Source organism: Antedon bifida, chromosome 7, assembly GCF_963402885.1.
Source record: "Antedon bifida chromosome 7, ecAntBifi1.1, whole genome shotgun sequence".
Taxonomy (NCBI): domain Eukaryota; kingdom Metazoa; phylum Echinodermata; class Crinoidea; order Comatulida; family Antedonidae; genus Antedon; species Antedon bifida.
Genome location: NC_136232.1, coordinates 6,736,560 through 6,960,305, shown reverse-complemented (window position 1 = coordinate 6,960,305; position 223,746 = coordinate 6,736,560). Strand labels below are relative to the sequence as shown.

General features: G+C 33.6%; 22 protein-coding genes and 4 non-coding genes across 41 annotated transcripts; 16 read left to right on the top strand and 10 right to left on the bottom strand.

Moving 5' to 3' along the window:
* Positions 1 to 291: 291 nt before the first annotated feature.
* LOC144847633 (sorting nexin-33-like) lies at positions 292 to 14,121 on the bottom strand. 2 transcript variants are annotated; one of them, XM_078704098.1, is made up of 14 exons: positions 14,044 to 14,121; positions 12,770 to 13,556; positions 11,489 to 11,736; positions 10,734 to 10,855; positions 9,887 to 9,986; positions 5,907 to 6,032; positions 3,099 to 3,225; positions 2,646 to 2,779; positions 2,290 to 2,393; positions 2,020 to 2,123; positions 1,441 to 1,518; positions 1,078 to 1,244; positions 841 to 955; positions 292 to 607 (listed from the first exon to the last, which is right to left on the bottom strand). In XM_078704098.1, exons 2-14 carry the CDS (start codon positions 13,515 to 13,517, stop codon positions 456 to 458), a joined length of 2,325 nt encoding a protein of 774 aa, XP_078560224.1. In that variant the 5' UTR covers positions 13,518 to 13,556; positions 14,044 to 14,121; the 3' UTR covers positions 292 to 455. The 2 variants fall into 2 exon arrangements, with proteins under 2 accessions (XP_078560224.1, XP_078560225.1); XM_078704099.1 differs by having other exon boundaries at positions 2,646 to 2,776.
* A 4,144-nt stretch (positions 14,122 to 18,265) lies between these two features.
* Positions 18,266 to 19,459, top strand: LOC144848415 (uncharacterized). Its single transcript, XM_078705143.1, has one exon. The coding sequence runs from the start codon at positions 18,290 to 18,292 to the stop codon at positions 19,457 to 19,459; it is 1,170 nt and encodes a 389-aa protein (XP_078561269.1). The 5' UTR covers positions 18,266 to 18,289.
* A 1,585-nt stretch (positions 19,460 to 21,044) lies between these two features.
* Positions 21,045 to 22,782, bottom strand: LOC144848839 (uncharacterized). The gene is made up of 2 exons (XM_078705767.1): positions 22,174 to 22,782; positions 21,045 to 21,454 (listed from the first exon to the last, which is right to left on the bottom strand). Exons 1-2 carry the CDS (start codon positions 22,586 to 22,588, stop codon positions 21,180 to 21,182), a joined length of 690 nt encoding a protein of 229 aa, XP_078561893.1. The 5' UTR covers positions 22,589 to 22,782; the 3' UTR covers positions 21,045 to 21,179.
* Positions 22,616 to 24,707, bottom strand: LOC144848414 (uncharacterized). The gene is made up of 5 exons (XM_078705141.1): positions 24,546 to 24,707; positions 23,995 to 24,093; positions 23,392 to 23,478; positions 22,981 to 23,217; positions 22,616 to 22,623 (listed from the first exon to the last, which is right to left on the bottom strand). The coding sequence occupies exons 1-5, from the start codon at positions 24,604 to 24,606 to the stop codon at positions 22,616 to 22,618; spliced, it is 492 nt and encodes a 163-aa protein (XP_078561267.1). The 5' UTR covers positions 24,607 to 24,707.
* Positions 24,708 to 26,486: 1,779 nt separating this feature from the next.
* Positions 26,487 to 28,696, top strand: LOC144848234 (uncharacterized). Its single transcript, XM_078704949.1, has 2 exons — positions 26,487 to 27,503; positions 27,755 to 28,696. Exons 1-2 carry the CDS (start codon positions 26,615 to 26,617, stop codon positions 28,360 to 28,362), a joined length of 1,497 nt encoding a protein of 498 aa, XP_078561075.1. The 5' UTR covers positions 26,487 to 26,614; the 3' UTR covers positions 28,363 to 28,696.
* A 585-nt stretch (positions 28,697 to 29,281) lies between these two features.
* Positions 29,282 to 30,185, top strand: LOC144848409 (E3 ubiquitin-protein ligase TRIM50-like). The gene has a single exon (XM_078705133.1). It carries the CDS (start codon positions 29,346 to 29,348, stop codon positions 30,183 to 30,185), a length of 840 nt encoding a protein of 279 aa, XP_078561259.1. The 5' UTR covers positions 29,282 to 29,345.
* Positions 30,186 to 33,300: 3,115 nt separating this feature from the next.
* Positions 33,301 to 38,218, top strand: LOC144848045 (uncharacterized). The gene is made up of 2 exons (XM_078704712.1): positions 33,301 to 34,948; positions 35,050 to 38,218. Exons 1-2 carry the CDS (start codon positions 34,069 to 34,071, stop codon positions 35,634 to 35,636), a joined length of 1,467 nt encoding a protein of 488 aa, XP_078560838.1. The 5' UTR covers positions 33,301 to 34,068; the 3' UTR covers positions 35,637 to 38,218.
* A 5,421-nt stretch (positions 38,219 to 43,639) lies between these two features.
* On the top strand, positions 43,640 to 46,572 carry LOC144847727 (uncharacterized). The gene is made up of 2 exons (XM_078704226.1): positions 43,640 to 44,701; positions 45,882 to 46,572. The coding sequence occupies exons 1-2, from the start codon at positions 43,834 to 43,836 to the stop codon at positions 46,499 to 46,501; spliced, it is 1,488 nt and encodes a 495-aa protein (XP_078560352.1). The 5' UTR covers positions 43,640 to 43,833; the 3' UTR covers positions 46,502 to 46,572.
* Positions 46,573 to 47,616: 1,044 nt separating this feature from the next.
* On the top strand, positions 47,617 to 56,764 carry LOC144847647 (uncharacterized). Of its 3 annotated transcripts, none has more exons than XM_078704130.1 (8): positions 47,617 to 47,740; positions 50,361 to 50,509; positions 51,027 to 51,125; positions 51,556 to 51,897; positions 52,746 to 52,838; positions 53,206 to 53,331; positions 55,525 to 55,650; positions 55,827 to 56,764. In XM_078704130.1, exons 2-8 carry the CDS (start codon positions 50,366 to 50,368, stop codon positions 56,169 to 56,171), a joined length of 1,275 nt encoding a protein of 424 aa, XP_078560256.1. In that variant the 5' UTR covers positions 47,617 to 47,740; positions 50,361 to 50,365; the 3' UTR covers positions 56,172 to 56,764. The 3 variants fall into 3 exon arrangements, with proteins under 3 accessions (XP_078560256.1, XP_078560255.1, XP_078560257.1); XM_078704129.1 differs by having other exon boundaries at positions 47,631 to 47,754; XM_078704131.1 differs by lacking the exon at positions 53,206 to 53,331 and having other exon boundaries at positions 47,631 to 47,754.
* On the bottom strand, positions 56,588 to 62,629 carry LOC144847654 (bifunctional arginine demethylase and lysyl-hydroxylase JMJD6-like). The gene is made up of 8 exons (XM_078704139.1): positions 62,480 to 62,629; positions 61,708 to 61,916; positions 60,994 to 61,146; positions 60,180 to 60,376; positions 59,624 to 59,771; positions 59,254 to 59,442; positions 58,652 to 58,815; positions 56,588 to 58,206 (listed from the first exon to the last, which is right to left on the bottom strand). Exons 1-8 carry the CDS (start codon positions 62,532 to 62,534, stop codon positions 58,110 to 58,112), a joined length of 1,212 nt encoding a protein of 403 aa, XP_078560265.1. The 5' UTR covers positions 62,535 to 62,629; the 3' UTR covers positions 56,588 to 58,109.
* A 93-nt stretch (positions 62,630 to 62,722) lies between these two features.
* On the top strand, positions 62,723 to 71,805 carry LOC144847728 (secreted frizzled-related protein 3-like). Of its 4 annotated transcripts, XM_078704229.1 has the most exons (8): positions 63,810 to 63,885; positions 64,122 to 64,330; positions 66,199 to 66,695; positions 66,841 to 66,909; positions 67,589 to 67,663; positions 70,113 to 70,234; positions 70,358 to 70,516; positions 70,837 to 71,805. In XM_078704229.1, exons 3-8 carry the CDS (start codon positions 66,212 to 66,214, stop codon positions 70,993 to 70,995), a joined length of 1,068 nt encoding a protein of 355 aa, XP_078560355.1. In that variant the 5' UTR covers positions 63,810 to 63,885; positions 64,122 to 64,330; positions 66,199 to 66,211; the 3' UTR covers positions 70,996 to 71,805. The 4 variants fall into 4 exon arrangements, with proteins under 4 accessions (XP_078560356.1, XP_078560354.1, XP_078560355.1 ...); XM_078704230.1 differs by lacking the exons at positions 63,810 to 63,885; positions 64,122 to 64,330 and adding an exon at positions 62,723 to 62,804; XM_078704228.1 differs by having other exon boundaries at positions 63,795 to 64,330.
* Positions 71,806 to 72,389: 584 nt separating this feature from the next.
* On the top strand, positions 72,390 to 113,805 carry LOC144847626 (epidermal growth factor receptor kinase substrate 8-like). 5 transcript variants are annotated; one of them, XM_078704088.1, is made up of 20 exons: positions 72,390 to 72,523; positions 77,587 to 77,634; positions 84,426 to 84,560; positions 84,861 to 85,126; positions 86,347 to 86,393; positions 86,564 to 86,725; positions 88,940 to 89,089; positions 89,429 to 89,499; positions 95,095 to 95,288; positions 97,849 to 97,967; positions 101,506 to 101,721; positions 102,331 to 102,554; positions 102,667 to 102,772; positions 103,225 to 103,464; positions 103,834 to 104,067; positions 105,786 to 105,963; positions 107,521 to 107,604; positions 109,715 to 109,883; positions 110,282 to 110,414; positions 110,945 to 113,805. In XM_078704088.1, exons 3-20 carry the CDS (start codon positions 84,490 to 84,492, stop codon positions 111,086 to 111,088), a joined length of 2,808 nt encoding a protein of 935 aa, XP_078560214.1. In that variant the 5' UTR covers positions 72,390 to 72,523; positions 77,587 to 77,634; positions 84,426 to 84,489; the 3' UTR covers positions 111,089 to 113,805. The 5 variants fall into 5 exon arrangements, with proteins under 5 accessions (XP_078560214.1, XP_078560212.1, XP_078560215.1 ...); XM_078704086.1 differs by lacking the exon at positions 107,521 to 107,604 and adding an exon at positions 106,311 to 106,409; XM_078704089.1 differs by lacking the exon at positions 107,521 to 107,604.
* A 1,437-nt stretch (positions 113,806 to 115,242) lies between these two features.
* LOC144847912 (uncharacterized) lies at positions 115,243 to 117,320 on the top strand. The gene is made up of 2 exons (XM_078704493.1): positions 115,243 to 115,448; positions 116,025 to 117,320. The coding sequence occupies exons 1-2, from the start codon at positions 115,320 to 115,322 to the stop codon at positions 116,895 to 116,897; spliced, it is 1,002 nt and encodes a 333-aa protein (XP_078560619.1). The 5' UTR covers positions 115,243 to 115,319; the 3' UTR covers positions 116,898 to 117,320.
* Positions 117,321 to 120,490: 3,170 nt separating this feature from the next.
* On the top strand, positions 120,491 to 122,884 carry LOC144847669 (uncharacterized). The gene is made up of 2 exons (XM_078704157.1): positions 120,491 to 120,602; positions 121,080 to 122,884. The coding sequence occupies exon 2, from the start codon at positions 121,177 to 121,179 to the stop codon at positions 121,975 to 121,977; it is 801 nt and encodes a 266-aa protein (XP_078560283.1). The 5' UTR covers positions 120,491 to 120,602; positions 121,080 to 121,176; the 3' UTR covers positions 121,978 to 122,884.
* LOC144847661 (uncharacterized) lies at positions 122,738 to 126,403 on the bottom strand. The gene is made up of 6 exons (XM_078704149.1): positions 126,312 to 126,403; positions 125,620 to 126,006; positions 125,125 to 125,432; positions 123,987 to 124,185; positions 123,439 to 123,625; positions 122,738 to 122,983 (listed from the first exon to the last, which is right to left on the bottom strand). The coding sequence occupies exons 2-6, from the start codon at positions 125,941 to 125,943 to the stop codon at positions 122,889 to 122,891; spliced, it is 1,113 nt and encodes a 370-aa protein (XP_078560275.1). The 5' UTR covers positions 125,944 to 126,006; positions 126,312 to 126,403; the 3' UTR covers positions 122,738 to 122,888.
* A 139-nt stretch (positions 126,404 to 126,542) lies between these two features.
* On the top strand, positions 126,543 to 137,585 carry LOC144847672 (transcriptional activator protein Pur-alpha-like). 2 transcript variants are annotated; one of them, XR_013613768.1, is made up of 7 exons: positions 126,543 to 126,713; positions 130,117 to 130,214; positions 130,944 to 131,162; positions 131,281 to 131,401; positions 132,477 to 132,589; positions 133,177 to 134,340; positions 134,386 to 137,585. XR_013613768.1 is itself a non-coding variant. In XM_078704159.1 (6 exons), the coding sequence occupies exons 1-6, from the start codon at positions 126,665 to 126,667 to the stop codon at positions 133,321 to 133,323; spliced, it is 747 nt and encodes a 248-aa protein (XP_078560285.1). In that variant the 5' UTR covers positions 126,543 to 126,664; the 3' UTR covers positions 133,324 to 137,585. The 2 variants fall into 2 exon arrangements, 1 of the variants encoding a protein (XP_078560285.1); XM_078704159.1 differs by having other exon boundaries at positions 133,177 to 137,585.
* A 248-nt stretch (positions 137,586 to 137,833) lies between these two features.
* LOC144847639 (uncharacterized) lies at positions 137,834 to 149,189 on the top strand. The gene is made up of 8 exons (XM_078704110.1): positions 137,834 to 138,245; positions 139,275 to 139,416; positions 140,740 to 140,868; positions 142,108 to 142,298; positions 142,701 to 142,804; positions 143,738 to 144,131; positions 144,394 to 144,983; positions 146,440 to 149,189. The coding sequence occupies exons 1-8, from the start codon at positions 138,203 to 138,205 to the stop codon at positions 146,590 to 146,592; spliced, it is 1,746 nt and encodes a 581-aa protein (XP_078560236.1). The 5' UTR covers positions 137,834 to 138,202; the 3' UTR covers positions 146,593 to 149,189.
* Positions 149,190 to 149,636: 447 nt separating this feature from the next.
* LOC144848735 (uncharacterized) lies at positions 149,637 to 150,482 on the bottom strand. Its single transcript, XM_078705601.1, has 3 exons — positions 150,292 to 150,482; positions 149,937 to 150,122; positions 149,637 to 149,744 (listed from the first exon to the last, which is right to left on the bottom strand). Exons 1-3 carry the CDS (start codon positions 150,416 to 150,418, stop codon positions 149,713 to 149,715), a joined length of 345 nt encoding a protein of 114 aa, XP_078561727.1. The 5' UTR covers positions 150,419 to 150,482; the 3' UTR covers positions 149,637 to 149,712.
* A 578-nt stretch (positions 150,483 to 151,060) lies between these two features.
* Positions 151,061 to 163,277, top strand: LOC144847619 (uncharacterized). 2 transcript variants are annotated; one of them, XM_078704069.1, is made up of 14 exons: positions 151,086 to 151,149; positions 153,333 to 153,408; positions 153,958 to 154,162; positions 154,587 to 154,686; positions 154,977 to 155,117; positions 155,457 to 155,573; positions 155,996 to 156,156; positions 156,459 to 156,708; positions 156,914 to 157,039; positions 157,359 to 157,550; positions 157,822 to 158,069; positions 158,181 to 160,187; positions 160,578 to 160,701; positions 161,046 to 163,277. In XM_078704069.1, the coding sequence occupies exons 2-14, from the start codon at positions 153,357 to 153,359 to the stop codon at positions 161,427 to 161,429; spliced, it is 4,107 nt and encodes a 1,368-aa protein (XP_078560195.1). In that variant the 5' UTR covers positions 151,086 to 151,149; positions 153,333 to 153,356; the 3' UTR covers positions 161,430 to 163,277. The 2 variants fall into 2 exon arrangements, with proteins under 2 accessions (XP_078560196.1, XP_078560195.1); XM_078704070.1 differs by lacking the exon at positions 153,333 to 153,408 and having other exon boundaries at positions 151,061 to 151,149.
* A 285-nt stretch (positions 163,278 to 163,562) lies between these two features.
* On the top strand, positions 163,563 to 170,556 carry LOC144847874 (KICSTOR complex protein ITFG2-like). Its single transcript, XM_078704431.1, has 13 exons — positions 163,563 to 163,698; positions 164,070 to 164,165; positions 164,533 to 164,574; positions 164,678 to 164,743; positions 165,100 to 165,175; positions 165,686 to 165,768; positions 166,427 to 166,489; positions 166,611 to 166,827; positions 167,467 to 167,523; positions 168,091 to 168,179; positions 168,342 to 168,459; positions 169,124 to 169,297; positions 169,826 to 170,556. Exons 1-13 carry the CDS (start codon positions 163,603 to 163,605, stop codon positions 169,897 to 169,899), a joined length of 1,251 nt encoding a protein of 416 aa, XP_078560557.1. The 5' UTR covers positions 163,563 to 163,602; the 3' UTR covers positions 169,900 to 170,556.
* A 13,089-nt stretch (positions 170,557 to 183,645) lies between these two features.
* On the top strand, positions 183,646 to 192,165 carry LOC144847742 (uncharacterized). The gene is made up of 11 exons (XM_078704251.1): positions 183,646 to 183,781; positions 184,770 to 184,999; positions 185,616 to 185,888; positions 186,162 to 186,791; positions 187,323 to 187,562; positions 188,112 to 188,351; positions 188,900 to 189,139; positions 189,467 to 189,661; positions 190,832 to 191,014; positions 191,211 to 191,585; positions 191,703 to 192,165. The coding sequence occupies exons 2-11, from the start codon at positions 184,771 to 184,773 to the stop codon at positions 191,726 to 191,728; spliced, it is 2,631 nt and encodes an 876-aa protein (XP_078560377.1). The 5' UTR covers positions 183,646 to 183,781; position 184,770; the 3' UTR covers positions 191,729 to 192,165.
* Positions 192,166 to 198,712: 6,547 nt separating this feature from the next.
* Positions 198,713 to 204,239, top strand: LOC144847645 (agrin-like). Of its 4 annotated transcripts, none has more exons than XM_078704127.1 (9): positions 198,713 to 198,830; positions 199,570 to 199,728; positions 200,684 to 200,992; positions 201,140 to 201,262; positions 201,445 to 201,627; positions 202,178 to 202,378; positions 202,505 to 202,647; positions 202,822 to 203,095; positions 203,701 to 204,239. In XM_078704127.1, the coding sequence occupies exons 2-9, from the start codon at positions 199,575 to 199,577 to the stop codon at positions 203,715 to 203,717; spliced, it is 1,404 nt and encodes a 467-aa protein (XP_078560253.1). In that variant the 5' UTR covers positions 198,713 to 198,830; positions 199,570 to 199,574; the 3' UTR covers positions 203,718 to 204,239. The 4 variants fall into 4 exon arrangements, with proteins under 4 accessions (XP_078560253.1, XP_078560252.1, XP_078560251.1 ...); XM_078704126.1 differs by having other exon boundaries at positions 199,570 to 199,737; XM_078704125.1 differs by having other exon boundaries at positions 199,570 to 199,857; positions 202,505 to 202,562; positions 202,767 to 203,095.
* Positions 204,240 to 204,621: 382 nt separating this feature from the next.
* On the bottom strand, positions 204,622 to 204,711 carry Trnar-ucu (transfer RNA arginine (anticodon UCU)). Its single transcript is given in 2 exon segments — positions 204,622 to 204,657; positions 204,675 to 204,711. It is a non-coding gene; the product is annotated as a tRNA-Arg (tRNA).
* Positions 204,712 to 204,897: 186 nt separating this feature from the next.
* Positions 204,898 to 204,987, bottom strand: Trnar-ucu (transfer RNA arginine (anticodon UCU)). Its single transcript is given in 2 exon segments — positions 204,898 to 204,933; positions 204,951 to 204,987. It is a non-coding gene; the product is annotated as a tRNA-Arg (tRNA).
* Positions 204,988 to 205,175: 188 nt separating this feature from the next.
* Trnar-ucu (transfer RNA arginine (anticodon UCU)) lies at positions 205,176 to 205,265 on the bottom strand. The gene is given in 2 exon segments: positions 205,176 to 205,211; positions 205,229 to 205,265. It is a non-coding gene; the product is annotated as a tRNA-Arg (tRNA).
* A 187-nt stretch (positions 205,266 to 205,452) lies between these two features.
* On the bottom strand, positions 205,453 to 205,542 carry Trnar-ucu (transfer RNA arginine (anticodon UCU)). Its single transcript is given in 2 exon segments — positions 205,453 to 205,488; positions 205,506 to 205,542. It is a non-coding gene; the product is annotated as a tRNA-Arg (tRNA).
* Between the last annotated feature and the right edge of the window lie 18,204 nt (positions 205,543 to 223,746).

Here is a 223,746-nt window from a genome sequence, read left to right as displayed (position 1 = left end):
GTAAAAAATATTTTAATTTTAGAATGCCATTCTGGTTTTGAATATAATTATCTACAAACACTTTGTGTTTATCGGGTAATTATTACTATAAATATACTGAAATACATTTCTTTGAATATTTCTCCTTGAATTTAAATAGCAATACAATTATGGTAACATAAACAGTAAATTGAGTTACATTTTATCCAAGAGATAAAAGAACAACCAACAGAAGACTGGTATCAAAAGTAAATATTTTGGTTTTAAGTCCCGTAAAGACAGTCCAATTTGAATACACCCATATTAAACAATGTACCCTGTAGGTAAAAATATTAGCACATTACTGACAAATGGAGTTAAACATAAAATGTGTGGTTAGAAAATTGAGATAAAACTATGTGACCCACCTCCCACTACAATCGCCTAATCACTACAGATACTGTCTGTCTGTCTGGTCTGGATCACCCATTCTGAGGTTACATATATGTTCCAATTGACTGGTAGACAGTCAATGCCTCTTCTAACTTCGGTGGAATCTGTTTGAAGAATGCAATCTGATTTTGTAAGAAGATCTCCAGTGATCGCTTGAAATCTTCCGTCTTCACTTTGTGGAAGTGATTCATCTCAGCTTTAAAAAAAAATTATAAAAATAATGATATGGTGTTCTTGCAACTACTGTAGTGAAGTGTGTTGGACGTTGCCTCGTGCCGCATTGCTTGTATCCCTATGCAAGATACTTTACTTATGTTTGCCTCTTTCGATTCAAGAATATAAATGGGTATACAGTTAGATCAAGACACAATTTTGCTCTGATTACTAGCTGCATTATGGAAGTATGTTTACCATTTACTGTATACATACCCATTAGAGCATAAGTGACAACCTGAGCTCTTCTATGAACCTGGTCTGCATTCTGACTTGTAATTCTGCCATCCTTCACTTCTAACTGACAGTCTTCATCTTTGGAAGTTGTGTCCTGTACATCATAGATTGATATATAGTGATATGACATCATTATGTCCATATATGGGCACATCACATTTTTTTGTCACATAAAGTTTGATAGTGTAGACAGAGCGTTAGATTTCGAAAACATACCTTGTGGAAACTAATCATATCAGGCAGTGACATAAGTAGGCCCTCATAATGCTTTAAGAACTCGCCATAAGGCTTGATGTCCAGCTTAGGTTGAGCTGCAAACAGATGTCCCACTGTGGTGTACATTCGGCTGGTGTGTCGCATGGCTGCCGTCAGCTCCTGTGAGCCTGAATATTACAAAAAACAACTTGGTTGAAGTAAATCTTAAAGTTTATGTGATGTGCCCATATATGGACATGATGATGTCATATTACTACCATATTTGAGAATATCACTACCATATTTGGGCACATCACACCTTTTTTTGTCAAACTAGTTTGATAGTGTAGACAGAGCTTAAGAATAAGGCTAATTTATACGTACGCTCTCCTCTGTAAAATGCAAACGTCTTTGCTAATGCGTCTAAGCTTTTGCCCATGTGGCTGAACTGTCTCCTGAAAGCTGCAAGAAATCAAATAAGAATTAGCTTAAAGCTCTGTCTACACTTCAAACTTTATGTGACAAAAAAATGTGATATGCCCATATATGGACACGATGATGTCATATTACTACCATATTTGGGCACATCACACTTTTTTGTCAAACTAGTTTGATAGTGTAGACAGAGCTTTATGAATGGAAACTCAAATTTTTTTTAAGATTCTAAAGGATCCAAAGTTATTAATACAATTGCATGCTTAAACCCAGACTTTATGTGAAAAAAAACTCTGACATTTTGAACTAGCCTAATGCAGAGATGATTTACTATCATTAGAAGCTAGTTGCCAGGAAAGTACAAAAGCAACATAAGCCACCATCACTAGATAGGTGTGTACTTTCATGGAGGAAATTTCCTCTATGGTTCTTTCAAGTTCAAGATTTGCAGAGCCTTTTGCAGGCAAAGTTTTTGAGAAGCAATAGGTGAAAGATAAGATAAATGAACACAATATTGCCATTACTAACCGGTTTTGTATTTTTTATTCATTTCCTGCATTGTTTGTTCCGACATCTTTATACTCTCTTCCATGTTTCGTGCAAAGTTGTTGATATTGTCATGAAATTCCTCCCTGGAAAAAAATGAATAGGAAACCATCTACAAAGTGTTTACAACTAAAGTAATAATACTTATGTAGTCGAGTACAGTAAATGCTACATATTATGGGAGAGCATTTTGATAATTTTACACCTGTTTTTCAGTATTATCTGCTATATAATTATTTTATCTATACTTACACTGCAAATGTCTGTAGGTCATCGTGAGGGCACTTTACCATACTAAAGAAAGCAGCTCCTACAAAGTAGTCTTTCTCTGCTCTCCTCTTTCCACTTTTCCACAACTAAAGAAATAAGGGCAAATTGAGTTAGTTTGAATTATGCTATGTGTACACTTATTACTAGTAACATTATGGTGTGTGTGTGTGTGGATGGTGACCAAAACAAGATAAAAATAAACTTTATAATAATAGAACACCAGAGGAAAACTGAATAAATACAGTTAAACATAATATCTTATTTTACTGATAATAACATATTTAATAACATTGGAAATTAGTTCTTCCATAATTAGCATTTATTTCTATATTTCTTACGTTTAAATCTCGACAGAAGAGAAAATGTTTGAGAACGTCGGACACACATATTATGGGATGTTTGCAGATTCTGTCTAACCATTGTTGTAACTGGCCCATTCGTTGTTGAATGAATGCGTTCTCGTACCGACCTACTTGAAAAAACATAAATAAATAGATATAAAAAAAAAACAGTACATGGTAAATTATTGTAAAGCTCTGTTTACACTACAGTATTTATTTTGACAAAAAAAGTGTGATGTGCCCAAATATGGTATTGATATGCCTAAATATGGTAGTGATATGACATCATCATGTCCATATATGGGCACATCACATTTGTTTTTCACATAAAGTTTGATAATGTAGACAGAGCTTATAAGATTCAATCATTTTAGAACTGATTGCGCCATCAATCTAGTACAGCGAGTTTATACTTACTTTTTATATATAATATAAAAATAGAAAACGTACCTACTATCTGCCGAACTGGTAACGGTGGAACACATAAAAATTTATATTTAACTGCTAGTCTTTCATACAGCCACCAAAACTGCTTATAGCGACGTCGAACATCACCCAAAACGTCACCATCTGGATTCTGAAGACCAAATAAATAGTATATTAAAACAAAATTTGGTTCACCATGTATAACTTACTCACTGGTAGATCTAGAAATTTGTTATAGTCATTGGTATGAAAATATTTATAAACACTACAATATTAATAATAACAATAAACACATAAAATTTAAGATGTATTGTCCCCCAAAAACATGAAAAATAAAGATTAATTTTGCAGTTTTAATAAAGTTATTCACTTCTCTAGACAAAAATAATTATTTCACTTATAAAAAGACACAGACAAAGAAACTTTTTAACCAAAAACAATTGTCTGACAGACAATTTAGGTATTTTTGCTTTAAATAACATTTTTTCAGGAAAATAATTTTTTTTCCCGATCCAGTTTTTGGTCAAAGTGAATAACTATTATGTACAATGACATATTCAACAAAAAAAACAATATATTTTATTTGTAAATTTCTTTTGGTTATAATAGTTCAACAATTCAAATTATAGTCGAGAATCCTTTGCACTACACCCCTTCCTGGATATCCGCCATTGTTCCTTGTTAAAGAAACATGTAAAACATATAATTTACAAAATGAACAATAATCAACAGTAATCAAACTTGTTTTTAGTTTATGTTTTTGTTGTTTGGTTTCATTATGTTGACACTAATAGTAAATGTGCACTAACAAAAAAACCATGTGCCTTCTATCAAACACTTATAACAATACAATTGCTCTTGTGGTGTAAAAAGCCTCCAGTTATTTACCTTTCAACAACCACAGAGAAATAATTTGTTAAGTACTAGGGTTTTGAAATCCTCAGATTTCTATATAACAATTGAGGGTAATCTCTGAACCATAGCATGGCCTTAAAGTTCACGCATGGAATACACAGGTGTTGAGGTTGAAAGTTTATCCTGAAAGACGTTTTCATTTTATTTAGTTACCTTTTGTTAGTTGATCCCTTTCGATGTACAAAATACAAATTTAATTGATGTATAATAAATCTAAGGAATATTTCAATCATTATGGAACCATGTCAAATTACTCTATTGTAGTTACTGCAGAAGCTAAATTTCATTTACTTTTTAACTGGTTTGCAGTTATTTTGCAATCATTACTTGTACAAATTTAATTGATGTATAATAATTAATCTAAGAAAGATTTCATTCATTATGGAACCATGTCAAATTCAATACTCTACTGCAGTTACTGCAGTAACCAAATTTCATTTACTTTGTCTGCAGTTATTTAGCAAGCATTGCTTGGTAATCATACACACTGCTTATTATATTATTATTATAATTTTGTTTAATTCTTTATACTGGGCGCCTCTTTAGTCAAAGACTGTTCTCCCAGAGGGCCCAGTGTATAGTACTATGATGAGTTTGTGACAGTGGCTGTGTGTGAACTAGTACACGGGTGTAACCCCATACTCGTCTCGAAAGATTTAATAGGTTCTTTTAAGTGCACATGAACCAGATGTGTACACTGGACGGTTTACAGTTACTGTCTCAAACCTCTAGATGGATACATATAACTATAGTATTTAAAAATTGTATTTACTGCAATAACTGAAGTAGAATAATCTTAACATGATCCATAATATAATTCAGTAAAAAATGTAATAACATTTGTTTTTGTACTTTATCGGGATTAAAAGTGCATGTTCTTGAAATTGGGTCTCTTTTGATAATGGGTAAATAAAACGAAACTATTTGCAAACTATAGTAGGCCTCTGCAACATGAATCTGCACATACGGATGTACAGCTATGATAAGATTTGGAACTTCCTCTACCATTTTGAATACCTGTTAATTTTACTTGAAAAAATTGGCAGACTGCCAATGAGGTTTCCTATTTTCTTTGAAGTAAAATAAAATGTTGAGATCATTTATAGAAATAGAATACACAGCACATACTCAGGCCGAATACTGTGTACCATGTCTATGATGTGTTAAGAATTATCTAATGCTGATTGGACCACTTTGGAACTTAAGTGGTAACATTTGGTTTCCATGTTTTATATCCAGGCAATTATGGGGATGGCATATATCCCATGGGTTTTGATTGATTTATTTTGATCCCATACAAAATTTACATAGAACAAATAAAGACACTATTCATTGCCTTGGTACTACCAGAGATAGCTCTCTAAATCCATATACATACAGGAGTATATCTAGTATCCTGTACATAAAAACATTAGTGATACAGTACAGTGTTCAGTGCTCAGTGTAAACTTGTTTTTTTACTGTTCACCACAAAACCCTTTTTCCTAGTAATGTTTAACTTACTGTCATTCACAAAGCTTGTATACCTCATTTTATACCTCATTTATACCTCATTTTATACCTCATTTACAAATGAAACCAATTACCACACCATTAGATGACTTCCTTTAAGATAGTGACCTTTTCAGATTGTGAACTTTTAAGATTGCGACCTTTTCAGATTAAACTTTTTTTTCCAATTTATTTACACTATTTCATTTTTTGCAATTTTTCTATAAGCAATGTGGAACTCTTTCAACTCCACTCCCTAAGCCTCAAATGAGACTTAGTTTATAAGCACGATAAATTATAAAATAGTTTATCCATCCTGTAATTGGCAAGTTATTCGCTGTTGGATGCAAAGAAAAGAAAAAAAGAAAAAGACTTAAGACTCTAAATAATTAGAATATTTTGAAAAAAACAATAAACTGTTCTAACCAAGGTTGTAATTTGGTACGTCATAAATGTCTTGATGCCCCGAAACTTGCTGTCCTTGCGCGGACATTTCACAACACAGCTGTACGGACGAACGGTCTGTTTCCACTGTGGACCTTCTGAGGTTTCCTAAAGAATGGAAAAGTTCAGAAAAAAACTAATAAGACGAGAGAAATGAGATTTATTCAGTCCAATCATGGAGGTATAAAAATTAGATAACTCCATGGTCTAATTCTTGTCGCATAGCTTGTGTCCTTAGGCAAGGGACTTAGGTTTGCCTCTGTCCACCCAGGTTTACAGATGGGTACCTGGTAAGGTCAAAACACAACTGCACTAAAGGCTGCATTATGGGAGTGTGTTTCCATTCGTCTTTGATAAAAAAAATAAGCAGGGTAATATGTGAAGCGCTTAGAGGCTATAATGTATGAAGCGCTATGTAAGAATGACATACTATTATTATCATACAGTATACAGTACATCAATCGCCAGTCTTACAGTGTCACAGTAGTAGGCTAAGTATTTTGGTTGAGCAAGAACAGTTAAATCTGTTCAGGCCTATATTGCTTGCTCCTGGAAAGACTGTGCTTAAATCATTATGTACTGTATACAACAATTGCAAGTACTACTACCAGTGGCGTAACGCATGGGGCAAAGGCCCTTGGTTTAGCACTCCTAAGGGGCCCTCCAATGCTGGGTTGCATTAGGGCTGCTCATGCACTGGTGTCCCTTAACCTCTGGGCCTCTTGGTTTAGCCAGTGAGTGCTCATAGTCATTACGCCACTGACTACTGCATACAACATAATACCCTTAGGGCTTGATTCAGAAATTGTTGAATACATTTTTTTTAAGGTTAATACCTAATCCATTAAACATTGTGACCTTTACAAAATACAGTGCTGTAAATATACTGTAGCATATGTTATCATTACCAAGCTTTTGAATCAATTTGGGACACTCCTATTGAGAAAAAGACTCCTATATAGGGGACACTTTATTGTGAAACAAACAAGGGGTAATAATATACTTTAACACTATGGCCAACTACTATATAGGGGACACTTTATTGTGAAACCAACAAGGGGTAATAATATACTTTAACACTATGGCCAACTACTATATAGGGGACACTTTATTGTGAAACAAACAAGGGGTAATAATATACTTTAACACTACGGCCAACCACTATATAGGGGACACTTTATTGTGAAACCAACAAGGGGTAATAATATACTTTAACACTACGGCCAACCACTATATAGGGGACACTTTATTGTGAAACCAACAAGGGGTAATAATATACTTTAACACTACGGCCAACCACTATTATAGGGGACACTTTATTGTGAAACCAACAAGGGGTAATAATATACTTTAACACTACGGCCAACCACTATTATAGGGGACACTTTATTGTGAAACAAACAAGGGGTAATAATATACTTTAACACTACGGCCAACCACTATATAGGGGACACTTTATTGTGAAACAAACAAGGGGTAATAATATACTTTAACACTACGGCCAACCACTATATAGGGGACACTTTATTGTGAAACCAACAAGGGGTAATAATATACTTTAACACTACGGCCAACCACTATTATAGGGGACACTTTATTGTGAAACCAACAAGGGGTAATAATATACTTTAACACTACGGCCAACCACTATTATAGGGGACACTTTATTGTGAAACAAACAAGGGGTAATAATATACTTTAACACTACGGCCAACCACTATATAGGGGACACTTTATTGTGAAACAAACAAGGGGTAATAATATACTTTAACACTATGGCCAACTACTATATAGGGGACACTTTCTGGGTTCTTAATAGCTGGGGTTACTGTAATAATTAACTTCCATTCATTTAGTTAGGCCTACTGTAATAGCTTCCATTCATTGGTTACATGTCACGTCCTGTACCTTATGTGAATTCGGTTTATTAAATTATTAAGTGATGCGGGTAGGATGGATGACTGTGGGAAGGGAAACGTCCCTATTTATAATACATAATTGCTAGTGGGTCAGTCACTTTCACTACTCCGGGGCCCTAGACTACTATAATATACTCCACTGGGACTTGTTTGTATAATTCTATCATTAACATCCATGATTTTATTTTACGAGACACCAATGTGACCAAGTAGCTACTAAATTATGTGCTATCATGCTTTGACTGGTTCTCAGGTCACCTAATCCATAAATTGCTTTTTAAGTGCAGCCCAAGTGAATCACCAGGACCACTTAATAATACTCCTGACATTTCAAACTAAATAACCCTTACAAATTAGTTTCCAAGTATCAAGCAACCACAAAATGCTTCAAAATATAAACTACAATTATAGTCATCCATGTTAAGCCCCTTCCTTTAAAAAAACCACAACATATTTTGTGTATTATATTATTTTGATATAAATACATATTCTTTTAGAGAAAACTACAGCTTCAACTAAATAATATTTAATAAATTGAAGAAGTTGAAATCAACAACAAAATAAACTACAATCATAGTCATCCATATCAAGCCTTTTCCGCCATAAAAACCACAACATATTTTGTGTACATTATTTTATTTTGTTATAAAAAATATTCTTTTAGAGAAAACTACAGCTTCAACTAAATAATAACAATAAATTGAAGAAGTTGAAATTAACACACAAAAAATATGCAAAAATGAGATTAAGAACAAGATATATTAAATAAAAAAAGCATTAAAAAAATCATTTGTTATTAATTACAGTTATTATAGTAAATTTAATAATGTACAGTAGTACTACAGAAGAAGTGCTATTATACAGATATTGACTGCTTAGAGGTTAAATATAAGATTTGACATCCCCGAGGGAATGATATTATGTTCGAGGGAATATATATTTCCCGAAGCGCCAGCTGAGGGAAATATATATTCCCCGAGAACATAATATCATTCCCAAGGGGATGTCAAATCTTATATTTAACCGATATAAAAGGCAATATCTGTTATATTATATAGCCAAGAACAAGTCTGCTGGTGAAGCTAGGCTAGGCCTCCTATTCTATAGTATTTGTATTGTATGTAAACAAGCCTCCTGCCTAGACACCTTACCTTGCGAAGAATAATATACAGATAATTACTAATTAATGATTCCTTGGCAATAAAATATTCACTTAGGCCTAGGTCGTTTAAATTAACAGAAGAATTTCCATCAATAAGCCTATTAATAATAATATTATAATCAGGTAGGCCGAATAAACAATTCATCGTCTTCTCTTCGAGGAGCTAGCCGAATCACCGGATGTTCAGCGCGTAGTTACTAGGTTACTACCGTGAGTATTGACCAATCACAAACGGTGTTTCATCACATTTAGGGAGGACTAATAACAAATGAGGGCGCTATGTATGCATAGTTTAAATAGTTTAGATGAATAATTTCTTCAAGCAAGCTGCGTGGCGCAACGGTGGAAGCGTTGTCTTGCGATGGTGGAGTGACAATTCCACCCGAGTTCAAATCCAGTAGATGACTTTTGTTTATTTATCGGCAAACGCGAGTGTTGCCACACGAAAATTACACAGTCAATATCATCGAACTCGAGAATGTATATGTTTAATGACAGGGGACACGATAATTACGCGAAAATTACTCAGTCAATATCATCGTACTCGAGGATATATACGATTTACGATCCTCGCAGCGGTAGTCATGTGATGCAGTTTCAACCAATCACGTTCACGTATTTACATAGGCTATGTAATATATATATTTAGTTACAATTTACATAAAACACTATATTTAAAATCCATATAAAATATTTTTAAAAAAAATTAATTTTAAATACAGTTAACATGCATTTGAGTATATACCTTTTTATAATTTCCATTATTAAAAATTCCAAACATGAAAGGAAGGGGATTAGAATTTAAGCCAATGAATGACCTGTTTTCCTGTCACATGCCTTGTCTAAAGCTATCAATGAGATAGTAGATTAATTAGACTCACCACAACAACAGCTGAGAATGCATCACTGACTTTGTCAGATTTGTTTTCATTGTCCATTAAGTAAGCATCCCCTCCAGTTCTTGAAAACACTGAAAATTTACTTCAAGAACAGATAAGAAAACTAGTTAAAATCAGTTATTCAGATATTTATTTGAATAAAACCTTGGGGCGTTATTGTTCACGAGGATTTTTAGGGGGCGTTTATTCGAGGGAGGCGTTTATCCGGGGGTGTTTATTTTTTTGGGTGTAATATGGTAACATCTATAATCAAATGAATACCTCCTAGATATGAACACAACACAATTAATATCGAGAAGTGATAAAATAGAGTAAAAATTGCTTGGTAAATTGTAGATCATCTCAATCAATGAATTCAACTATTAATAGAAATGTGTTGTAATACAATATTGTGTATATATGCATGTTACGGGGCGTTTATTCGAGGAAATAAATAAAGGCCCTGGGGGTGGGGGAGGGGGAGTGGAGTTTATTTAAAATGATGTTCTATGGAAGGACAATATATCTTTAATGACATGATCATTATAGAAAGTGACATCATTTAATTAACACTTGCATTGTGTGTTACCTAATAATAATTCCATTGACATTTGTTGGCTAGTAATTCTATACTGTACATATAAATAATTACAATTTAGCTTTTGTAAAGAGTTCATAGGATTTCATTTGAACAAAAATTCATTTATTTTTATTTATCGTAATTTAGAATATGGCTGTGGATGATAGTAAATAGGGAATCAATCGGTTATTATAGTACCAACCATTAAAAATGTATTTTGTGTAAAAGTGTTCGATAGTTTAAACCTTTTAATACTACAATTTCACATACTTGGTTAAACTTTTAATTTTTCTGACTGATCCAGATCTCATAACACTGCTTGTTCTGCGTAGTGTTCCTCGTTTCGGATTGGACAATCCAAAGTTTCCTTGGCCTCGCATTTTTACAGGAGTCTGTGTAAATAAAGTCACGATTTTAGATTCTAATCAAAACAATGTACAATCTGATACTGGTGTTTATTAGTGATCACATTTCAAAGTCTTGCTGAATTTTCAGATCATTTGCCTATTAATTAAGACTGTGTTTTGGGAAGCCAGTTCGGTATTCAATGAAAATATATATTTGACCTAAACTAACTAAATAGAACATGACATAAAAATAAACATCAAAGTTACAAACTTTCAACAAAAAGTGAACAAGAATATTTATAAATAAAAACAATTTTTTTAGAAAGCATTACATAAAACAAAACAAAAACAATTTTCATTATTAAAAGTAACAAATTCAAGATGATGGTTGAAGAATAACTGTACTATCATTATTATTATTATTATTTAAAAATGTTTATAAAAATATATATATATTTATAAAAACATACATAAGAATTTTACATTAAGTCAAAAGAAATTGATGAAGAAATTGAATCTCATGTTATGTATTATTTTTTTGGAAGGTATATTATGAATATTGAATAAACGACCTTTTATTGTAATTTATGCATGGAGCATTTTAAATTTGTTTATTATTATATTTTGTAAACAAATTTTTATAATTACTCAATTATAAAAATTAACAAAAAAACTCACTGGTTTCGGTTTAGATGAATTTGAATTCACATTAACATTCTGATATATCTGACTGTCTTGATCGTCCCAATCGTCCGACCAATTATCTTCCTCGTCATCATCAACATCCTCCTCCTCTTCTTCGGAGGAATTGTTGTTGACATCCGCGTTACCGTTAGAGGATAATGCATGCTGGTAAACGTGTTGCAGGTTATCTGGAATCTCGCAGTAGTCGCGTCTGGCTAGCGTTATTGCTCCGTCTGGTCGCTCTAAAAATAAAAGAAAACACTAAATATTTTCAAATGAAAAAAAACAGAAGAGCATTCCAACTTCTATGATAAAAGCTGAAAATAAATAAATTATGATTAAAATAGATCTGAATAACTTTTTAAAAAATTGAAAGTGAAATTGTTTGGACTATGGTAAATTTATGTGTTAATTAAATAGCTATACATATAATATTTTGATAACGTTTTTTTCCCCATTAAATACAGATAAATAGGACAGTCGTTAATGAATGAGATTTTTTCTTTTCATAGTAAACTGTATTTTATATAGTGTCTAGTACAGAACAATCCACTTTCCTCAACATATCATGTCTTTGTTATTAGGGTGGGTAGCTTTATAATCAGTGAGTCACTGACTGTTATCTATTGTACACAGACAAAGGCAAGTTAACACCAATAAACATATACAAACCAATAATCATTAACTAAATACCTTCCATAATAAAGTGAAACCATACTATTGTATTGTGTATAACAATAACATGCAGTGAGACTTTATATTTTAATAATGGATATAAAATGGCTACCTCCCTCCCATGTCTCTCGATAATCGCGCAGGAGTATCATGAATGATCTCCCATCTCCTGAACATAATAAAACATCTTAGTATACCATTTACTATTAAAGTTAGTACTGTAGGTCAAAAATATGTTGGAAAAAAGCTTGTATGTAGACATAATATAAGAGAAAATATTAAAGAAAAAAATGATAATGTTCATTATCTTGTGTTTAAAGCACAGGAGATGGCAGATTGAGAGGCCATGTGAAAAAATTCTGCAGTTACTGCAGTACTGTATACATTTTGTTTACTGTTTAATCTGTTTGAAATTATTCAGCAAGATTTTTAGGGTAATCATACCGTTTATTGCAGAGACTGCCTGTGAACTAGTAAATTGAAACAAACAAAACCATACATTACTGCAGTAAAAAATGTTGTTACTGCAGTAACTGCAGTAGAATTTTCATTTATACATGATCACTTTAATTAATGTGAATTGTGAATTAACAGTATTACCTTGTATACAGCCAAAGCCATATAAACACTCTATGACATCTTCTTTGTTAACATCACTATAAGCCAAATATGAAACAGATCTTGGCTCTAACTCACTCAGTCGTTTGAAAAAATCATCGCTTTTCTTTAAAAGTTCTCTAAACATTGCTTCGTTTCCAATATTTCTTGAAACAAGAGCCGTTTCCATTGCGGCGATTTGTTCAGATATGCAAGTAATTTCCCGCTGATGTCGTTTGCGTTCTTTTTCAAATTCCGAAAATTTCCTACTTTCTACGGTTTCAAGTTCTTTGAAAACGAGGCTTTTACGCTGCATAACCTCATTGATCATTGCATCAAAAGATTTCTCAATTTGTTTTTTAATTTCCGAGTTTTTCTTTCGTAATTGTTCACGATAGTACGTACTGTCTCTCACATGGCTCATTTTATCTCGTAACAGATGCATATTTTCAGCTAAGCTATTTCTGAGTTCGCTTGTCTTTGTGTCCACGGCGCTATCCATCTTATGAGCGTCAAGTAACCGCATAATTGTGATATTATGCGGAAAAGCGGTAACGCCGGAGTGAGTTAACTGATGCCAGACTCGGCATTCTGGACATTCCACCACATCGTCCATCTTTTTTGCAATGTTTTTCAGACATAGTATACAGTATGTGTGTTGGCAGGGCAAGAGCTTTGGAAGTCTGTCACAACCGTTGAAAAGTTGCAGACATATTGGACATTCTAATAACTTAGTGACACTTTCTGCCATCTTTAGAGAACGCAACAAGTCACATAACCTATAGTAGGCCTAGAAGGAAAATTAATTAAGAGATAAAATCATTTAATATTGACTCAATGAAAAATGTTGTAAGATATTTATAAATAATATAATGGTACATTACACTCACCTTACTAACCATTTAAATGAAACCTCTCTTCTGGGGATTTAAATTATTAATGACAGCTCTGGGAAAATGTGTTATTAAATCAATTCCATAGGCCTATTGGACTTCTGGTGATGCTGCGCCAGAAGCCAGACAAGATAACCATGAGTACCTAAAAACCAGGTCACTTGAATCACATACGACGACTACAGAGACTTTTGAACCAGAGAGGGGTGTCACTGTCAGTGTAGTGTATCTATCACCTGCCTTCCGCCAACCATCTTTACCTGTTTAGTTTAATTTCAGGCACTTATCGCATCAATGCAGAAACTATCTAGCTATTTTCTGACCGTTACTTTACAACAACACAACATTTAATTACTTGTCTAAGAACCATTGTTCCGTACTTACATAAAATTAAGTGAAAACACCAATTAACTACTCGACATTGTCAAACTTTCGTCTTGCTTACACAGCTCTTCTAACTATTTTTGTTTGTTTGTTTTCCACATTTGCAAACTGGTAGTAAGCTAAGCGCCCTCTATAGTTAGCAAGTAAGTAAATAATATAACCTCAATGGTAATTTGTTTGGAAACTTTGTAGGGCTACCGTGTAACAAAGCACCCACGATACCAGAGAAGTATGAGCAATCTGCAATTTGTCGTATACTTTAGTTTACTGCATTCAAATGGTTATTATTATATGTATTCCAAAAAAAATTAGTGTTTTTAAATGTTATGAATTGAATGTTATATCACGGGCATTACAAATCGAAAGCGTCAGGTCGTCGTTGGGTTATTTCGGAATGCAACAGAACAGGAGTTTTATTTACATAAATAATTCAATATTGGGCCGGAATTAATACTTGATTAAGCAGAAACAGTGCCACCGTCCCAAGGGTTAAGTGTAAGTAAATCAATATTAACAAATTAACACAATTTACAACCAAAATAAAGACTATTCCATTTTTAATGAATACATTTATCATTTTTACACTGAGAATTCAGATGACAACTGTTATTATAACTGTATTACCGTATCGTAACCTATTTTACCATTGTCTAATGTATCATATACAGTGTTCAGTAAATATATAGCACACTTATTATTTTTATTTTATTTTAGAGAATATATATTATATAATTGTTTATAGGTCCTGACATGTTTCAGGGGTGAAATAGTTATGGATAATTCTCTAAGTAACGTGTTTAGTTGGTATGCCGTGCGTTGTTATGCAAATAAGATCGTGCAGGTGGTGTATGGGACTGGTGGTTCGTCAGTCATTCGCGGTCAACACGCCACACTGTTAATTTCTCTATACCAAACTCGCATTAACATAAATTCCCGTTGTCATTTTGTGCCTCTTTGGTTCAGAACATGGCTTCATTGGGGGGCCTGGGCCTAGCTGTTTATCATGCACGTCTACAGCCGAGTTGGGCATAAACATAGTCCATGGACAAAATAGCTATTTGGTTCATGTCCAGGTAGGCTTACCACCTATTTCAAGGGTTAAGTGAAGGTAAATAAATATAAACAATTTAACACAATTTACAACAAAAATTAAGACTATTCCACGTAATGAATACATTTATCAATTTTACATTGAAAATTCAGATGATATTTAATAAATAACAACTATTATTATTATAACCGTATCGTAACATAATTATTATTATTACCATTGTTTAATTTATCATATAGGGCCTACAGTGTTCAGTATATATAATAGCACACTTATGATTACGTTTGAATGGAATTGACCAATAAAAAAATGTCTTATCTTTTATGTATCGTTTCACAGTTAAGAACCTTTTTATTTTAGCTTATACTTTATACAGTATACTTCCATAGATCTTTCTCCATGATAATATTACGATTATATGTACAGCAAAATTGCATGATTATAATGTTTAGTATAGTTAAGCTTTTTCACGATCTCTCCTCATTGCTTGTTCCGCAGGACCATTTGTCACCGGTACACAGAAAAACATAGCCTACACCGGTCCTGTTTTGTTGTTCACACGTCGATTGGATAATAGAGCATAAAATGGCAAACCTACCAGATAACGACCCTGTAAAAACCTTTGTGAAAAATCTTACGGAATGTTCAATATGCCTTGATGAAATGGAACAGCCTAAACTACTTCAGTGTGGACATTCGTTTTGCCTGTTATGTCTACAGCAACATGAAGCATCGAATGAACAGAACCCATGGAACCAAGTTATTAGTAATTTATTAATTAATAATAGCCCTACTATTATGTGTGCTATTTGTAGAAAACCAACAGCAATTCCTTTTTCTGGCCTAGAGGCACTCCCTGACTCTTTTATGATTGAAGACGCAAAGGAACATTTGAAATATGCCGAAAATGTTGCAAATAGTCTGAGATCATATCAAATACAGCTTGGACATGTACAATCGGAACATGTACAAGATGAAATGAAAATAGCGGATTTAAAGGCCGAGAATGAAAGATTAAAAATAGAAACAAAAATATCTTGGCAAAACGTACGTACAGCACTTTATTGCTTAGGCCTATTATTTTTAATCTACAAATTTCCCTTTTATTTTGTATGGGCGCTTATTTTTGTTGGTATTATTACACAAATATTATTGCAAAACTTGGAAATAATAATATGTGCACTTTTTTGTTTAGACCTATTATTTTTAATCTACCAATAGGCCTATCTCTTTTATTTTGTATGCACGCTTATTTTTGTTTTCTTTTTATTATTAATATTATATTAATAGAATAAGGCTAAAATATTATTGCAAAACTTGAAAATAATAATATATATTTTATTTTATTATGTTATGTCTTTAGCCAATGTGACCAAGGATTACCAATTACCAATAGTAAATAATGTAATCACTGTCCTATCAGATCAGATATCCCCTGATACAGTTTACCAGGGTAATCCCCTACTCTCCTCGAATAATGAACTGGGTTCTTTAAAAGTTCACAGATTATGACCAAACTCGGAAAGATTAAGAAACATTTTCTCTTTTTTTTGTCTTATGTCATCATTTGTCATATACATTGCACGTAATAAATAAAATCATTAAATATAATAAATACTTTACAGTGCTATACAATAGAATGTTATGTTAATTCATTTTCCGAGACCACTATACACACTAATGAGATTAGTAACTGTTTTCCTGCAAATCTTGCTGAACCTGGATGGACGACAGGCCCGTAATCAAGTTCAGGTAGTTCGAAACAGCCACGCCGTTTTAAAAGCAGGCTCCTTGGCACAAAAATGTATTTACCTGATCAGCGTAACTGGTTATAAAGCCCCTTCCAAATTCGAATCTCTCTAACCGGGAGGCAAATAATGCAACCGGTGAGGGGTGATTGTTTACATTATTTAGGCTATTTAAAATTACTTTGGTGTAGTTAAATTCATTGTTAATAGTCATTAGTAATATATTGTATTCTCTAAAGTCAATTGTGTATTTAAATAACGAAGTATAAAATAACATTTTGTAGTTTTGATAGATTCTACAAAATGTATTTGTTAAAATAAACGTGGATTTGAATTAAATATACAAATAAAATGTATATTGTATTCGTACTGTGTACGTATTCATTATTTGTGCTTTCGAGATAACATCTGAAGAAGTAACAATTCATTATGTGGTATACTGTCGATTTCCAGTTTAAATTGCATTTTGTTTTTGGTATACTCACTATTGTAATACTAAAGTTATATCTATAAAAAAAAAACTCCTCCACGTTAAGCTGTTTATCCACAAGGATATTTTTCTAATGGCTTCATTGAAGATAACCAGAGGAATTATTTCTGTACCATAATTTGGGCCAGATTCAAAGTAGTAAAAGATAGACACAACCACAGCATTTCCATGAATAACAATTTCAAAGCTTTTGAGGTCAACTATAAAGTAAATTTTTCCTATATAATATTTTGATATCTTTATTTCAATATTACCAAATCCATATTTGAGCTAACGATAACTTAGAACACGATTAGTAAGCGTATTACAAATAATGACGCAGTTGCATGAATAGATAATTAAATGATTATATATTAATTAAACATTACGAAATATTGAACTTTGGACATCATTGACAGAAATCATTCAATTATTTAGATGAAATCATATAAACGTTACAATAATAATGTCCGAATCTTTTGTATCATGTAGTTATAAAAATATACGGTGGGTCATACAAATTTTATTTATAAAGGTTTTGTTATAAGGTACGGTAATGTACATAAATTTGATTAACAAAGTGTTTTAACTAAAAGTGATACATGCTCTGCTTTAACCAAGTTAAGGAAAATTCGTCTTCACGAATGTTACAAAGCTCGAACTTGAAAAAGATCTACAATTAAAAATTGTACAATAGAAGGAAAAAGAGAAGGTAGAAAATAATAAAGTGTATTTATTTTGTTTTGTTTTAAAACGAATGAAATACTGTAATACTAAATAGTTTCATAATTTGGTGCTGAGGGCGTATAGTTCACTCATTTTTATTGACTTATTTGTATGCAAATAAACCACTATCGCAAACATATGGATTGCAATTGATTGTATGGTTGTTATTTGTTTATTACTCTGATCTGTGGTGTACATCAGGTAAGTTGTTTATAATAAGTTATTATAACGTCGATTACAGAAACAGAACTTATGGCAAGGCAAAAAGACAACGACCCTGTAAGGACATTTGTGGAAAACCTTACTGAATGTTCTATGTGCTTTGAAGAAATGGAACAACCTAAATTTCTCCAGTGTGGACATTCTTTTTGTCTAAAATGCATACGTAGGCAATGTGAGGCAACAAACCAACGGAACCATGTTTCTACTAATATTGTATGTGCTTTGTGTAGAAAGTCCACCACAATTCCTAGAACAGGCCTAGGAACACTTCCCTCGTCGTTTGTGATCGAAGATGCAAAGGGATGCTTGAAAGTTGCTGATGATTTGGGTTTAACTAAAGTTAGGCTCCCTATCTGTGAGAAATCTAATCACCAGAAAGATTTAAACCTATGGTGTGAAACATGCATAGAACTTATTTGTATTGTTTGTTGTGATCAGAAATTACATCACAAGCATACCCTACATCACGTGACTTTCACTGAAGCGTTCCAGAAATACCGTGACCAAAAATATAGATATGGAAAGAAAATAGCAGAAATGGAAAAAGCTTATACCAATTTGGAGTTGGCACAATCTCAGTGTCAAAAGAAATCGGAATCGTTGGTCAGTGAGATTGACGGTTTAAAAAAGGAAATAAAGAAAATAGTAAAACGTGAAAAGACGGAACAAAAAAAGCATAAGAACGTTATTAAAAAACATCTAACAGAAACGAATTCATTGATTGATGCGATTAAGAGTATAGAATTAGAAAAAGATGAAATTGCGGAACGCGCAGAGAGAGATAGAGAATCAATTAAAGAAGTACAATTTGAAAACCTGGAGTTACAACATACAATCGTAAATGTAAGTCATATATTTGTATATTTGTCAAAAGAGATTAAAAAAGTACAAGCTGAAAAGCAAGAGTTGCAACATAAGTTCCAAGATAGAATCGACTCATTAGTTTATGAGACTGAAAGCTTACAAACAGAGAAAAATAAAATTATAGAACGTGCAAATAGACAACGTCAAATGATGACGAGGGAATTCCATGAGGAACTACGTAACCGGGTGGTATTGTACCAGGAGGAGCGAAAAGGTTTAGAACTGGAAAATCGGGAAAGCATGGAACGTGAAAGAATATTGAAAAGAGATCAACGTGTCTTGTTATTCATCTTATCTATTATTATTGCTAGTATTGTTTATTATTGCATTGTTTAAAGGTTTGCATGGCGAATAAACACTATTAAGTTAGTGAGATATTTTCAACGATACTTTATTTTCTTTTTTCTTAATAATTCTAACTAGGTCTGAGCCGTAAAATATGGCAGGTTATTGGTTAGTATCCTTTCACACCTGTTTATTCAGGTCTAACAAGAAATCCGCAATACAACACCAAGCATGATTACGTCATATAAAGAACGAGGCCCTTATTTCAGTTAAATATACATACAATTAAAAGTGATTTGATAATGTATAGGCTACGATTTATTCCCTAATCTGTTTAATGACATAATGGATTTTCAGCAGAACATGTCATTGTCTTCTTTCCGCTCTCCACCACCCCACCATTTCATTTTTCAGAGAAAACATGTGACAAAACAACGAAAGAAGCACAATTTGTTCATGAATGATTATGAAGTAGAATAAACTTTCGACCAACCACATAAACATAATTTATAAAGTATGGACATACAACACCATATTACATATCCAAGTTTATTCAATTATTACGCCATTAACAACAAAACACCGTTCAGCATTTGACATGGGAAATATCGAAAATAACCTTTTCATTAAATTAAAGCGTGTTTAATGCCTTATATTAATATGCCTGTTACGATTTAAACATTTTAAAAAGCAGCTGTGCAAATTATCAAAATCAGTTTTTATATTACAGTATATGATATCGTGGTTCAATACGTTTACTAATTATTAATTAATTACCAAACATATTTACAGGGATCAAACAATCGCCGCTGTTGCCCATGTAATAGAGTAATAATAATTTATTGAACGTACGCTTTTATATCAGCGATCACTTAAACTGCTTACAAAGAAAAGAAAAAATATAAAAGTTTGTTTACTATTACAAAACACCTACATATACATTACAATACTACAAGTTAACATTACAATTAATAAGATTACTCAGTACTACTAAATATTATATACTTACAAGTTATTAGTTCACACACGCACTAGAGTTAAACGTGTATAGGAGGGATTTAAGGTAATCCTATTTCAGAGTTACAACTGATAGGTAAGTACTCTCGTGTGATTGATTAACTCTATTATACCTCCGTTAACTTTAATAAACATTAATGTACCTCGACAGGTCTCAGACACCCGATGTGGCGTCCTACCACACACGTATGAATAGATAGAGAAAAAAGCGTGTAAACATAGATATGTTTGAAACATCAAATTCATGTTAATACGTAACTTGCTTGCTTGTCTCCTGGATATCAAGCCGAAGAACACCAAGATACCGAATTCGAACACCGCACTGACGAAGTCTATATAACTACAACATTGTTTGTAGTATAGGCTATTTTTAGAAAGGCCCCACGACTATTGAACAACATGTAGGCCTACTGCTTTAAATATTCTTAAATAATTAATACATTTAACGTTGAACATGTTTTGCGATATGTATAAATCTAAGCCAACCCAGCAATAAGCATAAACAAAGTAATATACTTGACGATACATACAGTATAAAGTAGAACCCCGCTTAAGGGAACACATACGGGTCTAAACCACCTTAAAGGGTCTTTCACACCTTGCACACACGGTCCGGCGAAACAACGTCAAGGTTTCGTTTTCACAATCCATATGCGCGTAGCCGCCGCGTGAAAACGAAACATTGACGTTCGATTCGCCGGACCGGAACCGTGCCAGAACAGTAATGAAAGACCATTTATAGAGGTTCACTGTACTAACAATAATTTACAATGTCATAAAACTGATGAGATTTCTTCAGATAATAATCAACATCTGATGATACACTCATATTTGTCACATTATACTTCGAGAAGAGAACACACCGATTGTTTTTACGATGAAGAGTAAGTGCGTTGCAACACGTTTGTTCCAAACACTTCCAAGCGCAGCACACCTTTGACGATTTGGCGCTGTTGTATATTTCAGTTCCTGTAAACCCGGTCGGCGGTTTCAGCTTCGTAAATGCTGCGTTTGAATCGTCCTTCCATTCTAATACAAAACATACATTGAAGACATTTAAATATATTTGTAGCCTATAGTAATCGTTTAGTAGTGTTCTCATAGAATTTAATTGTGTAGGGCGGGGGGGGGGGGGGGGGTTGGGGAGGCGTGAATCAAAAGCGACACGACGGTGAATTTTGCAACAAAAAAAATAAATAAATAAAAAGAAAAAAAAAGAAACCTGATAGGAAATTCGGTACTGTATTATACATCAAATAAAATATAATTATTAAATACCTACGATGTAGAACACACCCTATATACATCACTAATATATCCCATAGGCCTATCCGAATACTACTCTGTTTATTTATTTATTATTTTTTACCTCATGTTTTTTCTACATCTTTATTACCTTTTGTAAGGTATGTATAATTTTTGAATGGGGGTCAGCCTTTAAGTTCTTTAACTTATTTGACCTGCAACCACACTTATGTTTCTTTTAATCTAATTTACAATTAATCTGTGTTTTATTAGAATGCACAACTGTATTATTTGATTTGTGTGGAAAATTTAATACAATAAACAAACAATATATTGATTTCTTATGAGATAAATTGTCTAAATGTCCGAAAAAGAACCGAGCAATCTTTTACTTCATAATATACCGCCATTACAAAATGTATGACAATCAATGGTTATGACATTGTTGTTTAATGCAGGTTAATGTAAGATATACGCGACCTAATAACATTAACAATCCTTACTTTGAAACGGCATATCTCTTGCTGCCTTCATTTCTGATTCGTCCAGTACTCTTTCATACACTTGCAACATTGCTGCTTTGCCAATAAATTTCCCACCTTCATTTCCAATTCGCAACCTCTTTAAGTATAGGCGTAGGCTGTTAAATGTCGTGGATTTTACACTGACGATTTCACCATCACTCCATAGCGTGATTTTCCTTCTACTACCATCAAATGTAACGGCAACAAATGTCCATTTGAATGGAGAAAGGATATGACCTTTTACTAACACGTTGGTTCCATGAATAAACTCAACTCTTGAATTAAAAGAATGGCCTATTGTTCCCGCCAAGTTAAACGAAATACGAGGTACCGGGTCGTGTAAAACTGTGCTTAACAACCAATCATCAGCAGATGTGTGTGGATATATGTACATATAGCCATCGTCAACGCGCTTAATGTTTTAACTCCCTGAGATTTAAAGGGAATGTCTTGAAAAACAGGGGCCATATCTTTAAATTCAAAGTCACAATGGTTCATGGTTGGTGAAAAATACGTGCTTATTGCATTATAGGAAAACCAATGTTTCAAACAGTCCAAATCCAGATCGAAAATCGTACCACCCAAATCTTCAACTGCAACCGGATCTGCAAGGCAACAATAGTCAAAATGACGCTTCTTCTATATAGACCAATCTATGACCGAGTATAGTCCCATGGGGCCTTTGCACGAAATTCGGTGAAAATTAGCAGTGTGATTATACTAAAATACAATACCAATGTCTTGTGTATGAATTTAGCCTTTGAAAAAACAAAATAACAAGTTTACCTCTCTTTGGTTCATATTCACTGTAGACACGGATCTGACAAAGGCGAAGTCTCTTTTTACCCTTTCTTAATAAAACGTACCGACCAAATGCTTTCTTATTACATTTTAGATCTATCACCACGCTCGCTGATATTTGAGTACTTGAAATAGGATGTTCTGTACAGTTCTGTTCAACCTCTTTTGAATCTTGAGAAGCAATTGTTACTCTGGAGCCTTCCAAAGCCTTTCCGTAATAGTCTAAATAAACACAAAAATGCATATATTTATTATACAAATAATGAATGTTTATGAGTGCAATGGTACAAATAATTTCATTAAGATTAAATTCTATTTTCATGAGGCGAATTGTTTTACACTTATATCCATGTAAATAGTTATAATATTACTTATAATATAAGAAAAATGTCATACTTTCTTCGACTGTATTAATAATAGTCACTCTCGTTACAAGGTAGTCTTTTCCCAAATCTATTTCAACCCATTCGTCTTCAGTATCATCTTAAAGGAAAGAGTATAACATAAGAGACGCAACCGAGTTGACCAATGACAAGCGACGGGTCAAATAATCCATCGCTTGTGATTGGTCAAATCTTACGTCCTTGAGTTGCGTATCTAATTTAGATTAGTTCTTATCAACATTGAAATACTTTTTTTAAAAATTAATTCAAATAACTGTTTGCTTCATAATAAAAAAAAAACATTTGTACATTATTTAAGAAAAGTTTTAAAATATTTATGTTAATAGTTTCTTCTTTTTGGTAAACCATGAAAATTACTATTTTGCTACGTTTCGGCAGCCAAGCATCAGTAGCCTTGAACACGCAAATGACGTGTTGCAATTGTTTGTCATCACTTTTTTATATCGTTTAACAAAAAGAAAATAAATATGCCTACTAACGTAAATTATTTGTTTTTCGAGAACACTTTTAATTGTAGGGATCAGAACAAGAATTGGCATTATGTGAATCCTTTCATATTCTATTTATACTAAATCATACAAATCAAACGTCGAACCTGTTGCAAAACAATCCTCTATGTTGTCGTTCCCGTTTGTAAGTCTACCAGGATTAACACCAGACCTAGCAGTAACCAACTTCTGGTATGACAATAAAGCTGAAACCAATTGAATTATTGCTAAAATAATTCATTTTCGTACAAATAAGCGATTCAAACAAGAAGGGTTTTTTTGCGTGACGTAACAAGGTCATATACATGGCTGCAGTCGCGTGTTCAAGTTAGTGTTTACCGACCAACCGACCGACATAGTGAGCTGTAGAGTCGCGTTGCACGCACGCGACTAAAAAAACAGAACAGGCCTATAATATATTTCATGTAAATAATTTTTCTTTAAATGTTTCTATTAAAGATCGATAACCCCTCCGTAATCTTGTTCACATTTGAAGAATTATGTTATCAACGCGTAATTCCGTTATTGCAAAATTTGACACGAATAAGGCTAGTAGATGGGTATGTTTTGCTCCGATGCGTGTAAATGAAATTATGATCTTCAGAGTTATTATTCTGATACAAATACTGAAATAAAAATTGTGATAAAATAAACTTACCAGAGTGGGCATAAAATAAGTTGGATAGAACACCACAGCAAAGAAACAAGAAATACATCATGATGATGCTGAGAGAGTTTAACCATAATGAAGGAGAGAATGCGGTAGAGAGTCTTTAACGTTATACAGGCCTACATCAATATTCATACCATTCTTGGCCGTGTGCGTGAATGTCTTTCATCTAAAACAGAGATAAAATTTAAATTTTAAATTGATGGATTATTTTTCCAAGAAAATAGTGCATTCACGGGTTGGTACGGTAGCAAAGTGCCTTTCTTGAATGCCCGGGGAAAGTCTAAATATTCATATATGTGTTTTTCAATATTATTTTATTTTGATCGTGCGCTTGTATAATAATTAACTTTTCATCATTTTCAATAATATTTACATATAAAAAGGCTATAAACCATGTTATTATTATAATAACAGAATGTGAAAACAATTTTATTATGGATAATAAACAATGGCATTATGTATAAACGTGGGTGCGATTTACATTAATCATTATAGAAGAAATTCTAAATATATTAAATATAAACTGAATATGAGTATAATATAACTTGTTGTTTTGCAATATTGACCAACTTTAAATCTATCATTATAGAAGACATTTTAAATCGCCCGGTGATATACTGAATAATATAATATAACTTGTTTTTTTGCCATATTTACCAAATTTAAATCTATCATTATAGAAGACATTTTAAATCGCCAGGTGATATACTGAATAATATAATATAACTTGTTGTTTTGCAATATTTACCAAATTTAAATCTATCATTATAGAAGACATTTTAAATCGCCCGGTGATATACTGAATAATATAATATAACTTGTTGTTTTGCAATATTTACCAAATTTAAATCTATCATTATAGAAGACATTTTAAATCGCCCGGTGATATACTGAATAATTATAATATAACTTGACCAAATTCTATCTATCATTATATAAGAAATTCTAAATACTGAATATTAATATAATATAATTTGTTGCAATATTGTTTTGTTAATTGCTTGTTTACACACCGTAACATATTCATAGAGCGAGACTTGAATAGCATCAAAACTCTAAAATATTCGCTACATGCCTACGGGTAAAAGGTTTACGTGATGGGTCTTTCCATAAACAGATCAAACGTAACTTGTAGGCTGCATAATAAAAATATTAATACATTATTATAAAAATTGTTGTAGAACTGACGCACCTATATGCAAAAGAGAATGTCGATCAAAACTACTTAATAGATAGACTATGGTTTGATTGGTCAATAGATTGACTATGGTTTGATTGGTCAATAGATTGACTATGGTTTGATTGGTCAATAGATTGACTATGGTTTGATTGGTCAATAGATTGAATATGGTTTGATTGGTCAATAGATTGACTATGGTTTGATTGGTCAATAGATTGACTATGGTTTGATTGTCATAAGCAGAGGAGAGTGAATTTCACTCTTCCCTGGTCATAATAAACAATTCGAGGGTGGAAGCATTAACCTCTTTATGTGCACATACGTAGTTAATGGACCCTAACCTATAAAGCCAAAACGATGCATCATCATCATAAGCAGAAACATGGTGGATGCGAAGAAACTATTTTATTTAAATGTTATATTTTGGGCACAATATATATTATTTTTAATAGAGTATTTTACATTATCTACTCTGTTCACCGTATCACAAGGTAGGCCTATGGTAAAAATACAACAGAAATACAACTAAAAAAAAGAAATACATATATCCTATCGGAGATCTATGATGGGGTATAATAAATTCTACCGAGAGTATTTGCACATGCGTACACATCAAAGTGATGTGAGGCTTTATCGAGTGAACACCATTATTAGGTAAATTCCTATTGAGATAACATTGTGTAGTACATATCTATTCTCAATAGCCATATTGATTTAAGAATTCCTTCATGGATTTGAGTATACATTGTTACAATGGACGGACCCAATGTGTTCTAAAAATACAAGTGCTATCAGTCGTAGCGTCGTACTTGCTAGTGTAGGCCACTGTATGTAACCCGAAAATTACGATTGATTTTAGGTTTAATTGGTAACAATGGCAGAGGACCCAATAGATAAGTTTTTGGAAGAACTCCGTCATTGTCCAATATGTTGTGACTCGATGGAACAACCGAAAAAACTCTTGTGTGGGCATGCATTTTGTCTAAATTGTCTGAAAGGTTATATAGGTAGCCAGGCGAGGCAACAGGGTAGACGAATCACTGACATTGTCTGTGCTATGTGTAGAGAGCCAACCAAAGTTCCAGTCAACGGTCTTGAACGATTGCCGACATATTGCGAGGCAGAAAATGCAAGAGACGCCTTAGATAAGGCTGGCAAGGCAGGTATTGTGCGTTCGGGTCAACCTAGATGTAATAACCACTATAAAGCATTAAATGTATGGTGTACGACGTGTAAGAAACTCATTTGCGATGTTTGTCGCAGCGGCAACAACGAACATACATGTCATAGCACACTAACTGTGAACGAAGGCACAGAAAAAGTCAATCAACTCTTTGAAGATAGTATAAAAAACAATGCTGAATACAAATCTCAAATCGATAAAATAAACCAGTACAAAAATACTCTAATGAAGCAGAAAGATGATGCGGTTAAAATGGCGAAAAGAAAAGCAGAGGAGGAATATGAGAAACGAGTGCGCGACATTGAGAGAAATGCTGAAGTGATTGAGAAACGAAGACTTGGCCAACTGGACGATACATTAAAAAAGTTCCAGGTTGCCTACGACAGTGGTAAAAACACAACAGAAACGTTTCAACGCAGTAGGCCTACTGGCAATGTAGAACAACAGTTATTGTACCTAGGCCTTTTTAAGCCGAATGAGAAACACAACTTACAGATTCAAGCAGCCAAGATTACACATTTTCTGAACCAACAGGCAAATCCATTTGCTAATTTATCTCAGCTCGCTTCAATTGCACAAGGTATGTGGACAGGAATTGTTTTACAAAGCTGGGAACGATGACGTAAATGATGATGACAATAATGCCGGTGATTTGAATCAGACGAGAAGATGATAATGCTGCTGGTGACCATGATGATGATGATGACGACCGTGATGATGCTGATGACGATGATGATGATGCTGGTGACCGTGATTGTAGAATTGGCAATGATATATAATGTGTTTCTTGTGTCATCAATACCTTAAACCGAATCTTGTTACCATCCATAGAAATGTCAACCGAAACCATTAGCGGTCCGAAGCCATCCATGATAGAAGAAATGCGTTCTTTCTGCGTCACCGCCATTCAAAACGCGTTCAAACACAGCTTACCAAAGAGACGAGCAATGTCCATAGTTAGGCAAATGAATGATAGGTACGGTAACAGTTGGAATTGCTTTATTGGAAGTAAGGAAGCATCTGAATTATCACACGGGTTTGACCCGGATTACATGTTCCAAAGTAATGTAGAGGGTAGCTTAGTAATTATCTGTAAAACAAACTCAGTTGACGGAAAATGTTTTCCAAATGGCACCATTAGTCAACCGGGAATTGTCAGCAAGTGCGACAATGTTGATAATGTAACTAGATTGAAGGTTTTAAATGCCATTAGTGAATGTATTAGAAACGGCGTACGGACAAGAGACGATATTGCCAAATGGATGATGAAAGCATTCGATGTGAAAAGCGGTAAACAAGTAAACAAGTCGAATAAAATAGAAGCGTGGCAGTGCGTAGTTACCGGAGGACACATTGCAATGCAAACACACAGTAGTTTCACGAAACATAGTCCGCGTAGGTCAGGAACGAATTTTGTTATATACGGTTTGAAAAGATAAAGTAATTAGGTAAATCAGTTAAACCATGTAAATAAAATAAACAGATGTCGAAATTAAGCACTCATGCAATGAAAGCTAACAAAATAGATTATACGCTCGGAAACTTATGAATACTTGGCAAAATATAGAGAGCAACAGAGGGCGTGCTATTTATTATTTTGGCCCATAGTGAAGATAAAGGTAACTCGAGATTTTGATAAGCATTTCTTACGTCACCAATATATCAATTTTTCTGAAAATCATTAGACATGTATATACTTATTTTAACGCCTAACTAAAAATTCACGACAACTTATAAATTGCAACGCTATCTTGCAAAAAAATAAAATAAATAAAAAACCAAACAAAACAATTAAGTACTAAATTTTATTTTGCCAAGTAACAATATCAATTAACTGTATTCTATAATTTAATATTGATCATGTTATCTTCGACATTATGTACATTTTTTCTGTAGCCTAAGCCGACTATTGTTATTCAATTTAAGTATATACCAATATCTACTATTCATTCATTCTAAAGTACTTGTACACTGCATAATAAAATAACATTAATAAATAAATAAAATATCTTGTAATTTTTGTACACAAAATATCTTGACAACACACAAGATTCTAGTCAAAGACGTATGTGTGCCTGTTGTGTTTTGAACTAAATTAGTTTATTATCAAGTAGGCCTACATTTTCACACATACAATCTGTGAATCGATATAATCGATTTAGTATATTAAAAATTGTATGGTACACCATTACAGAAGCGGACGATAAACAAGCGACATAACGAAAAGCGAATTGTCTATTATATCTCACCCAATAGAATACATCACGATGAAATTGACCTGTAAACTTTGACCTTTTTTTCATATTTTTGACAACAATGTTGTTTACTGACACTTCCTCCTTTCGTGGGACGAGTTCATTCGCGTCACATGCCTACAATATCAGATAGTTAATTGAGTTTAGTTCATCTCATTGAACACAACATGGCTGAGGTAGAAGACAACGACCCGGTTAGGACGTTTGTTGAAAACCTCATTGAATGTTCAATGTGTATGGAAGAGATGGAGACGCCTAAATTTCTTCAGTGTGGACATTCATTTTGCCTAAAATGTCTACGTAAGCAATGTGAACCGGAATATCACGTCACGTGTTATGTTGTGTGCGCTTTGTGTCGACATTCAACTAAAATTCCAAAAACTGGTCTTGAACGACTTCCGTCGTCTTTTTTGATCGAAGATGCAAAAGGATGTTTTAAAAAGGCTAACAAATTGGGGTTAACGACTGTTAGACTTCCGTTCTGCAACGAACCTGGTCATAATCAGGTTTTAAACATATGGTGTGAAACATGCATGGAACTGATATGTGGTGTCTGTCGTGAACAATTACATCACGGCCACATCATAAGTTATTCAATGATCACTTTCATTGAAGCATTTCATGAATATTGTAAAGATAAGTGTAGATATGAGCATAAAATAGCAGAAATGAAAAAAACCTATACAGATTTGGAATTGGTACAATCGCAAAGTCAATTGAAAAATGAATCATTGTTAAGAGAGATTGAAAGTTTGAATATAGAAAAAAGAAAACACCAAGCACCAATCAGAAAAAAGAAGCATAGAAGAAATCAATATGAACATGAAATTTGTGAGATACGGGAACGTGCATTCAGAGAGAAGAAAGAATATGAACGGATTGTAAGAACATATCAAAAGGAACTTGAACAAGTACGATCTGAAAATCGTGAGATAAAAGAACGTAGAGTTATGAGACACAATCAAAGGCCTATACAGGTACAATATAGGCTTACCATTATAGGCTAGTCAATCTAGCAAAAAAAACAGCCCAAAGTGAAACAAATTGCAAACAGAGATTTTTCTTTTTTAAATGGTCATATATGATGAGGAGATCAAAATTTGAGCATCACACCTCTGTCACTCATCCCGATGATATGCAAATTAGCTTAAATATGCAAATTAGGGTGAAATTACAGGGTTACCATATCTCAAAAACTCCTAGTCCGAGAGAATTGATTTTTTCACTGATCTATTCAAAATATATATATTTATATTTACTCTAATGAAACATTTTACGAAAAAATGACCGGAAGTACAACATTTGACCTTCGACCCCATTTCTCAATGTTTGCATATACAATGCGACTAAAATGTCTGTAGAGACTTTATTTTGCCCTCAAATGACCCAGACATAGGTTCCTAATAGCCAGCATAGGATCACTTTGTAATTCCCAAAATCACACCTTTGTCACACACCTCGAAAGTATGCAAATTAGTAGTACAATTTAAATAAAATATGCAAATAAGGGGAAAAAATTACAGTTTTCCTATATCTCGAAAACCACTAATGCTAGAGAGCTGATTTTTTCACAGCCGTATTCAGAATGTACATATTTCTATTTGCTCCAATGAAACATTTTACAAAAAATTGACCGGAAGTATGACATTTGACCCTCGACCCCATTTCTCAATATTGCATATATAATGAAACTAAAATGTCTGTAGAGACTTTGTTTTGCCCTCAAATGACTCCGATACAGGTTTCTAATAGCCAACATAGGACTGTTTAGTAGATCTCAAAATCACACCTGTATCACTCACCTCCAAAGTATGCAAATTATTAGTACAAGTTACATGAAATATGCAAATTAGAGGGTGAAATTACAGGTTCCTATATATCAAAAACCACTAAGGCTAGAGAGTTGATTTTTTCAATAACTTGTTCAGAATGTACATATTTATATTTACTCTAATGAAACATTTTACGAAAAAATTACCGGAAATACAACAATTGACCCTCGACCCCATTTATCAATGTTTGCATACATAATGCCACTAAAATGTCTGTAGAGACTTTGTTTTGGACTCAAATAACTCGGATACATGTTTCCTATAGTCAGCATAGGACCGCTTTGTAATTCCCAAAATCACGCCTTCGTTTTGGCATGGTTGGAATTCCCTTTTTTGTATTAGTTTATGTACAGCGCTTAGAGGTTTCACAACATAAGGCGCTATATAAATCCAGGATATTATTATTATTATTTCTCAATAATTGCATATAATGCAACTAAAATGTATGTACAGACTTTGTTTTGGCCTCAAATGACTCGGATACAGGTTTTATATAGCCAGTATAAGTCAAGCACCTTGAAAGTATGCAAATTAGTAGTACAAGCTATATGAAATATGCAAATTACAATGAATTGCCTTATGTATCTCGAAAACGCTAATGACCGAGAGAAAGAGATATGGCAACTTTCTTGTACTACTGATTTGCATACTTTCAAGCGAAGTAACAAAGGTGTGATTTTGAGAATTACTAAACAGTTCTATGCTGGCTATAGAAAATCTGTATCTGGGTCATTATCGAAAAAAAAATTTATTAAAACTATGACATTTGACCCTCGAACCTATTTCTCAATATTTGCATATAATGCAACTAAAATGTATGTACAGACTTTGTTTTGGCCTCAAATGACTTGGATACAGGTTTTATATAGCCAGTATAGGATCGTTTAGTAATTCCAAAAGTCAAGCAACTCGAAAGTATGCAAATTATTAGTACAAGTTATTTGAAATTATGCAAATTACAGCCTTATGTATCTCGAAAAACGCTAATGACCGATAGAGATATGGCAACTTTCACCTCTTGTACTACTAATTTGCATATTTTCTAGGGAAGTAACAAAGGTGTGATTTTGAGAATTACTAACAGTTCTATGCTGGCTATAGAAAACCTGTATCTGAGGCATTTGCGGCCAAAACAGTCTGTACAGATATTTTAGTTGAATTATATGAAAATATTGAGAAATAGGGTTTCATTACAGCGAATATAAATATGTACATTCTGAATCAACTCTGAATTCAAATCAACTCTCTAGCATTAATGGTTTTCGAGATATGGGAAGACTGTAATTTCACCCCTAATTTGCATATTTCATGTAACTTGTACTAATAATTTGCATACTTTCAAGGTGTGTGACAAAGATGTGATTTTGGGAATTACAAAGAGGTCCTATGCTGACGATAGGAAAACTGTATCCGAGTCATTTGAGTCCAAAAAAATTATCTACAGACATTTTAGTCGCATTATGTATGCAAACATTGATAAATAGGGTCAAGGGTCAATTGTTGTATTTCCGGTCATTTTTTCGTAAAATGTTTCATTAGAGCAAATATAAATATGTACATTCTGAACAAGTTTTTGAAAAAATCAACTCTCTACCTTAGCGGTTTTCGATACATATAGGAACCTGTAATTTCACCCCCTAATTTGCATATTTCATGTAACTTGTACTAATAATTTGCATACTTTGAAGGTGAGTGATACAGGTGTGATTTTGAGATTTACTAAACATTCCTATGTTGGCTATTATAAACCTGTATCAGAGTCATTTAAGGGCAAAACAAAGTCTCTACAGACATTTTAGTTTTCATTATAATGCAATATTGAGAAATGGGGTCGAGGGTCAAATGTCATACTTCCGGGCATTTTTTTGTAAAATGTCTCATTACAGCAAATATAAATATATACATTTTAAATATTTTAGTGAAAAAATCAACACTCTAGCATTAGCGGTTTTCGAGATATGGCAACGCTGTAATTTCAATCCCTAATTTGCATATTTAATATTACTTGTACTACTAATTTGCATACTTTCGAGGTGCGTCACGAAGTTGTGATTTTGGGAATTATAATACAGTTCTATGGTGGGTATTGAAAAACAATATCCAAGTCATTGAGTCCAAAATAAAGTCTCTACAGACATTTTAATCACATATTTATGTAAATATTGAGAAATGGGGTCAAGGGTCAAAATTTGGTACTTCCGGACATTTTTATGTAAAATGTCTCATTAGAGCAAATATAAATATATATATTCTGAACCAGACTGTGCAAAAATGAACTCTCTATGATTAGTAGTTTTTAAGATATGGTAACCCTGTAATTTCACCCTAATTTGCATATTTAAGCTAATTTGCATACCTTCGGGATGAGTGTCAGAGGTGTGATGCTCAAAAAATAATCACCTTATCATATGTAACCATTTAAAAAAAAAAAATCTCTGTTTGCAATTTGTTTCACTCAAAATGCTAGATTGACTAGCCTATTATAGCGATTCCTATCGAAAGCCTTATTTATTTTATTTTGATAATTTTTTTGATAATTTTTTTGATTTATTATATCTATAGTCTGATATACCTACGGTAATATAGTCTGATGATAAGAACCTAACACTTAACAATGTACACATGTGACCCTTGTGCACTTTATAGAAGCCAGTGCATCTTTCGGAAGAGTCGGCGGAGTTACCCCGGTGTAGATGGGCCTACGACTGGTCTATTTCAGCCCCCACCCCCTGTCATTTGTGGGCGCTGCACTGTTTCGATGTTTATTTATTTTATTATTATTTGTTTTATTTTCTCTACACATCACAAACTATTATCTAACAAAGTGATATTTTCTCAGTTTGTAAAGGTTTATCTTATTATCTACGGTACAAATAATAATATAACTAATAATGAGGGCGCAATTCGGAAAAAACAACCTGCACTGAAAAAAAGATACCTGGAAATTCCCTTTCGACAGTAAACGGAACACTCTATTGTTATTTACACTTGACAGTTAAACATTTATGTCTATAAGCCTTATCATTTATAGCCATTAATTGTGAATTTATTGGTAAAAATGGCACGCCGGTCGGAAGAGGATCCGTTATTGACGTTAAGGGAATGTCTTGAAAACATTGCTACTTGTTCAATATGTTTCGAAGTGATGGACCAACCTAAACAGCTTTCATGTGGACATGCATTTTGTTTAAAATGCCTAAAAAAGTATGTAGCGACACAAGCTAGACAGCAGGGTAAATTGGTTTCTGAAGTCGATTGTGCTACATGTCGACAGTCAACCACGATTCCAAAAAGAAGTGGTATTAAAGGACTTGCGTCCTTTTTTGTGGCTGAACGAGCAAAAGATTCTTTGGATAAGGCTGACAAAGCTAGAACTAACAATAAATCTAGATGCAATAGGCCTAAGCATAACAGACAATTAAATTCATGGTGTACAGATTGTAGTGAACTCATCTGTGACGTATGCTACAAAAGCGAGCACTTACGTCACAATATACTGACGGTCAACGAAGCGTTAGAGATCGTAAACCAACTTTTTGAAGCCTGCCTCAAAGAAAACTCGGAATACAAATCACAAATCGATAAAATAAATAATTACAAAAATATCTTAAAGCAGCAAAAAGACAACTACGTAAAAGATGCCATAAAAAAAGAAGAGGAAGAATTTAAGAAACGAGTACGCGATATTGAAATTAAGGCTGAAGAGATTGAGAAAAATAAACTTGGAGAACTAGAAGATACTTTAAACGATCTTGAGATTGTCTACACAAGTAGTAAAAATGTAACAGATAATTTTCAGCAAAGCAAAGGGGATGTTCCTCAGCAATTATTATACATGTCATGTTTTAAACCAGGTGAGAAACAAGGATGCTTACAAACTGCAACAACTGCACTAAGACCATTGCTGAGTCAGCCAGATCCATTTATTCCATCTCAAGGTATGTGGAATTTTATTTGAACTTCTTATTGTAAATAGTAACATTCTGATAGTTGTAGTACTTATGGTAATTTAAACCCCAAATTATGTTTTCCTCCATAGATAATTCGTGTGGAGTAAGTAGCATAGTGTCATCTATGGAAGAAGACATGCATTCATTCTGCATCACTACTATCCAAGACGCCCTTAAATACTACTTACCAAAAGGAAGGTCAAAGTTCATAGTTCAACATATGAATACCAAATACGGTAAAAGTTGGAATTGTTATATTGGAAAGGAAGCTGAAATATCGCATGGATTTGAGTCTGAGTACTTTTTCCAGGCTGAAATAGGTGGAAACTTATTTATTCTTAGTAAAATGGCATCAGTGGAAGGAGAATGCTTTCCAAATGGCACCGTTAGCCGACCAGTCATCGTGAGTGACAACGTTGATATTGAGACTCGTGAGAAGGTGCTAAATGTGATGAAAACCTTTCCTGCGAATGGTGTAAACACCAGGAATGATATCGCCAAGTGGATTACGAATTCACTAGATAATATTCCAGGTGGCCGTTTGAGAAAACAAAACCAAGAGTGGCACTGTGTTGTCACTGGTTGTGTAATCGCAATGCAAAAGGGGAACATTTCATCTAAACATATATTAATCCGCATAGGCCAAGAAAGAATTTTATTATTAAGAAGTGTGTAAAATAGAAAAAAATTTTGTTTAATGTTTATTTTGTTCTTGTTTTTAAGATCGTAGTAAGTAGTTAAGTATCGATACCTTTTATTTCGTTTGTTATCCAAAATATAGAAAAAAATATATAGCTATACGGACAAAAATAATGTTAATTTGTGGAATTTAATACTATTTAGGTTGTTATATTTGTTATATGATACTACGACTCGAATTTTACAGTTAATTTGCATTATGTTGATTTCTATTTCACAGTACTGTAAATATAGTACATAGACATACAGTATTTTAACATTTTTAGTTTCTCAATTTTATAATGAATAAGCAGCTCATTGAGTATAGAGCGAATCAAATATGGGAAATTCCATAATAAATATGGGAAATTCCATAATAAATATGACGGACTTGTGGAACAACACTGTTTATTGGGAACTCAGCATATTAAATAAAGGAAACATGGTGTTGTCGTCAATTATTGTTTCTAATACTTCTACTTGCAAATGCAAATTTCACTGCGTTACTACTCATTGGGTTTGGTAAATTTATTTACTTTTAGCTAAAACATTAATATAGGCATAATTGAAAGATTTCCGAGTAAATTTATTTGGAATGTTCTGTTCATTATCGTGTCTATTTGTGAGTATTTTCACAAATAACTAAGTGTATGACTATATTCCTACAAGAAAGGCAGTGTATTATTTTATGATTTGATTCAATATAAGCTGATACAACTTTGTGACAATGTTTGTAGCCCACCACCCACCTAATATAGTAATGAGCTAGAAATAGGAGACCCCGTAAAAGCGCACATTTACACTATAATACATTTGTATACCAGACGCATTAGCTTCCGTGACATTTCATGGCAAAATTCATTCAATTGTTGCGTGAACCCCGCTACTTTATTAAACATTTGGTGGTTTCCTGAAAGTCGACAATATTGTAGAATACAACAAACGCTCACTTTAATTCTTTCGGATGCTGAGTTGAAGTTATACACTTTGACCTTGGCTGAAGTTTTTTTGGAATTTACAGTGTTGTTCACTTCCTTTCGTCATTCGCATGCATACACTACAATACTGTACTAAATTGAGTTTAGTTCATATATTAAACACACCATGGCTGGGCTAGAAGAAAACGACCCGGTTAGGAAGTTTGTTGAAAATCTCATTGAATGTTCAATGTGTATGGAAGAGATGGAGACGCCTAAATTTCTTCAGTGTGGACATTCGTTTTGCCTAAAATGTCTACGTAAGCAACATCTCGTCACTTCTTATGCTGAGTGCGCTTTGTGTCGAGATTCAACTAAAATTCCAAAAACTGATCTTGAACGACTTCCGTCGTCTTTTTGGATCGAAGGCGCAAAAGAATGTTTAAAAAATGCTAATAAATTGGGGTTAACAAGCGTTAGATTTCCGTTCTGCGACGAACCTGGTCATAACCAAATTTTAAAGATATGGTGTGAAACATGCATGGAACTGATATGTGGTGTCTGTCGTGAACAATTACATCACGGACACATCACAAGTTATTCAATGATCACTTTTATCGAAGCGTTTCATGACTATAAGTGCAGATATGAGCAGAAAATAGCAGAAATGGAAAAGGCTTATACTGATTTGGAAAGGCAATGTCAATTAAAAAATGAATCATTGGTAAGAGAGGGAGAACGTTTGAATATATCAACAACAACAACCAATCAGAAAAAAGAAAGGTAACAAAAAACAAGCTGATCTTGATAAAGCAGGATATGAACATTGTGAGATACGAGAACGTGCAGACAGAGAGAAGAAAGAACATGAACGGATTGTAAGAACATATCAAAAGGAGCTTGAACAAGTACAATTTGAAAATCGTGAGCCACGATCTGGAAATAATGAATTACACGTGCGTGTAATCAGAAAAAAACAACGTAAATGGATGTTAAGAAGTGAGCTTGTAGAACAACGACGTCAAGACACATGTTTTCTTCTTGGACCAATTATTTTTTTACTTTTTTTTTTGTATTATTTCTTTTTGTGTATTATTATTTTTGGTTATCTTTTGTGGTTAATTACCTAATTTATTCCTTCAATATTTCTTAATTAATGATTACATATTTTCTTTACATTTTCTGCATTTTTACGTTATTTTCTGGTTTTTTTTATCCTCTTTAATATGATTAGTCAACACATTTAGGAAATCAGCAACAAAACAACACTCCCTATTTTTTGGCAAACTAAAACAAAGAAAATGATGAGGGGTTTTTTCAACTCATTTGGATAAAGCTTTCAACGTTTTCTTTGTCGCTTTTTAGACATCCGTAATTTATTCAATAAACAATAGAACTTAATTACACAAAGAATGATACCGTTTCTCATAATCGGAAGTACAATTGAGTTGAGTGGGGGTCTCGAAAAGCCCCTACACAATTTAGAAACTACACTTGGAAATTACAGAGGAAATTTCGCTGGAAATTGCACAATGTGATAAGTTATAAACTGTACTTGAATATGAATGAGAGTAAACTGCGCATGTGCGTTATAGATATGACCGGATCTCTAAACAGGAAAGTATACCCTTCAGGCACAATATTTCTTACATCAAATATATAATATTATAGACCTATATATAAAAATACTGTATTAAGAAATTGTGAAATGTTTTTTAATTGTATACTGTATAATGAATCATTTTGTATAACTTTTGAAATATTGTCTGTACTTTTGTATAGTTTTAAAAATTGTTCATATATTTTAAACTACAGTGTATTGACAAAGATTTTATGATTTATAGTTTTTTATGAATTAGACCAATAAAAGATTAATTGAAGATAAAAATATGGAAACACTACTCTTTTTGTTAATGCTTTGTATTCTAAAATAAACATCAGTGATAAATGTCAAGTACAGTGTAAATGACACGATTTCTATAGCTTGGATATTGAATAATGTATTATCAACTGAAATCCAACGATGCTTGGACACCGTAAACACATCATCATTATCATTATTGACAGTACACACCGGTATCATTATTGACATAATATGTTACGTTGTCGAAAGACAACAGGTAGGTCTAACCAGGGATATTTTCTTTCAACAATGGCAGGACAGGGAAATGTCGAGGATCCTCTGCGAGAATGTTTAGAAAGTTTCGTTCAATGTTCAATATGTTTTGAAGTTATGGTACGACCTAAACAGCTCTCATGTGGACATGCATTTTGTTTAAAATGCCTGAACAACTATTTCGATACTCAGGCACGGTCTCGGAGACACATGGCTAGTTTAAGGGTTTCTGAAGTCGAGTGCCCGATGTGCAGAAAGCCAACCACAATTCCAAAATGTGGCATTCAAGGACTGCCGTCTTGTTTTGTGGCTGAACGAGCAAAAGATTCTTTGGATAAGGCTGACAAAGCTGGCGCAACTATTAAATATAGATGCAATAGGCCTAAGCATAACAGACAATTAAATTCATGGTGTACAGATTGTAGTGAACTAATCTGTGACGTATGTTGTAATAGCGAGCACGTACGTCACAGCATACTGACGGTCAACGAAGCGTTAGAGATCGTAAACCAACTTTTTGAAGACTGCCTCAAAGAAAACTCGGAATATAAAACACAAATCGATAAAATAAATAATTACAAAAATATCTTAAAGCGGCAAAAAGACAACTACGTAAAAGACGCCATAAAAAAAGAAGAGGACGAATTTAAGAAACGAGTTCGCGATATTGAAATTAAGGCTGAGGAAATTGAGAAAATTAAACTTGGAGAACTAGAAGATACTTTAAACGATCTTGAGATTGTCTACACAAGTAGCAAAAATGTAACAGATAATTTTCAGCAAAGCAAAGGGGACGTTCCTCAGCAATTGTTATACCTGTCATGTTTTAAACCAGGCGAGAAACAAGGATGCTTACAAACTGCAACAACTGCACTAAGACCATTGCTGAGTCAGCCAGATCCATTTATTTCATCTCAAGGTACGTTAACGTAGAATTGTATTTGTGGCCTACATCTTATTGTAAAGTAACCAGTTGCAGTGAGATGCTGTTTAGTGTTTATGGTATTAAGCATTTATCTAATTATTTTTCTCTCCATAGAAAGTTCAAGTGGAGAAATAAGTAGCATAGTGTCATCTATGGAAGAAGACATGCATTCATTCTGCACCACTACTATCCAAGACGCCTTTAAATACTACTTACCAAAAGGAACGTCAAATATCATAGTTCAACATATGAATAATAAGTATGGTAAAAGTTGGAATTGTTATATTGGAAAGGAAGCTGAAATATCGCATGGATTTGAGTCGGAGTACTTTTTTCAGGCTGAAATAGATGGACACTTGTTGATTCTTAGTAAAATAGCATCAGTAGAAGGAGAATGCTTTCCTAATGGCACCGTTAGCCGACCAGTCATCGTGAGTGACAACGTTGATATTGAGACTCGTAAGAAGGTGCTAAATGTGATGAAAACCTTTCCTGCGATTGGTGTAAACACCAGGAATGATATCGCCAAGTGGATAACGAATTCACTAGATTATATTCCAGGTGGCCGTTGGAAAGTGATAAAACAAAATCAAGAGTGGCAATGTGTTGTCACTGGTGGTGTAATTGCAATGCAGAAGGGGAACATTTCATCTAAACATGTATTAATCCGCATAGGCCAAGAAAGAATTTTGTTATTTAAGATGTAAAACAATAATTTAAAAAGTACAGTAATAATTAAAGTTTTTTAAAAGAACGTGAAGTAATTAGAAAGTTTTCTATAGAGTAATTCTAAATATTTGTTTATAATAATCAAGCAAAACTATAGACTACTTTCAGCTGTTCAGTGATATCTATCTATTTTCTGAGAAAATATTCAGCAATAAATAAAACATATAAATTCGATTATTATTGTTATATATTTAATAATATTTTCTGTCAATTAAAACTGAACTTTATTGGGAGAATCATAATGGGAAATTCCATAGTATGGCGGACCTGAAAAAAACCCCGCGAAATACACCTTCTACATGCCGTGTAAATTTATTGGGAATGACCTGTTGTATAATACTGATACTGTTGATGAATATGCAAACATACTGATAGCCGTGTATGATTCAACATACCCAGCTGATATACAAAGTGCAAACTTACCTAATATATTTCTGTACACAATTCATATCATTCAATCGTTGCGTAAACCGCGTACCATACTTTATAGTTAAGCACGTGACCAAGTTTGACAAAATAAATGTTCACTTTAATTCTTTCGGATGCTGAGCAATTAAGTTTAGTTTACATGAAACTCACAATGACACGGCTTGAAGAAAACGACCCGGTTAAGACGTTTGTTGAAAACATTATAGAATGTTCAATGTGTATGGAAGAAATGGAAACGCCTAAATTTCTTCAGTGTGGACATTCGTTTTGCCTAAAATGTCTACGTAAGCAATGTGAACCCGAACATCTCGTCACTTCTTCTTATGTTGTGTGCGCTTTGTGTCGACATTCAACTAAAATTCCAAAAACTGGTCTTGAACAACTTCCGTCGTCTTTTTTTATCGAAGATGCAAAAGAATGTTTTAAAAAGGCTAATCTAAAACAATTACATCCAAGTCAATCAATGAATACTTTTAATGAAGGTAAAGGATCTGAACATTGTGAGATACAAGAACATGAGCAGATTATTGTAAGGGAACTTGAACAAGTACGATTTGACCTAGCAATGATTAGATTCGATTATGAAGTTGAGCTTGATCGCATAAAGTTAATTGCTGCGTTATTGTTGATGTATTGTGTATGTCAGTATGCGTATGTATATTTGATTAACTCAAGTTTATCGAAACATTTATGAATTAACATCCAACTTTTACCTCCTTCGTAAAACCTACATGACTGAAATTATGTTCGCACATTCTGTTAAAATCCTGCACTTCCTAGTGTGTAAAGCTAAACAAGAAATATTCCGCTTGACTTTCTGACGTAAGAGTTTTAATTATTGTTCTTTCTTCAGTGAATGATGCTTTTTTATTGATATTCTATTTAATAATCTAAGAAATAATGATTAAATTGTTTATGCTCAACAGTAACGAAATCAGCTACAGGAACAAACACTCTTCCCGTTTTTGACAATAAAACAAAGTAAAGAGAAACCGGATCTAACTCATTCGAAAGGTCGTATGCTTAGTAGCCCAGCGGAGTATTAACCAGTTTTAACTGGTTTTAAAATATAGTCTGAATAGAATAGAATGAATGAAAATATTTCAATTATTAATGAAAAAAATACAGTAGATAATATCTACTGTACAATATTATTTCAATGAAAGAACAAACATGGAAGATACAAATTCAGCTGATTGGCAAAACTTAACGCTTCAATGAGTTTCGATTATCGGATGGCATTGTTATACAGTGGTAACATTTGAATGCTGTTAACATTTTGCCATGTTGATATCTTCCAGGGAAACATTTTTTTTTGTCAGCTTGTGTAGCATGTTGTGAAACAAATAGATCATCGTGGGACAGCAGACTTTAGAAGGTCTCACAATTGGAAATTACAATGGGAATTCCCCAAATGACTCGTGTTGGCCCACAGGGTAAACTTACGTAGGTCTGCTAAGCCCCAGTAGGCCTAAACCTGTACTATAACTTTACCCGATACTCGTACTGTACGTTTAGAGACAATAAACTGCGGGAATTTGCAGTTTTTTGTCAGTGACTATAACATAAACATATACCAATCTGCCTCCAAGAAAGAATGTTGGTAGTTGGTAGATGTAAAATAATAAATAAAGTAAATTAAAGATGTATTGTCCCCCTGAAAAAATAATTCTTAAAAACATTTTTGTTGAACATTCCATTTTAATGTAACGTAATAGTTATCCACTTTGACCAAAAATTGGATCTAAAAAAAATGTATTTACCTGAAAAAATGTAATTTAAAGCAAAAAATGGTCAAATTGGCTGCCAGCCAATGGATTTTTGGTTGAATTTAACCATCTATTTTGTCATTTTACAAGTGAAAACATTATTTTTTTTCGTTTTTTTCTACGGAAGTGATTCACTTTATATCAACTACAAAATAAGGTATTCACAGTCTGATTTAATTAATCTTCAATTATCATGTTATTGGGGGACAATACATCTTTAAGTATAATAAGTTTTAGAGAGTAGTGAAGATCAACACTCTATCTTTTATTGCCGAGCAAAAATAATTGTAATTACGTATTTGTATAATAAGCAAAATAATAAAAATATATTTTAAAAAATAAATAAACTAACACATAGACAATATTCAGCTGTTACTATTTGTTTTTTATTTTTACTTATATTAGAGAAAATGTTCATCGTTATTTATCGTTGGCAATAAATAAAATACAAATACAATTATTAGATGGCATGCTCTTAACGTATCTTTTTTTAAATCATTAAATTTCATAAAAAATAAAATTTAATGAAAACCCATCATATGTGAAATTCCTATAATAGTAAATAGCAGTAAATGCAGTAAATAGACATTACAAAGACATAATGTAACATGTTGAACGACACTACTTACTAACCAGTTTGGTTGTTTTTATCAAAGACCAATCGTTAATGATGCATACCCTACAGTATATACTTAAAGTGACCTTTTGAGAGTTCAGACTTTAGACTTATGAAAATTGATGTTTGATTAGAACGCCTGACTCAGACAACAGTTTTAATAGAATGATCTATAGATATGATTAGGCCTTTGTAAAAGGGTGGGAGTTGCTAATTAGCAACTCCAGTGTAGAAGACACTTAATTCTGACAACATTGAATTAGTGTACAAATGTAGTGTAAAATCATGGAGTAAAGAATATTCTTTACTCTATGGTAAAATACGGTCTATTGCGTGAAAAAACACGATCACGTGATAAACGATTCAGTGAGTATGTTATGTAGGTTACAGCTGATCAAGTTTAGTATTAACCAATGAGGGCGCAATTATTATCGATACGTAGAATCTGTAGCAATCAAAATAAATATCTGGAAATCCCCTTTCTTCATTTGGAATATTCTATTTTCAACACAATGCAAGCGATTAGATCCGCTACGGGATAAATAGTATTCATACATGTTATCGGACATTACGACACCCCTTTCGAGAAGTAAATGTACCCAATTGGCATTCACGATCAGCTACGATTCAATTCAACATTATACTGTAGCAGCCTACAATCGGATTTTAGATTCGTGTTCAGATATTTGTGAAAATGGCAAGCCGATCGGAAGAAGATCCGTTGAGAGAATGTCTGGAACATATTGCTACTTGTTCAATATGTTTCGAAGTGATGGCCCAACCTAAACAACTGAGGTGTGGTCATGCATTTTGTTTAAAATGCCTGAAAAGGTATGCAGCCACACAGGCTCAATCCAGTAGACACCGGAATTCAGTAAATTGCGCCACATGCCGACAGCCAACACCAATTCCAGAAAATGGCATTAAAGACCTGCCGGCGTTTTTTCTGGCTGAATCCGCAAAAGAATCTTTGGAGAAGGCTGACAAATCTAGCATTACTAATAAGTCTAGATGCAGTAGGCCTAAGCATAACAGGCCATTGAATACATGGTGTACAACTTGCAGTGAACTCATCTGTGACGTTTGTTGCAATAACGAGCACTTACGTCACGATATACTAACTGTCAATGAAGCTTTAGGAATAGTCAACCAACTTTTTGAAGACTGCCTCAAAGAAAACTCTGAATACCAAACACAAATCGATAACATCGATGTTTACAAGAAGACTTTACATGAGCAGAAAGACAACTACATTCAGGGCGCTAAAAAACGAGAAGAGGAAGAGTATAAGAAACGACTGCGAGCTATTGAAATTAAGGCTGAAGAAATTGAGAGAAAACAACTTGCTAAACTACAAGTGGATGATAAACGACAGCAACTTCATATTGCCTACACAAGGTGTAAAAACACAACAGATGATTTCCAGCTTATTCGAGGCAATGTAGAAGAACAGTTAATGTACCTAGGACGTTTGAAGCCGAATGAGAACATTCCAGCAGCAACAAAGCTCAATCCACTGCAGCCGAATCCATTTGCAACAGAGCTCCTTTCATTAAACCAAAGTATGTTTCTTATTAAAAATTAATACATTCTTGATGATGATATAAAACGTTTCAATAGATGATGAGTTTGAATAAAGATTTATTTTTTATTTATTTATTTATTTAACAACATATTTATACAGGATAATACACAATCAAGTAGAAATAAACTTGTTTTGCATTGTGATCCTGTCGTTGATTGTCAAGATGACTTGATGATGAGTTTGAATAAAGATAACTTGATGATGAGTTTGAATAAAGATGACTTGATGATCGAGGTGCAATAAAGATGACTTGATGATCGAGGTTGAATAAAGATGACTTGATGATCGAGTTTGAATAAAGATGACTTGATGATCGAGTTTGAATAAAGATGACTTGATGATCGAGTTTGGATAAAGATGACTTGATGATCGAGGTTGAAATAAAGATGACAAGATGATGAGTTTGAATAAAGATGACTTGATGATCGAGGTTGAATAAAGATGACTTGATGATCGAGTTTGAATAAAGATGACTTGATGATCGAGTTTGAATAAAGATGACTTGATGATCGAGGTTGAATAAAGATGACTTGATGATCGAGTTTGGATAAAGATGACTTGATGATGAGTTTGAATAAAGATGACTTGATGATCGAGTTTGAATAAAGATAACTTGATGATGAGTTTGAATAAAGATGACTTGATGATCGAGTTTGAATAAAGATGACTTGATGATGAGTTTGAATAAAGATGACTTGATGATCGAGTTTGAATAAAGATAACTTGATGATGAGTTTGAATAAAGATGACTTGATGATCGAGTTTGAATAAAGATGACTTGATGATGAGTTTGAATAAAGATGACTTGATGATCGAGGTTGAATAAAGATGACTTGATGATGAGTTTGAATAAAGATGACTTGATGATCGAGTTTGAATAAAGATGACTTGATGATGAGTTTGAATAAAGATGACTTGATGATCGAGGTTGAATAAAGATGACTTGATGATCGAGGTTGAATAAAGATGACTTGATGATGAGTTTGAATAAAGATGACTTGATGATCGAGATGGAATAAAGATGACTTGATGATGAGGAAGTTGATGATAATGAGGTTGAATACAAAGCTGACTTAATGAAAATGTGAGATTGAATATAACTTAGAATGATGTTCATGGTATAAGCATTTAAAACAAACCTATTTTTTTCTCAATAGAGTCAATTGTTTCAAGTAGCATAGTGTCATCTATGGAAGAAGATATGCAGTCATTCTGCATCACTACTATCCAAGACGCCTTCAAAAACAACTTACCACCAATAGGAAGGTCAAACATCATAGTTCAACATATGAATAGCAATTACGGTAAAAGTTGGAATTGTTTTATTGGAAAGGAAGCTGAAATATCGCATGGTTTTGAGGCAGAGTACTATTTCCAGGCTGAAATAGCTGGAAACTTGTTGATTCTAAGTAAAACACCATCGACCGACGAAAAATGCTTTCCAGATGGCACTGTTAGCCGACCAGTCATAGTCAACATTAGTAATGACATTGACATGACAACGAGTGAGAAGGTACTGTCTCTGATTAAAGCATGCCTTTCGAAAGGTACAAGCACCAGGAACGAAATTGCCAAGTGGATGATAAAAGCATTAGGTACGTCTGATCTCAGAAGTCTGCAAAAAGAACCATGGCAGTGTGTAGTCTCTGGTGGAATGATAGCAATGCAAAAGGCACATGGCTCATCGAAACATATATTAATCCGTGTAGGACAAGAAAGAATTTTGTTATTTAACATCCAGCCACCTAGGCTTCCCTCGTCCTCCCGCCCTAGATAATATACAATGCAAAATATATATTAGGTTAATCAGTTTATTCTGCTCAAGAGTTGAAAGTAGCAATATTCTTTGAACAAACAGACAAGTATGTAAGCTATTAATTTCTAGTCAAATAAACTAAAGACTACTACTTAGTATGTCACTGAAACAACAGTAGTTAAAATATGTGTATCAATTTCTAATCAACTTTTAAAAAACTAAATAGGCCTATTTTATGATAAATAATACAATATAGTATAGGTAATTGAAATATGAAATAACATAACAGTACTGAAACTAATTATTATAGAATATTCGGAGCAGACAGGGAGTCTGTAGAGATCGGGGATTAGGCATATTATATTAGTCGGAAGAGTCAGACCACCTCCACAATGGTCAGACTAGCTAACTAGACCTGGCTATATACATTTTGATACATAAGCAACCTGAAAAGAGATCCACAGAACCATCTCCTTATAAAACATGATTCTAATGATACTAATTAAATAATAATAATAGTACTATAATAATTTATTGAATGAATAAAAATTAGATTCAGCAGATCGTATGTAGAAAGTTTTTAAAATCTTTTGCTAATCAAGTCTCAGTAAAATTGTTAATGGTAATTTATAAATTATTTATACCGGAAGTTGTATCGGTAATTATATATAAATATTGACCTTCGACAAATTATACTTTCAGTAACCTTCAACAATACTTCCGGCGTCTATATAAATTAAAAAATGAAACTATTTTCATTATTTATAAATAATGTTAATATTTCCGAAATAAGTAATTATTTAAAATAATTACCAACATTTATACTTCCTTTACATCCTTTCAACAATACTTCCGGGGTTTATATATAAATAATGAAACATAGTATTTCATTACTTATAAATAATATTTTATACTTCTGGTTGGACCCCTTCTGGTGCCTGGTTATAGGTAATTATTTATAAATAATGTGCATCAAAAATTATACTTCCGGTAAACCTTCAATACTTCCGGCGTTTATATCCGGTCGTCCCTTGCCATTTTCGCTCCGATCCTCTCTCGTCGCCGTGGGTTATTTTAAATTGCCGCAACACAGGCTAAATTGTTAAAAATCCGGAGTTTTGTTTTTGATGTGAAAGAGGTATTATTGGTGGCGCTTTACTGATGGATGAAAGAGATTATTTGGCACACAGCTAGCAGCCAACAAAAAGTCAAAAACCAAGTGTCTGTTATTGTTTTAACTTCATGTTACATTATTATAAGGTTAGTAGTAACAGGTAATATTGCCATATTGATATTTAATTATTGTAGAAGGATTAGTTAGCTACTAGGCCTAGGCCTTGCTAGACCTAGGAGGAGGCGGCCTAGCTAGGCCTAGTAGGCTAGGTTAGGCCTAGCCTACCACCACAAGAGGCAGACAGGTCAGGATGGATATAGGCCTAGTCCTATAGACTATAGTAATACTATTTATTACTACTATTTACATAGCCCTGGGCCAGGCCTAAAAATAAGACATAACTGTCAACATAAGCAATTCTTATTCTTAAATATGTTTAAAAAGTTTAGTTGAAACATGTTCTAGGCCTACATAAAAAAGAACTCTAACACACACAACACACTGGAAATTTAGAATTATCTTTTTTTATTTATGATTATATATGAGCAACTGACCAGTTGCCGCCATTTCTATGTCGTCATAAATGTGCGCGCACACACTGGTTCCTCCTTCTGGTTCCTGAGCCATGTTACGCTGGTTTACGATGAAATCGGTCGCGTCTGAAATCGGTCGCGTTTGAAATCGGTCGCGATAAAATCAACTTCCGGTATTTTGTATGGCGCGCCGCTAGAGCTATACTTTTGATGAAATCGGTCGCGTTTGAAATCGGTCGCGCTATTTTGTATGGATCGAGCGGGATGCATGCTAGAGCGGGATATACATTTTTCGTTTATATAGATTTAATTGATATTTTTTAGGAACTAGATTATTTATGTGGATATTTTTTACTTGGTTAATAAATATTTATTTAATATCAATCATTAAATTAATTTTTTTTTTTGTATTTCACAGGTCTCGGAGAAGGACTGTGTCTGTTCAAAATGGCCATTTCTAAACACGTTTAAATATTATATTAGGCATAATGTTATATTAGGCATATAATAATTTACCTCTATTTATTATGTACTGTAATTAATATATTATATAGAGAATATACGTCTGTCGTGTCTTTTATTATGCAAACAATTACGTAAAAGAGAACAATTTATTTAAAAACAATAATTTTTACAATATAGCCCGTAAAGCCAGCGTATCCATTTTTATACTTATGCATACTGTGACAGATTATATCATATCCATGTCGTTAACAACATACTATTCGATCACCTTATTTTTATTTCTCCGTTATGTAGGATAATATTAAGTGTATAATGATTATTGTTGAGGCAAATCACGTGTATATTTTATTTCTAATGTTTAAAATAGATTTTAGTAAAATGTGATCGTGCAGTACAGCTGTTTCCTCTAACAATACGTTATTTTGCTGACGGGGTTTCCCCTTTTTAAAAAACACGCACTTGTTAGTGTCAAATCATGGACAAAACACGTACGATCGTTGTCCATGGCGAGGTAAAGATGACGTCTACTACTAATAACCATCCATTTGCTTGAAACGTCTATAGGCCTGCTGCACGTGTTTTTGTGAAACGATCCAATGAGCTATGCTCGACGCGATTATGAGATCATGTTCATTCATTCATTCATTCTTTATGTAGCCTTTAAAATCTAAATACATTTAAAACATAGGTAACCAAATCAAGACACGTGGAAATCTAAGGAGGCAAGGATAAGCAAAAGCAATTAAAATCGCTGTAGCTCACAGGCTTGCTTATCCATAATAATTCTGAATAAAGCACTTTTTCTATAATTTGACAGTATGATTTATATATAATTTACGTATATACGTCGGCGATACTATAGATTTTAATTTGAATATCTTTTATTTCTTCATTTATAATAATCATTTAATGTAAATAATTAAGTAAGTGAAACTCAGTGTCTCACATTCATACCCCGTTCGTAAATATAAATGTTAAATATCAATGCAGATTACCTCTTTGAGAATCGTGTCCACCTTTATTATCCATCCATTATTATTCTCACATCTATCATTGTACATCATAGTCCTATGTAGGCCGGTAGATTGATTTATAACGGCATATTATCTATATATTTTATTAATATCCTAAAACCATACGTAATTTTTTGTATAATAAAAGACACGACAGACGTATATTCTCTATATAATATATTATTTACAGTACATATAAATAGAGGTAAATTATTATATGCCTAATATAATATTTAAACGTGTTTAGAAATGGCCATTTTGAACAGACACAGTCCTTCTCCGAGACCTGTGAAATACAAAAAAAATTAATTTAATGATTGACAATAAATATTTATTAACCAAATAAAAAATATCCACAACAATAATCTAGTTCCTCAAAAATAGCAATTAAATCTATATAAACGAAAAATGTATATCCCGCTCTAGCATGCATCCCGCTCGATCCATACAAAATAGCGCGACCGATTTCAAACGCGACCGATATGATCAAAAGTATAGCTCTAGCGGCGCGCCATACAAAATACCGGAAGTTGATTTTATCGCGACCGATTTCAAACGCGACCGATTTCAAGCGCGACCGATTTCATCTGACACCGTTACGCTTCGCCCCCGATATCAGTAAAACAACCAGTTCCATGCCCACATAGTGCTCTTGCGCAACTAATTTATTTTTCAGTTGAGTTGCTTTCAGTTCCTGGTTTACAAAGTTTTCTTTCACGTTCACATATTTACAGAATTTTTTTTGTTTACTATAGTAACCATGGCAACATTTGAGTTAGACCCACTTTTTTTAAAAGCATTGGGTTACCTTCGCTCAAGTAACAAAGACTCAGTTTATCACTTGAAAGCACTTCTTGATGATGTCATTGCTGGTAATTCACCACGGAAATCCGAAGTTCCAAAGGTAAACTATTAACGTTTAGGTTTTTCAGACTTACACTGCATTAAGCTTATTTCCCACTAGAGACACAATACACTAACAAGTTGACCAATGATAGGTGAAAGATTGAATATTGCATCGCTTGTGATTGGTCAAATCCGTCCTTGTGATGCGTCTCCAGTGGGAACCACTCTTTATTGATACTATAAATACAAAAGACTATTTGTACTTGATACTTATTTTAAAGATACAATAAAGCAAAAAATAAAAACAAAACATTATTGCACTATTTTTTAGACAGTGCACTATAGTATAAGGCTTGCCCACCTCAAGATGTTTGTCTTCATCTTTCCAGGCATCAGTCTTCATTCTTTGACCTATTATCAAATTATGTTATATGCATTGTATTTTTCCTTAAATAAATGTTACGAAATGAAATAAAAAGATATGCCTTTACTCGAGCAATAACATGAAAAATTGTTTTGAATAATTGAATAATCTTTTGAAATTTCATTAATAATTTTTTTTTGTATTTCACTAGGTGTCAGATCCAGTAGTAAAGACTGAAATCGAAGAGAAAAAAGTGTTTAAGAAGTCAGATTCTTCAAAGCGAGAGGCAGAGAAAAGGTCAAATGAGAAGGTAATAATATAATAGGCAAAACTGCTGTTATGTGTTTAAGTCACTCTCAGTGTTTAGGTCACTCTCAGTGTTTAGGTCACTCTCAGTAAAGTCTATTTTTGGAGCGTGGTTAGTGGTTTAATTTGAGATGAAATTTAGCTAAAGGTTCATGTGATTAATAATAATAATATCCTGGATTATAAAGCGCCTAATGTTGTGAAACCTCTAAGTGCTGTACATATTATTACCCTGGTCATTTTTCAATCAAACACGTATGGAAACGTACTCCCATAATGCAGCTATTAATCAGCGCAAAGTTGTATCTTGACTACTCATTTGTACACCTGGGTGAGAGGCAAACTTGCCTAAGGATACAAGCAATTCGAAAACGATTCGAACCCACGATCTCACAATCATTAGTAAAATGTTAACACACCACACCATTTTTTAGATAAAAAAGGACATATCGGACATCTTCGAGGCACCTGAAAAGAAGAAAGCCAAACTACAAATTGACCGGCCCAGAAAACCAGTCATAGAAGATGATGACGATGATGAGGAGGATGCTGAGGATGAGACCGTGGAAGAAGAGAATGATCGCAATGAAGACGTGGAAGAAGATCAGGAAATGGAGGATGCCAACATGGAAGAATCCAAGGAACTATCTGGTAGCACTGACGTTGGTGATTTTGCTTTAGAGTTGGGATTGTCATGCGGTGTTTGTAAACAGATGAACGTGTCAAAGGGTAACCAGTTAGTGGAATGCCAAGAATGTCATTCTCTTTATCATCAGGTATGCAATAGATATTCAGTGGAAAAGTACAGAAATGTTTTGCTTAATCGCCCAATAATAATATCATTGATTCTTAAGGGCGATAATGATCGACGATAAAAAGATAAATATGCAAAACAAAATAATTTAAAAAAGTTTTCATCCTAGAACTATAGGATTATCATGATCAATGCTGCCTTCTGAAAAGAACTGTTGAGTTTCTAAACAGTTCTTTTCAGAACTAACATACGTGGTGTACCGCAAACTTATATGAACAGCAATAATATCGTTAACAATACAATTTTATTGATCATGACGTCATTTGATTGGATTTTTAAAAATATTATTTTTATCAAATACAGCATAAATGATTATTCTATAGTTTTCGAATGAAAACTGTTCTAATTTCTTTTGTTTAATCCAAGAAAAATGTATGTTTATTTATTTATCGTTGATCGGTATCGCTCTAGTGTAAATGGGCCTTTATACCCTTTTCACATTTGCAAAAAGTAACAACTTGTAACCAGGTTTTTTTGTGGAGTACTATGTGAAATCTCGGAAGAAAAACACACTCAACAAAAATCCTATTTTTTTATGAGTTGCTACAGCGCATACATACTTACCCTGGTATTTTACTTACCAATCACAGTACTGTATATGCAATAATTAATTATGGCCCAACCAATGATGATATTCTCTCCAGAGATTTTGCAAATTCACTAATGTGTGTATGAAACCCAAGTCTGGACATCAAAATATGCAGTATGCATAATAAGGGTATTATTAACGTTACTGCCACATTTTTTTTACAATATTGTACTTTTAGTACTAATGAACTATTACTGATAACATTTAATATCTTATTTCAGAAATGCCACAAACCTTTTGTAAGTGATTCAGAGATAAATGATCCACGAGTCGTCTGGTATTGTAGTAAATGTTCAAAGAGTTTAAAGAAAATGGTAAGAATTGTATATTTTTTCACTATGAATTAGATTGCTTTTGTTTTTAGTAATCATGCTGTGAGAATGAGAAAAAGTCGCCCCAACCGAGATTCGAACCCGGAACCTTCTGATTGATATGGAGATGTCCTAATCATTAGACCACTGGGGCTTTTATGGTATTGTTCAAACCCGATTGGATAGATCCCCTTTAACACTCTCGGTGTGGTATGGCGGAACAACACTAGTCCCTCAATTGTACGCATACGCACCAGAGATCAAATTGATACACCCTCATCTTTCAGTATTTATTCACAAAACGGGATCTCAGAAGAGATACTTTTATATATGCTGTATAAACATATTTTCCATTTTTGCTTCAACAAAGGTTGCAAAAAAATCAAGTATTAAAACCGCTGCAAGTTCAAGTTCAACTAAAGAATCTAACATCACAATCAAAAGGGAGATAAAATCCGAAGAACCTGCCAACATTTTCAAAAGAAGCGATTCAAAGGTACAGGTATTAGTCAGGTGGCTTAACAACAAAAAATGAGGAAATCGTTACACGGTGGACAAAAGCGCCAAATTTGGCATGGAGCTTCGTTGGGACCTACCAATTGATTTTTGCCTAGGAGCCACTCTGGTCGTAATTTATTTTTCAAGATGGCGGCCAAAATCCAAAATGGCCGCCAATAAATTGGAAAATCACATTTCATTTGTTGCAGAAGTCACATATAGGCAAATGAACTATCAAAACATAAGTATTCGTGGTCATTGAAACATATTTTAGACATGTTGCATGACATGGGTCATTCGTTGTTAAGATGGTGGCCAAAATCCAACATGGCTGCCAGTAGCCTAAACTGGAATATCATTCTGGTTGCAGAAATCGCATATAGGTATCAAACAAAGTTGGAAAACATGGAGTAGGCCTAATCATGGTCATTGAAACATATTTTAGACATGGTACATAATATAGGTCACTCGTTGCAAAGATGGTGGGAAAAATCCAAAATGGCTGTCGGTAAACTAGGAAATCACATACAGTATCTGTGGATGGCAGAAGTAATATGTAAATGAAGTAGCTGTAGTAAATGGTAGAGGTGGTATGTAAATTACAAGTAACTGTAAAAAAAATCTATAAAAAAAAGTTATAACCAGTTTACTTTCTAAAACCACATAAGATGTGGTATTTTTAGGAAAATAAAGATTGAGGGCGCTGTTCACATAAGTAAAAGTACACTTTTTTACCTGTAACTAACTAAGTTTTTGTCAGAATATTTTTTAAATGGTCTTATTTGATAGATAATTACATTTTCTTTATATTAAAGAAAACAAATTTTACATTAAATATCCATAGTTCAGATAAATTTACATTAAGTGCCTAAAATCAGAAAATATAACACATTATAATACATAACAAATACTATTGGATGTTAACAAATTACAAATTTAGTTATCATAAATAGGATTCTTTTACATTTTCATAGAAACTGTTTTATTATAAAACATATAAATATATATTTTTTTAACAATTTCTCATAAAAAAAACTTTTACGATCACTAGTTTTCGAGATATAGAAATGTGTACTACCAGTACAGGTCAAAGGTCAATAACAAGAATCTGGGTCATTTTCTTGGAAAAGTTTGTATTAGACTAAATAGAAACATCCATCTTCTGATTAATTTGAGACCTATTTAAAGTTTGTCCAACTGTTAGTTACCAAGTTATATGACATGTAGGTCAAAGGTCAAAAATACCAAAAATCATACTTCCGGCCATTTTTTGACAAATGTTTCTATTAGGACGAATATTAATATGCATCTTCCAAATAATTTGAAACTAAAATTATTTAATTTCATGTAAGCGTTGCGGAGATATGTTATTTTGTTTTTAATTGGATTAAAATATTCAAATTGAGGTCAAAGGTCAAGGAAAAACTTTAGAAATTTGATAACATGGGTTTTTATAACTAGCATGGTTCAAAAATTCATAAAATGCAATGCTGGCACTTTCCTTCTGATTTGCAGACTAAAATACATTAGGAATGGACTATTTGTGACTTTGTATACGATTATATGTATTTCAATTTCTATGGCTATTTTTGGGCGCCATCTTGGAACTCACTTTATATAATATTTCTTGAATCGGTTTTACTGACCTCAGAAATTCTTGATTCAGTACATTATTTGTCTATTTGTAACTTTTACAGCCAGAGATATATGATATACCAATTTACTGGCAGCCATTTTGGATTTTGGCCGCCATCTTGGAAAATCGGAAGCTGATCGGGTGGCTCCTAGGCAAAAATCAATTAGTACGTCTAAAAGAAGCCTCATGCCAAATTTGGTGCTTTTGTCCACCGTGTAACGTTTTAGTCGCTAAGCCACCTGACTATATTGTTTGTCTTAAATACAATGGTTAACTGAACTAAACCTCATTATAAAGCTCTGTCTACACTATCAAACTAGTTTGCCAAAAGAGTGTGATGTGCCCAAATATTGTAGTGATATGCCCACATATGGTAGTGATATGACATCATCGTGTCCATATATGGGCACATCACATTTTTTTGTCACAAAGTTTGATAGTGTAGACAGACTTTTAGACAATGCAGAGGGGTTACTATTTTTCCCATCCTAATGTCTTGGAATTGCAATGCGATTGAAGCTTTTTGAGCTGACTTTTTATTTTTTTTTTACAAAGGTTGCAAAGAAATCAAGTATTAAAACCGTTGCAAGTTCAAGTTCAACTAAAGAAGCTACCATTACAATCAAAAGGGAAATAAAATCCGAAGAACCTGCCAACATTTTCAAAAGAAGCGATTCAAAGGTACGGACATTATTTGTCTTAAATATAATGGCTACATCCCACAATGCATCTGTCCATGCTACTGTCTCATAATTACAATGCGAATGAGGCCAGAGAGTTTAATTGCATACACAGACATGTTTCAGAAAATAAATATTGACATTATTGAAGGGAAAAAAAAATCTGTTTTTCTGCAGGTCTCGTCGCCGAGTGGTACAGCACCAAACCAGCCGTTTACAGGACTTGCAAGTTACGCAGCGAATCTAACAGGACGCAGCGGAAACAGTAACCGAACTAGTCAACCTGGCGTCTCCGGAGGTCGTCCATCGAATAGGGAAAGGTCAAACAGTATGACGGCAGCAATATCGTCAACTAAAACGTCAACGTCGGGCCAGATAATTAAAGGCGTGAATGATGGAGCTTCGAAATCATCAAACTCTAGTAAAACAACTTCAGGTCAAAAGCAGGCTTTGAAAACTTCAAGTGTTGATCCGTATTATAAACGAATGCAGATGATGAAGAAGAAGGCATCAAAGAAATAATACTAAATGTAAACAACACAGTGTGAAAAGGGGCTTAATAATGTAACAATACAGTACCCATGCGAGGCCTGGGTTTGGCACCAGTATTGTACCCATGCAAGGACTAGCACCAGTATTGTACCTATGTGAGAGGAGGTTGGATATAGTACTAGTACCCATGTGAGGCCTGGGTTTGGCACCTAGTGAGGGATGGATGTTTCACTAGTATTGTACCCATGTTAGGCCTGGATGTTTCACTAGTATTGTACCCATGTTAGGCCTGGATTTGGCACCAGTATTGTATCTATGTAAGGGGGCTGGATGTAGCACTAGTACCTATGCGAGGCCTGGATTTGGCACCAGTATTGTATCTATGTAAGGGGGCTGGATGTAGCACTAGTACCTATGCGAGGCCTGTATGTGGCACCAGTATTGTAAGGGGGGCTGGATGTAGCACTAGTACCTATGCGAGGACTGTATGTGGCACCAGTATTGTACCTATGTAAGGGGGGCTGGATTATACTCTAAAAAAGCTTGAAGTTATACAGTTGTTTAAGCATCTTTGTAATTTATACACAACAACCAACAATAAAATATAACAAATATGAGAAAAACATATTTTTTCTTTGTTTCTATAACTATAATATTAATGTATCGACAATGTATGTATGCACCTTAAAATATTGATGTGGTCATCAGCACACATTTTATACATTTCAGACTAAAGGACTAAGTATTTTATTTATACAATTTCTTTATCATTAAATTTTTATACAGAAAAGACAAAACTAGACAAAACACAATAAATATGAGTTCTATTGACAATTCTTCATTAGCTGTAAAATTTGACTCAATAAAATTAAAACTTGAATCAATGATATTAGTATTTAACTTAATTATGTGCATGGTTTAGTTATACTCACACAGATTTTTCAAAATTTGGAGGAAGGACTTTTATCCAAATCAGTACAGCATTCTAAATCTCTGTCTACACTCTCAAACTAGTTTGACAAAAAAAAGTGTGATGTGCCCAAATATGGTAGTGATATGACATCATCATATCCATATATAGGCACATCACATTTGTTTTTGTCACAAAGTTTGATAGTGTAGACAGAGCTTTAGAGCAATAGTAAAGGCAGGGAGTTACAACTCTCTCATAAAGGTAAGTGGTCTTAAAATATTTGCAATCTCAGAACAATAGTTAAAAAAGCAAAACAATGAAGCGAACTTAAATACTGGCTGTAAATCAATAAATAGTCACACTACTGTACTATAAAAATACAAACATTTTGAGAGAGTTTTCAATAATTACTCTTTGAACAGACAAGATAAAAAAAGTTTCGCTGAAGGCATGTTGACAGCTAGACACAGGGTCTTTACCATAATCCACCTGATTCATGATTCATATATTAGATGCATGCATTTCATTGGTCAAAGCATCAACAATCGACTTACTCAACCATAAACCTAGTAGATTTGAACAAAACCATGAACAGTTTTAACGCAAGTTTTCCAAAAAGTCTTGTATCAACATCAATAATGTGTAATTCTTGGTACATTGCTATTTGATTGCTGCAAGTTTTCTGTTTGTAAAGCTCCGTCTACACTATCAAACTTGTGACAAAAGATGTAATGTGCCCATATATGGACATGATGATGTCATATCATTACTATATTTGGGCACATCACTACCATATTTGTGTAGACTAGGGGCTAAATAGCAATCTACTGAAGCTAACACTACTAGTATGCACAGCATTATAAAGTTTTACATTTGTTTAAGAATGCTCAAGCTGCTAATAAAACTACTAATACTCTTCAGACAAATATTAATATTGTTCTGTGCACCTTAAGAACTGATGTTGTAAGCATTGTATGCTAATTCAGTTTTAGTTGGGATGGATTTGAAATTGACACGAGTTGTTCACTCGGGAAAGAGGAATCTTCTAACCGCTGTCATCTTTGATGGCAAACTTCATCTCTTTCGTTTTCAAAGGCATTCCGATGATCCTCCTCTTCGGAGTCATTGTTGTGCATCATAGATGTCTTTCTCCTTCAAGAAAAAAAATATAATCATACAATTTGCTTCACCCACAAGAAAACACTGAACACACCAATGAATGGAGAAGTTTGACAGCCATATTTTTTTTTTGATTTGTTATTTATTTATACTGGGTAACCTCTTCAGTCAAAGACTGGACTCCCAGAGGGCCCAGTGTTACGATCAGTGGCTGTGTGTGTACTAGTACACCAGGGTAACCCCATACTCGTCTCGAATGATGTACTAGGTTCTTTAAAGTGCACAGGAGCTAGATGTGTACACTGGACCTACGGTTTATAGTCCTTATCTGAGAAGACTCGTTCTACCACCAGAACCATGGAGCGAGTGAGCCTCGAACCCTTGGGGATGTTATGGCTACGTAATTACGGTTCCACTGTCTTAACCGCTCGGCCATGCTTAATCCACAGATAGTTCTAGTTTATCTTTCCATTCTTACCTTTTTGTTCTTCTATCATGTTCCTTTTCTCCTTTTTCATCATCTGCACTTTCTGAGCACGAGCTGCTTGAAGATGACGATCCACTCGAGCTATCTGATTGGATGTTTATTGGTTTACTGACATCGACAAGGTCGGCCATCTCTGCTAAGTGTGGACATTCTCTCTAAAAAACGTAAAACATGTTGGATGTAACTGTGACAAAATTTTCTCCAACTAAAAAAATTCCAAATCCACCTTTATTATAATTCTTTACCTATAAAATTCCTTATTTTTACTATCCAAGTATAGATATTCATTCAGTCATTTCCTTTATTTCAGATAGTACATCCATAAACAAATCATACAAAAACAGAAATAATTTCACCACGAATTTAACAAAAGCAATTTCCACAAAAACAGCCTACAATATCCTAAAATATCAATTTGCACCAATGCTGATGCAGGTTGGATTGTGGAAGCATGTTAACTGTGGTTTTAATTAGACTATTACAACTGTCATGAATTCTGTTCTTAAAACTATGAATTGAGTTCCTCCAATATTCATAGAAATGCTATTCGATACAAACATCATGCATATAAGTATATCTACTGTGCGCCTCACCTTTAGCACTGTTATCCACTTTTTCGATAACTTTGGTCTCCCTCGAACCGTCTTGTGCCACACGATGGGAAAATTTGTTGTGCTGGCAAAGTTCTGTGTTATAGCTATGGTGTCGTCTAAGTTTATAACTACATGCCACCAGCCGCCAGGTACAAAGACAGTCTCTCCTGGAGACTGGAGGATCTCAAGCTATCAATGTAGAAAGAAATTATTAAGTTAGGCTCTATTGCTGCTGCATAGTGCCGAATAAATTAATTTATTCACACGGTTAATAACTAGTTTTTTTTTCACAGCAGAGACAGGATCTAGTTCTAAATTTCATTTCCTCAACAAAGTTTCATGTAAAATAAAGAATATGCATGGAGCTTACTGGTTGGCAGTCCTGTGGCCATGATGATAGTTTTGTTCTTGGGTATATTACATTGAACCATGTAATAGCTTCGTCAATTTGTTTGCCACCCTCTTCTGGTTTAACTTTGAGCTTATCCTTTGGTGTGTGCGTTGGAAACATGCACCACCTGAAAAAAAAAACATTAGAATAACCGGTGGGCATTGCATAAAAATGAAAGAAATTATTTTTAAAAAATGTCATCCAACAGAGAGCAACTCGTCAATTACAGGATGGATAAACCATGGACATATAAATCTAATTTATAGGTCCATGGATAAACTACTTAATAATTAATCGTGCTTATAAACTAAGTCTCGTTTGAGGCTTAGGGAGTGGAGTTGAAAGAGTCATGAGTTACAACCCTGACACTAGGTTAGGATTGAACCCTGTCACTAGGTTAGGATTGAACCCTGTCACTAGGTTAGGATTGAACCCTGGACCTAGGATAGGATTAAACCCCGTACCTTGAGATTGAAAAGCAAGCATGTTAATCACCAATCTACAGCTCAACCACAATTAATTACAAGTGTCCTACCGTTTATGGCCTTTAACAAGTGCATTCCAGGCACTTGTACCAAGTGGGTCAATATGAATGCCAGTACCGGAGCGGGCTGGGCCCATTACAAACCACCGATACGGAGGCCTCTTTTCTTCTCCGACAAACTTGAATAAATCATCTCGGAAATATTTTGGTACCTCATAGTCTTCCATTAGTTTTTTCTTCTTTGGATGCTGAAAGTAAATAAATAGAAATTAATCATTTAAATTGTAGATATAGAAAATGACATCTTTATTTCACTGATACTTGCTTGTTTAATGAAAGCCAAAATGGACTCTAGCGGTATAGAATTATGGTAAGGGATTTTTGGACTAGCATTTAAGAGGCATAAAGATGTTGAAGATGTGAGGCCTGGACTTCAATTCTGGACATGCATGGTACTTTCATGCATAGGGAGCTTTCAATTTTGCATCATTAGTCGTAGTTTGAACCAAGTCAATCTAACAACAGGATGCTGAGTTCCGCAGATCAAAGGGTTTATCTGTGGCTGTGACACGATCAGTTCCACGCCCATTAAGAGACATCATGCGCCACAGAGAATATGTACATAGTACAGTACTTTTGGTATTTGTCACAGCCAGACTTAAGGACTGTTACAAGTTCCTATCTTGGCAAGGTGAGCTCAGCGTCCTGTTGTTAGACTGCCTCGCTTGAACCTAGACTTCACCAAAACCGTGTCAACGAATTGAGTGTGGGAAGCATGTCTTAATGTCCCAGCATACACACAATGTTCCTAGGTCATAGGTCATGTTACAAAAAGGCCCCTATTATATTCAACCATTTTACTCACATCACCAAAGCCGCTGTCGAATATATACAGTGGACTATCATCTCTTGTAATATGCATGTAGTCAACGTAATACTTCATTTTCATCTTCACAGAGTAGCCATCATTGTCTTCACCACATTTAAAACGTTGGTTTCGATACTTCTTCACTAAACGCTGAAAATTAACAATTATCATATTAAGTGATTTTCTATTTTATTTATTTTATGTATTTAGGCACATTGATTACCAATAGTAAATTAATCACTGTCCTATCAGATAGGTGGTAATCCCCTGAACAGGGGCTGTTCTGTGAACCAGTTCACTGGGGTAACCCCTACTCTTCTTGAATAATGAACTGGGTTCTTTAAAGTGCACACAGGTTATAATCTGTGTACACTGGACCTACGGTTTATAGTCCTTATCCGAGAAGACTTGTTCCACCACCAGAACTAGGAGCAAGTTAGCCTCGAACCCATGCCGATATTGCTGGCTCTTTAGGTACGGTAAATGGCGCCCTTAAACACTCGACGATTTGACTCGCTTAGAACTTGGAATAATTTCATTTGGATCTTAATATTGAGTGAATTTTCATTTTTGTTGATCGAAAAGTATGAAAGTATGAAGTCTGTTTCGCAAACCAAGAACAGTCTACTTGATAAAGCAAACTGACAAACATTTGCGAAACGTCGTAGTTAGATTGTGTTCGTCTATTCCTTCATCTATTGGTCACTGTACCTCAAGCGTCCATTTTTTCTCGGCCTGCCAGTCGTCCTGAGCATGCACTATCACGCATGGTTTCATCGTCTTCTCAAACTTCTCAATGAACTCGTCCTCGGAGGTGCACCTGGCGTCAACACGTGTTGCATTGTCTTCAAATGATTCCAATCCACAATCAAAATATTCGTAGTAGTTATGTCGCTCCCAATCGTAACTATCTCTCAGTTCTAGTAGGGTAAAAAAGATAGGTTTTGACGTTGGTTAACAGTAGGAGGATGTGCTTCAAAATGTAAATATTTTAAAGACATTTTGAGACCAAAAAAGTAGCTGCCACTCAACGGCTTGATCTACGCAAATATGCCGAGTATTGTGGTACTCATATATTGTACTAGGTCTATAGTCATATCATGTTTTAATAACATAGCTATAGTACTTCCAGAAGTTCTTCCATAAAGAAAAAAATTAAAATTTATAAATTTGTTTATTTTTATTTATACATACATTTTTAATTTTATAAATTTTAATATTCTAAAATCAAATGTCACGATTTAGAAATGTAGTAACCAATAGCACTATTTTCAACAACTTAGAACTTCTAGTCTGCCTTCCTTTGAATCGTTTTGTTCACCAATTTACTGGTTATATTAAGTATTTTTTCGAAGGCTTGCCTTGTTCACCCAAGAAAGCAACGTGACTGTAGTTAGTACAGTGTGGCACAGAATGGGCTTCGTGAGAGGCTAGGCCTAGAATCTTTTATACAACATTTAGTTACAAATTAGGAAATAAGTACCAGGTCTGGCTGCTCGTTTAGATTCCCATATTCTTCTTTTAACTCTACGATCCATTCTGAAGCAGTATGACAGCCAACATCGGGATAAATAAACACAATAATCTGCGATGATTCTAAATTTTTAATCTCAATGTACCATGTTTTTTTTCTGTTCTTCAGAAATTTATGTATAGCCCCATCTATCGATGACGAAATTTCGATCCCTTTTAGTTCACTCTGGTTCCCGAACAAAGAACACGTTACCTTCGACAATTACAGTAAAAGTGATGTTATCTGTCGCGTCGTAGTTTAATTGTATTCGGCATGTAGACGTAAACGTAATCAGGTATTAAAATCCCGGATTGAGACGACGCTAAGTATTTTTACTTAAGCAGGTGGCCTAAACATAAAGGCACTAATATTGTTTAATAATTGCTATACTACTAGCTAAATAATGTGGGCATTCAGGGATTTGTAAAATAAGTAACTTATTTCACAACTCCATGTTCGTATGTTAGTTCGTATCGTGAATACGCCTACAAAGAACAGCTAATAAACAATTATTGCACTTTTCTTCTTGATGTCGTGTTTCCTACGGCGATGTGACAAGGTAAAACGTCAACATGTCACTTGTTGAACATTGAATTAAAGTGAAGACGTTGCTACTTGCTATTATGACGTTGATTGGCAGTTTAAACTGATGTGGTTATACCGGTTAAGGGGCACATTTTCTCCTATACGCTATAACACAGGGTGGGGGTGTGTGTGGGGGTGTCAAAGCTCGGTTATGTACCAGTAGGCTACGTAACGACAATTCAATGATTACCGTACCGGCCCCAAAATGACATTAATATTGTTGGGTTATTAATGATATTTATAACAACCGGTAAAAACATCCACTGTCGGCATATTCTCTTTATGATTATAATCTTAATTATAATTGTTTAGCATGTATTGTTTGTTGTATTCTATTGTTTGTTGTATTCTATTGTTTTTAGTCTGTATCAAATATCGCACAAAGGTCAATAGCACCGGTACCCGTCTTTAAATGTGCATGTAACAGCAAGTCCGCATGTATTTGATCACTGTAGGTAATTTCCAATACAATAGTCAGTTATCAAAATTTGTCATTGGTTGGTTGACCTAATTTAGCAGGCGATCTCAACTTGTCGATAAGTTTTGGGTTCAGTTACACCTTATTACATGTGCCCTGCAATCAGCATAACTTATAATATTCTAATCTGTCACTTGGAAGGCGTGAAAAAACACTCAAGAAAAACGTCAACACATCGCACCGCTATCGACTGCCTAATCCATCTTGACGGAGCTTTAAGTATCAATAGACAAGTCATTGAATCCACTTTTATCACATCACGTCGAATGTCCTCAAGGGGAGGTGAATGTCTTTCAACGCCGGATATGTAAACGTAAAAAAAAACATCTTTTTTCATCTGTACTCGGTAAACGTTGTGGTATCGTCTGCTTTCAACAAGCAGACTATAAAGTGATTCTTGGAAGTATCGACCAAAAAATCTCTGTCTAGATATACTTTTTTCCATTATCAAGTGCGAAAATGAATATCTGGTTGTAATTCATTGATGTAAACAGGAGAAAAAAGGGAATTATAGGATTTCAAGAACTTAAATGGATTTGTGACTATTAGCCTATCAAGAAAAATCGACGTGACCAAAACTGAGTGGAGGGTATTAAGAAGAGAACGACCCTTTATAGTCAAGCACATTATTTTGGAGAAAAACACATAAGGCCTAGGCGAGGCTAAACCAGCAAATAAAATTAATCATCTCTAAATAGATCTAAATAAAAAGTAGACGGCGCAACTCTCATTCGAGAATAGGCCAGTTTTGACTTTCGGTAAGTTTCTATTTTTTACTATGTTTTTAATTGGGCAAAACAGAAAAAGAAGTAAGGTCTTTTAACTGAGGCAGATGTATAATAGCCTACATGTTTGTATGTAGGCCTGGTAGACACTAATGTTTATTTGGACGAGGAGTTTTGTTTGTTTACGTCTAGCCGGGAGTGTTTTCTCCCATCTCATTAAAAGATGGTGTTTCGACGGTCCATTGTCGTATGAAGAGTCAAATCAAGTCGTACGTTATGTAGGTCTTACTCCTAACTATCCATTGTTTATAATCGTGTTTAAGAACGGAGAACTACAGATACAGACTATTATCGAGAAATCAAACAAAAGGATGTATATGTGTTCTGAAATGATTAGACCTACAGGCACAGACCTACATGTACAGGCCTATCTGCAAAAGCAAAGAATCAATTCTCAAGTCTGAATGCTCTCATATCACTATACTCCTATACTTTTGTTTATGACTTAGATATTTCTAACCGACTGTTTTATTTATAAAGTTATTTATCAAAAGTGGGATGAACCCACGTAAGAGTAAGGCAAAACAAGTTATTTATCTCTGATAATTGGGACGATTTTCATCTCTTTCTTTCTTAGTTGCGACTTAACCGATAACGTAATTCATGTGAATGCTAACTTCAATTCAATCTGCTACGGTCTCTCTCCGCTATAAACTTTTTATCCTTTTTTTTACTTGGCCTATACTAGCTATCATTCTAACCGACTGTGTTTATTTATAAAGTTATTTCTCTGAATCGGTACGATTCTCGTTGTTCTCTTCCGAGTTAGGACTTCATGATGTCAATGTTAGCTTATTATCACCGTACAATTCGAGTCATTGAGGACAAGGCCGAAACCCGGAGCTAACAAAACTCTCGTCTCATTAATGAGTCGAGCGTTTGCTGCATGAAAATACCCATTGTTATGGTATTATATCGAAAACATGTTCCCAATCGTGAATGAGGCCACGGCCGACACAACATGACGAACATGTGTCTTGATGCTGATTAGAGAACAACATTATTCATGTGATGATTTAATTTGAGAATCGGAGGCAGTCACGATGACGTCACGCTTTATGATTAATGTTACTAGTACACTGTATAAAGTGCATTCTAGTCTCTACTAAAATAAATATTAAGTAACTATAATTGAACACTTGTGAACCACTGTGCTTAATATTTAAAGGTGGAGCTGGACGCATTTTACCCCTCAAACCACTAACTATTATGGCTATTATGCAAAAACATTATTTAGGCCTAAGGCCACGTAATAGCATTGTTATGTCGAAGTAGCGTTGTGGCCCGATCACATTTTAGTATGAAGTTACATAAATAAAGTTAGCTTTAAATCGTCCAAATCGACCCATAACCATAGATGACAGAAATCGTATGGTTTGAATACCAGGTGTTTGTTTATTGAGTTAGGCATTTATCGCTTTATGTGACCTGGCTGTGTATAGCGCGCGCAGTTAATACGCCGACAAAGTAGGCTTATTGATAATATGTTCAAACTTCTAGCCCCCAAAGTATGTAGTAAATTTGTATCAACATTAAATAGTGTGTGTGGTATGTTCTGGGCAGGCACCTTCCAGCTGTTTGGTACTGTGAAGTAGTAACTTGGTAAGTCAGTAGGGAGTGCGAAGTTTACAAAAGAACCACAGTTATCAATAATTGTACGCAGTGCTTGCATAACTAGTTCTTTATTTTTCAGAATCATGTTTAATTGATGACGTTTACGCTATTTTGAGACGTTTGGTTTTTTTTCGACAATTACAATACTGTATTTTTCTTCTTTGCACGCAACACAAATAATAACCTAGGCCTATTTATTTTAATCAGCTGTTTATGTTGTGTTTTAGCATCCGTCCAAGAATGTCACTGACAACTGTTACGATATCGTCTGCGGCGATCGCCTTCTTCCTTCTCTCTACTTCCGTCGTCTGCAGTAATGCCGCAACATGTGAACTGATAAAACTACCAATGTGTAAGGATATGCCATGGAACAAAACTCGAATGCCAAACCATCTTCATCACAGCACACAGGAAAATGCCAAACTGGCTATTTCACAGTTCCAAGGTCTTGCCGCAACCAATTGTAGCTCACATCTTATCTTTTTCCTGTGTTCTATGTACGCCCCGATCTGCGCGTATGGTTTCCAAAATGACGCAGCTATCCCACCATGCAAGAGTTTGTGTTTGCGTGTTAAGAGGGGATGTGAACCAATCATGCTGCGTCATAAGGTAAAATGGCCGGACTATCTAGCATGCAACGACTTTCCTGAATACGATAGAGGCGTCTGCATATCTCCGGAGGCAATTGTGGAAGAAATGCCACGTGACCCATCATTGGATAAAGGTACGTTTAATTTGCAATGCCTACGTAGCAGGTGACTCTTTGATGACGTCATAGTTGCTATAATTCTATTTTTCATGTGATGGATCATGGTACTAGTTTCCTTTTACTGATTATTGCAATACAATTTCATGTTAATGTTTTTCAGAAGTTAATGTACAACCGCAGACTACCAACGTGAACCCACCACACGTTGCTAACCCCAGACCACTAAACCGTAAGTTGAAATATTTGAATTATCGTATAACATGAAGATCACGTTTTGGAAATATGTGTAGATTTTTTTTTATAAGAATAATACACAAGGTTGAAAACTTTTGTTATGAGCTACTATTAATATTTATCGCAGGAGGCCCATTTCATATTTGAATGCGTCTTATATAATTCCCTAGCGTGGTATTCGTTAGGCCCCTGCTACTATATTATTAAATTATCGTTTTCAGGCATGGTGGTCTGAAGTGTTGTAGAAATCAAAAGATCTAGAGATTAGTTCCTTCCTTGTCGTCTGTACATGTTTCGCAGCAGACGATTAAAGTTACGCACAGTCATCACTTTAGACGTATCAACCCGCGTATCAGCGGGAGGGTGTGAAAGCCCAATCACTGGGTGATTAGTAAAACAGTAACGTACAAAATCAGACTGCTGTCAATCATCTTGAATGTTTTGATTGAATTAAACTGTGACAGGTTGATTCTGTCAATCTAACCGTCCTGTGCTTGACACCGGGGCTTGACACTACTGATTATCGACGATAAATTAGGCCCTGTGTTGTCATTTTAAAACAGGGGCGGGAAGGGAGCTCTTCGCGGGAATAGTATAGTACTGCCCGGAGACAACATTTCTACATTAATTAATGGTGTTTTTATGATTAATTGATGAATGAATTTAATTTCCAGCGCAAGTCTGTGACAACTGCATTGGCCCGCCAAAAGCAAATATTAGAGTATTCCTAGAAAAACAATACGAATATGGTAAGTTTACAATCTAAGCCTACAGCTTAGTTTTCACTTTACGCACAATGAAACGGCGGTAAGTACAAAGCAAGTAGTTGACCAATCACACAAGTGACAGTTAGTTATCAAAATTATTGCGGCGCGCTAAACATCTCTTGCGTGCAATTGCAATTGCGTTGCGTCCAAATCTTGCGGGTATTCAATTCAATTTTATTTTCATAAGTGCATCATTATGTAATAACAATTATGCCTGCATGGGAGTAGAATGCACTTATGCTGGAGAAACTTAAATAAGCCCAGAGAGCTTTAAGGCTAGAAAAGAATCTTTCTCCGATAATAATAACAAAGATCATTTATAGGACAAGACGATCACATTCAAGTTATAAACAAACCGAGTCGATGCGGTAACAATTTGGATACCGTAGGCCTACTTATCTAAATACGATCAAACACAGGTATGTCTATAACAATCGATGCCGCGTACGTGTAAAAATGTTGTTGTGGACGCGTGTAGGCCTAATAAAGAAAGAGGGATTGATAAACCTTAAAAATTTGCTTGATCACTTCTAAATTGTCTGGCACATGAATAATAAACACCATTGGTATCGGCTAGATTAGTGGTCCATAATAGTCACGGCTCGTTTAAATTTTATATCAAAAAAAATAACAATGATTGATAACTTCCCTTTGAGTTCTACGTCTGATACTATAATTTATTTTTATACCACATCGTCGACGACATTATATACTTTTGAATTTTGTCAAAACAAGATTTTTTAAAAGCATTCCTCCGTCTTACGACATTTTACGCACATGTTTACAAATAACCCCTAACCCTTTCACCAATAAGTTTTAAACAACCGTGGTGGTGTATTTGACAAAGGATACCGACTGTAATACTGGTGATAAATGTCCAAATGACAAGTGGCTTGTATGTGCGTACGAGCGAGTTTATGGTTTTACTAACAACACGTGCAATTTCATCCGCTATATCGGCCGAATTACCAAATTAACTTCCCCCTCTCCCTCCGCTGTTTTAAGTCTAAACGGAACCCTATCTTTAGGAATTATATCGAGTAGGGGACCGTAGCTTAATACAAGCCTGGTGATGCCACATGTCAGTGTATATGATACTGTATTACCGTATTTATTCGGATAAACGTCCCTCTTTGAAGTAACACACCTTTTTCGACTAAACGCCAACCCCCAACCCCCCCCCCCCCCCCACCACATAGAACACTAATAATTGGAATACCCCCTCTAGGAGATATTTATTTGAGTATACATGTTACCATTACACCCAAAAAAAAACAACCCCCGAATAAACGCCTCCCTAAAAACCCCACTGAGCAATAAACGCCCGGGACGCTTATTCAAATAAATAGGGTACATTATTTGTCATGATACTGACAGATAATGCCATATGATACAGTAAATGGAATCGGTTGTTTTTAACATGGACGTTCATGGTTTAGTACAGGTGTAGCCTAGCCTTTGAGATGAGTAAAAAATAATAATGGATACATGTAGGCCTCTTGTTTTTTCGTTTCATACAATTGAAAAAATAAATCATACAATAGAGTGTGATAAAATGAACAAAATGCGAACCATACTCCGAAACAAAATGAATGTAGACCTATTGTAATTTATTAACATAGCATACAGCAAGCACCAGTCAAGGTGGTCGTAAATATGCATTTTATTACAACAAATTGACTGGCGCGTTTATTTCCTTCCTACGTGATTATATCCGAAACTTGTGTATGATTTATGATATTTTTTATTAAATTATTCAGTTAAATAATTCGAACAGGAAACATCAAACAGTGATTGTTTTGTTCGGATGTATATAAAGTATGTTTCATAACACTATGGTAAGTAATTTGACCAATCGACGCTATCGTAAGAAATGTCGCTTGTGATTGGTCAGCTCAGTATGTGTGATAACGCTATCGTAAGTAATTTGACCAATCGACGCTATCGTAAGAAATGTCGCTTGTGATTGGTCAACTCAGTATGTTTTATAACGCTACGGTAAATAATTTGACCAATTGACGCTCATCATAAAAATGTCGCTTGTGATTGGTCAACTCAGTATGTGCGATAACGCATACGGCATCTGCAGTGCGTCCACAAGTGGACGCTTACATCAACAAACACACAAAATCATAATTACGGTAATAACAATATAGGGGGAGTTTACAACCACTCAATTCCCTTGTACGTTTGATTTTTTTAAAATTTTTTATTTCATATTTATTTATACTGTGTGACCTTTTCAGTCAAAATGTTTGACGTATACTAGTACATCGGGGTAGCCCTCTACTCGTCTCGAAATATATACTAGGTTCTTTAAAGTGCCTTGAGCTAGATGTGTACAATGGACCTACAGTTTATAGAACCCTTGCCGATGTTATGGTACGTAATTACGGTGTCCCACTGAAATTGTTTTATCAATTATTTTCAGCTATAAGGGCTAATGTAACTGGTTTGGAGTATCCTCCCGCACTCCAAAGTGGAAGAACCTGGACCATCGTAAACGTAATTGATGTTCTACATTTTCAAGACATATCAATTCCAAAGGATGAGGTATGAAATTATGACATACATATTTCAATACGATCAAACAAGTGTTGATAGATGTCCACAGTCATGGTAATAAAACATTCGGAAAAGTTTTTCCAATTTAATACTAATTTTTAACTATACTAGGTTATATTATGGTCTCATGACGATTGTGTTTGCCCAGAGGTGATTCCAGGAAAGGAATATCTGATAATGTGTGACCAACATCTGGCCGATGGACATTTGATGCTGAGGGACGACTGTATTGTTGAAGAATGGAACAGTGAATGGCCAAGTCTTGTAAAGGTAAGTACTAAATAAAATACAGTATAGTAGAACAGCATACCAAAGTTATAGCGCAGCTTCCCCCAGCAGCCAGACGACTGCGCGTTCAAAGATATTGTGCGTATAAGTGACTGCGTGTAAACGCACAATGTACCGGATGCGCGTGGTGGGAGATACCGGATGTGCGTATTTCCGGTGTACCCGCCCATGCGCGTTTCCACGGATGGATGAAGGTTTATATTTTTGCTATAATTTATATTGGAGGGAATCTTTAACTGAGACCTCTATTGTTTTAAATTAGATGGAAATAATATTTTTATTACGTTTATTTACTGTATTAGAAATGGTATAAGAGGTTAAAGAAAGCACAGCGACAGGAATCGGGTAAGAAAACAAGAAGCAAAAAAAGAAGGCAAAGAAAAAAAAGAGGTACTGCACAACCCCCAACTCAACGATCACGTTCCGGCAACAGAAGTAGGCCTAATAAAGCCAGAATATAATGCGTGTGTGTAAATGGTGTGGTGTGACCCACCTATGCGACGTCATTGATAGAGATGACATCATTATTCACCATTGAATATGATTACGTCAATACTATAACTTTTAATGAAACGTTATGACTGACAATGTAATTATCCAATACTACTATTATCGTTACTTATAATTATAAGGAATACTTCCAAGAAAAGGAAAAAGAATTTACCACTTTACCATGATGAAAAGTTGAGATAGGCCTACAATCAATATTCCAAGATGGAACGAATTATCAGCTGGTATATTTACAAAATGATTTTTAATGAATCAAATGATAAGGATATGTATGCCGTAAAATCGTGTGACTGTTTATTAATGGTGTTCTCAATATAATTGATTAACACAATGTCCATCTTTGTAAATTTGTTTTGCTTTAGCTTGAATATAAGCAAATAAAAACGCCTGGAAATTGAATTTTTGCATAAACTAACGTGGCGTGCAGCCACTTATATACATTAATGTAATCATTACGCCGCGCCTACAATCACTAGGACCCAAAGTAAGCTCGGCCCATGAACAAACTAAAATTCGCATGATACGCTGACATTATTTTAAAGTTTATGTAGAATTAAGATTATATAATAAGTGCACAAAAACAGCATAATTGTATTTTTTACTAAACTTATTATATTAGTTACTGTGTTTATTTTGAGTAACTCAGCTTTAGAATTATAATTATATTCGTTTGAAATGTTTTAAGTTTGTTGAATTACAACAGATGTTTTATTTTTTGTGTTTAATTTTAAGTGCTTTCAAAGTTAATAATACCCAGCATTTTAAAATATTCATGTCGTAATTCGTTTTGTCGTTAATTTGATACAGTTACTTATTTTCCGAATATTTAAATCAAACCACACACAACCAGACCGAGTTGCTTTTATGTGTATAACCTCTTTTTTAGGACATTACACAGCCGGTCTCATTTGGGACACTTCTATTAATTAGCCTAAAAGAACACTTCCTCGTGAAACAAACGAGGGGAAATATATGTAAGGTAAGATATCCCATATATTAAAGGAACACTTCTTTGTGATCCGGAATTGATTATACAAAATCGTGACACCACATCCAACATGGTAAATAAAAAGGATACTGCATATTGTTCTAAATATTAAACTAACAAAAGAAATGGGTTTTTAATCTTACAGATTTCACAAAAACAAATGAATAGCATTTCTAAACACTCCCACTGCCTACAATACTTTCTAAAAAGGTGTGACTTTACAAGAGGGCAGGGTCTGTCATAATATTTATCAATTTAGTCATCAAAATAATTATTTTTTTGTAATAGCGCCATCATAATCTTTTAGTAAACTGAGCATCAGTCTTAGCCTACCAACACCCAGAAAAGTAGGGTTTACGCGATCGCGAGAAGAGAAGTGTTTATACGCAGACGACAATACAATCCTCCAACAAGTATTCAGTTTTGAGGACAATTTACGGATATTTTCTCCTTTGAAAACGTTGGAATCAAAGGATTTTACATTAAATAAGGTAATCATGTTGAGATTTTCCGTTGTCATATTTGATGAATGATATACATTGTGTTGGTACTTCTTGTCACTATTTCTAATCTACTATACTATACTACAGGTAGGTAGAACTGGTGGAGGAGGCAGACTACAATACAGGCTATAGGTTACCTGTCATTTGTTATGTCACTGGACTGAATGCTTAGGGCAGACAATCCATGCTTAACGCCCTGGCGTTTTTAATTCACCTGTTGCTGCATCATTCATAAATAAAATATTTATTATGCAGAATTTGACTAGCCAAAGTCTGTAACAGTTTCTGTTATGAATCTGGTGGGATACAAGCGCAAAAAATGGCTCAGCAGTAAGCCCAAACCATTAAAATATAAAACATATTGATGACTAGCTGACGCATCATCATAGCAGTGACAAGAGGCTGAGCAGTTACTACTTACTGGTGATGGGTGATGATGAGTTCAGGAGGAAAGAGTGAAGGAGGTTTGTGAAGCGGGTAGTTATTCCTACTGTATTGGAGTGGTGGGGTGGTGCTTAGCGCACGCATGCATCCCCTCTCTTCTAAAATGAAATTATTAACTACTTTATTTTTTCAATGGACTATTCATATTATATTTGTTAGCGTGTCCTCGTCTAAAAAATCCCAGTCATTGTCTTTTAAAAATGATAATACATAATAATAATTATATGGTGGTTGTACTATACAGTAATTACCAGGTATATTATACAGTAGTCATATTATATTATAATCATAATCAAATTATAGCGCCAATTCAAAAAAGATGACCAAAGGCTCATTGTATCTTGAACTTTTCTAAATAAATGAGTTTTTTTAAATTAATCTTAAATGAGCCTAAAATGGATGAAACCACATTGCATCTCTTATACTATATTCTATTCTTGAATTTATATTTTTTTTAAGTGACACTGTCTTGATAAGTTTTACTTGGCTTGTTATGGTAAAGCTTTTTTTAAAATATTCAGTTGGTAAGTCTTAACATAAAAAGTCCAATGCGATTATGGATTTAATTACATTAACAGACATTATTGTATATTAAACACTGTTATTGTAATTAAAAAGTAGACGATTTGGTTTTTCTGTTAGCATGCGCTGTTGTTTATACCACTAACCCAACCTAAGTCAAGTGCTGATTTCTTGAAAGAAAACAAGACACATTAAAAAAAAAAATTACCAGTTTCTTCAGTACTATTGCAATAGAAAAGCCCATTGATAATTATAGTTTGAAATTTGGTTAGATTACATAGATTACAGGAAATTGTTGATGCTATTACCTCATTTAAAAATAAAAGGAAATACTAGAATCTTGAATTAGTAAGTCGGGGGATTTCCAAAACCACCCGATTAAAGTTACTGTATACAGTATTGGTCAGTACATAGTAGATACTGTAGTAAATAATGCAACCATCAAAAGAAAATCTAAAGAATATTATAATAAAAAACAGCTTGGAATTATCAGTTTAATTAAGTTATTTTATAATATTGTTTTTTGATGTTATCTTGTTTTATATGTATTTTCTTGTTTTTCCATTTTTACTGCGTCCAACTTAATGACATATTGTACTAGGCCCAACCACTTACTTTTTCAGTTAATACGGATTGGACCCCATTGGAAATAAGTTTACTTTTTATTTGTCGACTTAATGGGTTATCCTGGTATTCTTTTTGTACATTGTATATTTTAACTTTTGTGTATGAATATCGAATAAAATCAATCAATCAATCAATATGTTCAATATATAATAATATTTACAGTAGTCCCTCTCCCTTATCCCCAATAAAAGATAAAACAAAAAACTAAAGAAGCCCAGTCTTTTTACAGTTTACTGAGTGCTCTAGTATGAATTTAATTTGCTAGTTGGTTTCATTGAAAGGCCTACTCATTTATTCTCACGTACTCTTCAGATAAGGCATACAGTGCTATCAAGGGTCATCTTCCACAACATATCTTTACATATTTTTACCCATTTGTTTAGGCCAAAAATGGAAGTACCATGCAGTCAAATTGTTTTAATAAATACTAAACAATCATACAATACAGCAAATCATAAAATCAATTCAATGAACATATACTGTAGTATATTCAGCATTGATTAGTATTTCTTTAGAACCGTTTTATGCATGTTGGACGTATTAAAAAATGATAACCTAATTAATATTCTAGTATTATAACATAATTAAAACACTGTAGCATAGTGCTATTTATAAAGCTCTAGCTTCCTATAATGTTGACGTTACATTATTGTCTAAACTATCTATAGTTATTATAACCTTGTGTGTACTGTACAATATTGCAATTAAATAGAATATTGATGTTATATGGCGGCAGTGGGTCAATAAGTTACAACAATAGATTGTATTGTAGTGAGTTTAATATATAAAATGACAGGGACACTTGTTTCGGATGGATAGTCATTGGATTTTGTACAATAGGTGGCCGTGTACACCTGACAGTGAAATAAAGTGGTGCGGTTTTCGCAAGAAAAGGGAACAATCTCTGTTCAAGCCACTGGGTTGTCAAAGGCATCTGTCAAAAAGTGATCAGGTTGAAACCTTACCAACCATACTGTTGACCGTGTACACCTGAGGTTGACTTTAACTGAATATCACAATCTGTACAATGGCTTCTATTTCATTAATATTCATTCATTTCTTATTTTCCAGAAAGACAATAAAATTATACAAACATACATTGAATACATAATAAGATAAACTGACAATACAGGGATGTATATTACAGTATCTGCAGCGTTGCCTATGATGACTATGCGAGTACTGTAATCTCCTTCTGGTGAAGGACAATTACAAATTACACTAGAATTTAATTCGTCACTTTGACGAATTATAGGTGATCATTTTTATCATTTTACCGAAATTAATTTGTTAAAAACATGTACGTACGTTAACATACGATCGGAAAATGTTGATGTATGCCATCCTATTATACACTTATAGTTCTGAGTTGTGCCTATTATATGCCATATACAAGATGTACAGTATATACTGTATATCTATATACAGTGTAGCATAGCTGAAATTACGGGACACACATCATGTTCTAATTTTTTGGTATGATGGAATTATCAAAATAAACTTGAAGATGACAATTTCGAAAGATAATGAATTGAGCAAATAAATATAAGAATTGGAAGAAAATTTGGCACGTAGAAGCGCAATACGCGCTCTTTGAAATTTGTATAACTTTTACGAAAGAGATAAAAAAACTACTCTTTAACTTCAACTGGCCATATGATAACGTCACAACATCCGATAGGCTTATTTTTTATATGAATACATATCTACATTACACTAGCTCTACATTATTACATCTACATTAAACATGAAGGTCAACTTTAATTCAGAAGAGCTGTAAGGTATTCAAATTTACCTTGTAGGTGAAATTACGTAACCACCGTTATTTAAATTTTAAGATTTGATGACGTCATCCAAATGAATATCTTGGTAATTCATAAGTAACATAATTGGTTGAGGTAGAATATTTCAAAAATTAAAAGAAAATCGATCACAGATAAGCGAGTTGCGCTCTGTTGAATATAGTGTTCTATGACAAAAGGGAAAAAACCCTATTTTAAAAATTCATCTGGCTATATGATGACGTCATACCATTTTGTACGTCTAATGTGTATAAACATTTATATCTACAACTCATTGGCTTCCATAATAAGTTAAAAAAATTGGGGGTCACCTTCCATTCTGAAGAGTTATATTCATTTTAAAAAGGCCTTATTTTTTACCATTTTTAGCACTTTTGTACAATTAATGTGCGCATTTTGTCATTTTTGACGTGCTCGTATAGCACTATTTTAAGTCGAAATGGACTCAAATTTGGTGAATGTACTAAGGAAGATGAGTAGAATGCAATTTGTACAAACAATTGGTATTTTTTACGCTTTCTATGTACGCACGCGCAAAAACGTGTTTTTGCGCAGTAATTTTTTAAAACACGCAAATGGCCTAATTCATGCTCTAAATTGATCAAAACTTAATTTTGAGCTTTTTAAATTTTTAACGCGCGATTTCACGCGCATGACCCTACGTGCGCGTGCGTTTTTATTTGCTAATATTTTTACCCTTGACCTGAAGTTTACGTGTAGTGAATTTTACTAATATGTGATAACGAATTATGGAGATATGATTGATAATGTGATCTCACAAAATCGCGTATAAATGACGTCACGGATGAGTGATTACGCTGAAAAGCTTATTAGGACTAAGTTACAGTATTTGAAAGACATTGTGAAATTTCGGTAATCATTGACATTTAACTTTTTGAGATATTTGTTACACAAAAAGTGTACAGAAAGAAGAAAAATATTTTAATGCAAGTACAATAACAATAGGTGATCATTTCATTCTAAATAAATAAATTATAAAAAAACAATAATAACATGTGGTTGTAGATGAAACTAATACTGTACAGGGTTGACAGTTAATAGCGAGCTTTCTTGACTGGTAGACAATTTAGACGTTAATTTATTATGTGTAACATGGTCAGATTATACATGTTTCACTTATTACAGTTTGTTAAATTAACGTCTTATCTAGCGTCCCAAAACGAAGGCTTGCTAATGAGGGGTGCTAACTGTACTGTAGTAGGCCTAATTGTGTTTTAAGTGAAAACTAAAAAGCTTTTATGTTTGTACGTTAACTGTACTGGAATCTTGTACCTAAATTGAGGCCTAATACATCGACTGGTTCTTTATTAAAAATATGTACAGTAGTTGAGTAAACTGTGTGGTTAGTCTTGGGAGTATCTTTGTTTAGGTACAAAGTACACTGCTGATTATTTACCACCGCTGGTTGTAGTGTGCGATAAGCTTTAATATTAAGAAAAACCACTATAAAATGTTAACTGTGTAGATTAAGAAGGTAATACAGTTAGTGACATAACATATAATTTCTGCAAAATATAAATAAAAACTTTCTGTATATAATAGTCTTACTGTTTACAAATACTGTACATACGATATCTATACATTATTAGTGTAATTTTTTATACTAATTTATAGAATTTACTTGTTCTTTTTCAGATCCAAAAGAAATCTGCAAGCAGGCCTTTCTGTTGAGGTCCATGTCAGGTAAAGTTATAGAATCCATGTTTCTTTTTAAACAAAAAAGTTAAAAAATGTCCTGTATTTATAATTCTTGAGCTGCCAGTCATGAAATTTGTTGGCTTATTCATGTTACCTCTACTCTGTCTTGAAAAGAAATGATGATGGTGATGAGTTGGGTTATTCCCACTTTGAAACAGGGTACATGAAATGTGCCATTGTATGATACTGTAATTTGAATTGTACCGCTCTTCTCAGAGAGAAATGGCCAATGTTGGTTTATCCAGAGGTAAATAGGGAGGTTTCGCAACCTTACGAATACGATAACGAAAACGGATACGTCATACATTTGTGAAACTTTTGAGCTGATCCCCATTTCATATTCGTAAAGCGTATTCGTGTTGACGAATATCGCCAGTCATATTCGTAACTACAAAACGAGTATAGTTTTTGATCTATTTTGCACATTTTGCATTTGAATTAGGAATGATTCATGATTATAATATAATTATAGATTTATTGAAAGTAATTTACTAAAGTAATTTACTAAAATGCCAGGTCAATTTTGATAAATAGCAGTTTTTAAAGTCCTCACTCGCTTTGATGTTACTCTAGGCCTAGGCAGCCAAGCACCAAGCAACACGTACCTGCGCTTCGCTCAAATTTACCGCAGTCCTATTTTGGACGCGCCTCAATATTTCGTTGCCATGCGAAACAGATTTTTTTATGGCTTACGAAAACGAATACGTGTGCGTGACGTATCCGTTTTCGTTATCGTATTCGTAAGATTGCGAAACCTCTCTATTGTCGCTATTAAACTACTAACACCACTTCTGGTTTGTGAAGTTCATAACATTTGGTTACCATTTCAGTAGGCATTTTTGGATTATTCTGAAAATTTTTTCTCAAATTATAATGTCAGAGTTAAACTATAATAATGGGAATTTTACATGGATTCATAGTCTTTGTACCATGACATAAGTACACTTTGTTAAACATCACTCTTGCAATTGGTTGGTTTTTTAAATGATAACTCTGTTATATTTGATCACAATCCATGAAAAACAATAATGTATAAAGTTTCTGAGTCAAGTATTTACAGTACTGTACTGTACATTACTTTGTTTTTTTTACATTTTAGTATGTAATATAACTTTTTTTGTTCACACCATAATCAAAAAGATGACCGTGACAACATCTAAATATTTCCCACATTCAGTGTTTAACGTCAAGTATTTAAAGCACCTCCTACAGTACATAACATTTTTTTTACATTTGTTGTACAGTATGTACTATAAATAACTCTTTTTGTTCACGCCATAACCAAAAAGATGACCGTGAAACATCTGAAATTTCCCACACTAAAATGAGACAAAATACCACAATCTTTGTTAACAATAGAAAACATTATTTTAAACTTAACAAAAAGAAAATTAATAATAACAGTAGTTAATAGTAACTTTTGACTTCCAGACTTATTTTTCTTATAAAGAATAAACATACCTCGAGTACAATAGTGATACAAAGACAACACAAAATGTTACTAACTACATTTTTATCCTGTTTCTTACTGTTACTGAGTTGTAACTGTCTACTAAAAAGTACAGTACATCAAACTTAAATCAGAGTATGTTCATTTTGTTTCGATTTGCAACCAACCAAGGTCAGGTCAATCAATGCATCGTCGGTCGTTACCCAGGCCTAGGAATCATCAAACCTGTGTTGAGGTGGGGAGCGATGAACACACATCACAATATCTCTGTATGCACACAATGAACTAACATGATGATATACAGTAGTTTCTTTGCTGGACTGAATTGAATGCTCCCTAATACAAAATAGATTATTATCTTATTACTAGATAGTATTTCTATTAATAATAACATTCTTCTCTACATTTTTATACATCCCCCGCAATCTGACTTGTATTCATGTGCGGACATCTTTTCTTTAGCTAGTGTTGAAATTGATTTTCATGTGAATGGTAACAGTTCGCTGGTTTCTAAAGAGCCTTAAAGTTAAATATTGACATTACGTTTTCAAGTGTTAGCCCGGAACTTTAAAACAGCTTCTTAGCATCGTTGGCTTGACCTATTAATAACATTGTCAATAGCACTGTTAGTAAAATTATAACTTATAGCAAGATCTAGTTGGGCTAGGAAGAATGTTAGCCCAGTAGGCTTTAAATAACTCATAACGCATTCTACCTATAAGACATTGAAGTTGAGCCTACAACCCAGGATCCAAACCTTTTTATTTCTTTTTTATTCATTCTTTGTGTGGTGTCTGTTGTCACAAATACAGTAGCATCTCTTCTAAAGGGTGTTCTCTGAATAGGAGTTGTGTACTCCAGATGAGAGGAGAGATGTGCCAGAGTTATATGTATACTGTGGGTATTACCATTATTCGATTAAACTTGATTCCTATGGTGGAATACCTTATTGATGTAATGGGATAATTAGATTTTACCAGTAATGTCTATAATTGAATTGTTTGTAAATTATTTAGTTTTAAAACCTACAGTACAGTCAGTGGCATAATGGCATCACTGGCTAATCCATGGGTCCCAGAGCTTATGGGAGCCCCTGAGCAATTCCCAGAGGGAAAAACGCTAAAAATGCACTTAGGCCCCTAAACCAGGGGCCTGAGTCCTCTGCGTTACACTACTGAGTGCAGTGTAGAAAAATTGAACTCAGGACCATGGGAATAAAGGCAAACTCAAACCATCAACACAATCTTACTAAATCCTGAAAATAATCTACTCATTTGTAATAATTTTCTTCTTGCAAAAGGCTTTTTGTTTTCATTGGATTATAGAAATAATAATAAATGGGAGATGCACTTCACTGATTTTGTAAAATAACTAAGCTGAAGTTCCACAATTTTTATGACCTGAATAAATGAATGAGAATAAAAGAGCTATACTTTGTCACCTTTGGCTCAGGGCTCTAAATCCTATTGCAGTACAAAGACAAAAAAGGTACAAAATACAATGGCATTACAAACTACAATAGCGTAGTATTGTATTGGTAAGCAAAAAGTTTAATTTAAAACCATTGTTTAAACAATCAGTTTTACTAATACTAGTTGGCTGGCTGCTAAATAGTAAATGGTGAGTCAAGATTTAAGTACAGTGTTTAAAGTTTGCAGGTATTACTGTATTTGTTTCAACAAGCACTGAAGCAAAACAAAGTTTATAGAGTCCCTCAAGAAATTTCAATTTTATTTTGTGGATTTTCTGCATTGGTGGATCCAGGATTTTGAAATAGGGGGAGAGAGGGCTACAAATCGTGAAATTAAGTGAACTTTTGCAGGCTAGGTGGAACCCCTCTAGGATCTGCCTATTCTTTGGTATTATAGTGTGGTATTATACTAAAATCTAATATAGGAAAAAGATTCTTTGCTGGTAAAATAATTCACCGACAGAAAAGAAGCATCAGAATTACATGTCAAATCAAAATCACTCCATCACAAATACAAGCTGTCATAAATCACTATACAGAGTGTAATAAATCATTATACTGTAATAAGTCTATTACTAACAACTGCATTATTTTGTGTTATGTAATCATAAAAGCTTTAAGCTCTGTCTACACTTTCAAACTAGTTTGGCAAAAAAAGTGTGATGTGCCCAAATAAGGTAGTGATATGCTCAAATACGGTAGTGATGTGACATCATCATGTCCATATATGGGCACATTACATTGTTTTGCCACATAAAGTTTGATAGTGTAGACAGAGCTTTAAATTTACAACTGTGCCTATTTTAACTCGTCGTAGATTGTCTAATCATAGCAACACCTTTCCTAAACCCCAAATTGATTCACATTCCAGTGAGCTACAGTACCATCAGCCTAAAGAGCTACTTTGATAGTCTTCTTTTGTTATGCAGATCCTATTGTACCCAACCCTGAAATATTCTAGGTTCCAATTCCAGCAAAAAGGTCCCTTACAAAAGGCTCAGTCTATGGTATTAGCTAGTATACTTCTCTGTTAGACTCTGTGATTCTTTTTAAGTCTAAGGATTTACTTATATATACTTATAACGGATCTACTTATAACTGGTTTTAATGGAATTTATAATACTTCTACTGTAGTATTTTATGTCTTATGGTAAGTAGTGTTAAGTTATATTACAACTTATATGACTTAGTTCAAAAATGTTGTTGTAGAGCCCCTCCTTTTAGATAACCCTATTCAAGGGGTAGATACCCCTATTCATTTTACACCCTTATTAAAGAACACTTTGTTGAGTCCAGAAGGTTTCCCCTTAATAGTGGTTCTACTATAATTTTTAACAGTTCTGTAGAGTCAAACTTTTTAAATGAAAAAATAAACTTTTAGTTATCGCTAATTGTTCTGTAAATACCAAATGGATTGTTATGTTATGAAATACTAAAGTACAATCCCTGCAAAACAATGCTGATTTGATTTTTTTTAAAATATGGTTCATGTGGGTCAGAAGATTGTGTTATCAATTTTATATACATTAGATAGTGGGTTCAAAGTTTTGAGGAAACTGATTAAAGTTACCTTCGATCTTTTTACCATAAAATGCCGTAATGGTAAAACCCTATTAAATTTAAATACAGTGAACGTGAAACTAAATTTTTTTTTTATTTGGCCTAATGTAAAATTTAATATCACATACTACTGAGAGGAACACAAAATCAATGTTGACATTTGAATTACAGTACATCTTATGCTTTAATTTGAATTAGATTAGATAGTTACTTGTATTATTTTTCTAGCGTTAGTATTTTGATTAGATTTCATTCTACAGTAGGTACATTGAATAGGCTGTTGATTGTGGTATGCGGTTATTGTTGTTTTATTTAGCTATTCATACAGTGTACTAGTGCTAACAGTAGTGCTCAGTATGTTTTGTTTTATGTTTATGTATTGTACCATCTTGTTTTACAAGAGAAATTTGAAAAAGATGAATCATACAACACACTGTTCCATTGAGGCATTTTATATAGTAATAATTTGTTCAGCCCAGGTTTTTAAAAATATGGCGACAGTGGTCCTTCGACCTATTTTGCCACTCCTTGGCACACTCAAAGTTTATGTATTGTTTTAATGTTGCTAAAATTAATAAAATAAAATAATACTGTACATTTTTTATAGATTTAGTTACAGTGCCGTAGCCACAAGAATTACTAAAGTGGTGTGGTTGTTGCAACAAGAGGGAATAATCCCTAGTGCGGACCATAGAGTTTTCAAAAGCCTTGTCAAAAAGTGGTCAGGTTGAAACCTTACCAACCGTTCTGGTGGCTACGGCCCTGAGATATTATTTTTAATAGAAGCATGATAAAATAATATATGTTTTATTCCTCCATGATAGAAGTGACCATGCTAAGTCATTAGAATAAATTATTTAATATAGCATAATTGTTTTGTTTTATTATGTGCAATGATAATTTTAAATGGTTTAAATTACGGTAAATTCAAGGAGCTTCTCTTATCAGCTAGTCGAGACAGTTCATGCAGTGGTTGTAGATTTTGTTGAATCTTGGTTAGTTGTTCAAAGAATAATGCACTTCACAAAAGCTATGTACATAAAATAATATGGAACGATAACCTCACAAGACACTGTTTAGAATGTGGCATTTTGGTTTAGTATCTCATCCTGTTCCGAGTCAAATCGCTACAGTTACTTATGCAAAATGATGATAATTAAAAAAATGCAAACACAAATGATCAACAAACAAACAAAAGATTTAACGACAAATAAGTAAACATCAAACAATCAAAAGATGACGGTAAACAAATTGATCCTTGGGTACATGTTGTACAGTATGGTACAGTAGTAGGATGTGGGTTTTTTGGTTGAATAGCTCCCTGCGCTATTACTGTAAGTACAATGGCAGTGACAAGAGCTTGTATTCATTCATACATAAGAGTAATTGTATAACACATTAATAGCTGAATGGTACAAAGATATTGAGTGGTACAGGCTTGACTTCTTCCCTTGAGTAGCTAGTCATACTTTCTACTATTTAAATTCTTTTCTGTTATACAGTAAAAGAAATTGAATAAAACAGTCCTTTACACCGTAATTTTATAAGATTTTCTGTAAGAATAAGATGTACTGCGTGTAGGGGGTTTAATTTAAACTGTGACACACGTTAAATCAAATGTATCTCTAAAACTTAATTAATTGTAGCTATGTATCAAAGTAACGACACAGAGGTATATTAAAGATAGTTACTGTAAACTGATCACCAGTGGCGTAACACAGGAGGCATACTCTAGGTCCCTGGTTTACCACTTCTAAGAGGCCGTCCAACGCTGGGTAGTTGCAGTGGGCTGTTCATGTTCTGAGGCCCCTCTGGGTTTAGCCAGTGAGCGCTCATAGCTGTTACACCACTTTGATCACTCAAGCACTTATGTCGGTTGTAACTCGGATACAATTCGGTTCAGTAATGTTTCATGCACTCTTTTGTGCATGTAAGCACAGCTATTGTTCTCCCAGATCATACTTTAATTTTAGATAAACAATACATTGAAAAGGCTGCTTCCTAGAATGCAAACATAAAATGCAAATATGAATTGTAAACAGCATTTATCAGAATTCAGTTGAATATACCGGAACAAATAGTACAGATAATCTTTTTTAAGAAATTGTCTGTTAGCTTCTTGGCATACAGTGTGTTACTGTTAAATATTCTATGATTTCCCTTTCAAAAATACAATGACCAAAAAAACTTAAATTCCTTACTCCATAGACAGAATGGGTTAGCAAGAAGGTGGCCAAATAGTTGACACAGTGCAAATTATGTTTAAAAGCATTTTTTTTTCTTACTGTATTTCAGAATTTATTGTAAAGCAGTGGTAGATATTACATGAAGACTATCTGGGTGTTAAGAAAGTAGCAGAATGCCAATCGCAACAAGGCCATCATACCATGAGCCTGACTACCATGGGGCACCAAACGGTGCCTTTTACAGGTGAGGATAAAGTATAGGTCGAGTACCAACAAATTAAGGGCCAGCCTGACTTACAGTATTATTGTTTGGTCAGTAACATGGAGGTATAGGAATATGTACTATAGCTCCATGGTTTAATGTCATTTTTAGGATAAAACTACTACTACTGTATGTTGATTGCTGTGAAATCATCACATGCTAACAGAGACTGTAAATAAATTGCGAAAAAGGTCCTCTTTTTGTAATTATGTTCCACATTCATTTGAAATGAATAGAGAAGGTTCCAGGTCATTGACAGTATTTCATTATATCTATTATTAGTGGCCGTGGCCCCAGTATAAAACAACATGATTACGGACAGCCCATAAATGGATATAGCAGAGATGCACATAGCAGAGATGGACCAAGAATGAATGGTGCTGCACCAGAACCACGTAGAGTCAACAGTGCTCAACCATCAAGGATGAGTAGTATGAACCAAGGGAATATGGCAAGGAGGGCAAACAGTGAAATGGTGCAAAGGAACCCTGCGATGTCAAGAGGTCATGAGGCGGCTTCTGGACCCTCAAGAGCAAATGGAGTATATGGTAAGAACAAAATAACATCCGGGCCTTGCCATATTTGGAATAATTTACAGTACACACTTACTAGCCCATCTTGTGTTAACCTAGTACTGCTAATTAAACCTATTTAACAGCGTATGTACTGTAAAGACATTGGGGGAGATATTAGGGAGCTGTCACAAATACGATAACCTCTGTCTACACTATCAAACTAGTTTGACAAAAAAAGTGTGATGTGCCCAACATGGTAGTGATATGACATCATGTCCATATATGGGCACATCACATTTTTTTGTCACAAGTTTTATAGTGTAGACAGAGCTTTAATCTTGGGAAATTTGTTATGACATATTAATTCATAGTGTAAAGTGTGCATGTGGGGACATTGCATGGGCTTCCTTAATCGATTCCTCGACACAATTTTGACGGAATGTACACCAAGGTGTGTAGGTCATAGGTCGTCACGATTCAAAAGATCTATATTGTATTCCTTACTATTGTAGGCCCAGTACTAAGTATTAGTAAGTAAGTACTAAATCAAGTAATTAATGGAAACGGCAAAGATATTTGTCTATGTTTTCTATTCGCATGCAATTCATTTATTTTAACTCGTAGGCGTAATTTGTGGTTAACTGGGTACTTACCTTCCCAATCCCAATCTCCTGTCTTTTTGGGTTTGTTTGTCTGAATATTCATGTCATGAGTCATACAAACAAATTAAAAAGTTAAATGCAGAATCATTACAAATTGAAAACATATCTTTGACAGGCCTAACAAACTTTATATTATATAATAATTATAATTAATTAATGTAAGTATGATTACTTCAGTATGTGACATACTGTAGGCTATGCTTATTTTTTTCATATTCATATTGTTGTTTCTTTTCATTTTATTATCATGTGACAAGAAACTTTTTTTCTTCGAATATCCTCAATAATGGTCATTTTTTAAAACGTCTTAATTATATCATATATACTATTGTTATTTTTCTATTATTGAAATTAATAATAATTAATAATAGAAATCTCTTATGAAGAAAAATATTTTCCATCCAAAGACATACGTCTATATCGTGCCTAGCTTAGCCTGTATAAACCGACAATAGCCCGTGCTCTCCAGAGGGAGGGCTTTAGATACAAAAGTGCAGTACATTGTAATCTTTATTATTCATAATTATGTCATGATAGAAAGCTCATATTACTGTATATTAATATATTTAATGAATAATTTTTTTTTTATAGATTCATCTGTGGCTAATGGAAAATATGAAATATCATATCGTGTTGAGGTATGCAATAATAGATTAAAATCAAATTCTCATTGTTTTTTTTCTTTATAATATATTTCACCCAAAAATACATTTTTACTAAACTATTTCAGTGACAAAAAAGATATAAATGTAAATCTTATCCTTATTGAATTTTGAATTTATTTGCTTTATAATAATTTTTTTTCAAGCATTTATGCATTTTTACAATGGACCGTAAAGATGCTGTACTAACAGTTGAGGACGCTCTACGCAAACTGAAGCTGATGGACGCCAAAGGCAAGATTTGGACGCAAGACGTCACAATAAATGCAAATCCAAAAGAAGTTATGATCATTGATGAGCAATCACAGGTAATAATCACAATCTTACTAGACAATGATCACAATAAATGATAGAAAATAATCAATGATCACAATATAGATTACAATCTCATAAATGATCACAGTAGTAGACAATGATTACAATCTTACTAAAATGATCACAATAGTAGAAAATAATCACAATCTCATTAGAGGATGACCACAATATAGATTACAATTCTTATAAATGATCATAGTAGTAGACAATGATTACCATCTTACTAAACAATGATCACAATAGTAGAAAATAATCACAATCTCATTAGAGAATGGTCACAATCGTATGCAATAATCACAATTTCATTAGATCATTATCACTAATGACTAAATTGATACAGCACACACAAATACATTCTAATACAAAATCACACACTCTCTGAAACCATATTTTACCATAGAACCAAGTGCCAACCAAGAAGTGTAAGGTCTGAGCAATTTTAAGGTTTGACTGAAAGAATTGCAATTTCTACTTTCCTCGGCACATTTTACTTTCTCTATAACATGACCTAATAATATGAATACAATCTACAGTTTAATAAAGATATGAAAAGCATTTTAGTACCAAATGGTCCTGAACCAATATATACAGCTTATCAGTAATATCATGTCTCCATGCTAAGTAGTTTCCTACAATGGCAATGGCATTCACCCTATCTCACAACATAAGGCCAAGTAATATGATAACATTATCGCAATGCTGTAGACTGAAAGGCGATCACGTATCCCATTAAACTATGGAAATCGTTACATAATATAATGCTTTATTTATGTCCTGTATCACGCACAACAAAACCTGATACTTCATCTCAGGTATCCTTGGTAATATGAATATTGTAATTAGTATTGTAATGTTAATGAGGTGTTTTGATTAACACCTGTATCTGTACTGTATTCTATGTTCCTGTTCCACAAGCTTTTATTTAGACTTTAACCCAAGTACGATATTTTATCGAGGATGAAATGGGAGATGGTGAATTTTTACAATGAAAGCCAAGAATGCATTGCCTCTTATCATATATGCTAATTTACAACAAAAGCATTCCACGTTTCAAGAATTTTTCTACCCAAATACCTAATATATAGACATTACTATTTTATTTAAAGAAGCCTGTACATTTATCTCTTTAGCTATTATTATTTTTTATGGTTGCGGCTCAATTATTCATACAGTCTTCCACTGTACAACATATTACTGTACTTTGTTTGCCTGATATTGTTCTCTTGACAGTGTGTGTAGTGTGAGCATGGACCAGGTCCATGGTTTGAGGTACAGTAGGTTAAAATGTCACACTATATAAAATGTCATGATAGATCTAGATTACATAGAATTTGTGTTGTTCGCATGAATACCCATTGCAGCCTGATAAAGTGCTTTTCAACAAACGTTTACAATGCTTCATTTGTCTTCTTCAAAAGACTGGAATGCGCAACAGAAAATTGCGATTTTTCTTCCGTTCATTTTTTTCAAAAGACCTTTATGAATACAAAATAAATATGCCAGGGATTGAAAGATTGCAGTAGTAGATATCCTTGATTTATAATAAAACTATACAATGTAAAGTATATAACTGCGACATATAATGAGCTTTGTGTAATCAAGCGTGGGAATTATATTTCAGAAATTTAGGAGTGTATCTAAAGTGTAACTAAGTAGAAAGTGTTGTTATGTGTTAGCGTGTTATTTATCTTGACAACAACATCTATTTATATATAATTTGATTTGATGTAACAACATGTATAATATAAATCCAAAGCCAAATTACTGAAAAAAATGACAATGATGTGGGTATCAGTGGCTGGATCTCAATGGAGATACAAATAAATAAGCAAAAAGCTAAAGTAAAACAGCCAGAAAGGTTTGCAGAGCTTTTGAGCAACACTAGCCCTTTATCAGTGCAAGTATATAATATAGATATATACTTACAGTACATGATTTTCATATACATGCCGCATACTAATCTCTTCCCCTCCATCTTTCTTACCTAGCCTAATTTCTTTGCAGTTTTTTAATTTTCTCAAAGTTATTCACGTCCCTTCTCCCTGTCCTAAATACATTTTATTCCTGTTGCGGTTGTCCTATTTATGGTAGTGAATGGTTCCTTTATGATTATAATAATCAATGTTTTAAATCATTAAAATCTGTGTCTGATTTTTCCGAGATCTGATGTCCACGACTTGATATTTCTACTGTATTTTATATATTAGGAGGTTTTGGAAAAGTTTCCTTTGACGTTTGTAAATCTAGTATCAGCTGAGATGAATCGATGTAACTACAATAGCGTTCTGGTTATCCAGCTCAAATTCCCACAAAAGAAGTACCCTGAGATGTACATTTTCCAGTGTGAAGAAATACAGGTAAAATATTCATTTTCTTTTAACAGATTGCATACTATCAATAGCCTAAGTAAAGTCTTTCTAGGGCTGTAGTCTTGCAAGGAAAAATGGGAATTGAACCCCTGCCACTGAGATTGAAACATCATAATCACTAAGCTTGTTTTCTTTACCATACTTATTCAATTTAGATAGAGTCTGACAAGTTTGTGTTAGCTTTACAGGCCAAATACAAGTGATGCTATAAATGTGGTCGCAAATAGATATTTTATATCAACTATATTTTAAACTATGTGGTACCTAATAAATAAATAAATCGGTAATAACTAAGCAGTTTTAAGTAAACAAATATTTTATTTTCAGGCGGACATTATTGCAAAAGAATTTCAGAAATTAACTGACAAAGGAAACTCAAGAAACAAACGTTATTCAAGGTAGGTTTATCTAATAATATATAACATAACATTTAAAGATGTATTGTCCCCCAAAATCATGAAAAATAAAGATTTTTAAAATCGGACTTTGAATAGGCCATTTTGCAGTTTTAATGAAGTTGTTCACTTCCATAAGAAAAAAAACGGGGAAAAAAATTATTTCACCTATAAAAAGACAAAATAAACAGTTAAATTACCCAAAAACTCATTGTCTTCCAGACAATTTGACCATTTTTTGCTTTAAGAAGTGATGTTCCCCTTCCCCTTTCTGTAATTGGTGATGGTATGGGGGTAGTTAATTCAATTTCTTTTTATTTCGGAAATATCCATATTAATAAACGTATAAACAGAAAAAAAAAAAAAAAACGTAAACTCTAAACTTAAGTATATAGAATGCTTCTCCATCTACAATACATTTTGGAGTTATGGAGCATATTTTTGCAAACACAAGCAATTAATGGTAATATGTGGAATAAATAAGCATTATAGTGACATTTTGAACTATCTTTATTCTCTTGTACTAGCTAAATTTGACCTTTGAATGTTGAAGTATCATGAGAATATATGATTTGGCATTACAGTTTATAGTCATATGTTTATATAGCTTGAATCTATTGTACCAAATAAATACACCGCTATTGATGTGTGAAATGGGCCTTGGGTTGTTGTAAGGGACCTTTACACTATTAATAGGTAATGCAGTGCAATTTCTTATATGCTGTTATACCAAGGCAATCAAACAACAGGACACTGCCTTGCCAAGATAGGAACTTGTAACAGTCCTTTGATCTTATGTCTGGCTGCAACAAATACCAACAGTACTGTACTATGAACATATTTTCCGCGGCACTCAGTGTCTGTTAAGAGGCATGAAACTGATTATGTCACTGCCACAAATAAATAGATCTCCTGAGCTCGGCATCCTGTTGTTAGATTGCCTTCGTTATACCATGGAGGAAAAAGAAAGTGGAGGAAAAAATTTAAACTTTTAATGATTACCAAAGAAGAAGATATGATAACAAATTAATTTAAATTATATGATAACATTGTTTGTTGTGAAGGACTGTATAAACCATACTCTTTATACAGTCGGAAAGCCGCGTTGGTAACGCATCACTGATTTCATTCATTGTGAGGGCGCGCTTCGTGGAAAATGTTGGAATTTTTGCTATTTTAGTACACTTAGAAAATGGTATAATTTTGATATTAAATGAAATCAATAAACGTATTTCAATAGTTGAACTACAAGCGTAAATAATGATAAAAACTGTGATCTAAATTCCACAGATTTTTTGTTTCAAGAAATATCATTATTTTATGTATAAACTTTTTTACTTTAATTTTTTTTTAAATGATGGTAAAAAATCATTAAATTTCATATTTTCTAGATAAGGTTTCAAAGCGAATTTAAAATCCTTTCAAGATAAACTATTAAGCTATCTATTAAAATAAAAATCTAATTTTAAGCTTTCTTGGGATGCAACTCCCACTAATCAAACCAAACCTACTACATTTCTGTTCTGTTTCGATCGAAAAATCGCCATTTTGAAACTTTGTTTACGTTTTACGAAGCTGGTACGAATCGTCCCGGACCGAATCGTGTCTGTGTTCAATACGGTTTTCATGCAGGCGTATTACGTCATAGGCCTAAGATTTCAATTTGCTCCCCGATTATTGTTCTATTTGGTTTCTGAGCTAGGAAAGGCTACCTACTATAATTACTTACTTGATTTCTAGCCTAGCTAGGCCTAAAAATAGTATTTTCTAGGCCTAGCTAGGCTGAGTATTCTGATATAATACTAATATTAAATAGGTAGGCCTACCCTAGTGAGTGTTAATAATAGTAGCTGGGTATTCTATAGTCTAGGCTGGTGGTAGGTCTATCCCAGCTCTGCTCATATACCAAGCAAGAAGAAGCCTGAAGGAGAAACTAGGCCCAGAACAAATAAAAAACTGTTAAAAAAACAATAAATGGAAAAACAAAAAAAAATAACCCATTTTCAATTTATATATGGGGAATGTTTTATAAAATCGGGCATGTTTGTTTCAGAGACTCAAACGTGTATTTTTATATGGTCATGTTTTTAAAAAAGATAATTATGGGCCCAGCTGAAACCAAGATATAAAAATATAAGTCCATCATTTACTTGAGTATTGTTACAGTGATTGGTTGGTACTCAGTATTTCAGTATCTGGCAGTAAATGTCACACTTGTATATAAATATTACTTTATTAGATACAACTTGCATTTCACACAAGCAACCAATTTTTTTTTACGTATACAGAATGTGAAAAAGCAGTTTTTAATACAAATATCTTTCAAACAATACTGATATAAATAGTAAATACTATACTACTGTATATAAAAACTTGCTTTTATTTAAATAGCACCTTGTTCATCAAACATAACAAACTAGCTAGGCCTATATCATATTAACTTACGTGAGTCTTATGGTTGTACTGATTTTATTATTGTTTTATATGTTTATATTGTATGTATCTGTGTGACTCTGGTTAATAAAGTAAATCAATCAATCAATTGCAACTTAATTTATATCTTATCATTGACTGATCTGAAACGCTACTAAAACTTGAATGCGTATGAATGTATATGTTATATTATTATTAGCGAATAAAATGAAAAACTATCAGCTGCAGCAATGATATTGAAATCGAGAAAACCATTACAGCTTCCACCGTCCAACCTCATATTGAAGAACGAGACAGAAAATCGTCGAGTCTTGATACCAACAAAAAACCTAAAATGAAAATGAATAGCTGAAATGTAATGAATGAAACTATTTAAATAATTGTCACTATGATATGAACAAAACATTGCATCGTTTAATACAGTATAATTATTCAACAACCTGAAAACATTTTCAGATATAGGCCTACCATGAAAAAGCAGCAAATACAAAATTTCCTTATGTCTGTTTATTGTAATAATTATTAATATTATAAATAAATTGTACCCCTCAGTTGTCAATAATTTTACTATAAATAAATATTTAACTATATAGAATAGGTAGGCCTATACCTGTATCAGGCTGCGATTTGCTTAATTATCTTTTTAAAACTTCCCAATGCATCTTCAATATAGAGTAGGATTGTAACGATACTTTAATAATACTAAATTGTAACTAAAGTATTTAAATTATTAACAGAACATGTTACTAGGCCTAGGCCGATATAATACGACAACGATCCACCAGGTCGTGCATATACTCACCTACAACAACCACAATCAACACACCATGCACCACACACGACGGAACTAGTGCCGCGAGACGTAACAATATATGACATGAGGACCTTTTTTAAAATGTTCGCTATAGGAAGCTTAAATAGGGTTTCAAGCCAATTTTAACGTAAAACAGACTATTGATACTTACTCTATCCATATACGTCGGTTTTTTGGTAATTCACTGTATGGGATGCAAATCCCACTAATGGAAAATTTGTAAACAAACACCTGTTAGAAAACTTCAGTTTTGACGGACGCACACGAACTTTGGAAAGAAATTGTCGCTGACAACAAATCCAACAAATTATTCAGAAAATTAGGTGACCTGCGACATCTTAAACATATAAGGAACTGATCTTACCATATATGGTTAATTTTTCGCCAACTAATGTTTATTAAACAGCTATTAAATGACGTATACTTTATGCTAATGTTTTCGCGCGAAACGTTGATGCTTCTGTGGGGAGAGAGGGCTTCTAAAATTTATGACGTCATGCGAAGTCGAAAATTCAGCGATAACGGTCATATTTCCCAACGCGGCTCTCCGACTGTATACAATAATCTATTTATAGTATCAGTTTTTTCTGAATCCATAATCATATCTAGCAAAGCTCATAACAAAAATTCCATTAAAGATAATTCTGATCTTTCCTTTCATATTTACAACATACAATACCAATGAATTATGGAATAATAACATTAGCAAGTAAAAAACATGAGGCTATTAAAATAAGAAAACAAATTATTTACATAACAAGAATGCATGTATAATTTGCGTGGGATATATAATACAAGGGGTTCTAAATATACATTTTACCTCCTTGCTCAAACATAGTGGATTCATTTATGTCTTTGAGTGCACATATCTTGGGAAATTATTTGTATAAACAACACCCATTTCAAATGCTCTATACAATAAACAAAACCTGTAATATTATACAGGTGTAGAAGAAATACTTTTTTTGTATAAAGTGCTTTGTTCCCCTGACTGTCTCCAAAGACTTGGCTGTAGACAAATACATGGTATCATGTTTAAAAGTAAACGTACAATCAAGTGAGGTGTAACATGTTGCATTTGTGTATAATCCAGCAAGAATATACTACAGAATCATTAAATTAATATTTTAAATAAAGAGAAAATGTAAAAATCAATAAATCAGTAAAAAGAAAATATGTAAAGTTCAGTCTAAACTAGTTTTAAAAAATAAGTGTGATGTGCCCACATATAGTAGTGATATGCCCAAAATTTGGTAGTGATATGCCCAAATATGGTAGTGATAATGTATCACCATTTATCCATATATGCGCACATCACATATTTTTGTCACATACAGTTTGATAGTGTAGACAGAGCTTTTAGACATATAATAAGTATTAAAGTTGGAAAACGGGACAGTATGTTTTTTTATCTGATTATTGTGTTTTACATAGGTAATAGCTAAAAATTACTACTGGGCCAATAAAACAATAAGAGGGCGCTATTGAAATTCACTCATGCATGATTTTAACTTAACAAAATTGTAATGCTCAATTAAACAAAAATCCACCCCAAGATTTGATTGCATGTTGATCAGGCTCGGGCAAAATAACAATTTGTAGGCATTATTTTTCTAATCTTTACTCAGTAAACAAATAAAACGTATATAGTGTACAGTAACTATACATTATTGATGTTTAATTTATTTCATATTACAACTGATTAATAATAATTAGTTTGTATGTATGAAGTCACAATGAACGTATATCTATTGAATGCTTATATTGCTTAGTTCAAGTCAAATTAATTGTTATTTTTTTTCATCTCAAATTCTTTCATTCTTGGTTTTCAGGAATTAGTTACATAGTACTGGTACAATGCAACTCTTATTAGAGTGACTTAATAATAATATAATGTAAATTAGTCTGTAGAAAAAGTGTTGGACCTATCTGTATAGATTCTTCATTTAATAATAATAATATTCGAAACACGTATGGACACATACTCCCATAATGCAGCAGTAATCAGTGCAAAGTTGTGTCATGAACTTGAACCCATTTATACACCTGGGTGGAGAGAGGGGAAGTAAAATGTCTTGCCTAAGGACACAAGCATGGATTCGAACCCATGATCTCACGATCATTAATCCAGCGAAAATGACAATACTCTGGTTTGTGGGTGAAGCAATGATAATTTTACATGTACTGTACTTTTTACTTGACAAAACACAATTGTTCTTGTAACTTAGTTAATTAGTTTCGAGATCACATCTGTTAGTGTGTTGATGATTAACATGTGTGCATTTACCAATAGCTAATTCCTTATAATATCAACAAACCACAGTAACATTTTATCATCTTTTTACCCTCAGGTCTGACATGGCCGGTGCAGATAATGAGCCACGAAGGGCTCTGTCGCCATCTAGGCACGCACGCGAGTCTCGCTACAGTGCTAATATGGATATGGACATACCGCCACCACCTGATGAACCGGCACCGCTACCACCTAACGATAACGTCAGAAATCGAGTTGCAGCATTCGCTGCAGCAGCTGAAAGACAAAAAGGTTGGTAAATATTAAATTGTAAATTTAAAAACTTCGTTATTTTTAAGCTATTCAGTACATGAAGATAGAGCTATCGAATACTTTCTAGGCCAATTTACATTACATAAGTGCTATTAGAAGTATAGTACTCCTCATTACCAGCAAAAAGGTGGAAATAATATGGGAGTGAGTAACCTAAATCATGCCACATAATGCCAAGAAATGTTAAATTAGTCATAAACAATTATTGTTGCCTCAAAGTCACATACTAAAAATATTTCTTGTTTTAATTTATGATATAGAAAAGTCTTTAATCTATCATGTAATAATTTTTCTATTGAACAACGATGATGTCGCCCATTGGCTAAACCTTTGCCCTAATTACACCAATCATTTGGTTCATGCTTTTCTATTGTTCCTTTATTGGTTACCCCATTGACCCCTCGTTGGAATGTCTCTAGCATCTACCATTATTGTAGAGAACTTCAATAGATCCTATATAATCCTTTTCTTTTACTTCTTTACTCTGAAGCATAGCTTAAGAGCTCAGATAGAAGGTCACCAGCAGTAATTAGGATCCACCGAAATGCTTTTGTTAATCACACAGTTTTATTTCAATAATAAAGTTTTAGATTAATTTACTGTTAGTGGTATATAGTGTCTCTTAGAAACGGTCTACTAATAGATCCAATATATATGGATTAGATCCCACATTGCCACCTCCTGTTTTTAGGCCTAATAGTTGTGAATTAAAATTATGTATCATAGAATTTACTTATATATGAATCTACTCTACGATGGCTACTGCAACGATATATTCTTATGGATAATATTATTCTGTGCTATATTTGTGCTATTGATGAGGCAATAGAAGTTATATAAACATGGCTAGTATTAAGCCTAGGAAGGTACATGGTATTCCATTTATGTATATGAGTAGCCAGTCAATGCTCATTATGGTAATGGAACGAGGTACAGTAACTTAACTCTATATATTGTGTACATACAGTATTGTATTTTAAGGTTGTTATAGGTTGTTTTCAGTGTTGTAATGCATAGGGCAAAGGCCCTAGTTTAGCACTCCTAAGGCACCCTCCAACACTGGGTAGTTGCATTGGACTGATCAGGCTCTGGGGCCACTTGAGCTCTGGGGCCACTTGAGCTCTGGGGCCCCTTGAGCTCTGGGGCCCCTGGGTTTAACCAGTCAGCACTCATAGCCGTTACGCCACTGGTTGTTTTCTATAGAACACTGTAGTAGTATTAGGAAAATAATTAATTTGAATATTCATATTTTCAATACTTTAATACTTGTAGGAACATATGCAATTGCTATAAAAATACAAATATGAATAAAAAGTTGACATGCCATTATTGTTTGATTATTTATTTTTTAAGGAAGGGGATGCAGTAATTAAAATAGACATTTTTTGTCTCACATTGCTCACCATACTTATATTTTGTTTATAGTTTTATGTGTGTAACATACATACTTAAAACAGAAATGCCTTAGTGTTAAAAGACTAGATTTATTAGGCATTTGTTTATAGGTTGCCATGGTAAATGGGTTATAGGTGATGTGTAGATTCACCTTTACATAACCATCTTATTGTATCGCTGAGCACATACAATACCAGCTTCAGGTAGGGTCTATGTTTCTGGGAACTCTATAGAACTAACTAGATCTGCTAGAAATTCTACTAAATTAGACTCTTCTATTAATACTGTATTGTTAAGAAAGCCATTTAACTTTGCAGAGGTTAATTAAGAGTATTTATAAAATATATTTGTTTCATCAATTTACTAGATGAGGACCCCTGAAATTAGCATAAGCTTAAAAGGGTTTCTCCACTATATGACTTTTGTTACTAATTATGATTATTTTTAAAAAATTGTATTTTTTTTGTCATAGTAATAAATACCACAAACAGAGCTAGACAAGGTCTAATACAGTAGGACAGATTGTTATCATTACTGTATATTGTACATAGTATATTATTTTAACATACCATAATGAATGTAGTAAATTCCATTTGTTGTGACTCATATTGACTCAAAATCATGTGTATACAGTTTAGTTAATTACAAAAATTATGATATAAAATGGCAATTAGCAAGTAGCGTAATAGCTTCCAAATTGAATGTTTCGCAATGAATATTGACACCATAAAATACTTTATATTTACCAAAGGAGAGACCACACACGCACACATGTATATTTGTTTACAAAAGTACAATTATTATGGTTGTAAATAAACACATTTCATACTGTATATTAATTATTAATATTAGGAACTTTGCTATTAGTTAGAAATAGATAATAGTTAACTTCTATTAAATAGTAATTCTATATTTTTCGTCTGAGTTGAGTCAAAGTTTCTTCATACACTGGTTTACCCTTACGCAAATACTGGATCTGTTGTTCTCGTTGATATCAATGTCAAATTCTTTTCGTACATCTGTCATTAAGGCGTAATAGTTGTCAATTAGATACAGCATTCCATAGCTGAGAATTATTCTTTCGAGTTTAATTTTCTAACCAGTTAGTTTTTAACTTTGTGAATACTGTTATTCTCTCTCTCAGTAAACGGTGCAGCATACCAGCCTAGACTGCAACAACCCAAGCCTATCGTAATGTCGGGATCTGGAGGCAAAGAGAATGAATCGATTGAGATGATGGCGCTACGGACTGAACGAGATGTGGTAAGATTTATTGTGTGTTGCGATGTGCCCATATATGGACATGATGATGTCATATCACTACCACATTTGGGAATATCACTGCCATATTTGGGCACATCACACTTTTTTGTCAAGCTAGTTTGATAGAGTAGACAGAGCTTTAGACTTTATTAAAGTTTTGTCTTTCTGTTTAGTATTTTCAGTAGTATTAATTCCACACATGTAAAGTTAACTGTACAAGATTGCAAGTCTGTATCCACGATTTTTACAGTTCCACAAAACTCTCTTGCCTGGTTACAGGCTTGGATTGCCTTTATTAACATTAACTTACCATTTACCATTCGAAAAGCATTGAACAGGTTTTCTGTTGAGCACAAAGGTTGCCCAAACGAATAATATGCAATTTAAAAAAAAAATTGACATACATATAAGTTGTTTTCAAGAGATTTCTCGAAATTTATTGAATCTTTGCCAAATATTGTCTGTTTTTATGATAACATTTTTAGACCTAGATATCGTAAGCTCAGTATTTGTGTACAAAGTACCGGTTGTTTGTGTTCACAGACCGGTTTCTGTGAAAACGCAAACAGCTGAATCACCATTTTGTTGGGCCTAGATGTGATATTGTTTGCTGATAAAATAAATACCTGGTTTAGGACAGGCTCGCCTACTCTGACTTATGTCAGATTATTTGATAAAAACAATTTACAGTTACTTAATAATTAATTCAAAGAGAATATAGTATTATAGTGGGAATAAGATATTTGGTATTAATAGTAATTACTGAAGCTTCTTTCCACTTATGCTATACAGTTGGGCTGAGCTGAAATGGTTTTGCAAACAGTTTAGAAAGCTAGTATGAGTATCTAGAATGTTCTAATCATTTTCTTGCAATCTGTGTTTTTAACAGAATTTTAACGTTGGCTTAGTATTAACATTATTTTAACATTAGCCTATAGCATTTTTGTGTTTTTCTTTCTAGTTTTTTTTAGTCTTAATTATGGCAAGCAAAATGAATTTTCATATTAAAACCAATGGAACAATAACATTTCTTGAATCTTGAATCATAACATTTTTAAAAAGAGTCAATTTGAATATTTTAAGTTTAATATAGACATGCATGTAACCCATAACCATGGGGTTATTCCAGGGTGTGTTATATTCCCTTGTTATGCTATATATCCTTGTTATGTTGCCAAATAGCCAGTTTATTTTATAGACATGTAACACATAGCATAGCTAACTAATACAGTTATCCCAGGGTGTAATATATCCTTGTTAAGTTGCCAAATAGCCAGTTTATTTTTAGTTGAGCATGTATGGTGTTGATTGAAAAAGTTAGAAAGTAAAGCAATGTTGATAAAAGGATAATCCCAAAGCATGTGTATTTATAACTTATTTTATTTCATAATGCCATTTTAACTAGTTTAAGTGACTTTTATGACATTTTTACACTAGACAGCTTACCTGGTTTTAAACCTTTTATGTCTTCTTTTTTTGTCCATTAACTGTTACTATTGTACTGTTACTCTATTTCTTGTTAATAATACAATGCAAAGGAAATATACAATTTGTTTAGAAGTTTTTAGAGCAGAAAAATAAAATGTATTTTTACATTTTATTATTCTATGTATTTCCGTATCATGAACCAAATTCTGAACATACTTTTTACTTGTTTTTAAATCATATATATGAAATTATATTTCATTCTTCTAAAGAAATAATGTTGGTTAAAACATTATATCTGGTATTGATTTGATCTGTTGTACTTTTATTTGTGCTAATAGGTTTAAAATGTTTACTTTTAGAAGCGAGAGGTCACATTTGACCAGAATACGTACTTGTGTTTGTTTTTTTCACAATTTAAAAAGAAATATGAATTTAATACATTCAGTTTTTACAATTTATAATGATTTATGAATTTACACTGTGATTTGATTTGAATATTATAAACATTTTTCTAAAATGACCTTACCACTTTCAGAGCGGCATATTATCGTCCATTATTATCGAATTGAGATTGGGGTACACTATATCCTAGAGGCAATTGGAAGTTCTTTGTTGATTGTAACAAATAGATTTAAATTTGATTGAATATTAGGTCAGTAAAGGATTAAAATTTTCAGAGCCTTGTATCAGAAAAAATGTAGAATTGCCAGTGGCTTCTAAGTAATAACCTTTTCAGTAATTTGTATAATAATAATTGTTAAACCAGATTTCAGAGATTTTGTGATTTGAAAACCATGCTGTGATTGTATTTTTATGTCAAAAGTTATGTTATAAGTGATATTATATTACAAATCTTCAAATGTTTGCTATGTTTATTAATCAGATTACATAATTTCTAATAATTGCTAAATTCAAACCGAAATGTAAACTATAAGATAAAATTGACTTCAGAATTTAAAGATGTATTTTCGACCAAATTTATGAAAAATAAAGATTTATAAAATCAGACTTTTAATAGCCCATTTTAATAAAAGTTACTCACTTCCATAGAAAAAAAGCGGGAAAAAATATGATTTCCTTTATAAAAAGACAAAATAAACAGTTAAATTTAATCAAAAACCCATTGACTTCCAGTCAATCTGACTTTATTTTAAATTACAGTTTTTTCATATAAATATATATATTTTTTTTCCAATCCAATTTTTGGTCAAAGTGAATAACTCTTATGTGACGTTAAAATGAATAAATCTTTAAAGAAAAGGAAAATAATGATTGATCACTCTACATAAACTACAAAAAAAAATGGAAATTCTCAGGCCATGTACAGAGTCGGTCTCTACTAGTAGAAAGTTACAGCAACACTCCTGTAAATTTTATTTATTTTATAATTTACGATTCATTTTATTATGTCATAATGGACAGGGTTCATTGTTTCATGTTGTTTACGTTTCTTTGGTCGTCATTTCTGGTTTTCGTCTCGTCTGTCTAGTGCATGACTACTTCTTGGCAACGATGTTTAAATAATAAAACATAACAACAAACAAGGAAACACTATAATTATATGAATAAATTTTGACAACTGACACGGATCTATTGTATTAATTGGTGTATAATATTGTAGGTTATGGTGTACATGAAAGTGATACAACTTAAACATAGTGTCATAGTGTTTTGAATTATTAACACTAATTAAGGATGTATATATTAATATCCTGTGGCCGTATTTACCATTAACACTTAGACTAAGGGAAACACAGTACCCTTAAAATTAAAAAAAATCTCCTATCTAAGTGAATACAATTTAAGAAAAATACTTTAACATTTATTGAGTTAAGTGAAATACTTAATATTTTTGGGAAATATCTCGCTTTAGCATGATTGGTGAATACGACCACTGGCATATAAGCATAGACGGCGGAATATCTAATGTGAGACAATGAGCATAGAGATATTTAATACTAAAGTATTTATTACTATGCTTGATATTAACATTTTGTAGTAAGGTCTTTAAAATAAAATAAGAAATATTTTAAAAATATTATTTTTATAATTTTTGAATTAAAATGAGTGATAGTATGATTATTATAATTTTTTTCCTTTCAATTTCCAGCAAATTTTGAACCATTGCTTTGATGAAATAGAAGGTTTTATCGGGACCTTACAGAAAGCAGCAGATGCGTACACTGAACTGACACGCTTACGACGACAGCGCAAAAGCAAAAAACGTGAACACGGAGACGGGATTCTGATCTCTCGCTCAAGACCACCCCCAGAATCCGATTATGAGGACTGTTTCCAAAAATTCAAATATGCTTTCAACCTTTTGGTGAGTAAAGTTCTGGCTACACTGTTTGACAAAAAACTGTGATGTGCCAAATATGGCAGCGACATGACATCATTATGTCCATATATGGACACATCATATTGTTGTTGTCACATAAAGTTTTATAGTGTCGACAGAGGTTAAGACAAAATCAAACTGATGCATAATAAGCTGCCTACTATATTTTGTTCTTTCTTTACTGTATATGGAGCTGGGGTCCTAATAAGCATTTGAAATCAGCACTGCTGACTCTTATGGCATCTCCCCTGCATCTATTATCTACCTCAGACGTATTGGCCCATGCCTTTCCTCTGGTCAAGGTGGGCACTGGACGAGAGAAACCCTTGATCAATGTTAGGACCAATCAAGGTGCTTTAAACAGTCCTGGATTTATTTGTATCAAACCTGTATGGGCTGTAATTATCGCTGTTGGTTTCGATTGAATAAAATAAAATAAAACTTGGCCCATTGGCAACATTTATGTGATATACTTCCATTTAAATTCATTCACAGATTCATCCACAATATCATTATGAAAGATCTGCTCTTTTCTTTTCATGTAAATACTGTAGAAAGAATTAAAATTCATTTGATTTTCATCTTGTATTACAGGCAAAACTGAAGGCTCACATTCATGATCCAAATGCCCCAGAGCTGGTTCACTTTCTGTTCATTCCATTGGAACTAGTGGTTCAGAGCTGCCAGGGACCTGAGTTTGCAGCATCGGTTGTTTCACCGCTTCTGACACCACAAGCTATTGAGCTTCTCCGCAACTGTTTGACATCGAGGGAGAATGACCTCTGGATCACTCTAGGTCGTGCCTGGAATACACCAAAGTAAGCTGCAAGAGTTTATGAATATTTGAATGAGCATGTGTATCAATGTACTCCTTTTGAAAGACTTTCTAATTCTATGTTTCTCTTTACATTTTTTGTTATCTCGTTTCAGGTCAGCCTGGCCTAAAGATCACTATGTACCTGCATACACACCACAGTTCCGTAATGGTTGGGTTCCACCGCCATTGCCAGGCAATCAACCACAGGAGTTCGATGGGGTAATTACAATATAATAATAACAATAATAATAATAATCACAATTTATATCAGCTGCTGCTTTTACGGATTTTTTCGAGAGCTTTTCCAACTTTTGTAAGTCCTACTTTGACACCAAAGTTTTTAAGGTTATGCCAAACTTCCGACAGCATATTAAAATTAAGATAAACTTGAGTTTAATGACAACATTTTTTGCAAACATGTTTCGTTGTTCGGCAACATTATTCACAACATCATCTTAACCACTTCGGTGTCAATCAAGGATGAAAGTTGGAAAAGCTCATGAAAAAATCCTAAAAGCAGAAGCTGATATAAATTACTTTAAAAATTACAAAGCGTTCGACTTTTTTCTGAAATGTATAACAAATATTTTGATTTTATTTTATGAGATTTCACTTGATCTACGACACCAGTACAGTAAAAATAATAATTATTTATGATAATATTTTGTTAGGTTAATAATCAAAGACGAAGCTATGGACAATTGCCACCACAGCAACCCAGTACCTCATCAGAATATCGTCAGTCTTCACTAGGGCCACCACCAGCCGCTACCCCCACACCTCCCCAAGCCGCAGTCAATTCTGAAATGTCGTCGCCTCGTTCTCTGCAACCAAGACTCGGCAAGGCCACATTTGATTTTGTCGCTCGCAACAACAAAGAGCTGACTATTATGGCGGGAGAGATACTAGAGGTAGGTTGTAAAGTTGCAACACATACCACGGCGCCTGTTCATCTGTCCACAACGGCAGGGAATGCACAGACCAGTAAACCCCTACTCTTCCAAAAGATGTACTGGGTTCTTTAAGCCAGATGTGTAAACTGGACCAACAGTTTTAAGTCCTTATCCGAGAAGACTTGTTCTACCACCAGAAAAAATAGTCAAGTAGTGCCTTGAACCTGTGCCGATTGTATAGCTATGGTTTGTGGCACCCCTGCCTTAACCGCTCGGCCACTCACCTCGACTATGTATATGTTATATATACAGTAGATCCCCTCCTTTGAGACACCCCTATTTGATACTTAAGTCCTTCACATAGTAAGTTCCATCTTGTTTTCCCAGATTCTTGATGACCGTAAAAAATGGTGGGAAGTACGGAACTCATCTGGCCAGCAAGGTTTTGTGCCTTCTACAATCCTGGAGATAACAAACCAACCAAACACAAATGCCTCCAACTCAAACAATCGCACTCCAACACCACCACAACATTCCCCAAATGGATTTGGCGCACCGGGTAGCGGGCAGGTCCTCTATCATCATCATCACAATGGAGCACAAACAGTTCAACAAGACCAGGTAAGGCTAGGTTTCATTAGGGAGTTACAGCAGCGTTAAGTCGCATGGTAGAGGTGTAATATATGTGTGCTAAATGATGAAATCTGCTTTCTTTTCCATTGATTAATTGCCATCAAAATCACAGACAGAAAGCTTAGTTTAACCATAGAGATATGACTTACTTTAAACAGAGAATGTAGCCGTTAGCTCTGTCTACACTATCAAACCTTATGTGACAAAAAAATGTGATGTGCTCATATATGGACATGATGATGTCATATCACTACTACATTTAAGCATATCACTACCATATATGGGCTCATCACACCTTTCTAATAAATAATAATCCAATTTTGACTTTTTCATTCATAAACTCAATTACTGTAACTTCAATTCAGTCTGTCACAATTTTTCATTCCATAAATTGATTGAATAAGCATCAATAAAGCTATAAGTTTTGATGCCTTTTTTACCAAAAAAAAGAGAGGATAAATGAATAAATCCGCTATTATGCTTTTCTTTTTTCTGTACTTTATCGTTACATGCAAGCAGCCTAAACACATTCGGAGGATGAATCCGGCTTTGGCTAAGATTATAGCAGACAAGGCTGCCAAGAGTCAAAATCAGGTTGACTATGATCGAATAGAGGAAGGCTCCCTCTATAGTCCATTAAATGATCACAAAAAACCTGATGTTAAAGCTACCAAGGCACTAGTGCATGGCAACATGCGTGTATGTCCAAAAACCTTAGCACAATTTATAATTTCTAATTCTCATTTTATTTTTATTTTCATAATCAGATGTTGTATTTATTGGATTTTATGGTTTTTGTTTGGTTTCCTATGGTCCAGATTGTTTTTAAACATTTTTTATAACTGTAAACCCCTTTCATAATTTGTTGTAAATTTAATAAAGTATGTGTACTTGATTAAAATGAGAATTTCCACTTTCTCAAAATAAGATTTTGTTCGCTCCCTTTTGTGAAGCATGTGGCACAGTGTGTTGGACGTTGAACTACTGATCATGAGTTTGAATCCAACTCTCGCCGCATTGCTTGTATCCTTAGGCAAGATACTTTACTTCGTTTGCCTCTCTCCACCCAGGTGTATAAATGAGTACCTGGTATAGATTAAAACACAACCGCACTGTCTACTGGCTGCAACATTATGGGAGAATGTTTCCAAAAGTGTTTCTTCCAAAAACATGACCAGAGTAATAATGTGAAGCACTTTGTGCATTAATTGCTATATAATATGTATTTTTTTGTGTTAAAATCACTCAATGTTTTCATGATTGTATAATGTTTCTTTTATTTAATTGTAACAATGTATCATTGTCAATTGTAATGTCTCTTTTATACTTTCCTTTGGGGAGGTCGATTTTTTTTACAATTTATGATTCATCTAGCATTTTTTAGTTTTGTTTTCTAGTTTTATGTCTATTTTTGGAATTGTTATTTATTACTATCATTTTGTGGTTATTTTGAGCGTTTTCCTTTTTTGGAAATAAAGTATTATGTCTCACATACTAATCCTTTTCTTGTATTCACACTAATGCGTAATACAATTATGAATGTTTTTCCCCATATTATTTTGCTAATGGAATGTCACTCATACATAATACACTACATTGTATATTAAATGTTAAAATTCATTTACCATAAAAGGCATATTTTTTTACTAAATGATCATGCAATTTTTAAAATTTATATAATTAACTGTTTGTTTTATTTTTGTTAGGTGGATGGGCCAAAGACACCTCCAGTTGCCCCAGCCCCAGCTCCAACACTTGCTCCAGCCCCTGCTCCACCCCCAGCTCCTACACTCCCCCCTCCACCACCACCAGCAGTACCCCCGGTATTACAGACCAACAGTTGGCAAAGAAAAAGTAACCCCCAACCAGCTCCAATGAAAAATGGTAGGTTTAATATTTCTATGTTTAAACACCGTTGCATGGAATGTGTATGTTTAGTAATAATAAAAAAAATACTATAATTATAACTTAACAAGTATGATTTACATGTTGTTGTTGTGTTTGTGTAGTTGTAAGGTTAAATTTTGAGCTCTATGTTACAATTTTTGCATTTTTGAATGAATGATTGATATTTTTACCTCCAATTTTCTAGTAAATGTACTAAGCTCTTCACACTTCCCAGGCGTATCACAGTATTTTAAAACATAGTAATTATTCAGAAAACACTTCCTTTATTGGCCTAATGATAATTAGCATTATATAAAAAAAGAAGTATCATTATTACTATGTAGGAACATATGTACCAGATAATGATGATCATGATTACGATGATCATGATTACAATTATGATTATGATTACGATGCATACTTTTCGGCGCTTGCAAGATCTAGTAAGTATAAACAAAAATACCGCAAAAGCCACTTGCACTCGTAATATTATAAACTGGTAATGGTAAATTAACAAGCATATGACTTTATTAGAGAGTTGAATTGAGTTTGAGTAAGTCTAAAAACGTGAAAGTATTCTACCCTGTTATTCTGTATGTTGCGTTGGAATGTATGTAAAACTGTCTTTTAAATGAGGCATTAAGGCCAATTTACAAAGACGAGCGGTAACGGTAAGCGGGAAAACCATGTAGCTTGTCCCCTGTAGGATCTGTATATATCCACAGCGGAAACCGCCTGTCCAGTAAAATTGTCATAAAGAATAACATAGATTCTATATTTGTATTACCGTTACCGCTCGTCTATGTAAATTCGCCATTACCCACTGGTTTAGATTGAATGGCCTTATTAGGTGTTGACAGATATGATGGATATTTATTCCTCTTATTGCGACTTGTCCCAAGAAAGGTAGCTCCTTTGAGTACTAAACAAATGACATTTATTTTTATATATAAACAATATATTATTCAGTACAACTTCTAACAATTGCTAATATTGCTTTTTATGTACAAGATATTATATATTATATGTCTCTATATATGTTTTTAATTTACAAACTAATGCTTTTTATGTTTATTACCGAGTCTAACAAACATACTCTTTAACTGAGCATGTGCAGAGTGTTTGTTGGACTCGATAAGCTCTGTAGATTTACCAACGCGCCATGAAATTGAAAAATTAAATATATAGGCCTATCGGACTGGTCTGTTTTGAGACGATCCATCTCCTTGAACTCCTCGATCTTAAGCTCTGTTTACACTATCAAACTTTATGTGACAAAAAAAATGTGATGTGCCCATAAATGGACAACGATGATGTCATATCAGTACCATATTTGGGCATATCACTACCATATTTGGGCACATCACACTTTTTTTGTCTAACTAGTTTGATGGTGTAGACAGAGCTTTACGTGGGGAGTAGTTTGAAAAGCTTGTATCAACCAATCAAATATACCTATTTTTACATCTCCACTTTCCTTGGAATATTTAACTTTTCTAAGATCTTAATGGAAGTATTTGTTTTTGATTTCCATTAATAATTCAATGTTTGCAGGCGGTAAAAGTCCGGCAAAGATGGATCTAGCTACAGCTATACGCGCTAAAGAGCTAAGACGCATTGATATGGATGTTCAGAAAGGTATATATATATATACACACAGTGAGCCATAAACTTAGACTCTATATATGGACACTGCACATAATACATATGCACATACTTAATTACACATTATAATACTGAGTGTGTCATGCTATAGTATAGACATTTTAAAGTTGAGCTCTGAAGTGGAAACTATGTTTTTAAAAATCATAGAATTGTCAATGTTTTTAAAAATCATAGAATTGTCAATGTTTTTAAAAATCATAGAATTGCTACCAGTGCCAGACTTTAATTAATGAATCATCCATTCTCTGAAAAACAGTGTTACAAAAATCTACTATATCATAGCAAACAGAAAAGAAGAGAGGTTCCAACCATTAATAATTAATTTATAAAACATAGCCAAATCATAGAGGGTTCTATAATTCTATAAATAAGTACAGCCACATAGGAGGTCTATGTTTTAAAATTTATAGTATAACGATGGTACAACAAGTACCAGTATACAAACACATTTGTTACCTTTATATAGTGAACCACAAGGTACATAGTTGTGGTGGAATAAAATGCACCTTTAGTGGGAAATGGGATATCGCTAAATATATTGGAACATTTCTTCCATTATCCAAAAACTAAAAATAAAACCTTTATCTTTCTGTCTTATGGTTTGTAACATTGTATCGTCACGTATGTAGTATGTATAAACATTAGTGTCATATTGTGTTAGCTTTCACTAAACCATATCAACTCTCCTAAAACTGTGTACTACTTTGGTACAGCTGCTTATAGTATTCAGGTAGCCTATAGTAATAGTATTAGGAGAGTTGGTTAGGTTTTTGTTTGTTTCATGTACCTGTACATATTCTAACTGTTCTTGCAATTTATTATATATAATTTCTATATTTTATCACTAGATATTTGATATTTCATTATTTATCATCATCAGTATCTTCTTTAAATTGAAAACAAAGGGAACTTGTGTGAATGTTGTCATTTCAAGTCATTTTTATTTGTTCAAAAACATTTTTTTTTCAATTCCACAACACTTGATTCTGTGCACTTTTCAGTTTTAGTATTATTTCACACAACATATTACAGTATATATATACATTCATTTATTTAAATAATATACAACATTTATATGTGTGTGTGGAGATTACAATAAGCCATAAATCTGAACCTCCAGATAAAACAAATAATAAATATGGTGATGACTAAAATAAACAAGTAGAAAAACCATACAAGACATGCACTTTAAATAAAAAAAAACAAAACAAAAAGAAAACAGTAGTTTATTATTCGATTTATTCAAATTAAGTAATATATTATTCAGGTGCTTTTTTAGAGATATCGTTTTTTTTGTTGATATAAATTAAAATTTAATGGAATAATAATAATAATAGACCAATCACCAACCAACAATGTAGTTATTATTATAACATAATCCCTTGTACTGACTGAAAATGAAACTTTAACACACTACAACTGTACTGTTATTGTAATACTAATAATGTACAGGAACTTACCCATTCTTTAGTCTAAACAATTTGGTTGGTTATTCCAACAAAACATTCTTGTATTTATAAACTGACATCTAGGTCTCTGATACTAATATTGAAACTAAAAAAAGAATTTTAACCACATTTTCAACTAAAATAGTTTTTAATATAGGTAATTGTATAATGATAGTAACCCACAGAATTGTTTTTGTTTTGTTTTTATATATTAGGCAAATTGTTATATAAATAAAGTATAATAAGCGAATTCATTCACTATCTAATGTGGTAATCCACCCATTCACAAGACAAACATATACACAAGATGCTCTATATAAACAAAGTCTTATTACAAGTCTTTGGGAGTGGAGTTAAAATAAAAAAAATATTTAAACAAATATAAATATAATACCGGAATGGTGTCCGGCGGGGGATAGTTTATTACCATTAGTTAGGGTCTAATGTAAAGCACCTAGAGGGTTCAGTGATCCATTAGGCGCTATATAAATATTGTTTATTATTATTTATAATAAAACATAATGACAGGACTTGAACCCTTGGATTGGTAACCAAGCATCATAACCACCAAGCCACAACTCCACTCCAATGTTTATTTATTTGTTTCTTAATTATTTTTTCCCATTTCTAAATAGCCAAGAAACATGACGACCTCCACGATGAGTTAATGCGTCGGGTCAATCAAGGTCAAGGACGAAATTTCAACATTACACGAACGCCTTCAAATGCAACTGTTCCACTTACCTACAACTCAACCCCAGCTGAAGTTACCAAATGGTTAAATTCAAAGCGGTTCTCAAAACTGTAAGTAGTTCCAGCACGCAGTGGTTAGTGTACACTTCTACAGACCACTAAATTTATCTTACTATATGTGGGCTAGATTCTATCAAGGCAATCTAACAACAGGACATTGAGCTTACCTTGCCAAGATAGGAACTCTTAACAGTCCTTTGATCTTATGTCTGGCTGCGACAAATACCTACAGTTCTGCACTATGTACATATTTTCCTCAATGCGGCGTCCAATTGGCCAATCAAAGGGGGTGTGGGACTGATCAGGTCGTAGCCACAGATAAACCCTTTGATCTCCGGAGCTCAACATCCCGTTGTTAGATTGCCTTGCTTATACCAGTTCCAGGAGCACAGCTAGGTCAATTGCCCATGAATAATCATATTTTATTTCATGACATTTGTTCTCAACAGGACGGTGGATAGCCTAGGCGTACTAACAGGTGCACAGTTGTTTAGCTTGACCAAGGAAGAACTGAAGCAAGTATGCTTTGATGATGGTCCACGTGTCTATAGCCAAGTGATGGTGGCTAGGGCCCCCTTAGAGGTAAGCATCACCCTCTAGCCACGCTATCCGCTGTACTCTACCACAACCATATTATGCTACAATACAATTTGTTTTATTGTTATTAAAATGTTATACTCTTGCGTTTTATTTTGTATGTTTTACATTTTCATTACATATGTGATAAATGGATAGTATACACACCCCACCCCACCATTCCTCCCATTACCCTACAAACCTTATGTGAGTTCCATTCTCTGTTTTGAGATATTCATTATACTACACTATGCATACAATGTTCATTTCACGATAATTCTTTAAAACTGAAGAAGCTATTCCATCAAATGCATTATTATAAAGCTCTGTCTACACTATCAAATTTTATGTGAAAAAAAAAATGTGATGTGCCCATATATGGACATGATGATGTCATATCAATACCATATTTGGGAATATGTTTGATAGTGTAGACAGAGCTTTATTCCTTCATATTTTATTTTTTGAATATTCGGAATTCTTTCTATACCTTTAACTCCCTTTACTAACCATACCTTCCCTTCTATCACTTCCAGCAAAAATCCACGACTACTGAACTTGCGATGATCATGGAACGACGAAAAGTAAGGTCCTCCTCAAACGGTAGCGGGAGCACGGATGATAACATTCCTCTCAATAATCCACCCCCGGATTTCAACCCCGCCCTCCCTAACATGTAGATAGTACTTAAGTATATTCATTCATTTGTGGCAAGGACAAGCAGAATCAGTATTTTTCACAAAATGAGCATGCATTTTATATTTTTCTTTAGTACTGTATATTGACCATATGAAATTTAGTATTTGCTACCAGTGACCACTTGATACTAGCATATTTGACCATGCCATGATTGACCAGGCTATGTTTGACCACGCCGCATTTGATCATGTTTTATATATAATGGTATTCTTATGTATTCTCATATTATGTATTTTCAACCCCAACATTTATATAAATCATGGAAAAGGTGTATCATACAAAAAAAATAGATAGAATTTCTTTAAAAGATCTTTATTAATTTTGACAATGATATGTGGTATATTTTTGTAGTATAAATGACTTTATTTTATAAATTAAAATAGAAATTATATATAAAAATGTTAGATGTGGAGGGAGAATATTAGTGTACATACATCTATTATTAAGATAATTAATATAATTGTTATATTATCATTTATTAGGTGGTAATGGATAATAGAAAGAAGGTATGTTAAATATTGTAACCTTGATATTTTGTAATTATTATGTTCATACTACTACTACTATTACGCCTTTATATCTAATATATTGTTATTTAAAAAATATTTGCTTGATAATTTAATTGGAAAATTGAATAAACAAATATTAAAACTTTCATTTCCATAAAAAAAGTAAATATTTAAGTTTAATGTCATAATTTATTTAAGTTGGTGATGACATTTGAAATAGCAAATCTATGCAAGGGTGACTGCAAAGGAATAAATACACATTTGCATTCACGTTATAAATAGAAACATATGTAATAAAGTGTTACATTTTTTCTCAACTAATTAAGATATTGTTTTCTTATAAAAATATTTTCTTTTTTGATTAACTGTCTGCTACAGAAATTGTTTATTTAGAGCTAACAAAATATTTTTCGTGTACATTTATACACTTAATAACCATAAATAACAATGAATAAATGAAATTAAAATTGAAATTAGGGGACAAAACATACATTTAATGTTAAAAATGTATTCATTGTTGACAAATCATGATGTATAAAACTTGATTACGACATGATTGATTGATTCATTAATTAATAAAGTAGTTAATTGATTAATTGCCTTGATACCAGCAGTGTCTTACCATTATATAATTCTTATTAATAATTGTTATGATTCCATATTTTTGTTTTGTATTTGGAGGATATACTGGTGCGATGTTTGTAAAAAGTTGTTAGGCTGATTGTTACACAGACGTTTGTTTAGGAACGTACTAAAATGCCTTTATATTTTACGCTTGTTTTCGACTGCCTTCGCTATACACTGAAAACAATATTCTTATTTCTATATGCTGTAAATAACTGATTACTATATGAGATAACAAAACCCTAAAGCTTGGTTCATACTAGGATGCAACGCTAGCGAATTGACCAATGACAAGGGACATTTAAAATAAATTCATCGCTTGTGATTGGTCAAAGTACTTGCTTTGCGCTTACGTCTTTGCGATGCATCCTAGGGAACCAAGCTTAGCCTGGTTTCTTGGTGTGTGTTTACGATTCATGTGTACTCCTGATTATATATAAATTTAATATACGTTATTGCTATCAAGCTTAGACTCCCTTATATATTATTATTATTATTGCTAAAATGTAGGTCCAATGTACTATAGAATGTTTAATTTCATATATTGTTTTTACCGATTCGTTTTGGATGTTGACGAGAGACACAAAATTATAGAGGCAAAAACAAATATCAACACCAGCAACTATAGTAATCTATCCATATTAATTATAGTTAATTACAGATTTCTTTGTATTAACATAAATTTATATTCATTTGAATTTGAATGAGTTTGTACGAGATACATAAAAATATTAAATAAAAACAATATCTTTGAATTATTTTGGGGTTGTGAAGTAAAAAAAAATGTTATCCAAATACTACACGTAATTGTTAAAGCTCTGTCTACACTATCAAACTTTATGTGACAACAAAATGTGATGTGCCATATATGGACACAATGACGTCATATCGCTACCATTTGGGCACATCAATACCATTTGGGCACATTATTTTGTCAAACTAGTTTAGACAGAGCTTTAGCTTATCTCTTTTGTGTTGTATTTTGATTGTATTTTGAGTTTTCCACTTTTTGCTTTGATTCAATTGTAACCCCACTTTTTTCCTTGATTCAATTGTAACCCCACTCTTATATTATAAGAATTCAAGAGGACAGTACTGTACTTGGTAAATGATGGAAGAATAGGCTTTGATAGCAAAGAATCTAAACACTGAGCAACTAAAAACTAATTTCAGAGAAACTTGAATGTATATATTTTTTTTTCAAATAATTGTATTATATTATAAGGATCAGTGCCCATATTTTGAATGACTGAAATCTCAATTCAAGTCGTTTTTTAGCAGGAATTTTTTTTCAGTTTTGTAGCAAATAGACAATTTGTATTTTAAAAATCATTATGGTAAAAGAAAACAATTCAGAGATATGCTAAGAACTTGATTGATTATATAATAACTACAATTGAGGCCGTTTTACCTTGTATTATCATATTGCATAACAAAATTGCAACATGTGTAGGAAAGTATACTTATCTATGTAATTTCTAAACCAGTTACAATTTCGTTTTTATATTTTTCTTTCAGTTGTGAAACATTACAAAATTCATTTATTAATAATATCAATAATTAAATTCACTTGTTTGATGTTTTTATTGATTGACATAGGCCTACGTGGCAACTGATATATTGCGTCCCTTGAAATCATACCGTGATTTGACTAATGAATTATGTTTATTTTGTCACGTTTCATGAGAGGCCCAACTTATGTACGAAAAGAAATATATATCGCTACCGGTACGCATTATTTTTCTCCTATTGGGTTAAGCCAGAAATCATGAATAATTCATGACCCTAATTATGACATTTAGGGGTCGCTATCCCGCGCAACGTCGGGGGTGGGGAATAAGTTTCACGCTTCATTGCCATTCAACACCTGGATTTAGTTTGGAAAGGTGACGTCATCGGTTTTGGAAATTCCCAACAGTATTCCCAAGCGATTACTTTTTATTTATCGATCGAAACTAGTGAATTGAAAGGGTGGCCGGGTGTTATTGAAATTAGAAAACTTTACATTCACATATTGCTTTCATGATGAAAGCTATTGATTCTATGATGGATAGTGATTACATATCAAACTTTCCAAACGAATTTTCCTGTGCAGTGTTTTTGTTACATTACGGATAAAAAAAAATAGAAGGGGGAAAAAAGCCAAAACGTGATATATCTGAAGTTCCTTATCAAGTGACCGACGATCCGCTCGGATTACGAACAATTCTTCCCGTACGTAGCGTGGTTGATATTACCACTCTCCACCATGATATTACAATGTAAGAAGCATGAAATCACAATAAAAACCATGGCACGTGCCTCCGAGAATGTACACATATTTGTCGATTTTAATGTAATGTAGGCCTACCTAATCGAATCGAGGTGGATGCAGAAAGTATGTATAACCATGGAGGAAATTTCTTCCATGGTATAACAATGAGAGAAAACACAAATATTAATATCGTACTATAAGATTAGATTTTTTTCTGTTATCTTGTTTTGTGTATGTTTTGAACATAAATTCGCAATAATTATGGAACATAAAAAACAAATTACGTCATAAATCATATGCCTGATTGTAGAAGAGCATTCCATAAGAATGGAGCTGTGCAAGAGACAGTGACCGGTCAGCAAATGTATGTCTACGTGTTCTTGATTGGAATGGTCGAAGCGAAGATGGATGAGTGTTCTGGAAGGAGACGAGTGAAAGATATTGCATGAGGTGATTGTATCCATTTTTGTTCTTAATTGCCTTCTGCTTTATAATGCAAATTTGGTTGAAATTACAACAAAAAAACAAATAAAGTTAAACGTGCTATGCAGTATCAGCTGAGTATCGACTGATTAATTTCATTATGTAGTATCTATTGTTACATCACAAAGCGAAACGCGACGAGTCGAATCAGGAAATTTCCAGGCAGTGGAGTGAGTCATAATCTATAAATAGCTTACAATAACTTCCCATTTCAATATTTATACATGTATATATGCTTCGCGTGCCTTATAAGTATCACAAATTTACACGTGGACAGTCACACATTCAATTCAATTGTATAGGAGGAATATTGTAATATTACAGAGACTAATAATTGACAAAATGCCGTCAACAAAGTTACACATACCTGCCAACAATCCACCAAGAATGCAAGATGATTCTTATTATTTCACATCAAAGGGTACAAAACAGTCAGATATACAAGTATTGAAGGATGGTGGCCATAGGACTGTAAGTATTATTATTATTATTACTAAAGGGCTAGTGTTTCCCGAAAGCTCTGCTACTTTTTCTGCTGTTTTACTTTATCGATTTAGCTTTTTGCTTATTTTATTTTGTATCTCCATTGAGATCCAGCCACAGCATTGTCATTTTAGTAATTTGCCATTGGATTTATATTACATTATTATTATTATTATTAGTTAGTCTTAGTCAATTGGCCTATTTGATAATTTACGTGCTACATAATTAACATCACTGCTGCAGTATTTTTTTAAAACCTTATCGAAATCTTATTCAATATTTAAAACTGTTCAACTTTCAAGGATGAATCAAATTATCAATCGGTTTAATTTTTTTAAGAGCAAAGATAAACATTTAGAAATTGACATTATAGGACATTAGCCTAGATTGTTCAGAATGTAATTTTACAATGTTCAGCCCATCCCCCATCCCCACCTCTATTTTTTTTAAAGGTGAGTGAAGGTGGCATCATACACAGCGTTCCCCCACCCCCAACTGCATAATAATGACATTGTAACAATTACATTGATAAATATTTTTAAACGATTGTTTTTTTTCTCTCAGCAAACAGATAACCTGCAGCAAAAATTGGCACAAATGGTGATTATCATTGGTGATGTTTCCAAAGAAATTAGAAATTATCAACATGAGGATAGAGGTATTTCATACTCACAAACGAACGGAAACCAATCTGACAAGGAAAAGATAGAAAATCTTGAAAAGAAAGTGTTTGAATTGGAAAAAGACAATAAGAAATTAACAGAACAGCTTGGAGATGTGATTACGATGAACACAAGGTGGCAAATGTATGATGGACAGAGAGAAGAATATGTCAAGGAATTGACCTTAAAGTTGACATCTCTGCAGCAACAAATTAATGAACTTTGCGAGCCAAAGTGTAACGAAATTGTGGAAGACACCAACAAAGAAAAGATCCAAGCTCTTGAGTATCAGATCAAAACCAGCCGAGAGGATTTTGAGCTAGAGCGAAAGGATCGCGCCAGAGTACAAGGTCAGTTGCAAGAACTCAAAGAGAAGGTAGAAAAAGCTGAACTTGCAAACAAACAACAGAAAGATTTGATATTCTTCTACCAGGAGCAATTGGGAGAGCTGCAGAGAGGTTTTGACGCGCCAATGAGAGGAGGTGGTTACATGCGTAATATCTACAAACCGAGGCCAAGGAACAACTATTATCAAGCTTATTATGACGATGTTGAAGCAGATAATATTAATGGGTTTGATGTGGTTGATTTACCAGGTTCTCCTACCAACATTCAGAACAATAGCAAACTTACTTCAGAAGATCTTGAGGTTGATGGAACAGATTCTGCAGAAGATGTTGCTGATGGTTGCGTACAGCTTCAGTGCCCAAAATGTTCAAAGCATTTTACATATTCTGAACATGATAAACTAGTAGAACATATGGATCAATGCTAATGATTTATGTACATTTAAATTCGAGGGTCTGAAAACAATGTGGAATCAGTTATTATTAGTATTAAAATACTGTAATACTTTAAAAAAAATAAAAAAATATATTAAATTATCAAAATCCAAAGAAAACGTTTGAACAGTACTATCAACAGGGTTTAAAATGTATTCTATTCGGAAGGTTCTATGAATTTTTTTATAATGTGTATTATTATGTAAAAATTATTATTTATTATATAAAATTACATTAATCGTAATACATTAAAAATGAAAGTTTAATTTTGTGTTTAAAATGTTATTTAAAACAATAAGTTTAAAAAGAAAAAAATGGTTGACATTCAACAATAACTAAAAGTATTGTAAAATAATATATAAGTTAATTTTTAATTATGTAATTTGCGGTTTTTTAATTGGCAAAATCATATGTATCTTTAAATAATATTGAGAAAATTGTTCAAAACATAAAAAGAACATTATTTGAATTGGTGTTTCTTTAATTAAACGGTCTATATTTTTGTTATATCATAAAAAGTGAAATAAAATGTTTAATTTTGTGCTGTTTTAAAGGGAAATCCGACAAAATGGTTGTCTTAATATATTTATTTGTACTGTTTAATTTGTATACTTTTATATTTTACTATATTAATATAGCATTCACTATCAGTATTATTAAGGCCTATGTTTAGTTTTATACAACGGTCTAAGTTTATATTTAAAGGATTTTATATTTATCTTAGTTTTAATGAATTGTAAAATATCTGTAAAAATGTATTGTTTATTTATTTAAATGTACAGCTGGTTCTCTACGACTTTTTATACATTTGTAACTGTAAGTAATTTAATAATTTTGTTTATATTTTAATTAGGTTTTACTTACTTAACTATTTATTAAAATAAACTGTAATACAACAAGTTCAAACCACGGTCTTTCTAACTGCCTTTTAAAGTTGCGTGCAACGCGACTCTACAGCTGCAGCTCAATATGTCGGTCGGTTGGTCGGTCGATAAACACTAAACTTGAGCACGCGACTGCAGCCATGTATATATCCTTGTTTTATATTTTATATCTATCTGTATTTTCAATTATGTGTATACTGTAAACGGTTCTCTCCTTTGTTTTATGTTTAATATTTGAGGACCACGATCAGCTGCTTCGGTTGGATAAACTTCATTCTCATTCATTGGGCCTAAACAAATACAATTTAAATAATAGTAGTTTAATCTTTATTGAACATCAATGCAATGCAACAAACGAGCAGAACTGTTACTTATATAGTATATATAAATAACATAGTAAGTTAATATTTATTCAGTCATTCATCTTTTTATTTCGGAATAAAAAAATGCGTCAAAATGTGTAATAAACACACTTGTTCTATACAATACCTTCTCTTCTTCGTGTGTCTTTGTATCAATCACTTATAATGGTCTTATCCGTGTCTGAATAGCAACAGTGAATTTAACTATTTTGTCTTCCTCTTCTTTTCTTGTGAATTAAAAAAAAATTGACTATAAACTTCCTGATACCTAATTTGGTACCGGTACTGATCATGTGTAACTATCGTGGTATTCCACTTTGTTTTCCGTCTTGTTTGTTCGGATCCCCAAGACCCTGAACATGATGTGATTATTACGTCACCGTCTTAAATGTGGCCTATCGTATATGGACCTTCATGATTATAATAAAATAGTAATGTAATACTTTTTATGTGAGATTTAATTTAACCGGTGGTGCTGATCAACTGCTTATAAGGATTAACAGCCGATTCTCGGTACTGTATCTATTTTCGAAGTATCATAAGAATATTTGGTAATATTTTATCAGATGTGTTTCACGCGTTCTAGTAGTAACACAACCCTTAACCTAACCATACAGAGGCACCACATATGAGATCAAATATGACCACAAATTACCAATATTCCTATGATACTTGATTGGAAATAAGTATGTGACAGTACTGGGAATCGGGTGAGATCGAAAAATTATTTTAGAATTAAAATTGGTTTGGTGTTAACCACGTGCGACTCTTGACTCATTTCTGAGAATGTATCGTGTGGGCTTATTAGAAAAATTACGACGTTCATGCCTTTATTTCTGGTTACTACCGGCCGGAAGAGACGCCCATCAGTATGATGATACTTCCATTGATTCAGAACTAATTTACACCCACAGAGCACCGAGGTTTACTCCCCCTTACCTCCTATTACAAATACTTAATTCCATATTAGGCCTATGTCACACGCCGACGCACACATTTCTATGGTAATGTGAAAATTAGCCACCTATTAATCTTTGACTTAGGCCCTATAACTTTTATTGTTATATTTGTGACGTAATATTTACATGTCTATCCTGTGAATTCCGTACACCCTCGTACGTTACCGGTCGTTGTCATGTTGAGTCTTATTAGATTTACGAACAGACCTATATTTAAAATTAAAACGCAGCCGATGTAGTTTTACCGTATATGGTTTGTATACAATGGCAAATTCTCCATATTGGGCCTTGTTATAAAACATTCTTCATTCCGTCATTTGTACTTAAAAGGAAGTTAACTCTAAAGCTTCGTTCTAAAAATATAACCGGTAAAACCCTTTTATTTTGTTATACTTTTATACTATACTCTTAAAGAGAGTCGGCTTAATACGTATGATGTTCTTTTGTACCGCAAGACGCCGCCTATGTTTGATTTTAATCAGTCGTAAAACATGAAAAAATAACTCTGTTTACTAATGTAGATAGTGGTTGGGAACTTAACCGGGAGTGACCGAAAGCTAAACGCGCCACTAGTTTTGTTTAACTGTGTTTTAGTTTCATTAAAATGATGATGACTATATTGAATAGGCCTATGTCCTCAAATAAAACATGAGTTATTTGTTTAATCACCAGACAACAAACAAACTGAATGATTGTTGAGCAAAACAAACACTATGTCATACATGATAAGTTGATGACATCAGAACAAACAGTAAAATTATATTGTAATGTATTGTTTTGGTTTTTGTTTATTATACCGATTAATAAAAGAAAACAATTTAGTCATCACAGAACATAATGTCAGCGAAAAATTAAGACATGCCACTATTTGAATATCGCTTTATCATTAGACAATTTAATACTCATGGTCTTGTACCCTTTTATGTATAAGCAGAAAGAAATAAATTAACTAACTTAATTATTTCTCCATGGCATAAGTAAGATTAATTATTCGCGGTACTAGACGTACCATTTATTTTGTATCAACAGAATATAATATACAGTATTTCTTTTACAAGAATATTTCTATAAGTTTAATCTAAATCATAATGAACGGAAAACGTATTTGATACAAAACGGGTTATGCAACGAGCCGAAGCTCTTAAACACATTACCCTATAATACCGTATCTAACTAGCAAATAAAACAATAAAAGTGAAAATAGAAATAACAAGTGAAAAGATAAGACAGAATATTACAGAAACCACCTCAGTTCACTGACTTAAATTAAACTAATGCACGCAATGCAATATTACTTGGCCTATTCATAGTGTTAATGGTATTTCCCTTCACATGGTATTGGTTATTCCACAGTTTATTTATAGACTATATGTAATTTGCATATTATTGTACATCATCACAATTGTCTATGTGCAGGTCAGGGAAATAACTCACTGTACAATCGATTGTCCTATGCAGACTGCAGTATAATTGGTGAAATCTAACGTTTTTGAGTGAGTATTGTTTTATTTATTTGATTTTGAGCTGTTAATTTTGGCTAAGATTAACATGTTCGATTGATCAGCATGAGGCCTGTACCTGAGATTGGAAGCACTCGGTGCATGCTCCAGGCTACTTTTATAACAATAAGTAGTATAGCCTATACCATTTAGCAAGCAGAATTGAGGTCCATGGCTACAGTTTTATCCTTTTTTATTCGCATTATTTAACTAATTACCGTATGCAGTGCAAAATATTTGCCTATGGGCGGGGTTGGGATGAGAAATTACCACCGCCAAACCCCCCCCCCCCCCCCCACCACCTCAGAGAAGCCAATTTTTCACCTTTTAGACTTTCCTGGATCAACCTATATGGATACTCGACATCTCTTCCATAAATCTGCCACCATTACATTCCATCTGAATATGTTCTATATATTGTCCCCTTGCGAGCAAATAATTAGACTTTTTATTCCTTTTTTTGTGCTTAAGGTTCAACATTTTGCTATTCAACTTGTTGATCTGCTCAGGAAAGAGTGAAATTGTCTCTGCTGAACATCGGGTTCAACACAGTACACACAGTAGGTATATGGAAAATAATCTTTTACCTTCAGTAATTCCATTTTTACTAATAATGGCATCCGCAATTGGAGAGAATAATAGAATACACGAAAAACATCAAGTCAGAATCCTGAAGGAAAAGAATGAAAGCTTGGCTTTAAAGTATAAGGAAGAAAAACGAAGAAACATCAAATGGCAACAATATGACGACGAACGTGAAGAATTTGTTTTGACATTAGCAGAAACCTGTCGGGAAGCCAAGTCTGAAGTAACGGTCTTAAAAAGCTTCTTACGTGATCAAACAAGAGACCTCAACGAAGCTAAAAATAGGATCCACGATCTAGAAAGCACGCAGTCTCAAGACAATGACGTCAGGTTAATTAACGCTGATCTTGAAATTGAGGAACAGAGAGAAGTTATTGCCAAATTGGAACAGGATCTTTGTGATGTCCAAGAAGAATTGTCCAACCTAAAGAAGAGCTGCTTCAAGTTGTCCAATACAAGAGATCGACTTATAAGGAGAATTAAAGAACTCTGTGACATCCTGAAAGTTGAAAAAAGAAAGAAGCACAAGAAAGATCAATGCAACAGGCTTTTGAGAGAAAAAGACCAAGGAACCTCTTTCACAATGAATGGCACTAAAAAGAGTTCTTCGAAATATTCTCAATCAAAATATCCAAGCAACAATAACGAAGAATGTAATAGGCATATAATTGATAATAAAGGTTTCATGGAATTACAACATTATTCGGTCAACTATCGACCAGCTAATGGCGGCAACGGCTCAATCGGAACCTGTGATGGCAATTTCTTATTTTTGCTAGAATAGAAGTAATTATTCTGTCGAATGATGGCTTAAACTATAGGCATATATTCTTACCTTCTTACCTTTAGAGTGATATTTGGATCAACTTCAGATGCTAATTTAAAAATGGAGTGGCGATCTATAGTTTCGTAATTCAAAAATTTAAAAACTTCGATGAAGTCTCCGCGTTCCCTTCTTTCCTGTAAAGTTGGTAGACCAAGCTGTATCCTGCGCTCTTCATAAGGCAAATTTCTGAGTTCTGGTACAAGTTTTGTTGCTTGTTGTGGGATTTTCTCAAGTTTATTGATGTCTTGTTGTAGATATGGTGACCAGGCTTGAACTGCATACTCCATAACCGGACGCACAATATAATATTATGTTTATATACATTATAACACATTATTAAGAAATAGAAGTTAATGTTCAATGCATGACATTTACGTTTTAAGAATTTTGATGTACAGTATTTTCTGCACTTTTAAATCGACTTATCTTACTACTGCGATAGGATCAGAGAGTCAGTAAGACTCATGGAGTTCTGGTTGGTAAGAAGGTCATGGTAAGAAAATGTTCGCACGTAGGCTCCAGCAGACTGATATGTTAATCACAGAGTAATTATAAATAGTTATAATACTAATTAATTATTAACTAACTATTGTCGAACCTTGTTCATCAAGATCACTAGGCCTACTGTATCTGGCAAGTTGAAGCAACGACCTCCATGGTTGATGGGATGTTAAATGACGACTTGTACGCCGCAAAATTAAAAAATGCATCAATGCTCTATAGTACTAAGTATAATATTTATTGTTAATAGGCCCTAATTAATAAATACTAATTAAAGCCTAGTAAACGTCAATGGCGAAACTCAGGTGACATCCGGCATATAGCATATAAAATATATACCGTGCAAATTAAAAACACACAACAGATGTTCAATTCGTAATGACTCCACGGCTGCTTTTCTTGGTTGGTGTGTTGATGGTGCAGCTTCCGACTGAGATGTTTAACTGAAATGGGTAGTGTGCTTCTGAAATGACAATAGATACACACATTTTTACATTGTCTTTCTGACCCTAACGTACAATAATTAACCCTTTTAAATTTTAACAGCACAGCAATCGGCATTTTGATTCTGACGCAACACAATGACGTAAACAGCGTTGCACGATGAAGCCCGATCGGGTCGGGAGAAAAGTAAACATGTTTAATGTTCTCCTGACGATCTAAAAACTACGCCCGACGCTATCTCAGTACAGCACCGACGATTCAAGACGTTTTGTCGGGCCTCGTCGTGCGACGCTGTCTGAGTTGGCTTTTAGAAATTTGACTAACCACGAGCAACAGTTCGGATAGTCTTGCGTACGTCCTTTCATTTGCGTACTAGAGTAGGAACCGGACGAAGCTAGGTAACCAATTGTCGCAATATACATTGTACAATATACAAAACGGCTACATAACAGTACAACAAATCCTCTTCATTACCTGGAGTTCCACGGAACCCAAATCTTCCGTTGGAGTTACTTGGAATGGACGGCGATAACCGACGAACTGTCGGCATTTTGGCAAATGTCGCTATTTCTGTCGGTGAAGGGTTATTTACCGTTAACGTCGGATCACATCGATCGGTTAAATGGCCAAATAAATCCCATTTCTGACTTGGATCTTTACTCTAAAAAAATAAAATACATTTTTGAAACAGAATTCCAGGGGCATTTCTAAATCTCTATAGACTCTGTAGTCATCGTAATTCGGGACGTAGTATCCAGTATCGGTTTTAGAAGTAAATTTTGTCTGGTTTCGGTTCACGTGACAAACTAATGCAATTATCACACGCATGTCGTTATGTTCCGGAGTCCCGGTCCGGAGTTTATTCGAAGCAATTTTTGGCGTCATGTCTTGTACTAACAGGCGTGTCACTGTCTTCGTAAAATCTCTTTAAACATTAGAAGAAAGATAAGGGAAGCTCATTTATATTGTATCCCCCCCCCCCCATCTCATTCATAGTAACTTACCAAAGTAAGCTTACTTACCCCCCTTTTGTCATGGATTACTTGTTCGAAGCTCTCTACAATCCGTTCGCATTCGGATTTACTGCCGAGGGTAACACCTCGTACCCCTTGGCGGGCGTCAATGCAGACGAGATGTGCTTTTGGGATGGAACCGCCAGATGACACGAAATTCTTGGTTAGCGACAATCTTTCCTTCAACTTCTTGTATGTATACTTCTCTCTGCAAGGTTTTATACATGGATATTAACAGACAATATGTTAATAATAGAAAAAAAATTTATAATCAATCAATCGTCCCATTTTTACATGTTATGTAACATGTTATCAACGGTCACTGCTCATGCTGCTGCAGTAAAAAAGAAAAAATCAGAAAAAAATTGCATTAGCCTATTCTTTTTTTTATTGGTGGAGTCCTTACTAAACATATCCATTCTTTATTGAACAAGACCGTACCCGGGTGGATGAGGGTAAGGGGGTGGTGGGGGTGTCGAACAAACCCTTCTTTTTTTTAAGTGTCATCTTCAATCCTCATCGTACTTTATTAGTCAGACTTTAAATTATTAATATTACTTCAAATCAATCTTCAAAAATTGAAGTGAAAAATAAACCCAAGAAACTTAATATCTGATTGTTTTAATATTTGCCGGCCCTCCTTGCTTAATATTGGGAAATTTTATAAATAAATAAAGCTTGCGTGTATGTTATTTCTATTTATGACGAAATAGACCCTATTGTGTCATATTGTTATGTAAATTAAACCAGGGAAGAGTAAAATCCCATGATTAAACATACTACCATACGTCACTATCACGAACTTTGATCTACTTCGCCTAATCGCATGAGGGCGATATGACCGATATCATAAGCTTCAGTTCAGACTAAGAGAAAGTAATGCGAAGTTTAGAGATGTCTTATTTTACATCTCCCTGAAGTAATCTACCTCAAATACTGTACATAACATGTAACCAGGGAAGAGTGAACTTCTCTGATGTAACACATTGTACAATCGAATAATGATAATGCAATATTACAATAATTGTTATCATTACTACGAATAGAAGCGATAAGTGTTTTTTTTTTGCGTCAGGAAATACAAACGATGTTATCAGAACAATAAAATATCGTCTGAGCATAAAGCATTGACAAATATTAGGCCTACCTGTATTGAATTACATATTGCCTTGGATATTTATAATGTTTGAAGAGGTACTGAATAGGCATAGGTGGAGGGGGTTCATTCCAGAAGCCCTCGTCACTTGTTCTACGGGATGAAGCTCCTTCTCTGCTGGTTCTACTCTTCTTCGAGGAGGAACCAGCACTATGAGACCGTGGCGCGTTCTTCGCATCGTTATAACTGGAAGAGGTTGATAGATAAGTAGCAGACTTACAGGATGTGTCTTGGGCATTCTGATGAGTAGGGTGCAAGTGGATTGTGGGACATGATGACCAACCGCGTATGTCATGATCCTGGAGGAATAAAATCGTAACGTAACTTAATTAGCGGCTTAGATTTATTTTTGAAATTTATTAAAAATATAAATGATAAAAAAAAGTATTATAAAATCTGATATCTATAGATTATAGATTCCGTCTGGATTTGAACCCAGTACTGTGTAAGCAACGATGTTTACCAAACTATAATAGTACCATTTACCTGTTGGTTATTGTTGTTTACTATAGGCCTACCATGTGGGCTAAGTTGAATAAAAATTTCATTTAAGCTGAAAGGAGCAAGATAATCACCGGAACTACTTTCTCCGGCGGAATCGTTCTGTTTAGACTGTAGTATATTCTGTGAACGTTTTAACGCATTTGAAAAATCGTCATTCTCCGTAAAATCTTCCTCGGGTGTTACGTCACAAGCAAATAGCTGCTGGCAAGATGTTGATTCGAATGAAGGCTTTTCTTTACATGGTAGATTGAAATTATGTATACGATGATACATGCTGTCTAACACTTTGGTGTCAACTTTATCCATTTTACACGTGTGATAGTAGCCTAGTTAGTGCGGCTAAACCTTGATTTGTATTGCGCATGCCTCCTACAAAATATATTTGGAGTAAATAAAAAAATATTATACTATTTATTTGCTGATATAAAGTTTGCGGTACACCGCGTATATTAGTTCTGAAAAGAACTGTTGAGTTTCTCTATTATTTACTATTTATTTAGTCATCAATGAATAATAAGGAGTCAGAATAGGCTAAAGCCTAAAAATATATTCTGCACTCATTCTATAGGCCTAGAGCCTAGAATTAAAGAAATGTATTTTTGCGAGAAAAAAAAATGTAGGCCTAGGCCTATCGTATTTGTTTAGAACATTCTTTAAAAATAAACTAAACTAACCTTCAAGTCCAACCGAACCTCTTCTTTTCAATAAAATGTGTTCAGATATCTAGGCCTATTTGGGCCTTTTCTGGTGTTATGGTTTCGCAAACTAAAACATAAGATATAAAGAAATTATGTAACAAACAAAAATGTAATGTCAACAATTGGTAACAATTGACCAATGAGAAACGCCTGTTGCATTTATGCAAAAATGATGTTGTTGTTAGGTGGCGCTGTAGCAGTTTTATTCGCGAATGGTAACCTGAAGTGGAGACCAGAACGAGGTCGTTGGTTGTACGTAGATCCGTAGCGAAAAAAAATATTTCATCGCAGAAAGGCTTGGCTAGGCAGCTACTCAAAGGAGAAGGAAAATGTCAGACCGGGATAGCACGGAGGCTGATGAACAGGCCCAGAGAGGAAGTAAGTGTGGAAGGCTAGCACAATTAAATAATGCGCTTTCTGTTCGGTAAATTGTTGAGGCGATTTTTGACACCCGGGTTGATAATGACAGCTTGTTATTGAAAGATGGGCGTGTGGTGCGAGGACCCCTATCTTTTCAGCTGGTATCTGATACGCCACCGGATCGCTAGGTCAAACTAAAAATGGCCGCTGTACTAATGTCAAAATATAAGCTATACATTTAATCATAAGTAACCAGTGTATAGGCAATGACAGCGGGTTATTCTGCAATGAATGGTATTTAGAATAACACATAATTGGAATGCATTAGGTTGAATTCTTGTTTGCGAATATTTAATAGGTTAAAATTCAGTTGAATTATGTAGTACCTACTCGATATGAAAAACAGTTTTCTATAAACGATAGGCCTAGCCGGCTGTTGGGAGGCAGAGGTCAAGTTCGGAAGAGGAGGTGTGTCCTTAGCCGATTAAATTCTACTCTACAAAAATATAGATATTGCATCATTTTGTTTTTTCTCCATTTTGCCTCATTATTATTATTTTATTCAATTTTGAATATAAATATATTTTCTATGGATTTTCATTTGTATCACTACCAGAATTATAAATGTGTTAACAATCTTTAATTAAGTTCAGTTTATCATAAGTATTTAAGTATGCTGTGTGTATTGCGTATATTCCTATTCATTGTGAAGTTAGCTTATCTAATCTAATGCCAAATCTAGGCACAGAATTTTTAATTTTAAACGTTAGTTTTAAAGCCCCCTTCCCTACGTTTTTTAGATTTAATTTAAGATCACAAACTATATTTAATGTTAAAATAATACTATATGGTCCTATTGCGATAACTTTTTTCGTCTTTAAACGGTTAAAAATGTGAAAAATAAGTCGATTCTAATAATTATAGCGGCCCGCTATAAATCCCAAAATGCATTGCGCGCGGATTGATATTTTTGTTTTTCACCTGTAATTCGCCCACTTTTCGATCGATCGTGAGGCCAAAACAAATGGAAGACTTTTCAGCGAAAATACCGGGTTTTCCCCAATTTGTATCAACGGAGTCTGGCAAAAATAGAAAGACAATTAATGCAGCAACTATACAACGTCAGGCTAGGTATATAGCTAGCGTACGATGTTCGTACGCTACCGATGTTTACCAGCTAGGCCTACAAAACTAAGCCTAGCTAGGCTAGGCCTAAGACCGTCCACGAGAGGTCGATCACCGCGAGCTACCTAGGTAGTGCATTGTTTCTCACTTTTTATCATAATTTACCATAAAACGTACATTTAAGACAAGGAATGACATGGTTTAATGTTTTTAAAGTGATATATATGTATTATTTTCCAAAAAACGTCCAAAATTGCAGGGAAGGGGTCTTTAATATTAGTAACTTGTAATTAAATACATGAAACAAAAAAGATTTGCCTAGGCCTTCTATCCCTACTGTAGCTCGGTTAAACATTAGACTTTTGTTGGAAAAATAATATATTTGACTATTTAATTCCATGTCATTATTTATGAAACAACGAGAGAATTCATTTCATTATTTTAAATTACCAGATCAAATGTAAAATTTTCTGAAATATTTCCTGCCGTGTCTGTTATAACATTGACCTAAATTTGCATACAGAATTTCATTTTTGTTCATCACTAATTATATTACACAACTTCCGTTCTTGGCAGTCTTGGCCTAATTGTACTTTTGTACAGCAGTACGGTTTCTACTGTTTTGCCAATGAACAAGACAATTAACTGATGGCACTAGAAAGAATGTTCTATGGATTTCTATTGATGTCATCATTCAATAGAAATTGCAAACGATAGGTTTTGAATACTTCATTAAAAAACGTGTTTTCCATGACAACAACACAGGGCTGCAGTATTGTTTGCATAAATTAAAAACACTAGGTGTTACTATCTTTTCAAAATAAAAGATGGTAATGAAATTAGTTTCTCAAAGTCATTGAACCGTGAATTCAGTTCCTCAATGAATTACCCTAGTCCTCCATAATTATATAATATATTACCCATAATGCATCATTTGAATAAGATAATACAGTATACACAGTAGTATTGTGGGTATTCAGGACAAATATTGATTAAACCATGGTAAATACGCTAGACTATTAAAGATAAAGGTTGAAAATAATAGTAATACTTAATTGAATTAAAAAAAATTGAAGTGGTTGTGTAGGTTTGCTTATTTCTGCTGTGAATAAAATATGAAAAAAAAAATTATGACGACCAATGCTTTAACCAATTAGTTGCATGTTGCTGGACGCAAATCAACAGTCATAGAAATATTTGGTTCTCTTCTTTGTGGTCATCATTGGGGAGCGTAAAAACGCAGCCATTGTGAAATGCATTGGCATTAGAAGTGAAAGTATTCCATGTAGACATAGACTCCTCTCAGTAGGCTGTGGAATTCTCATTTTTGTAATTTTTTATATCTACAGTATATTGTATAATAGAATTAAACTCAACATTTGTGACTATCTCCTAAACCGCATGACCAAAACTAGCGCTGTTTGAGATGGGGTACCTTTTAATTAAGACTCATTTAGCCTTTCGGCTATGTTAGGACGACGATGTTTTGTGAAAAATTTATTTAGACCAATTTCACAATCAGATCACAGAAAGGTCAACTATCAATTCACTGATTAGATGAAGCCTACTTATTGGATGGGAAACCACTCCAATCATGGGGGATTGGTTCTTCCATGCTCTAATTAATGACCATCCTATGCTTAGCTTAGAATGACTTACTGAATTTGGATGTGTGCATATTTCTTTCTATTTAAATCGATCCAGTTTTTATATTATAATTAGATGTATAATTTTTAAATGAAAATTGACAGCATTAACAATTTAGCTTGTCTAAATACATTTGGTATAGTTGAATAGTTGAAGCTGGACAGTGCAGTGCAATGCATTCATTTATAATGAGATATTTACACTATTGATAAAGTGCAGTGAGGTATTACAATTACATGCAGTTAACAGTGCATCTCATCTAATTCCTTTGTATTTGTACATTGTTATTCACGTTTGTTTTTAAGGAATTTGTTTTACCCTACTGTATATTATATTTTCCGCCGTCGCAGTGCCAAGTCATCAACCATGTCGTATGTTTTCAGACATGTGCGCAATTCACAAAATCCGCAGCTATACAGATACTGCATGTTATTTACAGTATTGTGATACACATTATTTTTAATGACAATGTCATGTCAATTTTTCTCATTCCTTATAAAAAAATAAAGACATGACATCGTCTGTAACCTTTACATTGATTTAGTACTGTAGATATTTGTAATAATTTATTATATGGTTATAAATAAGTACAGAAAATATATTACATAGTTACAGTAATGGCATCAATTAATTGATTATCTTTTTTCAGGATCAGACCTGGCTAGTAAGACGGTGGTTATACAGTCCAAGCGATACCACATTGATGTGAAAGAAAACAGAAGGGGGAAGTTTATCAAGATAACTGAGGTATTATTGATTGCTAGATAGTATTAATTAATCATTAATAATTAGTGATGGGTATATTCATTAAGGTGGTATGGAATATTAAACACAAAAGCCAATATGTAACTTGCTATATAGACCCTGTGACATGATATTACACCCTGTCCTGCCTTTTTTGTACAGTACGCAACGCCTTGCCAGCTTGAGTTAAAAAGACTTTATTTTTTATTAAAACACAATGACTAAATATAGAAATTGATCATTATTAATGGTATTATATAAATTATCTCACAGTTACACTACAATATACATTTCTAAATAAAATTGTGAGAAGAGTGAAAAAGACTATTTTTTATTAAAACACAAAGACTGGTTAATTGAATTTGCTATGGCCTCATCTTGCTATCTCAATTTTCCACCAAGAAATATAAATTGGTACTGAGGCTGTCTGTTGTTTAACAAGTTGTAATAAGCTCTTTCAATTAAAGTTTTTAGAATTTGTTTTTTGTTTTTATTTTTATAAAACTGTTTTTTTTATCTTTTCCTGAACATTCATATTTATTCAAGAAATTCTTTACTGTAAATAACACTGATAATACATATTACAACTGTAGACATAAATGAATATAGAAATTGATCATATTAAAGATATTATATTATATAACTTATCTCACAGTTACACTACAATATACATTTCTAAATAAAATTGATTGAATTAACAGTTTAACAAACGAATGTTTTCACTTTCGCCAGGTGAGTCCCATCGGAAAGAATCGGCTGAAGATGTCGATGTCTGCCGCCGCTGATTTCCGAAGTCATCTTGAGTCCTTCTGTGAATACTATGTCAAGTTGCCGCCAAGTGACCCCGACAACTTACCGGAAGATGGCATGCTTAAGAGCGAAATGGTTATGAAGGAAAATAGACGTTACTACCTTGATCTCAAAGAAAACGACAGAGGACGCTTTTTACGAGTATGCAATTGTTTCATTTCTCAATTTACAATTGCATATGTTTTTCTTGTTGGCAACAACAATACGTTTTTTTTTCTGTGCAAACATTTCTATAATAACTTTGTACTGTTTTTTGCAGGTCTCTCAGACAACGATTCGTGGTCCTCGTAGTCATATAGCAATTCCTGCACAGGGATTGGTGGAGTTCAAAAACACACTAACCAAACTACTGGACGAGTTCGGTATGGATCAAGAAACGGGTAGGTACCACCATTAATGATAAATATTAAATTTAATTAACGCTGGATTAAACTTAGTGATACTTCATCATTAGTTATAATTAGTACTTTACTTGAATTAGGAAGTAGAGTTGAAAGAGTCGTGAGTCACAACCATGACACTAGGTCAGGATTGAACCCTGGCACTAGGTCAGGATTGAACCTTGGCACTAGGTCAGGATTTAACCTTGGCACTAGGTCAGGATTGAACCTTGGCACTATGTCAGGATTGAACCCTGGCACTAGGTTAAAATTGAACCTTAAACCTTGAGATTTGAAGGCAAGCATGTTAACCACCAAGCTATTGCTCCACTACAAGTAACATTGGTTTCAATTGTGGTGTATTTGTATTTTTGGAAAAGTCATATTTAGATAGTGGATATAAACGAGCTTGATATACAAAGAAGGTTATTAGAACATTGTGAAAATTAGTACAACGAAAGCCTAAAGCTACAATGATAAGAATATAACTATGTAGCATAACTGTAATGGCTTCGTCTTTATAAACCATACAATAAGTCTTGTGCATCATTATACCATTTTTTTAATCTGAATTTTAAATCTTAGTTCTAAGAACTTAATTAAAAAACAATGATGTGTTAATTATTCATTCATGCTGTTTAATAATTAAACTGATATAAACCATGTCCCAAACAATATGTCTTTAATGAGGGTCGGCAAGAAGACATTTTAATGACGGGTTACCAATAGCTATGTGTCTGCCCTAACAAAGTGATATGTTAAATAATTATTTCTATCAATATTTTATTATTGTTATCGTCAATAGCTTGTTTATTTTTCAAATTTTCTTTATTAGAGCTGTAATTTTTAATTATTAAATTAATAAGCAAAGGTTTGTAGTAACTCCAAATATATAATTGTGAAAATATTGTTATTTTGCTATGTAATACAGTAGAACATTGTTGTTGACAATACAGCCTATTAAGGAGATGCCCCTTTAAGTGGACACCGCTTTAAGTGGACACCACTTTAAGTGGACACCACTTTAAGTGGACACCACTTTAAGTATAATATTGATTGTGATTTTTTTTTACAGAGTCTCAACATGACCTTCCAGAAAGTCAACATTTCAAAATTGAAAACAAAACGTTCTATTTTGACATGGGAAGCAACTATCGCGGGATCTACATGCGAGTTAGTGAAGTACAGGTAACAAAATATAAAATATTTATAGAGAAGCATGTACATTTTGCTAGTAGATAAAACCGAAATTATATATGGCAATGTGAAAATGATAGGATTTGAAACCAGGCACCAACCTACAGTGCCACTATTTTGTACAAAACAAGTACTGTGAAAATGATAGGATTTGAACTCGGGCACCAACCCACAGTGCCACTATTTTGTACAAATCAAGTACTGTGAAAATGATAGGATTTGAACTCGGGCACCAACCCACAGTGCCACTATTTTGTACAAAACAAGTACTGTGAAAATGATAGGATTTGAACTCGGGCACCAACCCACAGTGCCACTATTTTGTACAAAACAAGTACTGTGAAAATGATAGGATTTGAACTCGGGCACCAACCCACAGTGCCACTATTTTGTACAAAACAAGTACTGTGAAAATGATAGGATTTGAATCCAGGCACCAACCTACAGTGCCACTATTTTGAATAGTGAAAAGAAAGTCGAAATCTAAATTAGATTATCTACAAAATAATCCTTATTTACATTTATTAGCGGCTACTTCAGAAGTTTTTCAATTTTTGTTTTCCATTTGTTTTCTTTAGCCAAGAAACCAGTACCGTACCTCGATCACAATTCCAGAGCGTGGTTTGCAGCGATTCGCAGACATCTTCAGCGATTACGCGGACAAGATAAAAGACATGCACGATCAGGAGCAAGACCAGCAGTCCGGGGACCAGGGAGGGGATTGAATCCATCCAACATCGTGCCGTTAATGAGTCTACAGACACGCTTCTGCCCCCCTCACCGGGGTAAATTATTCAGATTTGATCCAAGTTTCGGCCGTATAGTTTGTTCTGTTGTTACATCAGAAATAAAATGGCTTTGTTAAAATTTTTAAAAAATAGATGGAAATCGTAAAGGTAGGATTGTTCAGGGGTTGGTTATGATTGGTTTAAGGATTCTTGTTAGGAGATAATGAGTGTTGTAGGTGCGTAGTTAGGATATGATATTAGTTTTATCGTTGTATTGATTTGTGAATGTATATATAAATTCCATGTTTAACTTTCTGGCCCTTTCTCCTTGTTTTTGTTACTAGCCCTAATAATAGACTTGAGAAACTCTAACTGCATGGTTGACGTAGATTTCCTTGTTATCACAAAACAACTTAAACACAATTTATTTGAAAAAAATATCTTAATATAATTAAATTTGATATATAACAAATGTTTTGTATCTATTGGATACGAACCTGTTTTCAAACTCCATAACCTTTAACCTTTAATTTGAATAACAATTTTTACTGCAATTGATAAAAAAGCTTTAATACATACAGTATACAGTTCAATATTAGTATTTCTCCTTCAAATCTAACAAAATGAAAATTATTTACAGAAATATATGAACATTTTTTCAATCAATTTTTAAAAACCAAATGTAACTATTGCATGTCTGTCGAGAACTTCTATAATATAAATTGACAATATATTTTTAATTAACAATTGTTAGTTTAATAATTACTATAATTTATTATTAGTTTTGTTTATTAATGGGTTTTGATGATTCTGTTTAATGTATAGTGTTCTGAAGTTACCACAAACATTGTTCAGTGTAGTTGACTTTTAATATGAAGTACATTTGTCTGTGTTTTGTTAAATAGTTAAGTGATTGTAAACCATATCAGCTTATTGAAATAATAGCCTATTTTCCCCAGACATTCAGATAGGTTTTGACCTATCATAGTCTCTGTTCCCCAGATTCTCAGAAAGGTTTTAAGCTATCAGATAGTCTCTATTCTTCAGACTCTCAGAAAGGTTTTAACTTATCATAGTCTCTGTTCCCCAGATTCTCAGAAAGATTTTAACTTATCATAGTCTGTTCCCCAGATTCTCAGAAAGGTTTTAACCTATCATATTCTCTGTCCCCCCAGATTCTCAGAAAGGTTTTAACTTATCGTATAATCCTTAGATACTAGGAAAGATGAAGATTAAAAACAACTCTACTCTACAACACTCATTTCTCTAATTATAAATACATTTGTTAATTGTTATCTGAACATAATATTCATTAATGAGAATAGAGCGAGAACATGCTTTGTAGTCTACCAGGTTTTATGGTTACTCCTTGATGTTTACGATTTAGAAAAGATTCTCAAAAGAAATGGGATAATCGGATATTTGAAAACTAAATATTTGGAAAGATAGAAAATTAATGATTTTGTACAACCTTTAAAAGTAGTTTGTTGTGGTAGAAAATGAGTTCTTTATCCAGATTTTAGCTTTTGTTTATTTCTTTTTTTTTTTTTGCAGTGCCATTCTGAAATTCTGGTCAATCAAAAACAGTCATTCATCATCTTCATCTTATCCTCATAAAATCTATAAACATCATTGTTAGTACTGATGTCATACTTAACATCATTGTTAGTGGTGATGTCATAATCAACATCATTGGTATCAACATCATTGGCGTCAACATCACTGTTAGTGGTAACATTATCATCTCACAACAACATTGCGAGTAGTAGGAAAATCATCAATTTACACATCTTCAACGTTCTCACATTTCAATCTTAATGTTGAAATGAGTTAACATTTTTTCTCTAAATTGATCTTTATTAAACTTCGAAATGGTTTGGAAGTTATTTCTAACAATGTTAGTTTGTAGGTAGTTCAAACATTTCCCTATATATTGTGATTAGTTGAAGAAAGTTGTATAGTATGGAGATATAAAGTAGTCCAGTGTTTTAGAAAATTCAAACTATAAAAGGTTTACTTCATTCTATATAATTCAAAATGAACATGTTAAGTTACAAAGTTGAAAGTTCAATATTTCTTTCTACACTAACACTCCATTAAGACCGACATTTTAGAAATCGTGTTCTTTCACAGAAAAAAAACATAATTATTTTGAATGACTGTATTGTATTGTTACATAATAGTTATTTGTTTAATTTGTTTTACTTTGATCGCATAAAATTAGCCATTTGTGCTCTTAGCTTTTTTTACATTGTATATGTATTTATCAAAGGGGAATGAATGCTTTGTAGTACAATATCTAATATTACTGGTTGTATAAGGAGTAATTAGGACTTTTTAGCTGTTAGCTAATTAATACAACTAATTAGATTTAGAACATTTCCATGGGTATTACTCAAAACCTTGGGGTATACGTCCCATTATTTAGGCTAAAGATAATCCTCGATTTTTTTTTCTTTTTGAATTGTTTTTGGGATGTTTTTATCCCTTGGCGTGATGCATCCCTATGATAAGACCACGTGGATGGGTACATCCTAGGGTGTTTCCCAGGAGGGTGTAGTCTCTGGGAGGGAGATCCTCAGGGAGGGGAGTTTCCCACAGCGAGTTCTTTTGATTTTGTGCAATCTTGGCAGTGCAGAGGTGTGGGACTAAAATAAACTTTGTAGAATCACATAAAAATGTATATTAGAACTGTTGATATTAAAAATGCTACACACTTTAGGACCATTGATAATGGTTATATAAAAAAAAAAGAGAGATAACTTTTTAATAAGTTTATATCATTAGTTTTTATATATAATATTGTAAAAAGAATCATAGAAATGTTATATTAATGATGACTGTATTTACATTTTAATATTTTCAGCAGAGAATATTCTTAGTTTCAGCTTGTTTTTAGCATTTTTAATTTTCAAATTTAACCATACTGTATTTATTGACAATTTGTGTTTTAGATGGCATTTTCAGTTTTGCGCTGTGGTCTTGAGAGAATTGTATTGACCTCCCAAAACAAAAAATGTCGCCTTTATCGCTTCTTAAATTTAAGCATTACTTACTAATTATATTAAGCATGTACATTATGAACAGATTTTAGCTTGCATAGAAAAACAGCCCTTGAATTTGATTTGTATTTAAACAGCATTAAAAGAATTCAGAAATACATTAAGCAAACGCTATTGATGTAAGACTTAGTAAGGCTTGGTTCCTACTTGGACACAACGACGTAGGGGCAACGTAATTGAGTTACATTCACACACTGGAAGATGACATCGTTTGTTAAAATGAAAAGTCCTAAAGAATTCAACCAGCGCCGTCTATAGTGTGAATAACCTTGTAGGATGGTACATCAAGTTGCGATTGATAAATTATTTATCGTGGGCTTACATTCTTGTGTTGCGTTTAAGTGGGAACCACGGTTTATAGTGTACATCGTTAACACATCTTTTGTTCCTAATGAGAACTTAATTAACTACTGTTAGCTAATTGTTATTCACGATGTTAGAAAATAATTATACTGATCATTTAATTTTTTTCCCGCATCTTTCATATAATCATTTGTTCAGAATCGAATCTTTTTCTAAATTCACAAAAGAAATGAACATTTTTTAGATATTTATACACGTTTCCACGGCAACTTGTTATTTTATTCACTAACAGTGTTATGAATTCATTTTAAAAGTAGGTATTTCGATTATTTAAAAATACTAAAATTGACAAAAAAAAAATGTTTTGTTCACAAATGCTTTTAATGTTAAGTGTAAACTTTAGCTTCAGCTTTTTATCGTAGAAAATCATTTTATTGTTTAAAGAAAAAAATGTTATATTGATTCAAAAGCATTTCTGCTTGCTTGAATTTTTAATCTTTATTTTTCGATTTGAAATATAACGTTCTTGTTTTCTATAGTTTTATGGCCTTTTCAACCATATGCAAATATGTCCATACTAAAATAATCATTATTTATGGTGACTTAGTGTTGCTATGGTAACATATTGTTGGTATAGCAACTATCAATTTTCATACAATGTTGTGTAGCATGTACACTTTTAGAAACATCTACATAATACCATATATAGTAGCTCTAATATGAATTATAATTTGCATATTCATGAGTAACATTTGCATATTGTATGTGGTATACTTCAACAGCCATATTTTTGTACTGTAGTTATGTATCTGCATTTCAATACTTATTAAAAAAGTTGCTATTTGTCAACGATAATTGTGCAAATTATTAAATATTCTGATTTTATTTAAAGAATAGTTTTGTGATGATTTTTATTTATTGTAATGCAATGGTAACTGGTTTTTCTCCATTTGCCAATGATTCTAGAGATTGTTTGACAATTTTGGCGCGCCATAGACAATTGGAAAGAAAACAAAGTACCAAAATGACGATATACCATAGTTGTTAATTGTACATTCTTTAAAATAGAGGGCGTAATCTCATATTATTGTTTTTTATGGAGAAGATTATTAAAATAGGCCAAACAGCAGAACTATAAGGTCCTCTCAAGGTATTGCCTATATTTAACTGTTCTGTGATCAGAATCAAGTGAATAGTTTTTATAAAGAAAGCATAACTACATGTGACTTTTTAGGACGTATTTTTTGGTTTATGTGTGAAGGTAGAAGAATATAGTTAACTGTTTTTAAGGCATTCTCCCCTATCCCTCCCATCGACACGCCGAGGCCAAACTTTCCGTTTTGGAAGTTCGATCACACAAACCGCACAGGGATGATTTCCGTCCTTTTCGCCTGATCGTTATCGTCTGACTCATCGTATCGTCGGTGCTAGGCCTACTGTACATCCGGTTCTGTCGTATTTTGTTTTAACCAAAGATTTGATTTTGTTAGTCTGTTAAAAGTACACAAACGATGTCAGAAGCAAACCTAGCCCTCCAATCATGCAAAATTATTGGTATGTTAACATGGCTTTGTCTTTTTTTCATTTTTAAATTCTTTCTAGGCCTAGGCTAGGCTATTCCTAGGCCTATTCTAAATTTCTTAAATTGATTTTAAATAAAGTGCAGTATATTTTTGGGTCAACTACTCAATATACAAGTATATCTTAATCTCTCATAATATTAATACTAACTACGTCGTTATGATATATAATAAAATTATAGGCCTAAAATGAATTAATTTATTTGGATATTAATTGTTCGTTTTAATTTAATTTCACTTGTAAAACACTTCTAAATAGTGATATAATAATTGATACAATGGTATAAATGGTAGAGTTTTCATATCTTTTTTTTTTTTTTATTCAGTATATTACACAGACGCCTTACAAGATAGAACCACCTTGCTTCAAGGCGCCTCAGATTAACAAATACAACATTTTAAAACAAAAAACTAACAGAAGCATCAATCAAATCTTCCAGAATTAACAAGAAATTGTTGTACATAATAAAACAATAAAGCATTTTCACAATTCGAAAGAAGATCGGAACCAAAAATAAAAATTTCACTTAAAAATTTAAAATTATATGTTAAATAAAGAAAAATCCTTGGCTAAGATATCCTCAATAATTGAGTTAGCGCTTACAAATAGAATATCTCTTTGTGTATTATAATTAGGGCAGTAACATAAGAAATGAAGCGGATTCTCAACATTAAAGCCACAAGTACATTTATCCATTAATTTACTGTATGTTGTTCCAGATAGAATTTGAGATGGATTTGTCCTAATCAAATTCATGCTAGAAAAGTTTATCCTGACACCATTGTTAATTCATTGTTTTTAATTGTTAACAATTTTTACAAAAAACTCCTACTAACAGTAATTATGCATAATTACGAAATATTTCTATTGTAATAAAATTCACTTTTTACACCCATTATGTATGCCCGCTTCATTTTGGCCTTCACAACCTAAACCCTATTCAGTGGTATTTAAAACCGTCTTTAATAACGTATTGTGTTTAATATTATTTTCTTTACACAGTTCACAGAGCGAGAAATTTGATTGTGAAAGGCAGGGATAACACTAATAGTTCATATGCACTAATTTGCTCAGGCAAGGAAAAATTCCAAACTGCCGTTGTTGACAAAACACTCTTTCCACAATGGAACGAGGAATGTATATTGTAAGTTGGAATTTTTATATCCTTCAATTCCTATTTTTACATTTTAACTACCGATAATAGTACTGTTTATGAATGAAAAGATACAAAATTAGACAAGTCTACAATTTTCAATCTAATAAAAGTACACATTCTGTAAAGAAATTGTATAAATGTGATATCTTGAAATAATTTCATTTGGATCCTAATAATAATATTATATTTTCGTTCTATTGGATCAACAAAAATCTCTTCTGTAAATGTGATGATTATAAAGTTCCTATAGGTATTTTTTGTAAATTGTACCATATACTGTACATCCAATGTGTAACTTTACTTTTATATATTTTCTTTTAAAAACCTGCCTTCTGAATGAGAGTGTTTTTCCTTTTCTTGTGGGACAAATGCATAAAGCTCTGTCTACACTAACACACTTTATGCCACAACAAAATGTAATGTGCCCATATATGGACATGATGATGTCATATCACAACCGTATTTGGGCATATCACTACCCTATTTGGGCACATCACACTTTGTTTGTCAAAGAAGCACAATATTACTTTCCCCTTTCCTGGTAGTTGAACTCTGTCATGTAAACAAATGCAGGAACTAAAACATTAATATTAAATGAAAATCCCTTTACAGTACCTTTCCTGGTAAGACTAATTTTAGCTCGAAATTCCTTTCAAATTATGTTCACTCAAGTTCACATCATCATCCAATATAATTCCCCTTAGGGTGGAATTGAGACACAGAATTCCTTTATCTTCTAAGATCATGCAATTAGTATATTAGCCCTTGAAAATTCCTTTCCATGAAAATAATATTTAAATTCAATAAAAAAAAAAGATGTTGAAAGATGAAGATGAATGTTGTTAAATATTGCATTGTTTAAGTCAGGGGTGAAATTACTGTAAAAATTATTTGCAGCGGAGTTATAATAGCTTGGTGGTTAAGATGTTTGGCTACTGATTCCAATGTGTCTTGGGTTCTTATTTTTATATGTACAGGGAACAATATCATTTTTTTAGCAGCAAAATTGCTAAACAAACTGATTTTTGAGTTGAAAAACATAGTTTTGTATTATATTATATTTTGCTACACCATTTTAGAAATGTGTAGCAATAAGGTTGGTTTGTATAGCTATATATATAGCTACTATGCTACACTGGTGAAATTATTCACTGTTGTACTCATTCTGTATGTATATTGTATGTTGTATTCTCATAAATAAATACGGTAAAGAAATTGTATAAACAACATACTGATTATTTAATTGCTCCTATTAGTATTAGTTCTTCTGTGTTGATTTAAATTAAACACATTTCATAAATTATTTTTCAGATATATTTACAAAGAAAATAGTTCAGTAGATATTATCATTTATAATCGAGGACTTGTTTTAGATGACCTTATAGGACAGGTCAATATTCCGCTGTCATCAGTCAAAGAAGATGGCAGACCAGTTCGTAGGTAAGTTATTTTGGCTTTAGCAAGGTTAGACGCCACGTTTGATTTTTGCTAAACCGCAAAATTCACTGTATATAAAATTAATAGAGAGAATAAAAGTAAAGTATAGAAACACTAAATAATAAAACCAATTCTAAAAAGTAGACTTTACTGTTCCATAAAACCTATTTTAATTGTGTCTAGTTTATTGAATTGACTGAACTGAAAAAAATGTACCCTACAGTTTAAATTAAATTGAAATTAAATATTGCTGTCAAAACGTATTTACAGTTACTTATGTTATGCTCTAGTTAGTCTGACAATATGATAAATAGCTAAACATGATGATAGCTAGATATGACATGACATGACATTTTGGTAAAAGTGAATCGGATCTGTCGATAATGATTAACATATTATCACTTAGTAACTTAGTCGTTAACAACAGCTGTGAGCTCATTTGAATTTCAATAAATAATTCATTAGCTCAGCAGGTTTCCTTCTAAATTAAAACAACTGTGTGATTCTGATTATGTAAACTTTACTAACTTGTACTGTTTCCACTAATGAGAGGATGACATAAAATGACAATGTTTTTATTTTTTGTGTATGCTATGCCCGTTTGGTTGTTATCAATATGGAAAGCTGATATACAGTATGCATTCTTGAAAAATTATAGAAATCTCGGAAAATTTTAGAAATCTCTATACCAGATTTCATAGAATATCACAACATATTGTTATTGTTTCACTTTCACTGTACTAAATTTAGTTACAGTATTTATTTGAATAAACATTATTATTTGAAAAATCAAGCCTATCGGATGTTGTGACGTTAACATATGGCCAGTTGAAGTTAAAAAGTAGTTTTTCATATTTTTGTCAAAGTTATACAAATTTCAAAGAGCGCGCACAGTGCTTTTACGTGCCAAATTTACTTCCAAATCTTATATTTATTTGCTCAATTCATTATCTTCCGAAATTGTCATCTTGTGCAAGTTTTTTTGATAACGTTGTCTTACCAAAAAACATTAAAACATGATGTGGGTCCCGTAATTTCACCTATGTTACACTGTATATAGTATCAATAACATAATATACAAATTAACATTTTGCGATCATATTTTAACATAAGTCAGTGCATGTTTTAAAAAATTAAATGTCAGTAAAATTATGAAAGTGATTACCTATAATTCGTAAAAGTGACGAATTAAATTCTAGTTTATTATTATAATTACATTTTAATATTTCTATTATTATTTAGTTGGTATAAGTTAGAAGGGAAGTCGGCCAAAAGCAAAAAAGAGAGAGGAGATGTAGAAATTACTATTCAAGTGAAAAGTGGGTTGAATCCATACGCCCCAATGCACAGCTGGAATATGGCTAAAATGAAGCAAACTCAGGGAGAAGTAAAAGAAGATAAGAAAACAGTACACAGTAAAATAACTACAGCAGGTAATAAGAAAATACAGTCAGATTCAATTCAATTCGCATTTATTTATTCATCATTTATAATTTTAATTTCAGTATATAATTGATGGCAAGGATCCTGCATAAAAAGTTACTTCTCCTTAAAGGGTTTTTCACACGGTTCCAGTCCGTTACTGGCATATCAAATAGAACGTCAATGTTTCGTTTTCACGACGCGGCTATGCGCCAATCGATATGCGCGTAGCCACATGAAAACCAAAAAATTCACGTTCGTTTTCAGGTGCCGGACTGGAATCGTGCTGGAACAGGTGTAAAAAACCCTTTAAAATAGACTTTTCTTACAATTTACATGTCCATGCTTTCCAAAACTTTATTTTGAAATCAAAACTTCTAGAAATTTAAATGATTAATTAATTGGTATTTCAGATCCAAAGAAAGAAAAACAGTCATCGGCGGAGAGTAGCAGTAAGCCTCAGCTGGAGATGAAACAAAGTGAACCAGTACCAAAGTCTATACCAACATCTGATCCGGTAAGTCACAGCAGGGGGAGGCAGTACAACTAGAGTAATTTACAGAATTTATAATAATATTTTAAACTTCTCACAGCAGTGGGTGGGATGTTGGGATTTCTATATTTATTGCATGTTGTAACATGGAATGTAATTGGGTATATGATTATTGTTACTGCAAGATTTGGTAGGGTGGGTAGTGACGATACATAGAATATTATTCAACTAAATTGGGTAAAAGTTATAAACTATAAAAAAAAAATTATTTTCTATAATAACCATATTTCCTCTGGTATAATCCCACTTCTGATCTAATCCCACCTCCTACTTTATGTCTGCTTTCACAAACAGGCATATCCCTGGGTATAGTCCCAGTATTGACTTTTGGTCTCGTAGTAGGCCTCTCTCTAGCCAGTAAAGATAAGTTTTTACTTTTATATGCTTACCAATCATTTTTTTCCTGAACCAGGGTTTCCCCGAGTATAGTTGCACCCCCTAAAGTTGGCCCAATTGCTTTGTGTGATACTGCTAGTAAAATGTGCATTTGAACTGTCTTGTCTGAAGAAATCTCATTGAGATATACCATAGGACAGTGATGGAACCTTTCTTGGGACAGTCCAATCCACATCTACCACAAACTACATCACAAACAGCAGGGAAGAAGTTCCGCACAGCAATGAAAGGGGTTCCACACAACAGGGAGTTCCTCACAGCCAGGAAAGGAGTTGATTATAGTTCTGTATTACTATTTTACCAGATGGAAAAAATATCAATTTGAATAACTATTTTATTAGTCATGTTGTCTGCAAATATCATTTCCAGTGAGACGTCATACGTTTTGTTAGTAAAGCTATATTTCATATCAAGGAAATTAAACTGTGGTTTGATAATGTGTAATGTTATATAATAAAAAAAAAAAATTAAGCATTTTTTACTTATTTTTATTAAATATAGAAATTTGTAAAAAAAACATTATCTGCACCATTTGTAAACGACTTAAACAAGGCACAGATAAGGACGCCCCCAACTCAACGACGTCGCCTGGCAAAGTACGCCCCTGCTCATCGTAGACTGTCCATGCCGTATGCAAATATTGACCCGAACACAACAAGTCCAGCCACTAAGTCCAGCTATCACGTTGATCCAAATCACAGTAAGAAAGGTCACGGAGACGTATTAAAAACGGAGACTAGCGAACTAGACGTTGAAGACGAGGATGTGGGTAGTATTGCTAACCGAAGAAGATCGTCATCAGAAAGTGCGTATTACAGAAGTTACCAAACATTACCGCATCGAAAATTAGTTTCCGTTGAAGAAAACACTGAGAAGAAACATGTACAAAGAGATGGTAAGTAATAAATGCCTTCTAGATTAGAGTATTTCTTTAAAATTTCATACGCATCCAACAGAGAGCAACTCACCAATTACATGATGGATAATCTTTTGTATAATTTATCATGCTTAAATAAACTTAAGTCTCATTTGAGGCTTAGGGAGTGGAGTTGAAAGAGTCGTGATTGAACCCTGGACCTTTGGATTGGAAGTTAAGAACATTAACCACCAAATTATTATTATTAACTTTTTTTTTTTTCTTTGTCTTTTTAATTTAGCCAAATTTCGGCACTCGTTTCATAGCTCAGATCAACCAAGTGCACAACTATCGATTCCTGCCAAAAATAAACCAGAGACAGTAACCGTGCCATCTGAGAAGACACCAGTAACAACACCAGTAAAGACACCAGAAGTCCAATCAGAAATTCCATCTGAGAAATCCTTTCCAGATTCACCTATTAGGACACCACCTGTCAAACCCCCAAGAAACTCGCCTACAAGAGCATTGCCTATGGAGACAACACCGGTCAAGCAGACACAACCCAATAGGTCACCTGTAAGGTCAGCAAGATATGGAAGTGATACTACCGATTCGGACATAGCAAAGGGCAAGATGGAAGAAAAGAGAGCTGCCTCAACATCACCGACAAACACATCTGTATTTGAGATGTCTAGGACACCTTCACCAGATGGTGCTCCGAAATCAGAAATGCCCAAGATGACATCACCAGCTGAGCCTAAACCTGTGATAATAAACATTGACGGAAGCATCAATTCTGGTTATAGCGCCAAAGTTCCGACCCGTCCGTATCGCAAACCCAAGGCAGTTTCATCTCCTATGGCAAGATTTGAAAACATGTCAAAAGAAGTAAGTGTAATTTTTTTTAAGTATTACTTCCAGAGAAAGGGCTTGTCTTGATTATAATAATTGTTTTCCACAAAAATACTGTAAAACCTAAAAAATCAGAAGCCCACCTCGAAATCCCTCGAAAAGACTCCCATCAGAAGCCCATCTCAAAAGCAAGCCCACTGGCTTAAATATACAGTTAGTACAATCACATGGAATTCTATATCAGTATAGACATTCCAACACTATTACAGAACTATTAACATAAAGAATAGAGCCTTTTGTTATTGGAAGTACAGAGCATTGTCTGTTAATCAACATAATATTGAATACTTTTATCTCCCAGGGACTCTTTAAAAATGATAAATCATACTGGATTAAACGAAAATTCATAAATTCACATTAATTTATAAAAATGCTAAATCACCTTTGAAAGATATACAGGATTAAATGAAAATATGGTTCACATTATATTTATAAAAAATGCTAAGTCACCTTTGATAAATATACAGGATTAAATGAAAATATGGTCACCTTTGATAAATCACACTGGATCATTAAATTATTATAATGCTAAACCACCTGTGGTGTGAACCATAAATTGTTGTTCACATTAAATTATGCTCATCTGAAATATATTAACCTAAAATTGTAGTCAATTGTACATCTAATTCCCACAGTTATTATATGACGATTTGATTAGATTAACTTTATTTCAGAAAATAAAGGTATATCTATATTTACCTTATTGTCTTATATCTAGCTATATAAACATTTACACTAGGACGATAACAGTCGACGATAAATAGATAAACATGCATTTTTCTTGCATAACATAAAGGAAATCTAAAAATTGTTCATCCAGAACTATAGGATAACCATCTATGCTGCCCTTATCAACCTAATGTAAATGGGCCTTTATAGGTTTCTGAGTTCAGTTCAGTTTGACTTTTTCTCATTCGCACAGGTTTCCTCATATTTATTGTTTCATAATTAATTAATACAGTATTCAGTATATTACCGTGCAGTTTAGAATTTCTTTGAAGCTCTGTCTACACTATCAAACTAGTTTGACAAAAAAAGTGTGATGTGCCCAAATAGTGATATGACATCGTGAAGTTGTGGAGTTGTGACTTGGTGGTTATGATGCTTGGCTACCAATCCAAGGGTCCTGGGTTCAAGTTCTGTCATATGTCAGGACAAATTACAACTCCACTCCCAAAGACTTGTAATAAGACTTTGTTTATGTAGAGTATCTTGTGCATATGTTTGTCTTGTGAACGGGATTGCCACCTTTGAGAAGGATAGTGAATGAATTCGCTTATGGTTATCCTTGGCAATTTGCCTAAAGCGAGAATAAAAAAGTATCCATATTTGGGCACATCATATTTTTTTGTCACACAATGTTTGATAGTGTAGACAGAGCTTAATAATAAATTTATTTACATGTTATTTTGTTTAATTTTTTTTTTCTTAGGACTTGGCAACGAAAGTTTTAGATCTTGAAGAACAGTTACATCAACAGTCAAAATGTTTACGAGAAACACAAGACTACCTCAATACTCTCCTACTCAGAGTTATTGTACAGAATCCAAATTTACTCAACCGAGACCTCGATGATGACTACTAGAGGGCGATAAACAGATACAGTGGAGGTTCATAAAAGTGTTTAGATGCAAAATAATACTAAACAGACTTTATATTAAAGGATGCTAACTTGCTATGATGGTTGAAAATTAAGCCATTGACTGAAAGAAAAGAGAATTCAATTAAAAAAAATTAATGATAGTGTAATACTCACATTTTTTGCATAAATTGTTACAACTTGTAAACAGGTTTGATCTCCTGACTTACTACATGTTTTCACAAACGCAAACTTTGTGAAATCTCGGGAGAAAGCATAGTCTGCGTGCTATTTGATTACTATTATTGGTCAGAGCAATTCACACACGTGCAGTAACAACTTGGGACATCTCTCATCGGTGTGTTTTTTCAGAAAATTGTTTTCACACTATGAAAACCTGGTTACTGTTACTTTTTGCAGGTGTGAAAAGGGCATTAACCAACTGAAATTTGACTGTTTTTTACTTTAGATACAGAACAGGTTTATACTTTTTTTTTCGATCCAATTTTTGTTCAAAGTGAATAACTATTATGGAACATCAAAATATTCAACAACAAAAATTGTTTTTTCAGGAGGACAATATATCTTCAACACTATATTGAGATTTATATACTTCAATGATAACTACTGTATTTACCAGAAAATGTAATTGGTACGTTAAAATTAATTGTTATAATTAAGTTTCTTTAATACAGTATGTTGGAGAAAAAATGTACAGTATTATGCATTCAAAATTGAGATTTTCGAAGTTCTTTTATTGAACTTTTACGTGGAATTACGACAAGCATTGATTAATATGCATTCTACACCATTACAGCCTTCAAACAATAACAGCATTGTCTCAGCATTTGTAGATTAAGTCTATTTTTACATAGTTGTAAGTAAAAATTACTATTTTGTATTTAGAATTTAACTTTGTACTTATTATAAATACCAAAATATGTAACTTTACATTTCAAAATATTTATGTATTCAATTTTTAACTAAATTATATGCATGTATTTATAAATATTTTGTTTTTTTTCAAAAGGGACACATCTATAAAAGAAATGACCCACTATGTCTGCCTTGACATGGGTCTTTTATTCATCTCAAATTTCTCTTGCCATATTGTTTTTCTTTTCATTTGCAATTATTTTTTTTTCTCAAAGTCTGTTATGTAATAGATTTTCTTTATTCAGAAGAAAAATTATTCATTATTATTTTGTATATTATTAATTATATAATATTCACACACTATTTTAGGAATTATATCTCATTTGCTAAAGCTCTGTCTAAACTATCAAACTAGTTTTACAAAAAAGTGTGATGTGACCAAATATGGTAGTGATATGACATCATGTCCATATATGGGCACATCACATTTTTTTGTCACGTTTGATAGTGTGGACAGAGCTGAACTGTCTATTTTTAGGATCTAGAATCTCATTTGTACACAGTAATTTATTTTTAAGTACATATTTGCATATTGTATACAAATTATATTTAATATTGCATGTATGCAAATTAATCATTAGGTGCTTTTTCCTATGTTTCACTCACTGTATATAATGTATTGTAAGGTATTATATATTTTTATACTATGACATCTTTTTAAAGGTGCATCGCGATTTATATGAATACGCACGGTCGGTTAAGCTTGGTTCCCACTATGACGCACGTAGTGAATTGACCAATAACAAGCGACAGTTCGAATTAGTAGATCGCTTGTGATTGGTCAAATCCCTTGCGTTGCGTTGATGTGTTGCGTCTCTAGTGGGAACAAAGCATTAGAGGAACCGTAGGTCCAGTCGATGCAAGTATACACTGCGTATTTGTTCGTCGAAAACTTTTGCTGCAATGAAATTAGCCTTGAGTCGTATCCGAAAAAAAATGTGTATTCGGATCTCTGTTCGTTTGCATTCGATCCTTCGGATTATGTGACTGTCACAGGTTGCTTGGTGTAAACTTGCTACCTTAAGGGTCTTCCACACCTGTTCCGGCACGGTTCCGGTCCGGCGCCGGAAAATCCAATCGAACGTCAATGTTTCGTTTTTACGCGGCTACGCGCATATCGATTGGCGCATAGCCGCGTGGAGCGTCGTGAAAACGAAACATTGATGTTCGATTCGCCGGACCGGAACAGGTGTGAAAGGCCCTAACTGTATATATTATTGATAGTAATGTCCAAAAAGCATAACACCACACCTTGATATTAACTATTAGCTTTTGTTTATTGTCATGGTCACTATTAGTTAAAATGAGTGAGATTTTCGTACTTACGTCATCACCCACGTGGGTGTAGGCCCTACTCCCATTTTTGTTTTACCTATTCCCATTCCAATTTACTTTTAAATGCAATTTTTTTGTTGCTGTACTTTAATATGTCACAAATATTATTTCATATATATTTTATCTTGCCTAACAAATACGTACGCATTTTACACAAGCTTACGCGGTCCGTGTCGGGATAAATTGTCTGTGTTCCGATGCTATTTGATAATTAAAATGTGTTACATTTAAGAATAATTATCTTTTTATGGTTTATAATAATATTAATTTATGGTAAAATAATATTGTTTAAAATCTGCTTTAATCTGATTAAATAAATTATGTAATAGCTTTATAAATATTTGTTGTTTCTCTGTTCTCTCGATCGAATAACTCCACCACGGAAAAGTCAGGAGAGAGCATACTCATAGCACAACTGAAAGCTTGATCGATTCTCACTTGGAACATAGTCAATAGTTGACTGTGCTTTCTCTTGGACGCAACGCAAGGGACGTCAGTGCGCATCGACGACGCGATAAATGTATGGAGGCGGGGACCTGCATTAAAATTCGGAGAAAATTGGAAAATTCCACAAATTTCTGGAAACTTGGGACCTCTGCGTCTACGTCATTGCGTTTCGTCCTCGTGGGAATTGGAACCAAGCATGCAGACATTTTCTCACTTAGCTCCTACAAACAAAAATAAAGGTCCATCGTAACGAAAATAACATTATTTCCAATTTATTATTTCCAGAAATCACAATTTATCAAATTTAAGCTTAACTCTTTTAAAATAGAAAGTTTTTAGGCCTAATTAGTTTTGTATTCCTTGTGGATCCTTGGTTGGGTCATTCTTGACCACGTATCGATGGTCGTCTTACTCAAGTGATACGGGCATCACCGACAACACTGAAAATAATAAAATCACGAAGAATTACTGGTTTGTCTACGGGAAAGAAAAAGCGGAAACAAAGACGATATCATTAAGGTCCTTACTTATGGGGCGCCATACGCAGCAAGTGTGTGGCTGTGTAAATTAAATGTATGTGTACATTTAAAATGTATGTGTGTAATTTGCTGCTTATGGTGCCTCATACTTACTGTTTGCAATTATTGGGTTCTTGTTTGCCACAAAAGACTTCAGTGCGTTCCAGTCTTGCCGACGATAGTTTCCATTTGGTGTCACCACTACGCTGGATAGCATTTGGTAGCAGGTGTCCGTACCGTCTGACGCGAAAGGTTCGATGTTGTGTAGCAAGCGCCGTCTGTTTGCGAATAGTTCACAATCTGTGAGGGATATATAAATTATTTGTTAGGCCTAACAAGTTTTTATTGCAAAATTAAATTACGCCCTATTTATGAGCCCTAGGCGCGGCATAGGCATATTTTTACTAAGGACTGGACCGGGGAATATAGCTTTTTTAGGCCTGAGAAAATACGTCTGTTGCATACTTACCACTTGCATCCAAAAAGGTTGCCGCTACTTGTAGCGGATTACTGGTTGCGGGCACTGCGATACTCTGGCGAGAAAGAGCAAGTACTGCCAATGCAACGATAGCAAATGTGGTTATACCAGAAGCCATTTTAAACGAATTGTTTTTATAGCCTAGGCCTAGGGGCGATTTTAAAAAGACTGTTTTGGTTTCAAGCCAAGATGAAGAATGCAAAACAATTCTCAGAAGAATCATCATCTACGCCGCGCCCCACGCTTAGTGCGCGTGACGAAGCGCCGCGCGACAATAACGCAGTGATGCGCAAACCTTAGGCCTACTTCCCGGAAACGCGTTAAGTTAAGCACATGATTAACAAAGAGGGCTATAATAAAACATATAAGCATAAATAATATATAAAGCGAGTGTCTAAATAAAAATCTAGAATTCCTGAAGTTTATAATAAAACAAACCAGGGAAGGAGTATCATACCAAGAGATACGTGGGAATTGGGATGTACGTATACTATCTAATCAAGTTGTCCAGGACACGAACGAACGTAATTGTTGGGAGGTAAACAAGTGACTGAGCGTATTGCAATGTTATCAAGACTTAAATTAGCTAAGACCAAAGAATATGTGTAAAAGACTTTCCTCATGAAGACATTTTTGGGCGTCACTGGTTCCTTTTACGTATTGGTATAATTTTAGACTATGACTAAATTTATTACTTGCGCCCTCAACGAATACATTAGAATTTGTAAAAGAGCTTTGCGGTCGTTGAAATTTGTTTACCGCTGCCATGAAAGCAACAACGACGAAAAACCTGTTGAACAGGATGAAGTATAAAATATAGGTTAATGGAAAATACACAACACTATTACGGTAAGTGTTATATACAAGATTAATTAACATATAATTTGAAGATACGTTGATATGTTGGGTAGTGTAAATACGGTTCTTTTGTGTCGAAAAACTTGGGGCTTACTATCCGCTTAGACGACCGAGGCCTACTTAGTAGGGCAGATGTTGACTGAGTGCGTACTTAACAGCAGACTAGAATAGAGCGATGCCAAAAGGGCCTAGCTCTTTGAAAATTGTTATGCAATTAATATTCTATCGTGTAGTTGTATTGAAGAATCAGGTAACACTATAAGTATAATAGTCATAGGTCATTATATTAATAATATTACAGGTATTAAGCAATATATTAGAAATGTAATTTGTTATTATTAACATAATTCATATAATACAGTAATAAAAGTATACTTTTATTACTGTAGATGTACTGTATGCTTACTCAGGAACTTAAACTAGATAGTTTTAGATTTTACAGACTAAAATACTGTACAAGGAAATGGAAAATTATTAATTTAAAATTTACTGTATAAAATATTCAGAATTTGAAATGATGTCTTAAAATTAAAGTTTTTTAATTGTCAAATCACGTCTTTGTATTAAATATATATTAATGTCCTCCAAAATATAAAAAATAAATTAAATAAAATTATTTGACTTTTGGCAAAAAAAATGTATGATTTCTCTTAAAAACACAATATTAATTAAGTAAACAAAAAACAACAATGAAATTTGTTTAACTCTCAATTAAAAAAAAATGGTTTAATCAGGTAAATGAATAATAATAAACGGGTCTGATATTAAATTTGTTGATCCAATTGTTGGTCATGAAAATATTAATTATTAAATAAATAAAAAAAAAGAAGTATCAATTATGTATCTTTAAAGTTTGTGTAGTGGATAAATAAAATGTTGGTCATTAAAATATTAATAAAGTCAGGTTTGTTTACAGTACAACAATAAATTTTACTTTTTTTTAAACACATGGTTATTTTCTATACTGATTAAAGATGTATTGTTTTTTGTCCCCTGAAAAAATATTTTTTACATTTTTTGTTGTTGAATTTAATATCACTAATAGTTATCCACTTTGAAAAAAAATTTAATCAAAAAACAATTGATTTACCTGAAAAAACTGTAATTTAAAGCAAAAAGAGTCAAATTGACTGCCAGCAAATTGGTTTTTGGTTCAATTTGACCATTTATTTTGTCATTTTATTTGAGAAAACATTTTTTTTTTCTCGTGTTTTTTTTATGGAAGAGATTAACTTTAAATATTAAAAATACAAAATAAACTACAGTATTCAAAGTCTGATTAAATTAATCTTAATTTTTCATGTTTTTGGGGGACAATGCTGTACATCTTATTAATAATTTAAAACTAAAGAAAACGGTACCCAATATTTGTACATGTGGAAGTATTGTACAGTAGCACAGATTCTCTACTAAAATCCTATCAACAGAATTTTCTCATCGATAAAAAATCTTTTCCGCATGAACGGATCACAATTTGATATAGGATTATTCATATTGCATTAATTGTTTACCTCACGATGTTGGGGCTGATGACACTATGAAACAAAATAGTATTTGATTTTTGCAACAGATGTTTAGGTGTGTCTAATTAAAAACGTCAATATTCAAATTACACAAATCCAATGTCAACTGAATTGATGTCAGTGGTATCATCGTACATTTATTGTTTAAACAGATATTCTGTACAGATTCAGAATAGCGGCCTACTCAGCGATGTAAAATAAATGTTTGTTTAGTTTAGTAACTGTATTCTAGTGTAACATAGATTTGATAAAATTATTTCCCAAAAATAGAATATTTTTATTTACGGGGTGGTTGTGCGACGGGTGCGTACCACATTTTATAGGGTCTTAAAATAAATCTGTAGTGTATTATACATTATATTCTCTAGTCTTGATCTTGTTTATTCAAAATAATTGTATTTTATAATAAAGAAATGTCTACAGTATATCTATTCCAACCCCAAAACCTAAACTCAGAAATACCGGGATGGTGATTAATGGGGCCCGATCTGCTGATGTGATACTGTACGAACCTAAGAATGACTATTTACCAATAACTTAAACATGCTTTCTTACAGTAATACAAGAAAACAAAATTATAATTAAATTGTGAAATGTTTTTTAGACTCCTTGTACAGTTGACACCATTGTTAATTAAATACTGTACTTTAGATTATCAATCACAGACATTGTAACATGAAGCGTAAGAAGAATGTACGCTTTCATGCGTCCACTACAAGTCACCAAGGTATTCATTTCACCTGTGGTTTCTTAACAGCTTAATTTTTTTCCCTAATTTTGGTGTTTTGGGCTTTTAAATTTTTTTTTATGTGGATCGCAGTAGTTGTGCTGGTGGAGGTGTACTGTATGTATGCTGAAAAACCTTTTATTTCATCCGCTTTAAACAAAATTTTATTTTTTCAACATCACAGCAATTTCCAACCTGTTTAAAAATGTACATACAGTACTGTAAGAAATGTTATTATCTTGTTTTTGCAACCCACCTACTTTAGTCATGGAATCTTCTATACACATTTTTAGATTGTTACATTTTTTTTAAATACAGTATTAAAAAAATACCTCTACTTTTTCATATTGAAATGTTTTTATACTATTATTTTGTACACATATTTATTTTCAAAATATACTGTGATCTGTAGCCAACTCTCAGCTCCCATCCATACATTTATCTGTCTTTAAAAAAGAACATCAAATTTGTATTTGGTGGAAAAGAAAAAATAAATCAGAATACTGTGAGTCAAAAAATTACAAACAAAATTAATTGTTTACATTGTAGATGAGGACTTGGCCAGATTAGGCCAAGTGGCAACCATGCCCAGCGATGACTTGATGGAGACAGAGGTCGCTGTTCTGTCGGGAGGTCACGATCAACAAGGGCGACCAATCATATCATTTCCGGCCAAGAATCATGAGGTGCTAGAGAGACGTGTAAAAGCAAGTGGAGTTGATCATATTCTCACATATTTCATCAGCTTACACAGGTACAGTAAAGCTCAGTCTACACTATCAAACTTTATGTGACAAAAAATGTGATGTGCCCACACAGTATACAGTATATTTCACTACCATATTTAAGCATATCACAACCATATTTGGGCACATCACACTTTTTTTTCAAACTACAGTACTACAGTAGTTTGATAGTGTAAACAGAGCTTAAAGTATTGATTTCATTATGGTAAGCTTTGAAAGTTGTCTAAAGACTTGTTCGCACTGGATGTGAAAATAGTAAATTTAACCTATAACTTAAATTACTCAATGTCATTGGAAAATGTTACCAATGTTCGAACTTGGATCCCAGTGCAATCTAAGCTTTTTATGGTATTGTAGTTTATGGTTTAAGTCTACTGTATTTAATTGAAAAACGAAACTAATTTTATGATTTACGTATTTTTACTTCAACAGTTCACAATGCCAAAAGAATGGATTTGCGTTTGTGATAGACATGAGAAGAGGGACTTACGAACTAATTTCTATTATGAAAAGCGCCCTCAATAGTTTACAGGTATGACAATTTTCCATTTCCAACAATACTAAAATATCCTTAATTGGCAAAGTACTTTATTTCTTAACTGTACAGTAGTCTCAGTGGCATTTAACGGTTATGGGCGCTCACTGGTTAAACCCAGGAGCCCCAGAGCTTAAGCAGCCCTATGAAATTACCCAGTGTTGGAGGACCCCTTAAGAGTGCTAAACCAGAGGCCTTTTCCTTTTGCGTTATGCTACTGAATACTCTTTGTCATCTATGATTGTATTGGAAAGAAATTCTGTTAAAAGATTATTTTTGTTTGATAGGCTGAATATGAAGGATCTGTTGGCATGATGTACGCCATCCAACCTCATGCTAAGCAGCTAGCTAAAGATCTGCTAACAATCCTAGCATTGCGACATAGCAAGAAAAAGAAGAATAAACACTTGGTAACACCACTCTTTCAGGTAAACAAAGACACAACAAACAGATTATATTTCTTTTTATGATGTCTACCGTTACTGACTTATAATTTGGTCCAGCAGATATTACAATGCTCTTAAGCTCTGTCTACACTATCAAACTTTATGTGACATGAATATGTGATGTGCCCATATATAGACATTATGATGTCATATCCCTACCATATTTGGGTATATCACTTCCATATTTTGGAACATCACACTTTTTTTGTCAAACTAGTTTGATAGTGTAGACAGAGCTTTAGTTTAACCAAAAAATCGAAGAAATTGAAATTTTGTTTTAGTGACATGTAGCTATAATGTTTAACTCCCTAAATTTTATAGAGTACAGTGGTGGAAGATGAAGTTGAACTGCATAACTACATTGATCGTAGTCAGCTGACAGAGGATCTAGGTGGATATTTACAGTACAGCCATATAGCCTGGCTAAGGTTCAGAAGTGTAAGTAGACCAAGGAACAAAGGGCCTCTTAGGCTCTGTCTACACTATCAAAATTTACAGTATGTGACAACAAAACGTGGTGTGCCCATATATGGACATGATGATGTCATATCACTACCATATTTGGGCACATCACACTTTATTGTCAAACTAGTTTGATAGTGTAAACATTTTTTTACCAAAGTCAGTTGTGATAAGCTGTCATTTACTACTTTCATCAACAACAAAAAATAAAATTTCTAAAATATTACTTTGATTTTAAAAATAGTAATCTAATAATCTTCAATTATTTTGTCTGAAGATTGCTCCGAACATTTTCTTCAATCCAATTGAATCTAGAAGTTTTCATGTTATATCTGTACTTTCACTTATTCTTTTCCTGGGACTCTTAAGTCTTATTGTCACCTAAATTGTTTTTTCAGACTGTGGAGCCATTCTTTGAGAAGTTCCAAGCTTTGCAGCCTAGGCTTCCAATTGGGTTTGAGCGAATGGAGGAACTTAAGAAATACAACATTGGTACTCAAAGCACTCAGTTAACACAGACCAGGCAAGCTATGTTGGATGAGTACAGAGACATACGAGAGTAAGTACACTAGATGGTAGAACTCAAATCAATACTCATAGTACAATAGACACACTGTTCAGACATGTTTCTTTGCCTCCTGAAACAATCTGTAAATGACTTTATTACCATTCTCAGGGCCGTAGCCACCAGTATGGTTCATAAGATTTCAACCTGACCACTTTTTCACATAGAAGTCTTTGACAACCCTGTAGCCAGCACAGAGATTGTTCCCTTTTCTTTCCACCACCTCACAACTTAATTTCTCGTGACTACAGCACTGATTCTGGAGTAATATTTGTTTATTCATTAATGTCTTGTAGGGATATTGGCATAGACCATGTATTAAACCACTGTGAAGATTTGATTCAACGGTTAGAACATCCTGAAGATGACCGTCTATTCAATGTCATGGCTCACAAACCCATCTACGTCCAGTCAAAGAAGACAATTGAAGCTTGCTATAGAAACTTACAAGAGGCATTGCGCCACATCGATAAACTTTGGAGGGAAGGAGAGAAAAGGATACTAGATGCGGAGGAGTTGACCCAATTTCAAATGGATGTGAAAGAGGTATTCTTTCGTCTATTTTGTGCCTAGCTTACCTGGATAAACTGACATTGGCCTATTCTCTATGAGAAGAGAGCAACAACATATTTTAAATGTATTGTCTTGTAAATATAATATAGATAAATACAGACAGGAAATACAAAGAACACAACTTACTGTTGACTGTAGAACATAAAACAGTGTACTGACAACAGACTACTCTTTTCAGGTTTCTGATTGGTTACAAGGACCAGGCCTACATGAACTGAAGAAGCACAGCGAGATTGCCAGCAGCGCAGGCAGGGCAGAGCTACTCTGCAGCCATTTTGAAACCAGTTGTTTGTCGGTGGCTAAGGTAGTAAATTGGTTAATTCTCTCTAATAATGCCTTTGCAATCTGTTGGTGAAAGTATTATTGAGAGAAAGAATATTTTATTTGTTTATTACAGTTATTACAATACTCTTTGGAGGAGCCCTAAAACTCTGTCTACACTATCAAACTTTATGTGACAAAAAAATGTGATGTGCTCATATATGGACATGATGATGTCATATCACTACCATATTTGGGCAGATCACACTTTCTTTAAAACTAGTTTGATAGTGTGGACAGAGCTTAAGACACATTTAAAACATTACAATCAATTGATGTTCAAATATCTAAATAAATTTCAGAGCCAGTTAGCTAGAGTTGATGGCTTGTTCCAGCAAGCTGATGTAATGCTGATCAATAACAACAGTAATATGGACACAATCAAAGAAACAGTTAAAACGCTGCAGAAACAAAACCAAGAATTTAAAGACCTTATAATGGAGAAGAAAACTATGTTGGAAAGAGTTCATCGATTCTACCATCTTCATAAACAGGTATATAAAAATAATTACAGATAAGAACAAAAAAAATGTTCTTAAGAAGACTATGATCATACCAGAATTCCTATTTGAAAGAATCAATTCAGGCAACTAACCATATTAGCTAGATGTTACATGTCAAAGCATATCCCTACGTGACATTTAAAACAACCCATTGTTAAAATTAGAAATCTAATTTTCCTAATAGCTACAAAAGAGCATGAAGATTTAACAAAAGAAAATTACTTACTTATATAAGATAAGATAAGTTACTTATATCTTTAAGGTTTCTAAATGGTACTGGAAAACACTCCAGTTCTTGCCTCCGGACCTTCCAGATGTATTTAATGAGCTTAAGTCAAAAGAACGTAGGAACAGAAGCGAAATTGCTATCCATGAATGGCAGGAAGATGTAAAGAGATTCCTCAAGCAGTATCCAGCACCATTGCAGGATGATCTGAAAGAGCTGAAGGCAACCAGTGATGTCATCATGCATGGTAAACTGAGACGACAAGCTCGCTTACTTAGCCACAGGTTGGTTTTTCTGCAAATGAATCTTTAATTCAACCAAATGCATCTGGTTAGTGTGTTTTTACTGTAGTAAATTCTTATTGTAGTTAATATCTTATTACTTTCACATTTCAGGTGCTCTACCTTGAAAAAGATTCTTGATATCAAACATGTTCCTTCATCCAAAGACATACTTGATGCTTTGCAATGGCAAGAGAATCATCTGAAAAGAGAAGAAGCAAAAGAATTCTCTAGCAAGAGTTCCAGTCATGTTTCACTTCATCCACATCTTAGTGATACACCGGATGGCAGCTTCAGAAGACATAATCGTAACAATAGTAACAGTCTCCACAACCCTGGTCTACAACAAGAGAAATTGTCTTATGGTAGCTTAGACAGGAGGAGAACAAAGAGTAAATCTGCTACTCAAATCAGTACAGCTAATGGAAATCCTAATGCATTGCCCAAATTTGAAGGGCAAAGTGTTCGTCCTAAGAAACCAAAGAGAACACCAGCATCAATTGCGCATTCAGACTTGTTGACAAACGGAGGTGTGTATCGTAAACCTCCAGTTAGTCAACGTCCCTATTACAGTAGCTCCACAGTTGATGTCAGGGATACAAGTCATGTTTCAGCTGATCAAGATTCACCTTTTCTGAGAGCTTTACGTCAGGCGCCTCGACCAACCAATCTCTCTCTCCAGTACATCAATTCGCCAAAAGATTCACAAATGCAACAAACCCGACAGGTTAAAGGTTTTTCCGAGCAGAAAATTGTTGATGAGACATATGGCATTTATGGAGAATCTGATGATGATGATGTTATGGCCAATCTAGAAGGAGTCCTTCCTTCACGTTTGCCACGTAATGCATATGCTAAGTCTTGGGTTCACTCAATTAATTCCGGGCAATGGCCGTCTGGTTATGGCGCATTAGGCTACGAGAGTGAACCAACATTATATAAATCGTTTGCACAAAGTATGCCAGTGTTGAACCAACCTGACTTCTCTGCCAATCCTGCTCCACTTAGAGCAGATATGTCAATCGACCGACCAGCAAAAACTGGTAGAGTGATTTTGGATCCTCAAGTTGATTACCTTGGACATCACCACATTGGTTTTGATAATGGGCCAGTCCAAAATTCTGCATATTATAGCCAAAATGCACTAATTTATCGATCCCCTCCTGAGTATACATCCAGTCACCACACTCCTTTTAAACAATCTGGTATAAACTCTGAATCACTGACTGCTGCCGAGTTAAAACAAATTACACCGCCAAATCCACCGAGTGCATCTGACTCTGGTATTGGTCGATTTAACAGCGATTCAAATCTCACGTACAGTGATGTTTTGCAGAACATTTCTAAATTGTCAGAATTAAATGCCTCTGGAACAAAAACAGAGGACTCAAGTCCTGTTCACTACCAGTCTGGACAAAGTCCTTCAGACGTTCAAAACCATGTGACTGATGACAGAGGTAGTGGTGGTAGCTCACCATTGCGTGGCACACTTGGACTTACGATACCTATGATACCATTCTTGACAGACACTGGTGAGAGTAACTTTGAACCTGATCGATCGATAGCATTCTTAAATTCTAGTCTTCCAATTCGAGATCGTGAGAGCCCAACAAAGTTGACGCCTCAAGAAAATCGTACACTACGTCGTCAGAATAGTCTTCCATCTTCTCTGATGAACGAGAAGACTGGACACTTATCAGACCTAGTTCCAAAAGATGGTAGGACTTTAACTGAAGATGAGTTGGCAGATTTCGAAGTTGAAAGAGAAAGAATATCATTACAAGAGTTACTTTTACAGGACAAATTAATGGAAGAGCGGGAATCGCAGAGAGTTTTAATAGATAGTCTGGCAGAGAAATCTAAAGAGAAAGAAAAACGTTTGGAAAGAAAACTACCAAACCTGCCAGCAGGAGATCCAGCAGATGTCACGATCTCACCAGATGTTTTGTTTCAGATAAATGATGGTTTACAAAATCATCAAAATGGAAAGTTGCCCCAGAAGCACATGTCACCACCATTACAGGATTACAAAGTGAAAAATCATTACAAACTGAATGGCTTTAGTGACGATGAAGAGAATGAAGACTTGTTAGCATTTCTCCAACAAGCTAAACAACAAAGGTGAGTAAAGTAACATCATCAACATTATTAATAAATGGAATGACAGGAAAGTAGACTAAAACAGTACCAGAAGGCTGTAGAAATGATGGGTGGTAAATATGTTCAACAAAGGTAATCTAACAACAGAATGCAAGCTCTGGAGATCAAAGGATTTGTGGCTGCGACACTATCAGTTCCAAATCCCTTAACAGAAATATGTATATAGTACAGTACTGTAGTATTTGTCGCAGCCAGACATAAGATCAAAGGACTGTTACAAGTTCCTAACTTGGCAAGGTGAGGTCTGTGTCCTGTTGTTGGATTGCCTTGGTTCAACTCTAGTTAAAAAGATGCATATGATCATTTCCTTTGATGTATATAGTAGGTAAATAAATTTCCATGATCTTTTAGTTTGGCAGCTGAAGACATGTTGATACAGGAGCGGCTACGCTATGAAGCCGCTAAAATGGAACATGAAGAGATAATTCAGAAAGATCTCGAGGACAGACTAAATGACGTCGAATTAACATTGGATGTAAGTTTTGGTATTTCTTTCTTTCTCTTAAATTTGTTTTCTTTATCTTAAATTTGTTTTCTTTATCTTATAAACTTTTTGTTTTTCTTTGTTCATCTTCTTGTAATGTTTCTGTTTCTTGTATACAGTATTCAAATTAAAGATTCAAGACCCAGATATCTGTGTGCATTGAATATTGCACTGTAATATTTCAAATGTAAGAAATGTCTTAAACTAAAAACATTTCTCTTTGTAAATCTTAACATCAGGTTTAATATCTTTCAAATCAATGTAAACCATTTCATGGTGTAAACAGAGCTTTAGCTTGAAGTAACTTCACAATGAATTTTATGGTTTTTTCTCAGGAGGAAGAAACAATACTCCAACAAGAAGCACTTCTTGATCAGCTCTTGAAGGATGAAGAATTTACTGCTGGTGAGTACAAGACTCCAGCTACGCACATCGAACAAGAACTGCACAACTTAGAAGACAAAGAAAGACTTCTACAGCACCAAATGTTGCGTCGCAACCGCAGCATACCTTTCTCCGATGAGGGCGTCATGCTAGATCAGGTCTCACTCGACAGCATGGAACAGGGTAGCATAGCAACGACGGAGAAAAGCAGCGTGGAGAGCGGGCTTGGAATGCGTTACAACCGACAATATAACTATGTCAATCGGCCTAGAAAGGGCAGTGTTCCAAGCTCTGTCCGACATAGGTCTTACACACACCAAAATGGTCACTTATAACATTCTTTTAACCTGTCAAATATTGCATAAGTTATCTTATTTATTTTATTGTATTTATTTTATTCCTTTCAGTAAAGACAATACAAGCATAACATAAAATGTGAAAGTGGAGCACTGAAAGAAATGCTAATCAAAATTTAATATTAATTTTGAAATTATAAATAGGAGATGCTGCATTACCTAATTAATGAGCGACAATTTTATAATTCCGTCCTCTTATAATAAAATATTGTACAGTATATGAATATATTTCAATTGAATTGCCGAAAGAAAGCATTAATACCTGAGTTAAATTAAAATGATTAAAAAAAAAAAGACTTTTACATACACCAAAATACGTTTTTGTATTTAAGTGATTTTAATGTTCGAATTAATATGAAAATCACCTTTACATACAATAAAATTACTATACTGTATATAAATGGTGTTTAATTTTGGCATTATCAATTATGATACATTTAAAATGTAAATATGGAAATTTCAATGTTTAAGCTTATTATACACAAAATTACACAGATTTGTATACAGGGTTTAGCAATAATAACTATTTATAACAGTTTTAAAGTTTTTATCAACATTTCTAAAAAGATTCAATTTATTTTAGATAGATTTTAGGTTTGGGTAATGGCTGAAGTTCATTTGGACACCATTTATAATTATTATTTATCAACATGAATATCTTCACTAGTTTTTGCTATGGTGCTTTTATGCTGAAAAAATCAATAAAATTCGTCCATTTCTATGATACCTTGTGGAATATATTACATTCCAAATATTTAAAGTATTTCTTTAAAAATTCATTGACCATTCCAAAAGAAAATTGTAAATATTTGTACTATATAATTTTAATAAGTAGTTGATACTTAATATGTCCAATGGCTATTTCATTTGGAAATATATTTTTAAGATTGTATTTAAATAATTGTATTTCGATTCATTATGTCTTACCAAAAAGATAAAGTCACATGGTGCGGTACTGTGATGTCAGGATTACATATAGATGAACAACAATTGTTTCTTAGTCTACACCATCAAATTAGTTTGACAAAAAAAGTGTTCAAATATGGTAGTCATCATGTCCATATATGGGAACATCACATTTTGTTGTCACATAAATTTTGACAGTGTAGACAGATCTTTACATTATCAAACTTGATGTAATGTGCCCATATATGGACATGATGATGTCATATCACAACCATATTTGGGCATATCACTACCATATTTGGACACACCTATTTTGTCAAACTAGATTGATAGACAGAGCTTTACTTAATGTTTGAAAGCACTTTTAATTATTAAAACCTTGAACCATCAACCAAATATTAAATAAGTTTTAATTAATATGATATGGTATTTATTATTTGTTTCCTATACTTTTATATGCAGTTATAGACCCTTAAAATATCATTATCAATAATAATATTCCTACTGTATTCATTCATTCCTAAAAGAGAGGAAGAGGCTGATAAAGATTTAAATTGATACTCTAGTACAATGTTTAAAGTGACTTGTTTATGTGCTATTTAAGTCTCTGATTTAAGTATATGTGAATTGTGAATACTGTGTAAATTCTTTATAAAATGTAAATAATTCCAATAGTTTTAGGAGATAGTATTTTATCAATAAGGTTCTATAATATTTTATCCGTTTCCGCCCCCTGTATATACAGTAGTATCAATATTTTATTGGTTTGGAAAATACCGTAATGAATATAGAAAATGTTTGTTCCCCTTGCACTTGATACTTTGACTGCGCTGTGGGTGAGAGTGTACTTTAAATTTCAGTATTTCAAAATTACAATTATGTAAAAATTAATTTTTCTCAGATTGGAATAAATTAAACAGTATACCTTACTTTGTGATATTGTGTTTGTTTTTTGTTTGTATATAATTATGTTGATTCATGGAGTATGCCTCCATGGTTGATTAATGATTTTGAAAATATTTCTATTAAAACAATTCCAAAGCTATTGATTATTTGATTGGGAATTTAACCAATGCTAATGGGCAATGCTATGGGCTATGCAAATAACAATGGGAATAGGTTTTTGCTTCTGTAGCTTTCCATACTTATTTGTGTTTAGAGGTTGTTGGAAGTTCCTAAAACGGACCGTCAACAAGTCCTCCCCAAGCAGCAACAGAGTGGCACATGCAATAAACAAAACAACAAAATGAGATCTGTAACTTTTGTTGATAAGGTGGAACTAGAATTTGAAGGAAATTTACTTTCAAATAACGTAATATTAGGGGATATAAATAATGATGGAGTGAGTATTATAACTTACTAGCAGTGCCAAGCTGGTAGTTGTCAGTTGTCTAGCCTACTAGGGCTAGTAGTAGGGCCTAGACCCATCTCATGAATACTTTCTTCTGTGCCCTCTAAGTGCACTGTAGCTTAGACAAATATAAACAAGTCGTTTCGTCCCTATATGTACATAGACCTACAAGTAGTCCTTTTATAACTAATTTCCACATCTTAGTATAATTTTTATGCCATTTTATTTGATATCTTTAGACCACAGGGTTCAAACTTTTATAATATTAAATTAATACATTTTTTTAAGATAATTTTTTTAATTTAGAAATCTTTGTACATTTTCTGTGCGTCAATGATGGCTTGAAATTGGTTTTTTTTTAGGAGCACGAGTTAGTTGTTGGCAATGTAGAAGGTGATTTAAATATCTTTAAAGGAGATGCAGTTACTGCCTGGGCACGTTGTAGTGGACTGGGAATGGTAAGCAAGTTTAATGCTGTGATCCGTCAAACAGTTTCCTAATGCAGGAGGAAAAGATCCCTGGTTTAGCACCCCTAAAAAGAGGCCCTCCAACACTGGGTATTTGCATTGGGGCTGCTCATGCTCTGGGGCCCCTTAAGCTCTACTCATAGCCACTGACCTCAAGAGGTACCCACTTATTACAAGCCTCTGCGTTGGTGAATGTCTGCAGCTTAGGGTGCCCTCTGCAGTTAGGTGTACCTTTGTGGTACCCCGTTACTGCTGATGCTTCTTGCCTGCAGATTGTGGGTGTACAGTACTTATTACTTTTTGTAGTACTACTATACAGTGGAAATATTTTATTTGTTATATCTCATTATGTTCACAGATTACCTGTTTAGGAATTGGAGATCTTTTTAACAAGATGAAGGTAAACACTGACTGTTTTCTAATGAGCTTTAAATTAAATTTGAAAACATTCACCAATGTTTTATGAGTACTAACTGCATAAACTTTTTCTCAACTTTTTTCAGAATGTAGTTGTAACAATGAATGCGGAAGGATGGTGCAAAATTTTTCAATTCAATTCAGAAGACAAAGTTAGTAAATATACCTGGCAAATTCAAGGACCTTTTATTTTGTTTATTTCATACGCATTCAACAGCGAGTAACTCGCCAATTACAGGATGGATAAACTATTTTATAATTTGTCATGCTTATAAACTAAGTCTCATTTGAGGCCCTGGGAGTGGAGTTGAAAGATTCGTGAGATACAACCCTGGCACTAGGTCAGGATTGAACCTTGGACCCTGGTATTGGCGGAAGGCCACCAATCTACAGCTCCACTACTTGACCACCAAGCCACAGCTTCACTACTAATATATTATCTGTTTTATTTATTATTTCATACTTTTACTTTCTTAACTGAAGATTTGATTTAATATTTTTATTCTAGAAACCTGTCGATATGGTTCCATGTCACATACAGCACCTGGCTGCCAACACAAAGATGATTCTTATAGATGATGTTGGTATGACATTTAGTTGAAAGAACATAAGTTTCAAATTTATAAAATATTTTTTAAAAAACATTATGAAAGTAAAATGAGTATTATAAAGTAAAACTGCTTTCTCCAAACTGATACTGGAATATTTTTAAATTTGAATCAATTTCATAAAGAAAATATACCATAGACATAGATAAACTTTATTGTCACATAATACTGTACTGTAAAATATAAAAGGTGCAATCAAATTAAAACATCCTTAAAAACATGAATACAGAAAAACACAAAAAAAAAACAGAAAAAAGTTGCAATATCAATTTTTTTAAATACTTTAAAACATCACATTTGAAATGAATCAACAGTTTCAAATTATATTTTCGATGACTGGCAATTATAAAATATGTAAAAATGATTGTAGTACATTTCATTTATTTTTTATATGCTTAATAATTGCTAGTTATCGAAAATTGAATTGAATAAATGTTCTAGCTATAATTACTGTTGTGTAATAGTTATTTCTGTAACATTCCACAGATGGAGATGGTATGTATGAGCTAGTAATAGGACACACAGACCGTGTTATCAGAGCTTACAAATGGATGGAGTACAGTGATGATGTAAGCATATTTGTGACTTGATTCTAGAGCATTTACAGAAGAACAACTCCCAACCCCTACTTTAAAAATAAACAAGGGCAAATATATGATTTAACACTATGGCCAATCTTTATTTGGGCTACACCTTTAATAACTGTGTTGGACCCCGAAGGTGTCCCCTTAATAGAGGTTCTACTGTACTTCCATCCTTGAGGCCAATTTACACGCTGTAACGGTAAGCGGAAAAAATAGAATCTGTATCTATCCTGAGCAGAAACTGCTCGTCCACTCCGCGTTGTGTGTAAATGGTCATAAGGAATAACATGGATTCTATATTTTTATTACCGTTACCGCTTGTCTGTGTAAGTTGGGCTTAATTCATCATAACATACCATTCCTAGATACAATTATTTTATGTTAATTTATGTTTCTTTACTGTTACAGTTTTTTTTAACTGTATGTGAAGCTCTGTCAAACTTTATGTGACAAAATAATCATGATTCCACCCTTCCGCTAGTTTGACAAAAAATGTGATGTACCCATATATTGACATGATGATGTCATATCACTACCATATTTAAGCATATCACTACCATATTTAGGAACATCACACTTTTTTTGTCAAACTAAAGCGGAAGGGTGGAATCATGATTATTAATTGTTAATTACTTTTTTCTAGAATCCAAGTGAGCAGAGTAAAGGCATTCTTAAACTTCTACAGATGTGGGAACCACCTGGACAGGTGTGTAACATTGTGAAATTCCTATCAAGAAATACTCACTCATAAAAGACAAAAAAAAAAATTCAAAAAATATTCATATTTCATTTCCATCATTCAAAAATATTATTTGCAATATTTGCAGATTGGTTCTATAGCCCTACATCACCAGAATGGCATACCTAAGTTAGTGGCCTCCCAGCCAGGGTTCTGCTACGTTGAACTGAAGTGTACATGGGCTGAGGAAGGCAACGTAAAGGCTGACAATGAGAACTCTGTCCTCATAGTAGCTCATAGCATCTCGAGCGTGAAGGCTAGAAACAGCATTATTACAACAGAAATCAGCGGCCATTTATCACAAGGTAAGGTTGTAAAGATTTTAAGATTTATTTTTATTTGAATTAGACCAATGAATATGAATTGAATTATAATGAACAACAGAAATCAGTGGCCATTTATCACAAGGTAAAGTAGTAAAGGTTTTAAGATTTATTTTTATATGAATTTGACCAATGAATATGAATTGAATTATAACGCATTGCGTATGATACTGAATTTACCACGACATAATAGTGCATCAGCTGTGTTTTTTAGTAATGGATTATTATCTTTCAAAGAAAACATCAGAAAATCTATTTATGGTTTCTCACTAAGAGTCAACCACTCTAATAATATGCTGGTTATGTGCATTATGATAAATGCCTTTTATGGCTCATCAATGGATGCAAACTGGGAGAGATTTAATGTACACGTATTATCAGTTTGTGGTCCGTGGGCTTTTGTATTATTATTGTATTGTTTTACTATGTAATTATGTATATTAGTTAAAGAGCTTTGTATCTGTAATGCTGTATATGTACATTTGAATACGAAATAAAGAATAAATAAATAATAAACTGATAGAATTTATTTTCACAATTAGTTTACATTTATTAATGTTAAAAAATTTAAGGCAATTTTGTCATCACAGCTTCATATACATAATATTTCTTTTCAAATAGGAACAAGCGTTGTTGACGAACCTCAGTGTGATAAATTTGTTCTCAGCTCTTTAGATGGTAAGATTCAGTTTGTTAAAATAATTTTTATGCTGTCTTAAAGGTGGTTCTCACTAGCGACGCAATGCAACACATCGACGCAATGCAACACATCGACACAATGCAACACATCGACGTATTGAAGTGCTGTACTGTATTGCTTAATCAGTGGGAACCGACGACGCAACAGTGCTGCAAACATTGCAGGTTTTATTTCACACAAGGCGGGGCAAACACAATTATTGGAAGGGTATTTTCTTAGTTGCGTAGGTTGCGTTGTGTTGCGTCGCTAGTGGGAACCGAGCTTTAGAAGTAAATTATGTACACTATATATAGACAATTTCCTGTTTGTTAAGATCTGTCTACACTATCAAACTTTATGTGACAAAAAAATGTGATTTGCCCATTATGGACATGATGATGTCATATCACTACTATATTTGGGCACATCACACCTTTTTTTTTTCAAACTAGTTTGATAGTGTAGACAGAGCTTAAGTTCTTAATAGCAATAACCCCCCAAAAACGGCCATTTTAAAAATTGAACTTGTTTTGATTTCCATAGTAACACTTGGCATTTGTTGATAGGTAACTTAATGATGATTCAGGAGGATGAGATGGTGTGGTCCTATAAGCTTGACCATCAACTGTTCTCACTGACCGCTCTTGATATCACTGTAAGTTGATAACCAATTTGATTGCACTGCATTGCATATTGTTTAGGTAGCAGATTATATATATATACTGTAATTTTTGTTTTAAATTTAGTTTTAATCATGTATTACAAAAGTACATTTAATCTCAAAATGAATTTTACTAAAATTATTTTCATTTGTCAGGGAGATGGAAAAGATGAAGTGTTATGTTGTGCATGGAATGGAATGACGTACATCGCTGACCAAGAACAAAATATTGCCAAGTTTAGGTTTGATGGTAATGTAGCTGCTTTTTGTGCTGGTATGTGGAATTACTTATAGATTTACTATAATAGAACCACTTTTAAGGCCAGGGACACAGCAGAATAAAGTTTAATTGGGGTGTCCCAGAGGTTCTACTTTTTATTAAAAATAATATTAATCCAAATGCAAATTACTGACAAATTGACAATGCTGTGGTTATCAGTGGCTGGATCTCAATGGAGATACAAAATAAAAAGTCAAACAGCGAGAACAATTTGCAGAGTATCGGGCAACACTAGCAAATGATTATAATTATTAAAAATAATATTACAAAATTGCAGATGTTTTCAAAGTCTATTAACCAGAAGCCTTGGGTTTACAAACACTAAAAATAGGTTGTTGCCTACCAATCCCCAGTTTCGGGTTCAAGTCTAGTTGGAACTCAATTCGTTTTTTCACTGTAATTGCTACCTATTACAACAGCGCCAGTAAGGCAAAAGGCACACCACAATAAAAACGACCGGACACGTAAGACTCAAGTAGAATAAGATCTTTATTCGTCAAAACCAAATATCACAACAATAACATAACAACCAGCGGTCATGGTATGTGAGTCAACCCAGATAGGAGGCGCTAGACTGGCGCAGTGATAAAACTCGACTGTAGGTAATATTGAAAACTACATGCTATAACATGAATAAAAGGACTAATTTCTTGTTTAGGACGTTACACAATTGCCGGTGCAACCAACCCATGTTTAGTGTATGCCACGTTTGATAGCAAGATATACGTTTACTACAATGTCAAGCTGCCTCGTATTGACTCTGTCAATCTTCTAGATCTGCTGCCCTCTACCTCTGAATATCTAGACTTGCTTAAAGATCATGAAATAAATCGTAAGTTTAATAGTTATATGTATGACTACGTTAATTCGCTTGGTTCAAATTTATCTATGGCAAAAAAAAAACCAAACCAAAACAAACCCCACTTGATATATAACATTAATCATTTTTCATTTTTCATAATTTCATTTATCTAACATCTCATCAATCAACAAAAAAATATAAAACATCAAGTTAAAATGAATATATAAACATCTTAAACATTTAAAAAATCTCAATAAAAAATTAGAAATGCAGGATTAAATCATGTAGATTGGATAACACATAAAGTATATAATAATAAATAACTTAATTCCAATTTTGTCCCGGGAACGATACAACATAAAAAAAAACAAAAATTACTAAAAAACAAAGTAGATTCAGATTGAAATGCATAATTATGGCTAGATTATTAAAACTTATCAAGTGGAGAGTAGTTATTACAGTATATATATAATATATAACATTAATTTGAAGTGCATGTGCAGGCCAGGCAGGATAAAAATAAATTATTATTTATAGACTCAATTATTATTTCTTCAGAATCTGATAAAGAAACCCAGGCAAACTGGATTCGTAAGGTATTGTATGGTTGTGATTCTATTTCTGCAACATGAACCAATTCTAAGTTTCCCACTCGATTCAGAATCGAGATTCCAAGTAAATCCAGTACAGTACCACAGACACAGTTTGCTGACAATTTTGTTCAGCCATGATAATTCATTTGTCAAAGGTCACACTGAACAATACATGGTGTGACTTGCTGGTAAAATTCGTCTGGACGAAGTAATTAATTCAGCACCCAACAAGTTACTGTTAGTACAGTCAACTCAAAACTTGTCTCTGAAATGAAAACGAGATGTTAATCCTTTAATAAGCTCATGCATTCTGGATAGTTTGCAGACATTTTAGGCCCAAGGATGCGTGTGCAGTCTCAGTTTTTGAGAGTTGCAATAACTTCTTTGCTTTAATGGCCTGAAAAAAATCTTTAAACCTAGCAGGCCTATATGAATGAGGTCGGGTATGGGAAGAGTGAAACCCTGTGTCGACTTTGACATGTTTCTACAACAACACTAGTTATATTTTGCAATCTGTGATGAACATTATCAATCAATGGATTGCAACCAAAACTCAACTACAATCCAATGGATTGTACAATTGTTCTTTTTTAATAAAAATAATGACAATAACTATATACATCTTCATATTGCCATGACAATGTGTACATAGTATATTTTGTAATAAAAAGAAATATTATTCGTACTGCCCTATGATTATTTGTAAAGGATCCCCCAATGTCTCAACAAGATTAAGGTATTATACAGTATTTATATCGGACGTTCGAACATGCCATGTTGATGTAAGGAGTTGCTAACCAATCGGATTGAAGCATAGCATGAAAGCAACAGCAATAGTTGTAGATATCAGGAAAGAAATAGGTGCTGCATAGGCAGGATCATGTATAAAAATAAAACAGACACATTTCTTGTTTCTGCCTCAAAATATAATATTTATTATAGCCTCTATTGGGCTAATTTATATTGCAGGGAGATATTTGATGGTTAATGATTTTAAATTTGTATAGCGCAAAATACAAATAGTATTTATGCACTGTGTAAAAAGAAAGAAAGTGTTATTTGATTTTCCATAGAGATATTATGATACTCTATGGAGTTATCATCACCGCTGTAATTGCGTTTCTCATCACATCTTTGACATTGGTAGTTTTACCACTGTAAACTACTGTAATAGGTTTTGCTTCTGCTATAAAAAAAATTCCCGGTGGCGCTACGTAAAACCAAGCAACTTTCTGCAATTCTGCTGTCAACACAGAATAGTACAACTAGGGAAGGGTGTCATTTCACTCTTCTCTGGTACAACCATAACTTTAACGATTGATAATAGCGTGAAGGAAATTTTTAGCTGATGTCCACACAGCTTTAAAATCCTTCAAAAAACAGCTGTTGTTATTTGCCATGTCGATATAACCTTGGGTGATGATAATGCCTGACCAAAAAAACTGCCAAGGACACCAGTTATACAAATAAGAAACAGAAATAAGAAACAGTTACTGTAGGCTACACAATGGAGAAATAAGTTATCCATGGCTACACATGAGAAAACAGAGTGACAAAGAACATTTCAGGGTAAACTCATTAGTCAAATGAACTGCTGTTTTTTTATCAGTAACGTTTTGGTTTCAGAAAGTTTCATTCGTTTTTCTCGCTCATACAAAATTATTAGCAAGTATTTATTCATTTATATAATAAAAACATGCAGCCCAAAATTTGAAATTGTTGATTTACAAAAAAAGTATATGGAATTACAAAAGTTTAAAAAATGCAAAATGTATACAAAATATTAAAAAACACTAATATACATATCGATCCCAGGAACTGGAACATTGAGAATGCGCTTCGGTAGCGCTCTCCCCTGAGTGTCAGCTAACAAATTTAAAGCTACTTTTTGATTTTTGAAAGACACTTGATATTAAAATATTATATGATGTTCCTGTATTTGTAAATAGTGTAAAAGGTTCATTCATTTATTCGTATCGGTAAAGTGTATTTATCATATATCGAAAGTTTATTGATGTATCGGTAAAGTGTATTTATCATATATCGAAAGTTTATTGATGTATCGGTAAAGTGTATTTATCATATATCGAAAGTTTATTGATGTATCGGTAAAGTGTATTTATCATATATCGAAAGTTTATTGATGTATCGGTAAAGTGTATTTATCATATATCGAAAGTTTATTGATGTATCGGTAAAGTGTATTTATCATATATCGAAAGTTTATTGATGTATCGGTAAAGTGTATTTATCATATTATATCGAAAGTTTATTGATGTATCGGTAAAGTGTATTTATCATTTATCGAAAGTTTATTGATGTATCGGTAAAGTGTATTTATCATATATCGAAAGTTTATTGATGTATCGGTAAAGTGTATTTATCATATATCGAAAGTTTATTGATGTATCGGTAAAGTGTATTTATCATATATCGAAAGTTTATTGATGTATCGGTAAAGTGTATTTATCATATATCGAAAGTTTATTGATGTATCGGTAAAGTGTATTTATCATATTATATCGAAAGTTTATTGATGTATCGGTAAAGTGTATTTATCATTTATCGAAAGTTTATTGATGTATCGGTAAAGTGTATTTATCATATATCGAAAGTTTATTGATGTATCGGTAAAGTGTATTTATCATATATCGAAAGTTTATTGATGTATCGGTAAAGTGTAATCGGTATTAATTGATTTTTACAACTTAAACGGACACTGGAAACCGAAGTGATTAAATTCAGAATAATCTTGACATGTAGGCCTAATTCACTGATCAACAAACCAGCAAATATTAACATAAGAACGACGGCCTTGTGGACTGCTTATTTACGGTGTCATTTTCCTTCATTATCGACTCGATTCATGGAGCTAAAGTATTAGTTATGTAACTCAATGATCAGCTTATCGCGAAATGACCATCGCGATTTAATTGTTTAACAACATTTAACATAATCTACAAGGCTACTCTGGTCTCGGTGTATGACGACTGATCTCTTAATGCTCTATTGATTGATTGCGTGATTTTTTTTTTTTTTTGGTATTTTCCATTTTCAATGGTATAAACCTTGACTGTTTACACATATATTTAAATATACTAACCTTGAAACTAAAAACACCAGAATAAAAGCGGACCAATCGAACCCATATCACTCCTTCCGTTTACCGGCAATTAAAGGTGCACAAACCTGTCTGTACATTACTCACAGTAATGTGGGTATGGTATAACTGTGTGAAGGTATATCCAAGAAATAGAAACTTCCAGGCAATATGAACTTTTTGTGCGGGTGTTTATGATACACCAAAGTGTTTAAACCCCGATACCTTCACCCTGGATTGTCCTAATTCCTGCACTGATCAGCCGACGACACACCCGCTGGGCTAGATGACTTTAGCATGACGAAAGCATTTTCGTTTGATAATATCGTCTTATTTTCTTCCGTAATTTTCATGGAAAATGTCCAGTCTTATAACTTCTTACGTGATTCAATAATAGGAGGTACACACATTTAGCAATTAATATTATTAAAATTAATGAATTTCATGTATATAATCTTTATTTTAATCGGGTCAGTCGAAAAATGTTCTTATTTTTGTCTTTTTTTAGGCTTAGTGCGTACATGGAGATATTTCTTCATTGTTGCGCACTAACAACCTGTTATATTCCTTTTTTTATATACAAGAAATAAATGTTAAAAAAAAACAAAAAATACGTATTTCCATTGTTGCCACAATTTTGGCGAACTTACTTTTATTTTATTTAGGCCTACATACGTGTTTGTGGAAAAAAAAAGATATACAGTACCGTATTTTATTATAACTATTACTATACGACATTGAAAATGAGGTACCGGTAATGACTAGCATGTCAGAGTGTGGTTTGTTTGGTCTAAAAATGTAATGCAAGCAACTATACAATACAATACAATTGAATGGAATCACTTGTGTAACAGTGGTACACGTTAGATAATACCTAACGGTCCCCTAACGGTGCATCCAAAACAAAATTAAAAAGAAAAAGCAAAATAACATGACGAATAAGAGATCTAGTCTCACTGAATAAGTAGCTCATGAAACAAAACAAAGCAGTACAACATGTATTAAAAAAGTATTTTTATTAAATAATCTTGTTAGGTGTAGCCTACTAGGAACTGTCTGTTACGATCTTCAAATCTCTTTACTAAATGGAAGAAAATTCTATTTTATTTTAGTGTGATTTTCCGTTTTGTATTGTGTGTTGGATATGGAATTTTCATTCTGAAATAAAGTGATCAATTCATTTATTGTAGAAATTCTTAAATTCATTATTTTTTAATTAGGATATATTTGATGTAAATACGTCATTTAAGAAGACTATATAACATTTTATAAAAATCATGTATGAAAAATGTATTTTTATTATTGTACAATGCTTAAATATATGCATTAAAAATGTTTTAGGATATTGAATGTAAATAAGTCATTATCAGCAAAATATAATATATAACATTTTAGAATAATATATAATAGCATAATAACTATATTTATAAAAAAAAAAGTAGAGAAACTTAGGTTAAAGATGTATTGTCCCTTGAAACACAAAAAAATGAAGGTCCAAATATTCTAAATTCAAATTGGCCATATCAAAGTAATATTAAAGTTATTCACTTTAAGTCGAAAATTCGAGCCAAAAATAACAAGTATACGTAATTAACACGTAAATTAGTTTGATTACATTTCGTCTGGAAAATCGTCGCGAGCAAAAGTAAACAAAGATTTCAAACCACGAGTACGCATTATGCATATGCTAATTAGGATTGTTTACAACTCGTCACAGTTGAGAAGGTATTTTCACACAGATCGTGAGGAAGTTTTATGATTATGCATACAGAGTAGCCAAACAAGCACGTTTCATTATGGGATATGTTTTGATCGAAAACTTCGACTGGAAGTCAAAGTTATTTTTTTAACAAAAAAACGTCTGTATTTCAGTTAAATGATTTTTTTTTCGACAAATATTTGGTGATAGTTAATAACTATTATGATACTTTAAAATGACCCACCTTTTTTCGAAATCTTTTATTTTTTATTTTTTTGGAATTAGTCAAAGGGACAATACATCTTTAATAACCTACAGTCTTAGGTTTGACTTTAATCATGTTGTTCATAATCACCACAAAGAAACCACAAAGAAACAAAATTAGTATAATCTTTGTGATTAATTCGAATCCTATAGTATATAAATAACTTTACAAAAATAAAAAAAAAATGTTTTAGAAAATTGTTCAATGGGCCTACAAATAAAATAACGTAATTCGATTGATAAATTAAAGATATATTGTCCCCCTGAAAAAATAATTTTTTAAAAATGTTTTTGTTGAATATGCCATTTTAAAGTCACATAATATTTATTTACCTTTGCCACAAATTGGATCGAAATAAAAAATATTTTATTTACCTGAAAAAAATGTAATTTAAACTTAAAGTCAAATTGACTGGAAGCCAATTGGTTTTTGAATTTATTTTTTATAAGTGAAAACACTTTTTTAAAAGTTTTTTTTCTACTGAATTGATTACCTTTATTAAAACTACGAAATGGCCTATTAAAAGTATTTTTTATTTATTTTTGTGGGACAATATATCTTTAAGAGATAAAACATATTTTGTGTTACTGTTTTCAAAGGGTGTTCCGGTTTCTATTGTCTTATATTATAACATAAACATTTGCAACAAAATTACTAATAACCCAAGTTATTTTTTCGTCAGCGGTAAAACAGAGGTCATCTTGAAATAAGACCTACAGCTAGCTACATAATTTCCCGATTTTACCAACTTAGGCCTACACACAAGCCGCTAGTGTTGGTTAATTTCCTATCTTATAACACTATATAAGTCATAGACCTACTGTAATGTACATTTTTGTCCATGACGTAATCACTGGTTTGTATGAAACATTTGTAGCCTCGTTAAGCTCTGATTACACTATCAAACTTTATGTGACAAAAAATGGAATGTGCCCATATATGGACACGATGATGTCATATCACTACCATATTTTGGCATATCACACTTTTTTCAAACTAGTTTGATAGTGTAAGTACCTTGTTTGGCTAGTTTAATAAGAGGCCTTCAGATGTAATTAAGATTTAAACAAATTATTAGATTAGACCCCTGTATCACACGCCCACGAATCTCGTGATTGCAATGAACATCGGTATATACACCGTCAGTAATTAATACAATATAAAGTTATTGTAAATAAGATATAAACAGCATATTTTACACTGTCCCCATGTTGTAAACTTTGCATTTCTTTTTGAATATAGGCCTGAACATCTAAAACGAGACATTAAAAAAATGTAATGACTCTGTAGTGACCTAAACTTTAAATAGAACATAAGTTTAGGTCACTACAACTCCTTCGCATATTTGGCGGGGCGTTAAACTACAGGGCAAAACATGTGCGAATATTTACCATACTTAACCAACTTTACATAATTTGACTTGCCTTTTATGATTCTTAGGAAATGAGTATTTAACCATCGATGATGTTTCAGGAAAGGGGGGCTATCGTAGAAAGGTCTACAATTTATAATAATAGCATATGGCAGCCATAATTTGATGAGTAAATACATACATGCATACATTATATACGTTTTTAATGGCGGCCATCTTGGAATCCAATATGATTGCCATATGCTATTATTATAAATTGTATCATTGGACTGATTTATCATAATATTGTAAGATTTGTCACACAAATTATACGTTCGTACGTGGTTTAAAATAGGAGATACTATCAGTTTTGAGTAAAATATGGGGGACATTTTGAAATCCAAGATGGCGGCCAAAATAGAGTCGGGAAAAATTGGCCCCCGGTTGCAATGAATTCTACTAGTCCCAAGGATTCCAAAACTGCCAAGAACTCAACTTGAGCATTAAAATCTCACGGAATTACATTAGGTTCCCCACTAATATATAGTCTATACGTTGTAACTTGTTGTGAAGTTGGTTTAAGTATAGTCTTTTTGTTTTCTTAGTATAGGAATGTATATTCCCATTGTTGTATCACTAGGCCTATATCCGTAACCAGGTATTCTTTAATTCGTACAAATGGACAGAGACTTCAACTTGCATACCAAATTACAACCATTAGCCTGTAGGCCAACAGGTAGGCCTACCACTAATATGTATTATGTTTTGTATTGTCCCCGAGCAATATCACATTGATTGTATCGGTTCAACATCATTTTGAACGTTCACAGTTTAATTGGAACAGTTATAAATTCGTGATATCAAACCCGGATACAATAAAGCCTAGTTAATTTGTTTGTATTGCTAATCAATCTGTCCCCCCGCAGTCGGAGAGCCGCGTTGGGAAATATGACCGTTATCGCTGAATTTTCGACTTCGCATGACGTCATAAATTTTAGAAGCCCTCTCTCGGCACAGAAGCATCAACGTTTCGCGCGAAAACATTAGCATAAAGTATACGTCATTTAATAGCTGTTTAATAAACATTAGTTGGCGAAAAATTAACCATATATGGTAAGATCAGTTCCTTATATGTTTAAGATGTCGCAGGTCACCTAATTTTCTGAATAATTTGTTGGATTTGTTGTCAGCGACAATTTCTTTCCAAAGTTCGTGTGCGTCCGTCAAAACTGAAGTTTTCTAACAGGTGTTTGTTTACAAATTTTCCATTAGTGGGATTTGCATCCCATACAGTGAATTACCAAAAAACCGACGTATATGGATAGAGTAAGTATCAATAGTCTGTTTTACGTTAAAATTGGCTTGAAACCCTATTTAAGCTTCCTATAGCGAACATTTTAAAAAAGGTCCTCATGTCATATATTGTTACGTCTCGCGGCACTAGTTCCGTCGTGTGTGGTGCATGGTGTGTTGATTGTGGTTGTTGTAGGTGAGTATATGCACGACCTGGTGGATCGTTGTCGTATTATATCGGCCTAGGCCTAGTAACATGTTCTGTTAATAATTTAAATACTTTAGTTACAATTTAGTATTATTAAAGTATCGTTACAATCCTACTCTATATTGAAGATGCATTGGGAAGTTTTAAAAAGATAATTAAGCAAATCGCAGCCTGATACAGGTATAGGCCTACCTATTCTATATAGTTAAATATTTATTTATAGTAAAATTATTGACAACTGAGGGGTACAATTTATTTATAATATTAATAATTATTACAATAAACAGACATAAGGAAATTTTGTATTTGCTGCTTTTTCATGGTAGGCCTATATCTGAAAATGTTTTCAGGTTGTTGAATAATTATACTGTATTAAACGATGCAATGTTTTGTTCATATCATAGTGACAATTATTTAAATAGTTTCATTCATTACATTTCAGCTATTCATTTTCATTTTAGGTTTTTTGTTGGTATCAAGACTCGACGATTTTCTGTCTCGTTCTTCAATATGAGGTTGGACGGTGGAAGCTGTAATGGTTTTCTCGATTTCAATATCATTGCTGCAGCTGATAGTTTTTCATTTTATTCGCTAATAATAATATAACATATACATTCATACGCATTCAAGTTTTAGTAGCGTTTCAGATCAGTCAATGATAAGATATAAATTAAGTTGCAATTGATTGATTGATTTACTTTATTAACCAGAGTCACACAGATACATACAATATAAACATATAAAACAATAATAAAATCAGTACAACCGTAAGACTCACGTAAGTTAATATGATATAGGCCTAGCTAGTTTGTTATGTTTGATGAACAAGGTGCTATTTAAATAAAAGCAAGTTTTTATATACAGTAGTATAGTATTTACTATTTATATCAGTATTGTTTGAAAGATATTTGTATTAAAAACTGCTTTTTCACATTCTGTATACGTAAAAAAAAATTGGTTGCTTGTGTGAAATGCAAGTTGTATCTAATAAAGTAATATTTATATACAAGTGTGACATTTACTGCCAGATACTGAAATACTGAGTACCAACCAATCACTGTAACAATACTCAAGTAAATGATGGACTTATATTTTTATATCTTGGTTTCAGCTGGGCCCATAATTATCTTTTTTAAAAACATGACCATATAAAAATACACGTTTGAGTCTCTGAAACAAACATGCCCGATTTTATAAAACATTCCCCATATATAAATTGAAAATGGGTTATTTTTTTTTGTTTTTCCATTTATTGTTTTTTTAACAGTTTTTTATTTGTTCTGGGCCTAGTTTCTCCTTCAGGCTTCTTCTTGCTTGGTATATGAGCAGAGCTGGGATAGACCTACCACCAGCCTAGACTATAGAATACCCAGCTACTATTATTAACACTCACTAGGGTAGGCCTACCTATCTAATATTAGTATTATATCAGAATACTCAGCCTAGCTAGGCCTAGAAAATACTATTTTTAGGCCTAGCTAGGCTAGAAATCAAGTAAGTAATTATAGTAGGTAGCCTTTCCTAGCTCAGAAACCAAATAGAACAATAATCGGGGAGCAAATTGAAATCTTAGGCCTATGACGTAATACGCCTGCATGAAAACCGTATTGAACACAGACACGATTCGGTCCGGGACGATTCGTACCAGCTTCGTAAAACGTAAACAAAGTTTCAAAATGGCGATTTTTCGATCGAAACAGAACAGAAATGTAGTAGGTTTGGTTTGATTAGTGGGAGTTGCATCCCAAGAAAGCTTAAAATTAGATTTTTATTTTAATAGATAGCTTAATAGTTTATCTTGAAAGGATTTTAAATTCGCTTTGAAACCTTATCTAGAAAATATGAAATTTAATGATTTTTTACCATCATTTAAAAAAAAATTAAAGTAAAAAAGTTTATACATAAAATAATGATATTTCTTGAAACAAAAAATCTGTGGAATTTAGATCACAGTTTTTATCATTATTTACGCTTGTAGTTCAACTATTGAAATACGTTTATTGATTTCATTTAATATCAAAATTATACCATTTTCTAAGTGTACTAAAATAGCAAAAATTCCAACATTTTCCACGAAGCGCGCCCTCACAATGAATGAAATCAGTGATGCGTTACCAACGCGGCTTTCCGACTGCCCGGTTGCGACGGAGGGATATTCTTGACCTCTCAAGAAATTAGCCGTTGTGATGTAACGCGTGGGCTGTGACCTGATGCATGGAACGTGCGTAATAAAATACTGCACATATTCTTTAATTTAATTACATATAAAATAATAGTAATACTTGTGAAGATGTAAAAAGCATTTTTTACTCAAAGCTGATAGTAGCTCCTATTTTAAACCACGTACGAACGTAATTTGTGTGACAAATCTTACAATATTATGATAAATCAGTCCAATGGTACAATTTATAATAATAGCATATGGCAGCCATAATTTGATGAGTAAATAGGCCTACATACATGCATACATTATATACGTTTTTAATGGCGGCCATCTTGGAATCCAATATGGTTGCCATATGCTATTAGGCCTATTATAAATTTACCATTGGACTGATTTATCATAATATTGTAAGATTTGTCACACAAATTACGTATAAAATAATAGTAATACCTGTGAAGATGTACAAAGCATTTTGGGGAATATATTGGTTTGGTTTGCCTCTAAAAATGAATCAAACCTAAATGGGAAATTTAAAGGAGGAATGGTTGAGTGCGCCTGCGCAATAGAAGGAGAGAAAAGTATAAAGTACAGTAATGTGATAATTTAAATAAATGTTTACTGGAGTCTTTATTAAAACTAAAAACTAAATAAATACATTGTCAAAAAAAAAATCTTAAGAGGGATTACAATTTTAAAAGAATGCTATTTGTTCTTGGGTAGAGCTATAAACTCAGAGAAGGAATATTTGAAAATGACAAAAATCGATGAGATAAATAAAACGAGTTGGAAATAAGATATTTAGAATGATAGCATGGAATATTTTATTGAATATAATACTATTCTGTAAACATGTTTGGATAATAATATATTGGTCAGTGTGTTTTTGTTGATGGTCAAATCTTAGCGCATGCTGTGACGTAATCGGGAAGGAAAGCATGGGTCTTATTCGTTCACACGCAACTTCCTCCTCCATGCGCGTAATGTATTTTCAATAGCCGCTTTCTATGAACACGATTCTATGAATTAGGCCTAAGCTAAGCTTAATTTTGTCGATTGACTTGTTGATTTAATGTTTTTTTTTAATTCTGCTTTTATATGTTGGATTCTAAAGTCCCGGTCATATACGTTTGCTCCAATTTAGGAGTTTACATTCACATACACCGTAATTAAAATGATGATAATACACTGAAGTACTATGCACTATCCTCTTCGGGCCCCATCATAAGGCTACAAGATGCTCTCTCCAGTCAATTCCCTTTTCTAGCTTTAACTTTAGTTTTCATTCTATGATCTCCATCCTATTCTCTTTCCTTCTCCACAGATATAATTATAATATGGCCTACATAATAACAACATATGTTTATGTTTATTTGTATTCTTCGTCTGTCGTTCGTGTAATTTTACTATTAACTTTTTTATGCATCCTACCATCTATAATAAAAAATGTTAAATTTCAGAAGGACAATTTGTATTTGCGTTTTTGCATCTACATACTGATTTAACTTTTGTATTCACCATTCAATGATAGATCATTATTCTACACTATCAGACTTTATGTGACAAAAAATGTGATGTACCCATATATAGACATGATGATGTCATATCACTACCATGTCTGAGCATATCGCTACCATATTTGGCCACATCACTCATGTTTTGTAACTAGTTTGATAGTTTAGACAGAGATTAACAGCAGATAAATTATACTTAGATTTAGACCGTTTAGATAGAGCAAGCGATAAAGAAAAATGGGAACCTTGTTGAGCCAAGTAGTCGAATACTTCCGATTTTACACCAGCGGAGCCTTACCTTCTTTTGTAATATTTTCCTGTAGGCCTATACGATTTTTTTTGTCTTTCTGAGGTTGACCCAACAAAAAAAAAGGATGTCAACTAATCCAGTTAAAAAATAATAGGCCTATATATAAAAGAACCATGGAGTAAAGAATAACTGACTGAGAACAGATAAATAAATAATAAATAAATAATAATAAATAAATTAACGCCATTTTGAATGCATCATTTCAATTCTGTTTTGGTAGCACATTGTAAATCGACTTCCGTCGAACCATGGAGAGAAAAAAAAGTCGTTTGAATGAAATTGTTTTTACAATTATAGATTTTAATATTTATATTAATAATTGTGCCCCTGAAAAAATATATATTTTTAAATATGCCATTTTTTTAATATGCCATTTTTTAAAATATGCCATTTTAATGTCACATAATAGTTAAAGGCCAGGTGCGGGCAAAAAATTTCTATTGATCATACATTCCAATAATTATCAATCTATAGTTTCCCCTATGTTTCATAATTTTTGGGATTTTATTTGTGTTACACAAGCTTGTTGAAAATAAGCACTTTCTTATCAGTGGGGGGATAGTTCAAATTACACAGTAAAATCTCTATTCCTTTGTACACAAATTTTGTAAATAGAGAGGCATTTTAAAAAGGTATGAAAAATAAACGGCGTGGTAAAAAATGTTATCAGATGACTAAATATAAGTAATATAACTTGAATTTTACATTTCTGGTATTTTTATTCAACTTCAGATTTTTATTTCCATGCTATAGCAGAAATTATCCACCGTATATCCACCATCTTTTTTCACATTCTAGGGAGTCACCAGACATGTTATTACATTAGGTTAAACTACCTAACTACTGAAAAACAGTCTTCCTGGTTTTTATGGCAGAATTTTGCAAAATTTTGTATTTGACCGAATTAAGGGAAATTCATGTTTTTTCGTCTTGATTTCTGTTACAAATATTTGATTTATGTACAATTAACCAGATATTATATTTAAAATTCATGCCTGTACCTGAGCTTTAAAGAATAGAATAGTCAAATTGACTGGAAGTCAATGGGTTTTTGTTTAAATTTAACCGTTTATTTTGTCTTTTTACAAGTGAAAATAATTTTTTTAAACTGATTAAAACAACGAAACGGCCTATTCAAAGTATTTTCTTTCTGTTTTATTAATCTTCATTTTTCATGTGTTTTGGGTACAATACATCTTGAAAGACTGTACAATTAAAAAGGAATAGTCGACCTTTGTTGATTTCTTAGGACATAATTTTCTATATTTCGTTGTTTTTAGTTTCTTGTTTTTTTGCTGTAACAAGTTACCTTGAGGTGTCATTGAACTTCGTATGCAATAAAACACTTTATCTACCCTGTTATATTATGTTTAACATCTAAATTGTAATTGAACGAGGTTAACAATAAAATAATAATTTATTGGAAAACTTCACTTTTACAACAGTGGCAAACTGATAAAGGTGCGTGCAAATAATAACTTAAAATGGAACAAAATAAATGTTGTGTGAAAATACAGCATACAAGAATAAAAAAATTATTAACTTAATAAAAATAAATCAAAATAAATGTAAAAATAATAGAATGCGGTGTGAAATTCAAACATATAGTTACGATTTTAATCAAAGCTCAAGATATATATTGTAATAAAATTATATGAATAACGATTAAAATAGTGTATCGCTTTAATATGATTAGTTAAATCTGCAGTATAATGTTGTTTTTGTTTAAAAATTCAAAAACCCGTTATCGAATGAGCTAATGCAATTAAAGTTTAGATAAGGTCAAAAACTTAATACTAAACGTTTCAAGGTTATGACGTAGGCAGTGCATCTATTGGTTACATGTATCCGACCATTGTGTCATGCGCAGGTCCTAAGCTTCGATAACTTCACCTCCCTTTTTTCATTGTTGCTGGAAGGGTTTAAAAAGAGACACCGGCTCCGTAACTTATCATTCTGGAGCTGAAAGCTCAAACAGCATTAAACATTTTTCTTCAACAAGGCAACTTAATTCGACCAAGTAAGTCTTTATTTTATGTTTTAAATTGTCGTTCTCGATGTTTTCTTTTAATTTTTAAATTGAAAGACTTGTCAACAAAGTATTAATAATTATTTGTATAACCGATAGCTTTAAACAAATGACATTACTGTACTACTACTATTATTTGTTTTATATTAAATAGACATTCCTATAATTCACTATATAATTATTATATATGAACTATAATTAATTATCGTTTAACCACACAATTATAATTGCGTGCATCAGACTATTATTATTTGGATATGAAAAATGTCCAACCATGCATCAATTTGTTTTTTTTATCATCTGGTTTTTATTTAAAAATGTGTGTTTCGTTCTTTCTTTTATGGATCGAGACTTAATTAAAATCCCACATGGGCTTATTTGTAGTGTCCAGGCACAATCATACGATTTTGAATATTATTTTTATTTAAATCAGTAATTCAATACAATACAGTTCAGTTCAGTGGCGAACTCGCGTATGGTATAGTAGGCCTAGTATAACTACTTATACAAAGTTTAGATTCATTTTGTAAAAAGTAGGCCTTAGTATTACTGTAGTAGGCACAGAAAGGGCGTTTTTCGTTGAAATGCTTATAACTTTACTTATACGAAGTTTAGATTCATTTAGTAAAAAGTAGGCCTTAGTAGGCACAGAAAGGGAATTATTCTTTGAAATAAGTACTTATTATAACTTGAATTTTACGAAGTTTAGATTCATTTTGTGAAAAGTAGGCCTTAGTATTACTGTAGTAGGCACAGAAAGGGAGTTAATCGTTGAAATTCTTATAACTTTACTTATACGAAGTTTAGATTCATTTTGTAAAAAGTAGGCCTTAGTAGGCACAGAAAGGGAACATATTCGTTGAAATGCTTATTATAACTTGACTTATACGAAGTTTAGATTCATTTTTAAAAATAATGTTAACTCCATGCTTCGACGAAAGAATATTTTAAAACATTTATTATTTAATTTTTCAAAAAGCATGATGAAACATCTGTTAATACTGGTGTTAGTGTGCGCATCATTGATCGATGCCCAGAGACATTTCGGTGGTGGCCGTCCCGATGGTGCTGGCCGTCCCGATGGTGCTGGCCGTCCCGATGGCGCCGGCCGTCCCGATGGTGCTGGCCGTCCCGATGGCGCCGGCCGTCCCGATGGCGCTGGCCGTCCTGATGGTGCTGGAAGACAAGGTCCCAATGGTGAACGTCGTGGTAAGTTAAACCAATTACTATATTAATAATAATTGGAATGCAATAAATATAATTAGTAAAAGTTAAGCCCAGTAAAAATGCTATATACAGTGTACATCGATCTGAGATCTGAATTACATTACACTGCTGTGACAAGAGAGTATGTTTCGTATCATTTCTGTATTCAATATTTTGTGCCATTGATTGAGGTGTAATTCTATTTCATCACAGTACAGTTTGAAATATAATGCAACATTAGTATAAAGTATAGTATAAAAAAGAAAAAAATGTTGATGTTAATGGTATTTGGACCAGTGCTTGGTTAGCTGAAATACTATATCTATCTGTCTTTTTTTTCCTTAATTCTTTTGATCAATATCTGTCCCTAAATATTAATAATGCTATTAGTTTATTTATGTAAGTTTTTTTTCTTTTTCGTATTTAATGCTGGGGTGGGTTACTTAAAGTTACTTGACTCTCCCCATGACTGGAATATTTTTCATTGTATTTATATGCAATTTTATTTATTAACAAACTAGTTTATCATTATTTTTATTGTGTATTATATGTATGTATATTGTGGAAATAAATTTAAATTCATATCTGATTTCATTGGGACATTATTTTCACATTTTAGAACTGAGTTGCGAAAAGATACCAGAGGACAGATCATGTCCACCATTCGAAAGAGAAGTCTGTGGCACAGATGGAAACACATATTCAAATATCTGTGAATTGATGAAAGTGAGATGCTATGGAGATGACTCGACTGTAGAGGTTGACTATGCTTGTGCATGTGGCTCTGACGATTGTGCTAGGCCAACTCCAAAAGAAAGAAAACGACCCACTGTAAGACCTACTCCTAGTGGACAAAGACAAAGACCGTCTCCAAGGCCTGGCTTCAAACGAGGTAACTTAATAAGTAATTAAGCGCTACAATATTTGTCTTTTATTTATGTCTTTTTTCAAACCTTTTCGACTTAATAGGCCTATCATTTTAAATAAAATTTGTTTCAATAAAATGATTTTAATAAATTATATTTCTTCTTTAAAAGTGCCTCCTGGTTGGTAGTATTGTATATCCAAATTTTACGTTGAAAAAAAAACGTTATAAAAACGTATTTGTTTGCTTTTAAAAAACTTTTTTAAAACGTATAAATAACTCAATTTTGTTTACGATTAGATAACGGCCGTCCCGATGGCGCTGGCCGTCCCGATGGCGCTGGCCGTCCCGATGGTGCTGGCCGTCCCGATGGTGCTGGCCGTCCCGATGGCGCTGGCCGTCCCGATGGCGCTGGCCGTCCCGATGGCGCTGGCCGTCCCGATGGCGCTGGCCGTCCCGATGGTGCTGGCCGTCCCGATGGTGCTGGCCGTCCCGATGGCGCTGGCCGTCCCGATGGCGCTGGCCGTCCCGATGGCGCTGGCCGTCCCGATGGCGCTGGCCGTCCCGATGGTGCTGGCCGTCCCGATGGTGCTGGCCGTCCCGATGGCGCTGGCCGTCCCGATGGCGCTGGCCGTCCCAATGGCGCTGGCCGTCCCGATGGTGCTGGCCGTCCCGATGGCGCTGGCCGTCCCGATGGCGCTGGCCGTCCCGATGGCGCTGGCCGTCCCGATGGTGCTGGCCGTCCCGATGGCGCTGGCCGTCCCGATGGTGCTGGCCGTCCCGATGGTGCTGGCCGTCCCGATGGTGCTGGCCGTCCCGATGGTGCTGGCCGTCCCGATGGTGCTGGACGTCCCGATGGCGATGGCGATGGAAGACGTCCTAGTGATGGACGCGGGCCATCACGTGGACGAAGACCACATGGACGCCCAGGTATGTTTGAAAATGCCAAAGTACTAATTAATTTCGGGGTAATAGTGCCTCATGGCTGGTGGTATTGTAGATCCCAATTTTACGTTGAAAAAAACGTATTTGTTTGATTTTATAAACGGTTTAATTATACGTTTTAATAACGTAATAAAACGTTTTTTAAACGTATAAATAACGCAATATTGTTACGATTAGATAACGTTGAACAAACGTTATAAAAACATTATTTGGTAATAAAACGTTTTAATATAAAGTTTCAAAAACGTGTATTTGTCACGTTTTATTATTATTTTATTATAAAAACGTCTTTGTTTGGTTGTATAACGTTTTAATATCTTGTTTAAAAACGTTAATTTATATGTACCCATGACTGTGATATTTTTCATTGTATTTGTATGCAATTTTATTTATTAACAAACTAGTTTATCATTATTTTATCATTGTATATTATATGTTATATTGTGGCAATAAATTGGAATTTATATCTAAGTAACACGACGTTGATTTCATTGGGACATTATTTTCACATTTTAGAACTGGATTGCGACAGGATACCAGAGGACAGATCATGTCCAACATCCGAAAGAGAAGTTTGTGGCACAGATGGAAACACATATTCAAATCTCTGTGAATTACTGAAAGTGAGATGTTATGGAGATGACCCGACTGTAGAGGTTGACTATCCTTGTGCATGTGGTACTGAAGATTGTGCTAGGCCAACTCCTGGTGATGGACGCGGGCCATCACGTGGACGAAGACCACATGGACGCCCAGGTATGTTAAAAAATGCCAAAATACTAGTGTCAATTTCGGGGTAAAAGTGCCTCATGGCTGGTGGTATTGTAGATCCTAATTTTACGTTGGAAAAAACGTTATAAAAACGTATTTGTTTGGTTTTAAAAACGTTTTAATTATACGTTTTAATAACGTAATAAAACGTTTTTTAAACGTATAAATAACGCAATATTGTTAAGATTAGATAACGTTAAACAAACGTTATAAAAACATATATATATTTGGTAATAAAACGTTTCAATATAAAGTTTCAAAAATGTCTATTTGTCACGTTTTATTATTATTTTATTATAAAAACGTCTTTGTTTGGTTTTATAACGTTTTAATATCTTGTTTAAAAACGTTAATTTATATGTACCCATGTGATTATTTTCATTGTATTTATATGCAATTTTATTTATTAACAAACTAGTTTATCATTATTTTATCATTGTATATTATATGTATATTATATTGTGGAAATAAATTGGAATTGATATCTAAGGAACACGACGTTGATTTCATTGGGACATTATTTTCACATTTTAGAACTGGATTGCGACAGGATACCAGAGGACAGATCATGTCCAACATCCGAAAGAGAAGTCTGTGGCACAGATGGAAACACATATTCAAATCTCTGTGAATTACTGAAAGTGAGATGTTATGGAGATGACTCGACTGTAGAGGTTGACTATCCTTGTGCATGTGGTACTGAAGATTGTGCTAGGCCAATTCCTGGTGATGGACGCGGGCCATCACGTGGACGAAGACCACATGGACGCCCAGGTATGTTAAAAAATGCCAAAATACTAGTGTCAATTTCGGGGTAAAAGTGCCTCATGGCTGGTGGTATTGTAGATCCCAATTTTGCGTTGAAAACAAACGTTATAAAAACATATTTGTTTGGCTTTAAAAACGTTTTCATTACACGTTTTAATAAAGTACTAAAACGTTTTTGAAGCGTATAAATAACGCAATATTGTTACGATTAGGTAACGTTAAACAAACGTTATAAAAACATATTTATTTGGTAATAAAACGTTTTAATATAAAGTTTCAAAAACGTGTATTTGTCACGTTTTATTATTATTTTATTATAAAAACGTCTTTGTTTGGTTTTATAACGTTTTAATATCTTGTTTAAAAACGTTAATTTATATGTACCCATGACTGTGATATTTTTCATTGTATTTATATGCAATTTTATTTATTAACAAACTAGTTTATAATTATTTTATCATTGTATATTATATGTTATATTGTGGCAATAAATTGGAATTGATATCTAAGGAACACGACGTTGATTTCATTGGGACATTATTTTCACATTTTAGAACTGGATTGCGACAGGATACCAGAGGACAGATCATGTCCAACATCCGAAAGAGAAGTTTGTGGCACAGATGGAAACACATATTCAAATCTCTGTGAATTACTGAAAGTGAGATGTTATGGAGATGACTCGACTGTAGAGGTTGACTATCCTTGTGCATGTGGCACTGAAGATTGTGCTAGGCCAACTCCTGGTGATGGACGCGGGCCATCACGTGGACGAAGACCACATGGACGCCCAGGTATGTTTAAAAATGCCAAAGTACTAGTGTCAATTTCGGGGTAAAAGTGCCCCAATTTTACGTTGGAAATACGTTACGTTATAAAAACGTATTTGTCTGGTTTAAAAAACGTTTTAATTATACGTTTTAATAACGTAATAAAACGTTTTTAAACGTATAAATAACGCAATATTGTTACGATTAGATAACGTTAAACAAACGTTGGTGTTTCAATATAAAGTTTATAAGATTTGACATCCCCTTGGAAATGATATTTTGTTCGATGGAATATATTTCCCTTAGCGCTAAAGCAAGCAATAATGTAATTAAGATATGTTTACATTGTAGATTTAGCAAGATTAGACATAGATGTAGTATGTAACAAGAGTGAAAGCTGTTCAGACGAATTCAATAAAGCTGTATGTGGAACAGATGGTGTGACATACACATCATTTTGCGAATTATTGTCTGTTAAATGTGAAACTGCAGATGAAGAACTTGCAGTTGAACACCCCGGTGATTGTGGAGAAGGAATATACCAAGGTATTTATTATTTATTTATTATTTTTTCTTTATGGGCTATGTAGGCTTTTCAGTCAAAGACTGTTCTCCCGGAGGGCCCAGTTATGATCAGTGGCTGTGAGTGACAATGGCTGTATGTGTGTGTGCTAGTAAACCAGTGTTACCCCCTACTCGTCTCGAAAGTCTTTAAAGTGCGTATGAGCTAGATGTGTACACTGAATCTAGCAAGGAACTGATCGTGTCGTGTCCACAGATAAACCCTTTGATCTCCGGAGCTCAGCATCGTGTTGTTAGATTACTTTAGTTGGGCTGTACCTTGTTGGTTAATATATTTGGTTACCGATCTCAAGGTCTTTTTTTTTTTACTTGTTTAAGACTTTGTTTATGTAGAGCATCTTTTGTTTTATTTGTGAATTGGATGTTCCATCCTGGAATTCAATTATATATATATATTTATCAGTCTTGCACTGATAAAGGGCTAGTGTTGCCTGAAAGCTCTGCTAACCTTTCTGGCTGTTTTACTTTATCGATTAAGTTGATTTAGCTTTTAGCTTTATTTTGTATCTCCATTAAGATCCAACCACTGATACCTACAGCATTGTCATTTTTTCAGTAATTTGCCTTTGGATTTATATATATATATATATATATATATATAAACTCATCAGGCAAAGAACATTAATTCTAAACCGCCCGGTGATATACTGAAATTTAATTAATTAATTTGAAACGATAAAGATGAGAAAATCTGTGAGAATGAGAAAAAGTCGCCCCAACCGAGACTCGAACTCGGACCGCCTGCTTGATATGCAGATGTCCTAACCATTAGACCACTGGGGCTTTCATGGTATTGTTCGAACTCGATTGGATAGCGACTCTTTAACATTCTCGGCGTGGTACGGCGGAACAGCACTAGTCCTCAGTTGTACGCACGCGCACCAGAGATCAAATTGATACGCCCTCATCTTACAGTATTTTTATTCACGAGGCGGGATCTCCGAAGAGATACTTTTATATATATAAACTCATCAGGCAAAGAACATTAATTCTAAACCGCCCGGTGATATACTGAAATTTAATTAATTAATTTGAAACGATAAATATATATATATATATATATATACATTTTTTATTTTACTATGTTTATTTTGAATGAATACCAAAATATAAGTATTATTATTTTTTTTACAGATCCGGAAGTTAGGCGAGAGCTTTGTGAGATGCGGCACGACGAATGTGAAACTCGTGCTGTAGAAGATGTAGTGATCTGTGGCAGTAACAACGTTACATACAGTCGATGTAATTTCAAAAGAGCAAAATGTGTAGATATATTCTTAACTATTGCAAAGAGGGGAGAATGTACAGAAGATCAAGGTAGTCATTTTTATATTATTATTTTTTAAAATTTTATATGCATTCTTTCTTTATAGTGGATAATAAATTGTTTTGGACTTTTGGAATTTGATGGTGATGTGTAAAACAAGACTTCTTTTGAATCAAGCATCCTCTGCTATACCATATATTGTAACATATATAATATATAACTAGCATTGCATTTTTTTTTCCTTAGGTGATCCAGAGCAGTATTGTGTAAAATGTCCATTTTCCGTTGGTGGCAACCGGGGAAACCCAAGACCAAATAAACCAGGACCCGGTAGACGAGGTGGTCCTAGTCAAGGGCACGATAGACCAGGAAGAGGAATATCAGAAGGTGGTAGACGACAAGCCGGTAGACAAGAAGGCAGAATACCAAAAGGTAGAAAGCCAAACCGCAGACTAAATTTAAAACCAGGATCTACAATCCCGGATCATCCAGTTTGTGGAACAGATGGAGTAACATACCCTTCGGCATGTGAACTGAAACGGGATACCTGTCTCCTTAGAGACTTTGAACTGAATATTGAGTCATTTGGACCTTGTGCAACTTCAGAAACTATTACTGAAGGTAAGCTTAAATAAATACATTAATGTTAATTTTGGTGCCTTGAGGTTAGGCATATAAGGAGCTTTGTTTCACATTTGAGCTGTTCTTGTATTAATCGTTATGTTTTTCTTGATACAGTATATACAGCTCCAATGGAACCTTGAACCAGTGGATGTCACAGTGAACGATTTCTGAACTTTTACGGTTAATTTTTAATATGTTACTCAATATGTACCTCAATATTTCCATGCACCTCAATATTTGTATTGTAATAATTGTACGCACGGGCAAGAAATGGTACAGACGTACTACAAAATACACTCACAATACAGTAATGCAGAAAACAGTATTCCGATGTTGAAACGGTATTCCGATGGTGAAACGCTATTCCGATGGTGAAACGGTATTCCGTTAGAATTAAATGCTTTGTTATCTAATGAATAAATTGCAATGTAAACACATAATAATGGTTTGATTAGTTTCCATTAATTGTAATTTTAGTTGAATTTGTTTGTTTCTAAAATTGTGAAAATGTGTGTTTATTTCTTTAATCTTTGTTATAGCGTTTTGTTTTGGAAAATAAAAATATACAAAAAGACAATGCTTTTGTTCCTGTCAATAGTTTCAAGTTTTTAATAATGTCTGTCTCTCAATAATCAAATATCAATTTGCTAACAGAATTGTAATATTCAAGTTATTATTTGATTATTGATATTTGATTAGAGAGGATGGCCTATGGTGATTTCGAGTGTTCTCCTCATATAGAAATGAAGTCCGGAAAATTAAGAAAATATTGATAAACCGTACTATAATACTAAATACAAGAGGTCAAATAATATTGTACTTTGTACTATTCATTTGACAAAATATAGCCTCGACCAATAGGCCTAACCTACCACTAATAGATAAGTGTTTATTTTATGTATAATTGTTAATACCGGTTGGAGAAATAAAAATATTTCTCCATGGTCCGGCAAATCCTGCTGATAAAACCTGCTTCGGGAGAACACTATTTATTTATATAAAAATAATCTTAAGTAATTACGTATTGGTAATTAATTCAACGTTTCTCGATAGTTTTCAAGTCTTCCGTTTTATTATTTGGATATGTTTCTTATGATCAACTTACAGTATTTTCCCCATCATAATCAGTAGAAAATTATCTATAAATGTGGGGTAGGCCTATGTGTAAAATGTATAAATCTTGTCCAACTCTACATGTGACAATTTCTTTATTATTAAACAAATCAGAAAAACGTCGAACGTTTTGCAAATTTTTCAGCTGTTGCTTTTACGGATTTTTTTTAGAGCTTTTCTATCTTTCGTAAGTCCTTGATGCACACCAAAGTGTTTATTATTATAACGCATCTCTGAATCTAAATTTAATAATCATATTCCTCGGTTTTATTATTTTGATTCATGTTTCTTATTATCAACTTATTTTTCCCATCACATTTATATCCATAAAGTACTGTATCTAGAAAAGAGAGGTTGTTTGGTGGAGGCATATTACTCCTCCCTTTGTCTTCATTAATACTTCGTGGTTTGTAGGCTAAAATCTTGACAAGTTCTTTATTCTAGCCTATAATGCATCTAACCTAAATTGAATAATCAACATTAGAAACAAAGCATAACGACATTACTATTAAGGCCTATAATAAATAGATATAATTTTATTTGTAGAAAAAGACCATGAGAGAAGTTCAGTAACATGTGATATAACAAGCAGAATATTAATATAATAGTTGGATGTGAGTCTTCCTGTTTGACTTTAATATGATTGTCCGTAATCCGTCATTAGAAACCACAAGGAAAGGAAATGAGTATATTTAAAAAAAAAAGTATATTCCTAATTTTATATAGGCCTAAATAACTGTACAAAATCAGAAACGCATTTGTGTTATAATTTGTAGTGGATCTGTAGCTGTAATGCCTATACCAAGAGTCTGGGGAGTTAAAATTGGCCTATGTATGTAAATAAATGCCTATACCAGGAGTCTAGGGAGTTAAAATTGGCCTATGTATGTAAATAAATGCCTATACCAGGGGTCTAGGGAGTTAAAATTGGCCTATGTATGTAAATAAATGCCTATACCAAGAGTCTAGGGAGTTAAAATTGGCCTATGTATGTAAATAAATGCCTATACCAGGAGTCTAGGGAGTTAAAATTGGCCTATGTATGTAAATAAATGCCTATACCAGGGGTCTAGGGAGTTAAAATTGGCCTATGTATGTAAATAAATGCCTATACCAGGAGTCTATGGAGTTAAAATTGGCCTATGTATGTAAATAAATGGAGTCTAAGTAAGTTTTTTTTCCTATGTAGGTACTATGTAAATTACCAGGAGTCTAGAATGTTAATTAGAAGAAGACGATCTATCTTACATTTATTATAAGAATGTATAATTACATCTCGCCCGATGACACAATGCTTTGGCCGCCGTATCATGGAGAAATAATTTCTCTATGTTCGTATGAAACATGTGTCTACCTATGGTCTACCTAATTGTTTGACCAAAGGCTCAACTGGTCAAGTTAAATACCGGTAGGCCTTCGGATGTAATTAAGCTTTATAAATCAACTATTGGATTATTATAAGACCCCTGTATCACACGCCCACGAATCTCGTGATTGCAATGAACACCGATATATACTCTTTTTATTTTCAATATGTTCTGTTCTGTTTTTTTTCTTGGACCGATGCATCAATAGTGACGAGATTCAACTAATGCACTGTTATCCAGTCGGAAATGATATTAACATACTTTGGAAGCTTTTACAAAACATGACTTACCAGACGACTATGAAAGTCTTATGTCCTATACCAAACACGAGGACGGAAAATAACTGACATAATATATATAATAATAATAAAGAATAAATAATATATTTATACAGGATAAAACAATCAGATAACAGTGTATCTGTTTTACATTGTGGTCCTTAAATATTATAATCAATAAATAATAAACGTCTATTATTTTAATATATTTACACAAACAAAACAAGAACAAAGATACAGATATATAATTACAAATTAATATATTAACGTTTTTTACTGCATGTTTTTCAAACATTCATTTTACAGTAAGTTTAATATTTATATTTGCGATGACTCTGCAAATTTGAATTTTAAATTGCTTGCTTTTAGAATTAAAACAAAATAGATACTGAAATATATGAATATCCATTTTATATAGATTTGTGTATACTGCATTGTACTATATTAGTTATTACTCTATTATCTTTTTGAACCTTACACTCATTATAATATGATGCCCGTCCAACGGAAAGTAATAAAAATAAATATTGCGAGATGGTAAATCATATGGACACAGTTCAAATTAAGTTCCTCAACTTTACATTTTCCCTTTTTTGGTCAATACGAATATCTAAAACGGGAATCGATATAAAAAACCTAATGTCTTTTTATACAATCGGTCATGCATCCGCAAAATGAATATGTGACTGGTTATGGTTAATCTTTATTATAAAGAACTTGTTATTTATTGTGACTTAGGCCTATATACATGTTTATGAACCACGCTGCAAAGTAGGCCTATGTGAGCCGTGTGAATCGAGGCTTATAGGAAATGATTCGTGTATTCGATCATCGATGGTATATCAGGAAAGGACGACTAGCCTAATAACATCACATGAAATGCACTATTTGTTTTTTCAATACGAATATCTAACAAATATATTTAAAAAATGTCTTTTTATAAAATCGGTCATGCGTCCGCAAAATATGCGAATATGTGACTGGTTATAGTTAATCTTTATTTTTTTTTTTTACTTATATATAATATAGGCCTACATGTTTATGAACCGCGATGCAAAATGTGTGAATCGAGGCTTAGGAAATGATTCGTGTATTCGATCATCGCTGGTATTTCAGGAAAGGAGGACTAGCCTAATAACATCACGTGAATGCACTGTTATTATTAAAAGTCACAAGCTTGGATAATAAATCATATCGGATGATCTCCTCAAAACAATACTAGGCCCATTTTTTTCACCAAAATGTCATTGTTAGTACAGTATATGTTTATTGTAAAATCTGTTGAAATGAAAAGAATTGTGTAAGGCCTACAATGAAAACGACATTGTCATATATGCAATATCACATCATTTGTTTAAAGCTGGTCTAAAATGTTTACTGTTACTGATGTTTAGTTCGTGTGTACTAAAGTTTGATTCCCACTCGACTCGAACGCAACGAAACGAAGTGGGCGCAACGAAACGACGTGGGCGCAACGAAACGAAGTGGGCGCAACGAAACGACGTGGGCGCAACGAAACGACGTGGGCGCAACGAAACGACGTGGACGCAACGAAACGACGTGGGCGCAACGAAACGACGTGGGCGCAATGAATAGACCAATCACGACAGGCGGATGATCGACGCGTCTTGATAGGTCAAGTTGCTTGCGATGCGCTTACGCCACCCGCGTTGCGTCCAAGAAGTGGGACGTTAACTATCAGATGTTTTAATTAATTATGTTGGCCCACTTATCTCTTGTGTCTTATTTTGTGTTACATTAGTGGCGGATAGATTACCCATGGGGGGATATGGGCCTTGCTGTTAAATATAGGACTAAGTATTGGATTGTCTGTCAATGATGGAAATTCGTGTACAGGCCCCGGGTACAAGGGACATTAGGCCTACTACGAACACTGTACTTTGATACAGTAACATTTTTCTTGTTTAAAATTAAAAAAATATACATAGTTATGTAGGCTCAACATCCGCAATCATGAAGAAGAGCCCATTCGTTGAGTGATTGTATAATAATAATACGCTCATACGAAGGTTACATTTAATGCGGTTACATTTTTACAACAATTGGAATGTTTGTTTATGTAATCCACCTAGGATGTGGTTGGCGTCAGCGTATGATATTTTCCATAACAGGTGATACACACTTTTAAACATTTCCCCCGATTCTATTTTTTTTTATTCAATGGACTGAAATATTAGTAGCCTAACTGTAGACCAATCACAAGTACCCACTTTCCTTGCAAAGTGAGTCACAGACCCTTCAGAAGAAAAAGTTCAACAACAACAACTTTCGAGGGTTCAATATAATTGGAACAGTTTTCAAACTCGTGACAATCAAACCCGGATACAATAAAGCCAATACGAAGCGTTAGTTTAAATGCCTTGTATCACTAATCACTCTGTTCCCCGGGGGTGCGATCATGGTGCGATGTATACTCTTGACCTCTCAAGGACTTGTCAACAAAATATAAGCTATAGCCCGGTGTATTAACGCGTGGGATGTGACCTGATGCATGGAACGTGCGTAAATAAATGCACGTTCTTGTTTTAGATGTTACAAGTTTCTTAAAAAAACGCTTAACAAATCGCGAAATAAATCTTATTATTATTGATTGATCGATTGGTAATCTCAAGTTTAAATTGTTTGAAGGTTTGCATGGCGAAAACATTATGTTGATATAAAGTTTGCGACACACCACGTGGTAGTGAAAACAACTGCTGTTGTAGGCCTATACACTTTGATCGTCCTCAGTGAGTGAGTACATCAAACTTTGTCAAAAGAACTAAAGTTTGTAGATTACAAACATGATTAAGCAACTATATGTGTACATGTATGTACTGTAATATGATGTACAAAGCATTTTGTGGAAAATATTCGATTTGTTTGTATGTGTAGTATAAGGCCCATAATCAGTTTTTTATGGATAAATATTCAATTACATTTTCTCCGATTTAGGAGTCACATCATACGTTAAAGCTCTGTCTACACTATCCACGATTCTGTGGTAAATTTTAGACATTTATATTGAATTCATGTTAATCATGTATAGAGAATAAGTAGAAAAAAGAAAATGAAGATACATTGAATTGTACTGTTGTTTATAAAATGAAATTGATGAAGTTGAATAAAAGTGGTGGTTTTAAGCCACAAAATACAAAAAAATCTCTATAAAAAGTTGTTCAGATGAATAAAACATTACCATAAGCCCTTTCTACACTATAAAACTAGTTTGACAAAAAAGGTAAGATGTGCTCAAATATGCCAGTGATATGCCCAAATATGGTAGTGATATGACATCATCATGTCCATGGGCACATCACATACAGTTTGATAGTGTAGGCAGAACTAGTCATAACCAAGATTTATTTATTTATTTATTCAATTTTCTGCCATATAGCCTACAATACAAAGAAGACAAAACAAATATAAAAGGCAAGGAAAGACCAACAGGTGCTAAACACCTATGCTAGTTGATCAACCGAGAACAGAGCACAGAAATAAACCAACAAATAAAACTACGTTCTACAATGTTAGCATCTACAAGAAAGCGACCAACTACACACATTTTCAATATCAAAATTATTTAAAAAATAAATATTGAGATACCAATAATTTGGTTTTAAAAGAACTAACAGAAATATCTAAGTTGCGAATTTCACCGGGAAAGTTGTTCCAAATTCTGGTAACATGTGGGATATATGATATATGAAGATGTGTTGTTACATGATTAATACACTTTTCATGCAGATTTCAGTTAAATTAAAGACAACAATTCCTTATTTGGAGGAATAAGATAATTAAATTAGTTGAGTGGGCGAAGATGATGTATGTACACTTTGTTGAGCCAAGTAGTCGAATACTTCCGATATTATCCCGAATGAACCCTCACTTTCTTTTTGATACTTAGTTTTGATTATTTTCCTGTATATGAGTGAACTTTGTCGATCCATAGCCGAATATAACTTCCGATTTTATCCATAATGAACCCTCACTTTCTTTTTGATAGTTTTAATTATTTTCCTGTATGTATGAGTTTTTAAAACAAGGCCAGTTAAACATAAGACATATTGTAAATGAAATGACAATGGATAACAATTCAAAAAATTATCGGTTGATTAATATGATTAGTTAAATTTACAATATAAATATGTTTTTTGTTTTGTTTCAAAATTCATATCTGTTACCAACTCGGCTCCTCGTCAAGTACAGCTAATGCAATTATAAGTTTAGATAAGAAACTTAATACTGTACAAAACTTTCCAAGGCTATGACGTAGGCGTTGGACGTGCATTTATTGGTTGCATGTCCCTGACCTATGTGTCACATGCGCAGGTCTTAAACTTCGATGACCTCACCTCCGTCTGTTTTCATTGTTGCTGGAAAGGTTTAAAATGAGACACCGGCTCCGTAACTTGTCATTCTGGAGCTGAAAGCTCAAATCAAATACATCTTGAACATTTTTCTACAAAGCAAGTTTGGAATAAGTAAGTTTTTATTTTTGTTTTATATTGTTTGAACTTTATTTAAATATTTAGTTTGTGTTCTGTACAATTGGTTGTAACCATTTTTGTAATTGGGACTGTAGGCCTATTGGAACAAAGTATAGTTCGAACTTTATTTAAAGTTATAGTCCGTGACAAATTTTGAACAAAAGTTTACATTTTGTTTAATATTGTTTGTACTTTGTTTGTAACTATTAGAGTGACATATTTGGAACAAAGTCATTTTTTTATTTTATCTTTTTTTTTAAAATCTTGGAGTTACAGTTTATTGAAAGTCATGTTACTGTATGTGAACGTTTTCGTAAGATGAGATTCAACGTCTAGATCTTTAGGCTTATTTAAATTGGATCGTCCATCAAAAATTCTCGTAACATGTGTTTAGTAGAAACGACCTATCATAATAATTGTATCAACACGTTTAAACGTATTTGTTGAACCGATAGCGATTCTGATTAAACTGTCTTTACTAGGAATTACTACTAGATAAATGATTTGTTTTTGAGAAATATTAAACTTATATAGGCCTATACTCAATAGAACTTTAATTTTTATACTTGTAATTATTGTAGTATACTGTTTATTTTCAAGGATATTAAAAAATATCCAACATGTGCATCCTTTTTTGTTTTTATCATCTTGATTAAGTTTAGAATACAACACGGAGTCAACTCCATGTTTTAACAATGATTGACATTTATTGTAATAATTATTTTATTTCCAGAAAGCATGATGAAAATTGTAATGCTACTGGTCTTGGTGTGCGCATCAACGCTCGATGCCTGGGGACCGGGACGTGGTGGTGGTGGTGGTGGTGGGCGTTTTTCAGGTGGAAAAGGTCCCGGTGGTGCTGGCGGACGTTTTCAAGGCGGAAGAGGTCCAGGTGAACAAGGTACAGGTGGTGCCGGAAGACGTTTTCAAGGCGGAAGAGGTCCAGGTGAACAAGGTACAGTTGGTGCCGGAAGACGTTTTCCAGATGGAAAAGGTCCCGGTGGTGCTGGCGGACGACGTGGTAAGTTAATTTAGTTGTTGATATAGAAACCAACATGATAATCTAACTTAAATGAGTAAAATGCAATAGTATAAAATATAGTAAACTTTAAAATTATTAGCCAAAAGGGCTAAACAAATACCATGGATCATTTATCCATGACAATACATCCATCCATATATATCTGAAAACACAATTTGCTGTTAAAAATGGATGTCATTATCATTTGTGCAGTGTTTATCGTATATACCCAAGATGTTGCGCCATTTATGTACTGTACAGTAGTTTGGAATACAGTGCAAAATTAGTAATAAATGTGGTATGAATAAATGATTGACCGTATGAATGAATGAAGTTGGTTGAAAATAAGTAAAGCGCCCTCAATTAATGTACCGTCTATCATGACGTTCATAATGCAAAAACAAATAATAACAAATGTATTTAGCTCTATTTGAATGGTTTTTTTATAATAAAATAATAATAACAACATTTCCATATACAGTATTATAAGTCAACAATTGAGTAAGTGAGTGGCCGAGCCATAACATCGGCAGGGGTTCGAGGCTCACTCACTCCATGGTTCTGGTGGTAGAACGAGTCTTCTCGGATAAGGACTATAAACCGTAGGCCCAGTGAACACATCTAGCTCGTGTGCACTTTAAAGAACCTAGTACATGTTTCGAGACGAGTAGGGGGTTACCCCGGTGTATTAGTACATCACAGCCACTGATCACCAACTGGGCCCTCTGGGAGACCAGTCTTTGACTGAAGAGGTTACCCAGTATAAATATATATTTCAATCAATCAACAAACAACCCTATTTACTGGACATATTTTCACATTTTAGAACTGAGTTGCGACATGATACCAGAGGACAGGTCATGTCCACCATTCGAAAGAGAAGTTTGTGGCACAGATGGAAACACATATTCAAATATATGTGAATTAATGAAAGTAAGATGTTATGGAGATGACTCGACTGTAGAGGTTGACTATCCTTGTGCATGTGGCTCTGACGATTGTGCTAGGCCAACTCCTGGTGGAAGGCCAACTCCTGACAAAAGGCCAGACTTTGGCGGAGAAAGACAACGTCCATCAGGTGCTGGAAGACCTGACGTTGAACGCCCATCTGCACAGGAGATTAATGGAAAACCAGGTAAGTCATGGTTTGCCTAAAAAATAATTAAGTCCTGATATACGTTTTGTCTTTTTTCGTCTGGCCTATATACGTTTATTTTAAGAAATGCTATATGTATTTGTTTCAAGAGAATTATTCTGTAATATATTCTGTTTTCTTATCTAGATGGACGTAGACCACCACATGGACGCGAACCACATGGACGCGGACCACATGGACGCGGACCACATGGACGCGGACCACATGGAGGCGGACCACATAGACGCGGACCACATGGACGCAGACCAGGTATGTTATAAAAATACATTACACTTGCCTGGTGCTAGGTAGGACTAGTCTATGTTTAGGTGTGGGAAAAGAATTTAGATATACTATTTTAGTTACATTATAATTTCCACAAATCTGCCTGTAAACTGTACTAATACTTTTGTACGAAATACAGTACTATTTTTACAATTTTTTTCTTCTAGATTTAGCAAGATTAAACATAAGTGTAGTGTGTAACATGAGTGAAAACTGTTCACCAAAATTGAATAAGACTGTATGCGGAACAGATAATATAACATACTCAACATTTTGCGAATTATTGGCTGTTAAATGCGAAACTGAAGATACAGATCTTGCTTTTGAACACCCTGGTGATTGTGGAGAAGGTAGGGTTGACCTCATCTTATTTGTTGACAATTTACCGCAGTGATACACAAATGTTGTTAAATTATAGTTTACAAATATTAATAATAATGTTAAATTTAATATCGTAAAATGCAGGGCGTCTCTAAGCGTGGTTCCCACTAGAACGCAACGCAGCGACGTATTGACGCAAAGTGATGTATTGCGTAATCACAAGTGGGAACCGACGACGCAACAGTGCTGCAAAAGTCGCAGGTTTGATTTCACGCATGCGGGGGCAAACACAATTATTGGAAGTGCATTTTCTTATGTTGCGTAGGTTGCGTTACGTTGCGTCGCTAGTGGGAACCAAGCTTAAGCGCTGAACAGTCAACAGAAAATGTTATTAAAAGAGCAAATGATTAGTAATGAAAGTTAGGTGGGAGTTGAAGTAACCGATTCATCTTTCCTGATTGAGTTTGAAATGGCGTTCCAGGAAAAGGCGCGCTGTCCATAATATTTACAAACAAAAACACATTTCGGAGCGAGCTGCGTACCCTTTTTCATCAAAAGAATGGCCTTTTTTTCTCGCAGGCTTCAATCCAGATCCTGAAAAGAGGCAACAGTTTTGTGAGATGCAGTTTGAGGAATGTGAAAATCGTACTGCTGATATAGACGATGTATTAATCTGTGGCAGCGACAACGTCACCTACAATCGATGCGAATTCAAAAGAGCAAGATGTTTAGATATTTTCTTAACTATTGCAAAGAGAGGAGAATGTACAGAAGATCAAGGTATTTTTATATTGCTTTTCATCAAATTTGATTGTTTAGTCTGCCACGACAAAACGACTTACATTATTGCTGTGCATGTTGTTTTATCTTGTCTAGCAAACTAACTAGCATTTTATTTTTTCTTAGGTGATCCAGAAAAGTATTGTGTAAAATGTCCATTTTCATTTGATGGCGGTAGATCAGAAGGCGGTAGACCAGATGGCGGTAAACCAGAAGGACGCGGTGGACAAGAAACCCGTGGTAGACCAGATAGAGGTAAACCAAAAGGCCTCGGTAAACCAGAAGGACGCGGTGGACAAGAAAACCGTGGTAGACCAGATAGCGGTAAACCAAAAGGCCGCGGTAAACCAACAGAACGCGGCGGACAAGAAAACCGTGGTAGACCAGATAGCGGTAAACCAAAAGGCCGCGGTAAACCAGAAAACCGCGGTGGACAAGAAAACCGCGGTAGACAAGATGGCGGTGAACAAGAAGACGGTAGACGACACCATGGTGGTTCACACCACGGTAGATCACACCACGGTGGTTCACACCATGGTAGACACCACGGTGGTGGACGAAGGCCACACCACGGAACAGAACACCCGGTTTGTGGAACAGATGGTGTAACATACCCTTCGGCATGTGAACTGAAACGAGAAGCCTGTCTCCTTAGAGACTTCGAACTAGATATTGAGACATTTGGACCTTGTGCAACTTCAGAAACTATTACTGAAGGTAAATACGATGTTTATGTTGATTTAGGTTATTAAAGCATTTGTCATTTTAGAATTTAAATCCAAGATATATATGACTCTTTTAATGACACGGTAATAATAATGACTAGTGTGTTCCAGTACATTGGTGTAAATTCTCTTTCGATCATTGTTATACCGCAGTCTCCTAAATTCTCGTTTTGTACCTGTTGTTATAATAATCTTGGATTATATAGCGTCTAATGTTGTGAAACCTCTAAGCGCTGTACACTAATACGATAAAAGGGATTCCAACCATGCCCAAAAAAAACCCAAACCGAAGTAAGGTGATACGCCTTCGTCACTAACCAGGGATCGGTCTAATTGAACCCCGGTCAGCACCAGTTGTGTCTCGGTCATCCCGGACTCAGGCGCCTCCTGCCCTACTTAAACTAGATCTAAAACAATCTAGGTGGCATGAAAAAGGAGAAAAAAGCGGATTAATATGCCTTTTTAAACAAGTATTTCAGTGTTCCATAATACTTTCAGGGAAGAGTGGAATTTCCCTGATACTACTTATTTTGTACATAGGCCTACGCTATCCTAATAACTGTATTAATTATGGTATTTTTTTTCTAATATTTTCAGGTCCAATAGATCCTTGAAGATGACATTGTGAAGTGGTTCAAAGTTTTAAAAGGAAGAAGACTTTACTTTAAAATGATTCATTCGAACATTTATGGATATTCTTTAATTTTAACCAAAATTATATGTAAATCAAGATTCGAGAAGGGAAGATGCAGTACTACAAAATACAATAATTTTTTTTAAACGGTATTCCGATGGTGAAACTTTATTACAATGGTGAAACGGTATTTCGATGTTGCAACGGTATTCCGATGGTGAAACGGTATTCCGATGTTGCAACGGTATTCCGATGGTGAAACTTTATTCCAATGGTGAAATGGTATTCCGATGTTGCAACGGTATTCGCATAGCATGGGAAACCATAATTCACCATCCCAGCGTGTGGATAATACAGATTTATACTAAAATACAAAATAGTAATGAAAATAAACCTGAAAAGAAATATTGTTAAATATTTTGTTATCTAATAAATAAATTGCAATGTAAACAAATAATTTGATTAGGGCCTATCCCTTCCATTATTTGTAATTTCTGTTAAATTCTTTGTTTATAAAATAGTAAAACATGTATGTTTGTTTTTTTTATATTTTTTTTATTGATGTAAAGCGTTTTTGAAAATAAAATAAAATGTAAAAAAATATACAAAAAGACAATGCTTAGTGCCGTATGTACCAACGTGTTAACTTTTTCTTATTAGGACACAACGCAAGGACGTAAGCGCAACACAAGTATTTTGACCAATCACAAGCGATGGATTATTCGAACTGTCGCTTGCCATTGGTCAGCTCCCTACGTCCTTGCGCTGCGTTCTAATGCGAATCAAGCTTTAGAAGTGAGTGACGTTGACTTTATCAGCCATTAAGAATAATATAGACCGTGTATCGATGTTTCAAGTTAACCTAGTAAAAATATAAAAAATAACATCTCCGGTGGGACTCGAACCCACAACCTTTGAATTGCATCGATTCCAACCATAGAAGTCCAACGCGCTATCCATTGCGCCACGGAGACATCTAATGAGATTACTGTTAAAATCTCGAACTGTCTCTTCTTATTGGTCAGCTCCATACGTCCTTGCGCTGCGTTCTAATGCGAACCAAGTTTTAGAAGTGAGTGACGTTGACTTTATCAGCCATTAAGAATAATATAGACCAAGTATCGATGTTTCAAGTTAACCTAGTAAAAATATAAAAATAACATCTCCGGTGGGACTCGAACCCACAACCTTTGAATTGCATTGATTTCAACCATAGAAGTCCAACGCGCTATCCATTGCGCCACGGAGACATCTGTTGAGATTGCTGTTAAAATCTCGAACTGTCTCTTCTCATTGGTCAGCTCCATACGTCCTTGCGCTGCGTTCTAATGCGAACCGAGTTTTAGAAGTGAGTGACGTTGACTTTATCAGCCATTAAGAATAATATAGACCAAGTATCGATGTTTCAAGTTAACCTAGTAAAAATATAAAAAAATAACATCTCCGGTGGGACTCGAACCCACAACCTTTGAATTGCATCGATTCCAACCATAGAAGTCCAACGCGCTATCCATTGCGCCACGGAGACATATGTTGAGATTGCTGTTAAAATCTCAAACTGTCTCTTCTCATTGGTCAGCTCCATACGTCCTTGCGCTGCGTTCTAATGCGAACCAAGTTTTAGAAGTGAGTGACGTTGACTTTATCAGCCATTAAGAATAATATAGACCAAGTATCGATGTTTCAAGTTAACCTAGTAAAAATATAAAAAATAACATCTCCGGTGGGACTCGAACCCACAACCTTTGAATTGCATCGATTCCAACCATAGAAGTCCAACGCGCTATCCATTGCGCCACGGAGACATCTGTTGAACACATTTAAAATCTGGAAATACGTATAATACGTATGCTGAGATTCTGTCAATGATTGACTTGACAGATGTTGAAGATGTATAATTATTTACCGGGTAAAAAAAAAAATTATATCTATAATAAGGCCTATTTTTTATATTCTCTTATTTAATAAAATGTATTTGTTAAATTATGTTTTCTATTGCTGTATCTAAGGATTAATTTTTAATTATTTTTTAACAAGTTTTTTTTGCCTTTTCCATGTACGTTCTTTTCAACATTCTTGACATACCTTTTGTAGAGAAAAACGTGTAGGTCTTATGACAAAAATGGAAGGTGCAGTTCAGTTCCTTTTAACAGATGTTAGGCCATACATTACGATGCCAATTTACTGTTTTAGGTAAGTCTACTTTGTTGTTTGGATCCAACATGGTAGCTCCTAGGCTTCTGTTAACTGTTGGGTAGTCATATTTAGGCCGGTGTATGGTGGGTGTAGTGGATAGTGAAACATACGTGTGTAGGCCTACATTGTATTCAATTAAGTGTGAGTTCGAGTCCCACCCGGAGATGCGTGTTTTACCAGAAGATTGTCCAGCTGTAATTTCGGTAATGTGCATAGAAAAACTTTACTCGTTGAGCCGAATTCAGATGTGAAAAACACATAAGACAATATAAATAAGTGAACAATCGGGTTACATTTGATACGTTTTATTGAAAAACATCAATTGAAGTATAAAATATAATGATCGATTCATATTTACATGAGGCCTATATAGCCTAAAGCTTATAAGTGTTTTAAAGAGGGGTGGGGTTATTAGCTGTTGAAGGCGGAGACAATAGTTACTGATTGTCAAACGTGTACAGACTTCACTGCCCTCCGGATAGTTGAAAATAATGCTATTGATTCTATACAACCTGTGTGTGAATCAACATTCTACACAACCGTGTGAACCGACTCTACACAACCTGTGTGTGAATCAACATTCTACACAACATGTGTGTGAATCAACATTCTACACAACCTGTGTGTGAATCAACATTCTACACAACATGTGTGTGAATCAACATTTCATACAACCTGTGTGTGAAACAACATTAAACTCTGTGTGAATCAACATTCTATATAATCTATGTGTGGATCAATATTCTACACAACCTGTGTGTGAATTCAACATTCTATAGTCTACAACCTGCGTTTGAATCAACAGTGTACGTGAAAAAAAATATTCTACACAATATGTGTGTGAATCAATGTCAGTTATTAAAAGTTTTGACGTCATAACACACATTTCCTCGCGTGCCTCCACATTGCTACCCGTCGTCTTCCAAATTATTGTAATAGTTTCTTCCGTTGGACTATATCGGATATTATACCTGTTATAATGTTAACGTTTTATTGAAGTTCGATTACTGCATAATTCGTGCGTGGCATACCTCTACGTATACTTGCTTTATTATTTGTCTTGAGATCTAGCTGCGCATACGTTAATCCCTCGACATTGCGATGCTTTCGTTCCTTCTTCACTGGATTCGAACCATGAGATAATTGTTTTGATATATCTTTTGCTGGTGGTACTATCGTGCTAATATCATGATAGTCATTTTGCACCCTGTTATCAATTGTCGTAGTCGTAGGCGGCCTACCAGAAATAAAAAATAACCCCGCAGCGTTCTTGTTCACAAACACGTCGTCCTCAAAAGCTCTCGTTGATGGCACGTCATCTTCCGCGTCATCGTCGTTATGAGTTCGTTTTAAACAAGACGACGGCATTATAAGATCGTTGATGTATCTATTATTATCGTAAGTTTTCTTTCCTTTAAAAAGCCATAAAACAATGATCACCAGAAGTACCAATGCAATACACGTAGTACTGATGCTAACAAAAACAGCAGTCGGATGCGTCTTATTGATGACGTCAGTTTTTCTGGAGTCTGTGAAAAAAGTTGAAGGGAAATCGGTCGTTGTTTCTGGTGCTGGATCTATAGTTATAAATGCGTTGATTGATTGTGCAATACTCTCATCGCTCAGTGTAAAATAACAAAAGTATACACCCGTGTCGTTGCTTGAGACTTGTTTGATTTTCAAGTCAAAACGTTTGTTATTTTTACTTACTATCACAGATATGAAACGCCGATTGTCTTCTTCCGATATCACTACGTCATTTGTGGATAATGCTTTGTGATTCTTATACCAAACGATATTTTCGTCACGAAACTGTAAAGGGCGGGAAAACTCGCAACTCAGTGTTAGCGTAGAGCCTTCAATAGCGTGCCCAGACTTAGGTTGTTTCGTAATAATGCCTGAAGCCTGACACAACCCAATGAATATAAAAACAGCCCTAGATACATTTATCAGGGCTACAAAGCCATAATTCACACTTCCACCCAATACCATCTTGGAGCAGCTTACTAATGTGTTTAATTATCTTCAACACATAGTAAAAAAAAAATTATATTGTCACTCGTCATTGTATGTAAATTAAAGTATACGATAATTTTGGTTGGATAATACTCGGATGTAGTCCCATGGTAGCAATGATCTCAACAATCGTTTCCTTTGTGGTAATCTAACCAAATTTACAATTGATTTAACAATCGTTTCCTGGAGACAATAATTGAATCTGAATAATACGTAATTAATCTGTTAGACTGCATACCATATTAAGTCTGTCGACTTGTAAAGGAACGAGACAAATAGATAACAAGGGTGGAGCCGAGTTTTTGAAATGACGTAATTCTCTCGTCAACTGGGTCATGTCAGTCATTTTGGTCATATTTGCCAGTTTGATTTTCCCACAACAGTATTAGATACCAATACAAATTATTGATGTTAATTCAGTTTATTGATAACTATTAATTTGATGATTTGATTAAAGTATTTCACATACTGTATTTGGAATGTTAGATGGTCATATTTTGTGTCTGACGATTGTTATATCTTTAGGCTTCTATTAGATTCACCCAGGTCTACATTCTATACTAGTTCCAAACTCATTTTTCCTGAAGTTTCCTTCTTAAATAGAGATTTGCAGTGAAATATCATGCTTAGGCCTACCTAGCCGGCCTAGGGCATGATTCCTCTTTGTGGAAAAACCAACCCCTGTAAAATCATTTCTACGGGCGTGAAGAGTTCGGTGCCATTTGTATTAATTGTCAACTTCTATTTCTCACTTACTGTTTTATTCAGGAAATATTTTCTCATATTAAAACTATTCAAATGTCATGAAAATACTAAAATTGTTTTTACACATTGAACTTAATGTATATATTATAGTACAATTATTAATGTTGGTTACAGTACTAACACATACGTGATTCTGTATAAGAAAATGACAACTTTGAAAGTTCTGTTTCGAATGGTTAGTCTATAGTAACATCAGGCATTTAAAGTTGTAAACGGAATCGTATTTTTAACAATTTACTATATTTCAGGAAATGTGTTCTTGTTTGTCACCGGTTTTAAGTGTGAACATGTTTTAACAAAAAATCTGTACACTTTGAGTAGAGCCTAGACAATATATAATTCAAAAATGAAATATTATTTTTAATTTTACTTTGTGGTAAGGATATAACCGAACCAGTTTGTTCATATAATCATATCTTATATATGGGAGTAAACTAGACACGTGTGAAAGTAGAAATTAAGCAAATGAAAGAAAGAAATGTGCAAATCTATACAATTACAATTTGTGTCAGCCGGCACCCAATTCTGCAACTGTCACTAGATCTTTTAACCGACTATCGCAAGTCATCGAGACAAAGTAAATATAACAGTAGGTGCAGTATATTATACATTTCAATGAATGTTATCTCTGTATCAAGGATATTATAGTAGAATAACTCCTCGTTCTATTTTTTTGTTTGCAGACAGGGTGAGTGGGTCTGAAGTACCCATGAGACTGAAACTTAATATGGAAAGTTTTTAAGAAGTATTAATTCGGTACTGTTTCTGCAATCGACGTGAACGTTTGACATTCTCGGTATTGATTTGTCGATTTTGTTTTTGCCACTCTAAATATCACATAATTTATGTCCAGATGATGCAAATTGGCAAAAAGGCGTACATTATCTTACTAAATATTTTATTTGTATGCCTTCACCTGTCACCTATATTCACCTGTATGTAAGTTCCTTCTGAAACATTGATAAAACTGTGCTTGGTTTTGTCGATTTGTCATGGAAAATCCACTGCATCACTGAAGAACATTCTTAGAAATATCTTAACCATTTACTTATAATGTATATCTCATCTTGATCTCTTAAAAGTCCTTGTATTTTGGACGTTGTGATACGTCTACATGGGTTTGATATCTTCAAGAACTGATGATAATATTTTTAGAAATGTCCATTCAACATTTATTGATAATGTTTATTTTATCTTTATCTCCTAATAGCTGTCCTTGTATTTTGGACGTTGTGATAGGCTACTTCTAGTTTGATATCTTCTGAACTATGGTAATGTTCTTAGAAATGTCCTTTCAATGTCGCTACTGAGTCGATGTCTTTTTGACATCTTCAAGAACTGAACTATGGTAATGTTGGGAAGGCAACTTTAAGGACGTCATTTCAACCGTGTGTGAACTGCTGCTAGCATTGTCTTTGAGTAAACCAACACGATGCATTCGGTCAGTGTTGAGAGTCGTATACTCACTTCGTGCTCCTCCTTCTTTTATGTATTCCTGATACTCTGATCGCTTCTTACCTTTATGCTGACTGAAACCATTCCAACTCATAAATCTTCTTCGTTTTCCATCTTTATTATCCGCTTGAAAATGCAAATGTTGATGAATTAATTGAAAGGTTGCGATTTGTTTGCGTAAACACAAAGCAGTAATAATGATTGTAATAAAAATAATAAAAAAGAAAATTCCGTCTGCCATTAAATGCAAGATTAGCGCACTTTGTAATTTTGTATCAAGATAATTAAGATCAATATTATCGTTATTATTTAAAGTGTTCTTGTTTGTTGTTGTTGTTGGTACACTTGGCCGATTTGGTGCAAGTAGCTGTGACACCATAGATGTTCCATCACCATTGTGGTGGACATTCGTCGTTAGTGTTGGAATCGCTCCAGATTTAACTATTCTGCGAACACCTATAGAAGCAGCAGGCGATGGCACAGTGCTACCCCTCGAAAATACAACACAGAAATAAATACCGGCGTCCGAGAGTTTTACGTTGTATATTATCAATGTGAATCGACTTCCCGAACCAGAAATTATAACATGTGTCCTGTTTTCAAGCGCATTCGAAAAAACATCATTATTCCTTGTTAAAGCCCCACCAGCACCAGATTTATACCATGCAACATGGTCCTGTGTTTGACTAAGGTTCAACCTCTGATTAAGTCCGCATGTCATAGAGGCAACGTCACCTTCATTTACGGTAACATTCCTCGGCGTTTCAAAGAAAGCTATCCGTTGCATACATCTAGAAATGTGCAGGTATGAAAGTAGTGTAGCAGTAAAAACATACAGTTCGCGCAAAATCATAATGAAAAATATTATGAATCATGTGCACTTATTGACGATAAACAGATCTATCTGACGTACATACTCGACAAAATCATCAAAACAATGCAGAGGTTTGTCCAGTTATATCCAGGCGAATAATCTGTGTTTTTTCAAACAGTGTTTCCCAGGCATATTATTCTCAAACAACTCAGCTTGCTAGCTTGCATTATAAACAAAGTACGTATTGCTGTTGTCAAAATCCACGGCACTTTGACCTATAATATTATGAACATGAAAACCTGTCAGAACGGCGTACTCCACGCTGGGTTTGATATGCCCTCCTTCTATAAAATCATTATTCAAGGACAACATTTACCAGAATACATTTTGTTCCAGCTTGTCTCTCCTTAGGTCAACCTGCGTATGACCTCAATGTGTGCATAATCTTGCGACGCAATGACCAGACTCCCGAGGTCGTGCTACAATAACCTCCCCAGGGTTTTTACATTATACGAATAGACTTACAATTAAATTGTATGAATTTGCAAAACGTGTCTTCACACACCAGGTGTGACCTCATCCGATCTTGTTTTCAGATATTGAATAAAGCAAAACGGAGTTTGAGAACGATCTTATTTATTATATCGGAGTGAATCATCCAGAACAAGGTTTGCAACATTTTGAGACAAACACAGGAAGCAATAGATATCTCTGCTAATCTATCTGTACTGCAAACTCAGGAACTAACAAAGTTTTAAAAAATAAACTTTAATTACTAAACTATCCCGCGGGATAAATCGGTCGTCACTATTCCAGCGCCACCCTTAGTCTACTTACTGACCGCAAAATATTGCATAAAAATTACTAATACCGAGTCGACTTAGATTGGGATTATATTTTGTTTCACCCTACTACTAAAAGGTCAATTTTACTGTATAAAATGAGTAATTATGACAAATAAAATCGACAGCTATTTCGATGATAGTGAGTATTGCTTCCGGTTGTCTGATTACGTTTAATTAACGCTTAGTTATCGAATTTGACAGGTCCAGTTAAGACAGGTAACACTCCTGGATTATAACAGACTATTGAGTTAAGCTAAGTTTAATTACGTAAACACCATTTGTAGTACTTTTGTTTCAAAAAGTAGAAACATTTTTTTGGTAACTGCAAGAATTACGTCCTGATTCTTGTATCTGAACTATTAAGATGTCTTTCTCAATGACGTAATTTTTATAGAATATCATCAGTAATACAAGAAACCTTTCTTGAATAAACAACGAATCGACAACATTTCGAAGAATTTTTCTTTTTTGTTGATCTAATCGATCGAAAAGTACTAAAAATTATACTACTTACAACAATATTTCGCAAGCATTCAGTTTTCTTTCTCAAGTAGACTGTTGATCTTGGTTACAAAAGAAAAAACATTCTCTCTTATAATATATTAGGATCTAAATGAACTTTTTCAAGATTGGAGTAACATTAGTAATTTCTGTTTCTTTTTTAGTTTCTTTTCTATGTTTCCTTTATTTTCCTTGAATAAATAGGTTAATGTTGCAATTTAAACTTTTATTTTTGTTCTTACTATTATTACAATGTACATACTGTTAGGATGAAATGTCTAAAGTTAATATGCCTACAGACTTTATTGAAAGTTGTTTTCAAAAACTTTGGAAAACTTCAACAGTACGTTTCCATTTTCTTTCTCCAATACATAAAAGAATATATAACTTATTGAATTACCATATCAATTTAAAGAAAACTTTTTTATATTACATTTAAAGCCATTTATGAATCTGTGTTATGAACCCAAATATCTCACTTGGGAATTTGTTTCGATTGTGCCGGAAATGTTTCTTTAGAACCTCAACAAGCGAACACATGCGATTCATTTTGTCATTTTTGCTTACTAAATGTATCCGACATTTTTTCTAAATTGAGTCACAATAGACTCAACTGATGAACTTTGGTAAGACAGTATAATCGAGTCTAAACTAAAAAGAATTTTATCAACGGTTGTAGGCATAAGTTATATTTGTTGGAAAAACCCACACCGACGACCAATTCGCGGTTAGTCTCGCTTTTACCACATGTTGTTATGTCAAAAAAGTTACCGTATTTATAGCGGCAGAAGATTGAGTACCGTACCGACCTACTGCTGGCGAGAAAGATAACCTATACAGGCATGTTGATAATGATCCAATTTAATAAAAGACCTGTTGTGATAAGATATACCAAAAATATTATTTTAATCAATTAAATAATAAATTCAAATTCCGGGACATATACATATAATATTTGTGCCCTGAAGAAATAAAAAAAACTAAACAAAAATCAATAATTTTACTTGTTTGTTTTGTTTGTTCATGCTATAACTATCAATACAACTGTTTACTTTCTGGAAATCTGTAAGTTAAAAAGACCCAGATCGAAGTTTACAAATACGTCACTTGCTGGAAACTTCTAAATTCCAAATTAATATAAATACAGTATTACCAAACACAAGTGTTTTTTTTTTATGGAGCTTTAATTGTGCACATGGAATAAATAATGGGGGGTAACAATACCAAAAACACAACACGCGCACGTGTAGGTCCTGGTCATCTAGAATCGAAAGTTTCCAAAACAGTACCGTATATCTTACGTCATGCGCCGCGCCATTGAATTGTGTTCAAATACCTCAATCTGTTTATATATTTCATATTATAGCATGAAAAGGAAATGTATTATTATATTAAGGGAATATCAGGAAATAGGCTATATGTCCATTTGACATGTATCAATATTCATGGTCGAAACAATGGTAATTGGAGATTACTGCGCAGCATGGTCTGCACATGTTTCAGCAAGGTACGAAAGATTGATGATGGCACGCTTCTCCAGATTAGGCTACCTACTCCTAGACTTGCCCCAAGTCTGTATTTTATTGTCTTTTTTTTTATGTTGGTCCACGTTTCGATTTTTTCAAGCTCAAGTAGTATACGTATGATACGCCATATGTGCCAAAATATTTATCTTTTTACTAATATTAAGTCAAAACTCCGCCTGGAACCCAGACTACCTATCTCCATATGTGTACCTGAAGTTCTCTAACTATCACTTTTGGCATTTAATATTCTTCACGACGGTTCTCAAGTTTGGGGATTAAATGTTTTTGTATAAGGCATGTATAGGTTTTAAAGACGTTTGTTTCATACAATGTTTTGCGACTTCGGACTACGATAGTGAGTGAACTGCTTTTCATAGTTTTAACGAAATACCTCCAGTACGAATACGATGACAATGTAATAGCAATAGTAATTAGCAGCAAATAATAACTTCACAATACATGTGTTCGATGACTATTTTTTTTTAAGCTAGAATAATTTACAAAACCTATATAATGTGTTTTTCAAGGCATCAGAGTTACACTGAAAAAAACATGATAGCGATAATCCGAAAATAAATTTTAATCTTAGATTTCCTGTTTCAATAGTTACTAATTACGATAACAAATTGGGTTTAAAATGAATCACCAATTTGTTAAAAATTTCACAAATTCAGAAAATTAAAATAATAATTGAATACTTAAAGAAAAAGTAGAAGGGAAGTACTATGTAATACTTTGTGTAAATGTGCATTATTCCTAACCCACAGAGGGCGCTATTTATGACAAACTTTTTAAAGTTTGTCAAAAATAGCGCCCTCTGTGAAAGATATTAATATTATATCTTTCATAAAAATAAAGTGAGTCGCGCCCTCAATGTTTCGAAGATCGATGTTCTACTTGTAATATTGAATGTGGAGATATCAATTGAGTCAGAGAGTAATCACAGATGTAGAAAAAAATCCAATGACTTAATTTACATGGGATAATAAAAGGTGTACACGTCGCACGCGTTCAACCACTAAACCAGATCCCTGTAGTAACCGAGGTTCTTATATTCTCTTGTTGTAATCGCGGACAAGTCAGTTCAACGACTAATGCTTCTGAGACATTTGACTATTACGTAATTCAGTAGTATCCCTATGAACCACAGTTTCCCTAGGCCTACCACAATGACTTACTATGCGTAAACGACGGCAGTGCGCCGTCAAGGAACAGGTACCGTTTGCTGTTTAGTCGATCGCGTGCAACGCGACTCTACAGCTCACTCATGTTGGTCGGTTGGTCGGTCGGTAAACACTAACTTGAGCACGCGACTGCAGCCATGTAATGGCCTTGTTCATCGGGTACTGATATGTGTATTACTATTATGTGTTATGATGATACCAAAATAACGAATGCTTTAATTGTCCTCGTTGTATATATCCCTATGCACAATTATAAAGAGAAAGTTTATATTGTGACGCATGGCTTTTATTACAGTTGTTTTCTGTTTAAGTCTGTCACCTGTGAATGAGGTAATTATCCGGGAATTCACTCTTCCCTGGTTTATAATGTGTTATAATAATAATGTAATAACGCCGACGCCGGCAATAGTATACAGAGTGGAAATTATTGCAATATAAATATCTATCATTAGTCAACCTAGTAAAGGTTGCTAACAATTTAAAATATGGCTTTTTTTATAACTAAATTTTATGGGTCCTTAAATACCGCATCTTAAGTGAAGTAGGCAGTGAGTATAGGAGGACAGATGTTTAGAAAAGCGAGTCCCGTACTGTTTCTTTATTGTACCTGTTCAGACTGTAGTCATACCAGTGTAAACTAGTGTTAAGTAACCTTTATTCCAAAAATAAGATAATAATAATTTATGAGTGTAAATGTATACAGTAATCTATTTCACGGTTCAATCTATCGCATCATAGTTAGGTGGAAACTCACCTTTCCCGTACGCACTGTTGGTATAAATAGCAGTATTAAAGAAAACAATGAATTAATACAAACAATGCGGAAGTCTATACATTTCCGGTGTCGACAAAACTGCATGTTCACCGTTGTTGAACTTAAAAACAATTCGATTGAAGAGTTGAACGGCACACACGCAAACGCTTTCTCAAAACTTATTCAGCAACTCAGCCAAACTAACTAACTTTCGTATTAAACATTAACAACATGGAGAATTCAAACATAAGTTTCATTCTGTTGTGTATATGCATGATGATAAATCCAATATCTATGCTCCAATGTGATGTGAGCCCTGTAAATGTAATCCGTACCGGAGAAATGGCAACGTTCACATGTTCTACAGAAAACAACAATAGCTCAATTGTGTTTCGTAAATATGGAAAGAGAATGACCGGTATATCAGAAAGGCAAGATGGCAACCGTCGGATTTTTGAGGTGAGACAAGAGGTTACAGAAACCGATAATTTTGCCATTTTCAAATGTTCAGAGCGTTTTGACAATGTTGACAATGGAAAACTAGAATGTGAATTGAAAAGTCCGCTGGAGATACAAGCAAAGGCTGAGATTGATCCGCCGTACCGCATTCTATCCCGTGGTGGAGATGCTGTGTTTGTCTGTCTTGGAGAAACTGTTCCCCAAGTTACGTACTACAACTGGTGGGTAGAAAAAGTGAAAGTTGATTTATTGTTACCGAAGGGACAGTTTATTAAAGAAGACAGCGGCCGTACGCTTCGCATACGAAATGTTACTGAAGAATTGCATCAATCCGAAATCAAATGTCGAGTTGGAAACGATGTTGAGGATCAGAGGAGCAGGGCTAATGCCAAATCATATTTATTTATAGAAGGTATGGCCATGCCAACGAATTTCACTATGAATCATGAACGTACCACCACCACAACCATCGCTACACCCACTGCAACTGAAAACAATCTATTAGATATTAAGTTATATTTTATTATTGGCGCAGCTGGTACTCTGATATTCTCCATTATTTTTGTCTGTTTGCTGTGTGTTTGTAAAATGAAAAAAGACAATCGGCAACAAAGAAAACAATCAATTAGCAAAGACCCAGTGGCCACTACCAAATTTGACGATGCTGAGCGCGCGCGTCCAAACTCGTACTCAGAACTTCCTAACAACACCGGTAAAACGATCGAACCAGTTACTCAATGGAAAGTCGTTACAATGGACACATTCCGCGAAGAAGAACCAGATTTTGGACCCAGACTGTATCCAGACCTCGACGAGGAGGAGCAGGATGATACAAACATTTACGAAAACATGGACTCGCTTGGGAATGCTAAAGGAGCCAGATACAGTGGATATGCAACCATGGCATCAGTGCAGCCATTGTAAATATTTTAGAATTAACTATAATCTAAAAAAACATTATATTACAACAGGGAAGCGTGAAAGTAATTATGTAATTTCAATCTTCTGATAAATAACATCAACGAATACATTGCGCATGCGTACAGCGTACTATTGTATTATTTTCTACTGGTTTAATAGTGGAAAAGTAGTCAGGCATTAGTTGAACATTTCAAATTCAGTTTTTTTAAATCAGAATGTTTTTACTGTAATCTAAATTTAATAATTTAAGAGAAAAAAGAGAAAATAGACTGTTTGTTATCTCTGTTTACATTAGTTTGCTATAGGTAGTAAAAGCTGCTTTAACTACAGTATATTTGCGTGAAAGTTTTCGATATTTCTCAATTAATTTAAAGATGTATTGTCCCCCTGAAAAAAATAATTCTTAAAAAAATTGTTGTTGAATATTCCATTTAATGTAACATAATAGTTATCCACTTTGACCAAAAATTGGATCGAAAAAAAATGTATTTACTTGAAAAAAAATGTAATTTAGAGCAAAAAATGGTCAAATTGGGCGCTGCCAGCCAATGGATTTTTGGTTGAATTTAACCATTTATTTTGTCATTTTATAAGTGAAAACATTATTTTTGTGATTAACTTTATTAAAAATACAAAATAACATATTCGAAGTCTGATTTAATTAATCTTCATTTTTCATGTTTTTGGGGGACAATACATCTTTAATCTTAATTACAATAAATAACATTTCATTGTTAAGTTACCGTACCAAAATATTTTAGTTAGTAGTAACTTATATTTATGTACAGTGAAGTATTAAATTATATAAAAATAATTATCTGAAATATGCTATAGGTAGTAAAAGGCTGCTTTAAATCATCTAGGATAACTGAGTATACGACCTATTGCGTTTTCGAAATTTCTTAATTTATTCAATCTTACCTAAAATAAATTGTTAAGTTACCTTTGCAAAATATTTGTTTTACTAGTACCTTATGTTTATGTACAGTTTAGTTTATCTGAAATTTTAAAAAAATGTAGGCCTATCGGTAAAATCTTATCTTTTCTAAATAATGTACAATCATGCGGTCGACGAATAATGCAATTGTATAATGGTTCGAAATCCGGACGTCATTTAGGAGTTGGGGTTCCGGTACTGTTACACTTGTTGATATTGCAATTATTTTCAGCATACAGGCCTAGATTCTTTATTGTACAGCCCTAATAAAACGTGTACATATTGCTGTGAATACAAATAAATAAAAAATATAAAGACAAATTTTGAAGTATTGGTATTGTGTTACCCGAACTGCTTTTGCCCAAACACGCCTCTCCTTTGTTTTCCATTTTCAAGATTGAACTTTTCAATGCTACTTTACACGAATTATTCATGCGGTGGTCTTATTTGCCTCCCCTTTTAGGCATAGGCCTACTTACGACCTAGTTCCCCCCCCCCCCCCCACCCATCATCAAGACTGTACGGATTGTATACCACTGCAGCATTTAGGCCGAATTGTTTCATACCAATATTATGACTTTTACCTTCATGCATTATTAACGTGTTATTATTGACAGTAGGCGTCAATAACCTCCGGACTGAAATTACCGGATAATTCGGATTATCACTCATAATTGAAAGTACAATCTTATAGGATTAGTAAATTAATTCAATCAATCATATCACACAAGGTTGCTTTAAAAAAAAAATTAGTAGTAACGGCGATCGGCGATCAAAAAAATTAGATGTCCTAATAAACTTATTGTATTTTTGTATGATGCATAAATAGTTTATTCGTTGGATTGCCTACTTTCATCGACGATCAAAAACAATAAAAGTAAATGTGTTTAAGACCGCGTGTCATGGGTCAAGTGGCGTATGTGTCACGTGGGCGGAATGATAGAGGAGTGGTAACGGATATTATTGCAGTAATAAGTGTTAATTAGGTGACGTAATAACTTCAACCTAAATTGAAGAATTCGGAAAAGCATAGGGTGTGTTGTTGGAAACGGATGACGTATGAATTCTCAAGTCAAATAATGTAATCGCCAATAAAACTTAAAATCGAAACTCTGTTTCAGAGAAGATGAGTTCGTGGAATATAAATCGAAAAATAAGGCGAGGGAAAAAAAGAAGATAGAGCTATGGAATTATATAAGCCTAGCTTAGAATCGGTAGGGTTGAAGTTGTAGACTCATTACGTGGTCAACTGCGAATACACCTGCCCGACTATCGGTAGAAGGATTAGGTAGGCTTGGCAAAAATGAAGTTTGATGATAATACGTTGGTTCCCAATACGGCAGGAAATTACGTGTAATCATTTTTCCAATCACAATATCGAACTGTCGCTTGTAATTGATCAAATTTGACTTGATAATTTCATTTTTGTTTTGTTTTTACTAAAGCAAAGGAGCCACAAAACTCCATTGGTTTAGATGAGTCTACTTATACAGTCACAATGATAAACAATATCAAACATTGTAGAACAAAAATAAAGTGTTTTGAAACTGGTGTTCAACTCTCGGATGTAAAATTATAAACAAAACTGCCATTAATATTTTGATTGACACAAACTGACTATGTAGAATATTTTAGACCAATTTAAAAAAAATGTAATGTATTATTATGACCTATTACTAATATTAGCCTACGTTATTGTTCACAACATTAATGTTAGTTTTCAAAGTTAATACTAATTACTAAATGCAATTAATATGTAAACTTTATTTCAGTTTTTATGTTGAAAATCGTGGGGAATAACCTTTGTGTCGTGCGGCCTAACTTGACTGAATTGCACATAAATAAAAAAATCCTCAATGAGTTCTATTTATATTTTACCTCCGCCAAGGAGGCATGTGTAGTCGATCGCGTGTGTTTGTTTACCTCTGTCAAGGAGAAACTAACAAACACACGCGATCGGCTACATATTATGTAGTCGATCGCGTGTGTTTGTTAGTTTTTTAGTACCAGTGTGTGTCCTTCCTTATTTCATTCTGCACATAGGTATATACTTACAGAACATGGCTATTGATTTTCAGGAAAATTGATATATTGGTCATGTCACAAAAGCTTATCTTCCGTACGATATATTAAATAGCACGCATTCTGTCTTATTTTAACATGGACATATTCTTTGAGAGTCGACTGGTCGAGCGGTTAAGCTTACCCTATGGGTTAAGGCAGGGGCGCCGAAAATCGGCACAACAGACACTCCTCAACTCCTGGTTAATCTTGATTTTAGAAAGGTCATTGTTGCAATGACGGAGTTTGTATTAAAAATGATTTTAACAAATTATAAACCCCAGCAAGATTTGAACCATGTAAAGCTAATACCTAAAGCAAAAACAAAAAAATGTATCATTCAACATGCTCCCTATCAGTGGATATATTTTGGCAAGTACTTCACTCAGTTTCTGAGTGCTTTCATTTGTTTATTAGCAGGATTAAAAAGTAATTACAAGATCTTTACCAAAATACAGATAGATATGTGGTCAAGGACCACTGCATTAAATTTTGGAGGCAATCCGGACCACGGTCCCAATTCTGGACCACTTTTTAGTATAATTTTCAGACCTGCTAGTGTTAAAAGATGGGATAGAATTTTCAAAAGCCGGCTAGCAGTCTTAAAGTAACAAGTAAACTGAAATTGCATTTTCTCGAGAACTACTTGTCCAAAAAACTTCAAGGGGAGAAGGCAAGAGTTATAATTTGTGATTTGTAATTTTAAAACATAATTTGATTTGATGTACAGGCTTTTTTATACGAGTAGTTTTAAAAAACCTAGACCTATTTCTTTTAAAATTTACCCGTTTGTTTTTGGCGTTGCTGTTCTATTGTTAGTCAACTGGTACTATTGTAAAGGCTGGTTACATAATCATTATACCAAATTCACATATACAGACTTGTAGTGCAATTAGCCTAAATCACACATATCATTAAGACACAAATATATATATATTTTCCCAGAGAAATCTTATGTGGAGAATTTTACAGTAGGCGGAGGTATGTACTCTCAGAGTGGCTTTCTTATTTGCTATGAAACCAAATTATGGCGAACTGCCGCCGAAAAGCGCAGACGAAACCTATTGATGGAAAAGGTTGATACTCTTTCGATATTAAATTAGACCTAGAATTGGAATCTTATTGTTTTTGTTTCTACTAATTTTTTGTTTCAATTTTACTCAAAATAGAAAATTTATATAAAGACTGGCGTCGACAACGAGTTCAGACAAAACCTACTGATGAAAAAGGTAAAAACTGTAAAACCATCCTTTATTTCAAATAAAAAACATAATGTAACAAACATCCCAGGTCACAGCTTGGAGGACCAAGCATATGCAGGGCAAAACAAGTCAACAAATTCAAAACACTTAAGAAAAGAAGCTAAAAATAGTAGAAAACTCATCCAAAATGCATAAAATTTAGATTTTATAAAACAGTTAAAAATTATATCATTAGGGAACAATTTTTTTCACGTCGGTATAAAGCGGGCATTCCATAATATGGTATACCAATGCCGTTTCGTTTAGTTTTATTTATTTATTTCGTTTCATAAACACACAGTAGCCAAGCGAAGTAAGTAAATTTGCCAGATTGTAAACGTTTGTGAAAATCGTCGAGGGTCCTGGTGTATAGGTCTACACTATATTTTGATAACACAATTAATACGAAGAAATGAAAGTAAACCATATGGCAAAAACAAGAACACTCAATTGCGGTTTCATTCTTTTGCCTTTGAACAATGATCTTTGATAAAAATCTAAAGTGTGTTTATTTAAAACCAATTGGTTTCTATTGTCTTATTGTTTTCAAACAAAGGTATCGGTAATTATTTTATAATTTTCAATGATTAATGTTTTGCGATGTTTATTATATCTGTAAGAATATTCATTGGTTTTAAAGGTGATAGCTTTAACACGTGTGTATCTATTATTGCGGTTTAAATATTGTATTATAAGCCCAACTCGTGTTGTGATTTTTCCAGTGACTGGAAAGTGCAAATATAATTGGTGTACTTATTTAAATATTGAAATAATAACTCCCCTTTTATGTTGCCATAGAGACAATGATTTAAGTATAAGAAAGTAAGTCAAGGCCTAGTAATACAGAACAAGCCCATATACATGGCTGAAGTCGCGTGGTCAAGTTATTGTTTACCGACCGACCGACCAACCGACCGACATAGTGAGCTGTAAAGTCGCATTGCACGCGACTAAAAACAGACAATTTTGAAAAAGTTCTGAATGGTTTTTATGACAAAACAGTTTTAAAAGAAGAATTATAATTGTAATCTGTCTGTGACCACTGACCGTTACAACTGTTGACCACCCATGCTCTGATTCAACAGTTTAATGTATAATTCAACTGATTGAATATACAATAGTATTCCTATCCTATAAGCAAAGTCCTTATCGATAAAATATACGAATTATTTCGTTGTAACAAATAAGAATTGACTGGTTCTTCATGAAGCTTATTTTTCGGTTTAATGGGCAGTAGGTCATGAATCCAGCCTACTAGAGACCATGGGCACAGTAGGAAGGGAGGGGTGGGATTACTGATATTTGTGAGACAAGGTTTGGTAGGTCTATCCTGTAGTGGGTGGGGTGCCTTGGGTCACAATCGTTACTTGATGCGTGCGTCAATCTGTACACGATGAAATGATTAATCTCTGTCTACACTATCACACTTTATGTGACAACAACATGTGATGTGCCCAAAAAATCATATCACTACCATATTCGAGAATATCATTACCATATTTGGGCATATCACACTTTTTTTGTCAAACTAGTTTGATAGTGTAGACAGAGCTTTGGGAAGATTACTGATTAACCACTGAATTTAAATGTATGCACTTCTTATTCCATTTCAATTCCATGAACATATTTTTGACGGGTTATAAAATTCAAAGACATGTTGTCTCTTATGTAGAGCTTGCCGGATGTATTATTGGTGTTTAGAAAGAAAGATCAAAGAATACACCCACAAAATATCAGTCAATCGTAAAATTGTTCATCTTTTAAAAAAAAAGTACGGAAGCCGCGTATTATGTTTGACGAAATGTAAACAATTTATAACAAAGACAATTATATCTGAACACGCGTTTATAAAAATTGATAAAATGAAATCATATGACGTAGCGTACGTTCACACGCACGCGTTTGCAGTTCTTGACTGGATAAGTAACACTAACAAAACCCTGGATTTTACAACATTTTTAGTAGTATACCGACACACACTTAATATATTATGTATTATTTGTGGAAATCAAATAAAACAAACAAACAAACTCTATACATAGGCCCATGTTTTAATATATTACACCGTGCTTTATTGTATTTTCTTTGCAATTTAAAAATAAATTTAAAAACTTTATCCAGGAAGGAAAGTACTGTAGCAATGGTTGTCAGAATTACCTCAATGAGTGATGATGACGTCAGGTTTGTAAGATCTATTAACGGAATGAATTAGTTTTATCAGGAAAGGTTGAAAATCTTTATAATAAAATATTTCGGAATTGTCTATCTATAGTAACAATTATAGAATTAATTGTTTGAATTATACAATTTGCAGATGTAGAATCAATTGAAATC

Excerpts from the sequence above, each read along its gene's own strand:
- LOC144847874 (XM_078704431.1), top strand. The coding sequence starts at position 163,603 with ATGAGATCTGTAACTTTTGTTGATAAGGTGGAACTAGAATTTGAAGGA. Across the intron at positions 163,699-164,069 it reads GGGATATAAATAATGATGGA|GAGCACGAGTTAGTTGTTGG; the intron begins GTGAGTATTATA and ends GTTTTTTTTTAG. Across the intron at positions 167,524-168,090 it reads TGTTCTCAGCTCTTTAGATG|GTAACTTAATGATGATTCAG; the intron begins GTAAGATTCAGT and ends ATTTGTTGATAG.
- LOC144847669 (XM_078704157.1), top strand. The coding sequence starts at position 121,177 with ATGGAAAATAATCTTTTACCTTCAGTAATTCCATTTTTACTAATAATG.
- LOC144847619 (XM_078704069.1), top strand. The coding sequence starts at position 153,357 with ATGAAGCGTAAGAAGAATGTACGCTTTCATGCGTCCACTACAAGTCAC. Across the intron at positions 153,409-153,957 it reads GTCCACTACAAGTCACCAAG|ATGAGGACTTGGCCAGATTA; the intron begins GTATTCATTTCA and ends TTTACATTGTAG. Across the intron at positions 154,687-154,976 it reads GCGCCCTCAATAGTTTACAG|GCTGAATATGAAGGATCTGT; the intron begins GTATGACAATTT and ends TTTGTTTGATAG.
- LOC144847728 (XM_078704230.1), top strand. The coding sequence starts at position 66,212 with ATGTCACTGACAACTGTTACGATATCGTCTGCGGCGATCGCCTTCTTC. Across the intron at positions 67,664-70,112 it reads AGAAAAACAATACGAATATG|CTATAAGGGCTAATGTAACT; the intron begins GTAAGTTTACAA and ends AATTATTTTCAG. Across the intron at positions 70,235-70,357 it reads TATCAATTCCAAAGGATGAG|GTTATATTATGGTCTCATGA; the intron begins GTATGAAATTAT and ends TAACTATACTAG.
- LOC144847639 (XM_078704110.1), top strand. The coding sequence starts at position 138,203 with ATGTCAGAAGCAAACCTAGCCCTCCAATCATGCAAAATTATTG. Across the intron at positions 142,299-142,700 it reads CAGTAAAATAACTACAGCAG|ATCCAAAGAAAGAAAAACAG; the intron begins GTAATAAGAAAA and ends TTGGTATTTCAG. Across the intron at positions 144,132-144,393 it reads GAAACATGTACAAAGAGATG|CCAAATTTCGGCACTCGTTT; the intron begins GTAAGTAATAAA and ends TTTTTAATTTAG.
- LOC144847742 (XM_078704251.1), top strand. The coding sequence starts at position 184,771 with ATGATGAAACATCTGTTAATACTGGTGTTAGTGTGCGCATCATTGATC. Across the intron at positions 188,352-188,899 it reads AAGACCACATGGACGCCCAG|AACTGGATTGCGACAGGATA; the intron begins GTATGTTAAAAA and ends TTCACATTTTAG. Across the intron at positions 189,662-190,831 it reads TGGAGAAGGAATATACCAAG|ATCCGGAAGTTAGGCGAGAG; the intron begins GTATTTATTATT and ends TTTTTTTTACAG.
- LOC144847727 (XM_078704226.1), top strand. The coding sequence starts at position 43,834 with ATGGCAAGCCGATCGGAAGAAGATCCGTTGAGAGAATGTCTGGAACAT. Across the intron at positions 44,702-45,881 it reads GCTCCTTTCATTAAACCAAA|AGTCAATTGTTTCAAGTAGC; the intron begins GTATGTTTCTTA and ends TTTTCTCAATAG.
- LOC144848045 (XM_078704712.1), top strand. The coding sequence starts at position 34,069 with ATGGCACGCCGGTCGGAAGAGGATCCGTTATTGACGTTAAGGGAATGT. Across the intron at positions 34,949-35,049 it reads TCCATTTATTCCATCTCAAG|ATAATTCGTGTGGAGTAAGT; the intron begins GTATGTGGAATT and ends TTTCCTCCATAG.
- LOC144847647 (XM_078704129.1), top strand. The coding sequence starts at position 47,646 with ATGAAAGAGATTATTTGGCACACAGCTAGCAGCCAACAAAAAGTCAAA. Across the intron at positions 51,898-52,745 it reads GTCATTCTCTTTATCATCAG|AAATGCCACAAACCTTTTGT; the intron begins GTATGCAATAGA and ends ATCTTATTTCAG. Across the intron at positions 53,332-55,524 it reads TCAAAAGAAGCGATTCAAAG|GTTGCAAAGAAATCAAGTAT; the intron begins GTACAGGTATTA and ends TTTTTTACAAAG.
- LOC144848415 (XM_078705143.1), top strand. The coding sequence starts at position 18,290 with ATGGCAAGGCAAAAAGACAACGACCCTGTAAGGACATTTGTGGAAAAC.
- LOC144847645 (XM_078704124.1), top strand. The coding sequence starts at position 199,575 with ATGATGAAAATTGTAATGCTACTGGTCTTGGTGTGCGCATCAACGCTC. Across the intron at positions 200,993-201,139 it reads GGAGATTAATGGAAAACCAG|ATGGACGTAGACCACCACAT; the intron begins GTAAGTCATGGT and ends TTTCTTATCTAG. Across the intron at positions 202,648-202,821 it reads ATAGAGGTAAACCAAAAGGC|CGCGGTAGACAAGATGGCGG; the intron begins CTCGGTAAACCA and ends GGACAAGAAAAC.
- LOC144848414 (XM_078705141.1), bottom strand. The coding sequence starts at position 24,606 with ATGATGTATTTCTTGTTTCTTTGCTGTGGTGTTCTATCCAACTTATTT. Across the intron at positions 23,479-23,994 it reads AGAGGATTGTTTTGCAACAG|ATGATACTGAAGACGAATGG; the intron begins GTTCGACGTTTG and ends CTTTCCTTTAAG. Across the intron at positions 23,218-23,391 it reads TATTAATACAGTCGAAGAAA|ACTATTACGGAAAGGCTTTG; the intron begins GTATGACATTTT and ends GTGTTTATTTAG.
- LOC144848735 (XM_078705601.1), bottom strand. The coding sequence starts at position 150,418 with ATGGCTTCTGGTATAACCACATTTGCTATCGTTGCATTGGCAGTACTT. Across the intron at positions 150,123-150,291 it reads AACCTTTTTGGATGCAAGTG|ATTGTGAACTATTCGCAAAC; the intron begins GTAAGTATGCAA and ends TATCCCTCACAG. Across the intron at positions 149,745-149,936 it reads GAACCCAATAATTGCAAACA|TGTTGTCGGTGATGCCCGTA; the intron begins GTAAGTATGAGG and ends TATTATTTTCAG.
- LOC144847912 (XM_078704493.1), top strand. The coding sequence starts at position 115,320 with ATGCCGTCAACAAAGTTACACATACCTGCCAACAATCCACCAAGAATG. Across the intron at positions 115,449-116,024 it reads AGGATGGTGGCCATAGGACT|CAAACAGATAACCTGCAGCA; the intron begins GTAAGTATTATT and ends TTTTTCTCTCAG.
- LOC144847672 (XM_078704159.1), top strand. The coding sequence starts at position 126,665 with ATGTCAGACCGGGATAGCACGGAGGCTGATGAACAGGCCCAGAGAGGA. Across the intron at positions 126,714-130,116 it reads TGAACAGGCCCAGAGAGGAA|GATCAGACCTGGCTAGTAAG; the intron begins GTAAGTGTGGAA and ends ATCTTTTTTCAG. Across the intron at positions 131,402-132,476 it reads CGGTATGGATCAAGAAACGG|AGTCTCAACATGACCTTCCA; the intron begins GTAGGTACCACC and ends TTTTTTTTACAG.
- LOC144847626 (XM_078704086.1), top strand. The coding sequence starts at position 84,490 with ATGCCAATCGCAACAAGGCCATCATACCATGAGCCTGACTACCATGGG. Across the intron at positions 89,500-95,094 it reads AGAAACAAACGTTATTCAAG|GTCTGACATGGCCGGTGCAG; the intron begins GTAGGTTTATCT and ends TTTTACCCTCAG. Across the intron at positions 110,415-110,944 it reads TGGCTAGGGCCCCCTTAGAG|CAAAAATCCACGACTACTGA; the intron begins GTAAGCATCACC and ends TATCACTTCCAG.
- LOC144847654 (XM_078704139.1), bottom strand. The coding sequence starts at position 62,534 with ATGGATCGTAGAGTTAAAAGAAGAATATGGGAATCTAAACGAGCAGCC. Across the intron at positions 61,917-62,479 it reads TAAACGAGCAGCCAGACCTG|AACTGAGAGATAGTTACGAT; the intron begins GTACTTATTTCC and ends TTACCCTACTAG. Across the intron at positions 58,207-58,651 it reads CATGATAGAAGAACAAAAAG|GAGAAAGACATCTATGATGC; the intron begins GTAAGAATGGAA and ends TTTTTCTTGAAG.
- LOC144848234 (XM_078704949.1), top strand. The coding sequence starts at position 26,615 with ATGGCAGAGGACCCAATAGATAAGTTTTTGGAAGAACTCCGTCATTGT. Across the intron at positions 27,504-27,754 it reads GCTCGCTTCAATTGCACAAG|AAATGTCAACCGAAACCATT; the intron begins GTATGTGGACAG and ends TACCATCCATAG.
- LOC144847633 (XM_078704098.1), bottom strand. The coding sequence starts at position 13,517 with ATGGCAGAAAGTGTCACTAAGTTATTAGAATGTCCAATATGTCTGCAA. Across the intron at positions 6,033-9,886 it reads CATTCTCAGCTGTTGTTGTG|GAAACCTCAGAAGGTCCACA; the intron begins GTGAGTCTAATT and ends TCCATTCTTTAG. Across the intron at positions 2,780-3,098 it reads ACCAGTTCGGCAGATAGTAG|TAGGTCGGTACGAGAACGCA; the intron begins GTACGTTTTCTA and ends TGTTTTTTCAAG.
- LOC144848409 (XM_078705133.1), top strand. The coding sequence starts at position 29,346 with ATGGCTGAGGTAGAAGACAACGACCCGGTTAGGACGTTTGTTGAAAAC.
- LOC144848839 (XM_078705767.1), bottom strand. The coding sequence starts at position 22,588 with ATGTACATATATCCACACACATCTGCTGATGATTGGTTGTTAAGCACA. Across the intron at positions 21,455-22,173 it reads AAGAGATATGCCGTTTCAAA|AATGGAAGGACGATTCAAAC; the intron begins GTAAGGATTGTT and ends GTTTTGTATTAG.
- LOC144847661 (XM_078704149.1), bottom strand. The coding sequence starts at position 125,943 with ATGGATAAAGTTGACACCAAAGTGTTAGACAGCATGTATCATCGTATA. Across the intron at positions 125,433-125,619 it reads TAAACAACAATAACCAACAG|GATCATGACATACGCGGTTG; the intron begins GTAAATGGTACT and ends TTATTCCTCCAG. Across the intron at positions 124,186-125,124 it reads CAATATGTAATTCAATACAG|AGAGAAGTATACATACAAGA; the intron begins GTAGGCCTAATA and ends AAAACCTTGCAG.